Here is a 243793-nt window from a genome sequence, read left to right on the forward strand (position 1 = left end):
ATGGAATTAAATTAAACAACCTAAGATTTGCTGATGATATTCTTATTATTGCAAACAATATGAAAGATTTAAAAGAAATGATAGATCTAACAACTAAATCAATAGAAATTGGATTAGACATTAATTCTGAGAAAACCAAAAAGATACAAAAGACACAACATTATTAAGGTAAACAATAAAGAAATTTAAATAGTAGATGAGTATGTATACTCAGGAAAATTGTTAACAATGAAGAAACAAGGAGTCATGGAAGAAGTGAAAAGAAGAATAGGAATGGATGGTCAGCTTTTGGAAAATTGAAGAGATATTTCAACAGTAAAGTAAAACCTGAGAACAGAGCAAGACTGTTCAATCAATGAACAAATTTCTTTCGAAGTTTGTTTTCTCCAATATCTAAAAATTATTTCAGTTCTTATTTCTTCATTTTTGATTTTATCTTTGAGTCTTGTGTTTAGCAGACATCTTTCCATTCTTCTTTCTGTTTTTTTGCATTTTATCTATTATTTCCTTTTTGATTGGCCAGGTTTCTGTTCCATTTGTCATTATTGCCTGTTATGACAAATGGAACAGAAACCTGGCCAATTAAAAAGGAAATAATAGATAAAATGCAAAAAAACAGAAAGAAGAATGGAAAGATGTCTGCTAAACACAAGACTCAAAGATAAAATCAAAAATGAAGAAATAAGAACTGAAACAATTTTTAGATATTGGAGAAAACAAACTTTGAAAGAAATGAAAATGGGAGGGATACATTACAAGACTCAAGGACAATAGATGGATAAAAGTTATACTGGAGCAGCAACCATATGAAGGTAAAAGATCAGCAGAAATACCTGAAAGATGATGGTCAGATGATATAAGGAAAACAGTTGGAACTCTCTGGCACCAACAAGCTCAGGATAGAAACAGATGGAGAGAATTGGGAGACACCTGTAGTTAGAAGTGGCTATAAAAAGGGTTAAAAGAAGAACTCTGGCAGATTTAAATGTGGTTGGAAAGTAGTAAAATCACCATTTTCTGATGTATATCTTCATGGGATGATATCAGATATTATGATAGTTCAGCACAGTCTTTCATGACTAGTTTCCTATTAACAATTTTTTTCAGATTGGTCTGTTATTATTAGAGTCAGAGACACATCAAGGGAGGCCATATATTACCACACTAGCTGTTATACATTTTCTTGAATTCATAGACCACCTTCACTCACCACCTCCAAAGGTAAGCCATTACATTACAGCCACAACTTCCATAGATGTCCTCTTCCCCTCTCCATGCTTCATAAAATGAAAAATTTCATCTACTGGTATCCTATATGACCCTTTCAGAAGTTTGAAAGTCTGTCATATCACCTCTTTCTCCTGTTTACTAGTGTCTGCAGTTCATAAGTTCTCAATCTCATAATCTACATTCCATATTCCTGATATTATCTTTAACACTTGCCTTGCACCCTTACACTGTATCTGCATCACCTCACAATCCAGGAAACCAGATCTGCCCATATTAGGTCCAAGTAATCATATCAAAGCCTTGTAAAGAGGCAGAAGGACTACATTATCTTTATATGTCAATATTCGTTATAGCATTGCAATTATCCTCTGTGTTGTATCTGCAATCTTGGCTATATGGTTCCTGAACTTCAATGTCCTATCAACTAAAACTCCTATATTCTCATGATTTCTTGACTATCTCCTGTAAGGTAAAACATTGGCATTGATAATTCCTCCTATATATATCCTGAATCCATGCTGTTTTCCCACTAATTTTAAAATTTTTCTTAGTCTTTTTCATAACTATTCTTATATAATCATTCTGTAACTCTCATTAGAACTTCTCACATCTGTATTCTATTCATTTCAGTAATTAAAATATCCAGAATATCTATCTTTAATTTTTATGCCATCTTTATGATCTTTGATTCTTTTAGCAGTTCCCCCCCCCCCCCCTGAGCTTTGTTGTGGTCACCAAAACATTTGTCACCTTTCTTTTGATATTTACTTTCTACATGCTTTTAAAATTCTGTGCCTTTGGATTATATATTTTTGCATCACTTTATTCAGATGGTTTGTTTGTTGGAGTGGGAGAAGGGTGAAGCAGAAGTGAGATTTAGATTCATAGCTTAAAAGAATTCACAAGTTATATGGGAAGTTGAGTTTGTGTATCAACATTGCTAGTGTATATTCTTAACTGCATAAATATAAATGAATGCTAATAATTTTGATTTCAGTTGACTTTTTATTTTTTTTGTAACAAAGAATTATTCAACATCAGTTGTGGGTATCATATTCATGAGCTAATGAGAAGATTGTGCAGGAGGGATGGTGTGCAGTTTACAGATGTATGCAGCGAATTTAATGGACAAAAGGATCTTGTATAATGTATAGTATAGCTTCTTCAAAAATCTTCACCACCACTCTAGTGATCATGATAATTCATTAGTTACACATAAGTTTTTTGCAACACACCCTTGTACAACGGAACTACCATACAGCCTTATCATTCCTGAGATGCGACTGAAATTATACAACCATGGCAAGTGCCTAACCAGTTCAAATGAACATTCCTTTGACATATGTGCTGATATCATGTCTGACCTTACTGCTGAGATTTTATCCAGTATCTGTATCTTTTCATCCATACAGCGATAGAACTGGTGGCAAAACAGTCATCTTTAAACGAGACCCCTTTCTGATAATATAATGTATAAATATATGAATATCTAACACTCTTTGTCCTTGAGTTTCTTCTTTCATATGCTGCTTGAGAAAGTTGTCTTGCAAAAGCTTAAATTCCCCTTCTTTCTTGTGAGTTTTTTCTGCTACCCAATCAATGTTTGGAAATTTTATGTGTTGCATGCACTATGTTGATAGATCTTACAAAGTGAACACCCATTATTAAGCAATTGCATATTCTTCAGTCACAGGCATACCATCTGCATTTAATAATGTTATATTTCTACAGCCTTTTTTCTTTTAATTAATGCAGCATAATGATAAAATTTCTTAGGGTTGCCTTTATTTCTTTTCATACTCTGACTTTGCTTACTGTATGGTGCATATAACTTTTCTGGCCAGCACTTTATATATGCCAGAGATTCATAAGATGATGAATGGGAAGAATAGTTATATTCAACACTAACAGAGAATCTTCTTAAATGGCAGACAATATCAAGTAGAGTGATGAAGGACAGCATACAGTGGATGTGCAACCTTATTAAACAAGAGATCCATAAGATGATCTGGAAGAAATACTGTGAAAATAAGGACAAGAGGAGTTACAACATATCACAACTCTTCAAAGAAAACTAGAAGGGAAACTTGAACAAGCTGGATCCAGGGTCCATACTAAATAGCAGTGATGATCATATTTTTATTTAAGACAAACAGTTGAGAAATCATGGAAAATAATGAGGATTTTCCCCCTCAGTTTTGTAAATCTGGAAAAGGCATGGCAAGGTGCCAAGAAAAAAACTGTTCAAAATTCTACAATTATATGGTATAAACAGGACATGAAATAATTAAACGTATCTTCGAAAAAAGACAGATTCCCAAATGGAGAATGAATATTACAATACCAATATTTAAAAAAGGAACAAAATCTGAACCCAAAAATTATTGAATAAACTTATTGTGCACTCTGTTAAAAAATGTGAACAAGAATTATCAAAGAAGAATTGGAATCCAGACTAAATTATAATGATGAACAACAAGGATATAATGATAAACTGGCATTTGCTTTAACAACATTCGTTTCTTGAGTGTAGTTAGAGGCTACACGGCTATGGATGAGTTTGTAGGGAGATGAGGCTCACTTTCACCTGAATGGAGCTGTGATACCCATAATTGCTGGATATGGGCTATGCAAATTCCATTCTTTTTTGAGAACATTTGCCAATCAGTTCCTGTGACCTGCACAGTTACAGATGAGTGGTATCATGATATGATAAACAATTTTGTTGTGCTGCCACAGCTACAGCAGCATCTATGCATGGATTCAGCCATTTTTATGCAGGATGGGGTCCCCCTCTGCACATCGGTCAATCCATACAGGAGGTTCTTTGAGAACATTTCACAGAAGCCAGAATGATCAGTTGTGTTTCCCCATTGCATAGCAGCCTCGTTCATCTGATTTGATCCTCTGTGAAGACAGGGTTTATCAGGATCATCCTGATAACTTGCCAGCATAACACAAATGTGTTCAACATAAGTCCTGACCAGCTGCGTTCTGGCATTGCACACTGTGTAAAGGATGTAATTTGTGGCATACTGGGAAGGGCAGCACATTGAACAGTACAGCCTGTGAATGCATAATGGAAGTGAGTAAAAATGCGTTATTTATGCTTGTGTCACTTTTCTACTTCTACTACTATCACTTCTGCATGACGCACAGTGTAATCCTGCCAAGTTTCACAGCATTTGAATCACTGGGTGGCACTCCACAAGGCCTTAAACAGGGATAACTTTAATTTTAGCCAAGCCCGTGTCTATATAAACCTTGTATATAAACAGTAAACAGATATGTAATAAGATAGCAGAACACAAATATCCAGAAAACCTATAAAAGGATCAGATAAAGTGATTCTTACGTACATGTATATTTTAACATAATCATGGACAAAATAATAACAATTTAAGAAGCTGAAATTAAATGGAATAAAAATTAAAAAAGAAAATTAAAATTTGGTTGGATATGTAGATGATGTAGCATCACTTGCAGGAAATGAAGATGATTTCTAAAAGCAATTATTCAAATTTCAACAGATATGCAGTAGTTTTAGCATGCAAATATTAACAGAAAAACCAAAATTATGATAAGCTGCAAAAGAATCAATCAAATGTGAATTAGAACTAAATGGAAAAATACCAGAATATGGAATGAAATTTAAATACTAGGAATAAATGTGAACAGTGAAAATAATGCACAAGATGAAGTTAATTGAAAGTTTTTCCACTTGGTTATAATTATAAATTAAAGATGCCAAGAAATTATATTCTTGGTTTCATTCTTTATCTAAGTGTAAGCGAAGTTTGTGCATAAAGTAACTTCATGACAGGGCATCACATATATAGAGGCTAATGACTTCACATCGATTGCCGTAGTATCCCATAATGCAATGCACATATCCTTATAGACATTATTAATGCTATGCATTATTTTGCTTGCATTTGCTTACACTTGGAAGAAAGGACTCTGTATGAGCTTATGTTCTGAACCAGAGAAAAATAATATTGCTATCAACAATAACATAATCAATAATACTTTTCTTATTTCTTCTATCTTCTCTCCATGTGAATTTGTCCATCTTTATGTTGGAATGTGGCAGTAGCGATGCCTAGTTAATGTTCTGAACAAAAATCTAACGGGTATTTGACATTATTAGCTCTGCTTTTTTCTCTAAATTTTCAAAACGTATATCTGCTATTAATATCCTAAAAAATACTGGAACAAGGAATGAAATTTAAATACCCAGAAATAAATGTGAACAGTAAAAATATCCACAATATGAAGCTAACTGAAAGTTTTTCCATTCGGTTATATTATAAATTAAAGATGCCAAGAAATTGTTCTTGTTTTATTTTTTATCCAAGTGTAAGCAAACAAAGTTTGCACATGATGTAACTTTATGACAGGGCAATTCATGTATAGTGGCTAATGACTAAAACCACAATAAAACTTTATTCCCACTTTATGCCATTTTATCAGTTACGTAACTTAATTTTATTTATTTAACAAATGGTAGTAGAATCTAAATCATGTTAGTGCAGCATGTGTCTGTGTGTGTAAGAGAAAGAGGTTAAGAAGAGAAAGGAATCTACTGATGTGTTTTTTGGACATTTGTAGGTTGTAGTTAATCTTTGCAGAAGACAGAATGAGGGAAACTGTTGCAATGGACAGGGAAATGGAATGAAAGAAGAAGAGAATTTGGTTCAGAATGTTTTAAGTTGGAAGGTAAAAGGATGTTGACTAGCAGCTGTTCATGTTCTTAGTTTTGGAAGAAAGTGAAAGAATGATGGTGGCAGCCAGTTTCATCAGACTCATGGAAATAGCTATAGAAGACTGGTAGCATCCAGTTTCAGCAGATTTTTTTTTTTATGTAGTTTCCACTCATGAAAGGTTTTTCTGTAAACCTGTAGTGTGTTCATACTGTTGGATAGGCTAATTTTTTTTTTCTATTATTTTTATTTATCAATATATATATATATATATATATATATATATATTGTAACTAGTATTTACTCGGATTGTAGACATTTTAAATCATAATTTTACTGACTAGGTACACCCAGATAAGGTAAGATAAAAACTGTAATTAAATGTACACTTGAAGAAGTCGGAATGCTGACTTCTTCAAGTGTACAAATTATCACAAACTGGAAAAATAGCAAGATAAATCATGGACTTCTCGTATAAACAAGTTAGGAATAACAACAGTCAAATTTGAACTGGCGTCCTCGTGGCAGGTCTAATGTCAGGCATTAGTGAATGGGAACTATCTCGAGAGCACCAGAACTGAATTACTGCGCTGCATGAGTCAGGTAAGCTATAACTTAAATTAAATTGCTGTTCGTGTGTGAGGGGTCCAGCACTATTTCTTTTGATTCTAAGATGCGTCTTTCTAGTTCAACAGCGCATTTATGGATATTAGTAGTAAGATTCCAGTCTATCTGGTGTTGATGCTCTTCTAAATTAGAGTTGGCATTCTAAATTTGGCTGTTGTTATTCCTAACTTGTTTATATGAGAAGTCAAATAAAGAAGACAGATAAAGTTTTTATCTTACCATTAGTCAGTAAAATTGTGATTTAAAAAAAAAAAAATATATATATATATATTGGTATTTTTTTTTTATTTTTTACATAGTCTGGAAACACTGTTTTATTTAGAGACTTTTTCAAGCTGCTTCAGGCATCCAGCAAGTTGGGGGTGGTGGTCTTACGCTGGATGATGCAGTTCATCTTTCACCTAAAGACAATCACAAACATCCATGCCCACAGTTCGAACCCACAGCATGTTGGTTATGAAGTGGTTGCACTGTTGTTCTGATGGTTTATGCTCTTGTTTTATGATCCATTTTTATTCTGTTATTCCATTGGTATATAACTTGCAGCCTGGATAGCATGAGAAATCTTTACCATCAAATAACAGTCTAGTTTCTCTCACTTCAATTCTTTCTAAAGTAATGGAGAAAACACACTGCCCAGAAACCTCTTAAGTAATAAATGATCACTTATCTGGATTCGTTGATAAGTCCCCATTCTTTTCTGAATCTGATGAAAGACCCTTCACTGTTCTACCCCAAACTATTAGAACCATTCCCCCCCCCCATTCACTCCTTCATCTGTTGTCTTTTGAAACAAGTTTGTATGTTTTTGAACTCTTATGCATTTCCTAAAAGAATACAACCTACTGGTCTTGTAATCCAAGACCAGTAGTTAGTGTAAGTTTCTACTTTTTCCTTTCTACCCATTCAGAGTATTAACGTTCTGTTATGTAACTTGATAGGATTTCCATACAAAAAAGTCATGAAAAGTGCATTTCATAAACATATTCTTCTATATTTAAATATAATTGTATCTCTAAACATATTTGGCCGTTTATATAATTCAAATATAACTTATTTATTAATTATTTATTTATTTATATAATTATTTATTAACTGACCATTTACGAAAAACAAAACTACATTAGAGCCTACCAGTTTCGCCAGCAAACTGTCTAGCTTTTTCAAGGCATTTACAGAGACATGAAAACTAGTAAATGCAAATTGAAAGGAATAAAAAAACATTGTAAACCAACTAGTAGCTAAGGTTACACGTTTGCATGACAGAGAGGACTTATTGTTCTTATTCATTATCATGCATGCATGTTTGTTGTAAACATGTAATGTGATTACTGGCTAGCTGTAGTTCAGATTGATTTAGAGAGAGGATCAGGTTTTTACACGTTTAGGATTGCACTCTGTTTAGGATTGCACTCTGATTTCTGTTGAGGTTTCCACCAGTTATTAACATTATTATCACTATTGTGGCTTCCTTGAATAAACGATGTCTGTAGTCGTCATCCAGATATGGCATGGAGCTGTTTTTGCCACTCTATCGTGTGGTTAGATTACAGAAAAGATGTGCTAAGCTGGAAGAGATACTTCTGTTGTGGTTTACATCACCACAATGATTTGGTGATTTAACCCATTTGGCAACACTAACTTCAAAGTTTAATGCATCTTATATCATAGTATTGATTGGAGTGTTGAATTTTCAATTGTTGATATTATGGGCATTAGTGAGACATGCTGACAGAAGATGATGTAGTTAGTGGGGTAGAATGTTAGGGTAGGATAGAGAGAAAAGAATGGTGAGGAGGAGTGTTATTGATGTTATCCGATGAACTGCAACCAAAGAGTTTAGAAGTTCAACTGTAGGATAGTGAAAATAGAACATTTGAGGCTATCTGGTGCGAGATAGAGGCCAGCAGAACAAAATAAACAGTTCGAAGCTACTATAGACAGGGGGATGGAAAAGATCGAGATGTATGCATTGGCAAATAGACTCAATGAGTGGAGGACAGGTAATTATTATGGGGAGGGAGATTTCAACTATGGAAACACAGATTGGAAGGAGGAGAGGACACATGCGAGGAAGGAAATGAATTTATGCAGTTACTAAGGAATAATTTTCTGAGACACCATGTGATGAAATATACTAAGTGTTTGAGAGTGATAGATTTAGTAACTGCATCTGAGAATTTCTATATAACCAATATGATCACATTGCTGCCAATTGGTAAGAGTGGTCTTCACCTGGGAGGTCTCTAAATGCTCTCTAAATGGAATTTTCAGTTAAGAAGTGGTATGTGTGGAATTACAGGGCTGGTAAGTATGACAAGCTTAGGAGATTGCATGGATCAGTGCCATGGCATGTGAAATTGCAAGGGCTGAATGTTGTGATAGTGCATGGGAAGTGGCACATGAGCAGTACAAAGAACAGGTCAGAAGGGTAACCAGTGTGGTAAGAAAGGCAAAAGCTGAGTATGAAAGGAAATTAGCACTGCAGTCCAAAGATGATCTCTAACATTTCTTTTGATATGTTGTTAGTAAAAGGAAGAATGTTTATGGCAGAATGATTTTAATGAATGATGAGGGTAGGGAGGTAACTGAATCAGTCGAAATAGTAGAATTACTAATTTAACACTTTGCAAGAGTATGTCATCCAGGTGAAGATTGCAGTAATGAGAGAGCCAAGAGCTTATATGGGAACTGAGGCAAATGAAATTTAGGTGCATAGCATATTACAGAACCTTAATGCAAATACAGCTGTGGGATTGGATGGTATACCAGCTCGAGTTTTACATGAAGTGGTGAGAGAATTGTCAGTGTCCTTGACCATATTGTTTAATCTAAATCTCAGCTCTGGGTTAGTCTTGAGGAGATGGAAAGAGGAGAAAATAGTTCTATTTCATAAAGGAGGCTCCAAGACTGATGTAGCAAATTACCGACCAATCAGCACATCAGGAGTTGTTGTCAAAGTATTGGAGAAGTCGGTCAGGAGCAAAATACAGGAATAAGTAGATGGAAATGGGATACTATTGGGGGGGGGGGGGGGCAGATGGTTTTTGTCAAGTGTAAGTCATGTTTGCTCATATTTTATAATACAGTGACAGCTGAGTTGGATAAAAGTAATGGGGTTACAGTGATACTGCTGACTTTGCAAGGGCCTTTGGCAGAATACCACGTGGAATTCTAATCAGTAAACTGCAGTACATGAGGATGGATATAGGGTTGGTGAGATGGATAGGAGGGTGGTTGATTGATGGAGATATATCAGAGAGTAGTTTATTCAGGAGTAGAGCCCAGAAGAATGCCTGTGACTAGTGGCATGCTATAGAACTCTGTTCTTGGGCTTCTATTTGGACTCCATTTCATCAGCTGTCGCTGTACATTAATGATATAGGAAGGGATCTGAGAGGAACTGTTCAGTTTTTTACTGATGATGCAAAATTGGGTAGTGTCCTTTACTGCCATCATTAACAGAGAAATCTAAAGACAGGGAACCATCCACCAGGATATGCATTGAATGACGAGAGAGGAAAATGGAAACCTAGTTAGGGCAGAATGATGACCATAAGATGGTAGCTTACTAAGGAGACCTCTATGCTGATCTCAGATGCTCCAGAAAAAAATGTAAAGAGCAATCAAGCAACCTGTGGTTTCTTGATTGCTCATCCAAAGACTCAGAGGGGGAAGTTTTTGGACTCCCTCAACTACTCTACAACTCTCTGTTTCCAGATTCAAAGGTGTAAATCTACTATAGAGTAGTAGAATCCATATTAGTGATCATTAGTTATTCAGTGGATGTCCAGGTTGTGGACAGAATCTAAATAGACATCCATTTTTTTAGATTCTAGTCTAACTACTGATGATCTCCATTTGTTTTTTGAGATGGTCAAGGTTGCAGTGGGATGCTAGTTTGATGACTGACTTGTCTTTCTTTCTTTCTTAGGATGGAATGCATATAAGTTTACTTCGATGTTGTTGGATAAATGGGAGATATGCATGACAGCTTTGAGATGTTTATGCATTTTGTAAAATGCACCTAAAAATCATTTTAATGACTATAAATTCATGCATGATTTGTCTCCTTTTCCTGGTATTTATCATTATTTTCAAATTATATGCAGGCATGTATAGTACAAATACAGATTTTGCAATCACCCTTGTAGACAAGCCTTAGGTGTTGAACATTTATCTCTTTTTCACTGTATTACAACACTTTTGTCTGTCTGCAACCTTAACACATTATTAAATGAATGAATGAATGATTTGCTCATTTATTCATTTCATAATATGTTAAGGTTACTTTCTATGCAGTTTGTTTCTTTATATGCATCTTCTGAAATGAATCTTGCAAAAATTAAAACTATAAATTAATGATGGTCTAAAACACATAGCAGGATTTAATAGTAATTTAACATAAAGTTATTTAATGCATAAGATAATTAATTAATTAATAAATATCTTACATTTTTAGAATATTTTCTTTTCTTTTCAAGGGAGAGATGCTACTCAAGCATTTGAAGCTGCTGGTCATTCAGAGGAAGCAAGAGAAATGATGCAAGCATTTTATATAGGAACTTATAGTGATGTAAGTTTTCTCTTAGTATGCACATCCACCCACCCTTTTAGCTTTCTTTTAGTGGCTGCACACCCACCATTATCACAAGTATGGGAAATAAACTTTCCCTTACTTGTAATAATGTTACCATAAAATAATGATGGAATAATGTTATCATACAAGAGTCTTAAGTTTATAAGGTTATCCTTGCTCCACTGAAGATTAACAAGGCAATGAGAGTTGAACTTTGCTTCTGGTACTACTGGGATAAAACTTCATCTGATTCTTAACTCTGGATCTAGGTGAAGAGTGTATTTTCAGCAGAAGTGTGCAGACTTTTTTTTCTCCTCTAAAAGTCTGAACCTGTTGCTAAGAGCTCATGAAACAACATGATCAATTGATTGTTAAGTTTTAAAAGAGGTATACCGTGAGTAGGCATATCGATACAAAATTAATAACGGAAAAAACTCACGTACAAAGATTATTTAATAGTATAATTTTTGCCTGTGTGTCACGGGCATCTTCAGTACATTAAGCTCAAATTAAACAATAACTGACAATTCCAAAAAGCGCCACCTAAGTAGCTGGTGTAAGATAACTTAAAAGGTCAATAACTTTCCTTAAAAATAAATAAAAAAAATCAACAAAAAATAATAAAAAAATAAAAATAAATAAATAATAAAAAAAATAATACAATAAAAATTTATCATTATTTTCAAATTATATGCAGGCATGTATAGTACAAATACAGATTTTGCAATCACCCTTGTAGACAAGCCTTAGGTATTGAACATTCATCTCTTTTTCACTGTATTACAACACTTTTGTCTGTCTGCAACCTCAACCAATTTTTTTTATTATTTATTTATTTTTATTTTTTTTATTTGTTTATTTTTTTATTTATTTTATTTTTTTATTTTTAGGAAAGTTATTGACCTTTTTAGTTATCTTACACCAGCTACTTAGGCGGCGCTTTTTGGAATTGTCAGTTATTGTTTAATTTGAGCTTAATGTACTGAAGATGCCTGTGACACACAGGCAAAAATTATACTATTAAATAATCTTTGTACGTGAGTTTTATCCGTTATTAATTTTGTATCAATTGATTGTTGAAGTTGTCTTTCAGTTACCCTTATGTTACAAAAGTGACAGTAAATAGTGAAATCATTAGCATATAGACCATTGCCTGCAACGAGAGGAAGCTGTTCAGTGATTTAATTAGGTTTGACAGCAAAGAGTATCACACTAATGACAGAACCTTGGGGAATATCCTCTTCCTAATGATATAGATTAGATAGGGTACTTTTCATTTGGACTTGGAAGACTCAGCTAGACAAAGTTTTTAATCCTTCTGAAAGTAGGTTAATGGGGTATTTTAATATGCCATATCTTCAAGCTGTGTTATAAGCATTTACCATGTCAAAGAACTCTGCCAGGAATACATCTCTAATACATGTTTCTAAATAGAACAAATGGTCCATTGTTGAATATTGGCTTCAAAAGCACCATTGTGTATTGGAGAGAAGATAATTGCATTCTATATAACAGAGAAGTCTGGCATTAACCATTTGCTTCAGTATTTTACATAGCTGGTTAGAACAATAGGTTGGTAATTGTTGACTTTTGTTGGATCTTTCTCTGGTTTTAGGATGTTAATGACAGCTTATGCCAATAATCCAGAAACTGCAAGTATTCTTTCCTTACATTAAAAAGTCCACTTGAAGGATTCTGTCAAAAATTTAATTTTAAGGAATTCTGATATTCTACTCAGCTTTGACATCATTCCTCTCTTCACCAATATCTTCTTGAATTATGCCTTAACACTTCTAAAAAATGTGTTTCCCCAACATATTACGCAACTCTACACCTTCTCCTCTCATCTCCGTTGGCTTCTTACATGAAGTAGTTTGAAAAGTATGTGCTTGATTCAGCCTTATTTAAGCTGTCTGGCTGAGATATGTTAATGAGTTTAACGTCATGGCCTAGGCAGATTACCAAGGGAAAAAAACAGTAGTTTCTTCATCTTAATATACACTTTCCATATGATATCTTTTCTTTTACAGGACATGGAAAACCTACACACAGTAGATATATTCACAAATTTCCTTATCGTTCTCCTTCCCAGCAGTATATGATTAAGTTCAATTGTGAGGGATACCTCATTGGAACAGTGATTGATAGCCCATTAGTTGAGTTTTAATAATATACACTAGGATTTCTCAAACTTTTCCTGCAATGGAACACTTCACAAATCCTGAAATTTTAATGGAACACCTTGGTTAGAGTCAAGTATCATTGGTCTCGTATTCAATGTAAAGCTAAGTGCACTATTGCTGCAGCAAGCTATATCGCATCACAAAAATGCGACAGCGCACACCTACAGGTGTGCTGGGCTGCAGCTCTTTGCATTGACCTTGCTTGTGACCGCACATTTCCTAGAATAAACATCTGTACTTCACTTGCGCTGAGAGGTGTCGACAACTGCGGGCGGCTGAGTTAAGGCCAGCATGTGCTGGCCTTAATAGCATAACCTACAAGCAAAGTGAGGAGCGCGTGATTTTCAAACATATTTGAACTTGTCGCAGCATTTCAGCATTTAAAGCCATTTCAGGCTCATATTAATTTTGATAATTTTTCACGGAACACTTATTCACTTTCTTTCATTACTGATCTACACTACGATGTATTATCTTATTGTAGTAATTTCAACTAAATTAACAAAAGACTCCCCCTCCTTCCCCCCAATCCTAACTTTTTCTTCATGCAGATTATAGTAATATATCACTATTTCCAATCTATTCCCCAAATCAAAGATACTTCAGAAAAAATAACCTGGATTTATAAACAACAATAATAAAATGAGGTAGGTTCCAAAAGTTTCTGGCCTAACATACAAAGTTCATGCCAATTTTAAAATACCATGTGTGACAGATAGCATCACATATGGGAAGGTTAGTGTGCAAGTTTCAACTCTCTACCTGTGTTATTCAGTTGGAGGCACTTGTTTAAGTAACATGTGGCATGTTAAGCGGCTGTAATGTTAATAATTAAGTACCGCACTGTGATCAAGTTTTTCACCAAGGAAGGGCTTTCTCCAAGTGCTATCAAACAGTAATTGGATGGTGTTTATAGGGAAGCTTCTTCTCCTTCATATTCCACCATAAAGGAATGGGCTAAACAGTTTCTCCTAGGAAGAGAGCATCAAAGATGATCCTTGTGATTGTGGGCCTGTGGAAGCGATGACTGAGGAAAATGTCTCTTGTTGGGGAGGAATTGCTCAATGACAGACAGCTGAAGCTCAAAGAAATCTCAGCAAGGTTGGGGCTTTCTATAACAACCATCTTTCACATCATGGTTTCATCCCTGGTGGCATTCACGAGAAGTTTCACATGAAGATTCACAAGAAGCTTCACATGAATTGAAGACAGTCACCCAATTCACAAAGTGGGTGACTGTCTTTAATTCAGAAGGAGCATTGTGTGACCTGTTCCAGCAAGTTTTTAGAGCTTTGCGAAGGGAATCAGAGAGAAGTGCTGCAATCTTTTGTCACTGGGATGAAACCATGGCCATTTATTATGATCCTCTTTCCAAAAAGTTCATGGAGTGGGGCAAAGCACCACCAAGAAAAGCCAAGGTCACTAAGTCCACCAAGAAAATCATGGCAACAATCTTTTGGGATTGCTGGGGAATTCTCATAACTTCATAACTTGAAGCAAATTATGCTTCACTCCTGCACAAGCTGTGTGACACCATAAAGGAGAAGAGACAAGCAATGCTAAGTCATGGTGTTCAGCTGCTTCATGACAATGTTCCAGTCTATAATATAGCTATTGTTGCAAATGCTGCAGTGAAGGACTGTGGCTTCCAGGAGATTGAATGCCCATCTTACAGCCCAGATCCAGCACCTAGTGACTACTTCCACTTTTCTTCCTTTGAGGAAGAAAATTTGCAGATGGCAATGAGGTGAAGGATGCAGTTTTAGGCCATTTTGCAGACAAAAGTATCTTATATACATTAGTATTATCTTATTTACATTTTTTTATAACTTAAAGTGCATTAAATATTCTCTGCTTATTTTTTATTTATTTACTTGTTTAGAGAATGGTATGCATGCCCTAAAGACGTTTAATTTTTATTAAACACTGTCATTGTTTAATTATTATAGCCTGATCTAGAACCAGTCCTCACTGTTGACCCAATGACCCTGTCTTCTCCTCTTATTGATACACAGCGCATTTTAGCCTATCTACTTGGTTTACATGCTCATAATCAGGTTAAAGGACCTCCTTTACAGTCTTGTGAAGAAGAATCCAAGCAGTGGCTCATTGCCCCTTTTCTTTGTGGGGGACTTCAAGCTTTGCAGCCACTTAATCCTTTTGAAGAAGAGAAAGGCGAAGCCCGTAGTTCAAGTTCAAGTGTTACTCCTGGTAACTACTTAAATATGTTCTATACAATAATTGTTTCATATAGCTTACAAATTATATATAAATATTCTTTATATCTTTTTATTATCCAAGTCATGATATCATATGCATTATTACTAGTTAGTTGAGGTAATCACAGATAAATAGATTTAGATTACAAAGGAGATAAATGAAATTGGCTTGTGATACATTAAGAAATTCCTTTTCATCCTTCTTGAGCTAAATCATGGGGGAGAGGGGAAGAAAAACATGATGTGGAAACAAAACATGCCAATAGCAGTTAGTCATCATGAATACAGAATGCAATTTGTTGTATGTAACTGCAGATAACATTTTAACTATATTAACTATATGAAGTGCTACTGAAAAGTTGGGGAAGGAATTTGGCCCTCTAGTTTTTACCATCTCCTTTGAAGTAGTTCCCTTGGGTTTATATGTACAGTAATTCTAGTGGTCCTTCCATAATTTCATTATTATTATTTCATAGGCACCTGTATGGAGTCCTAAGACTTATCATGGGAGGCCCAAACTGTTAACATATCTATTGTATTTCTCCTTGAAATCATTAACAGACAAACCACTCGCAACTGACTCAGGCAACTTATTTCATCCATTCATCACTTTCCAAGCGATAAATCTAGTCCTTGTGCCTTGCTAACCACACTCTTCTTACCCCAAATTCCAGGAATGATCTCTTGTTCTGCTCCCTATAGCCATGTTCTGAAATGTTTCCCCCTGTATCAATTATATAAAAGCCTTTAAATGATTTAAATGCTTCTATCATATCCTCTTCCTTTTTTGCTTATCAACCAACTTTTACAATCCACAAATCCTCAATCTCTCCTCATAGGGAGCATTCCACAGACCATTCACCAGCTTGTTCACTTGCTTATAGCTAACAGTTTTGGCTAAAGACCAGAAGGCATGGCTGCCGTTTGATCAGAATGCAAGTATCCTTATAGCTTTCTCAAAGCTAGTTTTCAAGATGCTGATAGTTTTTTGTAGGAGGTTTTCGGCTCTGGTATCTAAGCTGGTTCTCCCACAGGTATGCCAAATTGGTACAAAAAAAACTCAAACATACCATAAATGGCTTGCATCCAATACTACATCTTCCTATACTGTCTTGGCACACTTGGTGGAGAACTAGGGGCTTAGATAGGAGACAGAAATTCTTGGGAGCAGAGAAATGTTTTCATGCCAATAAAGAATTATTTCATCAATTCGTTCTGGACACACAGGTTTGGCTCAAATATCTAGGCAATTTTGATATTTCTTATTTCTTTTCTAACTTTTGCATATCTAAAAATTCAATACTGTTTGTGCTACTCCTGTTCTTTTCCTTAATTCTTCTCTTTTTTCATTGGATCAAGTGTCTATATAGTAAATATCAAAAGTTTATATAGTAAGTTTTTTTCTCTAGATATTCTATCTGCTGTTGATGATTTTCTTAAATTCTTGGTAACTTCTGTTATTGTTGATGCTGTTTAATAACAGGTAACATTTCTAGTGAAGAATATTTGAAAATGTTTAAGTAATGGAAAGCGTGCATTCACTGTTGGTTCGTGGGTTGCTGTATACTGCTGGTAGATAAAAGTGTGTTGTAATGAGTTAAGGAAGACCAGATTTGATGTAAAATCATCCTTAGTTTTTTTTTTTACATTGTAGAGGATACTTCATTTCAGCTGATTCTTTAAATGCTCTTGAGTAAAAGTGGTAATCAATGTGGAGCATTTCAGTTTGTTGCCATTCTAGTACGTTTTCTATCTGCTGTATTTGCTACCAGCCCGGATTTATGTTTTCCTTCATTCTCAACATCCTTGATGTGTTCCAATTGGTGCATCTCCCTAGATCTGCCTCATTGTCCTATGTAGTGTAGCCCAACTGCAACTGATCTTGTAGACACCTGGTTTTTTAAGTGGCATTTGTGGTGGTTTATTAGGTTTCAGATGATCGGATATTTTGCTAAGTGAGTAGAAAGCAACTTTTAGATTTTATTGGCAAAGCAATCTTGCTATTTTATCTGTGATTGATTGTATATATGGAAGAATCACTGCTCCTTTATATTCTTGATTTATTTGTTCTTCTGTTTGTTTTGGAGGTTGAGATCGAATGGCTACAACAGAACTAATGTTCTATTGTAGCCATTTTTTTGAAAGCACAGAATTAAGATACTGTAGCTCTTGGTTTCTTTTATCTATATTTGTGGAAGTTCTGTAGGCCATATCATGCAAGGAACAGATGATGCCTATTTTTTATGCTTTGGGTGGTGATGAGAAGTTGTGTGTAGATAATGTCCTGTGTTAGTTTGTTTCCTGTAAACTGAGAAGTTGAGTGTGTTTTGCTCTGATATCTAAACTAATGTATCTAACAATGGCAAAGATCTATTTCTTTCTAATTCAACTGTGAATTTGATTTGAGGATGAATGTTGTTCAGGAAGGTAACAAAATCTTCTAACTGGATAGTAGAACCTGGCCAAATGATAAAAATATCATCAGCATATCTTTGCTTTGCTAAATTTTTGGTTGTGTTCCTTGATACTAGAGGGCTATTTTTTCAAACTCCTCCATGAATAGGTCAGCTCACATAGGAGAAAGCCCATAGCTAATCTGCCTTTCTGTTTAAAAAGGTCTGCTGTGTTCGGTGGGAAAATATCCTGAAGTATTTGTGTTGTTTTTTATTCTCGTAACATTTGTGAAAATCAATAGGAGCCAATGTGATGCCTTTGATATTTTCTATGAAGTGTATTGTGTTCTTAACATAAGAGGTTGTTGGCCTGATGTAAGGTTTGAGTAAGTTTGCTAGATGTTTAGATAATAAAGAAGTTGCAGAGGGGGTGCTTAAGGGTCAAAGCTGTATAACTGAGAGAAGACCTCCACATCGCATTTAAAGGAATGCAAAGAACCAACAAGGGCTTCTGACCTAATGTCCAATCCTCATGGTGCACCCTGTTGTGTATCTACCTGGATACTGAATGAACAAGGATGGGCTGGAAATTTGGGATTTACCTGACCAAATTGTAATTCTTATTGGCTTAAACCAAATTATAAAATGTTGGTACAACATGACAAAATTTCATGCCGGCTGGGGTGTTACCCGGTTAAACAAGGCCCCCGTTGTTTTCACCAAGGAATGTGAACAGCGAAAAGTCAGCTACTGGAACAAATCTGAAAAAACACCCTAACTCAACATCACCAGAGTTAAAGATCGGTACTATCATAAGAAGCCTGAATGCCAAAGAAATGGAACTAGCTGAAGAATTGGATAAGTACCAGATTGACATAATAGGGGTGACTGAAACAAAAAAGACAAAAACTGGTTATAACATTTTGTATTTATTGTTCAGAAAGATCTCACCAGTTTTTGTCTTTTTTGTTTCAGTCTCAAGGAAAAGGAGTAGCCATAGTATTCAACACTAAATACGAGGCTAATCTTCTTGAATGGCAGGCAGTCTCAAGTAGAGTGATGTGGGCATATATGAGAATGGGGAACTGGACAATGAGACTTATTTGTGTCTATGGTCCCACAGAAGGTGCTACTAAGGTAGAAGTGGAGGAATTTTTTGTGGCTTTAGAGAAAGCAGCTGACACAATGAAAAATGAAAAGTTGGTCCTTGTTGGGGATCTAAATAGCAGAGTAGGAAATGATTGTCAGACATACAAAAATATATTGTTGAAAATTTGGAGAAAAGAGCAAAGCTAATAATGATGGCAAATATTTGTTGGATTTCTGCTCAGGACATGGACTGGTTATTTCTAACACCATGTTCCAACATAAAAATGTGCACAAATTCACATGGAGAGAAGACGCAAGGAATAAGAAAAGTCTCAATGACTATGTTATTGCTGATAGTGATGTTTTCTTCCTGGTGCAGGACACCAGAGCGTACAGAGGATTTGAAATTGGAAGTGATCGCTATTTAGTCTTGAGTTGGATAAAATTGAATTTCATATTGAAAAGCATAACATGTAAGAAAGTTTTAAAGCGAATAAAAGTTGAGCAGCTCTCAGATGCGAACTGTAGACTAAAATACACAAAGATTATTGAAGAAAAAATGAAAGAGTTTGAGAACAGGAAGCAAAAAACTTTAGAGATTTAGTGGCAAGCCTTGAAGAAAACCTTGACTGATTGATTCAGCCAGAGAGACATGTGGTGAGGTTGTCTGCAAGGATAGAAAAATCAGAACTTCATGGTAGACACAGGCAGTTAAAGAGGCAGTGAAAGAAAAGAAGAAAGCATATCAAAAGTTCCTGGCAAAATAAGCACCTTGTGCTCTTAGAGAATACAGAGACAAATGTAAGAAAGCTAAACACTGTAAAACTAGCTAAACAAAAGTCATCGGAGGACTTTGGCAAGAACATAGAAAACAAATATCAAGGTGGCAGCAAAATATTTTGGAGGTTATTGAAGAAGCTTAGAAATGGAGGAAAGAGTACTGTAAAAGGTGACATGAAAATGGGAGAAAAAGATATCCTTGAAGTATGGAGTAATTACTTCGAAAAATTGCTAAATGAAACAAGCAGTGATAGCACGGTGATAAAAAACACTCCACAGGCATACAGTCAGGAATATATATTTATACTTGAAGTAGAAAAGCCATCAAAGGCTTAAAATATGGAAAGGCAGCAGGAGTAGATGATATTCGACCAGAAATGCAGAAGTAGATGGTATAAAAGTCTTGCAGTGGCTGCACTGCATAGTTCAGAAGGCCTGGAGAGAATGACGAATTCCCGATGATTGGAATAGATATCTCATAGTACCCATATATAAAAAGGGAAATAAAACAATGTGAGAATTACAGAGGTATTTCCCTACTGAGTGTTCCTGCTAAGATATATGCTAGTATACTTGAGAAACGGTTGAGAAGAATTGTAAAAGAAAAGCTTGGTGAAGAACAAGCTGGATTCTGGCCAAATGGAGGCTGTCAGGATCAGATCTTTCTTCACTTTACGACAGATAGTGGAGAAATCATGGGAATATAACAAAGATCTCTATTTAAGTTTTGTAGTTCTGAAAAAGGCATATGACAAGGTGCCAAAAGAGAAGCTATTCAGTACGCTACAGTTATATGGTGTCAATGGAGCATTATATCAAGCAATACTTAGTGTTTATTTGAGTTGTAAGTCAGCAGTTAGAATTGAAGGAAGTACAGGAAGATGGTTTAATATTAAATCTGGTTGGAGACAAGGATGTACATTATCCCCTCTGTTATTCATTATGTATATGGATCACATTATGAAGGAGAGTGGTATTAAAAATGATATCAAAATTGGAGATGTTAATGTTAGCTCTTTGTTTTATGCGAACGATGTTATACTTATCAATTAATCCACTACGAGACTGCAAGATTCCCTGACTAAATTGAATAACTGTTGTAATAGATATGGTATGAAGGTTGAAAATGTCAATTGCATTGTGAACGGAGAACCTGTGGAACAAGTAAAACATTTCACCTACTTAGGCACGATTTTTAGTGAAGATAGTAAATTAAATATGGAAATAGACGACAGAATCAATAAAGCTGGTATAGTAGGAATTCAATTGAATAAGTTCATATGGAATAAGAGAGAAATTAGTAGGAACACTAAATTAGCTGTATACAAGACAGTGTTCAAACCAGTTTTAACTTATGGATCTGAGATCTGGGTCAGAAGTAAAACACTTGGCCAAAGACTAGCGACTGCAAATATGAGAGTCCTGAGAAAGATTAGAGGTGTGAACAGATGGCATCAATGGCAATATCATATTAAAAATGAGGATATTTGGAAAGAACTTGACATTGTCAGCATCCGGGAATGCGTTAGCAGAGCTTATCTCAGGTGATATGGTCATTTAAATAGAATGGTCGAGGGGAGATTGGCAAAACAAGTGTTCTCTGCCAGGTTGGCAGGAAAACGACCCTGATAATATTGGAGTCTTGACAAGTAACAGACTGATCTGGAGGAAAATTGTAGATAGGAAGTTAGTAATGATGTAAATTTTTCATGTAGTTCTATCATATCCTGTACACCCCTTGAGGGTACATGTCAGGAATTTGATGATGATAAGTTGCAGAGAATTTGAGGGAATTCGGAGAGAATCTCAAGTTTCAAAAAGTTTTGAAGGTTGAGATTCCTTTTGCAAAACGTTTGCAAAGCAAGACTGTGTTTAAAAAAAAAAAATCTAAAAGTTGCCTTCTACTCAATCAACAAAAATTTCCAATCATCTGAAACCTCCTAAACCACCACAAATGCCACTTAAAAAATCAGGTGTCTACTAGATCATTTGCTGTTGTGGACTACACTACACAGGACACAAACTGTCAGATCTGGCGTGATATGCCGATCAGAACACATCAAGAATGTTATTATTATTCATTCATTATTATTATTATTATTCAGGCCTCCAAGGAGTCAAAAGACTCATCAAGGTGAAAGAAAGAACAAATGAGGATCATTAGCACATACAACTCATACAAAAAATACAAAATCTTGTAGAATAGCAGCATACTAAAATGCTCAACATTTAAGCAAAACATATCTTTTTTACTTCTTTATGAGTGGTTTAACACCATAAAATAGTGATTTTAATATTCACCATGAAATTCTTGATATGTCTTCAAGGGAGATGTACATGATATCATGATAGAATTACATGATAATTACAATTTATCTTCAGTATCTCATAATATCTAAAATGACTATATTTGTCTTTTCCATGGGTGTGTGTATTGACTGCATTATTGGATTGTCATTCTCCAGATTGGATTATCATGGAAAAAATTATGAGCAAAAAACAATGGTATGTTCATCTGGTTTAAACTCATCATCATCATCAAATTCCTGCCACGTACCCTCAAGGGGTGTACAGGATATGATAGTACTGCATGAAAAATTTACATCATTGCTAACTTCCTATCTACAATTTTCCTCCAAATCAGTCTGTTACTTGTCAAGACTCCAACATTATTAGATCTTATATTTCTATCATCTAAGGCACTTTGTACAGTATCAATCCATCTATATCTTGGGCTTCCTCTTGGTCGTTTTCCTGTCAACCTAGCAGAGAACACTTGATTTGCTAATCTTTCCTCGCCTATTCTGTTTAAGTGACCATACCACCTAAGATTAGCTCTGCTAATGCATTCCTGGATGCTGACAATGTTAAGTTCTTTCCTAATATCCTTATTTTTAATATGATATTGCCATTGATGCCATCTGTTCACACCTCTAATCATTCTCAGGACTCTCATATCTGCAGTCTCTAGTCTTTGTCAAGTGTTTTACTTATTCTGACCCAGCTCTCAGATCCATAAGTTAAAACTGGTTTGAACGTGTCTTGTATACAGCTAATTTAGTGTTCCAACTAATTTCTCTCTTATTCCATATGAATTTATTCAGTTGACTTCCTGCATACAGCTTTGTTGATTCTGTTGTCTATTTCCATATTTAATTTACCATCTTCAGTAAAAATCGTGCCTAAGTAGCTGAAATGTTTTTCTTGTTCCTCATGTTCTCCGTTCACAATGCAGTTGACATTTTCAATGATTTTGCCTATTTTCATTGTCTTTGTCTTTTTATTGCTGACCTTCATACCATATCTATTACAACAGCTATTCAATTTAGTCAGGGAATCTTGCAGATTTGTAGCAGATTTATTTAGAAGTATAATGTCGTCTGCATAAAGCAAAGAGCTGACATTAACATCTTCCATTTTGATATCATGTTTAATACTACTTTCCTTCATAATGTGATCCATATATATAATGAATAACAGAGGGGATAATGTATATCCTTGTCTGACACCAGATTGAACATTAAACCACCTTCCTCTACTTCCTTCAATTCTAACTGCTGACTTACAACTCAAATAAAAACTAAGTATTGCTTGATATAAAGTCCCATTGACACCATATAACTGTAGCGTATTGAATTGCTTCTCTCTTGACACCTTGTCATGTGCCTTTTCCAGATCGAAAAAACTTAAATATAGATCTTTGTTATATTCCCATGCTTTCTCAACTATTTGCCGTAAAGTGAAGATCTGATCCTGACAGCCTCTATTTGGCCTGAATCCAGCTTGTTCTTCACCAAGCTTTTCTTCCACAATTATTCTCAACCGTTCCTCAGTATACTTGTGTAAATCTTGCCGGGAACACTCAGTAGGGGAAATATCTCGGTGATTCTCACATTCAGTTTTATTTCCCTTTTTATATATTGTACCATGAGAGCTCTACTCCAATCATCGGGAATTCGTCCCTCTGTCCAGGCCTTCTGAACTATGCTGTGCAGCCACTGTAAGACTTTTATACCACCATACTGGTCGAATATCATTTACTCCTGCTGCCTTTCCAGATTCCAGGCTTTTGATGGCTTTTTCTACTTCAAGTATGGATATGTATTCCTGACTGCATGCCTGGTCAGTGTATTTTACCACTGGGCTGTCATCACTGCTTGTTTAATTTAGCAATTTTTCGAAGTAATTACTCCACTTTTTCTCCCATTTTCATGTCACCTTTAATATCTCTAACTCCTCTTACAGCACTCTTTCTTCCATTTCTAAGCTTCTTCAACAACCTCTAGAATATCTTACCACCTTCTTGATATTTGTTTTCTATGTTCTTGCCAAAGTCCTCCCATGACTTGTGTTTAGGTAGTTTTACACAGTGTTTAGCTTTCTTACATTTATCTCTGTATTCTCTAAGAGCACAAGCTGACTTATTTTCCAGGAACTTTTGATATGCTTTCTTCTTTTCTTTCACTGCCTCTTTAACTTCCTGTGTCCACCATGGAGTTCTGATTTTTCTATCCTTACAGATAACCTCACCACATTCGTCTCTGGCTGAATCAGTCAATGTTTTCCTCAAGACTTGCCACTGAATCTCCAGGGTTTGGTTGCTATTCTCAAACTCTTTCATTTTTTTTTCACTAATCTTTGTGTATTTTAATCTACAGTTCACATCTGAGAGCTGCTCAACTTTTATTCGCTTTAAAACTTTCTTACGTGTTATTTTTTCAATATGAAATTCAATTTTATCCTGCTGAAGGCTAAATAGTGATCACTTCCAATTTCAAATCCTCTGTACACTCTGGTGCCCTGCACTTGAGAGAAAAACATCACTATCAACAATAACATAGTCAGTGAGACTTTACTTATTCCTTGCCTCTTCTCTCCATGTGAATTTGTGCACATTTTTATGTTAGAACATGGTTTAGTAATAACCAGTCCATGTGCTGAGCAGAAATCCAACAGATATTTGTCATTATTATTAGCTTTACTCTTTTCTCCAAATATTCCCAAAATATTTTTGTTTGCCTGACAATCATTTCCTACTCTGCTATTTAGATCCCCAACGAGGACCAACTTTTCCTTTTTCATTGTGTCAGTTGCTTTCTCTAAAGCCACAAAAAATTCCTCCACTTCTAGTAGAACTTTCTGTGAGACCATGGGCACAAATAAGTCTCATTGTCCAGTTTCCCATTCCCATATTTGCCCACATCACTCTACTTGAGACTGCCTGCTATTCAAGAAGATTAGCCTCGTATTTTGTGTTGAATGCTTTGTCTACTCCTTCTTTTTCTTGATTGTCATTGCCTGAATATAACATTTTGTATTTATTGCTTAGAAAGATCTTGCCAGTTTTTGTCTTTTTTGTTTCAGTCACCCTTATTATGTTGATCTGGTACTTATCTAATTCCTCAGCTAGCTCTATTTCTTTGCCATTCAGGCTTTTTATGTTGATGGTACCGATCTTTAACTCTGGTGATTTTGAGTTGGGGTGTGTTTTCAGATTTTTTCCAGTAGCTGACTTTTTGCTGTTTGCTCTGGTTCCTTGGCAAAAACAATGGTCGCTTGTTTAACTGGTGATGTCCCAGCCGGCATGAAATTTCGTCATGTTGTACCATCATTTTGTATTTTGGTTTACGCCAATTAGAATACAATTTGGTCGGCTAAATCCCAAATTGCTAGCCCATCCTCGATTGTTCAATAACCAGGTAGATACCCAACAGGGGGCACCACGAGAAGGTGAGGATTGGACATTAGGTCAGAAGCCCTGATTGGTTCTCCGCATTCCTTTAAAGGCTATGTGGTGGTCTCCTCTCAGTTATATAGCTTTGACCCTTAAGCATCCCATGTTTTGGACTTATTATGCAAATACAAGGAATGTCAGCATAAGCAAAGAATTAGATAAGAATATAGATCTGACGTTGTCCAAATACATGATGCAGGCTACAGAAGTGAGTATACAAAAAAAGCACGCAGTGAACTTATTATATCTATTCATGAATGCTGGGTGTATCACACACAAAGGGGTAGTGTTCTGTTGCCTTTTTGAACACACTGGGGGCTCATATTTCAGGCATTGGTGAGACTTGACTATCATAGGCAGTTATACTAACTGGTATCAAGTGTAAAGGACACAGTATTTTTAAGAAGGATAGGCAAGATAGGAGATGAGGGGTGTGGTGCTGATGATATTGGATGACTTGAATTCAATTAGCCGTGAGGCCTTTGACTGCAATATTAGTAACAATTTTTAATGTGGCATGAACTCCATCTCACAGCATTTGGTGTGAAATGGAGTTCAAATACATAGTTGGATGTTATTACATATCTAGTGGATTGGTTGCTTGTGATGACGAAATGCATTACAAAATAAATGTGAGGGATGCAAAACAAGTGATCAAGTGTGACTTGAATTATCCAAACATTGATTGGATAGTGGTAAAATCTTTTGAGGAGAATGAAATCAAATTTATTCAGCTGTTGTGAGACAACTTCCTTAAGCAACAGGTGACAGAAGGAACTTGAGGTCAAGTTGCTAGATCTGATTTTACTATCATAAGGGATTTTATTTAAAAATGTGATTGTTTTGCCTCTGATTGGTGACAGTGATCATTTTGTGCTAATTTGGGTGATTGGCTGAGATTATGGATGTTCCATTTAGAAAAGGTTACTTGCTGAACTACAAAGCAGGTAATTATGATTTAACTGAGGATTATGCTAGGTCCCATAGGATCATTTGCTAGATGAGGAGGATATCGAAAGTGCATGAGAAGCATATAAAAAAATTCATCAGTGGTGCAGTAGTGGCATATGTCCCTAGAGTGTGAAGAATAAGTAGGGTAGGAGTGAAATGGATGTAATACAGTCATCCCTCAATTTATGTCGAGGTTCCGTTCCATCCGGCAGGACGTAAGTCGATACATTAAATCAACAGAGTTATAGGGGTTAGGGACTTAACCGTAATAAGTGTACTGTTATTTTAATTTTTAAACCTTATAAACTGTACTGTGCATTACTGCTACTATAAAAAAAAAATGGAGAATAATCATCCAAATCTTTCTCCATGATCACATCTTCATTGCCTTCCCAATGTGAAGGACCAGACTGCAGCTCTTCTGGTGTAACCTTTTTTTTTTTTTTTGATGAAAATGTCCAGTGTGTTTTTCTTATTCCTCTTCTTCTTTTCATCATAAATTTTTTATAGCAAACAAATGCATCATGTAATTTCCTTTCTACTAATAAGTAGCATTCAACATTAGGATCCATGTCTTCAGCTGTTTTGAGAACATCTTAACTTCAGAGAACATGTTTCTCTTTTCCCCCTCTTCCTTTTCTCATTCGTCTTCTGCAACACGTTGCTCCTCCAGTTCAACCAATTCTTCGTTCGTGAACTTTTCAGAGGTACTTTCTGTGAGTTGAATTATGTCATCATCATTCACTTCGAGATTCAGATTGTTTGTTTGGCCGACTATTTCTTCACTCAATTTACAACAAAAGTCATTTTTTTCAAGACTTCCAAAATGGCACACACACATTTTAATCTTTTTCCATATGCCACTCATGCATTGAGAGGTCACTTCGTCCCAAGCCACAGCAATATTTTTAATAGCATTATTCATATTGAATGCTTTCCAGAATTGCATGAGAGTCTGATCATTTCCTTCAATGGCAAAAATGACTTGTGAAAAAGTTCTCCATAGATAATAAGCCTTTAACACTGCAAGAACTCCCTGATCCATCAGTTGGATCAGTGAAGGAGTGTTTGTAGGGAGAAACATGATCTTGATCTTGGGGGTGACGATCACCGATATAAGGTGGATGACTTGGTGCATTATCTGCGATTAATAACATTTTAAATTTTACATTTTCTTTCACACAATAGATTTCCATTTCACTCGCATAACAGTTGATTAAGGCATCCTCAAACAATTTTTGAGTCATCCACGACTTCTTTATAGCTCCCATAATGAACTGGAAGAGTATACTTCCTAATGTTTTTGAAGGCTTGTGAATTCTCACTGTGCTATATCACAAATGGTTTCAGTTTATATCCAGCCACATTATTCCCAAATAGAATCATAATACTGTCTTTAAGAGCTTTGAAACCAGGCATAGATTTTAGCTTTGGGGTGGATGAATGTCCACTCCGGCATTTTTTTCCAAAACAAGGTGTCATCCATATTGAATATTTTCCTCCGTAATAATTTTATCTAATTTCTCCACAACCTCTTAGGCAGCCTTCTCATCGGCACTTGCAGATTCATCTTACATTTTCACATTATGCAGCACAAAACTCTGCTTGAATCTCATGAACCAACTAGAAGAAGCATTGAATTCATAGTCGTAATCGGCCCTGCTTTCTCCTTCAACATGTTGAAGAGACTTAGTGCCTTAGCAGTTCCTGAGAGAATCTGAAAGGAGGATATTGGCATTTGAGAGGAAGTGCTATAGAAAGATCTTGAGAATAAGCTGGATACAGAAAGTGAACAATGAGGAAATCTACAGACGAATATAACCAAAAGAAAACCTGATCCAGAAAATAATCAGAAGGAAACTACATCTATTTGGCCATATATATAGAATGAATGATGAGAGAAAACTAAAAACGTTGCTGTTTGGAATAATTGAAGGAAAGAACAAAAGAGGAAGACCAAACAGAGAATGGGGCGATGACATCGTCAAATGGTGTGGAAACTCTATACACAAACTGAGTCATCTTGCACAAAATAGAATGCAATGGAAGAATCATATCAAGATGGCAGCAGACACCTACGGGCATTGAACCCATGGTTGTTGATGATGGTGACTTCTTTTCAAGATCAATTACTCGCCTCTTTTTCTGTGATTCTTCACTAGGTTTTTTTGATTGGACATGTAGAGGACCATGTTGCACAAAATATCATGAAATGTTTAACAATAAACATGTAAATAATCTATTTCTCAAACACAAAATTAACAGAGGAACTGTTGAAGACACGTGCTGACTGAACTTGCCACTGAATGTGCTGTTGTCACTGTGCATGATTCATTGTTGCTAAATAGAAACCTTTTTTACTTTATGCTCACTTGCGTCTTGTTCGAAAGTATACCTGAAAATGTTATTTATTCCCTTATGGGATCATGGACGTATCATTGAAATGAAGTATTCGAACGGACGTAAGTCAAGAGATGACTGTATTATTAAACAACAGATTTATAAGAAAAAAGATTAGGAAGTAGGAAATTAGGAAAGTTAGGAAAGATTAGAAAATTTATTCATTATTTATTTTATATATTATTTATTCCATCATTTATGAAGAGCATGCCACAAGAATTACAACTGTTGTACAAAAAGCTAAGTCTGAATATGAAAAGAAACTAGCCCTGCATGCTAAAGACAACCCAAAAGAATTCTATCATCATGCTGTAAGTAAAAGAAAGAATGAGTATGAAAGAATAATGTTGAATGTGGATGGTATATATGTGACAAATGCAAGAGATTGTTAAACTAATGAGTATCCATTCTGCTAAAAGCTACTAACCTGGTGTAATCAACATTGAGCTCACTACTATCTCTTCACTTGATGAAGAAACTCACCATATGAGAAGTAGGTATTAGAGCTGTTGAACAAGCTGAATAAGAATTTGGTAGTAGGGGCTGATGGAATATCAGCATGAATGCTAAAATGGTGTTCATTAATTTGTAGGTATCCTGAGTTTTTCCCCACTTACAACTGAGTTTCCTCCTAGTGCTTAGAGCAGGGGTTGCCAAACTTCTTTGACTGTCGACCCCTTCAAGAGTTTCTTGACGTTTTATTGACTCCTTCTATTTTACTATTACGTAATTATAATAGGACAAGCAAAAAAGACGCTTATGTGAGTTGTGTTTATTTTATAGTTACAGTGTTTATTGTATGTATAATATAGTATATATTATATTGGCTTAACGTCAAAAGGGATACATTTTTGTTTTTGACGTCCTTCTTAACATTACATATTTGATAGAAGGGATAAATATATAAAAAATATAAAATTTAATTTAGATAATAAAATAACAATAATACAATTTTCCTTATATATATGAAAATAAGACTTTTATTAACTTAGTATACAATTTACTAACGTTGTCAATGTGAAGGGTGTGCTTCATGACTCTTGACAAGATTGGCAATGCTGGGTTCAAAATTAGTAAGTTTCAGCCTTAAATCGCCACAGGAATTCTATATCTAGCTTATTTCTTTATTTTGTTAAAATGGAATTAACATGGCTGAAACCAGCTTCAACCATGTACGTGCTTGGAAATACAAGCAAAAAGGGGAGTACCACTTCAGAAAGTTTTGGATATTTTTCAACAACATTTCTATTCGTCCAAAAGTAACTTCAAGTCCTATTTTTAAAAAGCATCTTAGCTTCAAGATCAACTGACAATTCGATAAGTTCATCTTATAAGTTACATTTGATATTTTCAATATCTGCAGAAAATGGTGTGATAACCCAATCTGGAATGTGCATGTTTTCAAAATCTGCAAAACGCAATTTAAAATCATCGCTCAAATTTTGAAGATGTTTTGTGTATATTTCTAAGTCTTCATCTTTTACTTCCAATTGCTGTAGATTCAAAAAGTACTGAAAATCTTTTCGTAACAATGATGATTTAAATAAGGCTAATTTAGCTTGGAAGCCTAAAAGAATCATCCGACTTGAATAATCGTGACATCTTTACATTGTAGACGGGTCTGTACATCATTAAATTTTTAAAATAAGTCCGCCAAGTAGAAAATATGATTCTTATTTCTCTTCAGTTCATCACTCAAAAACAAATTAACATCTGTAAGAAACTCTAACGTTGAGTCGAACAACTCAACAAATCTTTGTAGACTTGCACCTCTAGACAACCATCTTACTTCAGAATGCAAGAGTAATTGGTTTGATACTTCATCATTTTTTTCACAAAGTTTAGCAAACAATCGCAATTTAAGAGGATGAGCTCTAATTTGATTAATAGATTTAATACACACTCTTAGAGTATCATGCAGTTTCAGTGAGAGTTTTTGCCACCAAATGGTTTCGGTGCAACACACAGTGAATGGTATGTACACTTTGAACTTTTTCTTTCAGAAAGGCAGCGAAACCTTGATAATGGCCCACCATTGCAGGTGCGCCATCTGTGGCTACTGCTGTTATATTAGTAAATGGAATATCATACTTATTTAAATATTCCTTCAATCGCTGAAAAATTATCAACCTCGTTCCATCACTTTCAAGATATTTTGCAAATAAAAATTCGTCAATAATTTGATGTTTGATTTTACTATAATATCTTACATAAGCCATAAGAATAGAAGAACTATCGAATGTAGATTCATCAAGTTGGATGGAGAACTTACTATTTTTGAGTTCTGATACTACAGTTTTTTCTACATCTTCAGCCATTTCACCAATACGCCTTTTCATGGTATTCGCACTCAATGGTAAGCATTTTAAAACAGGGCCTGAATCTTTTTTCATTACGGTTTCAATTACTTCTTTGATTGTGGGTATAACAATGTCCTCTGCAATTGTATGTGGTTTCCTTTTTTTGCTATATTAAAAGAATTGTAGGAGGCTGTTAATCCTTGTTTATTGTCAGCTTCGGCAGGTGCCTTCATAAATGATTTTATAGTTGGTCGATGTGTGTGTATTTCTCTTTCAGTTCTTTAAAAAAGTCAAGATCTTTATCTTTCTTATCAGGATGGAGTCTTTGAAGATGATCTTTCATTTTTGCTGGTTTCATTGCATTGTTACTAAAAGTTTTTTCACAAAGAAGACATATAGGCCTTGTTTCATTTCTTAATGAAGCAATAAACCCAAGTTTCAAATATTCTAACAAAAATTGTCTGCATTTCTTTTTAGAATCTGAAGCTGCCATTGTGGTTACTAGGGTTGTAACAAAATAATTAAAATTGAAGTCAGTAAGCAAAAGTAATAAATCTAAATAATATACCCACTCACGTATTTCTATAGGATGTACAGAACTACCAGCCCTGCTCAACTCTTCAACATAGAGAAATTTAGTTCGTGAATGAATAACGATTGAATTATAATATGCATGTTGATGAATTTTAGAACATTAACTCTCATTTGTATGTCGATGCCCAAAAATGAGACTGGGATCGAATACTTGTAAGTATAAGTAAATAAGTAACTGCGCATGTGTTGCAATCTCACTCCAGTCGGGTGGGAACCACCGACATCCGTTTATTGGTAAATATGTCATTTTGGCCTACTTGATTGGCCTCTGTAACTATTTTCATGACCCTGCTCAATCTTACAGGTCCTATTCATGTCACTGTTCCCACGATTCACTCTTAATTGTGTTGTTATTCAGGATGGAGGTAATCCAAGTTAACTGAATTAAATATTACCCGTACAATGATGTCTTATATTTTTCTATCGACCCCTGAGCCCGAATCGATTCCCAACAATGTTATATTGACTACTGGCTTAGAGGGTGCCATTCCCAGCTAGGACTTTAATCTGAGTTTCCCTTTACTTTGTGCTGCATGTGATTTTGTATTGTATTCCCCTGAAGATGACTCTGTGACAAAGAGGAAATATTGAACTGTTTAATTCTAGAAAGTTTTTTCACTTGGTTATGAAGTAAATTATACTTCACATGAAATTATGAAGAATTATGAAATTATTACAAGAAATTATATTGTTTAATCCTTAACCCAAGATTAAGCAAACAAATGCATCTACATGACAGTCTAGGATACTTCTATATCGAGGCTTTTGATTTTATATCACTTGCCTTGGTATATAATGCATAGCAAAGGGAGGGTATTTTGCATTAAGGGATGCTGAGGCAATTGATGCAAAGTCAACAGCCTCTGTATGTAAATAGCCTAGTCATGAAAATCTCTCCATGAATATAGAAGGGAGGTCTTGAAAGTTCTGATAAACACCTAGAACAAAAATTAATGAACTTTGTCTTCTTATATATCCTAAAAGGAAAAGGACAAATTATTATAATTTGATTAAACATGGGGGTTAAAGGGTTTTAAGATATTTCCTTTCTTGTGGTTATATCAGTTGCTTTAATATCATTTTGTTCTAGGTACTTCACATGAACTTTGTCTTTCTTTTGTAATGTAATCATTTCTTTGTTTCACTTGGGTGAAGAATTAAACAAGAACATAATTTGTTAAGTAAAATTTGCTTTGTATTAAAAGAAATAAATTACTTCAAGTCTCTAATCCAGAGTATTTTAATAATATGATGATACACTTTTTACTATTTATGTATGGAAATTATGATTCTGCATTGGTTCAACCTCGGTATCTTCCTCTCGGTGATGATAACTCAATAATGATCTTCCTGTCAGTCTAACTCCTACTGATGGCACTTCGAAATTTCAGCAAGATGAGTTTTTTCTTTTGTTTCTAATTTGATATTTTAAATTTATGTTGCTGGTGCCAGTAGGATTATTCAGGCAAGCCTTGGGTGGCTGTGTGGTTAAGTGTGTTTGTTCTCCTCTTCAGTCAACTGGCTGCAGGTTTGAATCCTGTTGGGGACATGGATATCTATGATTGCCTTTAGTGAAGAAGAATTATACTGCCCAGTGTGAAACCACTGCCCTGCTTATTTGGAGACCTGAATGGCTTTAAAAGGTTCCATGTTTGGTCTCTAGAACAAGGTTTCCAGACAAAAAAAAAAAAAAAAAAATATATATATATATATATATATATATATATATAAACTAAATAAAAAAATAAATAAAAATCCTCAGTCCATACATGGTATAAATGTTCTATTGTTGTTGTATGCAAAACACACCCCAACTCAACATCACCAGAGTTCAAGAGCAGTACTATCAACATAAGAAGTCTGAATGGCAAAGAAATGGAGCTAGCTGAGGAATTTTGATATTTATAATTAATAGTTAAAATACTATTTATGGAAAGTTAAAAAACACGGCTTTGAAAATCAGCAGTATGATGTACAAATGCTTTATAATATTATATTATGGAAATTCTCTTGTTCAGTCCATCAATTTATATATTTAGAAAGAAGCATTTTAGGAGATATCAGATTTTTATGTGAGACATCCATATTATGGAATATTCATCAGGAGACATATAAAATTCTATTTTTATTTTGGCAGGTTTGTCACACTGATCCATCCTCTTAGTTCATGTTATGTTAACTACAGGAATTTCTGGAGCACAATCCTACGTAATGAAGTCTAACTCAAAGCATTTAACTCAGAAAAGGCTAACCACCTGGGTAAACATCTGATTTTAGATCCAGCTAAACAACCAGTCTTTTGGTTGTTTAGCTGCCTGAGACTGGTGACAAGCAAAAAAATAATAAAATAAAAAAATTGCCTTTGACTACACAGTGGTATAAAGAAGCTGAGGCTTTTCTTTCTCTCCCACTATCCATTTGTCTTTATTTCTCCTAATACCGTTGTGCCCTTTTGCATCCCTGCACTACTCTAGGCGTATCGTGAACATTTTTTTTCACTTCAGTAAAGATCTGGATAAAGTGGTCCTTCTCATAATGCAAAGCAATATATACATCCAAAGGAAGTGTGCTGTGAATTATGGAATACTAAGATAGGTGAGGTAAAGTCAACAGCCTCTGTATTCCAGTGGCCTAGTCATAAAAATAATTTACATGCAAACTTTGTTTGCTTGTACTTGGATAGAGGATTAAAGAATAATATACTTTTTCATCATGGTTTTGGTATAATGACCACATGATATAAAAAAAGTATAAACAATTATAATCCATCATGATCTTATTGAATTCTTTCATTTCTGTAACATCACTTAATTCTTGATGAATTGTACCTGTCTGCTCACAACATTGGTAGTTTCTAGTTGAATCAAGTATAAGGGATTCTTAAGAGTCAGAGGGTGCTTAAGGATCAAAGCTATATAACTGAGAGGAGACCTCCACATAGCCTTTAAAGGAATGCAGAGAACCGATCAGGGCTTGTGAACTAATGTCCAATCCTCACCTTCTTGTAGTGCACCCTGTTAATTTCATGCCACCTGGGTATTGTGTCCGGTTAAACAAGGCCTCTGATGTTTTTACCAGGACAAACAGCGAAAAGTCAGCTACTGGAACAAATCCTAAAACCCACCCCAACTCATTATCACCAGAGTTCAAGATCGGTACTATTAACATAAGAAGCCTGAATGGCAAAGAAATAGAGCTAGCTGAGGAATTGGATAAGTACCAGATCGACATAATGGAAGAAGAATTGTGGTGACTTAAACAAAAAAAAAAGGCAAAAACTGGTAAGATCTTTCTGAGCAATAAAAACAAAATGTTCTATTCAAGCAATGACAATCAAGGAAAAGAAGGAGGAGCCATAGTATTCAACACTAAATATGAGGCTAGTCTTCTTGAATGGCAGGCAGTCTCAAGTAGAGTGATGTGGGCATATATGAGAATGGGGAACTGGACAATGAGACTTATTTGTGCCTATGGTCCCACAGAAGGTTCTACTAAGCTAGAAGTGGAGGAATTTTTTGTGGCTTTAGAGAAAGCAGCTGACACAATGAAAAAAAGGAAAAGTTGGTCCTTGTTGGGGATCTAAATAGCAGAGTAGGAAATGATTGTCAGACAAACCAAAATATTTTGGGAAAATTTGGAGAAAAGAGTAAAGCTAATAATAATGGCAAATAGCTGTTGGATTTCTGCTCAGGATGTGGACTGGTTATTACTAACACAATGTTCCAACATGAAAATGTGTACAAATTCACATGGAGAGAAGAGGCAAGGAATAAGAAAAGTCTCATTGACTATGTTATTGTTGGTAGTGCTTTTTTCTCCCTGGTGCAGGACACCAGAGTGCACGGAGGATTTGAAATTGGAAGTGATCACTATTTAGTCTTGAGCAGGATAAAATTGAATTTCATCTTGAAAAGAAGAACATGTGAGAAAGTTTTTAAGTGAATAAATGTTGAACAGGTCTCAGATGTGAACTGTAGACTAAAATACACAAACATGATTGAAGAAAAAGTGAAAGAGTTTAAGAACAGCAACCAAACCTTGGAGATTCAGTGGCGAGCCTTGAAGAAAACCGTGACTGATTGATTTATCCAGAGAGGCATGTGGTGAGGCTGTCTGTAAGGACAGAAAAATCAGAACTAAAAGGCAGACACAGGAAGTTAAAGAGGCAGTGAAAGAAAAGAAGAAAGCGTATCAAAAGTTCCTGGCACATAAATCAGCTTGTGCTCTTAGAGAATACAGAGACAAATGTAAGAAAGCTAAACACTGTAAAATTAGCTAAACAAAAGTCATGGGAGGACTTTGGTAAGAACATAGAAAATAAATATCAAGAAGGTGGCAAGATATTCTGGGGCTTGTTGAAGAAGCTCAGAAATGGAGGATAGAGTACTGTCAAAGGAATTAGAGGTGATAAATATGACATGAAAACAGGAGAAAAAGGTATCCTTAAAGTATGGAGTAATTACTTCAAAAAATTGCTAAATGAAACAAGAAGTGATGACAGCCCAGTGGTAAAATACACTGACCAGGCATGCAGTCAGGAATACATATCCATACTTGAAGTAGAAAAAGCCATCAAAAGCCTGAAATGTGGAAAGGCAGCAGGAGTAGATGATATTAGACCAGTATGGTGGTATAAAAGTCTTACAGTGGCTGCACTCCGTAGTTCAGAAGGCCTGGAAAGAGGGACAAATTCCCGATGATTGGAGTAGAGCTCTCTCATGGTACCATATATAAAAAGGGAAATAAAACTGAATGTGAAAATTAGAGGTGTTTCTCTACTGAGTGTTCCTGGTAAGATATATGCAAGTATACTTGAGAAACGGTTGAGAAGGATTGTGGAAGTGAAGCTTTGTGAAGAACAAGCTGGATCCAGGCCAAATAGAGGTTATCAGAATTGGGTTTTCACTTTACGACAGATAGTTGAGAAATCATGGGAATATAACAAAGTTCTGTATTTAAGTTTTGCAGATCTGGAAAAGGCATATGACAAGGTGCCAAGAGAGAAGCTATTCAAAACTCTATAGTTATATGATGTGAATGGGAATTATATCACAAAATACTTAGTCTTTATTTGAGTTGTAAGTCAGCAGTTAGAATTGAAGGAAGTAGAGGAAGGTGGTTTAATGTTAAATCTGGTGTCAGACAATGATGTACATTATCCCCTCTGTTATTCATTATCTATATGGATCACATTATGAAGGAAAGTGGTATTAAACCTGATATCAAAATTGGAGATGTTAATGTCAGCGCTTTGCTTTATGCGGATAATGTTATACTTCTAAATAAATCCGCTACAAGTATGCAAGATTCCCTGTCTAAATTGAATAACTGTTGTAGTAGATATGGTATGAAGGTCAGCATTAAAAAGACAAAGACAATGAAAATAGGCAGAAGCATTGAAAATATCAACTGCATTGTGAATGGAGAACCTATAGAACAAGTAAAACATTTCAGCTACTTAGGCATGATTTTTAATGAAGATGGTAAATTAAATATGGAAATAGACAACAGAATCAACAAAGCTGGTATGGTGGGCAGTCAACTGAATTAATTTATATGGAATAAGAGAGAAATTAGTCGGAACACTAAATTAGCTGTATACAAGACATAATTCAAGCCAATTTTAACTTTTAGATCTGAGATCTGGGTCAGAAGTAAATCACTTTGACCAAAGACTAGAGATATGAGAGTCTTGATAAAGATTAGTGGCATGAACAGGTGGCATCAATGGCAATATCATATTAAAAACGAGGATATTAGGAAAGAACTTGCCACTGTCAGCATCAAGAAATGTGTTAGCAAAGCTAATCTCAGGTTGTATGGTCATCACTTAAACAGTATGGGAGAGGAAAGATTAGCAAATCAAGTGTTCTCTGTCAGGTTTGGAGGAAAAAGACTGCCAACTGTGTGACCATTTAGTGGTTAAATGTTGACATGAGTTCCAACCAATACATACATACATATACGGTGTGTCCATTAAGTAATGAGACAACAATTATTATACAAAAAAAGAATGCTATTTGGAATTGTCAATTACCCAGAGGAAGACCAAGATACAGTAAAAAGTGCCTTAGAATATAAGATCTGATAATATTGGGGTCTTGACAGGTAACAGACTGATTTGGAGGAAAATTGTAGGTAAGAAGTTAGTAATGATGTAAATTTTTCATGTAGTACTATCATATCCTGTGCACTCCTTGAGGGTATATATATCAGGAATTTGATGATGATTTTTTATGCATTTTCCATTGTGACCATTATACTGAAACCATGATGGATGTGTTTAAAATCACAGAAAAATGCTCAATTGTAAGGTTATAATTATAAAGTAAGTTTTTTCTGTGGTTTTAATACTTTCTTATTGGCCTTGATATGTTTCCATGGCAATAATTTCATCAATGCAAGGCATCCATCAAAATTGAAATAAAATTTGGATTCTGCTGAAATAACATGGATATAAGCATAATTAATAGATGCATTCTTCTGTGGGATTTAGTGGTTAAATATTGACATGTGTTCCAAACAATACATACATACACAGTGTGTCCATTAAGTAACGAGACAACAATTATTATACAAAAAAAGAACGATATTTGGAATTGTCAACATCTGTTGTAGAGGTGTTCGAAGGCATGACCTGAATGAGAACCTCATTCAGTGTGTGTATGTGTGTCACACCACATTGGATGTCCTCAGTGTCACACACCTGCAGGAGCTAAATCTGGTGAATAGTGGAAATGTTCAGTCACACAGATTGATTTCAAAGCAGAAATTGCTTCACATGCAGTGTGTGTGTGTGTGTGTGTGTGTGTGTGTGTGTGTGTGGGCACGTTGTCATGCAACAGAAACCAATTATTGTTGTTGTTGTGGAACATTTCTTTCCTGACACTTGCACGTGGGTGTACGGATGTTGCATCACTCCTAAATAATACTCACCGTTCACTGTGGTACCCTCAGGAACAAATTCATGGTAGATAATTCCAGCAGCATTAAAAAAAATAAATAAATAAATAAAAATAAAAAAAAATAAAAAATAAATAAAAAACAACAACATTATCCTGACACATGATTTTTGCAACCCAACTTTCTTCTGCAGGGGAGAAGACATTCCACGCCATTCCATGCTCTGTCGTTTCATTTTGGATCAAACTGAAAACATCAGCTTTCATCACAGGTGACAGTTTTTTGCAACACATCATGATCTTGATCAACTGCATGGTTGATCTCTTTGTTCTTCCCAGTGCTCTTTGTTTGTGTGTCAACATGTGCAGCACAAACCTCGAACAGATCTATCTTTTGTGCAAATCTTTTTCTAAGAGTAATTTAGCCATTTCCTTGCTAACACTAAGCTGTACAGCGAGTAGCCTAGTGGTTATTTGCCTATCATGGGCAACAATTTCTCTAGCTTTAAACTACATTTTCATTTGTTCATGAAGAAATTGGCCATCCACAGTGTGGTTCATCCTCCAGGGACTCCCTCCCTCTCTTTAAACATTGTAAACCAGCAGAACATCTCTGCACAGCTCAGACAGTTATCAGCATAATTTTTTTTTTTTGGTTTGGTACACTTCTATAGCAGTTTTTCCTTATTTATAGTAAAATTTTATCTCAGTTTTTTGCTCCATGATGCAACTTATGACATGCTCCACTTGCATGCTCTTACTTCAATGGTTGCCACACAAAAACTGCTGTGTCACCAGACTTGAAAGTTTCACTTACAATTACAATATGCTCTAGTGGTCATAACTATAAACACATTTATTACTTTTATTCAAAGGGCTGTCCTGTAAAAATTCAATCTCATTACCTAACAGGTGCACTCTGTAAGCCTGAATATATCAACTATATTTAGTGCTGTTGAAAGTTAGATAATAGAGAAATCCAGTTTTAGAGTCCAAGCCAGGCCCGGTTGGTGGTGTGTGCAATATACACAGGCACCGCAGAAGAAAAGGCGCCTAAAAGATGTCAAAAAATATGAGATGAGTTTAAACAAACAACAAATGGTACAGAATGGTACATATAATTATGAGTGTACATTGTCTTGCGTTCGGGCCCCTTCAGATCTTCCTGGAAACGAACAAATAAATTGAAATTGTATCCTGGACCCGATTATATCACTGTAATTTTTGATTAAAATTTACGAAAATATACCTAAAATAGTTCTTTATATTTTGATGTATCATAAATCAACTTATGATTAATTGTTGAGTTCTGTGTGAGGGCCGTATCCTAATTTTAATTGGATTGGATGCATGTGGTCTGGTCCTAAAAGTCGGCTTACTACAGATAACTCATTCTTCTTTACATTCGAGCCTGTTATATTAGCAGACTGTTAGGGTGGCATCAGTGACACAAAATAATCGGCGAACTCTCTAGTCCAATGCGAAACATTCTTGTGAAATTCTCTTATCTATTTTCGTTGAATCTTCCAAATTAATTTATTTATTAATGCAAAATTAATGTAAAGAATATTTGGATAAATCTCTTAACTTTATGTTACTGTTTTCTATTATTTTGAAAATTTACATAACTTGAAAAAATTTGTATAAGCAGGACTAATCCGCAGGTAACATTATACTGTAAAGCGGTTTTCATTTCTTATTTCATTTCCTGTTCATTTTATTCACACTTTATTCAAAAAAAACTTTTTTGGAAAGGTGCCGCACATTAATCGCGCACACAAGAAAAATACTATGCACCAGTCCTGGTCCAAGCACAAAACTTTTGCTTGGACCAGGAAGCCATTTACTGCAGAAGCTTTCACTTAACTATGAATGGCTTCTGCAGTAGAAAATTGTCTATCACCTAAGACTTTTATAAAACTCCATACCAGATCCTTTGAAGCTGAGATTCTATCCAGTTGGCCACATGAAAATAATTTGTTTAAACTTTTATTCTTTTCACATGAATGATCTTTTATTGTTCTCTTTTCATTTATAATATATTACACAGTGTAATGGAAAATGGAATTCATTGTATGTCTTTGTATTGATCTAGTGCAAAGTTTATATTTTAGGATATGTGCTCTCTTGACATTACAGGACACTTTCATGTTATAATTTCATTATGCAAGCTAATTTGTCGAAGGATTTCAAGTGCAAAGGTTTTGTTTTTATTACCAAAGGTAAAATATGGATGAAAACAAGTATTACTATCAAGCTCATTGGAAAACACTAATTTTGTATAATTTTAGTTTCTGGAAATTCTTTCAAAAAACTTGAATTTGTAATTTCATTTCATTTGACATATTTATTTCTGTTTTCAAGCATCAGGTACAAGTCCTACAGAGCCAAAAGCTTTACCTTGTGAGCCTTCCCATCACTGTGATGTAACATCAATGGCTGTAAAAGATAAATCAGAAATGTTTCTTCAAGCACTTGCAGAAAATAGACTGCATGACAGCTCTGTATTTTCCTTTCTTCAACTGGTTGATGTCTTCTGCAAGCATCATCGTTTGACTATACATATGGACTTTTCTAATGATCATCCTATTGAAGAAGCTGGGAGGTTAGTATATATAGTTTTGATACTTTGAGATAGAATATATATTTTCAGATATACTCCATTATTTTACTTAGGTTTTGAACTTCATTAGTAAATATTTTGCAGTAATCTGAAATTAATGAACTTTGCATTATTGTATTAGTTCTTTCATCATCATCAATTTCCTGATATGTACCCTCAAGGAATTTGGATGTTCAGGCTATTATGACAGCACTACATGATTAACTTTCCATTATTATTAATCTCCTATCAACAAATTTTCTCCAAATTAGTCTATAACTTGTCAGCATTCCAGTAGTATCGTGTCTAACATTTTGACCTTCTAAGTCACTTCTGACTGAATCAATCCATCTAGACTTTGTCTCCCTCTGGGTCTTTTTCCTGCCATCTTAGTGTCAAACACCTGTTTTGCTGATCTCTCCTCTCCCATTCTATTTAAGTAACCATGCTACCTTAAATTAGCCCTGCTCAAGCATTCTTGAATGCAAACAATGTCATGTTCCTTCCTAATATCTTCATTTTAATATGATTGTGCTATTGATGCCATCTGTTCAGGCTTCTAACTATTCTAAGAACTCTCATATCTGTGGTCTCTAATCTTTGATGAAGTACTTTATTTCTAACCCAACTCTTAGATTCATAACTTAAAACTAGTTTGAACACTGTTTTGTATACTGCTAATTAAGGGTTTGGGCTTATTTCTCTTTATTCCGTATAAATTTATTCAACTGGCTCCTTACTGTAGTGGTTTTACTTATTTTTTTGTCTCTTTTTAGGTTTATCTTGCCATCTTCACTAAGAACTATGCTTAAATAGCAGAAGTATTTTACTTGTTCTATAGGCTCTCTCCAATCAGAATTAGCTGAAGTTTTCTATGTTCCTGCTTATGTTCATAATTGTAGTCTTTTTATTGCTGATTTTCATGACAAATTTGTTACAGCTATTCAGTTTAGTTAGAGAATTCTGGAGACTTGCACTGAATGTGTTTAGGTGTACATCATCATCAGGCTACTAACTATTCTAAGAACTCTCTTATCTGTGGTCTCTAATCTTTGATGAAGTGCTTCATTTCTAACCCAACTCTTCTTTTCATGTTACCTTTATCATCTTTGATTCTTTTTACAGTACTCTTTCCTCCATTTCTAAGCTTTTTCAATAGTCTCTAGAACATTTTACTACTTTCCTGATATTTATCTTCTATATCCTTACCAGTCTTCCCATGACGTTTGTGTAGCTACTTTCACACATCATAGCATAGCTCCATTACATTTTTCAGTGTTCTTTTCGGACTTCTGCTGACTTATTTGCTCAGAAAACTTTTAGTATGCTATCTTCTTTTCTACGACTTCTTTCATTTCTTGTGTCTACTGTAGCATTCTTATTTTTTTTTCCTTGCAGACACTTCACTACATGCTCTCTAGTTGAATCGATGTTTTCTTCACAGTTTGCTGCTGAGACTACAAGGTTCGGTTCTTGTTTTTGAACTGTTTCATTATTTCTTCAACAATGTTTGTATAATTGAGCTTATAGTTTACATGTAAAATTTGCTCAACTTTAATTATTTTTAAAACTTTTTACATACTGTTCTTTTCAATGTGCAGTTTGATCCTACTTAAAACTCAGTGATGGTTACTTCCAGTTCCAGATCCTCCGTATGCTCTTGTATCCTTTCACCAGCATGAAGATATCAACAATAACAATAAGTCAATGAGGTTTTTCTTATTTCTTGTCTTCTCTCCATGTGAACTTGGACACGTCTGTATGTTGACATACAGCCCTTTTGCTCTTTTCTCTAATTTTCTCCCAAAACATTTCTCTGTGCCTAGTGGGATTCACTTCCTACTTTGCTGTTTAGATCTCCTACAAGACAACTTTTTTCATTTTCTTTGTCTGCCTGCTCTAGTGACTCAAATAATTCCTCTGCTTTTTCCTTAGGAGATTTTTCTGTGGGACCATAGGCACAAATAAGTTTTATTGTCCATTTTCCCATTTTGAAGTTTGCATGCTTAATTCTGTTTGAAACTGCCTTCCAATCAAGAAATTTTTCTTCATGTTTGTTGGTGAATGCTGTCATTACTCCTTCCTTTCTTTAGATCTTTTATTTTAGTATATATTAGTTTTTTTTATTATTATTATTTCAGACTTCACAAAGTTTATCTTACTACTCCTTAAACTCTTTCACTGTATGCATTCTGACCAGCCTCTCAGGCAGTGCATTCCTTGCTCCTATCAGTCTCCATGCAAAAAGAAGTTGCTTCTTACCCTCTTACTTGCTACTTTCTTTTGAACTTCCAAGGTGTCCCTTTGTCCTTGATCATTCATGTGCTACCATATTAAAAAAAAAAAATCTGATCCAATGAATACCTCTCAACAGCTTAAGGGTCTCCGCTACATCCCCCCTCCTTAAATTTATTATCCACCAAACTCCGTAGTTTGTATGTCCTTAGTATATTTTCATAACCATTATTTATTATATTAGTTTTATAGAGTCAACTACTGTTTTGAGATAACTTTAATCACGTTAAAATTATCATTTGTGTTTTGTCCTTTATGTTAAGGTCATCTTCAGGAATATATATGTAGTACATTCAAAAGCATTTCACACCATATTACTGAATATATAATACATGATATTAATTAACCTTAGCCTGACCTCTTTTACCTTTTTTATTGACATCCACTTGTAATTAGTCTTGTCCCTTCTATATAGATGTAAATGCTAATTTCAATTAGCCAAGAGCTTTGTGATCTTCATAATTTTTGTTTGTAGAGTTGGATGATCCTGAATTAGTGAGGTACTCTATGCAGTCTGAGGGTGAGTGTTGTTCTCAGGGATGTATCTGTGTTGACCAAATCTTCAAAATTTTGATTCATATCATGCTCTTGTTTGTCATAAATGAAAGTCTTGTGCCTTTCATTTCTGTTTATTTCTTGCAGAATATTTCCAGAGAATATTGGAAAGGTCCATTTTCCCATGGTACTTTAAACAGATAGTTTTTGTGTTCTTATCCTTGTTCTTAGTATGACAGTCAAATCCTCTGATGCTAGGAGAAGTCCAAAACTATAGATATTTGTGTTCCCTCCACCATATGCCTCCTAAGACATTTGTTCTTTAGAAAACTTCTAAAATTCAGTTCCCTTATTATTAGTTTATATAGTTAAAATCCCCCATAGTGATCACTTGCTTTGCACTTGCCCAGCTAATTGCCCAAACATTTTCTGTTTGGGCAATTTCCATATTGCCTGGTATATAGCAGTGTTCCCACAAAATATCCTGTCCTGTCCACTTTTACAACATATCATATGATGTCAAAGCTATTAATGTCATTTCCATCGCTGATTATCTATTGAGAGGGGACAATTCATCTCTTACCATAAGCAACACTCCACCACGTTTACCTTCCCTATTCTACCAAAATATGCTGTACACTGCAATTTCTGTCCCTGTCAGGACATCCTCCTCCTCCCCCAACTAAGCTTGCTGATACTCATGGTCTTCAAAGAGAGATTGAATCAATCAATGCAACAGACTTATTCTCTTTATTCCTAATCCCTTTTCATTTGCAGATAAAAACAAACAAACAGTGTATTATCAATATTCACATAGCTATTGTTACTCTCTGCAGACTCCACTCAGCTTTTGTATGTGTCCTTCTATGCTCAAATGTAATCCATCTTTTGTATACAGCTCCCTTCTGCCTTTAAATAAATTTCAAGCAGCCACATACTCTGGCCTCTCTTCCTACACCTTTTTCCTTTCTTTTTTATGGTATTAACTAATGTTGTTTTTACCTGTTCTAATTTCTGTTACTCATGGAGTTTCAGATGTATTTGAATTATTGGCAGAATTTCTTCATATAAGTTGCATATGGCCTAATTACATCTAATTTTCTTTTTATACTTGGAAAACAAAAGTTATAGTTCTTTGGATGCCTTCCCATACTACCTGAATATTCTCCCCCCATTACAGGTGTTTTTCTAAGAGTAGAACTCAGAAGGTATCTTTGAGAAGTGTTTATTTTTTTTATTTAAGTAAGATTACATAATTGCACTTTTTCAGATGTCTTTAATAGGTGCACCATTTCAATTGAGAGTACATAGGCTCCTCCTGAATGTAAATAAATGTAAATTGCTCACTTTCATTGTTTGGGCACTATAGACATAGCATGTAATTTGCATCAGGACATTAATATGATTTAGAGCAAGTAGATGTTACTTATTTCTTATTATGGACATGACTTATGTACTACATATTACATAACATGTAATATGTAAATCTGTACATTGTAAATGTGAAATTACTGGTTTCCTGTAGTTAAATAGGAAATTTGGTATAGGAAATACTAGTAATATATATTTTAATAATACTTTAATATAAAGCATTATTATATCACTGCTAAATTATGCATTGAATGAGAGCATGATTCATTTTTTCAAGTTAAAATTTTCCTGTTTCAGATGAACTTGACTTCACAAAAGACACATTATGCATCATATACACATCTTGGCATCATGCATCTTCTTTCTGTGCAGATTAGTTAAACATTCCACCCTTACCTCCATCTATCAGCAGCTCTTTCAAAGACAAGCAGAATACTCTGAGTGTTTTGTATCTGTTCATACAGATGGTTCAAAAAATAGAGTAAATAGAGTAGAGTAGAGTATAGTGGAGTTCTGTTACTGTCTTTCTAGATAGCATTGCATGATATCTAGTCAGATCCTGCCAAAATGCACCATCTGTATTTCTGAGCTGCGTGCAGTAGAGCTCGTAAAATTACATAAACTTGACATCATATTTATATGACATACATTCCTCTAAGACAGGATTTGCAAGCCTCCTGCTTTGTCCTATTTTTTACCCTACCTGCATTTCCTGCAAATTGTGTGTTTTTCTTACTTTTGTTTTTAATAATTGTTATTCCTTACATGCTTTTATGATACCAACAGCCTTTTACAAGAAAAATGCATAATTGTTTTCAGAGTTAACTTGAATGTTAATTCTTAAAATACATTTTCAATACATTTGTGCTGAAGAATGAACATGGATTTATAAAGAAATGTCAGCATATCAAATTAGTGTATATTCTGAACTTATATTTTATTAATCCTGTTGTGTGTATTTTCACAGGTTGACTTAAGAAATACTCAATTATATTTGAAAAATGAGTGCTACCAGAGGACGTTAATTTTTTGTTGCTTTTTTATTTGATGTACTGTACAATAAAAAATGCAAGATTTTTGCAATGTAAGATAATGTAAATAAACTTCATAACATTTATACATGTGTCTATATAATGATCCTTGTTGTTTCTCTTTGTTTTAAATGTTCGTTTTCTCATTAAAAAAACAAATTTAGTCTACGTTTACTAGAAAATCACTTCAATGGGCATTGTTGTGTAGGGTTCTAAGTAAAATGGTGTACTTTTTACCTAGCTGCTAATTATCAGAAAAAAAAAAGATAACTAATGGCTACACTTGAATACAATGTACAACAGTTATAATTAGAACATGCTGGCCTTTGGTTATTCTGCATATCAGTTATCATTCTAGTTATTATACAGGCATCTTCATGGAGTTCAGTCTCATTATGGATTATGGATATAGTGCCTATGAGGCCTCTCCAAAAAGTTATTCACTGACAAAGCATTCACTACTGCCTCTGGCATCCCATTTCAGTTAATTTACCACATCTCTCCAAGCAAAAAAAATGTGGCCCTTACTCCTTCCTAACTGCAGTCTTATACAACTTCCAGCAGTGCCCCATTGTTCTCTCCTAGTGTGTACTGAAAAGATTTACCCTGCCATTCAGTAACTTATGATTCCATCATATCCTCTCTTTTATGTGTATCGGCTAAAGTTTATAATCTGTACGGCTTCAGTTTTGTTCTTCCTCATAGGGAGCACTCCGCAATATAGTCACTATTTTGTTAATTGACCTGCCTCTGAATTCTATCTGCCACATTGACAAGAAACCCAAGTGACAAGATCCACACACAGTAGTTTAGATGTGGTCATATCAGAGTCTTATGAGAGAGAGAATAATTTTTATATGCTTCTCATTGTGTTTCCTAACATTGAAGTGATATCTTTTGTTATATTTTGTTAACTTTTACAGCATGCTATCTGAATATTACCTTTCTCTGTTCAACATTATCCCTTATCTCATTAATTTCTTGCTGTCCAGTTCCATCTATATAATATATATATATATATATATAGCATATAGTTTTTTAATATGTAGCATGCATTAAAGAACACAACAATTTCATTTTCCTTATTCTCTTATAATCCTTGCATTCGTAAATAAGCATAGCAACTCATTTCTTGGCCTATAACCAGTTCTAACTATGCCACCCCTCATTTGTGACTTCACACTTGTTTCCATTTGCTCACCTTTACACTTTGTTCCTCCAACTTATTTCCTATGCATCTCAGGCTGCCTCATTCCTATGCTGACCATCCTCCATATATGCATTCATTACTAGTTTCAGAATTCACTCTCTTTACACTGTATTCCTGTCCAACTTGCTTTCCTATTCTCAGCATTCACATTTCTCTTATCTTCATTCAAAATCACAATCAGAGAATGGAATGCTATTGTGTAAGTTGAAAGAATAGAGATTATAAACTATTTTGGATAAGAGGATGATTGACTGACATATATCAAAAAGTGATGTGTGTGTGTGTGTGTGTGTGTGTTGGGGGAAGGAGGAATAGTCTGCATGATTTAAGGTGACCAGTTCTGTATTCCAAGGTTCAAACCTTGGTCCATTGTTATTTAGTTTTTACATTAATGGCATTTGGAAGGATTTGATAGGAGACATACAATAGTTTGCTGATGACAAAGTTAGGTATGATAATCAGAAATATGACTGATATGCATCACTTGCAGAATGATTTGAATAGGCTGGAATTTTAGGCATGTGAAAATTGCTCTTAGTTCAGTGTTAATAATGTACAGTTATGCACTTTGGTATAATGATATATCCAATGGTGTATTATATTAGGGAAATTATGTTGGAAGAAACTGATATAGCTAGAGATCTGGTAGTTTTAGTAGCTGGGAAGTCAAAGTTTAGAGCCATGCAGCAAATATTGCAAATACAATTCACAGAATATTTGCAACAGTGCTGAAATGAACATTGACATATAAAGATAAAGAAATTATTTTGCTTCTTTACAAGGACTTGATATGACCTTACTTGTGCTGTTGTGTATAGATCTGGTCTCCTGTTTCTACTGTTGCAGATCGATCCTGCCTTCTACCTCAATGTTGTGAGAGAGTGAACAGGTGATGTGGGCGATTTATGCCGATAGTGTAAACTACTGGAAGGGCTATCCTAGGTATGGAGGCCACATGAACATGTCTGGCTAAAGCATGGATGCAACATATTAAGGATTGGAAGTTGGAACATTCATTCCTTAAATCAAAAACAGTGATTAATTGAGGAATTGGATAAGAGAAATCTAAAAATAACTTGCATGTCAGAAACAAAAACGAAAGGTAAAGGAATGTATAAAAACTATCACTTTTTTTTTATTTTATTTTATTTTATTTTTTTACTGAAGTAGGGAAACAAAATAGAGCTGTATATAGGTGTGGGAGTAATAATAATACATGAGAATTTTTAAAATGAAGTAAAAGAATGGGAATACATATCAGAAAGAATACTGAGAATAAAAATAAGATTAGAAAATAAAATTCTAAATATAATCAGTGCGTATAGCCCTGAAGAAGAAAAACCAAAACCAGTAATTGAAGAATTCTATGAAATGTTACAGAAAAATGTTAAAAATCATCAGCTGAATTAATAATACTGGTAGGAGGCTTAAATGCTTGGATTGGAAACAGTGTAATATCAGGCACTTGTCAGAGATTCAACAAAACAATTCAAAACTCATATGGAATAAGATTGCTTCAGTTTTCTACAGATAACAAATTTAGAATAAATAGTATATTCTTTAATCACAAGAGTCAACACAAAATAACACTGAGAAATACTAGAGAAGGACAGATGTCTACCATGGATTATATAATAACAAATAGAACAGTAAAACCAAATGAGATATTCAATAAGGGTTCTAACATCTGTTGAGATTGAAAGTGGTCATGGACTACTGATGGGAAAATTTTAATTTCAGCAAAATATAAAGTAAAAAAGCAAAATAAAAAATACAAGAAAATAAGTTTACGGTTGAATTATTACAAGAAGACAATATAAGAATGCTCTAACAAAATAGACTAAAAGAGTAGCTCCAAAAAAATTTGGAACTACTGTAATGAAGAAGATATAGATTCCCATTGGGAAAAATTCAAAACTAACATTAAACAGGCAGCATATGAAGCACTGAGACAAAAAAAAACAACAACCTGGAAATACAAAACAAGATGGACTCCCTGTACACTGAAGTAATAAAAGCACTATCAGAAACCAGGAAAACTGCATTTAATAAACATTTACAAGAAGAAACTAATATAGCGAAATATGAAGAATAAGAAATGAAATTAATAACAAAATAAGACTCAAAGAGTAAAAATATTGAGGAAGGCTATTCTAATGATTTTTACAAAGCACAGAAACAAGTATAGAGAATGATCTGAAATCAAAGAACAGAAATTTGTAATACATCAATGATACCAAACATAGAAAGAGAACAATGGGAAAACTATTTTACCAAATTATATGAAGGTGAAGAAGAAGAAATAAAAATATTTGAAATACCACAGTCAGAAAACAGATGAAATTGAAATAATTTAATAGAATCAGTCATGTCAAAATTGGGAAATAGGAAATCATCTGGAACTGATGGAATTTATGATGAAATGCTAAAATATGGCTGAAGAAATGACTGAAAAATGACAAATTTAATTCAACATGACTTTGAGAAAAGACAGTTTCCCAATGAATGGAGAATGAATATTACCATACCATATCAATGTTTAAAAAGAGAACATCTGAATCCAAAAACTATCAAGGAATAAAATGTGCACCACTCTAAAAATGTTAGAATTATTGAAGAATTAGTATCAAGAACAAAGATTCCATAAGGGAAGATCATGTAATGATGTTATATTTGTTATAAAGCAAATAAAAAAAATAATAATAGAATTTAACAAAGCAATATTTATATTTTTGTCTTGTTATTTATCTTTCATTAACTTAGAGAAAGTTTTTGACAGAATCAGATTACAGAATGTCCTGAAAGTACTAGCATTAAGAAAAATACTCTGCAAATCATTGAATTGATCAAAGTGTGTGTAATAAGATATTAGAACACAAATATGCAGAAAATCCCTATATAGGGATCAGATAAGGTGACTCCTTAAGTACATGTTTATTAAAGGATCATGGATGAAATAACAGAATTTAAGAAAAATCAGAAATTAAAAAAAAAAAAAAAAAAATCAGCTAACGCCTTTTTATTCCCATATACGGGAGTAGGCGAGGCCATTTAGCCCTATCTAACTTTTGGAGACTGAGTGGGCAGTTCAATCTCCACTGGTACCCAATCAGAGACAGATGGCCCAAGGCTATCACTAATTAAGCGGTACGCAGTGAAGAGAGACGGCTCAAATGTGCCGCCATCTCGTGGTCCCTAACCCTAACACAATATATTTAATGTCTGAAAAATGTGGGTTCTACGGTCGATTTTCTTGAGTTTACAGGACGAAAAACCCGAGTTTCTGGGAGGAAAAACCTGCTTGCCCGTGCCAGAGATCGACTAACTCGGGAACCGGTCGAAAAAAGGCTTAGAAAAATTTCCTCTAGTTGCCGACTAGACTCGAAACCAAGTCTTCCTTCGTGCGGCCAAGCGCTGCAAGTGATGTATCATCACTTGCAGCAATTATTCAAACTTCAACAGGTATGCAGTAATTTTAGCATGCAAATATCTAGGAAAAGCGGAAAATCTGCATGGAAAAGTGGGAAAATCCAAAACTATAGTTACTGCAAAAGAATCAATCATATGTAAATTAGAACTAAATAGAAAAATACTGGAACAAGTAATGAAATTTAAATATGACTAAATGTAAACTGTGAAAATATCACCCAAGATGAAGTATAAGAACAATCTCTGAAAGCTAAGAAAATATTAGGATGTTTAATTCAACTATGTGGAAAAATAAAGATTTAACAAAAGAAACAAAAGTAGTGAGAAATATTCAGGGTGTATGTGTGTGAGATAAAGTTTAGAAATTTATATACTTCCTTCAGTAGAACATGATAAATTTAGTTTAATCCTTTATCCAAGTGTGAGCAAACAAAGTTTGTGCCTGAAAGTATCTTCAGGACTAAGGGTAAGGTGATACAACACCAGGGCAACTCGTTGCAAAGGTGTAGCAAGCTACGAACACTCCTATCCCAGTATCTCCATTAATGCAAAACACATCTCCTTGTGGATATGTCTAATGTTATGCATTAAGGGAAGGGCCACTACCCAGACTAGTTTCGACCTTTATTGAGGTCTCTTCAGTGGGAGCCAGGCCCAAGCTGAGATACCAGGCAGAAGCATTCGCAGGTCATCTCTACCTATAGGAGTTGCCAAATGGTGTGCCACCCTTTTTTAATAAATTACTCTGGATTTAGAGACAGATGTTGAAAGTTTATTTTTCACTTGGTTAGAGTATGATAAATTTAGTTTAATCCTTTATCCAAATGTGAGCAAACAAAGTTTGCACCTGAAAGTATCTTCAGGATAAAGGATAAAGCACTTGGATAAAGGATTAAACTAAATTTATCATACTCTAACCAAGTGAAAAATAAACTTTCAACATCTGTCTCTAAATCCAGAGTAATCCATCTGGCCCCATGCACAAGACACTTTGGATGCTTTTGTCACCTACCTAAACAGCCAACACCCCAAAATTCACTTCACAGTAGAAAAAGAATCAAATAACTGTTTACCATTTCTTGACACATTAGTCACCCGCCTTTCAGATGGATCACTATCTTTTTCTATTTACAGGAAGCCTACACACACAGGAAGATACCTACATAAACAATCACATCATCATCCAGTCCAACAGTACGGCGTTTTAAAAACACTGACACACAGAGCCAGAGCCATTTGTTCTAACGATACAGCTCTGACCACTGAACTCCAGTACCTGCGCCATACGTTCTTAGCCAACGGCTACAATCCCTACAAAATAGAAAAAATACTACATAGGCCCATTACTTTGCCCCCCCCCCCCCCCCAATACACAAGAATACAACATGACCATTTGAAAAGGATAGAAAAGATAGCCAAAGTATTGGTGAAAAGATAGCCAAAGATAGCCAAAGTATTGGTGAAACATGGCCTTCGCACCACCTTCAAGCCTCATGTCAAGCTGGCAACTCTGATCCGCTCACAAAAGGATAAACTTCACCCTTTAGCACACCCAGGAGTGTATGAAGTTCCATGTGACTGTGACTTAGCCTATTATGGGCAAACAGGAAGATCAGTGAACATCTGCCTGGAAGAACATGAAAGATACATTCGCTACTATTACTATGGCAAGTCGGGACTGGCAGACCACGCTTTGGACACTCCTTCACACAGGATTAGATGGAGAAAAACGAATGTGCTATTTAGGAGTCGTTATAGATCTGAAAGACTATTTTTTGAGTCAGCAATGGCTTTGAAGAATTCTCCCAACCTTAACAAATATGGTTGCATTAATTTGCCAAAAATTTGGGAGACGGTTATCCTAAGAAAAACTCCTGGATAACTGCTTTTTTTTTTTTTTTCGTTAGAGGGCGCCAAAAATAGGACTTTAGATCTTTTGTCTTTCTGCAATTATATTGTTTCACTCACTGTCGCGTTTACATGTGTGTTGTGCTCTGATAATGCTGATTTGAAAATTAGCGAAATATTAGCGTTAATAAAACATCCTTGTTAATAAAAGTGTTTGTGGTGTTGTTAATACCGTGAAAAAATAAGTCATGAATAACCAGCAACGCCTAAGCTTATCAGTTAGATGGAGGTATAAAAATTTTACAGTGGATGTGTTGCATAATTCAGAAGACCTAGTCCAAGGGTTCAATTGTGGATGTGATTGTAGAGTTCTCATAGTATCTATCTGTAAAAATGGAAATAAAACAATTTGAGAATTACAAAGATATTTCACTACTGAGTGTTCCTGGTAAGATTGATGCAAGTATACTTGAGAAATGGCTAAGAACAATTGTGGGATTGTTCCTAGCCATTTCTGCAAGAGGAAAGCTCTTCATTATGCTTGTTATAATGAAATAACAAGCTGGATTCAGCCCAAATAGAGGTCAGGATTAGATTTTCATTTTAACACAAATAGTTGAGAAATCTTGGGAATATAACAAGGATCTGTACTTAAGTTTTGTTAATCTGGAAAAGGCATGTGGCAAGAGGAAAGCTCTTCAAAACTCTACAGTTATATGGTGTAAATGGGACATTATATTGAGCAATACATAGTCTCTATTTATGTTAAGTTTTAAAAGAGGTAAACCGTGAGTAGACATAACTATACATAATAAATAACGGAAAAACTCACGTAGAAATATTATTTAATAGTATAATTACAATTGAGCACAAAATTAAACACTAACTGACAATTCCAAAAAGCGCCACCTAAGTAGCTGGTGTAAGATAACTAAAAAGGTCAATAACTTTCCTAAAAAAAAAAAAAATTTAATACAATAAAAAGTTAGGAAAGATTACTGATTTGTAAAGTACTATCTCCCATAAAGGGGATAGACGTAAGCTGTCGGATCTGTTTAAGTTAGGAGAATGAAGACAGAGTTCATTGGAGAAAGACGAGTTCTTCACAAAAGTCAGTTTCTCATGGAACGCCTTTATAAAGAAGCATGTGAAACTCTACTTCATTCTCCTAACTTAAACAGATCCGACGGCTTACGTATATCCCCTTTATGGGAAATAGTACTTTACAAATCAGCTAATCTTTCCTAACTTTTTATTGTATTAAATTTTTTTTTTTTTTTTAGGAAAGTTATTGACCTTTTTAGTTATCTTACACCAGCTACTTAGGTGGCGCTTTTTGGAATTGTCAGTTAGTGTTTAATTTTGTGCTCAATTGTACTGAAGATGCCTGTGACACACAGGCGAAAATTATACTATTAAATAATATTTCTACGTGAGTTTTTCCGTTATTTATTGTCTATTTATGTTGTAAGTCAGCAGTTACAATTGAAGGAGGTACAGGAAGGTGGTTTGTTAAATGAGGTGTGCAACATGTTTGCACATTATTTCCACTGTTATTCATTGTCTATATAGATTGCATTATGAAGAAAAGTGGTATGAAATAGGTTATCAAAATTGGCAAAGAATGTTAGCTATTTATTTCATGCAGATGATGTTATACTTCTGAATAAATCCAGCACATCTGCAAGATTCCCTGACTAAATTGAATAACTGTTGTAATAAATTTGGCATGAAAATCTGCATTAAAAAGATAAAGACAATTAAAATAGGCTGAAACATTGAAAACCTCAACTGTATTTTGAATGGTTAGCTAACAGAACAAGTAAAACATTTCAGCTATTTTGGCACAATTTTTAGTGAAGATGGCAAATTAAATAAGTACAGTGGTATCTTGCTAATCTGAACCTCTTTAGTCTGACCCCCTCCAGTAATCCGAACTGTAGTTTGAAAGAAAAAAATTTTTATTTATTACGTATTATTATTTTGTGTATTATTATTTTTGTTTAATAATTATTTTAACTATTATTTATTTTATTATTATTACAGTATACAGTATATTTTCATACTGTCGATTGTACGGTTATACTGGAGGCCTATTTTGATTTATTGTGTGTTCACGTTTGCTTTTTTTATGCCTGTACAGTATATACTGTATTATCGGCATGAATCACAAATATACACAAAAAGAGGAAATTCAAAACGTGCATAATTTGGTTAAAAATACTGTATAAATCCAGATGTTGAAATTTCACAAACAGATGTTACGGAATGGATTACAGGTAGAACCGAAAGTGAATTTGAAAGAACTCGAAGAAAAAAAAGTAAAACATGAAGAGGCAGCTGACAGTTTTAATGTGTGTATAGAATGTGCTAAGCAAAATGATATGCCATTCTCCGAGAAGAAGCATTCGAAAAACATTTAGCATCCAAGAAGCAAAAGAAAATCAGTGACTTTTTTACAAAGAAATTAAAAACTTTTTTTTTTTCTGTTAATTTCTGGAACTTTGTTTTGTGTTGTGTACAAGAAAGAGATATTTTTTATGCAAATTAAGTTGCATACTTAATTTGCGTAATGCCTTACTGAAATGCAATTTTATTAAATCAGAGTCCACAACAATACAGGCACATACAAATAAAATTTTTTACTGAAATAAACTTGTGTACTATATTATTTTTTTGTTTTACATTACAGTACAGTATAGTAGCTTTTTTCTATTGGTTAATTTATTTGCAGAATTAAATTGATGTACCATTAGAATCTGATTATTTGTGTCTTAAATGCTAGTTATTGTTGTTTCTTGGGAAAATTCACTAATCCGAATGAGCACGGTTTTTATTAGTTTGGATTAGTGAGATTCTATTGTACATAGACAACAGCTGCATTGTGAATGGAAAACCTATAGAACAAGTGAAACATTTCAGCTACTTAGGCACAGTTTTTAATGAAGATGGTAAAATAAATATGGAATACACAACAGAATCAACAAAGTTGGTATGGTAGGAAGTCAACTGAATACATGTATATGGAATAAAAGAGAAATTAGTCAAAACATTAAATTAGCTGTATACAAGACAGTGTTCAAACCAATTTTAACTTATGGATCTGAGAGCTGGATTAGAAATAAAACACTTGACCAAAGACTAGAGACTGCAGATATGAGGATCCTGAGAAATATTAGTACCATGAACAATTGACATCAATAACAATATCATATTAAAAACAAGGATATTAGGAAAGAACGACATTATTAGCATCCAGGAATGTGTTAGCAGAGATTATCTCAGGTGGTATGGTTAGTTAAACAGAATGGGAGAGAGGAAAGAATAGTGAAACAAGGTTCTCTGCCAGATTGGCAGGAAAACCCAGAGGAAGACCAAGATATAGGTGGATTGATACAGTAAAAAGTGCCTTAGAAGACAGAAATATTAGATCTGATAATGTTGGAGGCTTGAGAGATAACATTAATTTGGAGGAAATTTGTTGATAAGAAGTTAGTGATGGTGTAACTGTGCTATGTGGTACTATCATAATTATCCTGTACAACTCTGAGGTTACATATCAGGAATTTGATGATGATCTATATAAATTTAGTAATGAACAGCCTATGCTGGGCTGTTGTGCATGCTATGAGCAGAAAATGAGTAACCAAATGAAGATTCAACCATTTTCTCGTAAAAAAAATTTTTAAATACTAGATACATTAAAGATAATATCGGCAACAGGCATTACTTTTAGTCTATCACTGTATATTTAATAGTTTTGTTAATATACGATGCAATTTTTGTTTTGAATCCTAATCAGTATTGACATCAATAATTCAGTTGAAGGTTACTGTATGATCACTTTTTTCTGTTCCTCTTTTTAATAAGTTTATTTTGCTAGTGGCTTATGTAACCATCCTGAGATGCAAGCTGTAGTATCTCGACTTTTTTTTTTTAAGCACTGTTTACACACGCACGCACACACACACGCTCACTTCAGTATATTTAAAATAATACCACAGTGACTTTTTATTAATGGGGAAAAAAAAATCCCTTATTTTTCCTGCTTTCCCACCAAAAAAACATACATTTTTTTTCTTTTTTAAAAATATAGAGTACTTTCCCTGAAGATATTTTTTCAGATGTGAGATAAAAATATTCATTAAGACTAATTGTGCTGTATTCTTTCTTCATTATCACAGCCACCTTATATCAGTGGCTGATAGCATTATAAAACCTGCACTGAGATACAGTCAGCTAACTGTCTGTATAAATATGTGAACATGGTAAAGTCCTCTTGATATGTTGTGCATTTCAGAATGTACACAAATTTCTTTTTCTGAATTGTTGAAGTTTCCCATATGAATATCTGGAGAACAGACTTGTGTTAGTTTTTCATGCTTCTTCAATGTAAATATCTCTTAGCCAGCTGTTAATCCTGATGTGGAAAGGATGTCTGGTGTACTTGTTTATATGGCTAACAACACATGTATTTCTATATTTGTTAAGCACATGTCCTGTGCTTAACAGCACATTATTACTTACATTATCACAGGCTTTTGTGTTTTGTATTTTCTATTTGATATCCACTTGAAGATGCAAAATATTAATTATGCAGTGGCTTCACAGCAGCAAATATATAAAAAAAAATAAATAAATAAATAACAATAACAACCAATATTGTCAACTGTAATTTTTGTTCTTTTAGGCTAAGGGTTTCCAAGAATGATCTGGAAGATGTGCATCGGCAAATTTGTACAATGAGTACAGGTTGAGTGATTATAATGGGGGGGGGACTTCAACTATGGAGATATAGACTTGAAGTAAGAAAGATCAGATCCATGGCAGGAAGGAAATGGAATTCATATACCTACTTAGGGATAATCATCATCATCAAATTCCTGATATATACCTGCTAGGGGTGTACAGGATATGATAGTACTACATGAAAAAATTACATCATTACTAACTTCCAATCTACAATTTTCCTCCATATCAGTCTGTTACCTGTCGACTCAAACATTATCAGATCTTATATTTCTGTCTTCTAAGGCGCTTTTTTACTGTATCACTCCACCTATATCTGGGTCTTACTCTGAGTCTTTTTCCTGCCAACCTGGCAGACAACTTGTTTTGCTAATCATTTCCTCTCTCTCATTCTGTTTATGTGACCATACCATCTGAGATTAGCCCTGCTAACACATTCCTGGATGCTGACAGTGACTTTCCTAATATCCTCATTTTTTAATATGATATTGCCATTGATGCCATCTGTTCATGCACTAATCTTTCTCAGGACTCTAATATCTGCAGTCTCTAGTCTTTGGCCAAGTGTTTTACTTCTGACCCAGCTCTCAGATCCATAAGTTAAAATTGGTTTGAACACTGTCTTGTATATAGCTAATTTAGTGTTCTAATTTCTCTCTTATTCCATATAAATTTATTCATTTGATTTCCTACTATACCAGCTTTTGTTGATTCTATTTCCATATTTAATTTACCATCTTCACTAAAAATTGCGGTAAGTAGCTGAAATTTTTTACTTGTTCTATAGGTTCTCCATTCACAATGCAGTTGATATTTTCAATGTTTCTGCCTATTTTCATTGTCTTTGTCTTTTTAATGCTGACCTTCATACCATATCTATTACAAAAGTTATTCACTTTAGACAGGGAATCTTGCACACTTAGCAGATTTATTTAGAAGTATAACATCATCTGCATAAAGCAAAGAGTTGACATTAACATCTCCAATTTTGATACCATGTTTAATACTACTTTCCTTCATAATGTGATCCATATAGATAATGAATAGCAGAGGGGGATAATGTACATCCTTGTCTGACACCAGATTTAACATTAAACCATCTTCCTATACCTCCTTCAATTCTAACTGCTGATTTACAACATAAACAGAGACTATGTATTGCTCAATATAACGTCCCATTTACCATATAACTATAGAGTTTTGAAGAGCTCTCTTGGCACCTTGTCATATGCTGCTTTCAGATCTACAAAGCTTAAATACAGATCTTTGTTATAATCACATGATTTCTCAACTATCTGTTGTAAAGTAAAAATCTGATCCTGACAGCCTCTATTTGGCCTGAATCCAGCGTGTTCTTCACAAAGCTTCCACAATCTTTCTTAACTGTTTCTCAAGTGTAATAAATTTAGTTTAATCCTTTATCCAAGTGTGAGCAAACAAAGTTTGTGCCTGAAGGTATCTTCAGGACTGGGGTAAGGTAGTACAACACCGGGAAACTTGTTGCAAAGGTAGACCAAGCTAACATCACTCTCATCTCAGTATCTCCCATAATTCAAAACACATCTCCTTGCAGATATGTATAATGTTATGCATTAAGTGAAGGGCTACTACACAGACTAGTTTAGACTTTTATTGAGGTCTCTTCAGTGGGAGCCAGGCCCAGATGAGGAGATATCAGCCAGAAGCAATAGCGAGGGCATCTTTACCTATAGGAGTTGCCAAAAGGTGTGCCACCTTTTTATTAAATTACTCTGGATTTAGAGGAAGATGTTGAAAGTTTATTTTTCACTTGGTTAGACTATAATAAATTTAGTTTAATCCTTTATCCAAGTGTGAGCAAACAAAGTTTGTTCTAATACCTTACCCCAGTCCTGAAGATACATTCAGGCATAAACTTTGTTTGCTCACACTTGGATAAAGGATTAAACTAAATTTATTATACTCTAATCAAGTGAAAAATAACCTTTCAACGTTTCTCAAGTATACTTGCATATATCTTACCAGGAACACTCAGTAGGGAAATACCTCTGTAATACTCACATTCAGTTTTATTTCCCTTTTTATATATGGGTACTATGAGAGATCTATTCCAATCGTCTGGATTTCGTTCCTTTGTCCAGGCCTTCTGAACTATGCAGTACAGCCACTGTAAGACTTTTATACCTCCATACTTGAGCCTTTCTGGTCAAATATCATTTACTCCTGCTGCCTTTCCAGATTTCAGGCTTTTGATGGCTTTTTCTACTTCATATGGATATGTATTCCTGACTGCATTCCTGGTCAGCGTTTTTTACCACTGTGTTGTCATCACTGCTTGGTTCATTTTGAAATTTTTCGAAGTAATTACTCCATACTTCAAGGATATCTTTTTCTCCTGTTTTCTTGTCACCTTTATCATCTCAAATTCCTTTTACAGTACTCTTTCCTCCATTTCTGAGCTTCTTCAACAACCTCCAGAATATCTTGCCACCTTTTTGATATTTATTTTCTATGTTCTTACCAAAGTCCTCCCATGACTTTTGTTTAGCAAGTTTTACACACTGTTTAGCTTTCTTACATTTGTCTCTGCATTTTCTAAGAGCACAAGCTGACTTACTTGCCAGGAACGTTTGATATGCTTTCTTCTTTTCTTTCACTGCCTTTTTAACTTCCTGTGTTCACCATGGAGTTCTGATTTTTCTATCCTTACAGACAACCTCATCACATGCATCTCTGGCTGAATCAATCAATCAAGGTTTTCTTTAAGGCTTGCCACTGAATCTCTAAAGTTTGGTTCCTGTTCTCAAACTCTTTCATTTTTTCTTCAATGATGTTTGTGTATTTTAGTCTACAGTTCACATCTGAGAGCTGCTCAACTTTTATTCGCTTTAAAATTTTATTACATGCTCTTTTCAATATGAAATTCAATTTTATCCTGCTCAAGACTAAATAGTGACCACTTCAAATTTCAAATCCTCTGTACACTCTGGTGTCCTGCACAAGGGAGAAAACATCACTATCAACAATAACATAGTCAATGAGACTTTTCTTATTTCTTGCCTCTTCTCTCCATGTGAATTTGTGCACATTTTTATGTTGGAACATTGTGGTAGTAATAACCAGTCCACGTCCTGAGCAGAAATCCAACAGATATTTGCCATTATTATTAGTTTTGCTGTTTTCTCCAAATTTTCCCCAAATATTTTTGTGTCTGACAGTTATTTCCTACTCTGCTATTTAGATCCCCAACAAGGACCAACTTTTCCTATTTCATTGTGTCAGTTGCTTTCTCTCTAAAGCCACAAAAAATTCCTCCACTTATACCTTAGTAGAACCTTCTGTGGGACCATAGACACAATTAGGTCTCATTGTCCAGTTCCCCATTCTCATATTTGCCCACATCACCCTACTTGAGACTGCCTGCCATTCAAGAAGATTAGCCTCATATTTAGTGTTGAATACAATGGCTACTCCTTCCTTTCCTTGATTGTCATTGCCTGAATATAACATTTTGTATTCATTGCTCAGAAAGATCTCACCAGTGTTTGCCTTTTTTATTTCAGTCATCCCTATTATGTCGATCCAGTTCCTCAGCTAGCTCTGTTTCTTTGCCATTCAGGCTTCTTATGTTGATAGTACCGATCTTCAGCTCTTGTGATATCGAATTGAGGTTGGTTTTAGGATTTGTTCCAGTAGCTGATTTTTCGCTGTTTGCCCTTGTTCCCTATCGAAAACAACTGGAGCCTAGTTTAACTGGTCAAAATCCATGAATTCTGTCATGTTGTACCATCATTTTTTTTTTTATTTTGGTTTAATAAGAATACAATTTGGTTGGCTAAATCCCAAATGGCTAGTCCATCCTCGTTTATTCAGTATCGAGATAGATACCTAACAGGGTGCACCACGAGAAGGTGAGGATTGGACATTAGGTCAGAAGCTCTGATCGGTTCTCCAGATTCCTTTAAAGGCTATGTGGATGTCTCCTCTCAGTTATATAGCTTTGACTCCTTAAGCACCCCTATTTAGAGATAATAAGGTTGCTAAAGTAGCTCATATGATTACTTGGCTATTGAAGAAGTCACTAACAAGTTGAAATAAGGAAGTTGTCATTCCACTTTATAAGGTCTTGATACGTCCACATCTGGATTACTGTGCTGATGTCTGGTCTTCTGGGTTTCTTGGAGATGAGGAAGTGGTAGAAAACATTCAGTGGTAAGTGACCAAAATGTTGAGTGGTCCGTGGAATGTTCCCTGTGAGTTTAGTTTGAAGGTGTGTGGATTGTAGAAGTTGGTTGATAGGAGAAAAAGAGGGGATATGATAGAAACATTTAAGTTCCTTAAAAGGTTCTGTAGGATTGTGGGGGAAATGTTTCAGCACTTGGACTAGAGGGGGCCAGACAAACCACACCTTTTTTCAAGTTGAAAGAAGGTGTAGTTAGTAGGGATGTGAGGACTAGATTTTTTTTGTGTGGAGACTTGTAAATGAGTGTAATAGGTTGCCAGAGTCAGTTGGGAGTGCTTTATCTGTTAATTGGTTCAAGGAGAGGTATGATAGATTTTGTGGATAGTTTGGGTCTTCTGCGATGTCTTCTGACTCCATGCAGGTGCCCATACAATAATAATAATTATAACAACGATCAAGTTTATCTATGGACCTTTGACATAGTGAACTTGCCATTTGGCTACTCCAGCTGCTTTCAGATAATTGTGCTCCTGTATGTGTATCATGGTGCACCTTATGATTTTCTGGAAAAATGGCTCTAATAGGCTTGATCTCTAATAAACTGATTCTGTCAGTTGCATTAGGAATGTTACAAGTTCAGAAAGTTTCAGCCAAATTTGGCACTATTCACTCAAGAACTTCCCTTGTCAGTTGTGTTTTACCCACTTTGAAGAAGTGAATTATTGTTATTTTTTCCTGATTTTAATGAAAAGAGTTTCATATTAACAAAAAGTGAATTAGAAAAATATCACACAAGAGATTACATACTTTTAGGGGTTCAGGCTATGCAATTCATTTTCAAACTATAGCATACACTGCTATACCAAACTCATGCACTATCACACTAGTCAAAAATCCTGACTAAAGTCTATAGATAGATACAATGCTATGCAAAAAAATGCACTAAAAACTGCTACTGTGGTTCCTAAGAGTTTGCTATAGTGAGATGCAACTGTTATATCTGTTGCCAAGAATGGCTGCTTACAAAAGCCGGCTCCAGAATTTCTCTAATGAATTAGCACTTTTTTTTCTCAGACTGAGTAATGTTATTCTGATTAAACAATAGTGAGAAGCAGTAAACGTATATATGATCATGAAATCTGAGAATTATGAATACTCATAGAATCCATAGACATTGTACAGAATAAACAGAACTGGATTTTTTAAATTTATTTTTTTATATTTTCCCCTGAAGAAGCATAAAAGCAGTATACGGTGTTTGGCGGCATTTTTCTGATGAAGATGCAAAAGCAATAATGAAAACAGCATGATTGGTCATGTGGATGTTCTTGCCTTTTTTTCTGGTGATAACTTATCCACTCCCTTCCTGAATGGTTGAACTTCATTAAGCAAGCTGAAAGATGAAAATCATCTAGTTTTTTTTTTTTTGGGGGGGGGGATAGTCCTAATAAATTTGGTCTCTTAGGAGTTTTTTTTTGCATCTTATGTAATATAGAGTCAATTCTACAGCAAACATGTAGTGACCACAGGATTAGTTTTTTTTATGTTGGAGATCTTGATATTATGAATTTTCTTTGGAAATATTATTGATAGTATTGAGTTTTGGTGAGGTCTTTTTTTTCTATTTTGTTACAGTATGCAGTTCATTATGACAGTATGTTTGCTATTGTGAAAGTTGACTATATACACTATTGTTGAATGTTTCATAGTAATCTAAAATATGTTAAAATTGATAGGAACACAGAATATATGGTAATGAGTTACTTCCTTTTTTGTATGTCATTATGGGATTCTCACCGAACACAGCTGACAGCATGGTGGTAGTGAGATTATTATCTGGAATTTACAGAATTATTGGAAAATGGCAAATTTTGTTGTGGTAAACCATCTAGTTTATATCTAGTTATCTAGTGGCTGGTTTGAAGAACAACTATTTTAAGCTATAGCATTGAAAATATAGAGTTCTATGAATGTTCCTTGCCAGGGCTTGGCCTTTCCTCTGAGGGTGGGAAGAGAGAGAGAGAGAGAGATGATAAATGTTCATAAATATTAGTTCTTTCCCAGGAGAAAACCGCTGTTGTTTTTATATGATATACCTGCTAACTGGCTAGGGATGATCTTACAAACATCAAGATCATCTAGTCTGAGAATTTAGCTTCTGTAGATGACTTGACTCTGTAGAATATACAGATCCCTTTTTAGGCCAAGCTCCAGCTTTATATGCTGATTATGATAATGTTGATCATCATGATAGTGAACTTTGTCAACATCATCTCTTTCTGCTATATATTACTATTATTATTATATAACATTTCCAGGGAGTCCAAAGACTCATTGAGGGAGGGAGGGCATCTACTCTACAACTCTCCCTATCAATCCACCAGCCACAGCTACTTTCATCTACACCAGTAGCATCTACTGCCAACCACCACTAGTATTTTCATAGACAATCACAAACATCCATGTCCCCAGCAGGATTCAAACCCACAGTTTTTTGACTGGAGAGTGGATACGCTAACCACTTGGCCAACCAAGCTGGCTATATACCCTCAAGGAATACCAGATATTTTTAACACCATGTTGGAGCAAGAAGAAAAAAAATGATTGGCAAATATAAAAGAGAGAAAGAACAGATCTGAATTAAAATACATTAATTGGAGATAGATGAATTACCAATAATTTACAGTTCTGGTATTATGTGTTTGTTCAATAAGCTGCTGATGCGAAGCAAATTACATGCTGTGCTATAACCTCTAGACATTTATTGCATTTACGATGGGTATAATTAAAAAAAAAAAACTTATGAAGTGGGGGGTGGGGGGGAAGGAAGTAAATAGTTATTAGTTCACTGGATAAATCTCTCCCTGTAATTATCAAATGATTCATCTAGGCATGGCAGGAATATATATAGTTTCGGAGTAGCAATAATTGTGTGATTTGTGTTTATGTATATTCATTTCTATTTTTTAATTATATTTCACTATTTTCCAAGAATTTTCTTTTATTCATTAATGATCAGCATACACTTTTTTTTTTAAATAGTAATACAGACATAAATGATTTCCTATCATTGGAATTGTCCATCTGTTTGAGAATTCTGCCTTCATCACAAGTTTTTTTTTTTTTTTTTGGTCTGCGACTATCTTATTAATCATAGATATTCCACATATGCTATTATTTTGTTGGAGATCCCAGATGCAGATCTCTTCTCATAAAACATAGAAAGATTCATTTTTATTCAAAAATAGATGGGTTTTTACTCATTATTTCTATTCTTTCTGAAGCCTGGAGTTAAAAAAAAAAAAAAAAAAAAAAAACATTTCCTCCTTACAAACACAATACTGCAGACAAAAAAATAAGTAGTTTTATTGCATCACTACAGTACAGAGATGTTTACAGTATGTACTGTATTTAGCAATACTAAGTGTAATTAAAGACATTTGAATGAAAATGATCCTGTATAATGAAAATCACCTCCTACAGACAATAAATACATTGCCTTAACTTGCTCTTTTAAATTTTCGCTTGCAGAAATTACATGATAACATCTGTAATTTTATAATGCAGTCATTAGGTGCAGAAACCAAACAATTTATATAAAACAAATTTTCAAAAACAAATAAAGTTGTGTGTGTGTGTGTAAAACTTGAAATCAGTTCCAATTGCAGTTGAGATTTTCTAATTTTACCAAATAAAACTTGACCAAACAAAATAATTGTAGCTAATATGCCATAGATGTGGACAATTTTGTGAAAATATGCCCACTCACCACAGAATAATATCCGGTAAAGCGAGTTCCTGCTTGAAGAAAAACACTGCCTGGCATTGAACATATTAAACAGTAAAACACAATATTTTATTACTGGTTTCCTATCAACAGTTTTCTTTCAAATTATTTCAAATCAAATAAATTAATTTTTTAATTTATTTGGTTTGGTTTTTATTTTATTAGGTTATTTGATTAGTTTTTTATTTTATTAGTTTATTTGATTAGTATTATTTTTCTAAAGCACTTCAAACTACAACCCTTAAATCTTGGTCTTCCTCTGCCTTTTTTTTACACTTTTGTGTCATATGCCTGTTTTGACAATTTTACATTCTGTTTAAATGACCAATACCATCTTAGATTAACTGTACTTAACATATTCTTCAATTTTAGTGCCACATTCTTTTCTGATATCTCTGTTTTTAATGTTTCTTTCATCAATATCATCTGTTTTCTCTCTTAATTCTTCAGGATTCCTATAGCTCTCAGATTCATATGTTGAAATTGGATTGATTTATCAGTTTGGTATTGAGTTAAATGCAGTGGTGTGTTGGTAAACTTTTAACAACCGGCTCGCTTTATGTGATGGTCACATAAAGAGAGCCGGTTCTGTTTCTTGAAATTTTGTTCTTTTAATGTTTAAGAAGTTTCATAAATTGCTTTGTGTCTTCGACATTTTGAATAGCAAGGGTTGGAAAAAAAAATTTCTTAACATTTTTCTAATGGAAAGGCATTATGTTGTTCTTACATTTATTAAAAAACAGAAGAATATTTATTGTTGTTTATTTCTATTTCATTTTTTTCAATTAACGGCAATTCGTTTTTTCGACCGCAAAACTCTAACCCTAATTAAAATTATCATCATCATCATTACATATCAAGGATTTAGGCCTAGTATGGCCTGTTCCGGCCTTAGAAGTCATCATTGAATCGTTTAAGAGGACGTCCTGGTTTTCTTTTTCCTAATGGCTTGTACTTTAAGGCTTGTTTTGGTAATCTTTCTGTTTTCATTCTTTGAACGTGTTCCATCCATCTATGTTTATATTTTTTAATTTTTTCAATTACTGTTTCTTGGTTTAATTCTTTCATAATATCTTCGTTTCTTTTGTGATCAAATAGGGTATACTTTGCAGTTTTTCTCATAAACTTCATTTCTGCTGTTGTTAATCTTTGTTTGTCTTTTTGTTTTATTGTCCAGATTTCGCTTCCATACATTAAGACCAATAGGGCTAATGTATTGTACACTTTTAGCCTGGTTTGTTTTTGAACTAGGTTTGGTTTAAATAGAGAGTTAATTACTCCTGTTATTTTTAAATATTTTGCAATTTTTATGTTTATATCTTTTTCATTTTCATAAGTGATCATACATCCTAGGTAGTTAAATGAATTCACCTGTTCTAAGATCTTGTTATCTAATACTATTTTAGTTCTTGCTGGATCTTGTCCTTTAAAGGCCATAGTTTTTGATTTTTCCGTTGATATTATCATACCATAATCTTTGGATATCTCATTTAGATTTAAAATAGCTTTCTGTAAGTTATCTTCAGAATTTGTAATTATTATTTGGTCGTCTGCAAAGAGGAGAGTGTTTAAGTTAACTGTAGGTGAAAGTTTAATTCCTTGATGTAAATTTTTACTCCATTTTATTATTATTTCATTTAAGTAGATATTAAAAAGAGTTGCTGAGAGGGGACATCCCTGTCGGACCCCTTGGTTTATCTCTCTTGTATATGATAGCTCATGATTTAATCTTATTTGTATTTGATTATTTTCATATATACTTGTGACAGCTTTTAGGATATTATTTGGTATTTGTCTTTCTTTTAATATGTTAAATAATATGTTTCTTTTAACTTTGTCAAATGCTTTTTCAAAGTCAATAAATGCAATATGTGTTTCTAAATTATATTCTCTTCTTTTCTCTATTATTAATTTTAGGCAGAAGGCTGGGTCTATACATGATCGTCCTTTTCTAAATCCATTTTGTACCTCTAGAATAAAGTTTTCGGAATATTTCATTAGTTTGTTATTTAAGATTCTGCTGTATATTTTGTAACATGAATTTATTATACTGATACCTCTATAGTTTTTAGGGTCATCTCTATTACCTTTCTTAAAGATAGGAATCACAATTGCTTTTTTCCATTCTATTGGGGGGATACCAGTTGAGTAAATTTTATTTAAAAATAATAAGAGTCTTCCTTTGAATCTTGTTCCTGCGTATTTATATAGTTCTGAACCTAGCTTATCTTCTCCAGGTGATTTTCCGTTTCTTGTTTCTTTCAGGCTGATTTCTAATTCTTCTTTAGTTATTTCCTTTTCATTTTCGTTAATTGTTTGCCAGTTGTCTTTTTTAAAATATTTGTCTGTCCACGGTTCTGTGTAGTAATTTAGAAATTCTTCTAATTTCAATTCAGTGTTTAATTTTATGTTTTCTTTGGTATCTGCATTTAGGTGTTTCAAAATCTTATATACATTGGGTCTTATTTTATATAAATCATGTTCTAAATTAGAAACAAATTTATTCCATGATTCTCTATGTCTTTTTCTGACTTCTCTTTTAGCTATGGTTCTTATTCTTTTATATTCTATTTCATCTTCTAATCTTTTACTGCTTAACCATTTGTGATAGGCTTCTTTTTTCTTTTTGATTATTTCTTTGATTGTATCATCCCAGATCTTCAGTTTTTTTTTTCTTTTATTGAATTTTTTGGTCTTTCCTAAGCTTTCATTTGCTGCTGCATTTAGTATTGTTTTTATATTAAGCCATTCTATTTCTATTTCTTCATTTTGTTTTATTTTATCTAGATACTGGTTAATTCTTTGTTCATATAGCCATTGTACATTTGTGTCATTCGAGAGTCTAGTTTTATATACAAATGTTTCAATTGTTCTTTCTGTTCTTGTTACTTGTAGCCATTTAGGTGGTAATCTTAATTTTATTTTAACAAGGAAGTGTTCACTGCTTATTTCATATCCTCTGTGAACTCTAACATCTAGTGAAAATTTTGATGTCTTTTCAATTTAATATGAAGTAATCTAATATTGATTTCCATCCTCTTGCTGCCCAAGTATTTTTATGTATGTCTTTATGTTTATAGAAGGAATTCATTATTTTTAGGTTATTATAAACTACAAAGTCAATCAATTTTTTACTATTTCTGTTTAGAGTGTGTTCTCCATGTATTCCTATATTATTATTAATTTTCGTGTTTCCAATTCTTGCATTTAAGTCACCTGCTACAATTACGTAATCATTTTTATTTATTTTATTTTATATGTTTTGTAGCTGATTATAAAAATCAATATTATCCTGTTCTCTTTCTTCTTTTTCTGGAGCATATAAACCAATTATTGTTAAATAGCCTCTATCTATTTTTATTCTAGCTTCTATTATTCTTTCATTCCATAATTTATAATGTTTTAACAGGGAGTTATGAATCCAAATCATGACTCCTGCTTGTGCTCTTTGGTCTCTGTCGACTCAACTGTATATCACATTAAAATTTTCAGTTCTCATAGTTCCTTTTAATTTCTTTTTTGTTTCAGTGATTACTGCTATTTTAAAATTTCTTTCATTTAATAACTGGTCTAATTCTATTTCTTTATATGCTATTCCTCTTACATTCCAGTTTGCTATGTGTATTATATTTTGTCGTTTCCATTTTCGTTTTCCCTTTTCCATTCCAGGATCATTTCCCATAGATTCAATCCGATTATCTTTTTCTGTCAGCTTACAAGTATGGTTATGTTCTCCATGTCAGGGGACTAGCCTGCCGATGGAATAGTTCAGTGGTAGAGCTGCTACCTTAAGGCTTCTGAACTCACCTTCTTCCGAATTTAAACCTATAGGAGGAATAGGGTATATTGAAGGGGAAAGGGTAGATTATAGAAGAAAGTAAGGTTTATAGAGAGGACATAGGTGTAAGGCCAGAAATGAAAAGACCCCGTGGCTCTCGAGTACTCTAATAGCACAAGGGTCATAAAGTAAGAAGAGTTGGCTGATAAAGCCTTATAGGAAAGATTAAAGTAAGTGGGTCTTCCTCAAATTAGAAGGAGAGGATAGATCCAGCTAGGGGTCCATGGGAGTGCCGCTTCCCTTACAATCAAGATGATTGCCCCTTATGGCCCTGTTGGTCCACGAGTCCTTATTCAGTATATTCGGACCACCTCACCATATATATATATATATATATATATATATATACACACACACACGCACGCACACACACATGGTGGGCTCCCCTATCTGCCACCCAGGGGACGCGCTCTCTAGGGGTTACAGGGTCCCCTGAGTGAGCTTACAGTGTTGTTGTTATTATCGTATATGCTCTGTTCATCAGGGATTCGAGTTACATACAAATCTGACCTAAAAGATGTTTTCAGGAACGTATCTCATCCGTAATCTAGGGACTGCCTGTATTTCACCTAGTATAAAGCACGACTTTTCAGACTCAACAATTTTCAAAGTTTAAGAATTTTATTACTACATAGCTTCATTAATACTAATGAATAACTTGTGGTTGGATTGATTGAGTTAGTAAATGGCATTTTCCAAATGTACTCACTTTGCTGACAGGAAGAACCTAATAGGTTCAGAATAATTGTCCAAAAACAGTGCAGAGGAAAATGGTGAAGGAATTTTTAATTATATTCTATATAACTCCCTTGAAGTTCTCTCTCATCATCCTCTTGCATACTAAGGAGCAGAAATACTTTAAATTTCATAAATTTAAAATTAAAATTTGTTGGTTGCAGATTGGTTATAAATAGGACTGTTTTTCATTTTATATTAAAGTGTATCACTTACTCCATTTTTCTCTTAGTTATTTTACAGAATCTGAAGTTAGCTTTGTTTTTATTTATTTATTTTTTTATTTTTAAGATTGTTGCTTGCTTTGCTGTTGAAGCATCTGGGCTTAGGACAGATTTGCTTATCATATTCTGAACAACTTGCCGAATCTGGATCTCATATGGAATGTGGGAATAAGTTACCAAAATCTTTAGACGCCATCATTAGAATTGTTCAGCAGGCAAAGTGGTGCCTCATTAAGGTACTTTTCTGTTATACTTTTTATTAATAGTGTTTCATGTTTTTTGAGTTTTCTTAAATGTGTTGTACAGTGAAGAGTTTAATTAAAAATGCTAAAATATTAAGTAGTCACTATTACATGTTCACTGACTGTTCACCAACACCTTCATAATAATAAATGCATAAATAGTTTCACCAGATTTTCGAATACATTGTGAAGTGACATTCTATACTGATGGTTCAAGATCTGAGACCTCTATTGGTTATGCTGCTGTGTTTCCTGACATTACTATATCCCACCGGATCTCACTAAATTGCAGTAATTATACGGTAGAGTTGCATACAATTTATATGCACTTGTGCATATAAAAGAACAAGTTACTAAAAGTATGTAACTTCTGCAGACTGTATTCTTTACAGGCCATCTGGTGTAACAAATTACGCAAGATTAACCCTGAAATTAAGCATTGGCAGTCTCTATTCAACATAGAAACAGAAGAGAGGAAGTTATTCTCGCTAGGGTCTGCATAGATCACAGTCATCTTACACATTCTTATTTATTTACTGAGGGTTCATGACCCACCCATGTGTGTAAAATGTAACACGTCTCATCATTTGTCATATTCTGATGGAGTGAGCATTTCACACAAGAGAGGAATGGAATTTTACTGTTCTAGCTGAGCCATATACACTCAGGCAGATGTTATCAGACTTGGACAAATTATATGACTTTTTTTTTTTTTTTTTTTTACAAAGAATTCATTTGTTTAAGCACATTTGATTATGAATTCTATTTTTGTGTAGATACTGAATTGCTTAACTTATGATTTTAAAATTTGGTAATTTTAATAACTTTTTTGTACAGTACATATTATTTACTAATTTATCGTTTTATTACTATTTATTATTACCTTCTGTACTGCTGTAATCTTTGTTTTTGGTGCAGTATAACCTTTGCTTTCCATGCACCAATAAACCATAAATCGTTTAATCAATCAAAACCTAGCTGAACTTATATACACATTCTCTGGGTTCCTTTCAAGATGGTCTAGTTTCCCTGATATCCTGCAATAGATCTCGTTCCAAGAAATACAATTATACATTTGGCAGGTGAATCAGATTGGGCAAATGTTGCACTTCTTTATCCAGAAGGGTTTGGCAGGATCTCCAAAATATGTGAAAAGATTCCATTTAATTAGATATTCTTATTGAAACATCATCCCTGAAACAATTGGAGCTGTTCCTTTCTACAACATCCATCAGGGGAATACAAATCTTAGACCCCCCCCCCCCCACACACACACATAACTCGGAACATTTTTGAGGAGAAATATCAGATTGGGATCTCTTCGTTTTTCCCGATGAGACCATAAGAACAATTCTTCTGTGTAGGGATGGTAGCCTAGTGCTGACCAAGAATATCATCCTTAAATTTAACATCTTCCACATACCTGAACAATCACTGCTGTTGACGCAATCTGGAATATTACAACAGGCCATTCAAGAAAGAACTAAACACTGATTTGCTTCATTGTCAAAAGTGTAGGATCAGTGGCATCCATTATGACATGGCTAAACATCTGTCACTATTCTTCATGTATCAAATTGCCTCTATTTATTTGACAGAAATTTACTGTGAGAATGAATTTCCAGAATCCTGTCAAAACACAAAACATTATTTTGTTTTTAAAATCAGGTAAGGATCCAAATACAGTAAATTACCATCCGGTTGTTCTGATCAGTTTATTGGAAGCCTGAAGTGGCTTGAAAAAGTTCCATGTTTGGTCTAGAACATTTTCACACTGTTTAAAAAAAAAAACCACAATTTAAAAAAATACAAAAAATATATAAAATTGATAAAAATAGAATTTTATAGAATTACACAATTGGTGGGGATGTCTTGGAAGAGGTTGAATTAAAAAAAATAAATAAATAAATAAAAAATATATGGGTGATTTTAGGATAAGGACCTAAAATTTAGTTGAAACACTGCTAAAAATTTAAAGACAGTACAACAGATTCTGGCAGTGATGTAGTGGATGCTGATGTATAAAAATAAGGTGATTTTGGTACCCATTGTATGTTTGGTTATTACCCTGTTTTATACATCAATCATATTTTCTGTTTCTTTAGTTATCATTATTTTCCTTGTGTTTTACTTTTATGTTGTTACTTTATTTTATTTATTTATTTTTCTTTGTAGTTCTTCTTTGCAGTGCTACATAGTATGAAATTAGAATTTTAGGTTGGATGAAAGCTACATCATGAGCTAGACTTTACTGAGGTATTTGACAGGATACCACAGGGAGCCCTTTTACATAAATTGTGGCATAATAGGGAATGAATATGAAGCTTTTGACAACAAATCATCATTTGTATCACAAATGGTGATTTGGCAGACATCAAAGAGCAGCAGAATGTAAAGTCAAAGAGAAGACAGGTGGTTAGTGGTTTTGCCCTGTGCACCACTGTCTCTTTGGCGAGAAAAAAACTTATGCACTGATTATGCTAGTCTCTGTATCATAACAAAGCTTTTTTTTTTTCATTTTTTAACTCACAGAACATTTATTTTTGTATGCAGCCAAGTAAAGTGTTAGTTTTGATTAGATAAAGGTTTTGACTGACTCTTTGTAAATAATTTAGTTGATTTAAGAAGAGCTAAAGTACATAGTTACCATTTTCAAAAAAGAAAAAAAAAAGTTGGAAAAAGCCCCTTTCAGTCATCTCCTTGGTTAATTTTGCTGAAAAAGTCTTAGATTCATTCAAAAAAATAAGAACACAATGTGAGTGCATTTATTTCACTAATTTTGTTGCTAGCTAAAAAAAAAAAATAATTTAAAGTAAAGCAGAAAACAAGAATTTCTTGGCAATTATAATTTAATTTGTAACCAAGTGAACAAAACATTCTATTACTATCTCTGATCTAGACTATTTTAATAATAAGGTAATAGACTTTTTGCCATATAAAACTAGTATGGAAAATATATAGCTTCTGCATTAATTCAACCTCAGTATCTTTCTGGGTCTGTCTCAATGACACCCCCAATAAAGGTTGGAACTGATCTGGGCAGTGGCCCTCCCCTAGTACTTAGCATTATACACATCCAAAAGCATGTGTGTTTTCCATTATTACATACTGAGGCGATTAATGTTGAAGTAATCAACCCCCCCCCCTCTCTCTCTCTCTCTCTCTATATATATATATATATATATATATATACACACACATATTCATATTTTTATAAACTGACTTGGATCGGAAAGCTAGAACAAACAATTAAATTTATTCACAATGCAACATGTTTCGTCGGAAGGCCGACTTCTTCAGGTGTTAAGAAACACAGAAAGTAAATAAAAAAGACTATAAAGAAACATTGTGTCACTGAAATTCGACTATTATAAACTACAGTTAACTTTGAACTGGAGCTACAGTCTGTGTTAAAGTTCTATTGTTAGGCATCTGTACGTGTGTGACTTCACGAGTGGGCCAGAATCTGATAGCAGAGTTGAATGAGTCCGTTAAATTGTAACTAAGGTTACTGTTTATATGCAGGTCCATAACAATTTCCTTAGACTCGACTATGCGGCGTTCTACTTTGTCATGGCATATATGAAGGTTTGAAGTTGTTGTCCTGTTTATCTCATGTTGGCAGCCTTCATTATTTGCATTTACTGAAAACAGGACATGGCTTGACAGGGCACTTGCTCTAGTTCTTTTGTAGGCAATGTCTCTCTGGTGTTCTTCGAGATATAGGAGGATGGATTTCTTAATCTGGCCATAGTATGGCTTACCACAGTGACATGTAAGTTTGTACACTCCTGGGAACTGTAGATGGTTGTGAGCTGGTTTGTGTTTGCTTATAATTGATCTTAATTTGGGAAGATTAGAGAAGCACGTTTTTATGTTAAACTTTCTTAAAATAATTCGTAGTTTCTTGGAGAGTGAGCTGATGTATGGTAAGGAGATATAACCATTGGGGTTGTCCTGTGTTTCTGAGTTGTTTTGATGGTGGCAAAATATAGATGCTTGTTGTCATTACTCGTGAAGATTCTTTTTAGATGTTGTAGTTCATTTTTTAGCTCTTCATCATCTGACAGTACAGATCTGGCACGATACGCTAGAGTTGAGATGACACCCACTTTCTGTGCTGGATAGTGATGTGTAGACGCATGCAGGTATCTATCCACGTGTAGATTTTCTAAAGATGGAGATTTTTATGGAGTCAGATGTCTTGGTAAGTTTTGCGTCCAGAAAAGGAAGAGATCTATTTTCTTCAACCTCCATGGTTAATTTGATGTCTTGGTGGAAGTTGTTTAAGTGATCTAAAAAAAGTGTGAAGGTTATCAGTACCATGTTCCCAGATAAGGAATATGTCATCTACATAACTCCGTAGAATGCCGCATAGTCGAGTCTAAGGAAATTGTTATGGACCCTTATCATATAAACAGTAACCTTAGTTACAATTTACCGGACTCAGTCAACTCTGCTATCATATTCTGGTGCACTCGTGAAGTCACGTGCACAGATGCCTAACAATAGAACTTTAACATGGACTGTAGCTCCAGTTTAAAGTTAACTGTAGTTTATAATAGTCAAATTTCAGTGACACAATATTTATTTATAGTGATTTTTATTTGCTTTCTGTGTTTCTTAACGCCTGAAGAAGTTGGCCTTCCGACGAAACATGTTGCGTTGTGAATAAATTTAATTGTTTGTTCTAACTCTCGGATCTAAGTCAGTTTATAAAAATATGAACATATCCCAATTCTGAGTTAATATACCAGATAGATATATATATATGCATATATACAGGGTGTACAAAATTTTCACGCAGATTTAAATTTAGTGCCATTTGTGCAGTAAAGTGTTGCCAACAAGAAAAAAAAGACAGCGTGACGGCTGACAGTTCAGGTTATTAAAAATGACCACACACACAGCGAAGAGAGTTCGTTGAATGGATTATGGAACAACAACAAGTGGATGCTTATTATTCGAACAAAATCATCTTTAGCGATAAGGCTCATTTTCATCTTGATGGCTTTGTTAATTGACAAAATTGTCGCATTTGAGGTTCAGAAAATCCACGAGTGATTGGTGAACAAATGCATCCACAACGTGTCACTGTTTGGTGTGGATTTTGTGCTGGAGTCATCATTCTTCTTTGAAAATGCGGCTGGTAAGGCAATAACAGTTAATGGTGCTCGCTATTGCGACATGATAATCCAGTTTTTTGTGCCTAAATTGCAAGATATGGATGTGAACGACACGTGGTTTCAACAAGACGGTGCCACATGCCATACAGCCTGAGAAACAATTCAATTACTGCATGAGTCATTTCCTGGTCGTGTAATTTCCCATTTTGGTGATCAGAATTGGCCAGCCAGATCATGTGACTTAATGGCGTTGGACTTTTTCCTTTGGGGTTTTTTGAAGTCTAAGGTTTATGCCAACAAGCCCACGACCGCCCACGCGTTGAAGGAGGAAATTGAGCACTGTATCAACGAAATTCAGCCACATTTATGCAAAACGGTCGTGGAAAATTTCGACAAAAGAGTGCGTACGTGCCAGCAAAGCCGTGGAGGCCATTTACCCGATATGCTACTCCATGCATAACCCTATACTATATACTTTATGAATCAATAAGAAATTATAATTTTTAATTAAAAACCTGTGTTTTCTATCAAAATTACTTCTTGCATGAATTTTGGGACACCCTGTATATATATAAGTAGTCGAGTTATGAAGATACTTTATGCAGACTTTATTTTGCTGACATTTGGGTAAAGGATTAAACAAGAATATAATTTCTTGGTAGGTATAATTGGTATTATATTAATCATGAACATGTATTAATATAATGCATAATACTCCTTTTTAAAAGTTAATTCTTTCCTCTTCCCCTTCTTATAAGGCTCGACAAGATCTCAGTGGATCCTATAAAGAAGTATGTGCACCTGTCTTTGAACGTTGTAGATTTTTGTTTTATGAACTGAGACCTCCTAATAGCAGTGAAGTTCGGGCACTTAACAAGCTTAAGTTTTTAAATACTGTTCCAAAATGGCGAACTATTGCTCATCGTTTAATTCAAAATAGAAGAATGTCTAAAGGTAAGATGTTTATGTAACTGCATATTGCATACTCTTTCTTTTAAGATTACACGGCGATCAGCATTCATATTTACGAATTTAGGGACACAAAACACAAGTGTTGAAATGATTATTTTACTAATTATTAATAAAATAACACTTGACGTGTCGACCCCTGTATTGAGGTCATCATCATCGGGATATGTATGTGTATAGGGAACCAAGCCACATGCTCTTGCACTCTATGAAGGTAAATTAAATCTATGCTGTTAATGAATCTGTTTCTTAGCCTGACCTCTAGTGATAATTAAATAAGATTAAATTTAAAAAAATAATAAATAAATAAAAAAAATAAATAAATAAAAATAAAATAAAAATATTTAATAATTAATAAATAAAAAAAATAAAAAACTACAATAAACTCTGCTAAAGTCTTCATGTACTAAGATTCTTCTGGATTTGTACAGTTCAGATTGTTATACTACGATTTTCTTCAGGACTTGTACAGTTCAAGTTGCTATTGAATGGTAAGGGGGAAAAAAAAAACACTTCACCAAGTCTTCTACTGTCATGCTACAACAAGACTTGAAGTGTTTTTTTTTTCGCTTAACATTCAATAGCAACTTGAACTGTACAAGTCCTGAAAAAAATCGTAGTATCAATCTGAACTATAACTGTACAAATCCGGAAGAATCTTAGTACAGGAGGACTTTAGCAGATTTTATTGTAACTTTTTATTTATTAATTATTTATATTTTTTTATTTTATTTTTATTTATTTATTTAATAAAAAAAAATTAAAATTTTTTATTTTTTTAAAAAATTAATTAATTTTTTTATTTAATCTTATTTAATTATCACTAGAGGTCAGGCTAAGAAACAGATTAATTAACAGCATAGATTTAATTTATCTTTATAGAGTGCAAGAGCATGTAGCTTGGTTCCCTATACACATTTATCATTCTGATGATGACCTCAATACAGGGTTGAAATGTCAAGTTATTTTATTAATAATTAGCAAAATAATCATTTTAACATGTGTGTTTTGTGTCCCTAAATTCGTAAATATGAATACACATTGCATATTTTATTATTATATTGCCGGAGTAATTCAGGTTCTGTTTTGAAAATCAAAAGTTAGTAATCTCTATGTAGTGTGTAGTTATTTGCTTACCAGTCTGTCAGTCATGTAGACTGGTAACCAAATTTGGAGAAATACATAAATGTATGTTTAGCAATAGTCAAATATTTATAAGTGCTATCAAATAAATTCTGGACATGAGACATTTTATCGAAAATAACTTATTGTTCATAGTATATTAAAAGCTGTTAATTTGAATATTGTATCAAAACTATTAATTATAAATATCAGTATTTAGTGGTATTTTTGAACTTGCCTTGTTTAAAAAATAGTGTTTAAATAATTTAGCATAGTTTTTTTTATTATAATAGTGCTTCATTTTTTTCGTATTAGATACAAGTCTTCTTTAGTAGTGTTTGTTATGCTAATTTTGTTCATTTGCATTTATTTTACTGTTGCTGTTAAACATTATGAAAATGCACATATCATGTAAGGAAGCACCTATCAGCAGCTTGGAAGCTTTGGCATGAAATCGAGATTTGTCCTGATTTTTCCGAGTGGATGCACTGTGAGAGTTTTATGTATGCATCAAAAAATGTGAGATTTGTGGAATGTTAGGGTGAATGAAAAGAAGGAAAGTATTAATGTATGTGTGAAGTGTAATGATAGATTAGACCATTTCAAAACGGATGCTACCATCACCAGGAATTATCAAAAATCAGATGCAAATACTATTAATGATAGCAAAGGGAATAGTGTAAAATTCGATGCAGCATCATAATTTTTCCAAAATTTTATTGCATCGACTTTTACAGAAGTCACATCCAAAATTCACAAAACTTAAACTTGTAAATTTTATATGTAAATAATACTAACAGCCCATATAAATTAGCCCAGAAAAATTAGCATGATACTGTGTAAATAGAAGATATATGAATATGTAGTTCAATGGAAAATGCCCTAGAAATCAGAATTATGTTAGAATTTATCTATGTAGGTAAATACCAAAGCCCATCTATAGAGACCCAGAGGAATTAAACATGCTAGAATAGAGTAAACAAATATCTTAAAATAGCAGTTCAAGGGCAATACTTTAGAATTCGGAAATGTATTAATGTATTAGAATTCGGAAATGTTATCACTTAGTATTGGGTGAAAAAGAAACCTATTTTAACCAAAGCAGTCCGATACCGCCTTCAAGGTCAATAGCAAAAGAGGGCGGTATACATCAGAAGCTGTTATGCTATGCTGTAAAAGGGATTAAACGTACACTACATTTTTGAGTACACTACTATTGAGCATCAGCAGATTTGATGCCAGGAGAAAAGGAGGGAGTCGATCCATGGGCTACGTCAGATTCCGGATGAAGTCGTGGAGGGTAACCGGAGGCAAAACCTTACAGAGCGAATAGCGGCCCAAGACCAGGATGACAAAGCCTTGACCGTCAGACCTTACGTCCGAGTGCCTACAATGCCGGAAGATCGTGCTCCAGCCCCACGAGAAATTCCAGAGGGGAACACGGTGTCCATGAAACGTCTAAAGTGATAGATCAAGCCCTAGCATAGAGGAAGATCCAGAATAAGTCCGTAAAGGACTAAGTGCATTGTACCTATGGAGGAGTCGTGAGTTGAATTTTGTAGCAAAACTTTTTTTTTATTTTATGATGTGAAGGACTGTTTAGAAAGACTGAATTCATAGAACTGCTGTATACATTAGATTGAATACTTGTTCGCATAGAGAAAATCTGTTTTAAAGTAATTGAAAGACATTAATGAAAATTTTAACTTATGTTGTATTGTAAAGAAATGGTTAAGAGGAACTGACAAGATTATAGAATTAAGAAATATAATGTTATGAGAAGTATTTTGCTTGAAGAATGTTATATTTTTATGTGAAGGTTGGAATTGGAGATTATAATTAATCAAAGCATGGAAATTCCTAAACTGTAAATGGACTGATAGTTAATAATTATGTAATTTAATTGTTTAATAATTTACGTCATTGGTATTTGTTTCCTGCCTGAGCATTTGTCCTATATGATGTTTTTTTTGTGCTTAGCTTAGAGAGGAAAGGAGAGTAGCATCCTTTTAGTGCATACCTTGTATTACTGTTTTAGTATAAAATAAACATGTTTGTTATATTTAAAAGGAGTGCTGTCTGATCTTTTTCGCAACTGCACTGTTCTCAAAAAAAAAAAAAAAAAAAAAAAAAAGACGATCCTGTGAGTGGGGTAGATTGGAAATTGGTACGAATTTTGAATTAAGAGTTAGCCACGACTGTATATAATTATAGAGGAGAAACTTTACTGGAAGTATAATTAATTTCTTATGCCATTTGGAGAACTTTAGTGCCACAGCTAGTAATAATTAAATAAATTTCTAGAGATCTCTGGCAAAGGGAAAGAATACTGAAAGTAGAGAAAGGAAAATAAGATTAACTGAGTACATGAAAGAAATAAGGTAAGGTTAAAGTTTAACGAATAAAATTATAGAAGCCAAGGATAAAGAAAGAAATATTATACAACAAATAGAGAGGTTAAATACAGAAAACTCATAATATTACAATGGCGCAACAGCAGATAAGATAGAAAAACACGTAATATTACAATAGAGTGGAAGAGCAGGTCAAAGTTTATGAAAATTAAAAGTGAAATAAAGTGTTTGGAAGATGAGGAGGAACTTAGTAATATGAAGAAAGTCCCAAAGAATAATTGTATAGTGATTCAATCGTTAGGGGTGTGGTGAATAACAAGGTATACAACACATTTTCCAGGGTGAAAATTGAAACAAATTACTGATGCTTAGCATAGAAGGAAAGAATGAGCAGAATTGGTGGTAGTTGTAGGCATAAATGACTTAGATGGTGATAAAAGGAATGAGGATAGGGATTTGAGAAAGTTTTTGTGGGAGATAAACGATACTGGTTTTGTTTGGAAAGTGGCTAGCATGTTGCCCGGATATGATAATGGTAAGTTGAGAAGGAGAGCAAAGATAATGAATGGTGAGGTGACTGAGTTGTGTGAGGTTAGGTTAATTCACAATCGAAACACCAAGGGTGTTTCGATTGTGAATCTATGGAGTGAATTTGACGAGAAGTTGAAACGGTTTATGATTGATAGATAGCTTTTGAAAGGGCTTAATGTTGGACTTAGAGAAATCTATTGTTGCCTAGAATGCACAGAATTCAAGATGAAATTAGTGATCAAAGGGAGATTTTTCAGGCAGGATAGCACAGTGAAGTAGATTGTAGGACAGGAATAAGATGGATACAGGATTGAAGATATAATTATTAGCAGGACAAAGTGATGGAATGCATAGAGATGGGATAAGACAGATGTGAATGGCTATCAAGGATCAGTGAAATGAGTGGGCAGACTAATGAGATGGAGTAGGGAGTGATGGCATTGGTGGGAATTGTCTCAAGGAGTGGAATTATTATGTTTGTATACTAATGTAAAAAGTATTAGAAATAAGTTGACTTTGTTTCATTGATTGCATCAGGATGCCCAAAAATAATTGATGTAAATGAAACTTGGTTGTCTAAGGATGATTTATTTGTAATGTTGGGAATAGAGATTGAAGGATATACAATTTTCTAGAAGGATAGGAAGGTGAAAACATGAGAGGGAGTACTGTTAATGATTGCAGAGGAATTTTGTCTGTAAAGAGTGAAGTTGAAAATGGTAGGACATATAAAGATTTTGAATCTATGTAGTGTGAAGCTGAAATTAACTATTGTATAATGGGATTTTGCTATAGGATAGGGAATATAGAGAATACCGATTGTGAAATTTTTAAATAAATTGATTAGGCATGTAAAAAGGTCTGCACTACCTTATACAGCATGTGATGGATGCAACTCAAGGTTTTAAGAGCGTTGCATTTGGTGATATCCTCACAGAATGTGAGGATATCACCAAATTAATAACATATCAACACTGTCATTAGTTGGTGAGAATGATAATGAAATACTTGTTTCGGAAGTGATAGAACAAGAAAAAGGTTTCTGCCAAAAAAAAAAGAATATATGTGAAATAGGTGGGTGATTATGAGAAGTTTCATAGGCAAGTAGCATGTTGAATACATTAGGTTCATCAGCTGTCAAGAAAACAGCTTGGAAATAGATAAGAATGATCTGATACAATCGATGGATAACTGCATACCAAGAGTTAAACAAATAGAGTAGGAGTGAAAAGGATGAACAGTGAAACCAAGCAGGCGATGTCAAAAAGAGAGGCTGTTATGGAGGAAGTACAATAGAGTTAGTGGTGATCAGATGCATGGGGAGGATAAAGTATATCAATGCCTGTTTAGCCTTAAAACTCATAATAAAATTTAATGAAATGGATACAGCACAAGGATCATCATCATGATGTCTATCAAGGATTTAGGCCTAGAGTGGCCGTTTTGGCCTTAGAAGTCATCGTTGAATCTCTTAAGAGGACATCCTCGTTTTCTTTTAACTAATGGTTTGTAATTTAAGGCTTGTTTTGTTTTCATTGTTTTCATCTTTCTGTTTTCATTGTTTCAATGTGTTTCATCCATTTGTGTTTATATTTTTTAATTTTTTCAGTTAATGATTCCTGGTGTAATTCTTTCATAATTTCTTCATTTCTTTCATGATCAATTAGAGTATTCTTTGCAGTTTTTCTCATAAACTTCATTTCAGCTATTATTAATCTTTGTCTTTTTATTTTCTTATCCAGATTTCACTTTCACACATTAGGACTGGTAGGGCTAATGTATTGTATAATTTTAGTCTGGTTTGTTTATTGTACTAGGTTTGGTTTAAATATAGAGTTAATTACACTTGTTATTTTTAAATATTTTGCAATTTTTAGATTTTATCTTTTTCATTTTCATATGTAATCATACATCCTAGGTAGTTACATGAATCCCTGTTCTAAAATCTTGTTATCTATTACTATTTTAGTTCTTACTGGATCTTGTCCTTTAAAGGCCGTCATTTTTGATTTTTCTGGTGATATTATCATTCCATAATCTTTGGCTATTTCATTTAAATTTAAAGTACCTTTCTGTAAGTTATCTTCAAAATTTATAATTATTATTTGGTCACTGGCAAAAAGGAGAGTGTTTAAGTTCACAGTAGGTGAAATTTTAATATCTTGTTGGAAATTTTTATTCCATTTTATTATTATTATTTCACCATCATCAACAAATTCCTGACATTTACTCTAAATGGGTGTACAGGATATGATAGTACTACATGAAAAATTTACATCATTGCTAACTTCCTATCTACAATTTTCCTCGAAATCAATCTGTTACCTGTCAAGACTCCAACATTGTCAGATCTTATATTTTTATCTTCTAAGGCACCTTTTACAGTATCAATCCACCGAAATCTTGGTCTTCCTGTGGGTCTTTTTCCTGGCAACCTGGCAGAGAACATTTGTTTTGCTAATCTTTCCTCTCCCATTCTGTTTAAGTGACCATACCACCTGAGATTAGCTCTGCTAACACATTCCTGGATGCTAACAATGTCAAGTTCTTTCCTAATATCTTCGTTTTTAATATGATATTCCCATTGATGCCATATGTTCATGCATCTAATCTTTCTCCAGACTATCATATCTGCAGTCTCTAGTCTTTGGTCAAGTGTTTTATTTCTGACCAAGCTCTCGGAAGTAAAAACTGGTTTGAACACTGTCTTGTATACAGCTCCTTTAGTGTTTTGACTAATTTCTCTCTTATTCCATATAAATTTATTCAGCGGACTACCTGCCATACCAGCTTTGTGGATTCTGTTGTCTATTTCCATATTTAATTTACCATCTTCACTAAAAATCATGCCTAAGTAGCTGAAATGTTTTGCTTGCTCTATAGGATTCTCCATTGACAATGCAGTTGATATTTTCAATGTTTCTGCCTATTTTCATTGTCTTTTTCTTTCTAATGCTGACTTTCATACCATATCTATTATGACAGTTATTCAATTTAGTCAGGGAATCTTGCAGACTTGTAGTGGATTTATTTATAAGTACAACATCATCCGTATAAAGCAAAGAGCTGACATTAACATCTCCAATTCTGATATCAGGTTTAATACCACTTTCCTTCATATTGTGATCCATATAGATAATGAATAACAGAGGGGATAATGTACATCCTTGTCTGACACCAGATTTAACATTAAACCATCTTTCTGTACTTCCTTCAATTCTAACTGCTAACTCAACTCAAATAAACACTAAGTACCATAAAACCGTAGTGTTTTGAATAGCTTCTCTATTGGCACTTTGTCATATGCTTTTTCCAAATCTACAAAACTTAAATACAGATCTTTGTTATATTCCCATGACTTTTTAACTATTTGTCGTCAAGTGAAGATCTGAACCTGACAGCCTCTATTTGGCCTGAATCCAGCTTTTTCTTCACCAAGCTTCTCTTCCACAATCCTTCTCTACTGTTTCTCAAGTATTCTGGCATAAATCTTACCAGGAACACTCAGTAGAGAAATACCTCTGTAATTCTTACATTCAGTTTTATTTCCCTTTTTATATAATGGGTAATATGAGAGCTCTACTCCAAACATCGGGAATTCGTCCCTCTGTCCAGTCCCCCTGAACTGTGCAGTGCAGCCACTGTAAGACTTTTATTCCTCCATACTTCAGCATTTCTGGTCGAATATCATCTACTTCAGCTGCCTTTCCACATTTCAGACTTTTGATGGTTTTTCTACTTCAAGTATGGATATGTATTCCTGATTGCATGCCTGTCAGTGTTTTTACCACTGTGCTGTCATCACTGCTAATTTCATTTAGCAATTTTTCAAAATAATTACTCCATTCTTCAAGGATATCTTTTTTTCCCTACAGTTTTCATATTACCTTTATCATCTCTAATTCCTTTTACAGCACTCTTTCCTCCATTTCTAGGCTTATTCAAGAACCTCCAGAATATTTTGCCTCTGCCTTGATATTTATTTTCTATGTTCTTACCAAAGTCTTCCCATCAATTTTGTTTAGCTAGTTTTACACAGTGTTTAGCTTTCTTACATTTGTCTGTGTATTCCCTAAGAGAGCACAAGCTGATTTATTTGCCAGAAACTTTTGATATGCTTTCTTCTTTTCCTTCACTGCCTCTTTAACCACCTGATTTTTCTATCCTTACAGACAACCTCACCACATGCCCCTCTGAATCAATCGATGATTTCTTCAGAGCTTCCACCGAATCTCCGAAGTTTGATTCCTGTTCTCAAACTCTAATTTTTTTCTTGGATAATATTTGTATATTTTATTCTACAGTTCACATCTGAGAGTTTCAACTTTTATTTGCTTTAAAACTTCTTACATGTTCTTCTTTTCAATATGAAATTCAATTTTATCCTGCTCAAGATTAAATGGCGATCACTTCCAATTTCAAATCCTCTGTACACTCCAGTGCCCTGTACTAGAGAGAAAAACATCACTATCAACAATAACATAGTCAGTGAGACTTTTCTTATTCCTTGCCTCTTCTCTCCATGTGAATTTGTGCACATTTTTATGTTGGAACATTGTGTTAGTAATAACCGGTCCATGTCCTGAGCAGAAATCCAACAAGTATTTACCATTATTATTAGCTTTGCTCTTTTCTCCAAATTTTCCAATATATTTTTGTATGTCTGACAATCATTTCCTACTCTGCTATTGAGATTCCCAACAAGGACCAACTTTTCATTTTTCGTCGTGTCAGTTGCTTTCTCTCTAATGCCTCAAAAAATTCCTCCACTTCTACCTTAGTAGAATCGTCTGTGGGAGACCATAGCACAGACGAGTCTTATTGTCAAGTTCCCCATTCTGATATTTTCCCACATCACTTTACTTGAAATTGCCTGCCAATCAAGAAGATTAACCTTCTATTTAGTGATGAATACTATGGCTACTCCTTCTTTTCCTTGATTGATATTGCCCTGAATATAACATTTTGCATTTATTGCTCAGAAAGATCTCACCAGTTTTTGTCTTCTTTGTTTCAGTTACCCTATTATGTCGATCTGGTACTTATCCAATTCCTCAGTTAGCTCCATTTCTTTGCCATTCAGGCTTCTTATGTTGATAGTACCGATCTTCAGCTCTTGTGATATCAAGTTGAGGTTGGTTTTAGGATTTGTTCCAGTAGCTGACTTTTTGCTGTTTGCCTTGGTTCCCCTGCAAAAAACAATGATGGCCTTGTTTAATTGGGTGATGCTGCAGCTGGCATGAAATTCTGTCATGTTGTACCATCATTTTCCATATCGGTTTAAGCCAATAAGATACAATTTGGTCGGCTAAATCCGAAATTGCCCGCCCATCCTCATTCATTCAGTATCCACGTAGATACCTAACTGGGTGCACCATGAGAAGGTGAGGATTGGACATTAGGTCAGAAGCCCTGGTAGGCTCTCTACATTCCTTTAAAGGCTATATGGAGTTCTCCTCTGAGTTATACAGTTTGACCCTTAAGCACCCCTTATTTTTATTTCATTTAGATAAATATTAAAAAGAGTTGCTGAAAGTGGACATCCCTGACGGACTCCTTGGTTTATCTCTCTTGCATATGATAGATCATGATTTAATCTGATTTGTATTTGATCATTTTCGTATATACTTAAGTTACCTTTTAGAATATTATTTGGCTTTCTTTTAATATGTTAAATAAATTACTTTTTTTTGAACTTTATCAAATGCTTTTTCAAAGTCAATAAATGTAATATGTGTTTTTAAATTGTATTCTCTTCCGTTCACTATTATTAATTTTAGGCTAAGGGCCTGGTCTATACATGATAGTCCTTTTCTAAATCCATTCTGTACTTCTATAATAAAGTTTTCAAAATATTTTATTAGTTTGTTATTTAAAATTCTGCTATATATTTTGTAACAGGAATTTAGTATACTTATACCTCTATAGTTTTTAGGGTAATCTCTACTATCTTTGTTTAAAGATAGGGATTACAATTGCTTTTTACCATTCTATTGGGGCTGTTACTAGTTGAATAGATTTTATTTAAAAATAATAGGAGTCTTTCTTTGAACCTTGTTCCTGCATATTTATATATTTCTGAACCTACCTTTTCTTCTCCTGGTGATTTTCCATTTCTTGTTTCTTTCAGGCTGATATCTAATTCTTCTTTAGTTATTTCCTTTTCATTTTCAATAAAGGTTTGCCATAACTAAAGAAAAGATAAAATTACACACCGAAATGAAATAGAATTTCTAAATTTCAATAAAGGTTTGCCAGTTATCTTTTTTAAAATATTTATCTGTTCACAATTCTGTATAGAAATTTAGAAATTCTATTTCATTTTGGTGTGTAATTTTATCTTTTCTTTAGTATCTGTACTTAAGTGTTTCAAAATCTTATATATATTGGGTCTTATTTTATATAAATCATGTTTTAAATGAGAAACAAATTTTTTCCACGATTTTCTATGTATTTCTGATTCTCTTTTAGCTGTGGCTCTTGTTCTTTTATATTCTATTTCATCTTCTAATCTTTTACTTCTTAACCATTTATGATAGGCTTTTTTTTTTTCATTTTGATTATTTCATTGATTGTATCATCCCATATCTTCAGTTTTTTTCTTTTATTGAATTTTTTGGTGAAATGGATACAGCACAAGGAGAAATAATTAAACAGTAGGTTAATATTACAATTTTAACAAAGGTTAAAATTGTAATCCCTCTCACACACACACACACACACACACACACACACACACACACACACACACACACACACACAAAATAATAATAAAACAATAAGTGGAAGAAAATAGACTATCTAAAGTTTTATGAGGCGTGCCCTCTGTGGGTGATGTTGAAATCAGAAGATTTTTTTTCAATCTGCTACTAATTATGAAAAGCCTTTTGAGTTTGTATTTGCTGTGATGAAGCATAATAGTCTTATTCCATCCAATCCTGTGCAGGTTATCCAAGGCATGGTCAGCTACACTTGACTAACCTAAGTAGTGGCAGGAGATGTATTCTTTGTGTTCATCCAGGAATATGTTAGTAGATCTCCCAGTTTGACCATGATATAAGTTGAAAGAACAAGGAACCTTGTAAACACTTGTAAAAGAGAGTGGACAAAGTGGATCATTAGGAGAGTGAAGAAGGGAAGCTAGCTTAAGATGAGGCTTGAAAGTAGTAGTAGTAGTGCAGAGATTACATTTCTTTAAAGTTCTGGCTGTTTTTTTTTAAGTGCCATGGATAAAGGAAATAGTAATGGCATTACTGTAGTCTATATGTTGAGACATAGACATGAAGGTTTGGAGAATAAAGGCAAGTTCAGATGTAAGGGAAGTCTGGGGTAGAACAGCGAATAGAGGTTTTTGACATCCTATTGTTGAGAAGAGGACTGAAAGGAAAGTTTTTGTATGTGTCTACCTCTACCTGTATGGGTAAGTTTTTTGTATGATGCTGTAGGCAGAGAATTCATTTTTATGAATGACAATGTCACACCACATCGTACATGAGCAATGAAGATACTTTTGGAGACCATTGAGTGGCCAGCATGCTCCCTAGATCGCAACCCCATAGAAGACGTTTGAGACACAATAAGGAAATGCATTGCTGCCCGAAATTCCCCTCCAGGAAACAAACACAGTGTTATCCTTACTCTGAAGGAAGAGTTGGCCAGTTTCCCTCAAAACTCCTGAATCACTTGGTGCTAAGCATGTTACAGTGCTGTGAAATTGGCATTACAGTTTGGGGGGGGGGGGGGGGGGGGACATATTCCATACTGAAATGTCCCTCTGCATAGTCTTCTATAAGCACTGTACATAAATCCCTTAACTACGTCCTTAGGAAATGTGTAACTTTTGCCAAAAACAAATTGCAATTTAATTTGTACAAAATTTATAACATGTTTTTTGTGTAAAGTATGCTGGCAATAAATTTATATCCACATTTATCTAAACTATATAACAGTTATATACTTAAGGTAAATATTATATAACTCAGTGTAATTTTTGTTCATCTTGAGGATGCATACTAGTAGGATATTTTGCGTTAGCTCAGCTGCTAAACAATACACCTAAACCTCTTTTTATGCAAATTTTTTTAATGCGAATTCAGAGTTACACGAATTGGGATATCAAAAATAATTTTTTTTTTACGCGATTTTATTCGCTTTTACATGACCAACCTAAAGTCTAAGTTAGGAAAAAATTCGTAATTCAAGAAAATTCTGAGAATTTTGTAGAATTGCATTCTCATTTCAATTAAGAAAATTCTGAGAATTTTGTAGAACTGCATTCTCGTTTCAATTAAGAAATTTCTAAATTCTTACGAATTTCATTTATTGGGAATTCCCCGAATTACATAACTGACTGCGCATAAAAAAAAAGCAGTTCTTAGCGGTTTGAATTTGGTGTTTGAGTAGACGACACAGTTACTGAATTTTTTGCATTTGCATTTTTTAAGTGAAATGAAAATAAAAATCGCTTTATAAAATTAATGATTTTGCCAAAAAATAATAAATGGTAAGCTATATGTAATTTTCAAACATTCATTTCATTAGCCGACGATTTTAATCCAGCCCTCACATGATGTTGCTGATAACCAAAAAAAAAAAAAAAAAAAAAAAAGAAAGCCATTTCCTTGGATAAAAAAATTCAAATTTAAGAAAAATGAAGAGGCTATTAGAAAAGCAGTATGTTCGGTACAAAATTGAGTGCGAAATTATCATCATACACAAGAGATGTTGTTCTAGAAAAGGACAACATCTCTTGTATATGATGACACACAAGAGATGTATTCTATCCACATCACTAAAGCCAAAAAAGCTTTAGTGATGTGGATAGAATATAATGTACAAAAAAAAAGAATGCCAGCTGATGGAAATTCCATCAAGCAATCAGCATTGAGATTTTATGAACAGATTAAAAAACTGTAGCCAGATACTTCATCTCAATCGAGGAAAAAATATGAATTTCATGCAAGCAATGTTTGGCTGGCTAAGTTTATTAAAAGACATGCTCTTCATAATATAAAATTTAAAGGTGAAACAGCTTCTGCTGATGAAACAGCTGCTAAAGCATTTCCACAAAAACTTGCTAAAATAATTGAAGATGGAGGTTACACTCGTGAACAAGTTTGGAATATGGATGAAACCGGCCTTTTCTGGAAAAAAATGCCAAACAGAACTTACGTATCAAAAATGCAAAAAACTGTTGGTGGGTTCAAAGCAGCAAAGGATCGCATAACACTCCTATTTTGTTCGAATGTTTTAGGAGATCAGATGTTAAAACCACAGCTCATAAATCGATCATTATGACCACGCCAATGAAAGGCATAGATTTTCAAAAATTGCCAGTTCATTGGATGGCCAACAAAAAAACTTGGGTGACCATTAATATTTTCACTGAGTCGTTCCACAAACATTTTGTGCCAGAAATTATATGCTATTTGAATGACAAGGGTCTCAAATTTAAAGTGTTTTTGATTCTTGATAATGCACCCATAGAACACCCAAATATGCAGTTTTTTTTTATGCCGCCCAATACCACATCATTGCTACAACCTCTAGATCAGGGTATAATTGCAACTTTTAAAACATATTATGTCAGACGAACATTTCAGTACGTTTTGAACAAGCTAAATGATGATGAAACACTGTCAGTTATGGATGTGTATAAAAAAATTTTCAATTATGGATTGTATTGATCAGGTTCGATTATCGTTATCTGCATTGAGACCAGAAACTATGAATGCATGCTGGAAAGCTATTTGGCCCACATGTGCTAAAGAGAATGCTCCTGTTCCCTTCAATCATACTGCAGAATTCCTCAATATAATAAATTTGGCATGTGAAATTTGCAGAGAAGGATTCGATGATCTTACTTCGGCAGATATCTAAGAATTGTTAATTGATAAACCTCCTGGCGAAGGTGAAATAGTGGAGATTGTTTCTGAGACTCCTGAAAGCGAAGAAGTTATTAATAATAATGATCAAGATAATCCTACTTTTACTACTGATATAATTAAAGGAGGTCTTAAACTGGCCAGTAATTTAGGCAATTATTTTGCCCGACATGATCCAAATGAAGAACATGCTGGGAAGTTTTCACATGAGCTTAAGTTGTTAATGTCTTCATACAGAGAATTATATCGGACTTATCTAAAGCACCAACACAGCGATTAATAACTGAGTTCATGCCTAAAACTACTGAAACAACCAGTGGTACTTTTGTTCAAGACATGACAAGAAGAATTCCACAAGTTACGGCAGAAGTCGATGACGATAATACCATTATTACAGTCTCACAAAAATGAAAGCTTTTGCATTTATTGTCAGAAACTGATAGCGAATAACATAATTTTTTTATAGAATCCTTAGCAAACAATGGAAATGAATATGTTTTTTTTTTAAGTTATTAAAATTCATTATATCTATGTGTATTCTCCATGAAATGTAAATAAAAATCATATGATCTTAATGAATTTTAATCTTTGTTTTTTTTCATTATTTTGTTTATATTTCAGGTTTGGAACCAATCTTCACCTTTTCTATGGAGTCAGTAGTTCTTTTTATGCGAATTCTATTTATGCGTAATTTTCAGAAATGTATCTATCGTGTAAAAAGAGGTTTAGGTGTACATATCTTTAGTTTAATCTTTTATCCAAGTGTAAGCAAACAAAGTTTGCGCCTGAAGTATCTTCAATATTGAGGCAACTCGTGGTAAAGGTGGATCATGCTCTCATCACTAGTTGTCTTAGTATTTCCCATAATGCAAAGCACATCTCCTTGCGAACATGTATAATGCTATGCATTAAGGGAAGGGCCACTACCCAGACCAGTTTCGACCTTTATTGAGGTCTTGTCAATGGGAGCCAGACCCAGAGATGGTGGAAATAATGGAGAAGTCATATTTACCTATATGAGTTGCCAAAAGGTGTCTCACCTATTATTAAATTACTCTGGATTTAGAGAAAGATGTTGGAAGTTTTTTTTGGTCTACCTTTACCACGAGTTGCCTTAGTCCTTGAAGATACTTCAGGTGCAAACTTTGTTTGCTTACACTTGGATAAGGGATTAAACTAAATTTATTATAGTCTAACCAAGTTGTTGGAAAAAAACTTCCAACATCTTTCTCTAAATCCAGAGTAATTGTATGCCTTATTGTTTTATGTTAATATGCCTTATTGTTTTATGATATCAGTCTTTTCTTAAGATAATTCATGTGTCCAGTAGAAGAGAGAAACATTGTTCTTCATGTAGGAATTTAATAGAACACAGAGCTAACAGAACATTTTAATACGAATTCTATTCTTTCTTGTGCGTTGATGTTTATCAACATTTAAAACTTTTTTTTTTCTCTCTCTCTTGATATATATTTAATCTCTCTTTCATTATTATTTAAATTAATTAATATCAAACATAGTTTCTAGATGTAGATCTGAGACTCTTCAGGAGCAGATTAATGAAATACATGAAGAAGAGGAAGTGAGCAAGAAAAATGAAATATCTTTACAGTGCACTTCAGAAGAAGAATTACTAGAAAAACAGGTAAACTTTTTTTTAAACATAGTGGTCTTATAGATGAGAAAATAAAATGTTTATTTTGTTATTGAGTTGAATAAGTTGTTTCTTGCAACTTTTAGTAAACTCATAGAAATTGTCAAGCAATTAACTGTATAAAAATTTAATTGTAAACAATAGGACCACAAAGTTCTATGTGATTTAAGTTTTTTTTTTCCGATAAACATATGCAGAAAAGAAATTAATTACACATACAGGTGTAGCTCTCTTAACAGTCAGTTAATACAATATCACTCGGCACTACTTACTTTGGTTCCAGAAAGCTGCTAATTTCCCCAACAGGAAAAGGAAAACAATTGTCTTAACATGTTTAAGCACTAGTTAGCATCTCATTAGAAATTGGACGGGTAGAATCACCCTACTCACTCCTACTCTGCTTATATTATTAATCTCTTGGTAATAGTGAATTCTCTACAGCTTCCCCCCCCCCCCCCCCCACCACCACCAATAACTTCTCCCTGTTCACTTCTCGACAAGATATCAACAAGCACTGCTCTTTTTTGGGTGATGATATGCTTGTTTGTCATCTTTGGCACTGTTGTGAAGTTTGGACGTAGGGAAGTAATCTTTTGTTGGTTGTGATTGCTTTTCAGTATATAAATCATTACAAAATAATAAAGATCTTAAAGAAATATAAGTGCTACTATTAACCTAAATATCACAAATTTTGTATTAATTTGAATATTTTTAAGCCGTATATTTATAAAGGTAATGATAAACTGTGACAAATATAAAGGTGCTAATAGGTTTGGTTAAAATATCCTGAGAGGGAAGTTGGGAGTTATATATTTATCATTGCACTAGTCTGTTGCACAACTTTATCTTCGCTTTAGAGGAAATGCAGTTATGGTATCTACAGTTAATAATGTCAGTTTCTAAATGTTAATAATCATGGGTTCAAACGATGTGATTAATAGATTTATTCTATAATCTTAAAACTGTTATAGTATAAATAAGAATCAGTAAAAATGCAATATAGCTTTCCTACCTTTTTATGTTTTGGTGGTTAGTGCAGAGAACAGAACTCTGTCATTTCATAAGAGACATCATTTCTTAAAAGTATTATATCTTATGTAATAAAAAAAATTACTAATTAAAAAAAAGTAACTACATTCAAAAATCTCATACACAAATATCTTCTTGGTACTATAGAGGTCGCTGTAAAGATCAGGAAATTTGCAGAGGTTACATCATTTACTTAGTTTTTTGTAACAAGCACAATTTCTTATGTAGAACATTTCACTCTCAATCTTGGAATCTTAGAGAAATATTTAAATTCAAGAATTTTGAACCAGTGCTTTATAGGATAAAAGCTTTTGGTGTAGATGGGAATGGATATTGAAAAGCGGTTATCATCTCTAGTTTTTTTTATGCTTTCCTAACATTCCAGTTATAAGAAGAATGCACACCTTGCCTGTTCACTGTTGTTGCAATTGTTGAAGCAATTATAGCTTCTGGTCAAATAGCATCACTGTTATGTCAGTTGCTTGTAGACCTTTGAGCATGTGCCCATGTACTGTTATGTACATATTTATTGTTCAATTTTTAAAACTGGATTAATCTCGAAGAAAGACATTTCTCTTAAAAATTGTAGACATAGCCTTATATATAGAAATCAGTGACATTGACTTGGAAACATAGTCAACTCTCACTGTATCCAACTATCTAAAAAAGACCCAGCCTAAGAAGCCTCAATATCAATTCTATTTTAAAAGAATAAAAGAAAACACATAAATCATAGTAAAAACTACATAATTCTGTATTGATAACATAAACATCATATTTTGGAAAGATTAGTTCAATCTATCCTCAGTGATACAAAGGTATCTTGCAAGTCTTTGTATCGTTGATAATGGATTGAACTAATATTTTCAAAATTCTATATTTAAGTTATAAATAAATAACTATATAGTTTTTTTTTCTTTTACTCTGCTTGTATGTTTTTTTTTACACTGTTTGAAGAACAGCTATAGTTAAGAACTTAGGAAATTCAAGATAGCAACTCTTTTGCTAAAACAAATTATTCCTTTGGATCTTACATGTTTGCTGTGCTCATAGTAGACTATATGACATATGAAGGCAAATGTGGCAAAATTATTTGTTTTGGATGATTAGCTAAAATGTGAATAGTTTATCAGTATTTTGTTTGTGATCAAGAAATTGTGAAAGCAATTTAAAATTGTATCAGATAAAAGGCTTTCTCCAGAAGGGTTCAGAAGAGTTGTAGGATCCTAAAGGCAGTAAAAAAACTCCATACAGGAGATATTTTTAAATTTTAAAATAAAATTATAGCAGTATTCTTCCTCACTTTTACAAAAGTATTCTTATATAATCTCTAACAAAATTAAGATTTCATAATTAGTTTCTTGTCAGCATCTTCCTTCCAAATTGGTCTATTTATCATGTTTCTCATTTGATCAATTCTAGCATTTCATTCCCTTAAAGCATTCCTGCATTCAGGAAAATTAATAATGTCAACAATGACTTTGAAATTAGCACTTGATCAACTGCATAAAGTATTGTGTTTAGCTGTATATTATTTGTTAGTTTTAATGATTTTTATTCTATCTAGTAATTTCCTCTTATCTATATTCTTCTATTATCTGCGCACAAGATATCACCAAAAATTTTACTAATACTTAAGTTATTTCTCTCCTTAGTACCCCTAATATTTGTATTTATACTACGCCTTTTGGGATATTTAGTTTGAGATATTATATACAAAAACAAGGAGAAAGAACTCAAATATGTCTGAAAGTGAAACAATGTTGCAGTCGTGACACTTATCTCGTTTCTTTACACATTAATTTCCTGCGTGATTAGATTCGTAATTTTTCAAGTGGTGCATTGGACAGCAATTTCAGACAACTGTTTTGTCATTAGACAAAAGGTTTATTAAATTCTTTAACATGGTACAATTCAATTTTTGTTATTTCTCAATTCAATGCTAAACTAAATACTTACAAACTAACACTAACTTATTACAAGTAATTAGGCTATGATCCTATAATGAGTATAATGAGTATTATGATCATGCCACCATAACAATTCAACACATAAATTCACTTGACATGGACAAATAAGATTAATTCACACTATTTAACTATTCAAACTTAAGTAGATTAACTAAACCATTTACTGCACTAACACATAACTAGTATTACGATCATGCCGCCATACACATTCAACACGGAAATTCATTTGACATGGACAAATAAGATTAATTCACACTATTTAACTATTCAAACTTAAGTAGATTAACTAAACCTTTTTCTGCACTAACACACAACTATTACATTTTAACTTTCCTATACATTACAATAGACATGCAAAATTCTCAGGACACTTAATTATTCACATAACATTAACACTAGCCAGCTTACTTTTAATATATTCTGTCAGATACTAAAGTCCTAGTATAAATTTTCCTTGGTCACTTCAACAGTTCCGTATTAGAATAATGATACTTATTACAGACAAATTTTAATTAACATTAGATATATTTTACAGTACCTTTCTTTCTTGATTTTTTCATATGGGCCTTTACCTTCTTCTGATTGAACTAGCTTGGTATAACCTCTCCAGTAATCTGCTACTCCTACATTCCTTTTGGAGTTGAACTATGCTTACACGGTCTTAAACTTTTGTAATTCAGGACACACTTTGAATCATTTATATGACGGCTGTGCGACTCGCGACGTGGATATCGATATCTTTATAGCTTTCCCTTTCTCGTGGTTGTCACTGAAGTTGAAACATAAAGAATATGTTTCCTTTTCTTTGACTCTCTGGCATTCTTCGCTTCTTACATAGGAAATCCGGAATCGAAATCCCGCTCACTTTTGTTTCCATGTTGTGACGATGGAGATATAACCCCAATCTCCACTCAGGAAAACCGCGTGAAACCTATGCCACCAAGCTCGTAGAGAACTCCTCGGGAACAGAACCAAAACAAAAACCAAAAAGCCTCTGGGGGGGGGTTCCAACCCTTTTATACTTGCTCTCCTAACGGCACCCTCTTTAACTTCTTTTCTCCGCCCACTACTTGTTTTTACTTCACCGACCAATTAGGGTGGTGTTTTTCTGCCAAACGTCCTTTGGTCGGTGAGCCAAACGATGTCTCAATCCGGGAATCGGCCCTGTCTGCGATAGTCTGTTGTTTTTCTTCCGCTAGCCTCTAACTTAATCCCCTTTCCAAACTTTTTCTATGAATTCACTTAATATTTTAATCTCTAGCCTCTCACATACCATCTCTTATGACTAATCCTCTTGTCTTATTTAGTTAAAATTTCTCTTTTAAATCATATCACAATATTAATATATTCTTTCTTTTGTTAGTTAGTTTAACAAACACCTTTATTTTTTATATATTTTATTGGACGCATGAATCTTTCTTTTTCTTTTAATTAATTCAACTATTATCTTTTATGCAGGGTTTTTAATTTATTTTATTTTTTCTTCATGTTACACCATGATAGCTGAGAATTCTATATTCTTAAGATATCAGGGTGTAACACCATCTTTGACAGTTGTTTTTCATTCTTTTAGGATTCTGTTTATATAAATGCTGAATGGAATTGGGAATTGGTTTTAATCCTTTTCAATTCAAAATAGCAAAGCCATTTTGAATGATTTTTAAAGTTGATCCTGCTTACTTGAAAATTCAAAATTTTCTAACAAATACCTTTACTTTGCAATTTATTTAGAGATATTATTATTACAGAGATATAGTTATCTGAATTTTCCATCTCTTAACTAATGAATTTCAAGGAGTATGAGTTTTATTTCAAGAATAAAAATTGTCTTCAGGTGTTCATTTTTTTCTTTTCAGTTAAAAATAGTTCCCCCCCCCCCCCCCAACACACACAAAAGGCATAGCTGCAAACCATTAAACTTAAACAGTGCAATAAGAGATTATGTATACTATCCACAACATTACTTTTGAAAATCCTTAAGATATTCATTTTTTCAGTAGGCTGGTTATAACCAGAATTATTGATCCAATAAGCAATATCTTACAGTGTGTTAATGAAATGCAACTAAGATTTGTTCATATGAACCTGACTAAGGCTTCAAAGTTTTCTTTAAATCCACAATTTGTTATTTTGAATAGCTAGTTAAGTTTCTTTCTTTTCCTTTTTTTTTTTTTTTAGGTGGCTTTTCTTTTATTATGTTTATCACAACTAATGCACTTAACACATTTGTAAAAGCACATCCTTTTTGCTTATTCATTTACCTTTATCAATAATAAATAATAAAAGAAATTAACACTCGCTCTCTCTTAAATAACAATGTACGCATTTCTCCACAGTATGTTTCATTCCTAGAATTTCAGTGTGGTCAGTTTCATTTTGAAAACATATATCCTAAGAGAGAGCTGAAAATTCTTACATTTAACTTTCTTTTCAGGTTCTTTAAACTTTTTAAACATTTTTATCTTCTGCACACCATTATCTTTGTTTTCATTGCTAGAATACAAAAATAAATAAATAAAATAAAATAAAGTTACAATTAAATTCTGAAAAAAGAAAACATCAAGTTCCTAATATGTATCCTTGGGAGGGGTGGGGGGGATATTATAATGGTACAACCTGAAAAGTTAGATCATTATTGATATCCTATCAACGATTTTCCTCCAGATTAATCTGTTACCTATCAAGACTCCAATATTATCAGATCTTATATTTCTGTCTTACAGTAAGACATGCCTTAGAAGACAGAAAAAGACCTTGGCACTTCTGGGTCTTTTTCTTGCCATGCTGGCAAACAAACACTTGTTTTACTAACCTTTCCTCTCCCATTCTGTTTAAGTGACCATACAATCTGAGATTAGCTCTTCTAGCACATTCCTGAATACTAAAATACTAATGATGTCAAGTTCCTGCTAATATCCATGTTTTTAATATGATACTGCCATTGATGCTATCTTTTCACTCTCATAATCTTTCTCCAAACCTATATATGTTGTTTCCAGTCTTTGATTAAGTGTTTTATTTCTAACTCATAATTATTATCTTGTATAAATTATTTGACTAATTTCTCTCTTATTCCATATAAATTTATTCAGTTAACTTCCTCTTATACCAGCTTTGCAAATTCTTTTGTCTATTTTGATATTTTATTTGCTATTTTCACTAAAAATGGGATAAATAAATGAAATGTTTCACTTATCGTATAGGTTATCCATTCAGAATGCAGCTGAATGTTTCTGCCTGTTTTCATTATCTTTTTATTTCTAATTTTCATACCAAATTAATTATATCAGTTATTCAGTTTGGTCAGGGAATGCTGCAACCTTGTACTAGATTTATTTAGGAGTATAATATCACTTAACGCCTTGATGTGATCCATGTAGATGATGAATAACAGTAGAGATAATGTGCACCCTTATCTCACACCTGATTTTACATCAATTCTTACCTTCAATTCTGACTACTGACTTACAACTCAAATATACGTTATGTATTTCACAATATCTCATTTACTCCATATAACATTATGTAGCATTTTGAACCACTTTAATTTGGCACCTTGTCTATTTTTTCTTCATATATTTTCATATGTCATCTTTTTTCTTGGCACCTTTTATCTTGGCATCTTGTCATACTTCATAACGCATAGTATTTCTACAACCAATGACTGATTGCCATATTAATGGTGATGATGCTGTTAGACAACCAATGCAAAATCTTTCTGATCACACCTTGCTGTGTTATTTTAAGGTTGTATTAATTTTTGTTCCTAAATTTATTACCTTCAATATCATTTATATCTTCTTGAGTAATTAATATTCTTATGTGTTGCATTTGAAAGTTTCTTTATAGATTATTTTGAAAATTTGCATTAGGATATCAAAAAGGTTTCACATTACAAGTGATTTATTTTATTTTTAGCATAACAATTTGCATATTAAGGTTTCAGAAGAATCTGTGCAAGAATCTGGGTTAGCATCCACAGATTTGGAGACACTGGCACATCAGGTTGTAGAATTTGTTCTCCAGGATGATGGCGTTGATGTTGAAGTTCTCCGCAGGGCTCTTTATTGCCAGGTAAATTACTTAAAACTTGTATAAACCTTTAAGTATGATAAAACTATTAAAAACTTTGAATTCCTAAAATATTATTGTATCAGCATCTTTTTTGGAGTTCAAAAATTCATCATAGGAGGCCCACACAACTAATCATTATACACCTAGTTCCTAACATATCTCTTTAGCAGTCATTCACTGACAAAAACGCTCAACTCTCATGGACAACTCTTCTACTCATTCATCGTTCTCCAAGCCAAAAAAGTTTAGTTCTCATGCTCTTGCAAACACAACTCTTACACAACTTCCCGTTCCATCCTTTCTCATATTAAAACATTTGTTTTGCATCCACTCTTTAATACACTTGTATGTTTGTATCATATCTCCTTATACCATCTGTGTATGTGAAATTTTATAGAACAGGTGATTATGATAGGCAGAGGAATCAGCTTGGAGCATTGTCATGGCATAAGAATCTGAAGGGGAAGATGTTACCAGTGCAGGGTAGATGGTCAAAAAGGTGTTTGAAGAAAACATTATCAAACTTGTATACCCAGAGTCAGGAGGATAAATCAGGTGGAAGTTAGATATATGAGTGGCATCAAAAAGTAAGATTCAGAAAAAAAGAACATTATGGAGGATCTATACTACTTGGAAAGAATCAATGGACACCCCAAAAGGTAAGGTGCATTGTGCCATGTAACAAGTCACATGTTTGTAGCCAGTATAAATTGGAGGAATATGATGCTCCTAAGTCATTGCAACTGTGTCCAGGTGAAATGGCTGTGAGAAGGGAACTGATGGAGTTTGAAAGAGGTGTGTGTTGTGATAGGATACCATGTTGCAGGTCTATCTGTTCAGCAAACTGTTGACAAATTGGGCCATCCTAGGTCAGTAATTAGTGATACTGTACTGAAATGGAAGTGCAAAGATTCAACTGCTGCCTGCAGTTGACAACCCACCAACCGAACATGACCGTAGGGCGATGTTCGGTTGGTAGGTTGTAAAGAAACCACCATTCATCGGCTGACACATTGAATGCAGAGTTCCGGACATTGACTGGAACATGATTCTGCACAAAAACATTCAGAACGAAGGCTCACGGTGGGACACGGAAGCTTGGAAAGCTGTGTTATGGAGCAACAAATTATGCTACACCCTCTACCGAGCAGATGGATGGGTGTGGGTATGACATATGCCTCGGTGAATGTCTCTTACCAGAGTGTCTAACTCCAACTATCAGATTCAGAGGTGGCAATGTGATAGTATGTTCCTGTTTTTTCTGGTTGGCCTCAGACCTCTATTTGTGGTGCCATGAACATTGAACTCCAAGAGGTATCTTAACATTCTGGAGAATGCAATGCTTCCTGCTTTGGGACATTTCTCTGACCATTGTCTCTTTCAGAAAGACAATGCACTGTTTTATAAGGCTGTTGCTGTAACTGCATGGATTGTGGACATGAATCTCACCATCACTACACTCGACTGGCCTCCACAGAACCCTAATATAAATCCTATTGAACATCTGTGGAATGAACTGGAACATCAGGTGAGGTCAAGGGAGGCTTCCACCCCTATCCATTTTGGAGAATGCAATGTTTCCTACTTTGTGGCATTTTTATGGAACTCAACATTGTTGGATTCTGATTATGTAGAGATTAGAGTAATTATTATTTGCTTCAGAATCCAACATGATCTTCCATCACAAAGGCTAGACTTGTACATATTATTTAATGTAAACAACTTATTTTACATTTTAATATTCATATAACTACTTTAATTTTGTCTAATATCTAATTATTTAATCAACGATATATGTATTAATAATGAAAAGACTGTATTAAATATTATTAAGCTATTTTAGTTATTACTATGTTAATATTATAAGAACTTCTATTTGATAATTTAACTGGGCACTAATTGAAATATAAATATTCTTTATTTATTCCTGTTTGTGAAAGTTTAACGTTATGTAATAGCTCAATTTTATTTATGTTTTGTTTTGTTGTCATGGAGACGCATGTAAGTAAGCGAGCGTGAGAATTGGAACAGAGTGTGAAGAGGAGGTTTATTGAAAATGCTGAAAGTTTACTGGAAAGTTAAAGAGATCTCCAGAAGAATTTAGGTGGAAAAAATGGATATAAAAAGGAGGAACGCTGGAAAAAAAAGCATTAGGAGATTAGAGCATTAGAGATTTATTAGAGAGAGGAGGATTGGCATTAGGTTGGAATCAGGCATTCGGCAATTACAGTGCGATAATAGCGAGTCGGCAAGTCACTCAAGCAACTAAATAAAGTCTACAAGTTAAGAAGCAGTTAGCTGATAAGTTTCTGAATAACAAATAAAGCAACGGAAGATAGCTGAGTGACTACTGAATGACTAGCGATATTTTAGTTGAGATTTATTTTCAGGGCCGACCTTTCAAGGACACACTGAAACGTGAAGCATAGTAAGAAGTAACTAGAGAATAAACAGAGGCAACAGGGTTGTGTTTAATGATAGCGGTGTTTAGAATTATAGTGCCTAAAGAATTATTTGAATGCCCGAGGAATGAACATCTGTACATATAAAACCCCAAGTTAAAGAATTATTGTGTATTGCCCTAATTCAAGAGTAATTAGTAGTGCTTCATACAAGAACATCTGATTATATGTATTATGCCCGTAAATTAATTCAGTTAATGCTAGAAGATTTATTTTAATGAGTGCTGTTTATTGTTAAAAGTGTTTACAGTTATAAAAAGTGTTTGTGTGTATGTTGATGAAGGAAGAAGATTAACGGTAAGATTATTCCAACTTTAATATTTCTGTTCAGAGAAGTGTGTGAGTTTCATCTTAGAATTTCCTGATGTTAACAGTAACTATCGCAGAGAATTAAAAGAAGCGTAAAATTAAAAGTGTCTGTTTATGAAGAGGTATTACTGCAATTTTTATTGTATTGGAACTTAAGGAACTATGAAAAGACTGTGATATAGAGATAACAGATTTATCTTGTCAGCGTTTGATTGTACTTATCGGAGAAGCTGAAGTGATTGTGATATCTTAATTACTGATTTGAAGTTAAGTGTAAAATTTATGATTTTAAAATTAAATGTTTGTTTTTGTTAATGAAAAGTTGTATTTTGCCTGAATCTCTTTTACTGCACCATTCATAAAATATTCGAACCAAAGTGGGAAAATTAAGTAAGTTAAATATACTTGGCCAGTATATATAATAACACCATATAAAAGAGAGATAGTTGAGGGTTGATTTATCTTCAATTCTTGAACTAATCCAGATATAGAGTGGCGCAGTCTATAAATATAAATTTTCTCTATATTTGTATTAGAAATCAACTTACAACTTATCAAATGGTTAAGAACGTCGTAATAGTAATCATGTCAGATCCAAAGTAAGGATTGACAAGAAGTAGGATCCAACAACATCATCTCTTTCAACAAGACAGTTCAGTGTGTTATAAGGCTGTTGCTGACTGTGTGGTTTGTGGACGCGAATGTCACCATACTTGATTGGCCTGCACAGAGCCCTGATCTCAATCCTATTGAACATCAGGTGAGGTCAAATGATGTCCACTCCACAATAGTCCAGGACCTCATTACATGCCTACAGGAAGAATGGTCCAAAATTCCCAGGATTGCTAATGTAGGCTTATGCAAAGTATGTCCCATAGAATTGCTGCAATCATCGCAGTGAAAGTTCTGTATCTCATTAAAGTATTTGTTTATAAATAGCTGTTTGTTCCTGACACTATGGTGTTCAGTAACTTCTTTCCAAGTAGTGTATAAAGAGAAAGTCATCAGCAAGCTCATGAGAAGTACAAATCATATGCAAATTGCTGTGTGGTGAATAAAAGAAGAATGATTATTGAAGCATAACTTTAACAGCCGTTCATGTGTTAACAGAAGCAGGTAAAACAGTTAAGTTACAATGGCTGATATTATTATTATTAACATTTGACCTCCATGGAGTCAGACTCATCATGGGAGGTACATACTATTGCATACAGTACTCATCCAACCGCATACTGATTCAATGTTTCTACATCCACAACACACTCAGGCAATGCATTGCACTCACCAGCCATCCTCCATGTAAAGAACCTGCTCCTCACTTCTCTGTTCACACCCTACTTATATGGTTTCCAGCAATGGCCTCTTGTTCTACTCCCCTCTCCCATTCTATGAAAAATCTCTTCTGTGTCAATCTGATAACAACCCCTGACCAGCTTATATGTCTCAATCATATCCTCCCACTTCTTCCTATTCATGAGGCTCTGCAACTTTTACATTCTCTCAATCTGTCCGTATACTCCACATTCCAAAGACCTCTGACTACCTTTTGTGAATCTTCTCTGGACCCTTTCCAACATATCCTCGTCACCATGAAAACCCTGTGACCCAATCTGTGCACAATAATCCATATTCCTTATACAATGGAATCATAACCTCTCTATTTCTGCATGTCAGGGTCTTCTGCATCCATGCCATTATCCAATGTAATATCTTCACAACTTATGTATGCAGTGTGGCTCCTGAATTTTAGGTTCTTGTCCGCTATCACTCCTAGATCTCTCATCTCCTCTACTTCTGTTAGAGTTTCCCCTACCAAGTGTATACTTTGCATCCCATAGTTGCTTACCAAATCTCAAAACCTTACGCTTGGCAACATTGAATTGACAATTTCACATACCTGCCCATTCATGCAATCTATTCAAGTCCTCTTGTAAGGCATTAACATCTGCTTGACAGTGCATTGCTCTCCTCAGTTTTGCATCATCTGCAAACAGGTGGATAATACTAGTTAAACCCAACCCAATATCATTAACATACAAATTGAGCAACAATGGGCCCAAAACTGACCACTGCCACACACTGTTGGTGACTTTTCTCTTTTGGCATACTGCACCTCCATATACAACTTTCTGATGATACCCATCCGACAGCCAGTCACTGATCCAACACAGAAGTCTTATCCAGTCCCATCTGTTTCAATTTATTTAAGAGCTTGTCATGTGGCAGTCTATCGAAAACTTTTGAAAAATCTAAGTATACCACTGTATATGCATCTCCCTTGTCCAAGGTATTTGTCACCTTGCACATGATCTTCCCTTAACAAACCCATGCTGATAACCACATGGGTTTATTAAGGGGAGATCATGTTTCACTACTGCTGTTATCAACCCATTTCTGTATCCTACTTCTCACCAATCTCTCCAGGACCTTCACCACAACTCCAGATACACAGACCGGCCTATTTGGTAGATGAACTTGGAGAGCTTAGGACATTTCAGAATCTTAATGCATATACACCATGGAATTAGATGCTATTAACCCAGATATTATTAAAATATGCAAAGGAATAGGCAGCTCTCTGACTAAGCTCTTACCCTCTTAATTAGCCTAAGTAGATGAAATATGTAAACCACATTAGGATATTTTAATGATCAAAACATGAGTTTTTTTTTTTTTTTTTTAAATCATGTAATTACCCTCTTCCACCATTAATTCCATAATGGTGATTTTAGAGCCATTAACGGATTAACTCTAATGGAGTGACGTTTGTGTCCATGTGACTTAAGGTATGTTTTTACTTCAGATTTCCTTTATTGTTTTTCAATATTTTAGCTTTTATTTATTGTGTTTGTTCCCATAGATAAAAACAAATTTCACATTTTTGAAAATCATCAGTCTTTATAATAAATTTATGTACTGGATTTGTCATCTTTTATTTTTCAAATCAGTGCAGTGGAACAAGATAATTTATGTTCTTTTATTTTACTGACAATATGGTACTGCTCATTTTTGCACTATTTTCAAATGCACTTAATTAATTTCACTTTATACAGAGAATATTAAAGTGAAATTATCTTGTGTTCAGTGGGTAAGCTATGTTGTGCTAGTTGTTTCATCTTACAAATTTGAGATCATATCACATGATCTGAAATTTGTAATTGAGAGCAATGCTTTGAAGGAAACTTAGCAGGTCATAATTATTTTTTCTACATTAACTGTTCACTTGTTTCCCTTACTATTCATGAATTCATGAACTCAAAGAGGTAATGCATGTGGTAAGCAGAGACTGCCAATAATTAAAACAAACACACATGTTCCAACAACTTAAGCTGTTCCACAACCTTGCACTTATGTCTAACTGCTGAAGATTCAGGATATATCATAATGAAGTATGATTTTCTTGCTTAAAATTACAGTAATAAAACAATTACAATTATAGTTTACTTGACAAGAAATATGTCTTTGATATATTTTACCTTATGTAAAGCTCTTATCCAGTTGGCCAAAAAAAAGTGAGATACTTCCCTGTTACTTTATCAAGAGAATAACTCTCCTTAAAATATGCATTATAACAGAAGTAGATGATAATCATAGCATCGTTTATTCTGTACCAGTATGTTGAACTATGCAGGTTTGCTTCAAGTTATAGTACGTCTCCTGAAAATTTGTAATTTTTTCCAGAAGCTAGCAGTTAGGGTAATCGTTGACTGCTTTTCTGTTGAGATTCTGGTGCCATTTCAGAGATTTATTTAGTTTTTTGGTGCATGAATTTTTTTTTAGATATTTCTTCACCTATGCTTATCGCAATAAGTATTAAGTCAGAATAAGTCCTGATAAATGTAGTATTTATTCCCATTCATTCAGAGTTCATCCTAAATGCAAGAGCAAATAATCCTTTTTCTTCAAATCATTTAATCTCTAGGAGGGATGCATCGTGGATCTCCCCACCTTCCAAAGAAATAGATTCGTGCCTGATGTGGATATTCTTCTTTCTTAAATAAAAGAACTATAGTACTGAAAGAATGATTAATGAGAAAAGATTAACTAAATATTATAGCAAGGAGTGTATGCACACACACACACACACACACACACACACACACACACACACACACACACACACACACACACACACACACACACACACACACACACACACAGGGTGGTTCAGATTTTCACGTACAAACTTTGAGGAGAGGTAGAGAACATCAAAATCAACCATATTCACATAGGAAAGCATGACCGGAAACACCATCCGAAAGTGATAGGTGGTGCTGTTTGGCAGCGCTCCAGGTGAGCAATTCGGGCTTCCTCATTCACGCTTTCGATGTGGTACGAATAATATGCATCATTTTACGAATGCTGAGATGGCAGTCATGCACCTCATTTACGGGTTAGCTGATGGTAATGGACGAGCTGCTGTACGAATGTATCGCAAAAGGTACCCAAACAGACGTGTGCCGTATCACCAAATGTTTGGGCATTTGCATCAGAATTTGTGTGATTATGGATCATTCAGGGATCGCAGGCATGATAATGGGCGACCACAGTCGATGCGAAATCCCACCATGGAAGAGGAGGTGTTGCATGTGATGGACAATAACCCAGAGTCAAGCACACGTGCCGTTGCATCTGTTATAGGAGTATCTCAATCCAATGTATTGCATGTTTTGCACTCTGAGTCCTTACATCCATTTCATCTGCAATGGGTCCAGTTACCGATGGTTGAAGATTATCCTCGACGTGTGGAATTTGTGCAGTGATTTCTGCAGAAAAGTGCCATAGACCCAGATTTTCCAACTTGTGTTTTGTTCACGGATGAAACTTCATTTACCTGCGAAGAGGTCTTCAATTACCACAGTGCTCGTGTGGGCCCATGAGAACCCACACGCTGTGCGATCACATGCTGCACAACAATGCTTCGCCATTAATGTATGGGCAGGTATCGTCACTGATGTTAAGTCGGCTCGTACCTGTTATCACCCCAACTGGACTCCCAGAAGTATAGGACCTTTCTGGAACAAGTTCTGCTGGATTTACTGAACAATATTCCAATGACTGTGCATCGGCAGATGTGGTTCCAACACGATGGGACTCCAGCCCATTTTAGCATTTCTGTGTGTCAGTATTTGGCAGGTCCTTTGGGTCTCAATGGATTGGGCATGGTGGACCCATCACACCTCATGCTCACCTGATTTATCGAGCATTGATTTATTTCTGTGGGGAACCTTAAAGCCATGGTGTACGAAACTCCTGTTGCCTCTGACATAGACCTCATGGCAAGAATCAGCATTGCCGCTGCTAATATCAAGGTGAAACTTCAGGTATTTTTGAAAATGTATGGCAATCATTATGTCGTCGGTGTCAGATATGCATCACTGCTAATGGTCGTAACTTTGAGCACCTGATGTGAAACTATATTATGTATCCAACTACTATTGAACTGTTCAGTTACGTCTAATAAAGTTTTTTACACTAATTACTGCCGTGTGTTATTTCTGTATCTTTGTGTCCCTGTTAGTACCTTCCGGTGGCATTTCCGGTCATGCTTTCCTATGTGAATATGGTTGATTTTGATGTTCTCTACCTCCCCCTCAAAGTTTGTACTTGGAAGTTTGAACCACCCTGTATATATATATAAAAAGGACTTCCACTTCATGTGGTTGGACTTTCTTCCACCATTATGTTTTCTAATTTAATTACTTTTGCAGGAAAAATTATTACATTAAGTTTAATATTTTTGGAACGGTGTTTTTATGAATTCTTTTCTTTTCTTTTTTGTTTTCATTTTCTGATATGAATTTTGCCTTTTTTTATGACTGAGTTAAGTTTAAGATTTTTAAATGTGATTAATGCATAATGTTAATGGAAATTAATATTATGTTTATTCTATATAGAATGCTCCTAAATTAACTGAAGAAAATGTTAAATGCACATATCATCCAACATTATATTCTTTTCTCTCTCTTCTAAATCAGTAACTTGTTTCTTGCTGGAGATCTATGCATTTGAATTTTACTTGAGGTTTCTGTTGCACTTCATTTGTAATAAAACATAAAAGATGTTGATATGTAGTACATGCTAGTTTATTCTCAGTAAATTATTAAATATGATAGCACCGCTGCATGTAATATGAAAATCCAAATTTTATTTTCAATGAGAGTTGTAAGCAGTTCTTCATTATATCAGAGTGTAAGCATGTATGCATAATAGTTGTAACATATACACATTTTGCTTTTTTCTTTAGGTTGAAAGATCAAAAATTAGGCTTAAAGGCATTGAAACAATTTTAAACCTCCTGAAGAAAGATTATCTGATACCATCTGTAAAATATTCACTTTTTAATGGGTGGCAAGCACTAATTCATATTGAAGGTATAAAATGGTAAGTAACCGCACTATTAAATTCTTTAGATTATCTCACATTACTTTTTTTAAATTAATTATTGATCATATTTATTACAATCATCAATTCTTAATATATATATATATATATATATATATATATATGTGTGTCAAGGGTGTGTATATATATATATGTTAAGGGTATGTATGTACACACACACACACACACACACACACACACACACATACATACCCTTAACAGGTATGAAGAATGCTATGATGCTGCTACATAATAAAGTTTATACTATTACAGCTTCTTATCAATAATTTTCTTTAATGAATGTATTATTTGTTGAGAATACGATACTATTAGATCCTATATTTCACCCTTGTACAGCATTACTACAGTGGTGAACAAATTAATCCAAAAAAGCCAAATTTTCATTAAGTTTTAGTTTGGTTTTTGTTTCAATTAACAATACTTCTGGTTTTGGTTTATTATTTTTGGTTAAGTTCACTATTTTGGTTATGTTTTAACTATCTCTATGATGTTTATTAATAGTGCTGTATGTTTTTAATAGTGTAAACAATTTGACATTCATAGTGTTTCATTCATTTTGTGTAGCTATAAAATGGATACATCTCCAAGAAAGTGTTCAAAAATATTTGAACTCTTTCTCAGTACAAATCCATGACTCAAAGACAAATTGCCAATGAGTGTGGTGTTAGTTTGGATACTGTTAATGCAATTTTAAAAGAAGTTTAGGAATATAGGTACCTTTTCTCCCTAAACTTTATGAATTAGATTAGGTAATTAGATAAGTACCAGATCGACATAATAGGTAAAAACTGGTCAGATCTTTCTGAACAATAAATACAAAATATTATATTCAGGAAATGACAATCAAGGAAAAGAAGGAATAGCCATAATATTCAACACAAAATACGAGGCTTTGAATGGCAGGCAGTCTCAAGTAGAGTGATATGTGCAAATATGAGAATGGGGAACTGGACAATGAGACTTATTTGTGCCTATGGTCCCACAGAAGGTTCTACTAAGGTAGAAGTGGTGGAATTTTTTGAGGCTTCAGAAAAAGCACCTGACACAATCCAGAAGGAAAAGTTGGTCCTTGTTGGGGATCTAAATAGCAGAGTAGGAAATGATTGTCTGACCTACAAAAATATTTTGGGAAAATTTGGAGAAAAGAGCAAAGCTAATAATTATGGCAAATATCTGTTGGATTTCTGCTCAGGACATGAACTAGTTATTACCAACACCATGTTCTAACATAAAAATGTGCACAAATTCACATGGAGAGAAGAGGGAAAGAAAAGTCTCATTGACTATGTTATTGTTGATAGTGATGTTTTCTCCCTTGTGCAGGACACCACAGCGTACAGAGGATTTGAAATTGGAAGTGATCACTATTTAGTCTTGAGCAGATAAAATTGAATTTCATATTGAAAAGAATAACATGTAAGAAAGTTTTAAAGCAAATAAAAGTTGAGCAGCTCTCAGATGTGAACTGTAGACTAAAATACTCAAAGATTATTGAAAAAAAAATGAAAGAGTTTGAGAACAGCAACCAAACCTTGGAGATTCAGTGCAAGCCTTGAAGAAAACACTGATTGTTTCAGCCAGAGACGAATGTGGTGAGGTTGTCTGTAAGAATAAAAAAATCATAACTCCATGGTGGACACAGGAAGTTAGAGGCAGTGAAGGAAAAAAAGAAAAAGAAGAAAGCATATCAAAAGTTTCTGGCAAATAAGTCAGCTTTTGCTCTTAGCGAATACAGAGACAAATGTAAAAAAGTGAAACACTATGTAAAACTAGTTAAACAAAAGTCATGGTAGGACTTTGTCAAGAACATAGAAAATACATATCAAGAAACTGGTAATTAGTTTGCGGAATTAACAACGCATATAAAGTATATTAATTAAAGGTAACTCTAATGAATAACTTCTATATTTCGGCAACGTCACGTTGCCATCTTCAGGAACATAAAGATATGGTATGTGTACGCAGGCACTAACAAAAGCAAATGAGTAAGAAAGCAAGAAACTAATATTGTTCCTAAAGTCCTAATGGTGCCCTCTGGCAGGCTAGTTTGGTTGTCTTGGCAGTTGGGCTGAAGTTCTCATAATGTAAGTCTCCCAAATTTGGGGTAGTTTCATGCACCCAAATTTATTGAGGTTAGGAACGTTTTTTAGAGCTGCTGATGATTCCTTGAATAATCTTTCGTATTTAAACTTGCTGTGGTGTATTATTTTTGTTTTCTTCCAACGAATTCTATGGTGGGCATCTAAGGCATGGTCTGCCAGCCCAGAGCGGCTGTACTGGTGAGACCGGATGTAGTAGTCTTTGTGTTCTGAAATCCTGATATTTGCTGTTTTGCCTGTTTGGCCAAAGTAGGACAATTTGCAGCTGCAAGGGACCTGGTATACACCAGGTAGGTCTAGGGGAAGTGGTTGGTCGTTGGTAGAGTGGATAAGGGATGCCAACTTTTTATAATGTCTGTAACAAGAAGTAAGGTCATATTTTTTTAGGATATTGGTTATTTTCTCAGAGGTGCCCTGGATGTAGGGGATGGTGATAGATTTGGTGTAATCTTTATTGTGGAGGGGGGTTGTGGTTTACTGGTTTTAGTATTTTTTGGATTTTTTTGGGGTTATAGCCATTGGCTAAGAAAGTGTTGTGGATGTGGTTTAGTTCGGTAGTTAGAGCCTTGTCATCTGAGCAGATTAATTTTGCCCTGTTATATAGTGTTTTTATAATCCCATATTGTTGTGTGTGTGGGGGGGGATTGCTGGTGAATGTATCTGCCAGTATGGGTGGGTTTTCTGTAAACAGAGAAAACCAAAGATCCATCAAGCTGGTGGGTGATTAAAGTGTCTAGGAAGGGGAGAGTGTTGTTTTCCTCTTTTTCTAAGGTGAACTGGACTCTGGGGTGTTGGTTGTTTAAGTGTGTTAGGAAGGAGTGGAGTGAGTCTGAGCCATGTGGCCAAATAGCGAACACATCATCCACGTAATGAAGCCAAATAGTGGGTTTTTGTGGGGCAGAGTTTAAAGCTTTCTCTTCAAAGGTCTCCATAAAGAAATTGGCCAAGGGTGGGGAAAGTGGTGAACCCATGGCTGTCCCCTCTATCTGTTTGTAGAACTTTCCTTGCCAAACGAAATAGCCTGAGTTCATTGTGAACTGAAATAGGGCTGAGATATTGGGAGGAAACTTGGCTTGGATGAGCTCTAGGGTTTCTTTGAGTGGGACATTAGTGAATAGGAAGGAGGCATCAAGACTGACCATTATATCAGTGTGTTGGAGTGAGAGGTTTTCTGTACTGGCTTTAAAGTGGGCTGAGTTTTTTATGTGTGATGGTGTGTTGCCAGTATAGTGTATGAGCATTTTGGCTAAATGTTTGGCTAATTTAAATGTGGGGGAATCAATGCCATCCACTATGGGACGTAATGGCACATTTTGTTTATGTATTTTTGGGAGTCCACATAATCGGTGGGGCGGTTTGAGTTATAAAGTTTTAGTTTGTTAATGACTTCCACAGGCCAAGAAGTGACTTTCTTAAGGAGTCTGTGGAGAGTTCTAATCTGAGAGCTGGTAGGATTATATTCAATAGGGAGTTAAGTAGTACGGTCTAGTACTAAAGCATTAGTCCTTTTGATTGAGCACCACAGTGGCATTTCTTATCTGCTTTGGTGATTACTATTTTTTTTGTTATTCTTCATTTCTTGTTGGGCTGCATATTCATCTTTGGATAAGTTGGTTTTTGGAGGTTTGGCTTTAGTGAGAACACCGACTACATCCAGTCTGACGTTGTTGGCGATATGGTTAGGAAGGTTGCGAATCCCACGTTCTATTTGGATCATGATTTCCTCGGCAGGTATTCTTTTAGGAGCTAGGGTGAAATTATGACCACGTGCAAGTGTGGTGAGTGCTTCAGGCTTTAAAACTACCTACGAGAGGTTGACTACAGTGTTGAGTGGTGGCTGTGGTAAGGAAGTAGAATTCTTTATTAGGTTTTCGTATTTTTCCAAGTGCCGACTTCGGATTTTTTTTGAATTCTTTTCTTGCCAATGCGCATGAGACGTCATAAAGTATCGTCCAAAGATCATGGTCGAGGTATTCGAAAGATCTTTCTCTAGTGCCCGTAAGGTTTTGTATCAAGAAGGTGGTAAGATATTCTGGCGGTTGTTGAAGAAGCTTAGAAATGGAGGAAAGAGTGCTGTAAAAGGAGTTAGAGATGATAAAGGCAACATGAAAAACAGTAGAAAAGGATATCCTTGAAGTATGGAGTAATTACTTCGAAAAATTGCTAAATGAAACAAGCAGTGATAGCACAGTGGTAAAAAAACACTCAACAGGCATACAGTCTAGAATACATATCCATACTTGAAGTAGAAAAAGCCATCCAATGCTTGAAATGTGAAAAGGCAACAGGAATAGATGATATTAGACCAGAAATGCTGAAGTATGGTGGTATAAAAGTCTCACAGTGGCTGCATTGAGTTCAGAAAGCTTGGACAGAGGGACAAATTCCCGATGATTGGAGTAGAGCTCTAATAGTACCCATATGTAAAAAGGGAAATAAAACTGAATGTGAGAATTACAGAGGTATTTCCCTATTGAGTGTTCCTGGCAAGATTTATGCAAGTATACTTGAGAAACAGTTGAGAAGAATTGTGGAAGAAAAGTTTGGTGAAGAACAAGCTGGATTCAGGGCAAATAGGGGCTGTCAGGATCAGTTCTTCACTTTATGACAAATAGTTGAGAAAGCATGGGAATATAACAAAGATCTGTATTTAAGTTTTGTCGATCTGGAAAAGGCACATGACACGGTGAGAAGAGAGAAGCTATTCGATATGCTACAGTTATATGGTGTCAATGGGGCATTATATCGAGCAATACTTAGTCTGCATTTGAGTTGTAAGTAGGCAGTTAGAATTGAAGGAAGTACAGGAAGATGGTTTAATGTTAAATCTGGTGTCAGACAAGGATGTACATTATCCCCTATGTTATTCATTATCTATATGGATCACATTATGAAGGAAAGTGGTATTAAACATGATATCAGAATTGGAGATTTTAATGTCAGCTCTTTGCTTTATGCGGAATGATGTTATACTTCTAAATAAATCCGCTACAAGTTTACAAGATTCCCTGACTAAATTGAATAACTATTGTGATAGATATGGTATGAAGGTCAGCATTAAAAAGACAAAGACAATGAAAATAAGCAGAATCATTGAAATTGTCAGTTGTGTTGTGAATGGAAACCTGTGGAACAAGTAAAACATTTCAGCTAATTAGGAACAATTTTTACTGAAGATGGTAAATTAAATATGGAAATAGACAACAGAATCCACAAATCTGGTATGATAGGAAGTCAATTGAATAAATTTATATGGAATAAGAAAGAAATTAGTCAAAACACTAATTTAGCTGTATACAAGACAGCGTTCAAACCAGTTTTAACTTATGGATCTGAGAGCTGGGTCAGAATAAGTAAAACACTTGACCAAAGACTAGAGACCGCAGATATGAGAGTCCTGAGAAAGATTAGAGGCATGAACAGATGGCATCAGTGGCAATATCATATTAAAAAACGTGGATTTTAGGAAAGAACTTGACATTGTCGGCATACAGGAATGCGTTAGCAGAGCTAATCTCAGGTAGTTTGGTCACTTAAACAGAATGGGCGAGGAAAGATTAGCAAAACAAGTGTTCTCTGCCAGGTTAGCAGGAAAATGACCCAGGGGAAGACCAAGATATAGGTGGGTTGATGCGGTACAATGTGCCTTAGAAGATAGAAATATAAGATCTGATAATGATAATATTGGAGTTTTGACAAGTAACAGACTGATTTGGACGAAAATTGTAGATAGGAAGTTAGTAATGATGTAAATTTTTCATGTGGTACTATCATATCCTCTACACCCCTTGAGGGTACATGTCAGGAATTTAATGATGATGATAATCATCACTTGGACCAAACTGTGGAATAATTTTATATGAAGGAATGGTATCTTTTTTCCAGTCAGAAATGTCATCCTTATGTTGAATATCAGCAAAACTCCACCTTTCAGTCATCAGAGACCATCTCCTACCATATTCTGTGAATCTCGCAGAATAACTCAGCACTTTACCCTATGCTTTACGAACCACTAATAAACCTTTATATTTGAAGCACATATGGAGTTCAACACAAATTATTCAAAATGCTACTACTCAAAAATGTACTCTCTCTCTCTCTCAAGACACTTTTTTTTTATTTTTTTTAATGATATCGCTCAGTAAATCGATAGGAATTTCATGAAGTGATTATTGGTCTTAACCATATATCCAGAATTTTTTTATTTTAATAACATAAAGAATATAACTTGCCACTTTCCCCTATGCTTTACGAACCATTAATAAACCTTTATTAATAAACCTCCCACCAGTTGGTGAGAGTGATCATAGGGTCTTGACTTGGTAGGTGGCTAAAGGTGTGGAATTTACAATTAAGACAGGGTACATGTGGAATTATCGTGTTGGTAAGTATGACAAGCTTAGGAGTTTGATTGGTTCAGTGCCATGGCATGTAAAACTGCAAGGGCTGGATGTTGATAGTGCATGGGAGACAATTAAGAAGTGTTTGCATGAGGCAATGATTGACTGTATACCTAGAGTCCGAATATTAAATCAAGTAGCGGTTAAATGGATGAATAACACCATTAAGCTTGAGCTGCAAAAAAAGAAACAACTATGGAGGGAATTTAAGGAGAAATGTGACCGGCAGGCACATGAACAGTATAAAGCGAAGGCCAGAAGGGTAATGAGTGTGGTGAGAAAAGCAAAAGCGGATTATGAAAGAACATTAGCCATGCAGGCTAAAGAGAATTCCAAACAGTTTTTTCAATATGTGGTAAGTAAAAGAAAAAATGTATATGGCAGAATGATTTTAAAGAATGCCAATGGTAGGGAGGTAACTGAATCAGCTGATATAGTTGAATTACTGAGCAAGCACTTTGCAAGAGTATATCATCCAGGTGGTGACGTTGCAGGAATGAATGAACCAATAGCTTATACAAGAATTGTGGTGAATGAAGTGGAGATGAATGGTCTATTACAAAACCTCAATGTCAATACATCTGTGGAATTGGATGGTATACCTGCTCGTGTCGTACGTGAAGCAGAATTGTCAGTGCCCTTGACCATTTTGTTTTATTTGAGTCTCGGGTCTGGGTTAGTCCTGAGGGGGTGGAAAGAGGGGAAAATAGTTCCACTGCATAAAGGAGCTTCCAATACTGCTGTTGTTAATTACCGACTGATCAGCATATCAGGATTTGTTGTCAAGGTCTTGGAGAAATTAGTCGAGAAAAATACAGGATTGGATAGATGAAAATGGGATACTGTATGGAGACAGCATGGTTTTGTGAAGGGTGGATCATGCCTGAGTAACTTGTCCATTACCCTTATCCAGTTCAGTCATCATGTTTTATAACACAGTGATGACTGAACTGGATAAGGGTAATGGGTTTACAGTGATTCTAGCGGACCTTGCTAAGGCCTTTGACATCGAATTCCATGTGGTATCCTTTCCAGGATACCACATGGAATTCTAATCAGCAAACTGCAGCATATGGGGATGGATATAGGGTTGGTGAGATGGATAGGAGGGTGGTTGATGGAGAGATATCAGAGAGTGGTTTATTCAGGAGTAGAGTCCAAGAGACGGCCTGTGACTAGTGGTGTGCCACAGGATTCTGTTCTTGGACCGCTACTTTTCAGTTTGTTCATTAACGATATAGGTAATGATCTGAGAGGAAGTGGTCATTTGTTTGCTGATGATGCAAAATTGGGTAGAGGAATAGTGAGTGCACAGGATGTCAAAATTTTGCAAGATGATTTGGAAAGTTTGGAGGACTGGGCTAAGAAGAATGGATGTCAATTTAATGTGGCAAAGTGTAAGGTTATGCATTTTGGGGTGAAAAGATTAGCAGCAGTATATCACATTGGTGGAACAGGAGATTGACGAGGCCAGGGATTTGGGAGTGTTGGTGGATAGGGAGTTGAAGTTTAGAGGGCACATTGCAAGAGTGGCTAAATCAAATCACTTGGTTGCTGAAAAATACTTCAACATGCAGACACAAACAGGTTATTGTTCCTATGTATCGAGCCTTGATAAGACCCCATGTAGACTACTGTGCCTAGATATGGGTGCCAGGGTTTCTTCTTGATGGGGAGGAGGTGGAGAGGATCCAGAGATGTGTGACCAAGATGATAGCAGGTCTATGGAATGAACCTTATGAGAACAGGTTGAAGATTTGTGGGTTGCAGAAATTGGTTGATAGGCAGAAAAGGGGTGATATGATTGAGACATTCAAATTACTGAAGGGTTTCTATAAGATTAATTCAGAAGATATTTTTGAGAATAAGACTGGTTGTGGGAAGACTAGGAGCCATACATGGAAGCTGGGCAAGAATGTGGTCAGCAAGGTTGTTAGAGCTAGGTTTTTTACTTGGAGAGTGGTAAATGAGTGGAATAAGCTGCCAGAGTCTGTTGTGGGTGCCATGACTGTGAATGAGTATAAGGCGAGGTATGATAGATACTGTGTGAATGTCTAGTAGTTGTTCTTGACATGATGTTAGGGCCTCTCTTGATGAGTCTGTTGACTCCTTGGAGTTGCCCATAATAATAATAATAAAATTATATTTGAAGCACATATGGGGTTCAACACAAATTATTCAAAATGCTACTTACTACTCAAAAATGTACTCTCTCTCTCTCTCTCTCTCACTCTCAAGACACTTTTTTTTTTATCACTCAGTAAATCAATAGGAATTTCATAAAGTGATTATTGGCCTTAACCATGATTCCAGAATTCTTTTATTTTAATAACATAAAGAATATATTTTATCCAGTCTGCAGCTACTCACTAGTGATCAAAATCTACTCTTCACAAGTGACTGGGTGAGTGTATTTATCTTGAAGGGTTATTGTTACATATTGTCTTGAAGGCTGACATATAATTATCTGGTTGGCACATGATAATTTTCAAAGATGTGTTTGCAACAACTTTTGGCCATATGGCAAAGTTATTAAATTTTTTGGCCAGAAGTGTTTTCAGTAGGCCATGTCTTTTTCTTTCACTTATTAAAAAGAGAGAAAGAGACATGGTATACTTGATTTCTGGCTCTTCAAGTCATTTCTGCTTTAGGGGATTGATTAGAACTATGCTCCTTATTGGTATTAGTATCGGTCACTTGTTATGCATCGGGCTGCATTCTCGAGATCGCCACATATATTGAAAATGCGTAAAATGGGAAGTTTATAACATGGGATAATAAAGGTTGCATTCCCAAATGAGCAAGATTTTGGTTTTTCAAGATTAATTCAATCGAAAATGCACCTAGTATAAAGTAGTTCTTTATTTTCGAGATTAATACATTGTAACCACATCTCAATCACTTATTCTTGAGCTGGTTTGGGGAAGTTGAAGGCTTATAGATTTTCTAAATATCCTCAATGGAAACCTGACTTGCAGTTTTTAACTTCTGATTGTTGACTTCTTTGTAGCATTTAAGGATGTTTTCACTTTCCCTTTTCACTTTAGAACTCCTCATGTGGTCAGGGTCATTTTCTTATTAGAGAGTGCATACATGCAAAAGCACAGATAACAAAAGTGCATATAATGAGAGTTACCTGTATTTACAGTCACCTTGTCATTGGCATGTGTTTTAAATGCAGATGTTCTTGGATAAGCTTTCTTGTTATGCAGACAAGAGTTTAAGCTTTCAGGGATGGAGAGGCACTTCATGCTGTGCTGGCTAACTTAATCCTGCTTGAAAATGCTTGAATAAAGTTGTTCCTATAGAATCTGGATGACTTAAGTCTCTTTCCCATTCAAATAGCATTGGGTGGAATCTCCTTGTGAAACATCTTTCTAATTTAGAAGTTCAGTCAGGTTTGTCTATCATATCATTATGTGTATTTATTGCCTTGTTTGTAGTAGTAGTAGTACTGACTACAAAATGTAGACCAAAAATTTAAGGTTTCTGGTTAATTTCCAGGTGGCTTATGATTTATCATGTTCTGAATTACAGAATAACAGTTGAATAAGGTTTCATGGTAGAGTTTCAAATAACTATTTCATTTATTAATGCATTTGTATTTTTAGTCTAGAGAATGATAATCAGTCTTTAATATGTTTTTTACAGTGTTACTCTACCTCACTGTCTGGAAAATGTGAATCTTATTCCTCCCTATGACCGTGTTATGCTCGAGTTAGCTTTTGCTTCTCTACTTTCATGGTTGATAACAGAACTGAGATCACTTGTTTTGCAAGCAGAAGCTCAGTGCTGCATTCCTGCTCAAGAAATTATTGCAGGCACAAAACAGAAATATTATAAAGGATGTCAGAAAGAAAATGATGGTTCCAGCAACACAGTAGGAGGAATTAACATTGGTTTACTTCCTGTAGCTCGCATGTTATTAGGAACGCTTGGTAATTTGACGGGGGAGCATCATGCTCATGAAGTTAGTCTAATTATTAACTCTGGTGTTTTAGCTCTTACACAGACTTTGTTGAGATTATTAGGTAAGTAACCTTGTAAATGTTTTTGCTATAAATGCTATTTAGTCTATATATAATGTTGATGTGATATTAATTTGCAAATAAATAAATATATACTGAACTAATGTATGGGATGGAGATGCTACCTTTAAAAATAGTAGTTTCTGTAGCGCACTGCCTAGGAGGATCCAGAAGAAATTTCTTAATCATTTTTTCAGAATATCCATTTTGTTTAAAAATAAGAGAAAGGTGATTAATTTCTTTTTGGAGTTCATCTGTTTCATTTAAAAGAGAGCATGCTCTGTGTCCTAAGGTAGAAATAGTTCTGAGCTTTTGTGGTGGAAAATGATGAGGTTGATAGTGCAGATATCTATTAGTATGAGTGGGTTTTCTGTATATAGAGATTTTAAATCTATCAGAGCATCGTGTAAGAATTACATCCAGGAACGGAAGGCAGTTATTTCGTTCTAGTACAGCAGTGAATTTTATATTAGTATGTTGGTTGTTAAGATGAAGAAAATCCATGAGAGATGTGTGCCCGTGACTCTATATGATAAAAATGTCGTCAGCATAACGTAACCACAGTTTCGGTTTAAATGAGAAAGACAATATGGCTTTAGTTTCAAAATCTTCTAGGACAATGTTTGCTAGAACCAGGGATAAAGGGTTGCCCATTGCTAGGCCTTGGTTTTGTTTGTAAATGGAGTCGCAATATCTGAAGTAGCCAGATTGAATACAGTGTACAAACAAAATCATATATATACATATATATATATATATGTATATATATGATTATTTCAGAAAGCCAAACCATAATACTTTATACTGCTGCTACTATTACAAGCTAGTATGAAAGATAATAATTTTATATACAGCATTTTATTTTAGTTGTCCACATTTTTAATGGCCTTTTGAATTTTTTGAATGTATGTTTAATTTTATGTGCATTCTTAGACATTGAACATCGAGACAAGACACTGAATGTATGTCTACCTAGTTCGGTAGAGAAATGAAACTATTGGACTAGACATGCTACTCTGAAACAAAATAATAAAAGCAAGTGCAAGTAAACAAATTTCATGATTGCTACATACAATGTAAGAACATTAGCAGACAATGAAAAGGTAGAGGAATTGGAATATGAAATAAACAAAATGAAATGGGATATAATAGGACTGAGTGAAATTAAAAGAAAATCAGAAGATTGCATAACACTAAAATAGGAAACCTGCTTTACTGGAAAGGATCAGATGATATAAAACAGAGAGGAGTAGGTTTCCTTATAAAACAAAACTATAGCAAACAAGGTTACTATACTATGGTGGGGGGAATAGTACTTTTTTTTTTTTTTGCACTGTATCGTAAATATGCAGGAATATCTGATCAGATAGCCATATCATAGTTCAAACATCAGAATAGAAAACCATTAAAATAGTACAAATATATGCACCAACCCACAGCTATACAGATGAAGATGTTGAAGAATTCTATGATGCAGAGTTCTACAGCTTACGCAATAGTGTTGGGAGATTTTAATGCACAACTATGAAAAAATAAAAATGAACTTGAAAAGTGTATAGAGTAAAAAAAGGGAACAGGAGAGCAAAATGAAAGAGGAAATATGATGTTAAACTTCATAGTGAGAACCCAATTGAATGCTATGAACACATTTTTACAAGAAAAGACCAAACTGAAAATGGACATGGATTAGTCCAAATGTACAAACAAAATGTGAAATAGATCATATTTTATCATCTCATATAAGAATATTTAAAGATGTTTCAGTCATCAATCAAATAGGCATAGGAAGTGATCACAGAATAATTTGAGGGAAAATAACAATAGAAGAAAAAATTTAGAAGAGGAAACAGAATAAAACAAAATATGTAATAAATAATTACACATTAGGAGCCAACAAAAAATTATATCAAGAAGAAATTGCAAAAAAATTATACAATCAAAGAAATAACATTGTAAAAAATGAAAATCCACAAATAGATAACATACAGGAAAATCTTAATCTAATCATTATAGAAAGTGCACATAAGATTGCAAAGGTTAAAAAAGATTAAAAATAAAAACTTCTCAGAGAAGTTTTTATTTTTCTCAGAGAAAACAAAATTGTTGGAGGAAAAAAATACACTAATTGGAGAAGGAAAAGAAATACGGTAGAACTTATACAAATAAATAAAACAATCAGAAAAAATATTAAAGAAGATAAAAAGAAAAGAGAAGATAAAATGATAAAAAAAAATAGACAACAAAAATATGAAAGTACTATGAAACAATTTTACAATAGAAAAAAAAAAATAATACTAGAAGAAAATGGAAGCAATATCAAAGATAAAAAAAAAAAAGGCACGGTAGAAAAGACAGTATTTTTTTCAGAATTGTATAACACCACAATACATGTGTGCACGCATACACACACACATGGAAGCCAGAAGAACAGGAAGAAGAAATTATTCCAAAAATACAGCATTTTGAAATAGAACAAGCATTGAAAGATGTGAAAAAAAAAATAAAATGCCAGGAGAAGATGGAATTGCATTAGAAATGATGAAAGCAACAGGAGAAATATTAACAGAACTAAAAAATATTCCATCAACTTATCTGTAATCCAGAGAATTTTAATAATGTGTGACACCTTTTGGCAACTGGTATAGGTAAATATGACTTCTCCACTACTTCCACTTTAGTATCTGGGTCTGGGTAGTGGCCTTTCCCTTAATGCATAGCATTATACATGTCCACAAGGAGATGTGGTTTGCATTACGGGAGATACCAAGGCAAGTGATAAGAACTGATACTACCTTTACCACGAGTTGCCCCAGTCCTGAAAATACTTCAGGTGCAAACTTTGTTTGCTTACACTTGGATAAAGGATTAAACCAAATATATAACTAAAAAATCTGTTTAATGAATGCATTATCATCATAATTCTAATTATGGATATAGACCATATTGGGCTGTTCCAGTCTCATTATCCTTTAGTAATTGTTTAATTTTTCTTCTATCAATTTTGTTTTTAGTTCTTTTAAAATATCTTCATTCCTTTTTTTTTTTTTCCTAATAATGTGGATTTTGCAGTTCTTCTCATGAATCTCATTTCACTTGTTTTTATTCTTTGTTTATTTTGTTTGTTTATTGCCCAAATTTTGCTGCCATATAATAAAGTAGGCACTGCTAAAGTGTTGTGTCTGTTTTCAAGTGTGTTTCTTTTTGTACAATATTTGGATTGGGCATTCTATTTATCAGGCCTATAATCTGTAAAAATTTGAAGGGTTTTAATTGTGTCTTTTTCTCTTAATTTCTTCTTATTCCTTCCCTCTTTTACCTTGTGGTGTCGAGGATTTTTTTACATTTAACTGCTACCGTATCTCGAGGATAAGGTCGTTAACCTTATGCCTCCAGGTGTGTCCCATGTCTATAGGTGCATGTGTTCATGGGCTGGTATTCCTGTTCTGGGGATGAAAAACTTGAGTTTCCTGGTGAAAAAACCCTCTACTTCCATATGAGACCGGCTAACTCACCTATAGCTGGTCTCATAAAGACTGAATAAAGACTTTATTTAGTCTTTAATGGGACTAAATAAAGGTTCCTCACGTCATCTTTTTCTTCTTGATATATTTCCCATCCAATATAATTGAAAGTATTTATCTGTTCTATTATTTTATGATTAATAACTCTTTTACTTTTAACTGGAGTTTATTCACAAAATTATTATTACATGATAATAATAATTTTGTCCAAGGAGTCCAAAGACTCATCAAGGGAGGGCACCTACTCTACAACTCTCCATCTCTACCACTCAATCCACCAACTACAGTGAATCGCATCATCTACACTAACACTATCTACTGCCCACATCCACCACTAGTATTTTTACAGACAGTCATAAACATCCATTCCCCTGGTGGAATTCAAACCGCAACATTTTGGATGGAGAGTGAATATGCTAACCAGGCTGGCTTTTTTTTTTTTTTTCCTCATAACAAAGCATTTTATTTGACATGGTGTTTACAAAACTATCATTACACATGAGATTTTAAAAAATTAAAATAGTTTGGTTTGGACTAATTATTTTAATCCAAAAAAAAAAAAAAGTGAGAAAGAATTTACTTTTAATTACCTAAATTCTTCTATACAAAGATTTTATCACCTCTTTGTTTATCAAAATGAGAACTCAAGTTCCATAAGTTATAATAAAAAATTGGCAAATATGGTGAATATAAACTAGTTTCAAGTATTTTATTATCTTACAATATGTGAACTGTTTGTATTAAACTGTCACTAAGATTTAGGCTACACAATGCTGATAAGCATATACAAACGACAATGTGGTTATAATATACTTTACAGTAAATAATAGAAGTTAACAAAAGTCTTTACAGTCACAAAGTACCACCACTTCAGTTGTGTAACATATGTGGGTGTTTTTTATATATCATTTAAATCATATTTAATAGCAGTAATACTGCATGCATTTTAATATCAGTAACAAACAGTAACTCCATACTTCGTTGAAGTATGGAGTAATTATTTCAAAAAATTGCTAAATGAAACAATCAGTGATGACAGCACAGTGGTAAAATACACTGACCAGGCATGTAGTCAGGAATACATATCCATACTCAAAGTAGAAAAAGCCATCAAAAGCCTGAAATGTGGAAAGGCAGCAGGAGTAGATGATATTCGACCAGATATGCTCAGGTATGGGTATATAAAAGTCTTACAGTGGCTGCACTGCATAGTTCAGAAGGCCTGGACAGAGGGACGAATTCCAGATGATTGGAGTAGAGCTTTCATAGTACCCATATATAAAAAGGGAAATAAAATGAATGTGAGAATTATAGAGGCATTTCTCTACTGAGTGTTCCTGGTAAGATATATGCAAGTATACATGAGGAACAGTTGAGAAGCTTTGTGAAGAACATGCTGGAATAAGGCCAGATAGAGGTTGTCAGGGTTGGGTTTTCACTTTACGACAGATAGTTGAAAAATCATGGGAATATAACAAAGATCTGTATTTAAGTTTTGTAGATCTGGAAAAGGCATATGACAAGGTGCTAAGAGAAAAGCTATTCGAAATGATACAGTTATATGGTATCAATGGGGCATTGTATCAAGCAATGCTTAGTCTTTATTTGAGTTATAAGTCAGCATTTAGAATTGAAGGAAGTACAGAAAGGTGGTTTAATGTTAAATCTGGTATGAGACAAGGATGTACATTATCCCCTCTGTTCTTCATTATCTATATGGATAATATTATGAAGGAAAGTGGTATTAAACCCTGATATCAAAATTGGATATGTTAATCTTTGCTTTATGCAGATGATATTATACTTCTAAATAAATCCACTACAAGTCTGCAAGATTCCCTGACTAAATTGAATAAGTGTTGTAGTAGATATGGTATGAAGTCCACATTAAAAAGACAAAGACAATGAAAATAGGCAGAATCATTGAAAATATCAAATGCATCGTGAATGGAGAACCTATAGAACAAGTAAAACGTTTCAGCTACTTAGGCACAATTTTTAGTGAAGATGGTAAATTAAATATGGAAATAGACAATAGAATCAAAAAATCTGGTATGATAGGCAGTCAACTGAATAAATTTATATGGAAGAAAAGAGAAATTAGCTAAAACACTAAATTTGCTGTATACAGGACAGTGGTCAAGCCAATTTTAACTTATTGTTCTGAGAGCTGAGTGAGAAGTAAAACACTTGACCAAAGACTAGAGATCACAGATATGAGAGTCCTGAGAAAGATTAGGGGCATGAACAGGTGGCATCAATGGCAATATCATATTAGAAACGAGGATATTAGTAAAGAACTTGACATTGTTAGCATTCAGGAATGTGTTAGCTGAGCTAATCTCAGGTGGTATGGTCACTTAAACAGAATGGGCGAGGAAAGATTAGCGAAACAAGTGTTCTCTGCCAGGTTGCAGGAAAAAGACCCAGAGGAAGACCAATATATAGGTGGATTGATACTGTAAAAGGTGCCTTAGAAGATAGAAATATAAGATCTGATAATGTTGGAGTCTTGACAGGTAACAGACTGATTTGGAGGAAAATTGTAGATAGGGAGTTAGTAATGATGTAAATTTTTCATGTAGTACTATCATATCCCGTACACCCCTTGAGGGTATATATCAGGAATTTGATGTTGATGAACAAATAGTAACTTCATAACTGAATTCATATATTGACAATAAATTCCACTGACATAAAATTAAGTAAAAATAATTGTAACTTTATATAGTTTTGTACATTTTTTTTCTGTTTATGATTTCCTAGGTAAGAAATCATTCCAGTCTGCTGTAAATTATGCACTCATTCTTTTAAATGCATAGCACTAAAAATATTTTCCAAATTTAAAGCAATAGTTTTATCAGCACTAGACTATAGTTAAAAAAAGTATAAAAAAGCAACTATTATAGCCTAGCAATATTTAGAAACTTTTATTTCTGTTTGTAATTCCATTAAAAATAATACAAAAACAAAATACATGTTATAAACAAAATACAAAAAACATAATGCCATTATTTTAGTTTTATATATGGATATATTCATTCCAAATTGTTCTACTCTAAATATTTAAATTATATATTGCTATTTGTAAATTGTCTTCCTCATCTGCAAATAATAACATATTTATTTTGTGATTCTGGGAGATTTCTCTACCTAGGTTATTTAAGGTGTTTCACTGTATTAATATCTCATTGATATAAATATTAAAAAGTGTTGTAGAAGGACATCCCTATCTTATTCCTTGATTTATAGATTGATTTTCAGACAATTTTTCATTTATTTTTATTTCATTATCTTTTGTATATATTTAATATTTATTATTTATTTATTATTATTACGGGTATCTCCATGGAGTCAGTAGACTCATCGCGGGAGACCCAAGCTAGCAAAACAATATCTGTCATATCTCTTCTTGAATTCATTTACAGATGAAGAGCTCACAACAAAGTCAGGCAATGAATTCCACTCATTCACCACCCTCCAGGCAAAAAACCTTGTTCTGACACCTTTGTTAACCACACTCTTCTTTAATTTCCAGAGATGACCTCTTGTTCTTCCATCACTATCACACAGCTGAAACATTTCCCCTGCATCAATCCTTTTCCCCTGCAATCAATCCTTTTCCCCTGCATCAATATTGCATATAGTAAAATATTAGGTGTATTTATTCTTTGTAATATTATCAAACAGTATATATCATTTTACTTTGTCAAATGCTTTTTCACAATCTATAAACAAAAGATGAGTTTCTAAATTAAATTCTCTTCTTTTCGGTATAAGTAGTTTTAAACAAAAAAAAAAGATGCATTCATTGTAGAGCATCCTTTTCTAAATTCATTTTGACATTCTAATAATATTTTTTCACTGTATATTTCAATTTTTCATTAAGTATTCTGCTATATATTTTGTATTTTAATATATATTTTCTAGTATATATTTAATAAATGCCTAAAATATAAAGATATATTTTTATATATCTTTAACATTTTCCCAGCCAAACAGCTGGAAAAATGCTATCATGATACTCTTGTTCCAAAAGGGCAGCAAAAAAAATATACAGCTAATTCTCTTTTTACACCCCCCCTTTTTTTTACACGATTTTGAAATAACACGGTTTAGAAAACAAAAGCAATTCTATTTTTACACTGTATATTTTGATTTAACTTAGTACAAAATGCACTTATTTTTAAAATTTCTGTTTGAATTTAGTTCTGTTAAAAAGTTCTGATAAATAATTATCATTTCCTAGTATGGTACATATGTACTTAAACTTGAATTTTGGGGAATTCCACCTTGATGTTTTAAATATCAGAGATTACTCTATGCTACAGAATGTAGACAAATGTCAAGTATTAATCGTGTGACTAAGGATCATGTGACTATTATTTTGCAGCAATGCTTCAGGAGATTGTATATTAAAACCATTACTTATTAATCGATCCTTAAGACTGTGGGCAATGAAAGGTGTGGATTTTAAGATGTTACCAGTGCACTGGAAGGCAAATAAAAAAGGTTGGGTTACAAAAGAAATTTTTAATTAATCGTTCCATCAATGTTTTGTTCCAGAAGTTAAACACTAGTTGATGGAAAAGTTTCATTGATTATAGACAATGTGCTTGTCCATCCTGTTTTAGAACACCAGAATGTGGAATTTTGTTTCCTGCCACCTAATACAACATCCTTAATACAACCATTAGACCAGGATGTGATCGCTACATTCAAAACTTACTACATAAGAAGAACATTCCAATACATTTTGGATAAACTAGATAAGGATAATTTACTGACAGTGATTGATGCGAGGAAGAAATTTTCTGTTTTGGATTGCATCAAACTTGCTAAGTTTGCATTATCAGAATTGAAATTGTTAACTTTAAATGCATGCTGGAAAGCTGCTTGGCCAGAATGTGTGAAAAAGCAAAACCCTGTACCTTTGCATACAACTGAATATCCCAGTATCATGAGATTAGCATATGCAGTTGACAAAGGATTTGATGATTTTTCATGTGCAGATATTGAAGAATTGATGGTTTACAAGGCTGTTAGTGATGATGAAGTAATAGAATCTGTCGTTGAGAATCTCGATGAAAAAGAAAAAAGTGATAGATGATGAAAAGATTCTACTCACTGCAGGATTAATTAAAGAAGGGCTTCAAATGGCTAGTAAAAATGCAAACTTATTCTTACACATAATCCAAATACTGAACGAGCTGCAGTTTAAATGTTAACTGAAGTCATGTATAGTACGATATGAAGAATTATACAAAGATCTAGTCAAAACAGGATTTCAACGATTAATTACAGAGTTCGTGGTAAAAAAAAATCAACGTTTAGAGTTCTTGGAAATTATTGCTAATTTAGTTCTTTTTTTCAAAGTGTTTCAAGTGATGGAAGATTTAATTCCAGTCTCACACAAAAGATGGGACTGTTTCAGAAAGTGACAGTGAATAAAATTTAACTAATAACCATATGCACAGGTATATTTGGACCTTTTGGAATTTGTTTTATTAGTCATGATGAATGAATTAAATACAGTATCAAATAAAGTAGAATTATACATAAACTATGAAAAAACTAAAATAATGACAAATATTGAAGGAAACAAGATAACATAGCAAATAATAATAGACAATAACAAAATAGAGCAAGCATAAGAATTCATATTATTGTTGTTATTATTATAATTATTACATGACCCCTCCAGGGAGTCTAAAGACTCATCGAGTGAGGGAATCTACTCTACAACTCTGTTTCCACCCTTCACTCAATCCACAAACTACAAAGAACTGCAACTACAGCAAAACCATCTCCCCCACCACCACCACCACTAGCATATTCACAGACAATCACAAACATCCATGTTCACAGCGGGATTCGAACCCACACTCTGGAGAGTGGATCCTTGACCAATGGCCGGCAAGGAAAAAGAAGCATTCATGAAGAAATAAAGAGAAGAATTCGGCTAGGATGGGTGATTTTTGACAAACTGAAAAGATTCCTGTGTATTAAAATAAAAGCAGAAAATAGAGCTAAACTTTGCAACCAGTATATCATCCCCTTTATGTCCTATAGATCATGGGACATAAAGGGGATGGCCAGTAACCAAACAAATACTGGACAGGATGAAGAAAAGTGAGCATATCCATGCTCACCCATGAGAGAGGGGCATGCTAACCATTAGACTGCAAGACAAATAAGGAATGACTGTATAAGAAAAGAAACTAGTGTTGGACATGGGGAAAGAGATTTGAAAACTGATATAGAGGTGAGCGGGATATATTGCATGGATGAAAAGTGACGGATAGAGACAATCAACCAGTGGCATCCATATGAAGGAAGACAAACGCCAGGACAACTAGAGAGTAGATGGAAGTACAACCTAGGGAGATGGCTGGAGAGCTGTCATATGGAAGCCTTCAACAGAGGAAGATGGAAACAAATGGAGGAGAAGGCCTTTAACCATAAATAGTTTTGAAAAATGACTTAGAAGAAGATGTTTAAGCACTTGACAAGAAACATCATAATCAAATATGTAATAATTAGCGTTGTTACCCCCCCCCCAACAATGATAAGTAAAATTTCAAGAACATAAAAGTTTAATATTATGATTAGTATGTTAGTATTGTCGACTGAGTAATAATAATATTTTTAAGGTCCTGATCCAAGTGGTGTTCCAGAAGACAAAAACAGCACTCTTTGTGCTGTGTTAGAGGAAACTGTTAAAAAACCAAAGCCGCCACCTCCACCACTGAGTGGTCCTGAACTTGCTGCAATGATGAAAATTGGTACTAGGGTTGTAAGAGGAGTTGATTGGAAATGGGGAGATCAAGTATGTATTATACATACTAGTAGTATATACTTGTAAATATATTCATATATGTATGTAGTTCTTTATCTGATTTCAAATTGTAAATTTACATGATCTGTTTATTAAATTTTCTGCTATCATGTAACACTATTTTAAGTATACCATTCATGAAAAGCTGTAAATGCCATTGTTTCAGATATTAAGAAAAAGTCGAAGAAATTTCTTGAGGTAAGAAACAGTAAAAAATGCAGTTACTTAGTGTTTTTAATGCCAAGTAACTATTTATTTATAATGTGTTATTTATAACACATTCAAGTATCAAAATGAAAAATTTTTTATTACTAATTAAATGATGGAGCAAATATTTCAGAATAATTAATTTTTTCCATCAACAAAACTGATAGGTTTAAATTATACGAGGGACTTGTACAACATGCACAAATTCACATGGAGAGAAGAGGCAAGGAATAAGAAAAGTCTCATTGACTGTGTTATTGTTGATAGTGCTGTTTTCTCTCTGGTGCAGGACACTAGAGTGTACAGAGGATTTGAAATTGGAAGTAATCATCATTTAGTCTTGAGCATGATAAAACTGAATTTCATATTGAAAAGAAGAACATGTAAGAAAGTTTTAAAGCGAATAAAAGTTGAGCAGCTCTCAGATGTGAACTGTAGACTAAAATACACAAATATTATTCAAGAAAAAATGAAAGAGTTTGAGAATAGGAACCAAACCTTGGAGATTCAGTGGCAAGCCCTGAAGAAAACATTGATTGATTCAGCCAGAGAGGCATGTGATGAGGTTGTCTGCAAGGATAGAAAAATCAGAACTCCATGATGGACATAGGAAGTTAAAGAGGCAGTGAAGGAAAAGAAGAAAGCATAGCAAAAGTTCCTGGTAAATGAGTCAGCTTGTGCTCTTAGAGAATACAGAGACAAATGAAAGAAAGCTAAACACTGTGTAAAACTAGCTAAACAAAAGTCATGGGAGGACTTTGGTAAGAACATAGAAAATAAATATTAAGAAGGTGGCAAGATATTCTGTTGAAGAAGCTCAACGAATGCTGTAAAAGGAATTAGAGGTGACATGAAACCTAAAGAAAGAGAAATGGAGGACTGGAGAAGTGCATGGGAAGCATTTAAACAATACTTGAATGATTTGATATCAGAATGTGCCTCGAGATTCAAAGAATAAATAGAGTCAAGAAACTGGCTCTGCATGCTAAAGACAACAAGATCAATTACATAGTGGGGTGTTGTTACAGACCTGGTGGATTGGTCATTAGTGATGAAGAAATTCATCACCACATAGAAAAAATGAGCACGAAAAGAGTAATAATGGGAGACTTTAATTAATCAAATATTGATTGGGTAGCAGTAGAATCTCATGAGAAGAATGAAAATGCATTTATTAAGCTTTTTTGGGACAACTTCAAGCAGCATGTGACAGAAGGAACCCAATGTCAAAGAGTGTTAGATTTGATGATAGTGTCAGAGGGTGTTTCAGTTAAAGACGTAACTATTCTGCCTCCTGTTGGTGACAGTGATCATGCGGTACTCACTTGGGAAGTGATTAAGTTTATGAATGTTCCATTCAGAAAAGATTACATGATGAACTAAAAAGCAGGAAATTATGATCAACTGAGGGGTATACTGAGTTCAGTGGAATGGGATCGGTTGCTGGATGGAAAGAATATCGACAGTGCATGGGAAGCATTTAAACAATACTTAAATGATGCACTATCAGAAGTGTCCCGAGAGTTCGAAGAATAAATAGAATAGGAGTCAAATGGATGTGTAATCTTATTAAGCAAGAGATTAATAAGAAAAGGACAATGTAGAAGGGATACAATTTGCATAAGGATGGCATCCATTATGAACGTTATAAGCAGCAGGCTAGAATAGTCACAACTGTTGTATGGAAAGCAAAGTCTGAGTATGAAAAGAAACTGGATCTGCATGCTAAAGACAACCCACAAGAATTCCATCAATATGCTTCAAGTAAAAGAAAGAATGAATATGAAAGAATAACTCTTATAAATCCTGATGGCTTGAGGGTTACAGATGCCGAAGAGCTTGTTCAGCTAATGAGTGCCCATTTTGTTAAAAGCTATCAATCTGGTGATCGTACCTCTTCACTAGATGAAGAAACGCAGGTGTGTGAGGCCGAGGTATTAGAGCTGTTGCACAAATTGAATAAGAATTCAGCAATAGGGACTGATGGAATATCAGCATGTGTGCTAAAAGAGTGTTCAGCTGAACTGGCCATTCCTTTGAACCATCAAAAGATTCCACAGGAATGGAAGGAATGTATGGTAATTCCATTGCACAAGGGTGATGCAAAGACCAATGTATCCAGCTATTGACCAATTAATATCTTAGGAGTAGTGGTGAAGGTTTTAGAAAAAGTGGTTTGGGCTTGCATTCAGAAAGGGGTTGACAGTGAATCTCTACTTTGCAATGAACAATATGGGTTTACTAAGGGAAGGTCACGTTTTAGCAATTTGCTCACATTCTATAACCATGTTACCATTGAACTAGACAAGGGGAATGGATAACCCATAATACTTTTGGATTTTGCTAAGGCTTTTGACACAATACCACATGGTAGACTGTTGCATAAATTGATGAAAATGGGTTTGGGTTATACAATATTAGCAAATTGTACTTTTGATATCTGACTGACAGATATCAGAAAGTGGTATGGGAGGGATCTGAGTCTGCAAGGTTTAAAGTAACAAGTGGTGTACCACAAGGATCAGTGCTTGGGCCACTGTTATTCAATCTGTACATTAATGATATTGGGAAGGATTTTACAAGCGACATACAGCTATTTGCTGATGATGCAAAGATAGGTAGGGTAATCAGGAATGCTGCTGATCTGCAGAACTTGCAGAATGATTTGAATAGGCTGGATTTGTGGGCATGGGAAAATGGGTGTCAGTTCAATGTGAGTAAATGTGAAGTCATTCACTTTGGCATGATTAGATATCCAATGTCGTATTATATTGGTGGGATTAGACTAGAAGAAACTGATGAGGCTAAGGATCTTGGAGTGTTAATAGAAAGTTGAAGTTCAGGGGTGCCATGTGGCAAAGATTGCAAATACAACTCAGAGATGATTGCAATGCTGAAACGAACGTTCACATGTAAAGATAAGGATGGTATTTTGCCTCTTTACAAGGTCTCGATAAGACCTCACTTGGGCTGTTCTTACGTTGTAATTCTGATATATTGGAGAGAGTACAAAGGAGAGTTTTAAAAATGATATCAGGATTGTGGAATACTGATTATGAAGACAGATTGAGAATTTGTAGACTGCAGACATTAGCAAACAGGAGAAAGAGGGGTGATATGATCGAGACTTACAAACTTCTGAAAGGGTCATACAGGATTTCAATTGATGGAATTTTTCAATATACGGATGGTGGGGAAAGGATGAAAGAGCATCCTTGGAAGCTGAAAGTGAAGGCTGCCAAGAAGGGGATGAGGGTTAGATTTTTCTCTCAGAGGGTGGTACGTGATTGGAATGGAATGCCTTTGGATGTTGTGAGTGCAAGCATTGTGAATGAATTCAAGAATAAGTATGAAAGCTGGTGTGTGTGTGTGTGTAGTATGTGGCCTCCCTCGATGAGTCTCTGACTCCTTGGAGGTATCTTAATAGCAATAATTCTGATAGTATTTTACTATTGATACTAGTTGAGAATTTATCCACACTTAAAATTTTCTAGGAAATTTTCAGATCTGGCTACATTGCTAAATTTTATCAGGAAAATATAGTAACCATTTCTTTTGAGAATTGCAACAAGGATGATGGAGGAGGGGCTTACATTGCATTTGACTCCTGGAACAAAGCCATTATCAGTGGTAACCTAAATTATTACCAGTTGGTTTATTACAAGCTGCACATGCTTTAGTCCTTGAAGTCTCATTAAATTGGAATAGAAATTGCCTAGATATGCATTTCTAGTTATGTAACAAAAAAGCTAGGATATTAATCACAAACAGTAATAAACCTATCTGATCCTGCAGGTGGAGAGAGAGAAGTTTTCATTGATAGAAATGTAAATCAAAATCTTATCAGATTGATTGTGGCTAAATCAGTAACTGTAAATAGCACTAAAGCTCAAAAAATATACAAATGAAATATTTTTAAAAAGAAGTGCATAGTAATTTCAGAAGAAACATAAAAGTTGCAAATGTTGTTAAATGAAGGGATGCATGGATAAATTGATGCAAATCTTTACAAATTAGAAATTAAGAATAAAATACAAACCACATAGCAGTTGTCAAGAGGTGAGGAAGAGCTCACCTTGCACTGGTTTTCACTTTTGACAAGAAAAAAAAGCACAAAAACAATATTGATATGGGACAAATTATTTCTTTTTTGGAAATTTTCTGGGATTAATGTAATTTTCAGGGATTGACTCCTGGAGCAAAGCCATCATCCATGGTAACCTTAAATAGCTTTCTAAATAACTGTTCTCATCCCCCCCCCTCCTGCAAAACAGGCAAAAACTGACCAGAAAAGACTTATGCCATATGTTTATGTTAATGAATGAGCTTTTGCAATGATTCCTCTGAAAAATATTTGTTTTTCCCTTCAATTAAAATTGTTTTATTTATTGTGTTTTATGATTAAGGAGAATTATATATGGTTCACTATTATCATCAGCATAATAGAAATTTATCTATTATACTGATGAATTTTAAAATATTACATAAATAAATAAATAAAAATAAATTTATTTCTTATCATGGACATTATAGCTCATAAAACTGTCACTTGAATGACCTACATAGTGCCATAATATGTTTTCATAATACTTGGAAAATATTGTTTTACTTTGTAATTTAATTCATTCAGAATTAAATCTTGTTTAAGAATGCAATTCAAAGAATTGACCCATATCCCATGTTATCACTGGAGTTATATGAAGAAAACACTTGATCACTGTATCAGAAAATGGTTTAAACACCCAGCACCTCATTTTTGTTTGAAAAGCTTCATAGATGTTAAATGAAGTTAGAATGTTATATTAAGAGGTAAAATTAAAATGAGAACAAGAAGAATTATTTTTGTCATTCTTTTTCATTCATATTCAGATATATAACTCTTAAGTGTTCATTTCAGTGTGAAATTTACATTTCTTGTGCAACTCTTTCAAGCATGGCATAAATTTTGGCTACATTATGATATAGACTTCAACTGGTTATAATAAAAATATCACAATGATTGAATCATATTAAAGTTGCTACCATACTTAAAAGAAGTTTGATTTCCCCTCCCCCCATTATCTCTTTATCTATATGGAGCACGTTATGAAGGAAAGTGGTATCAAACCTAATATCAAAATTGGATATCAGGCCTAATATCAGCTCTTTACTTTATGCAGACGATGTTATACTTCTAAATAAATCCACAAGCTTCCCTGACTAAATTGAATATCTGTTGTAATAGATATGGTATGAAGGTCAGCAATGACAATGAAAATAGGCAGAGACATTGAAAATGTCAAGTGCATTGTGAATGGAGAACCTATAGAACAAGTGAAACATTTCAGCTATTTAGGCATGATTTTTAGTGAAGATGGTAAATTAAATATGGAAATAGACAAAAGAATCCACAAAGCTGATATGGCAGGAAGTCAACTGAATAAATTTATATGGAATAAGAGAGAAGTTAGTCAAAACACTAAATTAGCTGTATACAAGACAGTGTTCAAGCCAATTTTAACTTATGGATCTGAGAGCTGGGTCAGAAATAAAACGCTTGACCAAAGACTAGAGACCACAGATATGAGAGTCCCGAGAAAGATGGCATCAATGGCAATATCATATTAAAAACGAGGATATTAGGAAAGAACTTGACATTGTCAGCATCCAGGAATGCATTAGCAGAGCTAATCTCAGGTGGTATGGTCACTTAAACAGAATGGGTGAGGAAAGATTAGCAAAAGCAAGTGTTCTCTGTCAGGTTGGCATGAAAAAGACCCTAGGAAGACCAAGATATAGGTGGATTGATATGGTAAAAAGTGCCTTAGAAGATAGAAATATAAGATCTGATAATCTTGACAGGTAACAAACTGATTTGGAAGAAAATTGTAGATAAGAAGTTAGTAATGATGTAAATTTTTTTCATGTAGTACTATCATATCTTGTACACCCCCTTGAGGGTACATGGCAGGAATTTGATGATTTTTCCTATACCTTGTTTTTGATGAGACAAGTTTTTGCAACAGCTTGAAAAATTAAAATGCACACCCAAACACTTTCCATTCTTACTAATGCATAACAAGAGTATAATTTTTTTGTCCTGCCCCTCTCAGATCTAAGATATTAGGTGACTGTATTCTTTAAGCTGGGATAAAATTAATATTGTTATTATGCTGGTAGGAATGCTGGTCACTTTACAATAGCATTCTACATAATCAGAAATTTTCTGATCATGGAATTAGAAGTTGTCAAGGATATTTTTGGTGTCCATATTCTGATTCCTCTTTGAGACATTATATGACAAAGGCATTGTATTCTTGTTTTTCTCCATACTATACCTTTAATTGTTTTTTATCAGTACCTAATAAATAGCTATATCATTTTTTTAAAAGATAGTAACGAAAAAAAAATTTAACTTTTCCTAAAGTAAATTGTGCTCCATTGATATATATTAAGAAGTTTAGCTTCTTAATATTAAATTTTTGAAGATGTAACCAATAATTATTTTTTTTCTTTCTCATAAAGCAGAATGCAATTAAATTTTGAATATGAATTATTTCTTCTAGGATGGACCTCCACCTGGTGAAGGGCGTGTAATAGGTGAACTTGGTGAAGATGGGTGGATTAGGGTTCAGTGGGATAATGGTTCAACAAATTCTTATAGAATGGGTAAAGAAGGTAAATATGACTTAAAATTAGCAGAGCCTCCTCCACAACCAGAATCAGATAATAGTTCAGACTCTGATGATGATGAGCGTAAGTAGGAACTTTGTTGCCTTCTGAAATTTTTGTTTGATACAAACCACACTTTTTAATGAATGCATTAGTAATGTCTCTTAGCGATTGCTTAGTTATAAATTAAGAAATTATGAATGTTTCTTTTAAAATTTTCTTGGTTTGTCATTTTGATGAAAAATTCAAATTCATGCTAATACATATATTTCATAGTATAATAATCTACCATTTATCCCAACTCATTGTGAAAGCAATTTTTTTGTCGGGAGATTTGAATGATCGTTAACTTGTAGGTATGCTCTGTGCACTGTAGGGAAGCACTTCTCTTTCGACCAATGCATGTTTTTCATGTTATTGTTAAATATAATTACTGAAGTTTTTTGGTTTCATTAATTTAAAAAAAAATAACATTTTAGGCATAATGGCATTTTTGCAAGCAAATGAAAAAAAAAAAGGTAACTATTATTAGATTCCTGAAGTAGGGAGAAAATTATAATGAACAGTAAACAAAAATGATAGTTTCATTTGCTATATTTACTCTGTTTCTATTGGAAAACCATTGTTTACCTGAACCATTTATAACTTATTTCCTTTCAATCAAATGGAGAATTCTAACTCCCCTCCCATCCAAAAATAAAAAATAATAATAATAAAATAAAATTTAAAAAAAATTACAATTAGCAGATAATGGCATTCAGTCTGTTTATGAAAATTTTGCTAAACTCATCTTTGTGCTCTCTAAAGCTTCCAAAGATTTAGAGAGTAATCAAAACTTACCTAAGTTTAAAGATAACTAAAATGATAAATCACAGTCAATGAATCTTAGGAGTATCTGCAGGTTGTTAGGTTATAACTCACTGAACTATTTAATAGCTACAATGTCTGAGTGTATCTTGTTTTGCTTCCATAATGCCTTCTTCCAGATTTCATGCTTAATCTCTTCATTCATTCATTAGCCTTTTATTCCAAATTTTAATATTCTGAGTGTATTCCAAATATTACAATTTGGAATAAAAGGCTGATGAATGAATGAAGAGATTAAGCATGAAATCTGGAAGAAGGCATTATGGAGGCAAAACAAGATAGATGAAGATTGGTAATGATTAGCTGCATGAAGAGTACAAATAGCAGGCCTGGAAGGTGACTAGGTTGGTAAAAGCAGAAAAAATGCAGTATGAGAAAAAATTAGCCAATCAAACTAAGAAAAATTCTAGTGAGTTCTTTCAATATATAGCAAGACTATATGGGAGGATGATGTTAGTTGATGATGTTGGCAGATTGGTAACTGATGCAGAAAATATAGTTGAAGTATTCAATGATCAGTTTATCAATACATTTCATTCTCGCGAAGGCGACATCACGAGACGCTGTAATGTATAGGTATGGTGGAGGAGCAGGAAGTATAAGAGGAATTAAGTAAACTTGATGTTAATAAGGCCGTATCGCCACATCTTTAGGAAATTAACAAGACTCGTTAAACAGGCATGCCTGTTTAACATGAGTCTTGCAACAAGGTGAGTCCCAAAGGAATGGAAGGTGGAAAAAATTGTTCCACTTCACAAAGTGTGTGTGTGGGGGGGAGTAATAAGACTGAGGCTATAAATTATAGGCCAAACTGTATGTCTGAGATGTTAGAGAATTATTAAGATGTTAGAGAATTTGGTGATGACTAGGATTCAAAAATGGGTTGATAATAACATTATTCTTTATTAATGGTCAGCATGAGTTTGTTAGGAGGAGGTCATATTTTAGCAATTTGCTTACATTTTAAACAACAAGGGACAATATGCATATACAGTGATGTACTTGGATTTTTCAAAGGCCTTTGATAGACTGCCACATGATAAGCTAGTAGCTAAATTGAAACAGATAGGATATCAGACTAATGAGTTGAATGGCTGATTGGCTGATAGATAGGTCTCAGCAGGTTATGTATGGATAAGTGGTATCTGAAAAGAATAAGTAAAAAAAAGTAAAATCTGTGCACAGCAGTCCATATGTGGACTGATCAAAGCCTTATACGAGGGAACCATAACCTCTGCTTCTGCATGTCTATGTCCTCATTATTGCAATAATCTGGTCACTAGTGGGCTCAGGGATCTGTTTTGCAACCATTATTGTTTAACTTGTATGTTAATGACATTGGAACTGGTTTATCTGGAAATGTGCAGCTGTTGGCTGATAATGAAGATGTTGTGGCCTTGCAGGAGGATCCGAATAGACTGTGAGTGGGCAAATGTTTGGAGCTGTCATTTTAATGTCGTAAAGTGGCTTTGTACCTTGGTAGGCATTGTTGGGATGCAAAGTATGTAATTAATGGAGAATGGGTGAAAGAGATGAGAGATTTGGGAGTAATGGTGGACAGAGACTTGAAGTTTAGGGTCACATTGCTAAATTGTAAGAATATAACAGATTATTGCAATAATGAGGAGGACATAGACATGCAGAAGCAAAGAGGTTATGGTTCCCTTGTATAAGGCTTTGATCTGTCCATATGGACTGCTGTGTACAGATTTTAGTTTGCTTGGTTTTAAGGGGGATGAAAATGTATTGGAGAGGCATGGGAAGGTTTACTAAGTCAGAGAGAGTGAAGGAATGTAAATTGCAGTCTTGTGAATAGGAGGAGGAACAGGGATATGATTGAGACATATCATATCCCTGTTGGTGAGGATTTGCTACCAGATTAATTGGAGAAGATTTTTTTGCAGAGTAGAGGAAGACAAGGGTCAAACAAGAGGTCATCCCTAGAAGCTGTATATGAAGGATGTGAGTAGGGGAGTGAGAAGCAGGTTCATTGCATGGAGAGTGATTGATGAGTGTAATGCATTGCCTGTTGTGAGTGCTGAAACTGTGAATGGGTTTAAGGCACAATGTGATGATCTTTTTACATGAGGTAGTATGGACCTCCCATGATGAGTGCTTTAACTCCATGGAGGTTGGATGTTAATAATAATAATGGTTTATATAAAACTTATATAAAATTATAAAATAAACTGTGATTAGGTTCTGTTTTAAAATAGAGTGAAGTTAGTATTTGAATATGCCATCAGATAAAGTCTTTAAATCATGCAATTGAAATAGTTTAAATATAATCTTTACCCGTGGTATGACTAAATAATAAATTACATGATGACCACAGTAATTAACATTAATGAAATGAAAGTACAGATATTTCGTACTGAAAATAACTGTACATCGTCTTTGCTATTTGGCCTCATTCTGAAAATGAACTTACCACTTTCCTAAACAGATCAATAGCCATCACCCATGCATTCAGTTCACTATGGAAAAAGAAAAGGCTGGTAGTGTAAACGGAGGTGTATTATCTACTTTATTCTAATTAGCAGTGTGCTTTGCTTTCGTAACCTTTCTTACTTATTCTTTTTATCCTGTCGACGCTTGCCAGTGTAATACGGAGGCTATTAATTGCCGCTATTGTAATAATGAGGCTGGCTGCACCTTTGTAATATCTTTATTATATTATAATAAGTTTTCCTTTTATATTCCTTTCTTATTTTATCTTACTATTGCATACTATGTTTATCCACCTTTCGCATTTACTAGTCGTATGCCTATGAATGCTGGAAAATTTATTTGTTAAGACTGCACCACCAGTATTTCTATATCGGCATAAGACTCAGTAATACGTCTGGTAGATTTCTCTCTGTTACTAGCATAAATTCCTTCATTAAAGTTTACATAAACAGTCAGGGTTCTCAAGTACTTAAACTACACTTTTAATGCCTTAGTTGTTTCCCGCTCACAGGTCCGAGTTTATTTAGGAACAGTGCATTGTAAATTAAAAGATCGGGTGGCACTCTATTGACTATAAATAAAGCACATTTATTTACATTAATACCAAAGTACATTAATTAAACGATAGGTAGGTTACTCTCTCTCTCTACCTATCCATTAGACTTTTAGCATAAAGAAACAAAATTTCCCTTTTCAGTACTAAATAACTGTAGAATATAATTACTCAATTACTTTGCTGCTTATTAAATCAAATTATTGAAACTCTAATGTACTCACAAAGAGGTTAGCTAGCTATGCCAAGTTATCTCACAAATTATATTCCAATTAATAACAAATCAGAGGACTCTCTTATAGACACTGCTTATTTTTAGTACCTTATCTCTTAACAGTCCATCTAAACTATTTTTCCTATATTACATAAAAGAAACATGGAAAAAAATCAAGGATTTTTCACTAGAGTCCTAGGCCCTTCTTCCATCTCAGGTCTTAGATTTTCTTTCTGCAGTGTCTTGCTTCACCTGTGCTTCAAGGATTTTTGGCGGGGCTTCGGAATGCTGATCTACGATACTGTTGGGCTTCAGTTGAAGGGTCCGGCTTGTGGAACTTATGCAGTCTCGCTCAGAAAGCAATGCATTCTCCTCTGGGTGTTGAAGTCTGCTCCTTGATTATTAGCTTCCGGTAATCTTTCACAACCATATCCAGGATCAAAATAGCCTCAGGTGGATTGGCTTCCCTTTCTCCCTGACATCTGGCCGTATGGTCGTGTCCTGTTTCCCACTGCCTATATTTCTGCCAACGACTTTCTGTCGATCTTCAATGCCTTTTTATTTCACTGTCTCCGGAGCCTTGCATGAAGTGTGAGACTCCCAAAGAATACAGCATGATTCTTTGATCTTCTGTTTCGACCAACCTGTTCTTTCTTCTCCTGGTATACTACACAAATCTAATTAGATGGACACCAGAACTACTTGTGAATTGCGCCGTCCCTTTTAAGAATGACCTTGACGGTGGACATACACAGAGCTTGTAAACAATGGTTTCAAAAGCACTTAGTTAAACAATGACATATAGGTTGGAGTGATATAGCATTTTCTTTTGTTTCTTGCAAAGTTTACTCATTCTTTGTTTATTATATCTTGGCCAGGTTAAATTTATCATAGAATTAAATATATTCTTTTTATAAAGGGTTCTTTTTATATTACAACCTTTTGAGATGTGACCTCTGTAAAAGTCGATGTAAGGCACTTGTAAAATTCCATGTTGCATCGAGTTTTACATTAGTTTACCATTCTTGGACATCCTTCTTACATGCACAGCCTCTGGTAATTTATCAACCAGTGTTAGTCGAAAACCTACCTTCACTGGCAGATACATTCATCAAAAGTCTGCTCATCACACCTCCCAAAAAATTGGTGTTGTCAAGTCTTTAATTAAAGAGCACATAAGGTGTGCTCCTCTCCCTCAAGCTTACAACAAGAACTTCTCACTATCAAAATGTTAATGGAATTTATTAGTTACAACCCTAATCAAATCCAGCAGATAACTGACTCCTATGTTCCAACACCTCAGGATTCTTCAACAGACCGCAGGGTTCCAATCCTTATATTTCTGGCATCTCGGAATCGATTGGTAGAATTTTGAAGAAGTATCATCTCATTCCCACATTTTCCGATCAACAAAATTTCTCATCTGTTGCCATCTACAAAAGACAAACTGGAACCTCTATCATTAGCTGACATTTACCAGATTCCATGTGAATGTAATCTAACATACTCTGGACAAACAGGCCATTCTGTGGAGAAAAGAATTAATGAATATCAATATTATATCAAATACATGAAACCTCAAAGGTCTGGTCTGGCACAACAAAGTATTTACACTATACACAATGTCCAGTGGGATAAAGCTCGTCTTCTCCACAGAAACAGGTTTAAATATGAATGCCTTTTCAAAGAAAGTTGCGAAGCCGTTTTACATTGGCCAAATCTGAATTGGAACGATTGTCTCTCTCTCCCAAAAATTCGGGAAATTCTTATCTTATGTAACCATCAAAAATAGTTTTTAATGCTATTTTTAATAATATTATTTATTAATATTAATTTCTAGCACGCTGCAACAGTTTTTAATTGGTAAACCACCAACTGCTGTATGTACTTTGTATGTATTCCTGTTCCTTTGATTTGCTTGTTTCTACACACTGATGATGTACTGTTATTTTCAGTACAAAATATCTGTACTTGCATTTCATGAAAGTTAATTATTGTGGTTATCATGTAAGTTATTATTTATTTGAAATAGTTTAAAGAAATGTGGTATTTGTAATTTTCTTATGTTTGCTTATTCTCTTTTTATATAGTTGTTCCTGACCAACCATCTGCTGATCAGCCTGCAATGTTGTTACGTCAGTCTTGCCTCTTATTGCTTAAATCTGTTTCAATATGTATTGGTGTACATGCAGATGGAGCTCAAAGAGAAGCCATTAGCACATTATCTGGTTTACTTAGAGCATTACTCATGGCAGGTTATCAGACTGGATCTTGTAAGTATGTAGCAGAACGTGACATTATTTTATATATTTCTTGATTTAAGGTGAAGTACTTTATGGGGAAGTCATATCGTATTACCAGAGCAATGGTCACCTTTCTGTTTGTAGGAAAATGAATGCAATATACAAATTGCATCCATTTTCATGAAATCCATTTTTCAAATCACTATGCAGTATGAAAATTTTGTGAGCAATAAATTAGATTGTTAATTCACTTGGAAGGCATTTTGTTCTTCTGTGCTGACTGATGAGTACCTGGGAAGAGATAGCTGTATATCATTTGAAGAAAGTGCTCTATAAGTTTATGTACAAACATTTCCATGTGTTTTAATTATGCAGCAGTTAAAAATTCCTCTGTGGTTTGGCAACATGCTAAAGAAATGGAAGTGCACAGGTGAAGCTAAACTCAGGATGTGACCATGTAGGAAATACTGACTTACATGAGTCAATACATTTAGAGAAGGCTGGTTATCCCCTCTTGCATCAGACCTTAGAGAATACTGGTTACCTCTGTTCATAAGATCTAGAAAGTTGAATGTGAATTCATGAAGGTCATGACGAAATTTCAATAACAAACTTTGTTTGCTTACACATAAATAAAAGATTAAACAGGAATATAATTTCTTGGCATTTTTAATTTAATTTATAACCAAGTAGAAAAAAAAAAATATTCTACACAGTTGCCTTCATGCCTCTAACGAAAGTCTTCATTATGCTTAGGTTAACCAAACAACCTTATTTGCTTCTTTAAGAGGCCAAGTGTTAAAAAATGTTATATACATTGTACCTGTTATACCAAATGGATGTTTTGGAGAAACACACATGAAAAATATATCAAAGATGTAGATAAAAAAGAGAGTTCATAAATCAGGCTGGCTTTTCATATTACTAATAGAAAACATCAGGAGGTGTTTTGATAACTCACAAAAATGCTGTATATTGAATTTAACAGTTATGTTCAAAAAGTTAAAGAAGCCTCTGAAATCACACATTGTCCAATATAGTGTAAAAAATCAAGGCCTACATAAGGGACTTAAGATACTGAGGTTAGGTTATGGTAGCAATTATATAGCACAGATGCACCAGGTGTTTGGCACATCAATGTGATATGCACTATTAGCTTAGCAACAGTTTTATCAATGTCATTTTATATATTAAACTCACTATGGTACTATATGTTTCCAAATTAAAAATATCGTTATTCCTGATGAAGTGTGCCATAGTGTATAAAAAAAAAAATTGGTAAAATTATTGAAAACAATTTTTAGTTTGTAGTTTTCATTGTGGTTATACCAGAATTATTGCTATGAACAATACAAACCACAGAAGATTGATGTCAGTAACACTGGCATTCCTTTTTAGTAATTTTGTATTATTCCCACACACCAAAGATATCATTAACTTATATATAGCATCATTAAGGAAATTTACATAATCACCAAAAGTAATACAGACAGCTGAATGGAGTCAGTATTGCTTTGCTAAGATCCTTCTGTCCTGCATCTAGTACCTAACATCCTATTACCAGGATATCATCATCATCATCATCAAATTCCTGATGGGTATCCTCAAGGGGTGTACAGGATATGATAGTACTACATAAAAAAATTACATCATTACTAACTTCCTATCTACAATTTTCCACCAAATCAGTCTGTTACTTGTCAAAATTCCAATATTATCATTATCAGATCTTATAGCTCTATCGTCTAAGGCACTTTGTACCATATCAATCCACCTATATCTTGGTCTTCCTCTGGGTCGTTTTCCTGCCAACCTGGCAGAGAACACTTGTTTTGCTAATCTTTCTTCACCTATTCTGTTTAAGTGACCATAGTACCTGAGCTCTGCTAATGCATTCCTGAATGCTGACAATGTCAAGTTCTTTCCTAATATCCTCGTTTTTTTATATGATATTGCCATTGATGCCATCTATTCACACCTCTAATCTTTCTCAGGACTCTCATATCTGCAGTCTCTAGTCTTTGAACAAGTGTTTTACTTATTCTGACCCAGCTCTCAGATCCATAAGTTAAAACTGGTTTAAACACTGTCTTGTATACAGCTAATTTAGTGTTTTGACTAATTTCTCTCTTATTCTATATAAATTTATTCAGCTGACTTCCTGCCATACTAGCTTTGTGGATTCTGTTGTCTATTTCCATATTTAATTTACCATCTTCACTAAAAATCATGCTTAAGTAGCTGAAATGTTTTGCTTGCTCTATAGGATTCTCCATTGACAATGCAGTTGATATTTTCAATGTTTCTGCCTATTTTTATTGTCTTTTTCTTTCTAATACTGACTTTCATACCATATCTATTACAAAAGTTATTCACTTTAGACAGGGAATCTTGCAGACTTAGCGAATTTATTTAGAAGTATAACATCATCCACATAAAGCAAAGAGCTGACATTAACATCTCCAATTCTGATATCATTTTTAATACCACTGACCTTCATATTGTAATCCATATAGATAATGAATAACAGAGGGGATAATTTACATCCTTGTCTCACACCAGATTTAACATTAAACCATCTTCCTGTACTTCCTTCAATTCTAACTGCTGACTTACAACTCAAATAAAGACCAAGTATTGCTTGATATAATGCCCCATTGACACCATATAACTGTAGAGTATTGAATAGTTCTCTCTTGGCACCCTTGTCATGTGCCTTTTCCAGATCGACAAAACTTAAATACAGATCTTTGTTATATTCCCATGCTTTCTCAACTATTTGTCGTAAAGTGAAGGTCTGATCCTGACAACCTCTATTTGGCCTGAATGCAGCTTGTTCTTCACCAAGCTTTTCTTACACAATTCTTCTCAACCATTTCCCAAGTATACTTGCATAAAGCTTGCCAGGAACACTCAGTAGGGAAATACCTCTGTAATTCTCACATTCAGTTTTATTTCCCTTTTTATATATGGATACTATGAGAGCTCTACTCCAATCATCGAGAATTTGCCCATCTGTCCAGGCCTTTTGAACTATGCAGTGCAGTCACTGTAAGTCTTTATACCACCATACTTCAGCATTTCTGGTCGAATATCATCTACTCCTGCTGCCTTTCCACATTTCAAGCATTTGATGGCTTTTTCTACTTCAAGTATGGATATGTATTCCTGACTGTGTGCCTGTTGAGTGTTTTTTACCACTTTGCTATCACTGCCTGTTTCAATTAGCAAGTTTTGAAGTAGTTACTCCATACTTCAAGGATATCTTTTTCTCCAGTTTTCATGTCACCTTTATCATCTCTAACTCCTTTTACAGCACTTTTTCCTCCATTTCTAAACTTTTTCAACAACCTCCAGAATATTTTGCCACCTTTTTGATATTTATTTTCTATGTTCTTGCCAAAGTCCTCCCATGACTTTTGTTTAGCTAGTTTTACAAAGAGTTTAGTTTTCTTACATTTGTCTCTGTATTCTCTAAGAGCACAAGCTGACTTATTTGCCAGGAACTTTTGATATGCTTTCTTCTTTTCCTTCACTGCCTCTTTCACTTCCTGTGTCCACCATGGAGTTAGATTTTTCTATCCTTGCAGACAACCTCCCCACATGCCTCTCTGGCTGAATCAATCAGGGTTTTCTTCAAGGCTTGCCACTGAATCTCCAAGATTTGGTTCCTGTTCTCAAACTCTTTCATTTTTTCTTCAATGTATTTTAGTCTGCAATTCAGATCTGAGATTTACTCAACTTTTATTCGCTTTAAAACTTTCTTACATGTTATTCTTTTCAATATGAAATTCAATTTTATTCTGCTCAAGACTAAATAGTGATCACTTCCAATTTCAAATCCTCTGTACACTCTGTTATCCTGCACCAGGGAGAAAACATTACTATCAACAATAACATAGTCAATGAGACTTTTCTTATTCCTTGCCTCTTCTCTCCATGTGAATTTGTGCACATTTTTATGTTTGAACATGGTGTTAGTAATAACCCGTCCATGTCCTGAGCAGAAATCCAACAGGTATTTGCCATTATTATTAGCTTTGCTCTTTTCTCCAAATTTTTCCAAAATATTTTTGTATGTCTGACAATCATTTCCTACTCTGCTATTTAGATCCCCAACAAGGACCAACTTTTCCTTTTTCATTGTGTCAGTTGCTTTTTCTAAAGCATCAAAAAATTCCTCCACTTCTACCTTAGTAGAACCTTCTGTGGGACCATAGGCACAAATAAGTCTCATTGTCCAATTACCAATTCTGATATTTGCCCACATCACTCTACTTGAGACTGCCTGCCATTCAAGAGACTAGCTTTGTATTTAGTGTTGAATACTATGGCTACTTCTTTTTTTCTTTGATTGTCATTGCCTGAATATAACATTTTGTATTTATTGCTCAGAAAGTTCTCACCATTTTTTGTCTTTTTTGTTTCAGTCACCCCTATTATGTCGACCTGGTACTTATCTAATTCCTCAACTAGCTCCATTTCTTTGCCATTCAGGCTTCTTATGTTAATAGTACCAATCTTTAACTCTGGTGATGTTGAGTTTGAATGTGCTTTCAGATTTGTTCCAGTAGCTGACTTTTCACTGTTCTACCTGGTTCCCTGGTGAAAACAACGGGGGCCTTGTTTAACCCGGCGACACCTCAGCTGGCATGAAATTTTGTCATGTTATACCGTCATTTTGTATATTGGTTTAAGCCAATAAGAATACAATTTTGTCGGCTAAATCCCAAATTGCCAGTCCATCCTCGTTCGTTCAGTATCTAGGTAGATACCCAACACGAGAAGGTGATGATTGACATTAGATCAGAAGCCCTGGTCGGTTCTCCACATTCCTTTAAAGGCTATGTGGAAATCTCCTCTCAGTTATACAGCTTTGACCCTTCTGCATCCCTTACCAGGATATATAATGTTTAAAACTCTATATACTCCATTTCTTCTATAGATCTGAAGAAAAAAAAAAAACTGAAGAAAAACCTGTCTGTCAAATAGGTTATCCATATTGTGAAACATAATATTCTCTTGTCAGATGGTTATATTATATCAAGAAAATATAAACTATTGATGTTTATCGTTTTTGAAAAAAGCACTTAAACCACACAGACAGAGAGAGAGAGAGAGAGAGAGTGTGCTGTCTCCTCCCTCTTATGGATGAAAGTATATAGTTTTCAACTAGTTAATTTATTTCCTGAATGCATTTCATGTCATTAATTTATTTTTCTTTTTTTACCTAGTTCTAACCTCTCTAACATATATTACTGTTTGTACTAGCTGCAGCTTTGCCATTTTCTGACTCTTACTGGTTAGCTCAGGAGCAACACTGTGAATGGGCAACACTAAGCTTCATCCGTGGCATAGCTATCAGCTCGGTTATGTGTAAGGCTCTAAGCACATCATCTTGGATTGCGCTGTTATTAAAAATAATATCAGCTTCACACAGCTCCTCAGGAATCACTTTGTATACCCAGGTATGTTGATTATGGTATGTTATAATGTTTATGAATAATCACTGTTAGATATTTTTTATCTTTATTTATTTGTAATATATATAAAAAGTATTGTATTTGACAGTTCACAATGGCCGAGGGAAAAAATTTGAATGCTCATTATAGACAATTTTCCATTTTTTAATAGTTGTAGGGAAATGGACAATTAATCTGCTGTGAAGAATAACTACTGAACATTGCCGATGAGCAAGTGCAAAGAGCAAAAATGCAGTGAACTACAAATTCTTTAATTATCAATCACCAAACTGTTTTGCATTTAACAGCCATTGTAGAAGTGTGTTAAGGCCTAGGTGTTGGGAGAAACTCATGCTAGAAGCTGGAATGAGAGCAGCACTGAGAAAGGATTAAAATATTATTTAATACTTCAAATATTAAATTCAACAGTAAATTTAGAAGAGAGACTATTTTTGCAATGTGCAGCTAGTCTTGGAAATCAGCAATAATTTAAATAAATATGGTGGCATAAAATTTGCCAAAATATGGGAAACACTAATAATTCGAGATCCCAGTTTACATTCTAGGCTGCCAACAGGTGCCCACAGAGGATGCCCTACCTAGTTACGACTATAGTCCATATGTTTCACTTAGTTTTGTGTTGCCTTTGTATGTGTGCTAAAAGTCTCATATTATACTCCCTGATGATGTCTCTGTGACTGTTATGAAATATTGAAAGAATTAAATAATATTTTATTCCTTTTTCAGTGCTGTTTCAGTCCATTAAGCTTGTAACACGAGTCTTTGAAAAAGTATGTAAACAGTCAAATCTTTATAGTGAAATAGCTGATTTTCCCTTTGCATATCCATGTTTGATCATCATACAAGTATATAAATGTTTGGATTTACTTCTCATGTGCATATTGTCCATTCCCATCAACATTTGAATGAAACATTGCTTATGGTTGCAGTGCTTGACAACTGATCATAGTAATATGTTGCATCTGTAATATGATCGATTCAGAATCATAGTAGCAATAACTTCCCAGACATAATTGGGGGAGGGGAACGGGAACCTCATTGAAAAACTAAAATATTCAGTTAACAAAAACTAGTTAAAAATATTCATATTGAATAGTACAAAACATTTTTATTTTGGACAGGTTTGGGTTTGCAATTATCTTAAGTTTTTATTATTATTATTATTATTAACATCTGACTCCATGGAGTCAGAGGCTCATCATTGGAAGTACACACTATTGCTTTAAAATGATTCAATGTGTCTACATTCACAACATGTAGACACAGGCAATGCATTCCACTCACCAACCCTCTCCATGCAGAGAACCTGCTCCTCATTCCTCTGCTCACATTCTCTTTATACAGTTTCCAGCAATAGCCTTTTGTTCTATCCCCTCTCCCATTTTATGAAAAATCTCTTCCATGTCAATGATAACAACCCCTGACTCGCTTATATGTCTCAATTATATTCACCCCCCCCTTTCTCCTATTCACGAGACTTTGCAATTTATGTTCTCTCAATCTGTTCTCATTCTCCACATTCCAAAGACCACTAACAACCTTTGTGAATCATCTCTGGACCCTTTCCAGCAGATCCTCATCACCTTGAAAACCCAGCGACCAGATCTGTGCACAATAATCCATATAGGGCCTGATCATACTGTGATAATACTTTTCAGTATTAAAAAATAGTAATTTTTATCACCACAAGTTGCTTGTGCTCTGAATATGCTAAAACAACTAGTGAAATAGAGGTTCAAATTATAATGCTATTGTGCAGAGCAGTACTTATGCACAGGCACACGAGGCTCTAGCTGGTGTCCCAAAAAAATTAGGATCAATTTAAGGGCCACAAACAATGAAGGAGGTGGCTCAGAGCACTTTAGTGATTGGGTTCCTTCTGCTTTGGGAAAAGTGTGAGTACAACTCTGTTATTGTGAACTTAACGGTGTGTGTGTGTGGGGAGGGGTATTATTTCACATATGAGAGTGTGCTGAAAAGTTGTGATAATCACCATGAAGGAATTGAGGTAGAATCATGTAACTTACATATTGTTCTGCATATTTTGCCCAAAGTGTTATACACTTGTTACAGTGCTGCCGCATCATTTGCAATCCTCTTGAGAAAAGTCTTTCTTTTGTTGCACAAACCAGTCATCAGCTGCAGATTTGACTTCATCACCTGTGGAAAATTTTGTTCCCTTTCAAGTGTTTCTTTAAATTTTGGAATAGGAGCCAGGTCTGGCAAATAGGATGAGTGAGGCAGACTTTGAAAGTCCAAGTTGTATATTGTCTGTTGATTTTCGTGAGCAGAGACTTCGGCTGGTGCATTGTCCTGCAAAAGCAACATGTCTCTGCTCAGTTTCCCCGTAGTATTTTTCCTCCAGTATCTTCATCAGTTCCTTCAGAGTTGTTGAATAAACTACTGCTGTAACAGTTTAAACTTATTTGAGGTACTTGGTAAGGATTACATCATCCGTATTCCAAAAGACAATGGCAAGAACTTTTGGGATTGGAACTTCTTTGTCTGTGGAGAACCACTTTGTCTCCACTCCATTGACTGTTGTTTGGTCTCTGGGTCACAGTGATGAACCCATGTTTTCTCATCAGTCACAACATGAGCCAAAAAATTTGCACCTGATTTCTCACAATAACCCAAAATTTCTTGAGATGACAGCACACATTCCCTCTGTGAAGGCATTCAAACACTTGGGGAACCCAAATGTTTGAATGCCTTCACTGAGAGCTTCTGCATTTTCAGATGTTGATGGATAATGACTCCAACTCATTTCCTGATATTCCCAGAGTCTTTGCAATGTTTTTGGTTGATATTCCTCTATCATCAAGGATCATGAATTGAACCCCATCGATCTTTTCAGGTGTGCCACTGTGGAAGGTCTTCCAGACCTGGGGGCACCTGTCGTCTCAGGATGCCCAGTTTTAAACTTGGCTACCCATCTGGCAACTGTTGGATATGCTAGGGTCACAGTCCCCTAAAGTCTCATACAAAGTTTGGTGAATCTCAGTTGCAGCCAAAAAACTTGATGTTTTTCATGCTGCAACTGAGAAAAAGAACAAATTATTACTGCAACTGACAAAATAAAAAGAACAAATTATTACAATTTGGTGAAACATGGGGGTTAAAGGGTTTAAAGATATGTTCTTTCTTGTGGTCATATTGGTTGCTTTAATATCATTTTTGTTCTAGGTGTTTATCAGAACTTTTCAGCCCACCCCTCCATAATTAACAAGTATGGTTTCCCAAACTTTGCACAGTTCAGATTGAGGCAATCTTTCTTGGAAGACTTCGTTTTTTCATTTCAACAGAGTTCACCCACCCACTAGAATACCAAATAAGCCTCACCCTCTTGCTAACAAGCTCTTTCCGAATACACTGTAGATGTCAGTTGTCCTCTTGGTAATTTAAATTTTCCTAATTCCTACTTTCTTTTACTCTGGAACATCCTTCACCCAGCCATTCTCAGTCTTGTATCCTGACATTACAAGTGTACCAAAAATGGAGAAGTAATGAGACAAAATAGTCTGATTGTTTTCCAGATCCAAATCCCTACTCAGATTGAACAGTAAAACACAAATAATGGTTTATTGAAATGAAGCCCTTCGTCCCACATTCCATCAAAAATTCTCATCCACTATATGCATCTTGGTTTTTCAACAGGTGTGCCATGCCTGTCCAAAAAAAATATTCATTATATATATATATATATATATATATATTCAAGCACTTGCGATATGCTGAATTTTTTTGTTGTTCTTTCTTTGTACAGAAACTAACCTCAGGGATAGTGATTAGGAGTTTTGATTAGAGTGAAGTAAGACAGCCTACATTTCACTAACACTTATTTATGTTGTTTGGTCTGAGCAGAAATGGGATCTGAGAAACAGTAAACAGACCATGGAAAGGTAGAGGCGACCTCACAGAGGTCATCTCATTTAGCAGAAGACTGAGAATGGCTTTGGGAAGAATGTTTGAAGGAAAGCTGTAATAGCAGGTAGGTATGGATTGTTCTAATAGATGATCTGTATATGCTAGGTCATTGCAAATGGCAAATCCTTTATCATCCCTTCCAGTTTGATCAGTGAAGATGAGATGTTTGAGATGTGGGTTGATTTTTTTAAGAATTTGATCTCTCTCTCTCTCTTTTGAGTATATGGGCTACAGGAAATCAAGCTTTAGAGATAGACAGTCACAGATGTTATTACAGTAGTGGTCACATCTTCTTGAAGAGTAAAATTTATCATTCTTTGACGTGGGATATTGTTGATAATGTCATAAGTGTTTATGAAATGGATATCAAAGTGTTTTTTTGGTAAGTATTATGTAGTGATTTTGTTACAGTTTTGTTATGTAATGTTTATGGGATTTTCTTTATTTAATATGTTTTTGCAGTGTGCAGATAAACTGTATTTGATTATTTTATCCATTGTTACTGTTGCGGAGAATAAGTTGAACTAGTATAGTGAGAAAGGGAGACAAAAAAGCTGGAGCTGTAGCTCTACTGATCAAACTTCTTACCAGGCCACTTGATATCTCCAGTAAGCAAGGTGATGTTACTTCACCTAGTGATGAAAGTTCATCAACCATCTAGCATTTTAACTGGCATTTCTCTAGGGAAGGCATGCCTTGTTGTGTTATGCCAGATATGCTGGCACTTTGTTTTTGGAAAGAGGTTATATGTTGTGCATCACCAATGATAAAAATAACCCTACTCCTTAAGGGTTGATGATATTGCTGAACATGCTATTCATATTCAGCCCACTTGCTTTTCTTGCTAATGAAATAAACTTTATAGTCTGTCATTTATACTCTGATTATGTCTTTCTACTTTAAACTGCTTTCATAATGCCTTCTCTTTTTTTTTTCTTTTTTCCCCCATTTTTTTTCTAGATTGCCTTCATTTCTCATATTGGTCATCTATTTTACACCTATCCTGTTTAACATCCTAATTTTTGGAATAGATTTAAGTATTGTGGATTTCTTGGCTAGTGTTTAAGCAGCATTGAGCTCTTTTCTACTGAACTCCTTATTCCATGCTCTTGCCCCAGGCTGTGAGTTCCCCCCATAATCACTTGCCTTATTGTTCCAGATATACACAATGTTAATCAAAGTATTTGGACACCTAGTTGTGGCAAAAAAAAATGTGTGTTAATTATATATCTAGTACTGAGTGGGACCACCTTTGGCCTGAATGACAGCATCTAATCTTCAGGTAATGCTTTCAACTAATTTTTGATAAGTTCGTTGCAACAGGAATATTCTTCTATTCCTTGTGCAAAGCTACTCCCATTGCTGATGTTGATGATGGCCACTGTGGTCTGTAGAAAATTTGGCATTCTAATTCATCCCAAAGATGTTCAGTGTTGAGGTCTGGACTCTGAGCTGGTCAGTCCAACACTTCTATGCTGTTTTGTCGAAACCAATCTCAGACACACACACACACAGCGTAGTGCAGTGTGGCATGGAGCATTGTCATGCTGAAACATGCAGTGGTCACTGTCGAAGTACTTCTACAGCTGTGGAAGCAAGAATTATACAGGATATCCAAGTAGCCATCAGAGATCATGGTTTTGGGCATATCCACCAATGGACCAAAGCTCCATACCGCCAAACTTGACAGTTGAAATGATGCAGTCTGCAGGACCCATTCCCCGGGTAATCTCCAAGCATGAATTTGTTGCTCTACAACCCCCCCCCCCCAAACAACATCATTTGTTGTTGTTTGGGGGGGGGGGGCTTGTTCACAGCAGCTCTGTTGTGGTAACTTAAGGCACGAGCTCTCTGTGGACGGTTACATTTTCCAGATTGACTGTGAGATACGCTGCTGATGACGTGCAGGATGCTAGAAAATTCCAAGACAGAGCTTGTCAATCTTGGTCAGTGAATGTTGGTGGCATCCCAGATTGTTTTCTCGCTGTAGTGGCATCATCAGCTTTTCATCTACAAATGACATACACAACAATGAATTTTTATATACTAAGGTGGGTAGCATTGTCACAGTCAGAAAGATTATAGAAGCGACATCATTGACGTTGGAAATCTGTCAATTCAGCTGAACGTGGCATCTTGATTTTGGATCCTACATGTGGTAGGATCTGAAATTTGCACGACACATAAGGTTTCTAATACTTTTGTCAACATAGTGTACATTCCTTCTTCACAAACGCCCTCATATATAGCCACCTGACACCCAACTAATTAACTTGTGGTTTGCTCCATCCAAAAAATAAATAAAATAAAAGCAGATGAGTAGAACGGCTTATGTGTTGGCAGTACATGTTAGTTTATTTTAATGGTATTGATTACAACACAGAATGATAAGAAAATAATTATTATTTATTAACTTATTAGCTGATATTTCACTGGTATTATATCCAGCATCTTCAGAGCACAAGAAACAATGACAATTTGGTATAAGAGTGGGACTAGTTTAAAAAATTTGTAACAGGCAATAGAAGGAACTAAAGTTTTAATTGCTGCTATCTATGTTGGAAAAAGAGAAAACAAGTATTAATTAGATCATAAAATGACTCTCCCAGATTTTTGCTAAATTTATACAGCCATACTTGTTGAGGTTTGGAGTATGTTTTAACCACGCTACCGGCCAAGACGTCTATAGGCGTCAAGTTTATCATGGATGCGAAGTGCATATTAAAATTGTAATACCATTGATATTACATTGAAATATATGATGGATACGAAGAGTATGAGGATGCATATTTGATTCGTAATGGCCGGTGAGAAGGTGCTGTTGATTCCAAAACCAATCTTTCTGACTTTATAATGACTTCTGTGTAGCAGTTTTGTTTTCTTGCATTTGATCTTGTGTGAAGGGGTATCCAAGGCATGGTCTGCTAGACCTGACTTGCCATAATGATAGCACTGAATGTATTCTTTATATTCACCAAGGCAGGTGTAAACAGTTCTTCCTGTCTGTCCAGGAAGCCAGGTCCAAGAACATCACCCTTCATAAACTCTTGGATGTGATAAAGACAAGAGTTTGTCCATATGACCAATTTCTCATATGGTTTAAATATGATACATAGGTGATATATATTAAGCACTCTAGATTTCTTTTCAAATGTTCCTTGAATGTATGGGATGGTAATAACAGTTTTGCTGTAGTGATAAGCAATGGAAGGGATTTCTGGGGAGTATTTAATCTTTTTTCTGTCCTATGTGTATTATAGCCATTGGCTAAGAAAGTGTGATGCAAATGAGTGACTTCAGTGGTAAGAGCATTGTGATTGGAACAGATAGCTCTAGCTCTGTGAATTAGTGCTTTTAGGATATCATACTGTTGAGCTGGATGACGGTGTGAATATTTGTGTAAATATCTCCTTGTCTGAGTTTTCTATAAACAGAAAAAAATAATGAATCATCAGGAAGTCATGTGACTAGTGGTATCTAGGAAGGGAAGATAGTAAAATAAAAATAAAATAAAACCAGATACAACACTATGTTCAACATCCTCTGATGAGAGGAGGGGGGATTCCAAAACTCCTAGATCCTCATATGTCCTGTGTTATCAAGATACTTCTTTTCCCAGCCATTTTAGGGTCAGCTTTTTGAGCCCTTTCCTTTCATTCTCTTCTTTAGTTATTTCTTACTTTCTTCCACAGTCTTCCCTTTTTCCTCTCATCATCACTGATCATGGCATCATTGGTTCTTTCCCCTCCCTTCCCCCTCTTAGCCACTCTTACTCTTTCTCTGTTCATGGTTTTCTAATCCTGTCTTTACTTCTGATCCCACACATTAATTTCTATCAGCATTAAACTTTTGTAAGTTTTTGTTGAGTTTTTTTGTGCTCTTGCTTTTTGTTATGATTGCAGACAAGATGGCCATAAGTCACTGCATTGGATACATCATATGTCTAATATACTGGGCCATACATTTTTCCTGAGGCTATTGGGGACCAAGGTGCTAGAGTGTTCCAGTGGGGGGTCTCTCTCTTTATTGTTTGGGGGCCCTTAAATTGATGCTAATTTTTTGGCATCCCCCAGCTAGAATCTCATGCATGTGCACATAAATATGGCCCTGCTAATATACTGAGTGGTTTGGATCTCTCTAAAAATAGTTCACTTTTATAGGTATAATCTGTATAACTGAGAGAATATTGAGAATAAATGAGAGAAATGAGAAAGTATGGGATTGTAGGAAATGTGATACCAATGGATTACTGACTTTCATTGAATGAGAGTATGAATTGAGGAGTGTTGTGTCGGAAAAAGTGCCAACTCACTTTTAATGAGTCATCCTATTTCCAACCCAACATAAGGTAACATTAAATGCCATGGATATGGACATGCTTATGCCTCCAGAAGAAAATGTGCATCTTGGTAACTCAGAACTGTGTCTAAACATTTTTTGTAGATATTAAGTGAATTTTGACTAACCCATAATTTAAATAGATAATGTTTGTAGATTAATTAACAGAGGAAAATTATGTATAATTACTGAAAGATGTATATAAGATAATACATGTGTTGAGCCATGTCAAAAACAGTTCGGAGCTGCGGTGACCAATCGGCCGCCGCTATGTGCATGACGTAGCCACCAAGAGAGGGCGCTCGCATGAGGTATATAGGTTTCGGCGTTGAATTCAAGCTTTCTCTTATTTTCTGTTCCTGGTTCCTGATCGAAGTGCTGGATGGCTGTGAAGCTTGCAGCCATGCCCGGCAAGATTTTCCCATTGCTATACGGTGCCGTGTCGACAATAGCCACAACTGAGGAATGCGGCCAGAGAGTTCCAGAAAAGGGCCGTTGGTTAGCCATGCCAATGTATAAAACAGCGAAGAGGTGAATCTCTTTTGAAAAGAATAGAAGTATGTTGCAGCCATAAAATATATACGGTGAGGAAACCCAGAAATCTAGTTAAGGAAGTTCCAATAACAACCAGAAAAGCAAGAATGGTAAGATGCAAGTTTTCGTATTATATTGAATAATAACCAAAGAGGGTATGAGAAACAGAACGTTAGGGAGCTCCATATAGTCTACTTTATATCTAAAGAACTGTAATCTTTTGGACATTCTGTCTACATCTAAAGAGCAAGTAACACCCTAAGCTTAAGCTGAGCTGGGAACCAAGGCTTCAGACTGTTTATGTTAGAAGAAACATTGTTATTATTGTATTAAATTTGAACTTAAATATTAACTGAATTTTGGGGGAGGATAAAGCCAGAATATAAGAGAAAATATTGTCTCATGTGAATTTGGCAAGACGGAGTACGTCTATTCTTGTTGAGAGGCTTATACGCTGGTTAAACATGATAACTAATATTTAAGGAATTGACAGCGTATACTAGAAATATAAATTAAATAAACTTTAATATATACTTTCCGATATTTCGGTGAACGTCACCTTGCCATCTTCTTGGGAACTTACTACAAAGACACGTGCACACAAGTACTAATAACAGCAAATGAGACTGAAGCTAGGAAGCTAGCGTTTCCTAAAGTCCTGATGGTGCCCCCTGCCATGGCTATATTGGTAGTTCTTGGCCTTTGGGCTGAAGTTCTTCTGATAAAAGTTTCCCAAATTTGGGGCAGTTTTATGCATCCAAATTTGTTGAGGTTTGGCATGTTCCTAAGGGCCGAGGCTGATTCCATGAATAGTCTTTCATACTTGAACTTGCTGCGGTGTATTACTGTGGCTTTCTTCCATCTTATTCTGTGGCGAGTATCCAGAGCGTGGTCTGCAAGCCCAGAGTGGCTGTACTGGTGAAATCGGATGTAATCCTTGTGTTCTGAGATTCTGATATTTTCTGTCCTGCCTGTTTGGCCAAAGTAGGACAGTTTACAGCTGCAAGGGACCTGGTATACACCAGGTAGGTCTAGGGGAAGTGGTTGGTCTTTGGTGGAGCGGATAAGGGATGCCAGTTTTCTATGTGGTCTGTAACAAGTGGATGGTGGGTTGTGGATAACTGGGTTAAGTATTTTTTGGATTTTTTGGAGGGGGTAGCCGTTGGCTGAGAAAGTGTCACGGATGTGATTTAGTTCAGTGGTTAGGGCTTGATCATTAGAACAGATTATTTTTGCCCTGTTGAATAATGTTTTAATAACTCCATATTGTTGTGAGGGGGGGGGGATTGTTGGTGAATGTATCTGCCTGTATGGGTGGGTTTTCTATAAACTGAGAAAACCAAGGTTCCATCAGGTTGGCAGGTGACTAGTGTGTCTAGGAAGGGGAGGTTATTGTTTTCCTCTTTTTCCAGGGTGAATTTGATTCTAGGGTGTTGGTTGTTCAAGTGTGTTAGGAAGGAGAAGAGTGAATCCGGGCCATGTGGCCAAATAGCGAAAACATCATCAACGTAGCGAAGCCATATGGTAGGTTTTTGTGGGGCTGAGTTTAAGGCTTTCTCTTCAAACATCTCCATGAAGAAGTTGGCCAAGGGTGGGGAAAGTGGTGAACCCATGGCTGTCCCCTCTATCTGTTTGTAGAATTTTTCCTGCCAAACGAAATAGCCTGAGTTCATTGTAAACTGAAATAGGGCTGAGATATCGGGAGGAAATTTAGCTTGGATTAGCTCTAAGGTTTCTTTGAGGGGGACATTCGTGAATAGGGAGGAGACATCAAAACTGACCATTATGTCATTATGTTGGAGTGTAAGGTTTTCTATACTGGCTTTGAAGTGGGCTGAGTTTTTTATGTGTGATGGTGTATTGCCAGTATAGTGTGAGAGCGCTTTGGCTAAATGCTAAACAGGCAGGACAGCAAATATCAGAATCTCAGAACACAAGGATTACATCCGATTTCACCAGTACAGCCACTCTGGGCTTGCAGACCACGCTCTGGATACTCGCCACAGAATAAGATGGAAGAAAGCCACAGTAATACACCGCAGCAAGTTCAAGTATGAAAGACTATTCATGGAATCAGCCTCGGCCCTTAGGAACATGCCAAACCTCAACAAATTTGGATGCATAAAACTGCCCCAAATTTGGGAAACTTTTATCAGAAGAACTTCAGCCCAAAGGCCAAGAACTACCAATATAGCCCGCCAGGGGGCACCATCAGGACTTTAGGAAACGCTAGCTTCCTAGCTTCAGTCTCATTTGCTGTTATTAGTACTTGTGTGCACGTGTCTTTGTAGTAAGTTCCCAAGAAGATGGCAACGTGACGTTCGCCGAAATATCGGAAAGTATATATTAAAGTTTATTTAATTTATATTTCTAGTATACGCTGTCAATTCCTTAAATATTAGTTATCAGGAGTACGTCTAATATGCTTCACACTAATTGTAGACTGTATCTATGTATATTTGTTATTCCCATGAATGAGAACTGAGCAACTCAGTAGAAATTAACCAAGCCTGAATATAGTTATACAAAGAAGAGTGTGAAATTGATACCATAAGATTTCAGAGTAAATTTTTTTGGATACGTAAATTTAAGTGTGTGTGGGGGGGGGGGGGGGGGGGGGGATTCAGGCTCCTCAGAATTGAAATTTCTGACTAAAGTGTATATATGTGTTTTGTCTAAATAAATGTATTTCTTTAATTCAAACCTCATGAGTCTGTCATTGTTCTGAGAATTGAGTTACCACTTGTTAAAATTCGGACCATGCATAATTAGTAAGGGGAATCCATTAGCAACTAAGAAAAGGGGACCATGACTGCAAACCTCTTGATCCCTATATTGTTTTCAGTAGCTTAAAATTGCATCTCAGACTTCAGTTGCCGACTGGCGCAGTCGACTTAAAGAATATAAATTTGTTGGCAATGGAAGAGCTGAAAATAAATAAGATAAGTGAATATTATAAATAATAATAACAGGGCAGAACCAAGACATAACAGGAGTAAATGATGTTAGGCAAATGGCAGTGATGAGTGTAAGATTTTGGAGAACAATAAGCTGGGTTCAAGCAAAACAGTGGTTGTGATCAGATTTTCACTTTACAACAAATAGTTGAGAAATAGATCTGTACTTCTGTTTTTGAAAGTCTAGAAAAGACTTATGACAAGACTCAAAGAAAAGATTTTCAAAAATCTACAGTTATAGCATAAATGGAACATTATACAGATCAGTACATAGTCTATATTTCATTTGTGCTGTTAATCAGTAGTTAGAATTGAAGAAAATACTGGAAGATGATTTCATGTAAAATCAGATGTAAGATGGGTGTGCATACTATCTATTCTTTTATTTATTATCTATATGGATTACATTATGAAGTGGCACTAAACTTGTGTTATTAAATGCCATAAATAAGTGAATGTTCTTCACACTCTATCATCCATTTCTTATGGTTCTAATAGATGTTCTGCTTAACTCCTTATTCCATGTTGCTGCTCCAGTCTGTGAGGTTCCATTGTTCATGCATTGATTGCATCAAAACTTAATTATGGGTCCCAAGTCTGGTTCTGCAAGAGAGAGAGTACTCTCTGATGGCTAAACCCTGTTCACCATCAAACCATGAGAATTGCAACTGGTACATTTCAAATTTCAATTTTTGAAAATCTTTTCTTTGAGTCTTGTCATAAGTCTTTTCTAGACTTTCAAAAACAGAAGTACAGATCTATTTCTCAACTATTTGTTGTAAAGTGAAAATCTGATCACAACCACTTCATAATGGATTACATTATGAAGTGGCACTAAACACGTGTTATTAAATGCCGTAAATAAGTGAATGTTCTTCACACTCTATCATCCATTTCTTATGGTTCTAATAGATGTTCTGCTTGACTCCTTATTCCATGCTGCTGCTCCAGTCTGTGAGGTTCCATTGTTCGTGCATTGATTGCATCAAAACTTAATTATGGGTCCTAAGTCTGGTTCTGCAAGAGAGAGAGTACTCTCTGATGGCTAAACCCTGTTCACCATCAAACCATGAAAATTGCAACTGGTACATTTCAAATTTCACCTATCTCTAGTCTCTACATCAAGGTAAATGAATCACCCTTGTCGCTTTGACAACAACAGCTGTCTCTAATGTATGCTACAAAAATAAAATCCTTGATAGACCTTCCCACATGGCCAACTATTTTTAGTTCATGGTGAGATGATCTGTATAACACCTATTAAACTGCTCTATGACCCTTTTGTTTGCAAATAAAAGTTCCCTTACAAGTCCTAGATGTTATGATAGACAACATAGAACAGATGCCATCAAATACACTTCCAACATAGCATTTATGCATACCACCATGTTTCTTTTCTTTTTGTAGGCTGCTAAAATTCTCCATCCCTACTGTTGTTTACCAGCAGTTTTTTCAAACTTATAGAATTGAATACTCTGATTTTTGTGCAATCTACACAGATGGTTCAAAATCAGAGTGACACGAGGGTAGCAGAAAATGGGATTTTCTGCTGCCTTTGCAGACAGCATAATATCTTCTCAGATTCCACTGGAATGTAGCAACTTGACAGCTGAGCTCTATGGCATAAAGCAGGGGTCTTGAATGCATGGCCCACGGGCAACAGGTGCCCTGTGGAGCTCTTTGCCGTGGCCTGCTGGCCATTTTGAAAAAAATTGATGTTAAAAAAATTAAATAAAAAATAATTTTAATGAAGCCCGTGGGTGCTAAGCTATACTGCGGTATTTAGAATTGTAAGATGCTTTCCAGATTCACAAGGAATGCTGTGCATTTGATACTTTACATAAAATCCTATAAAAATAAATATTAAATAGACATGCTTCTTCAGCCATCTACCAGCACCAAGCGGTACTTAAGTACTAGTACTAATGTCGCAGGTAGATGGCTGAAGCAGTAGTTCGTTCGAGTGTGCTGTCTAGTGCCTTCCAGATACATCTCGAAGGTTCTTGATACTTTGTTATTTTCATATAAATACAAGAGGATCTCATCCATGGTCAGTCGTGAACAGTGTGATATTCGTGTATAAGCGCACGCAGGTTTGTCATGTCAGCCATAGCCTATTGTGGTTTTATATTGCTGGCCATTTTGGATCAGTTTTTTTTTTTTTTTTTTTTTTTGGGGGGGGGGGGGGGTTCACCTTCCATCACTATGGCATCTACGAGTAAAAAGCATAAATCAAGTGATTCTTGTCAGGTTTTTAATGAAAAAGTGGACCACTTGTACTTTTTTGTGCTGATCGACAATAAGCCAGTGTGTTTAATTTGTCGTGAGTCAGTGTCAAAAGAATACAATATAAAATGACACTATGAGACAAAGCATGCGTCCATTGTCCACCTTCAAAGGTGGCTTCGTGTGGACAAAGTGAACCATCTCTCGAAATTGATTTAAAATGCTAGCAGGGTATGTTTAAAAAGCAGAGGGAAGAGAGCAAAGTGTGCATCAAAATAAGTCATGTGATAGCTGAAAAAATTGCTAAAAAATCAAAAGCCTTCTTGGACGGCGAGTTTGTGAAATAGTGTCTCATCACTGCTGGGGATATTCTGTGCCCAAATAATAAGGAAGCGTTTAAAAAACTGAGTTTGTCTGGGGTAACTGTAGCATGACATGTCGAAGAACTTGCCAATGACATTGAAGGAACTTTAAAATAAACGGGCGTCCGAATTTACTTCATATTCACTTGCTTTAGATGAGATCACAGATGTGAAGGATACAGCGCAACTTGGCTATCTTTGTCCATGGCATTGATCAACATTTCAATGTGACAGAAAAACTGCTAGTGCTCATATCTATGAAGGGAATGATGAAAGATATTCTGGAAGATATTCATTGATATTCTGGAAGTCGCCAAGAAAATGCTCCAGCGTTGCGACCTCAGCTTAACCAACCTCGAGGGTGTGGTAAATGATGGTGTCCCTGCTATAGTTGGAAAGAACGAAGGGTTTTTTGCGCTGTTTCGGAAAGAACCGGAACTAGAAGCAAAAGATTTCATCCATTACCACTGTTTAATCCACCAGGAGAATTAGTGCGGAAAAACTATTGGATTTGAGAATGTCATGAAAGTTATTGTGACTGTTGTCAACATTATTAATGCAAGAGGATTGAATTATCGTCAATTCCAAGAGTTTTTGACCCAAGCGTACGAAGTGGATCACGGTGATGTGGTTTATTATAGTGATGTGCGTTGGTTGAGCATAGGGAAGGTTCTTAAAAGAGTCTTTGACTTAAGGAGCGAAATATAGCAGTTCATGCAAACCAAGGGGTATCCGATTGCAGAATTTAACAATCCAAAGTGGATGACAGACTTTGCCTTTGTGACCAACATCTTGTTGTATATGTTGAAAGTTTATTTTTCACTTGGTTAGACTATAATAAATTTAGTTTAATCCTTTATCGAAGTGTGAACAAACAAAGTTTGCACCCGAAAATATCTTCAGGACTGGGGTAAGGTGGTACAACACCGGGAAACTCGTTACAAAGGTGGAGCAAGCTAACATCACTCCTATCTCAGTATCTCCCATAATGCAAAACACATCTCCTTGCAGACATGTATAATGTTATGCATTAAGGGAAGGGCCACTACCCAGACTAGTTTCGACCTTTATTGAGGTCTCTTCAGTGGGAGCCAGGCCCAAGTGGAGATACAAGGCAGAAGCATTAGGAAGGTCATCTCTACCTATGGGAGTTGCCAAATGGTGTGCCACCTTTTTAGTAGTCTAACCAAGTGAAAAATAAACTTTCAACATCTTTCTCTAAATCCAGAGTAATTTAATAAAAAGGTGGCACACCATTTGGCAACTCCTATAGGTAGAGATGACACTCTTTGATCACATCAAAGTTTTTGTGGCCAAGCTCAAACTTTGGGAGGCACAACTCGCAAAAAAAGACTTAACTCATTTTCAGCTTCTTGCTGAGTCCAACTCTTCGTCTCTTGATGAACACGCTACAAAATTAGCCGTGCTGCGAAGCGAGTTCGAAGAGAGAGATGTGATTTTCGTAACCAATCGTCTTTTTAGATTTATTTTCAATGCCTTTCAGTGTGAATGCTGCTGAAATGCCAGGCTCAGTAAAAATAGAGTGCTTGAACTCCAAAACAACTCTTCTTTGAGGGAAAAGTTATTCAATGTGCCCTTGCTTACATTTTACGAAGACTAAATTTCTGAGGACTCATTCTCTAATCTTCACTATCATGTTTTGGAGATGTGTGCTCTGTTAGGAAGCACACACTTATGTGAGCAGTTCTTCTCCAGAATGAAGTATGTGAAGTTGAAGACAAGAACTCGGATTACGGACCAACATCTTGAGAATACCCTGTGCATAGCGACTTCCAACAGTGATGCCAACATCGACAAGCTGGTCAAGCAAAATCTTTGCCAAATTGCCCATTGACATTGTAAGAAATAAATGTTTTATTCATTAAATTATCTTTTTTCAAGTATTGATTGTATTTACTTATCATGAGCCCAACCTACGCTCTTAAAGTTGAATTTGTTTATTTTTATAGGATTTTATGTAAAGTATCAAATGCACAGCGTTCCTTGTGAATCTGGAAAGCATCTCACAATTCTAAATACTGTAGTATAGCTTAGTGGCCTGCGAGCCTCATTGAAATTTTTAATACGGCCCGCACTGTCTGAAAGGTTGAAGACCCCTGGTATAGAGCTTGCACTAAAATACATAAGATTGCATTGCTACCAGTCACCAAAGGTTCATAACATATCAGATTCACAAAGATCTGTACAGGTAATAAGATGTCAAGAGCTACAGAAACATCAGGGGGATCTTCCAAATCCAACATCTCTTCTCTCTCTCTCTCAGTTAAGGAAGCTACACTACAATGTATATTTATGTTGGATTCCAAGCCACATTGGGATCAAGGTAAACGAGACTGTAGATACTGCAGTTAGGTCAGCTTCTTTCTCCAGTGTCCATTATCTGCATTTTCCATACACTGACTACTGGGAGACTATCAGACACATATTTTTACCCAAATGACAGATATCATGGAATAGACACAAATAATAAGCTCTATTGAATTAAGCCTGATATTAAATTTTGGCAGTCTAGTGTGTGTGTGTGCTGGTTCTGTAAAGAGGAAATTGTTCTAGCTTGACTCTGCACAGGTCCTACTTACCTCACACATCTCATATTGAGAGGCAATCACATGCCTGTGTGCGAGTTCTGTAATACCTGACTAACCATCAGTCATATTTTAATCGACTGCCCTCATTTCATCTGAGCCTTATGCACTCAGGCAGAGTTTAACATATTCTTCAAGTGTCACCCCAGTTTTTATATTTTTATAGATCATAAATACACTGGTTTCCATAAATTAAGGAACAGAGAACAAAATCATGATAACTCAACAACTGTATGATCAATGTTTATTCAATTTGGTGAAAGCAGTATTATATGAGATGTAAAATACCCACAACAATTGTAAATAAATAGTTTAATTCAGTAACAAATGGGTACATTAAGACAATGGTCAAAAACAAGAAGTCCAAATGAGATTGTCAAAATGCCTCAATAAATAGTGTGGATGCCTCACACTGTAACAGTGCTCATATTGATGGTTCATACTGTTTATAATGTTATCCAGGAGCTCATTGGTAATTACAGCCATTCTTCCTGCAAAGCACTCTTAAAGTCCCCCCCCTCAAAGTTTTTTTGGGAGGTGGGGGGTTGAGTGCAGCAACACATCTACCTAGAGCATCCCAGATGTGCTCAGTGAGCCATACACTAAATAAAAAAATAAATCAGTAGGATTAAGTTCAGAAGACCTTGCTGGGTAGTCCATACATATGATTGTCTCTTATTGAAGGTATTGGTTCACAAGTTTCACTTGATGAGGACAAGTGTTATCATCCTGTAGGATAAATGTCTCCCATATCACATATAGACAAACATAGAGATCCAGGAGCTAGTCTCTATAAGTTGTGGCATTCATGGTTCAGCTAGGAAGCACATACAGGTATTTGTATCCACCCAACAAGATGCCTTTCCAAACCCTCACACTGTTTCTACCATAAATATTTCCTTTCATGGATATTAGAGGGATGATAACATATCTCTAGTTCTCTTAGATCAGATGTCTGATATCACTTTGTAGAGCATATTGGTTCATCTGTAAAAAAAATAGCGACCTCCATTGGTCTTGGGTCCAGATGATGTGGAGCCTGGTATTTTCTCCTGTAGTTGCGAGGATAGGGACACACAGACTGCTGGTTTCTAGCAACTAGTAATGGTCTGCATTGTATACAGACCATGTTCTTAAAGCTTTCTGTGTGCTGTGGAAGCAGATAGCAATATGTCTTCACAAGTGATGTGAAGTCATACACCTTTACCACGAGTTGTCCCAGTCCTGTAAATAGTTCGGGTGCAAACTTGTTTGCTTACACTTGGATGAAGGATTAAACCAAGTATATAATTTCTTGGTATCTTTAATTTATACTTCAATATAGTTGAAATATTTAATGAATAATTCATCATGGGTGTCATTCTTGTAAGTGAATGTTTATGTAGGATTCCATTTTTCATCTTTGTAAGTGTCAAATCATGCATGGAGATCATGTAAAGGAGAGAAGGATCCATTGGTGAGTGTGCCAGATACATGATCAATTAAGTAAGCTCATTGATTATTTTTATTTAAAAAAAAAAAACAAGTTTATTGATTTAAAATTAAAAAAAAAGTTCATTGATTATTTTTATTAAAAAAAACAAGTTTATTGATTTAAAATTAAAAAAAAAAACTACACTGACTAATTTCACCACAGGAATCTTTTGGCTTCTTCAGGATAAAATATACCAAAGATGACTAGAAAAAACTACAAATTAATGCTAAAAGTTGAAACAAACTTTTATAATAGAAACAATTAAAATATGAAGAGACAGTGTGGCATGTATTATCTGTTTTCTGGCATTGTTTGGAGATGATTATCTGAACAAATTCAAGTCAGGTATGGGCGGTAATCTAATCAGTGATTTCCAAATATCACTTTGGATTAGTCCATGGTTTTTGTTGAGTGAGCAATGTGAAAAAACAATGTTGCTAGATTCTTTAATCTGATGAGAAAAAAAAGATATCCTCTAGAAATATCATTGAGGCTTTTTCCCCTGTTTGATATCATGATGTATATTGGAAGAGTGATGAGCTAGACGACCTGATCTTTCTATTCTGTTATAAGCCACATTGCTGAGATGTTTCTGCTTTCTTATTTCAAAAATTTTGCAAGTCTGACCTATGTGGATAAGTCCACAGAAGGAATTCTGTAGACTTCCCCCCCTCCCACCCTTGATGTTTGTACAAGGGGGTTATTGTCTTTAGGAGAATGAAGGAGGGCTGCATATCATGAGAATGGGCTTGAAGGCACTCAAGATATCCCAAGTTGTGGTTATGGGTTAGGAAAATTGCTTATGGCTAAGATCCTGAATTCTATGTTTAAAATAAAAAAACTATTTCTCAGTGATTCATTATTAAAAATTATGGAAGTAACATGGTAGTTGTAGTTAAACTGAAGTTTTACTATAACATAGTTCTTTCCATAATTTTTAATAATGACTACTGATCACCATATGAGTTACACATCAGTGATGTCAGTACTTAATTTTATATCTGCATTTTTTTTCATTATTATTATTATTATTACTATTATACTTATCTCTTTGAGTCAAAAGACTCATCATGGGAGACCAATGCCAACCATCACATAATACCTATCAGACCTCTCCTTAAACTCAGTCACCATTGAAGCACTCATGACTCTCTCTAGCAATTCATTCCACTCATTCATCACCTTGTAAGCTAACTCTAGTCTGCACACCCTTATTAACCACACTTTTACACATCTTCCAGAAGGAGGAGAGGGGTGACACTTTTGTCAATTTCTGTCAGTCTTATAGAACCTCTTTTGAAACTGTTCCCTTTCCTCTACCTGTTAACTAAAGTCCACCCCCCCCCACACACACCTTAAGATTAACTTACTTGATATGGAGCATTCCACTTACCTGTGTAAGTGGAATACTCCATATAATGGCTAACATGTAGCCACTGTTTGCCATATGTGTGACCCATGAACATTGAGAAAGAGAGAATTCCAGATGGTGAACATGCACTGCTTTGGCAAAAGAGTGCATGCTTACCATTGCAAGTCTCCTTTCATATTCATTGATAAGGCTCAAAGCTTGAAGTGTTGATATGGCATCTGGGAGTAGTTCTATTCATTTATTGCTTTCTGAATAACACAATCATGTGTGGCCCCATGGTGCGAACTGGTGCCTCATCTAAACTCTGAGTATGAATTCCCCGACATCCTCAATTTTTTCAGGTCCTCACAAGGTTCTCACCAACCATTCACCAGCCTGGGTAGTTTAATTGATTCAATCTCCAAAAAATAGACATTGGGTTCAAAGCCCAGTTTAGCCATGGTTGCCTTTAAGTGGTAGATGCGTGTCAGTGCTCAGTGTGTGTGTCTGCTCTTCTGATTAGTGGATGCCTGATGTGGCTTGAAAAAGTTCCTTGTTTGGACTCTGAAGCAGGATTTCCAGATTATCTATCTCTCACCTCACTTGGGTTGGTGAGGTGAGAGATAGATTTGATGATAGAAGTAAATTTGAATAAATTTACTTCGCTGAAGTGAAACCTATTGGCTCTTTATCTCTGTAATTTATTAGTGCACCTTTTGGCGACTTGTACAGTAAAGAAATAAGCTTTGTATTACTGCAACCTCAGTATTTACATCTAGGTCTACCTACTCACTGACGAGACCTCAAAAAAAGTCGAAACCAGTCCGGGTAGTGACCGTCTGCCATAATGTATAACAGCATAACATCTCTTAGGAGTTGTGTTTTACATTATGGGAAAATACCAAGGACAGTGATCAGAGCTTACTCCACCTTTACTACGAGTTGCCCCAGTAGGTACCACCTGTTGACTTACGCTTGGATTTTTCGAACTTTTATAGTTTTCTATATTCGGCATGAATCTCTTAGATAGATTTTCTATCTTTGAGTTTCTTATTCGGCTAAGAAATAATGTTGGATTCAATATCCACTTAATTTGAATAAATTTACTTCGTGGAAGTGAAGCCTATTGGCTCTTTATCTCTGTAATAAATATATATATTTTATATTTGCCTTTTATATTTGCCAATCATTTTTTCTTCTTGCCCCAACATGGTGTTAAAAATATCTGATATTCCTTGAGGGTATATAGCCGGCCTGGTTGGCTGAGTGGTTAGCATATCCGCTCTCCAGCCAAAAGGTTGCAGGTTCGAATCCTGCTGTGGGCATGGATGTTTGTGATTGTTTGTGAAAGCACTAGTGGTGGTAGATGGTGAAGGTTGGTGGAGTAGTGAGATGAAGAGTTGGTGCCCTCCCTCTATGAGTCCATCTCCACCATCCACCTCCACCATCTTGAAAAAAATTAGTTCTTTTGAAAATGCAATTAAGAAATCAAAAAATTCACACCTTCAGCACTAAAATAGCAGCCATAAAAAAAAAAAAATTCATTAATGGGACAATCTGGTGATTACGTTTTTTTATAATTCTTCAAATTTGGACTCCCTGGAGGTGTGATATGTGATATAATAATAATAATAGTTAATAGTAATATCAAATTGCAGAAAAGTGAAAAAAATGCCGACAATCTCTCATAAAAATTTCAAAATTTCATTTATTTTCCCCCCACATAACTTTTTTGGGTGTCATAGTTAACTAGTTTTAATATTTCGCAAATTCTGAGTTAATTTTTTTAATAGAGGAAACACTTCAATCCAGGGTCATTTAGGATATACATATTCTAGTACTTGTATAAGTGAAACAAAACAATCTGACATGTATTCAACCTAGAAAGTTAGCCACCATCTTGAAAAAAATTAGTTCTTTTGAAAATGCAATTAAGCAATCAAAAAAATTCACACCTTCAGCACTAAAATAGCAGCCATTAAGAAAAAAAAAATTCGGGAATGGGACAATCTGGTGATTACTTTTATAATCCTTCAAATTGTACAAATTCTGAGAAATCTTCCAAATAAAAATGGCTGCTATAATTAATAGAATGCCAGACAAAATTACAACTTTTTTTTTTTCACCTAAAGGATAGGCAAACATAAATCACTTTCATCAAAATGCAAAATTCTTCTTCAGTGTAATTTTGAATTTGATTTCATTTGGAATGACTTATATACATAATATCATATGTGCATCCCTTTGGTGATGCATTTCAAGAAATAAATATGATGTCATTAATATGTTTTTTTTTTTTTTATTAGATTCAAGCTTTGCGACTTCTAAGAACTCTCTTGCCAATGTGGATATCAGACAGTTTTTCTTCCCAGAAATATGATATTGTTGAACAAATATTTTGCCTTCTTTCATATATTTTAATTTCTTGTGCTTCTGATCCGACACTTCAATCTATAGGTAATACAGTAATTTATAAACTTTAGCATATTTTAAAATGCTGATATGTTTATAAAATGTAGCATTGATTCTCTAAGAATAGACTAACACAATACACTGATTAGCCACTCTTGGGATGAATAGTTAATTATATGTTGCCATTTGCTATTTTCAATTTAGATAGGATAGCTTTTATACAGTGCAGTATCATGTGTTAAAAGTTGTCTCTATAAATGATAAAGGTTTGCATGAAAGTTGTTGTACTACTTCAAAATCACTTTGGTCTCACAGTATGGTATTCACTTATATAACAGATAAAAGATTCCTTTGCTTCAGAAGATGAGGGTAGCAGATTTATTTATATTTGCATAGTGTCATTGCTAAATCTGGATTTTTGTTTGTGCCTAATTAATGCCAAAGTAAAGAACTATTGCTTTTAATTTAATTAACAAAGTTGCTTTGGCCTTCTACCAGTATATCTTGTTAAATTCTCTGTAAATATACTGAGATAATACAATTCAGAGAAATTCTTCTGAAAATTGAATTGTATCATCATCATCTATTTGTAATAATCTTGTTTTGTCTTAATTTTTTCTTTGTCATAAAATGTTGGCTGCTGCCATTTTACTATATTCTACTATATCTTATTTTTGCTCACACTCTATAGTCTAACAAATTTATTTGTTTTTTCGACTGTGCCAGTTAGACCATGTATTGAGTGTGAGGCCATAAGATTCTAAACTGAAGACAAAACCGATATTGTTATTATTCCTGCTAAAGTTAATCTTTACTTTAATGCAGTCATGGCTTAATCTTAATTACTTAATCTAAGATTGATACTCAAATTTTCATTACTTAATCTCATGCAGGTTTGAATATTTTAGGGATAGTGCACCGACAAATTCAGTCCAATGTGTTTATTACAAATTATTTAATTAAATCAAGATTTCTTAATATACTGTTTGCTTCACATTAGCACATGGATCCAATCAAATCACAAGTCATAGTTACTTACAACTGTCTCTAATTTAGATTTAGTTCTCATGCATTTCTATTCTTAAAACCTTATTGCAATTTAGTACATTCTACTAGTTATTCTTATGCAATTTGAATGTAAAACACACCTTGAGTGAGCTTAATTTAATATTAACTTACGCTACCGCATACAGTACCCTTCTTACTCTTATAATATTAACTTAAATCTTATTATAATTATTTATATCATCACAATCGACTACGAACAGATACGTGATGTGAATTGTTCAGAATTATTACATATCTTAAATACTTACAATTAGTTACAATCCTTACAATATTCTCATTCAGTACTATCCATTACATGAATCTTTTGTCCACATGAAAGTGCTCCCTTCTTTCTTCCTTTCTGCTGGCTCGCTCTTGATCTCCTGCTGAACCTTTTTGTCTGAGCAGTCGATAATTCTGCACACTCTTGAACCCTTAATTTGGCAACGTGGTGGCAATGGGATTAATCAGACTTCTCGTGGTGGTGGACCCAGGGAATGAACTGGACTTGAAGACCCTCAGGACATAAGACACTTCTTCTTTCAGTGATGGACAGTGGGCCTCACTTGGTAGCAGACCCAGGTAAGAGAAGACTGAGAAACCTAAGACATAAGACCCTTCTCTTTTGATTACCAACAGTGGACTTCACATGGTAGCAGACCCAGGTAAGGGAAGGTGAAAAGAGAGATGAAGCCCCTCTTGATGCTAGATCTTATAAGGTCCCCGACTTCATGATGTACGCATGCATGTCTCTCTCGAAACTTCCATATGTGGTCATGGATCAGCATCTGGACATGATGACATCAACTTCGTGTGTCTTTCAGAATTGCCATATATGGACATGCATTTACGTTGCTACATAGTAATGTCATATTTCATACATCACATTAGTTTAACGATTTCACGATTTTAAGTTATTACATACAAAAGGATTTATAATAATACTCCAAACAGTGACATTGCTTTATGTGTAATTTCCTAAAGAAAAAACATAAATTATTTATCATGTGAGATTTTACAACGGCTTAATCTTTTGACTTCTCTCTCTCTCTCTTTTTCAACACCTTCAGGAGCATGACCTCCACTGTCATGCAGAGGTCATGCTCAATTTCTACATGTATTTATACATGTAGAAATTCTTAGAATTAGACTCACCATCCTCCTTAGAATTAACCTTAATCTCATGAGTTACTGGATCATTAGAACTAAGGTGATTTCGTTTCCTAATCCCATTAACAAATATTCTAGTCTTACAGATTTTTTGCTTAGTCTGAGTCATATTCATAATGGACTTCCCCAGTCTTGTTGCATGGGTGTCTTATTCACTTCATCTATTTCAATATTTCAAATCTGTTCAACTTTTCTTTCTTCTACTAAATATAACACTTTTGTTTCATTATCCAGTTGGTCTTCTTTCATATTTGCTAAGTTTTTCTCATCCTTATTATTTGCCTCAGTTTCTGACACTTCTCTTTGTTCACCCTCAGATTATTCATTAATCTCCTGTAATGTATGATTAGCAGACATATTTGGGTTATACACAATACCACAAAGTGAAATTGCACCCTCCAAAAAAGTTACAGGTAAACTGGCAATTCCTTAAGAAATCCAAGCCAAGGATTACCTGAACATTTAGGAGGACAATCAACTCCTGAGAAACTGTCAAAGGAGAGCATGGAATTCCAAGTAATACATTTATTTTCTTTTATATGGAAATCTCAGTCTCAGATACCATCAGTGTGATTGGATCATCTATATTATTAATGTTGTCAGGAATTAAGTTCCCAATGTTGTCATAGAATGACATTACTGATCCAACAGAATCTCACATAAATCTTACAATGGTTCTTAGTTATTAATATGCTAGCATACTTAGTAACATCTGTACCTATTATATCATGTAGTATTTCTCTCCTTGCAGAGAGTCAAAGAAACTAGATCATCTCGAGAAGAATGCTTCTCAAGGTTAATGAAAATGAATAAACCTCCAAAACTGCAAAATTAAAGCACATCATGAGAGACGACGCGGGAATTACAAAAAAGTTGAGAGGCGTTAAAAAAGGAGGAAAACAAATTTAGAATGATAAGCATTGACATAAGTTTGAGTACCAGAGGATTTGATTTTTTTGAATTTATTTTTTATATTTTTTTTACCAGTTTTGCAAATGCAGGCATTATTTTAGTTTGGTGGCATTTGGTTTAGAAAGAAAATCTTTGCCCATAGCTTACCTTATTAAACAGAAAACTTGCCAAGTAAATGAGTTTTTAGAGGATCTTGTGGCATAGAATGCAATATATGAACATGTAGAACCCAAAGTTTATTACTCAAGTATATAATCAGATATTTGGATCTGAAATTTACAAATCATCTTCAGTGTTACTGACATATTAGAAAAGTGGAATAACAACATTGGGTTTAGAAAAAGATACAAGCCACACACACACTAAAGTGGGGCAGCACAGTAGATTATAAGATAAATGAACTCAGGATGTCCTTTGTTTTCAGTGATACAATTGTTCTTAGTTATTAATATGCTAGCATACTTAGTAACATCTGTACCTACTATATCATGTAGTATTTCTCTCCTTGCAGAGAGTCAAAGAAACTAGATCATCTTGAGAAGAATACTTCTCAAGGTTAATGAAAATGAATAACCCTCCAAAACAGCAAAATTAAAGCACATCTTGAGAGACGGCGCAGGAATTAAAAAAAAGTTGAGAGGCGTTAAATAAACATAGGGAGGAAAACAAATTTAGAGCAAATTAAGAAACAACAAAGCATGGAAACCGGTAAGTCAGGAAGTAACAGAAATCAGGTAAGTGGCGTTGTTTGTAAAAAGAAGGATGTTATTTGGTATGGTGACTATAATAGAACATGCTATTGATGAGCAAGTTATAACTTTGAGTTTTCCCGGAACAAAAATTAAGAATATAAAGGAAGCAATTCAAAAACAGAAAAGTAAATGAGATTGTAATTGTAGTAGGTACTAATGACTTAACTTGCGATAAGTTTAGTATGAGAGAGGACATGAAAGATTTGTTGGAAGAGTGTGAAAGTGAAAATCGTCAGTATTTTACCTCGATATGATAAAAATTAATTAATAAGAAGGGCTATGATGACAAATGATTCATTATGTAGGCTGTGTAGAAGGAAGGGATGTGAGTGTTTGGATGTGCAGAGTGAGTTTGAGGGAAGATTGGATTTGTATAAGAGGGATGGCCTACACCTGAATGCGTTTGGCATCAGGAGTCGAGAAAAACTAATAACTGGTATGAGACCTAACACAAAGAGTCAGGGAAACTAAATTATAAAGGTAGGAATGGTGAGAATGTGAGTGTAAGAGCAACAATGTTATATAACTGTGTTAATGACAGGAATGGACTTTATCATGGAAATGTTGACGAGGAAGGAACGATTTCGACTTTGTGTTCATCCAGTTTGGACCCATCAAACTTGTGCAAAGGTGTCTATGTATAAGGCACGAGAGAAGAATAGATATCTTGCAAGTTGTCCAACTGTGCAATGCAGATTGCAGTCAAGAGTATACAAAAGAACATGCAGGTAGATTATTATGTCTCTACACGAATGCTAGGAGTATTAGAAACACAGGGGTTGAGTTTGTTGCCTTAGTAAATATGTTGGGACCTCAGATTGTAGGCATTAGTGAGACCTGGCTATCAGAATCAGATATACTAACTGGTATTGAGTGTATAGGGCAGAGTATTTTAAGAAGGATAGAGAGAGGAGGAGACATGCTGCTAATGATATCGGATGACTTGAATCCAGTTAGAACTGAGACCTTTGATTGTACTACTACTATTACATGTGGCAGTGAGTTTGAAGCCATCTGGTGTGAGGTGGAATCTAACAAGATCAATTACATAGTGGGGTGTTGTTACAGATCTGGTGGATTGGTTGATAGTAATGAAGAAATGCATCACCAAATAGAGAAGATGAACCCAAAAAGAGTAATCATAATGGGAGAATTTAATTATCCAAATATTGATTGGGTAGCAGTAAAATCTCATGACAGGAATGAAAATGAATTTGTTGCGCTGTTGCGGGACAACTTCTTCAAGCTACATGTGACAGAAGGAACTCGAGGTCAAAGAGTGTTGGCATGGTGTATGCATGAAACCTTTTCTGAATGGAATATTCATAAACTTAGTCACTTCCCAAGTGAGTGCTGTATGATCACTGTCACCAACTGGAGACAGAACAGTTACATCGTTAACTGAAATACCCTCTGACACTGAAGAAACTGATGAGGCTAGGAATCTTGGAGTGTTAGTAGATAGGAAGTTGAAGTTCAGTAGACCATGTAGCAAAGATCAAATATGATCTTTGCTACATGGTCCACTGAATGTTGAATTTCATGGTGAATATTCATTTCAGCATTACAATTATCTCAAAAGATAATTGTAATGCTGAAATGAATATTCACATGTAAAGATAAGGATGTCATTTTGCCTCTTTACAAGGCCTTGATTAGACCTCACTTAGACTATTTTGTGCAGGTCTAGTCTCCTGGTTTACATTGTGATTCTGATATAGTGGAGAGGGAGAGAGCGCAAAGGGGAGAGAGTTAAAAATAATATCAAGATTGTGGAATACTGATTATGAAGACAGATTGAGAATTTGTAGGAGAAAGAGGGGGGGGGGGTGATGTGATTGAGACTTCTGAAAAGTCATGCAGAATTTCATTTGATGGAATTTTTCAATTTATGGAGTGGGGAAAGGACAAGAAGACATCCTTGGAAGCTGAGAATGAATGCTGCTGAGAAGGGGTGAGGACTAGATTTTTCTCTCATAGGGTGGTGCGTGATTGGAATGGTTTGCCATTGAATGTTGTGAGTGTAAGCAGTGTGAATAATTCAAGAATAAGTATGATAGCTGGTGCATGTTGTATGTGGCCTCCCTCAATGAGTCCCTGACTCCTTGGAGGTCTCTCTTAATAATAATGATAATATTTTATGTCCTAAAATTTAGCATTAGTGAAACTTAGTTTTCAGAGTTGGATGTAATAACTGGAATTGAGTATAAAGAGAATAGTATTTTTAGGAATGACAGAAGAGATAGGAATGGAGGCGGGGAGAGTGCTACTATTGATATCAGATGTTAATTTGAGTCCAGTTGCACAGAAACTCATAAAAGCAGTAGTGGTAATAATGTCCCTTGTATCAGTGAGTTTGAGGCTATCTGGTGGCTAACTGGATGGTTGTTTATTTGCTGGGGATGAAGAAATCCATTGCAAAGTTACCCCAGTTTGTACTAAATGAGTAATTATTATGGGTGACTTAAATTATTTGAATATTGATTAGAATTCAGAGCAGACTCATAAGAATGAAGGAGAATTTATTTAGCTGTTTGCAAGGGGTGATGTGATTGAGACTTATAAACTTCTGAAAGGTCATGCAGAATTTCAGTTGATGGAATTTTTCAATTTATGGAGTGGAGAAAGCACAAGAAGGCATCCTTGGAAGCTGAGAATGAATGTCCTTTTTTGCTAAGAAGGAGTGCAGGCTAGATTTTTCTCTCATAGGGTGGGGCGTGATTGGAATGGATTGCCATTGAATGTTATGAGTGCGAGCAGTGTGAATGAATTCAATAATAAGTATGATAGCTCCTGTATGTGGCCTCCCTCAATGAGTCCCTGACTCCCTGGAGGTCTCTCTTAATAATAATAATGATAATATTTTATGGCCTAAAATTTAGCATTAGTGAAGCTTAGTTTTCAGAGTTGGATGTAATAACTGGAATTGAGTATAAAGAGAATAGTATTTTTAGGAATGACAAAAGAGATAGGAATGGAGGGGGGAGTGCTACTATTGATATCAGATGATGATTTGAGTCCAGTTGCATAGAAACTCATAAAAGCAGTAGTGGTAATAATGTCCCTTGTATCAGTGAGTTTGAGGCTATCTGGTGGCTAACAGGACGGTGGTTTATTTGCTGGGGATGAAGAAATCCATCGCCAAGTTACTCCAGTTTGTACTAAATGAGTAATTATTATGGGTGACGTAAATTATCTGAATATTGATTAGAATTCAGAGCAGACTCATGATAAGAATGAAGGAGAATTGAGCTGTTTGCAAGGCATTTTTTTTAAAGTGGCATATGAAGGATAGAACACAAGGACATAGAGTGTCCGATTTAATTTTAATGTCAGAAGGTGTCTCAGTCAAGGATGTAGCTGTTTTACCACCAGTTGGTGACAATGATCATGCCATACCAACCTGGGAAGTAGCTAACTATATGAATGTCCCAATCAGGACAGGTTACATGCTGAACTACAGATCTGGAAATTATGACAAACTCAGGAGAATGCTATCTTTGGTTCCATAGTATCAGTTACTGAATGGAAAAGATATTAGCAGTGTATGGGAAACTTTGAAAAGTTACTTAAATTTGGTATCTGAATATATATGTCCCTAGAGGATGAATAATGAACAGGATTGGAGTAAAATGGATATGCAAACTGATTAAGCAAGAGATTCATAAGATGATGATGTGGAAAGAATATAGTGAGATTTAGTTATGAAATATATAAAATGCAGGCCAGAAAAGGTGTATGGAAAGCTGAGTCGGAGAGTATGAAAAGAAATTGGCTGCACAGGCTAATGGCAACCCAAAAGAATTTTACCATTATGCTGCAAGTAAAAGAAAGAATGACTATGGAAGAATAACTTTACTGAATGCAGACAGTACTCTTATATCAGAAGTAGATGCAATAATTTAAATAATGATTGCTCACTTAAACAAGATCTGTCAACTTGGTGTATGCAACATGGTGCACTGCACTACCACTGCTACACTGGATTAAGAGAGAGGGGCATATGAGGAGGAGGTTCTAGAGCTGTTGCATAACCTGGATAAGAATTTGGCTTCCCAGCTGACAAAAATGGCCTTCGCTTTTTTTTTGGTGCTCTTTCACTGGGCATTGTCCACTGTTTTGATTGCTGCTTGGACTCAGGTATGTAGTGGTGGATCCAAGTTTCGTCTACAGTCACAAATTGATGCAAAAAATCCAGTCAACAATTGCTGCACCCATTGTGCACACAGCTTTTTCATGTGCAATTTTTTCTGCAGGATGTTATACGCCTGTTCAGTTGAGATGTCTACAATCTCAGCAATCTCACTTGGCATCTTCCATGATGACACCATGGATTTTGTCAGTCATTTCCTTCATAGTGACCTCAGTCGGGTATCCAGAGCGTGCTTCATCTTCAATGGACTTATGACCATGTTTAAACTCATTTATCCAAAAATAAATAGTCTTTAATGCTGGTGCAGAGTCCCCATCTGCACGGCCATCCATTTCTTCAAATAAAAGTGTTTTATCGCTGCACGAAATTTGCTTTTCTCCATTTTTATGAAAAATTCGAACACGGTCATTTTAAATGCTTGCCAAATGAGATGTACGCGTTGCATGTAGCAAAAATTTTGCCAGGGGTCATGAAAAAGATGATACATGCCAACACTGGTGTGAATGAATGAATTGTGTCACCATCTATTGGATATTTACCAAACTTTTCAAACAACTCTTGTAGACTATTGTCTTGGATAAGTAGGTGGCTGAGGTATATGTATCAGAAAGTGGTATATAGGAATTGGGATTATGTCAGATTTAAGATGATCAATGGTGTACCTCCACGGATCAGTGCATGGACCATTGTTGTTTAGTCTATATAATAATGATATTGGAGGAACCTGTTTGTTAATGATACTGCAGAGATAGGCAAGGCAATCAGGGATGCTACTAATATTCAGCACTTACAGAATGATTTGAATATGCTGGAAATGTGGTCAAATAATAATGGTTGTCAATTTGATGTTAGTAAATATAAAGTTATGCACTTTGGTGTGTTCCAGTGGCATATTATATTGGTGGAATTATGCTTGAAAAAACAAACAAACATTGATATGTAAGGGAAAGTCATTTTGTCTTTTTAGGAGGCTTAGATATGACTGCACCTGAGACTGCTGTGTGTGCAGGTTTGTTCTCCTGGGGTCAGAGGAATAAAGAAGCAAGTGAAAGGGTACAAAGAAGAGTCACAAAGATGATATCAGTATTACAGAATATAGATTATAAGGATTATGTGAGCTGCAGTGACTGGTAGAGGAGAAAGAGGAGCAATATGATAGCAGTCTATAAACTTTTGAGAAGGTGTTATAGAATGTCAGTTGAAAAAATTTTTCATTATATGGAAGGAAAGAACAAGGAGACGTATGTGGAAGTTAAGTTTGTGTGTGGTTAAGAAAGGGGTAAGAGCTAGATTTTTCTGACATGAACTGTATGTGAGTGGAGCAGTTTGCCTGTTGAAGTAGTGAGTGCATCCAGTGTGAATAAGTTTAAGATAAGACATGACAGTTGGTGTGGTTGATGTATAGCTGGCCTTCACGAATCCTTGACTCATTATCATCAAATTCCTGACATGTACTCTCAAGGGGTGTACAGGATATGATAGTACTACATGAAAAATTTACATCATTACTAATTTCCTATCTACAATTTTCCTCCAAATCAGTCTGTTACTTGTCAAGACTCCAACATTATCATATCTTATATTTCTATCGTCTAAGGCACTTTGTACCGTATCAATCCACCTATATCTTGGTCTTCCTCTGGGTCGTTTTCCTGCCAACCTGGCAGAGAACACTTGTTTTGCTAATCTTTCCTCTCCCATTCTGTTTAAGTGACCATAGTGCCTGAGATTAGCTCTGCTAATGCATTCCTGGATGCTGACAATGTCAAGTTCTTTCCTAATATCCTCATTTTTAATATGATATTGCCATTGATTCCATCTGTTCATGCCCCTGATCTTTCTCAGGACTGTCATATCTGCGGTCTCTAGTCTTTGGCCAAGTGTTTTACTTCTGACCCAGCTCTTAGATCCATAAGTTAAAACTGGTTTGAACACTGTCTTGTATATAGCTAATCTAGTGTTCCGACTAATTTCTCTCTTATTTCATATGAATTTATTCAATTGACTGCCTACCATACCAGCTTTGTTGATTCTGTTGTCTCTTTCCATATTTAATTTACCATCTTCACTAAAAATCATGCCTAAGTAGCTGAAATGTTTTACTTGTTGCACAGGTTCCCCGTTCACAACGCACTTGACATTTTCAACAATTCTACTTATGTTCATTGTCTTTGTCTTTTAAATGCTGCCCTTCATACCATATCTATTACAACAGTTATATTAGACACAAATAAGTCTCATTGTCCAGTTCCCCATTCTGATATTTGCCCACATCACTCTACTCGAGACTGCTTGCCATTCAAGAAGATTAGCCCTGCATTTAGTGTTAAATACTATGGCTACTCCTTCTTTTCCTTGATTCTCATTACCTGAATATAACATTTTGTGTTTATTGCTCAGAAAGATCTCATGAGGTTTTTGTCTTTTTTGTTTCAGTCACCCCTATTATTGACTCTGGAAGTTTAATAATAATAATATATGTACATACATACATACAAAAAAAAAATGTATATATAGGTGTGTGTGTGTGTGTGTGTACAGTGTGCCTGTTAAGCAATGCGATTGATTTTTACAGACAGCCCTTTGAATAAAGTTACAAATGTGTTTGTAGTTTTGACCACTAGAGTGTGTTGTAATCACTGGTGCAACTTTTGAGTGGGATGACTCAGTAGTTTTTTGTGTGGCACCTGTTGAAGTAAGAGTGTGTGTGAGTGGAGTGTGTGAAGTTGCATCATGGAGCAAAGAGCCATGATTAAATTTTAATATAAATTAGGGAAAACTGCTATAGAAGTGTGCCAAGACCTAAAAAAAAGTTTGCAAGATGACTGTCTGAACCATGCACAGGTGTTCTTCTGGTTTTCGACATTTAAAGAGGGGAGGAAGTCTTTAGAGGATAAACCATGCTATGGATGGCCAGTTTCTTCACAGACAAATGCAAATGTGGTGAAAGCTAGGGAGAGTAGCCCATAACAGGTAAATAACCACTAGGCCTAAGGAAATGGCCAGATTAATCTTAGAAAGAGATTTGTACAAGAGAAAGATTTGTTTGAAGTTTGTGCTGCACATATTGACATGAACAGAGCAAGCACTTGGTTGCATGTTATCAAAATTTCATTAAAGCAGTTGATCAAGATCGTGATGTGTCACAAACAATTGTCACTGGCGATGAAAGTTGGTGTTTTCATTTTGATCCAGAAATGAAACACCAGAGCATGGAATGGTGTGGATTGTCTTCTCCCTAGCAGAAGAAAGTCTGGTTGCAAAAATCACGTGGCAAGATAGTGGTCAATGTTTTTTCGACGCAGCTGAAATTATCCAACACCAATTTGTTCCTGAGGTAACCACAGTGAATGGTCATTATTATTTAGGAATAATGTAACATCTATATGCCCACGTGTGACGTGTCAGGAAAGAAATGTTCCACAACAACAACAATTGGTTTCTGTTGCATGACAATGTGCCCATGCACTGTACACTGCCTGTGAAGGAGTTTCTGGCTTTGAAGTTGATCTGTGTGATTGAACATTCCTTATTTGCCAGGTTTGGCTCCTGCTGACTTTTTCCTCTTCCCAAAGGTGAAGTGTGCCTTGAAAGAGGTAATGCTTCAGTGATATTGAGTAGTACATCCAACACAGTGTGACCCAGACACTGAAGGAGATTCCCGTTCTGGACTTCCACCATGCTTTCGAATACCTGTACAGCAGATGTTAATATTGTGTGGAATTGGAGGGAGATTATTATGAATCATGTAATTGACATTTCTAAATATAGTTCTTTGTTTTGATATAATAATTGTCATCTCATTACTTAATATATATATATTCATATTTATATATACTGACTATAACCGAGACTAGAATAACAATTAAATTTATTCAAAACGCAACTGTTTCATCGGATTGTCCGACTTCTTCAGGCGTGGGCACATAGAAAGCAAATAAACACTATAAGAAACATCGTATCACTATACAAACAACTATTATAAAATTCAATTAGTTTTTGAATTTTATTTTGAAAACTAATTGGATTTTATAATAGTCGTTTGTATAGTGATACAATGTTTCTTATAGTGTTTATTTGCTTTCTATCCCACGCCTGAAGAAGTCGGACAATCCGATGAAACATGTTGCGTTTTGAATAAATTTAATTGTTATTCTAGTCTCAGTTATAGTCAGTATATATAAATATGAACATATCCCAATACCGAGTTAATACTACAAATTGCTATATATATATATATATATATATATATATATATAATTAATGTAGTGAGAGCTCTATTCCCATTATCTCTGTATTTTTACATTTAAGTTTTCGGATGTATTCTGACTACCTACAGTATTGAAATGTACCTTGTTTACTAATTTTTAACAAAGCAATTACCAATTACTCCAGATATCTTTCCTTCTCTTGAGGTTTTATATCTCCATTTGGGGTAGATGTTGAATTAAAATGGTGCAACTGTGGTGCACTCAAGAAACAAAGTCTAAGAATATAAAAAAATAAAAGATACTTTTTGGTTAATAAATCAGCATATGCCATAGGAAGGCTAAGCAAATCATGGAAATGGTTTGCTGAACATAAATATAATGAAAATGGTAAATCTTTCTGGAGAATTATAATAAAGCTTAGAAATCTCCAGAAAGTTTTACCATTTTCATTATATTTATGTTCAGCAAACCATTTCCATGATTTGCTTAGCCTTCCTATGGCATATGCTGATTTATTAACCAAAAAGTATCTTTTATTTTTTTATATTCTTAGACTTTGTTTCTTGAGTGCACCACAGTTGCACCATTTTAATTCAACCATCTACCCCAAATTTTAGAAACCTACAGTGTGATCTCCTTTCTAAAATTTGGTTTTCATTTTCAAGCTGTTGCTCCCTCCTCCCTCCATAATATTTGTATATCTTCAAGCTGCCCATCTTTGATTCTTTTTAAAACATTTTTACAAATTTATCTTTCAATGTGATTTTAATTTTTAACCTTCTCCAAACTATGAGATGGTGATATATCCCTTTCTATTTTAGATCTCTTGTCAGCTATTATATCCTTGACTTGCCTGAAGATAAGGTATTTCATTTATGTTCTCTACATTAGCACTGGAATGTATTATTGATGATGAATCTGTGTAGAATAGAAATCCAGCATATAATTTTGGTGTTTACAAATTACTTTTAGGTCTGTCTTTTTCCTCAGATATTTCCTGAAGGTTTCTGTATATCTTTATTTTATTTCCTGTTCTGCTATTTGTCTTCAACACAGTTGTTCCCTCTAATGACCCAAAGAATATCCCCCTTCTTCAGTACTCAAGATCTTTTACAAAAGGATCTGAATTTCTTCTTAGTAATATTTTCCCTATTTATCTTTTTTCCCCCCTGTTGGGGAGGGAGAGAGAGAAGAGGAGGAATACTGAGACATTTTCTTTAACTTGATGCTCTTGCCAGCATGATATCTCACGATTTTTGCATTTTATTTCCACCAATATAGAATTCAGTTTGATTGGCTTGGTTACATATTGCCAGCTATCTTCATTCATCCGATATCCAACTGGATGTCTATTAATGGGTGCCCTTTGAGAAAGTGAGGAGTTGGTTTATTGCTCTCATCATGCATAATCACAGATACTGCTAATAGAAGATATAAACTTCAAGAAGCTTGCTTATTACCCATTTCTTACCTAGCATGTCCAGAACTCTAATTGGTATCATTCTATACTGGAACTGGTTCTCAATGTGTGTGTGTGTGTGATCTATTATATGATTAAAGTAACTCTTACAGTGATATAATATTTTGATATAAAGTATAATTAAGTGCGAACAGAATATCACATTAGGATTCCAAAAGTTATTGCCAAAATTTGATAGGCAGGTTTGATCCACAATAGCAGTAATATTAAAAATATCATTATTCTCCATTCAGCTGATTTGCATAGCTGAAAATGACAATTATTATATTTAATTATGATCATCTTTAAAAGATTTTTTTTCTCTGAATTTTTAGATAATACATATAGCTAATTTAATCTCTGTACTTAATTTAAATGAATGCATTTTTTTTTACAGAAATTCCATATAAGGGTAAAAGCATTATGAGAGCTCGTGTATCATTAACAGCTTCTCATTGCAGTACAGTAGCTGAAGAATGCATATCCTTGCTTCGTCACTTGCATACCCTCCCCATTTGGAGTTCGTACATAAGCAGTTACATCTGCAAGCATTTAGTTCAAATGGTTGATTATAAACTTGACACGACATCATTGGTAAATATGCTTCATGTGGATTGTTTTCTTAATGTTATTTAGATTCTTGTTCTTTATATTTCAGGCCATCTTTTTTTCGATTTCTCCAGAACCTGACGTGAAATTTACACGACATGATTGGATTATTCAAGAATTGAGTTGAAAGTAATAAAACCAAGATTTTAATTTATTTATTTTTATTTCCATACAGTTTCAGCTTCCATTTGTTGAGTATATTAGAATCTTTTCTGTAGGATGGTATTTCTGAATATCCTGCAAGGAACTAAATCTTCATATTCAATAGATTTAAATATGAAAACCTAAGCAGATGACATAATGATGAAATTATTATAGTAATGGAATAACATGTACATTAGGAAAATATTTATTATTTGTAGAATTTTTGGCTAGGTTTCTTAGCCATTTTCAATACTGTTGAAAACAGATAAACACATTAAGAACAGCACTACTACTTTGAAAGCATGTGACAAAATATGTATCAGCTGCAGGAGAATAACTTTGTGTGTAAACCTATAGTATATTAGTACTATAAGTGGGCTAAGAATTTTTTTTTGTTAATTTTTTTTTTTTTATATATTTTTTTAAAATTTTTATTTTATTTTATTTTATTTTATTTTTTACAGTCTGGAAATCCTGCTTTAGAGACCAAACAGGAACTTTATCAATAATCCAATTAATAATACAATCAATAATCCAATAATCAGGGTAGCGATCTCACAGTGAATGAACAAATTCATCTCCCATTTACAGACTTCATAGTGAAGAATTTATGGAGACACAAACACACGTGTTGGAGTAACTATATTGAGGTCATTATCAGTGAAACGTGTACAGAACACAAAATACATTACACTACACAAAAGTAAGATAAATCTAAATGCTTCTTTAATCATTTGCGTTAGCCTGACCTCTGGTGAAAAATATTTTATAATGAAAAAATATAAATAATAGATAAAATATATACAAAAATATAAATTAACAAAATAAAATATATTTTTTATACATATCAGTATACTAGTATATAGATAATAAGAAATGAAACCCTTCCCCCCCCCTTTTTTTTTTTAGTGGAACTACATTATACACATCTGTAAAGTCCTCTTCTTATATTACTGTTTTCTTGTGTTAGGGTTCTTCCATCTGTTCTGGTTGCTGAATAGATTGCAGATGGGTCCTCCAGATTCTTGGAATTATTAATCCATCATTTTTGTTATTTGGATGATGCTTCACCATCTCATGGGCTTCTTTGAACTTTCTTTCAAACCAGGTTTTGGTGCAGTATAGGGACTTAGTGCCTTTCTAGTTGATTTTGTGACATGTTTGAAGTGTGTGCTCAGACAGGCCTGTTTTACCGTGGTGAAGGAATTAATGTAACATTTATGCTCATCTTTTTTTATTAGGAAGGGGTGCCCTATTTTCCCTATCTAGGGTAGGTTTCAAGTGCGAATTTTGTAAACCCCTGGGTGGACAAGGTAGGGAAGGGGAACTTTAGATGAGCTGAGTATACTTTTTAATGGTGCAGGAGGTTTGATGATTGCCTTAATGTTGTATTTATGTAGTGTTCTATCTAGTTTTTCTAATATTCCCCTAATGTATTGTATGGTATGGCTATTATCACATTCTTGTAATCCTTTTCGCTTTTAATGGTATGATTGCAGAGGATCTTGTGAACTGTTTAGTTGTTGTAGCTATTTTTTTTATAAACATTTGGATAATTTCGTATTCTTTGTTCAGTGGCTGCTCACTGGAGCAAATTATTAGGGCTCTATGTTTGAGGGTGCTGATGACCCCTAGTTTTTGTGTTGTGTGGTGGTATGAATTTTTATGTATGTATTGACCTGTGTGTGCATGTAGGTTTGTGGTAGATCATGAATGAAAGGCATGATAAGTGTGTCTAGAAAAGGAAGAGAGTTATTGTTTTCAATCTCAGTGGTAAATTGGATACATTTGTGCTGTTTGTTCAGGTGACTTAGGAATGTATTTAATGTTTCATGGCCATTCGACTAAATGGCAAAAATATCATCAACATTTTCTTAATTATAAGTAAAGTAATTACTCCAACACGTGAGTTTGTGTATCCATAAATTCTTCACTATGAATGCTGCCCATCATGTAACCTTAAAAGAAAGAATTCCCATTTAAAGACAATCATAAACATAAATGACCATAGGTTGAATTCAAACCCACCGCTTCTTCTTTGGAGAGTGAGTGAACATGTTAATCACTCAGCCAACCAGGTTGGCAAATTGTATTCTCAATTTCTAAACTTTTTCTACAGAATCCAGAATATCATTGAATCATCACAATGTATTTCTTATACTAGGTCTAAATATCGAAATGTAATTGGATGACATAATGTTAAAATTATTATACAGTAATGGAATAACACAAGTTTGGAAAATATTTATTATTTATAGAATTTTCAGCTAAGTTTCATAGCCATTGTAAGCACAGTTGAAAAGAGATAAACACAATAAGAACAACACATAAAATTGCAAGTAGTACATGACTATATGCTATCAGATGCAGGAGGATAACTTCATTTACAAACTGTTAGAATTCAGAGAAATAAATTTAAATAAATATAAAATTTAGAAAACAGGAATGAGGAGTGTTATTTAAGATGACTTCCCAAAATTGGGAAAGTTTAAATGCAATAATTTTTGTTGAAGTTCAGACTGTGAATGTGAGCTTTAAAACTTTCTTTATATGATCTTTCAAAAAGGAAATCACTTTTATGTAGAACAGTTTTGTTTTAATGAATCCTATGCCTATTGGATAAGGCATAGCTAGCTAAAGTACACTTATCAGACTCTTGGAGCCAAATATACCCTTGATGTTCTAGATCAGTAGTTCCCAACTTTTTCCCACTTGTGTACCCCCTTTTAAACCCATTTCTATAAATATTACCCCTTGTTTTTAAAATAGCTGTTTTTAAATACTGACACTTTTGTTCAGTGCCTATCTCAATGTAAAATAGTGGAAATGAGGTAATGAGTTGGGAAAGGAAAATTACTACACTAAAAGTACAAACCACAGATTTAATTTTACAATATTCATAACACAGAAATAAGTTTAGCTTCATGCTAAATATTGATAATCATGACCAAGTATTTAACAAACTTTTGATTTATTATTATTAATAATATTTATTTGTTATCTGAAAAGTGTGTAATAGGGAGAAGAAGGTGCCGGAGAAATATGTCAGGTTGTTGCGGGAAATGTACAGAAATGTGAAGACAAGTGTTCGGACCTGTTTGGGACAGACAGAAAGTTTTCAAGTAACAGTTGGCTTGCATCAAGGGTCAGTATTAAGTCCATTTCTGTTTAATATTGTGATGGAGGTGGTAACAGAGGAGGTGAGAGAAGATGCACCTTGGACAATGTTGTATGCAGATGACATCTTGTTGTGTGTAGATGCACCTTGGACAATGTTGTATGCAGATGACATCTTGTTGTGTGTAGATTCAAGAGAAGAAGCAGGAACTAAACTGGAAAGATGGAGAAAAGTACTGGAAGAGAGAGGTATGAGACTGAGCAGAAGTAAGACAGAGTATATGTGTTGCGCAGTCGGCGGCGGCCAGGAGACAGATCTGGAGCTGGAAGGAAATGTCATCAGGAAGGTGAGAGACTTTAGATACTTAGGTTCAACAGTGGAAGAAGATGGAGGAGCTGAGAAGGAAGTGGGATGCAGGATACAAGCGGGTTGGAGGTACTGGAGGGAGATGGCTGGAGTGTTATGCGATAAGAGGGTGCCGATCAATCTGAAAGGCAAATTTATAGGACAGTAGTGAGGCCAGCTATGACATATGCTATAGAAACTGTAGCCCTGAGGAAAAATAACATCAGCAGGATGGAAGTAGCAGAGATGAGAATGCTTAGGTGGATGTGCGGTGTGACCAGAAAGGATCGTCTGAGAAATGACTATGTCAGGGGAACAGTGAAAGTTACGAACTTAGGAGCAAAAATACAGGAGGCAAGGTTGAGATGGTTTGGTCATGTGATGAGGAGGGAGGACGAATATGTGGGAAGAAGGGTCATGCAGATGGATGTGCAAGGAAGGCAGAAACGTGGGCAGCCAAAGAAGAGATGGAGGGAGCTGGTAGAAGAGGACTTGAAGATGAAGAACTTGGATGTGGTGACAGCCCAAGACAGGAAGGTGTGGAGGAGACTCATTACAAACAGTGACCCCACTTAAGTGGGAGAAGCTGCAGAAGAAGAAGAAGAAGATCCGAAAAGTGTGTAATAATTGGTATAGAGATCACTAGCCGATTTAAACGTTGTTGGTGAGATCGTTAAGCTTGCTTTGATGCACTTAGTTTCTTAAAATCAAGCTTTAAAGATGCAAGATACAGTCTTAAATCTGGACTTGCATTAAGCTTGTTGCGGTATTTGGCTGATATCTACCCAGAAGGTAATAAGATGCTTTCTTTTAAAATCAGAATTTAAAGAAGAATCAGTTGAAAGTTTGATTAGCTGCTCTTTTTCATTGATTGATAGTTTAGCTTCTTTGAAGAATTCTTCATTGAAAGGATCTGCAATCCAATTGTTTTCTTTTCCACGTTGAGGGAAGTACTTATAAAATACTAGGGGTCAGCGAGTGCTTGACCTAGTAATTACATCTGAGGATTTGGCTGTAACAAATATGACCACATTGCCACCAATCGGTGAGAGTGATCATAGGGTCTTAACTTGGGAGGTGGCTAAAGGTGCAGAATTTTCAATTAAGACAGGGTACATGTGGAATTATCAGTTCGGAAAGTATGACAAGCTTAGGAGTTTGATTGGTTCAGTGCCATGGCATGTACAACTGCAAGGACTAGAAGTTGATAGTGCATGGGAGGTAGTTAAGAAGTGTTTGCATGAAGCAATGGCTGACTGTATACCTAGAGTCCGAATAATAAATCAAGTAGGGGTTAAATGGATGAATAACACCATTAAGCTTGAGTTGCAAAAAAAGAAACAACTATGGAGGGAATTTAAGGAGAAGGGTGACCGGCAGGCACATGAACGGTATAAAGTGCAGGCCAGAAGGGTGACGAGTGTGGTAAGAAAAGCAAAAAAGGATTACGAAAGAACATTGGCCATGCAGGCTAAAGAGAATCCTAAACAGTTTTTTAGATATGTAGCAAGTAAAAGGAAAAATGTACATGGCAGATTGATTTTAAAGAATGCCGATGGTAGGGAGGTAACTGAATCAGTTGAGATAGTTGAGTTACTGAGTGAGCACTTTGCAAAAGTATATCATCAGGGTGGTGTCATTGCAGAAACGAATAAACCAGTAGATTATGTGGGAATTGTGGTTAATGAAGTGGAGGTGAGTAGTCTATTGCATAACCTCAATGTCAATACATCTGTGGGATTGGATGGTATACCAGCTCGTGTTGTACGAGAAGCAGCTAAAGAATTGTCAGTACCCTTGACCATTTTGTTTAATTTGAGTCTCGGGTCTGGGTTAGTCCCGAGCGGGTGGAAAGAAGGGAAAATAGTTCCACTGCATAAAGGTGGTTCCAAGACTGCTGTTGTAAATTACCGACCGATTAGCATATCAGGAATCATTGTCAAGGTCTTAGAGAAAATAGTCAAGAGGAAAATACAAGATTGGATAGAAGAAAATGGGATACTGTATCGGGGACAGAATGGTTGTGTGAAAGGTAGGTCATGCCTCAGTAACTTGCTCACGTATTATAACACAGTGACGGCTGAACTGGATAAGGGTAATGGGTTTACGGTGATTCTACTGGACCTTGCCAAGGCCTTTGACAGGATTCCACATGGAATTCTTATCAGTAAATTGCAGCATATGGGAATGGACATAGGGTTGGTGAGATGGATAGGAGGGTGGTTGACGGAGAGATATCAGAGAGTGGTTTACTCGAGAGTAGAGTCCACAAGACGGCCTGTGACTAGTGGTGTGCCACAAGGATCTGTTCTTGGACCACTGCTGTTTAATTTGTTCATAAATGATATAGGAAATGATCTGAGAGGAACAGTTCATTTGTTTGCGGATGATGCGAAGTTGGGTAGGGCAATAGTGAATGCAGATGACGTCAAAATTTTGCAGGATGATTTGGATAGATTGGAGGTCTGGGCTAAGGAGAATGGATGTCAGTTTAATGTGGCAAAATGTAAGGTTATGCATTTTGGGGTGAAAAGATTGGCGGCAGTTTACTGCATTGGTGGAACCGTGCTCCAGGAAATTGATGAGGCACGAGATTTAGGAGTGTTGGTAGATAAGGAATTGAAATTTAGGGGACACATTGCAAAAGTGACCAAAACAGCTCATCAAATCACTTGGTTGCTGAAGAATACGTTGACAAGCAGAGACAAGCAGGTTATTGTTCCTCTGTATCGAGCCTTGATAAGACCCCATCTAGACTACTGTGCTCAGATTTGGTCACCTAGGTTTCTTCTTGATGGGGAGGAGGTGGAGAGGATCCAGAGGCGAGTGACCAAGATGATAGCAGGTCTGTGGAATGAACCGTATGAGAACAGGTTGAGGATTTGTGGGTTGCAAAAATTGGTTGATAGGCAGAGAAGGGGAGATATGATTGAGACATTCAAATTACTGAAGGGTTTCTATAAAATTAATTCAGAAGATATTTTTGAGAACAGGGCTGGTTGTGGGAGGACTAGGGGACATCCATGGAAACTGGGCAAAAGTGTGGTTAGTAAAGGTGTTAGAGCTGGGTTCTTTACTTTTAGAGTAGTGAATGAGTGGAATGCGCTCCCTGAGTCTGTGGTGGATGCTGTGACAGTGAATGAGTTTAAGGCGAGGTATGATAGATACTGTATGAATGTCAAATAGTTGTGATGAATATGATTTGGGGCCTCCCTCGATGAGTCTAATGACTCCCTGGAGTTGCCCGCAGTAATAGTAATAGTAATAAAAGGACACTTTGAGACCTTACAAGTGACTTAAAATATTCTCTTTCATATTTTGGGATATGTGCGAGTCATTCTCAGATAAGAAATTGTGCAGAGTTTCAAAAACCTCAGGCTGAACTCTTTCAACACATGCTTTCCAAAAGTTCAGTTTTTTAATCATTGACTCAATTTTGTCAGTTACTTTGAATATAGTGATTGAGCTGTTTTGAAGTTCCAAGTTGAGTTTGTTTATTTCTAGAAAAATATCTGATAAATATGCAAGACTTTGAGGCCAATCACTTTCATGAAACTTTGGAGCAAGATGGAAACAATGGTCTTCAAAAAAAAAAATCTGGACTTCATGTCTAAGTTCAAACAACCATGTAAGTAATTTACCACGAGATAGCCACCTTAACTCCGTATGCAAAAGTAATGTGCTGTGAAGGCTGTTCATTTCTTCACACAGTGCTTTAAACAATCTGGAGTTTCGTGATTGTGACTTTATAAAATTTACAACTTTTACAGCCTCATCAAGAACATCTTTCAGTTCACTAGGAAAAGGCTTGGATGCAAGAGTTTGTTAATGAATGCAGCAGTGATCCGTGGTACATGGGGAGCTACTTCTTTAACTCGGCCGCTTAGGCCTATAAAACAACATGACATAGAATTGACTCCTTCAGTGCATACACCACAACAATTTGACCAACTAATGTCCTTTTCAATGAAATAACCATCGATCACATTAAAAATATCTTTGTCTGTGGTATGCTCTGTCAATGGGTAACAAAGCAACAGGTTTTCCTCAATTTCATTTTCTGTCAAGTACCTTGCAATAATGAGCAAAATAGATAAATCAGCAACATCTGCACTTTCATCAACCTGGATGGAAAAGAATTTTCTTTTTTAATTCTATCTACTACTGCAGCTTCAACATCGTCAGACATATCCTGAATTCTTCTAGACATTGTATTGTTTGAAAAAGATATAGTATCGATTTTGCAGACATGTTCTTTCCCAAACATACAAAAAACGGCATCCATAATACAAGGAGAAATTAAATCTTCAGCTATGGTGTGGTTTTTAACCACATTTAGCTATGTGATAAGCAATATGATAGGAAGCTCAACTGCATTCTCATTGTCTTTCTTTACTGATGTCATGTATGAAGTTACATCTGGACGCTTTCTAAGTGCTGAAAATAATGTATTTCTTTGTTTTTATACATAGGATGCTTAGTTTCTAAATGTTGCACGAGTAGAGAGGGTTTCATGTAACTGTTGGATAATACTTCCCTACGCACAACACACAAAGAGTTAAGACAGTCATCATCCCCTACAAATGAAAACTTATATTTAATATACTCTTCCTAGTATTTCCTTTTCTTCTCTGTAATACTGGAGGCACGTGCCTTTTTACTATCTCCTGGTGTGGGTGTACTCATAGCCGCGGACATGCGTTGAGAAGTACTTGCCAACGGGTTATAATCTACATCAAGTTTTGGTTTTGTAACCATTCCTGTTTTCAACCACTGATCCATAACTGACACACTTACAAATCACTGACAATAATAACTGAAACTACGTTAAACATTAAATAAAAAAACTACTTGAAAAGAATCACAATTAAAGACAATGCACTTGCTTATACTCAGTCAATAACTGAACTGATCAAACAGTCTGGCTACGGATGTATTTATATTTTTGGAGAAGTTTTAGAAAAGTCACAAATGGAAGTCAGTGGAAGGTTTGTTATTGCAAAGGTAATTTCTTAGTAACACATGATTGTTCTGGAAAGGAGGATGGTTGACAAAAGTGACGCATGAACTGTGCATAATGATTGGTAGAAGAGTGGTTTGGGGGAGGGGGTTCATAGCCACGCACTCACCAATCATCATTCACTAATGTGAGCTAGTTTTGAAGTGTCTCCATTAGTGGTGATTCAAACTTTACATTTATTGTTCCATAACTAACATTTTGCATTTTGTTTACTTGTTTTTCCACCATTACCGATTATTTTTTGTATACCCCTGAATGGCTCATCACGTACTCCCGGTGGTATGTGTACCACCGGTTGGGAACTGATGTTCTAGATGAATCTGAGCAGAATGACCTATCTGCTCATAATAACAAAGCTGCATGGACAAGGGATCCTGTAAAAATGAGCAAAGGAGCCTTCAAACCAAATGAAAACCAGTTTCTCCTTTCCCAACTTGCTACTCATACATGGCACTAATGTACCAAAGGCCGGTCAGCCAACCTTTCATGTATGGGCTAAAAATATATGTATATAAATTATTATTTTTTAAATAATAAAGAAATAAAGAAATAATAGTTTTTGAGGTGACATAAGATTACATGAGTTTCGGTTGGATTAACATGCAAGAAATTTTTTTTTGCAATAAATTTTCAAGTTTTTTCGAACTAATGACAGTTTATCTTCAATTGTGTTAAAGTCAGATGTTTTTGTTACTACAATAAAATCATCTTCATATAGAAAGCCTCTTGTGGCAAAGATGAATTGAAGAGTGGATTGACATAAGAGATCTTCAACCAATAACAACAGGTTTTCTCTGATTGTTTCTTGCATTTTCCATTGACCTTTTTGTTAAAGTTAAGAACAACATGTCTTCCAACTTCAGTAAGAAAGCATGTGAGTCTCTCCTTGGTAATGCTATAACCCTTGCTAAGGCAGAATTGGTTGATATTGATAGTAATATGCAGCAGTAAGGTCATCAGGATAATCAAAACTTGTATTAATCATCATCATCATCAAATTTCTGCCATGTACCCTCAAGGGGGTGTACAGGATATGATAGTACTACATGAAAAATTTACATCATTACTAACTTCCTATCTACAATTTTCTTCTAAATCAGACCTGTATTAATTTTCCTTTCAAACGTATCTTTGATAAACTGAAATTCATTATGAAGATTTGCTCATGTATTTTTTGTGAGGAAAGAGTAACAATTTTACTTCCTGTTTATTATTAAACCCTTTCGTAAGATTACGAAAGGGTTTCTTACATTTAAAAAAATATTTTGGTTACATCTATACATTGTTTTTTTTAGGACAGTGCACATTCGTATGGTGTAGCGGCAGCTTTATTAACAGTGACACGTGACATCCAAATACAGTGTCATTTTATTCAACTTAAATTTTTCCTGAAAATTTTGCTTTCAACGTTTTGGTGACCGGTGTTTGTTCACTATGATCATCTTGCCTTAGAAGCTGTGCATGTTTATGGGTTTTTGTCCATTTCTGATAACTTCAAATTTACAAGTTAAAAGTATATAACATATCCTATCCTATCCTTCTCACCTGTCCAAAGACTGGTTGAGTCCCCTCCTAATGAGGGGTTACTGGCATGTTAATGTAGCCGGTTTGCCACCCCTCTGCTGCATCTCCTAAGGGCGATATTCATGACTGTATCCGTGTGTGTGTGTTCGTGGGACTGGTTTGCCTGCTTGCAGGATGATGAACCCCAGATAAACTGGGGGGGGGGACCCTGCTGTCCACGCCCAAGACTAGATAACTTAGCTATGGCTGAGGAAGATCTTAAGTTCTTCACATCATCGTCGATGGGAATCGAACCTAGGATGCTCCTTCCCCAGGCATGTGGTTGCAAAGTGCATAGCCACTAGGCTAACCACACTGCACAACCATATGCCTGGAGAAGGAGTGTCCCCATTTGTGTCTCTTTATTTGAATTAAATTAGCAAATATGTACAGTATTTAAAAATGACTATTTACAATACAGAACATAACTGAAATGATGTATCGTCTCAGCATAGGGTCTCCTGGTTGCTAGTGTACATTTTCCATCAGTCTACAGATATGATGAATGATGGAAAATTGATTATTCTTTCAATGACGATTGCCACTCCATTGATAGCCATCTTTCTGTTGTTGAGAACCAGTGCACTGGATCCTCACCCTGTTCTCATTATTCAGTTGTGAAGGTAGAGGATGCTCTGATCATTTTTTGACAGACACACTACTTTTTTGGCCACTTTTGAGCATATCGTCTCATGCATTTTATGAGTTGTTTTAAGTTTTTGATAAATTACTTCTTCTGTATCTTCAGCTCACAAAAATCAAATAATTTATTCTTTGATAATACCACCTGAGTTGCTATGTTTCACATAATTCATTCACCAAAAGAATTTATTAATCATGGTAAAATACCACACTCTAATAAGTTTGTTTATAGTTGCATGTGCATTCAGCAGCAGGATCAACTTAAAAAAATATAATGAAGCCTTGTAGATACTTTTTGACTTATTATTGTTTATTAACAATATGATAATATGTATAAGTATGTATTATATAATAAAGAGAATTCTTGAATTTATTTTTGCAGTCTGAAGATTCATCATTTCCTAAATCACATGGGATAATGTTGGCTGTATTAGGAGTGTTAGGAGGTGTTGACAAAAGAATTCGACTTGGTGGCCAAGTTATGATTGAAGAAAGAGGAATAGGAACAGTGTCAAAAATATCACCAGTAGGAAAAATTGGAGTCCACATTCATGATCAAAGAGCACTTCAGAAATATTCACTTGTCCAGTTGACTTCCGTATGTAGAAATTAGTTTTTGATTTCTTTTAATTTAATTTTGCTTAATTTATTTTATTATTGAAAGAGAATAAAATTGCAAATAAGGAAATCAGCCTGTGGCTACATGATTGTCACTTGCTGATTAGCATAGCTTAGCTTAGGTTTTAGTTGGGGGGGGGGGGAAGCTTTTCTCTTAGTCTTCTATTCCAACATGTTTCATGACTCATTCTTTAAGGAGTAGGAAATTAGAATCTCCATCATTCTGAAATCCATGGCAAATGCTAACAAGTTGTGCTATTTTTTATAAGTTTTGAAGTGTCTCCATTAGCAGTGATTCAAACTTAACATTTATTGTTCCATAACTAACGTTTTGCATTTTGTACGGTTTCTTTTTCTTATCCTTTCTTGGTATTTCTTATTAGTAAAAGGTATAAAAGTACAGTAGATGTCTACTATAGCAAACCTGTAGTGATCATAGAAATTGTTTAATTCTAGTTCAGTATAGCAGATTTAGAAGGAAAAACAACTGTTCCCCTCCCACTAATTTCAAGAAATAAATATTCAAGAAAGTGTTGACTGGCATTGAGTTTGGATGCCTATAGCTCCTTGAATTTCTCTCACACCAAGCTTTAGCAGATCTGTTAGGATCATCACCACCACTTCTCCTCCCCCCACCCCTCACTTTCCTCCCAAAAAGTTCATCGATCCTTCATTTACTTACCTGCATGCATTGCACAGTTTCAAGTATTGGTAGCTGGCAAGTATGAAATATTTTAAACTTTCAATTGCTAAAGAATAAACTGGATTTTTTTGTAACCATATAATTTTATATGGTTACAAAACATCATATGGTTAGTACTGTCTTATTTCAATAAAAAAAAAATTCAGATTTTAACTTATGGATATCACTTATCTTTGTATTAGACCTTTTGTAGTGACAGGAGTGTAAATCAAACTTATATTGATGGTAGAAGAAAACATCCAGATTCTGTAGAATATAGCACAAAAAAAGGATAAAGAAAATAAATAAAAATAGAAAAGAGACAATCAAGATCAGAATTTTGATGACCACAATTTTATAGTGCATATTGCTACTTAAGAAAAAACACTAATAAATGCCCAGTGTTTTATAGCCAATACCACCTATCTTCTACTGAAGGATGATACATTTTGAGAGAAGCTGTATATGAAGTCATTTAAACAAAAGCAAATGGCAGGAAATCATATGATACAGAAGAATACAAAGCATTTATAGGAAACACAAAATGACAACATGAAAGAGTACAAATTCAAACAGTAATCGAAGAAGTCAAGAAAGAAGAGAACTAGAAAAGTATGACATTATAACACTTGAAAATCAGAATTAACAATTAATTTCATCATTTTAAATATGTTACAATACCTTAAATTACTGTTATTAACATTACCCCACAGGTTTAAAATGCTCATTATAGGAGGTCATTGCTGTCATCACACAAAGAGAGAGATAATCAAACTGATTCATTGTTTCTACATTGAGGGTACTATCAGGAATGCATTCTACTTACTAATCGCTCTCCATGCAGAGAATTTCTTCCTCATATCATAGAGCTTCCAAAGATTGGTTTTTGTTCTACCATGTCTCCTTCCATTTTATGGAAAATCTCCTCCACATTAATCTGGTAACAATCTCTCCCTAATGTATATTTTTTACTCATCTCTCTCTCTCCATCCCTCCTCCTATTCACAAGGTTCAGAAAATAGCTTTCTATCAGTCTATCTTCATATCTCATATTCCAGAGATCTCATCCCACTTTAGTCAGTCTTCTGTGGGTCTTTTCCAAGATATTTTCATCCTCTTGAAAAACTAAGTGACAGATCTACACACGATAGTCCTTTAGTGGTTTGATCAATAACTTCTACAATGCAGCCATTACTTCTTTGCTTCTATATGTCAAAGTCTAAATATTTTTTTTTTTTTTTACTTTACTGCAAATTAAATTAAACTCCCCAAGAATTATATTCTTAGTTTAATCCTTTATCCAAGTGTAAGCAAACAAAGTTTGCACATGAAGTAACTTCACAACTGGGCAACTTGTATATAGACGCTGATGACTTCACATTGATTATTAGTATCCCATAATGGGCAAAGGATAAAACAAGAATATAATTTCTTGGCAGGTTTAATTTGCAACTAAGTGATAAACTTTCTACATCTATCTCTAATCCATCCAGAGCATTTTAATAATAATATGATACACATTTTTACTATTTGTAAATGGGAAATATGCAGAAGTATGCAACTTCTGCATTAATTCAACTTTGGTATCTTTCTGTTTCTGGCTCCTGCTGATGAGACGACACCTCAGAATTTCGGTAAAATAAGTACTTTGGATGAATACGTAAGTTTCTGTGGTCTGGAAGTTCTCTAGAAAGCTTCCAGTATCGAGACCATGTTTTGACATAAATAACAAGTTTAATAAAGTAAACAAATAAGTTTCATAAATCATCAAACCTACTTCGTTGGGAGTATTACAAAAGTTAAAAAAAAAATTCTAGAAACAATTACACATATTAGATGTTATTGGAACTTCACAATTGGTATGAGAGCAGACTTGAAGCACTCTGAGAGAAACCAACATTACACCCAACTTTACAAATCATGTATTCATATCTGACACCCAGTGCTAAGTAATCTATACAGTGCACAGTGACTTTAACAATAGTACTCTTCTCACCATCTTCATAATGCCTCTAAAAGCAATCACTATAATGATATTTACTAAAATAAAATTTTATACTTGATTTATGATGACTTAATTTTTATAATTTTTGCATTGCCAAACTAAAGCCTTTTGGCTCCTTATTATAGTAAATACCTTTACGCACCAGCCAAGAGTTTGTTTACGAAAAATACACCTCTCCGACGTTTCAAGTTCCTTAGTGTTGAGAGTTTTTAGTCTTTTAAGGATTCTGCCTGGTCTCTGACGAGAGCCAACCAGTTTGAAACAGCTGTCAGGCCAGTGAAACCTATAGAAAAATGGACCAAATTAGAAAGCGAATATATGGACACCTGGGCATCGTGCATGTTTTCTGTGCTAAGGTGACTCGTAAATGCCGGTGGGTGTATTCCTGTAAGCTCTGGTCAACTTATTTTTACAAAACTTTCATAGTTTCTACATTCGGCTTTGAAATAATGCTGGATCTAATATCCACTTGATTTTTATAACTATAATGATATATTGATTAAACACACATATAGGTTTCAAACCCATCTTCTCATTATATCTTAATTTTTTTATATTCCATTGTGTTGCATATCTGTATGCTTTGCCTCCCCCGTGATATGTGTGTGTGGATTGGTGTTATATCCTGTTCTTCTGTGTTGTATATCAAAAGTTTTGTTTTTGTAACTTGAATATTTTACTTTTTATGGCATGCTATTTTTTTAGTTCTGTTTATACTTATAACCAACTTTATCATTCAGTAAGTTTTGTCCAAATCAAGTATTCCCCATTACACAGCACTTCAGCACTGTACCCTACTTACTATATCCAGAATGCTTCTATAATGACATGAAATCCAAGATTTCCCCTATATATGTGTGTGAGTAAGTAGATACCACAGTGGAGATGGCAAACAGATTTAATGATAAGAGGTGGGTTACATCCAACAGAATTGTATCCTGTCCAACACTATCTTCAAAGAATCTTAAGTTTCTTTATCTTTAAGACAATATTGATGTAGTTTATCCAAGTTTTTCACTCCTAGTTATGCTCATATAAGCAGAACTAGGAGTCAACGAGGAGACTTGGTTGCTATATGGATATTATAGTCATCAGATGATTTTTTTGGATCATGTTTCCATTGATACCAGATTTCTTTATCTCCAGATATGACTGCACTGGGGGGAGGAGTTGACATTTTCATAGTTATTCCACTGACATCAAAAAAAGCACTAAATTATGTGAAACAGTTGGCAAAGCTCAGATGTCAACTTCTTCAAAGTTGCAAAGCAGTTGACACCAACTTTTATAAATATACATGTGTGTGGGTGTACACATATCTATATTTTTTACACTAAAGCCAATTCTTTTATCAACTTCCTTGAGAAGTTATAACATTCTAAGTATGCAATTTTAAGTGCTCTATTTGCTTTAATCATCCATAATTTATCTTCTGATAACTGTAAAAATTTAAATAACTGCACATTTAAGCATTTCAGGTTTAATATCAACTACTATTTCAAGATATAATGTTAGAAGTTTCAAATGAAAAAAACATATTTTAGGTAAATCCACCTGAATTTAAACTGGAAGGGCTTCTTCATACTGAAGAAATAATAAGAGTCTGGGCATCTCTAATAAGCACTGCTGCATCCATCACCCCAAGAACGGAAATCCATCCAAGAGGTTACATGTCACAGTCCACTCCTCTTACATCTTATAAAGGTAAGTTTTTCTGTAATTTTCAAATTTAGTATGCAATATTAACACTATTTATACTGAATTATGTTAAAATTCAATATAAATAGTATTAATATCCTTAAATTATAGCTTAAAATGTTCAGAAAAAAAATGCAGTATCATTGGCTGAAAGCATATTTTAAATGTCCAATTTTTGTTTGTGCCAACAGTAGTTAGCTGCAAAATAATTAAATAAAAAATAATTAAAAAAAAATGCAGTATCATTGGCTGAAAGCATATTTTAAACGTCCAATTTTTGTTTGTGCCAACAGTAGTTAGCTGCAAAATAATTAAATAAAAAATAATAAAATAAATGAATAGATTCCATCAGATGACCAAAAATATTTTGATCTTCTCTGATGGTATCTGGCCAGTTGCTCTAAACTTGTTTACTCTACAGATAACCTTATTTTATGTTGCTTCTTTCTCCAGCATTCAGTTTGCAGGTCAGCCTGTATCCATCCTTTTCCTAACTAGGGGGATAAACCTTATCATTCAAAACTTTTATCATCTCTGACTAAAATAATGAAAAAAATTCATTGATACTCACTAATTCAAAGCCTACCAGCTTATTAGATGTCACTAATATTATATTTTCTCATTCTCTCTCTCTCTACTGAATCTTTTTTGTCTTATCACTTACCTCTGGATATATGTGATTGGATTGAAGTAGTTTGAGCTAGTGACCTTGATATTTCCAGCTATATGCATGATTAAAGTTTAATGATTCCATTGAATTTGTTATTCAGAACATTAAACTGTTATTCAGTAACACTAGAATCTGAGGAAAAATTAATCTGGTTTGAAACACATTATTTTGTAATGACACTGGTCATCTATGTAACACTATCTACATAAAATGTTACACAAGATTTCTCAGTATATCTGGTTCATATGTATGCTTGGCTTTAGCCAGGCTTCTGGTTTCACTTATCTGAGTATCTGCTAGGTGAGGGAAAATTTCCCCAAATTTTGGGCACTTTCTATCATTCATGGAAAAGACTGCATGGTAACTGACAAAGAACAGACATAGACATTTGAATCTGTTTTATGGAAAATTGTTAGAGAATCTATATTGGATTTTGTGTATAGCAGGGGTGTTCAACCCGTCGATCGTGGAGTGATTTTTGGTCGATCTCTTGTGTATTTCTCCTTACTTACAAATTTAATTAAAACTGAAAACATAATATTTTATTTATCATTATTTTGTATTATTTTTAATTCACTTTAAGTGTATTGCTATTGTTTATTTATTTTTCATTAAAATTGTCAAATCAGTAATTTTCTTATAAGTCCGGGTAAATGAATTAATTTGGATCAGTGGAAGTCAAACAGCGAGCTGAGTGAATACGATTATAAGCAAAGTGTAAAAACTCGATTGTAGCTTAAATATTAAATATTCCAAAGCACATTACATCGATTTTTTACTTAGGTTAAGTCCCATGTGAATATTTTAAAAAAATAAACTTTGTCTCGGTATAGTTTGTATTAGATGTTTTTGTAAATAACTCTTTTGAAGCTAACTGTATATACTGCTTTAATAAGAATATGTTAGAGCGTTAAAAACAAAGGTAATGTTTTTGTCGCCGAAGCTGTACATGGTGGCATCAAAAAGATTGTTATTGAAACTTGTATGTATGAGAAAGGCTTGCAGGCTTTAAGTGTAAACATCTCCGAAGTCAGTCAAACAACTTTCCAATGGCCGGCAACTTACAATCAAAAGAAAGTGGAGGAGAACAAAAGGCATGCCGAATTTGAAACTTAAGATGAAAGACTCATCCTGATTCTTTGGGGTTGCCAAACTTCATGTGAGGTCTCAGAGGAGGCCTAATAAAAAGGGACTGAAGCAAGCAGAAGGGGTCCCGGTCCAGAGTCGCCATCAGAGAGACTGCCCGGATCTACATTGCTTGAGAGAGGAGCTTCTCGGTTCAAGATGTCGCTAGAGAGAGACTACTTCTAGGCTGCAGACAAGGTTTCAAATTGCTGAAAGGAAGAGTTCCAATTGCCGGAGAAAAGTTTCCAGGCCAGGTTAATGTCAGACATTCACCAGTGTGTTGTGTTTTCGTTACAATTTGATGAATCAAACGACTTCACTGATATTGCTCAGTTAATGGTATTAATTGCATGGTATTTCAAGATTATTCAAGTAAAGAAGAACTTTTGAAAATTATACCATTATTGGGAAGGACTAGGGGAGAAGACATTTTTTCTGCATTTGATGAATTTGTGAAACAACACAAACTTCCGCTTTTTAAACTTGTGTCTATTACTACTGATGGTGCTCCTGCCATGATAGGTAATAAATCAGGCTTCATTTCATTATGTAAAAACGATGACAAATATCCAGATTTTTTAACGTACCACCGTATTATTCACCAACAAGTACTGTGTAGTAAAAGATTAAACACAAAAGATTTTTGGATATTACATTTTAAATTGTAAATTCTGTTCGAGGAAAAGCCCTGCAATGGCGGTTATTTAAATTACAGGCAGATGATGATAGGGAACTTCTGTTGTACAATAATGTTTGCTGGCTCAGCAGAAATCAATTTTTAGAAAGATTTCTTGTATTAATTAACGATATAAAAAATTTTCTTGATGAAAAAGGAGATAATTATCCACAATTGAGTGATAAAAGATGGTTATTACACTTATCATTTTTAGTTGATTTCTGTACGAAATTAAGCAATTTAAATTTAGAGTTACAAGGCCGAGATAAAAATTTAATTGACATGTTAAGTTCAATAAAAACTTTCCAACAACACTTACTTTTATTAAAGAAAAATATAAATGACTGCAAATTTAGACATCTCCCATATTTATTAAAATTTTTTGAACAAAATCAAGAAATGCTTTGCTATGATTTAAAAGAATTTATTCGTGAAATAGAATTAGTTGAGGAAGAAGTAAATTCAAGATTTAAAGATTTTAATAAAACTGAAATGATTGTATCTTTTATCAATAATCCATTTCAAGAAAACTTGAACATCACAGAAATTTCAAATAAAATTAGTGGGCTGTTTGATATAAACCAAGCTGAAGTAGAACTTGAGATAATAAACATTCAGAACAGTTTACATTTAAAATCAATAAACAATGAAGTCATTTGGAAGTATGCACATGAAAAATTCCCAATATTAACTAATATTGCGTGAAAAATTCTGTCGTGTTTCGGATCGACATACTTGTCAGAATCCGCTTTTTCAAATATGACTGTCATAAAAAATCGATTAAGAAACCAAATTACAAATGATCATTTGGATGATTGTCTGCGATTGGCCACTTCTTCATATCAACTTGACTGAAAATATTGCGAGGTCCAAACAATGCCAAATTTCACATTAACTTTTTTTTTTTTTTAATCAACCAACATTTCCTGTAACTTGTGAGTTTGTAATCGATCTGGTGCTTTTTCTAACTTTGGTTTTCCAAAATAGAGAAATAAATATTTTATTCCAATATATTTGTGTTTTGTTTTTTGTTGTATTAAAATAATTAAAAGTGATAAATAAATTTTTAAATGCACAAATAAAGTTTTTAGTTCTGTATTTTTTTTTAGTTGTTTATTTGTGCATAATCAAATATCAGGTTGGGGAAACGTGATCTATATAAGAGAGTAGATTGCCGAATAACTTATATGTAAGAGAGTAGATCGCTGAATAACTTTTTATAGAAAAGTAGCTCGCATATTAAAAAAGGTTGAACACCACTGGTGTATAGTTAGGGGGAGAAAAATTATTTAGTACAGGTCATTCCCAACTTTACAAGTTAATTCACTGTTGTAGTTAAAGTGTTGTAAAGGCTGGTGAGAATCAGGATTCTCACTAGCCTTTACAACAATTCAGAATTGGGTTGACAACAATGTTTCATGGACAGCATGGATTTGCTAAAGGGAAGTCATGTTTTAGTAATCTGTTTACTTTTTACAATAAGGTTACAATAGCATTACAGTCATGTTTTATTTTTCCATGGTGCTGTAGGCAAAAGAATTCATATTTTTATGAATGACAATGCCACACCACATCATACATGAGCAGTGGAGCTACTCCTTGGAGACTGAGAATATTAATTGAATCAAGTGGCCAGCATGCCCCCCCCCCAGATCTCAACCCCATAGAACACATTTGAGACACAATAGGGAGGCCCATTGCTGCTCAAAATTCTGCTCCAGAAAACAAGGCCTTATTCTTGCCCTGAAGAGTGGTCAGTTTGCCTCAAGAACTCCTGAATCACTTGACACTAAGAATGGTTCAACATTGTGAGATCTGCATTGCACTTCGGGGTGGGCTTTCCATACTGAAATGTCTCTCCACATAGTTTACTGTAAGCACTGCACATTAATTCATTAACTATGTCCTTAGGAAATTTATATCTTTTGCCAAAAACGTACTGAAATTTAATTTATACAAAATTTATAACACATTTTTTGTGTAATATAATTTATGATTATGCTGGCAATAAATTTATATTCACATTTGGCTGTAGACATGAAAATATTTTCATATATACAGATAAAATGTAGTTTGTCCTTTGCTTTAAAAAGGATGCAAACTGGATGTAATCTCACAGTATTAGTGTTTTCTACATTTTGGGAAGTTTTGTGAACTATATTTATTTAAATTAGGCTAATTTTTAAGAGCAGTAGCAGATTCTAAAACCAGTATAATAATTAATTCTTCCAGTATTTCATCTCAGTTACAGAGACATTGCCAAGGAGTAGAATATGAGAGTAGTAACACACTCATAAAGCAGCACAAAACTAAATGAAACATGTGGATGAAAGACCAGAGTCCTAACTATGTGTGCATCCTCTATAGATACCCTCTGTTGACCTAGGATATAAACTGCAAGTAATCTCAAAGTATTAGTGTTTCTCATATTTTATTTATTCTTATAATTTTCTTTTTGGCTCTAGACCTCTTGCTTTTTTCTGTTCTCAGTTTGACTGAGCTCTTGCTGTTTCTGCAGCCTTTTAATCTTTCACTCTGTCTTATGAAGGACTACATTCAAGCACCTTATTTCTTTATTCAGGTCTTCTACCTTCTGAACTTTAGTATTTTCGCCAATATTTACATTTTTTTTCTGGTTTAATATCAACACTCTCTACTCGACTATCACGTAATTTGTTCTCTGCATTCACTTTGAAAACATTTGTTACACACTTGCTCATCAGTTTTGCTCTTCTAACACAAATCATTCAACATTTGTGATGAGTACACCTTACAAATTTTACACTTGACAAAATCATACAAATTTACCTCCCCTTACAGAGACGTCTTGGCTGCCATTGTTCTGCTACACATAGCTGCTATACCTATAATATATAGCTTAAGGAAATATACACATTTTCATACAACTAAATAACTCAGTCTATCTCACACACTTAGAAAACAAATAAATATAATAATTTAACTCAGTATTATTACCAAAAAAAAAAAAAGTATCTTTTCGCAGCATTACTAAGAAAACATTTTGTTGTGGGAAATAAAGCAGAACTGTGTTTGCTAGGATTAAAATTAATGAAGTTATCTGAACCCCCATTGGAGGATGGTTTGGATATCAGAATTGAGGGCTGTGGAGCCTGATGATATATAAGTTGAGATGGTTTGTGTAGTGCCAGGTTTCTTAAATGAAAGGCAGCAATGCAATTTGCTATAATTTGAGATCATTATGTACAGAATGAAAAGGGTTGGTGAGAGAACATACCTTGGTGGAACCCCAGTATTAGTTGGATAGCGAGAGGATAAGGAATGTCTACCAACACATGTAGTCTGTATTCAGTCAAAAAGCTTGCAACTGATGCAGAAGTCATGCTTATGGGATAATCCAAATGACAGGAGCTTACTTAATTGACCTTTGCACCTGACTTGGTCAAAAGCTTTGGAAATATCAGTTGTAGTCACTTGAGATTCACGAAATGTTTCCATGGTATTTGTCCAGAGGTAGGCGACTTGTGAGCCATGGAGTATATTGACTTTGCTAGCAAAGAGTAAAAGTGCATTGCGATGCTGATCGTCAAGCAGTTTGTACCTGGCTTTTAGTGTTGAAATTTTGCAGAAGCGTGTTACTTCAGTAGTGTAAGGTGCTGGTTTAGGCAGCTTGATGTGTTTTCCTAAGTTCAGGAACTTCTTTACTGAAGTGAGGAAATGTGAATGAACAGATAAAAAACTGGATGAGGTTGATGAGCAGTTTGTATGCTAAATTTTCTATCTTTGTACAGCAAGTTTGTAACCAGTGGCATCAGAATTCACACATAACTCCTTTTTTGAGTTGGTGATATCTATTTTGCAACTTCATAGCAACATTGGTTTTGTTGGTATTTGATTGTGCTTTTTTTAAATGGAAATACTTTACAGAGAAAGTTGTAAACTCTTCTTTACAAACCAAATTTGCATAAGAGATGAGATTGCCTTAGGCTTTCTCAGTTTCTGAAAGTCATTCTGTTAAAAACTTACCTTCACTGTCAGTCATATTTTGTACTAACTACTATTTGAGTAATAGCAGTTTCAACTGATTTCACCATGTTATATTGTGTGATTCACATGTGTCCTGCTGCAAAATTAAATTTTAACATTCTTTTTCAGTTTTCTCATTTATATATTTATGATACTAAGACTTCCTGTGTATGGCCCTTCACCAAAATATTGGCACCGCCATATATATATATATATATATATATATATATATGGCGGTGCCAATATTTTGGTGAAGGGCCATACACAGGAAGTCTTAGTATCATTCCTCCACGTGGACCTGCAGGAAAACGTGCCATGTGTCATAATGAGCCATGGCAAAGTTGATACTGAGCAAAGAGCTGGCAGAAAGCCATAAAATGCATCTCCCAAGATGTTATGTAGCCAACATGGGAGATTAGGCCACAAACCCTCCACTACAATGCCAAGAAGAAAAAGAAAGAAAGGCCATAAAGCCCATGGCCAGAATGGGCAAACACTGGATGTGACTAAATTCCCCCAACTATGTGATTACTCTGATTGAAACCATTTATGGAGACCAGAGCATGATGCTGTGGGGAAGCTTTCCCAAATAATAAGCAATACTGGAATAGCCCAAAGAATTCATAAATATAACAGTAATCAATACAATCCTCTTTTCCTCTATATGGAACATTTAATTGTTGAACACTTAAAGAAGAAGACCTTACCATCTTACAGCAAGAACTAAAACATATTAAATGGGACATCATAGGTTTAAGTGAAATTTGCAGGCAGGATGAACATTTAATAAAACTAAAAAAATGGAGACTACTTCTACTATTATGGGAAAACTAAAGGACAATACAGAGTTGGATTTCTAATTAAGAAAACAATTACACACATTATAGAAGAATTTAATTATACAGATGAAAGAATAATAGAAATTACACTTAAAATAAACTCCAAACTTAAAATCAGGATCATCCAGATATATGCTCCCACCTCATCCCACACCGATGAAGAGATAGAAGCATTTTATGACTCACTGTAGCACACTCTAGACAAAAAAAGAAATAGTAATCAAAACTTTACTATAGTAAGGGCAATTTTAACTCCAAAGTAGGTCATCTCATTCAGCAAATAGACACAATAGGACCATACATATATGCTACAAGCAGCAACTCAGGAATGGCTCTTACAGAATTCTCTATCAGTAACAAGCTTTATATTATGAATACATTTCTTAAGAAAGCTCTCAAAAGAAACTGGACATGGAGAAGTCCAAATGGAGAAATAAAAAATGAAATAGATTATATACTGTGTAATAATGAAGAAATATTTCAAGATACCTTAGTACTAAATCAAGTAAAAACGAGAATGACCACCAACTGATGAGTGCCAAAATTAAAATAAGCCCCAAATTGGAAAGAATGAAATGGCAAAACAACAAAAAATCAAGAAGTTTTGATTTAAAACTTATTGAAAACAAGAAGAAGGATTACGAAGAACCTTTACTGATGGCCTGAATTGGTGGGCGCCGTCATCTCGTATACAGCTCATCTGATACCAGTCAGTCAGCAATGGGGAAAGGCCTGCCGTCGGTCATTGTAGAGCTTCCTTCCACTGGGTAGCATCGTAGCTCCGAACGAGAACAGGAACAGAAAAAACGGGGGGGCTGAAACCAGCGCGAACCTGCAATTATTCTCCTTCGTCGCACCCTCTTTTGGTTACAGAAATTTCTCATGGTGCCTTCCTATTCGCCTTCGCGTTATCACATCACAATTCTTCTCCTTGAATAGTGCTCTTTTCGTAGAATGCAAGTTCGATTCGCTTTCCACGAATGCTTTCGCCTCGGGCGTTACACTATCATAGGTAACTTGCACATGACCTTTGTTAGCATTTTGACATACATTTTGCATAGAGTATATTTTAATCACTAATGCTTTTAAACAACAAAATTTCTATTTAGACAGACAAAATTATCCTCCTTATTACTTCCTTTAAGGTAGTTCAAATATGTTATCTTTTTTACAATTTGTTTTCTTCACTAATAGTCCTTTGTGTTGTTAAATCTTGAATGAATGATCCTTTTGATGAAAAGGTCCTCATTGAAGATCTAACAAAGGGTCCCCCCCCCCTTTTACAAAAAATTTTTCCTAAAAATTTTTCTCTAAGTTTTCCCTCCTTCTCTGGGAATGACTCTTCCATTTTGTCTAGGCCTTAACACGTATCTTAATAAGGGTGGGCACAAAGTTTCTTCGCAAACTGATCCTCCTCCTCCCCTCTGATGCTTCTGAGTTTGCTCATCTTTGTGGTTTATGTCCGAGGAATCCCTGTGCCTGATATATCTAGGAAGATATTCACTTGAGGAGGGTTGTCCCTTCTCCCTTTTGATGCTTCCTCTCCTGAATGCGTGTGCCTGGAGTAGGTTCTGATTTTGTTTTCCTGGTAACTTCCCCTTTCTCTTGCCCCCCCCCCCTCTTTTTCCCCAGATATTCTCCAGTGAATCTTCCAAGCAAACCAGCCTATCCGATCTGCACTTGTATAGTTTCAGTCGGTCGGAATGCACGATTATAGTTTTTCCTTGTCGTGCCCTTTCTTTAATCCTGAAATTTACCGGAGATAGCTGCTCCAGAATTTCAAAGGGTCCCGCAGCACCCCTTCCAAACTTCCCCCCTTTTTTTTCCTTCCAGAGTTCTGCTCTAATAGGACCAAGTTTCTCAGCTTCATATCCTTGTATTTTCTTATCTTGTTAGTGTATGACCTGACATGTTGGGAACACATGTTGCTAGATTCAGCTACCAGTTCGTGTGCTAATCTGTTTTCCCTGATGAGGTTATTCAGATACTTGTCTATATCTGGGAACTCAGTGCTAGCCTTGGAACTTCTGAAATCATTGGGGAATAAAGGCTGGAAACCGTAAAGCACCACCGCAGGGGCCTCCTTGGTGGCAGCATGGAGGGCAGACCTGCATGCAAAGAGGGTGTATGTGTGTGCAAGGTGAATGTTCCAGTCCGATACCCACCCCTCTGCCAGCTTGGAGAGAGTGAGTTTCAAGGTCCGGTTCATTCTTTCACATAAGCCATTCCCTTGAGGATGGTATGGGGTAGTAAATAGCTTCTTTATCCCCAGTAACTTGCAGAGTTGAATCATCACCTCAGCAGTGAAATTAGTGCCCTGGTCTGATAAGAGGGTTTGGGGTGTTCCATATCTTGAAAATATCAGCTTGAACAATTTTTTCTCTACGGTTTTAGCCATCTGATCCTTCATGGCTGTGGCTTCAGAAAACCTCGAGAACATGTCGATTATGAAAAGTATATACCTATTCCCCTTCGAGGAAGTGGCCCCACAATGTCCACAGCCTGAAAGGGATGTGGGGGGGGGGGAGGCTGGAGAGGAGCCTTGCCAGAGATGGTAGATTTCTGTTGGCATGTGGCACAAAGACACATAAGCCTCAATATCATCTCTCATTCCCTTCCACAAATACCTATCCATCACCCTCTTCCATGTTCTATGAATACCCTGATGTCTGGCTAGGTCAGAGTCAAGAAGCATGTATAGCACCCAAGGAATCATGACCTTCAGATCTAGAATTTTTTTTTCTTTCCATCTTTCCGTAAGTTTGGACAACAAAAGACCATCATTATCCATGTGTATGGTATCATAGAATACCTGATTGCACAAAAGGCTTTCCCCATTTGATATCCTTATGTGCACCCCCCACATTGGATCTAATTTCTGGGCCTCAATTATCTCTTGTCTTCCCCAGGTCTGAAGCTGGAGGCGTAGGGGCTCCTTTTCCTTATTCCCTTCTATCACTAGTATGGGGTTGATGACCTCCATAATCGCTCAGGAGTCTCTTCCGGATTCGGATCTAGAGACCTGGACAGGTAGTTGGCCACTACATTCGACTTCCCTGGAATATAGTTTATCTCGATATTGGACTCCTGCGGACCAGCGCACAACCCTTTGATTCTTGTCCTTCATACATGAGATGAAGGATAAAGGGTTGTGGTCAGATCTTAGGATGATGTGTTGCCCCAGTAGTATGTACCGAAATTTTCTAAGGCTGTACACAATTGCCAGAGTCTCTTTTTCAGTTACAGAATAGTTCCTTTCGGAGGGAGATAGCCTTCTGCTTATGAAAGCAATCGGTTTGAAAGCTTCTCCCCCTGCTTGCTCTAGTATAGCAGCAATAGTGTCCTTGGAGACATCAGCGGCAAGGAAGAATGTTTGCTCGAGCTTAGGATATGTGAGCACTGTGACATGGTCAAAGCCAGGTTCAGAGCTTGGTAAGCACTCTGCCCCCCCCCCCCCCCCCCCCAATGAAAATTTCATCCTCTTTCTTGTCAGCCTTACTATGGGTTCCATTAGCTTGGAACATTCGGGAATAAATTTCCCATTCCCAGATCCCAGATATCTCCTAACCTGTCTTACTGTGGAAAGGGACTTTGCTCTGTATGGCAGTCACATTCTCCTTGGAGGGGATTATCCCTGCTTCGTTTACCACATGTCCCAGGTATTCAACCTCCTTCAAAAAGAATTTACATTTCGAACACTTTAGATTGGCCCTGCTTAGTCTGTCCAGAACCTTCACTAAAACTTCCTTGTGTTCCCTTAAGGTGGATGAGTAAATCATCAGGTCGTCCTGGAAGAACAAAACTCCCTAACCCAACATATCAACTAGAACAGAGTTCATGAGGCTCTGAAAACTCATGGCTGAGTTCCTCGCTCCTTGAGGAAGTCAGCACAGTTGGTATTTTTGCCATTTGGTGGTAAAGGTGAAATACTTCCTGTCCTCCTTCCTGAGGGGGGATTTGGAAATAGCCAGAGTTCAGATCTAACTTCGAAAAAAATTTTGCTCCTTCCAGGCAGACCAGTAACTCCTCAATCTTGCACACAGGGAAGTCGATTGGCTTAGTAACTTTGTTGACTTGTATGTATGAACTCTGTATGAACGGGCTGTTCCAATGGGAGTTTGACCTCTCAATGATTCCCGCCTTCTTGTACTCTATCAATAACCTCTCCAAGCTATCCAGGTGTTTCAAGGGGGGGGGGGGGGTCTGATATTGTTTTACATATATTGGGGTCTCTGAAGTAACTTGCACTGCATGCTCTACCACATTTGTGCAGGGGGGGGGGAAACCAATCCCTTCTGTGAATACTTTGGGATATTGCCTGTATATATTTTGGAAAAATTCTCTGAGCTCCCTCTTTACCAGATCGGAGTCATGCAATTTCATGGCATTTTGCATAAGCCTTTCCTTCCATTCAACATGATCTTCCTCCACTTTACTCACATCAAACTGCATAGTTTCTCGCATTTTGCTCTCATCACTGAGACTGTGTTTAGGCTTGAAAGTTCTTCCACATAGAGATAGTGATTGATTTCCAAAATCACACATGAATCGATGTCTCTCTAAAAAAATCCAGGCCCAGTATAATCTGGTTGCTCAGGTCTGACAATTCAGAGAGGACTATCACTTCGTGCGTGAGGCTCACAAGGAAACAAGGCATGGATATCCTCACAATGGCCTTGGTGGTGGAAGAGAGCTCAACTCTGGCAATGCCCATGATTTTATGGGGGTGTTGTCGCTCGACTAGATTATTGGCACTCAGAGTGTCGAGCCTGCTAAACAATGAGTGAGGAATAACTGATACATGGGCTCCTGTATCTAATAGGAAGTTGCACGGAGTTTCTTCTACAAATCCCTCCATAGAGTCAGGGTTCCCCAACCTTGTATTCCTACTGGGCTCACGCTCTGCATTCTACAGAGCTTGCCTTCACCTAGCTCCTTGTTGCTCATTGGTTCATCTCGAGTCACAGTGAGGTTTTTCCTTTTTCTCCTTTTCTCCCCCCCCCCCTTTTTCCTTTTTTTTTTTCTTTGGATGGAACTCTATGTCAGACCCCTTACTTGGAGCCAACTAGTTCTCGCCTTGTTTGAGAGTCCTCTCTTGCGACTTCTCTAGCACCATTTCTCTTAAGTCAGTAGCCTGAGCCATGTCCTCTAACAGTCTCTCCCTTTCCCTGGCTGCCTTGTAGCACTCATCGAGGCTCTTACTTTTTCCATGTAGACACTCTTGTAATTCACAAGAGAGGCCCGACCGGAACTGTTGGAATGCCATCCACTCAAGATGGGTTCCTTCCTCTGGCGAGACACTCAATTCTCGGGTGAGTGTCAATATTCTTTTAGATAATTACCCACTCCTTCCCCTTTTTCTTGTATGCACTTCTACAGTTCTCCAAATGTTCGAACAATCTCTCCTCTCCTGGAGAACTCAGAAATATCTCTTTAGATTTTTTATAATTAAGGGTCCTTCTTAACATAGGCTGCGAGTTGAAAAATTCCCTTGCCCTCCCTCTTAGTTTGCCTCATATCAGCACAAAGAGCTGTGGGTCGCTCCATTGGCCAACCCTTCTAAGCTCTTCTATGTATTCGAAAAACATTCTCACATCATCCGCGTCCTCTCTGGAAAACTGAGGAAAAATCTGTTGGAGGTTTATAGTCTTAAAGAATTCCGAGTCGTTTAACTCAGAGCTCAACGGAAGAGACGTACTTTAGCTCACACTGACGTACAAAGATTAATTTTCAACGTTCTTATCCTAAAATTTCCTAATTGCTGTGCATGAGACTAAGACCAACTCACTGTGATTGATCCAATTCTTTCAAATAATGGAACAAACACATCCTGTCGGCTGCACCATTGTTACATCATTGATTTTCCTATAAACTATACTTCTATTATTCCCTTTTATGCCAACTAAGAATGAGATCTCTAATCTATCTCTCTGGGATCGTTTCCTTTTCGAACTCTGACAAAATTTGTTTGTTTAAGCTGTGCCAGTCAGAGTTCTAGGACAGAAGAATTCTTGCCTCAGAGAAACCTCCCAGAGTTCTAGAGCTACCCAATCTTGTTAAAAGTTTAAAGCGTCTATAGAAATCTTAGCTTGCAGTCATGGCCTTATTACTCTAAAATTCCCTTATCTTCCCCTTATGCATAGGTTCAAACTTTTATGAGTGGTAAAATTAGTCTCATGCTCAGGCTTATATAGCAAAACATGTTTATTAAGAATCTAATGAGTTTACAAATAAGTTTAAACATATTAAAAGCATATCACATTATCATTACTAAATCAATTGACAAACAATGAAAGACCACTCTAATTAATAAACATACAACTCATATCCTTAGGTTAAATAAATAAATACACACCATAAAATACATGTTCATAATTCCTAACTTCAATTGCCAACATAGGCCCCTCCACATTAACTAGGTCTCACAAAATCTTAAATCTTCAGACTACCAGTCCAATGGAGCTAACAAATCACTAAGCACATTGATCACTCAAATGTTCCCTAAGTAGGTTATACACATATTACTTAGGTTATATGTGTATAACCTAAGGTTATACACATAAGGTTATATGTGTATAACCTTAGGTTATACACATATAACCTAAGTAATTGTCCATCTTCCTATCCAACTAAATTCTCATTCACTCCTTTCTTCTAATGCTAATTGTTAATTGAATAAGAAATTTCTGTACGTTACCACCGCCATTTGAGGTTACCATGTCCCTTTCATCCATCCTTAGATACCTTTCTGCTTCAGTAGGTCACGTGGAGGTCACGTTGCTCATCACATATAGCCATTTTCTGCGCTCTGATGGGCAAACCTCACCTTGCTGGTCACTGTCGTTAGCCTGACCGCTTTCCAGAGGGATCCTTCTGCTGTCTCATCCTGGTAAAAACCTTTACTGATGGCCCAAATTGGTGTGACACCATCATCTCGCATACAGCTTGTCCGATACTAGTCAGTCAGCAACAGGGAAATGCCTGCCGTTGGTCATCTTAGAGCTTCCTTCCATTTGGGCAGCATCGTAGCTCCAAACGAGAATGGGGACTGAAACCCGCACAAACCCACATTTATTCTCTTTCGTTGCACCCTCTTTTGGTTACAGAAATTTCTCATGGTGCATTCCTATTCGCCTTCATGTTATCACGTCACAGTTCTTCTCCTTGACGAGTGCTCTTTTCATAGAATGCGAGTTCGATTCCCTTTTCCACGAATGCTTTCGCCTCGGGTGTTACGCTATCTTAGGTAACTTGCACATGACCTTTGTTAGCATTTTGGCATACATTTTGCATAGAATATATTTTAATCATTTTTCCAGTTCAGGGATACAGACAACACTCTTGCTTCAGACAGCTGTATAAAACAAACTACTTGATAGAATGACTTACAATTTCACATGGATGCTTATGACAGGTGTACCAACTCAGAAAAATAAAAATCTTGCCGATAGTGTTGCTATCTATGGTCAAGGCTGAGAACTTTTCAGACCACCCTCATGTATATAAATATATCTATCTATCTTTTCTCTCTCTCTGTATATATATATATATATATATATAGAAAAGATACTAACTGCAAAATGTTTGTATTTCTTCATAACAGCATGAAAGAAATTCATTTAATCTACTGTGGTTGTGTGTTAACATTATAGCTGATTCTTGGTGTTATAACATTGAAAGCATTGTTATAACAAACTGAAATTCTAAATGAAATTTACCATAGCAATCCATTCAGCATAACAGATTATTTCTGTGGTCTCTATAACTTTGTTATAATGAAAGTTGATTGACTATAATAGAAATATCAGATATTAATTGAATTTTATATTCTAATGTTATATCTTTCATTAAAGAAAATATATTTTCTTTTTAATCAGTAGGGGGAATCAAGTTGAAACTTTTACAACAGCATCAGTATTTGCTGGGATTAATCAAAGCAACCCGTGTTTTGTTTAGTCATCAAGACACTTTAAGACAAGTGCTGCTTCATCCCATCGTTCTTGAACACCAGCAATCACAAGGTGCAGGAGACGGTACTGGAAATTCTGCAGTATCAATAAGTGATGAAAGTACATTTGAAACATGTCGACCATTGTTTCTTATTCAGCAACTCATGTCAATAGCAACCCAGCCATCTCCAATAAAAACTATCTTCACCATAGAGGAAATGGAAGTAAGCATATATACTTTTTACATGACACTTATGTTTTATTATATATATATATATGATAGTTACATCCACAAAAAACTGTAAGTTGTAAGTAAACCTATAAATAACACTTTAGTATCACAGGTGAGTTTAAGTTAATTTAATCCAGAACAAGGCTCAGGAGATGAACATTGTATTTGTTCAGTCAAGTATAGTTGTATACCATTTTGTTAATGCATATGAGAAATATAATTTCTGCTCTCAAGATACCATTTAATAACTCAAAGATCTAGTTTCCACTGATAAGGCTCAATGAAGGTTGTCAGGTAACATTGAATGGGAAGTGATTCCCACTGTTATACATGTCCTGAAGGTGGTTGTGCTTCACAGGATATAAAGATCAACGTGATATAGTCAGATGCTCTCTCTCTCTCTCTCTCTGCCTTTACACAAGCAGAGAGAAAGAGAGAGAGCTGCTCTCTCTCTCTCTCCCTCTCTCTCTCTCTCTCTCTCTCTGCGTGTGTAAAATTTAGTCATGAAGATACTTCATGTGCTAACTTTTGTTTGCTTACAATAACATGAATACAGATGAAAATATGGATATAATTTCTTGTCAAATACATTGAGTCATGTTCCAATGTTCTTTTGATTGCATGAAAGAAAATTATGTGCCAAAATGTAGGTTATATTATGAGCTGTTTTTGAGTCCTCTCTTACAGCAGAACTTATTCATGTATACCACACCTTTTTATCTAATTCCCAGTTCCTATGGCATCAAAAAAAAAAAAAAAAAATTAATCAATCCTTTCCCCAGTCCTTGACATTCTCTTCAGAAAAGAGTTTAATAATGCCATCTTTATTATTCCCTATGCCTGAGGCACTTCAGAAAAATTACTCGGAATATTAAAGAAATACATATATCTAGTTGTTTAATTGAGACATGCATGTTCTTCTTCTCTTTCATCCTTAAGATGGGTATGAGTCCAATGTGGATAAGAGCCTTCTACCATTTTCTATCCAAAGCAAGCTCTTTCATATGCTAACAGCTTTGAAAGTTAAATGTGGTTCTAAGGTCTTCTTTATGGCATGTTAATCTTATTCTTACCTTGGTCTTGTACCCCTCCACAGTGCTCTCAAATAAGACAGGCCAGAAGTCTGTCTGGTTCCATATGCACAATGTAACCAAACCTCTGGAATTGATTCTTTTTAACTATGTTTAGAATTGTTGAGTTAGGGATATTCAAATGTTGCAGCGCTTGTGAATTTGTCTTATGTTCTGTCCAATGAAATCTGTTAATTTTCTGGAAATATTTCATTTTGAAAGCCAACAGTTTCATCTCTACTTTTTTTTAAGGTCCAGGTTTCTGCCCTCTACAGAGGTGATAGGTAGTATTTTACTTTCGTATTTTATTTTTAGAGTTGTAGGAATTTTGTTGTTTTCCAAATTTTATTCCAGTTATTCATCATTGATCATATGTATTAGACATACTATACTTTTTTTAATAATGGCTTCACACACACATAAGAGAATAAAAAAGGTATAATTTATTACTCCAATATATTCAATATATCATGAGCTTCTTTCAGGGAGGAGATAGCAAAACTTCCAACAACATTTAAATTCTAATACAAGAATGAGTCATACAGTATGTGTATTATATCATATGTCCAGTAGAAGGAAACACTATTAGAGTTCACAGATGTGGGAATAGATGTATAATTAATTAATTATAAATATAATAAAGAAATAAAAGTATATACAATTATAAACAATTAACAGCAATCGCTTTCCAAAACTTAGAAATAGGCATATAGTCTGTCCGATTCGTGGTAAAGGTGGTATGACTTGTCATCACTTGCCTTAGTATCCATAGCACGCTTAGTGTCCATAATGCAAAACACATCTCCTTGCAGACATGTATAATGCTATGCATTATGGGAAGGGTCACTACCCGGATTGGTTTCGACACCTTTATTGAGGTCTCACCGTTCTGAAATACTTCAAGCACAAACTTTGTTTGCTTACACTTGGATAAAGAATTAAACCAAGTATATAATTTCCTTGTATCTTTAATTTATAGGTATGACACCTTTTGGCAACTCGTATATGAAAATATGACTTCTGAATTACTTCAACCTTGGTATCACTGCTGGGTCTGGCTCCCACTGATGAGACCTCAATAAAAGTCAAAACCGGTCTGGGTAGTGATCCTTTCCATAATGAATAGCATTATACGTGTCTGAAAGGAGATGTATTATGGGATACTAAGGCAAATTATGAGAAGTCATACCACCTTTACCACAAGTTGCCCTCAGTCCTGAAAATACTTCAGGTGCAAACTTTGTTTGCTTACACTTGGATAGAGGATTAAACCGAGTATAATTTCGTGGTATCTTTAATTTATAGTATAACCAAGTGGAAAAACTTTCAACAACAATCTGTCGGATTATGATTAGGATGGTGGCATAGGACTTTACATGATTCAAGAACTAGATGATTAAATTTGAACCTACTGTAGTGTGTAGTATCTTGGTATGGTTTCAGTGAACTCTGCGTCTAGTGTTGATGACATGAGAAGCAAGACCTGAACCTTCAGAATCCAAAAATCTTATATAATTGTTAATATTAGAGATTTTTATTTAAAGGATATTATCATAATATTAATCCTACCAGCTGCACCATTGTTTATATATAGGATTTTTATTTATTTTATTTAATCTCTGTATTTCTAATAATTTTTTTTTAATTCTGAGTGTACCTATATATTTATTTATTGCACAAGGGCTTACTCTGATTGGTGCAATGACTTCTTTTTTACTATTTCTTTCAGAATCCAAATAAATCACTGACTCAAGACCAAAATACAGCATAAACACATTTAATAAAACAAAAAAATATATATATACACTTCAAACAATATTATATAACTAACCACAAATTTAATTGGATCCAAGGCCTTTTTAAAATTAAACTTACACTTAAGACTAAACACTTTGTTTTCACAATGACAAAATGTTCATAGCCAGTTCTTTCTCTTTCAAGGGGATAAACATCCTTTGTTGTTTTATAGCCAGTAAGCGAAACTAAAGATCGATAACTACGATCTATAAGTTTCATGCCGAAAAACTATCGGCAAAGGCAATTCGAAGTAAAGGTGGAGCAAGCTCCCTCACTATTCTTGATATTTTCTCATAATGTAAAACACAGCTCCTAGGAGATGTAATACTGTCATTACATTATGAGGAGGTCACTACCCAGACCGGTTTCAACCTTTTTTGAGGTCTCATCAGTGAGTAGGTAGACCAGGAAGATATCAAAGCTTAGTGAAAAGAACTTACATACCTTCCCTATACGAATGCCATAAAGGTGTAATTATATTTTAGTTAAGATAAAAAGCCAAATGGCTAGTTTTCTGGCCAGAAAACTAGCCATTTGGCTTTTTATCTTAACTTTATTCTTGACTTTATTCTTCATTTTCACAGGATCTTTTCTCATCACTCATGTAGCACACATTAATTCTTCCTAACTCAATTTTGTCTCTTTTTAGTAGAAATAATAGTTAGATCCGGCGTCCTTAATACAGATGAAACTTCCTAATCAGAGTTTTCTCGAACGTTCCTTTTGAACGTAAATAGCAAATTCTTCTTTTATTCACTAAATGCTTATTGACAGTCTTAACTCTTCCAATAAAAAAAAAACTTGCAGTTCTACGATTCCCTTTTCAGAACCTACTATAAATCTTTCAATTAGTGTTTCCTCCAATATTCCTTTTAAAACCCCTATAGCAATATTTCCCTTTTATTTATCAATACTTATTGCACTTTAAACTTAATAGTTCCATGATTCCTTTTTCGGAATATACTATTAATTTTCCTCCAACTGTCACATAAAAAACTCAAATTCCTCCGAATCTGAATATCTGCTGGTCTGTGTTCTAATTTTCTCTCGAACGCTCTATTTGTTTACTCTCCTGTTGCTTCAATACCGAACTTTTAGTCAGCTGTCAATCACACATCAAACTTCTTGGCGAGCATGTGCACTCCATGAAAGTGGCAAGCGAGAAACTAAATACAATGGCTGACACGTAGATTACGTTAGCGACAAAAGAATGTCTTCATAAAACACAGCTTAATATTTTAAACTATGATAAAATTTCTGTAAGTAATACAAATATCCAAATCTGATAAGTACATAAATTTCTTAAATGCTTTACATATCACTTTGACAAAACAATTTCAATAACGGTCACATTGCAAAGTGCCGACAGTGCGTGTTATGAAACTAAAACTAATAAACATTCTAACATAAACAATTCATAAAAATATTCCTTATTTTAAATTATGATTATTTTTACATAATCTTGATGTTTTTTGATTCTAATAGTAGCAACTAGGCCAGTCTGTCAAAAGTAGCAAAGATGAAAGGAACAGGGTATTTGATAAATACCAGGCAAGGATAAAGGTGACAATGTATCTTTGATACATGGTAAGAAAGAAGACAACTATTGGGTTGGTTTGAAGGTGGTGTTCAAATTATATCTCTGAGAGGTCCTTGCTATTTGTTCAAATGTTCCTTTAAGATAGGGTAGGGTATGTTGATCCTTTTAACATCAGATTGCAATCTGGAAGAGAGATGATAATTGTCAAATATTTTCTGTATCAAGGTCTTGTTGTATCCATTAAGTAATAGACTAAGTTTTATTTCATTTAATTTTTCTAATAGAAGAGACTCAGAAGAACAAATTGCACATGCTCTTTGTTTAAGCTTTTGATAATACCTTTTTTTTTTTTCATTTTTTATGTAAAGGATGATGATGTGAAGATGCATTGATATATCAGCCTGTAAAGAATGGGTTTCTGTAAACAGAAAATTCAGTATTACTAGCAGAGTTACGATGTATTAAAGTACCAAAAAAGGGAAGATTTTTGTTAGATTCTTGTTAACTAGTGAACCTGATGCGAGTATATAAGGAGTTAATTTTATCCAGAAACTGAAGTAGTTCTGTTTCAGAGTGAGATCAGATTGCAATCCACAAAATGTAGCAAAATGAAATGTCAAGAGAAATGGTGTTAGAAATGCTCTACAAAATAATCAGCCAAAGCAGGATATAGAACTACCCATCGTAGTACTTCAGTCTGCTGAAATAACATATTATGCTAGTTCATAATAATATAAGTAAAATAGCTGGCATTGATAGTAAACTTGAACAAATTAACAATGTCAATAGGGAAATCTACTTGCTAAAAACTGTAGAGTTTCGTGAAGTGCTATGTTTGTAAATTGTGAAACTACATGAAAGGAAACCATCATTTCAAACTCTTGAAGATGGAGATCTTTAATATTTTCTTTGAAGTGAAAACTGTTTTTTATGTAAGAGGTGGTTTTCCCTGTAAAACTTCGTAGAAGTCTTGAAAGATATTTTGCCAAATAATAAATAGGAGATCCTATGCAATCAACTATTGGACATATTGGATAACCAGATTTCTGTACCTTAGGAAGGCCATAAATATGTTAAGAATGATGAATCCTCAACTTTTCAATAGTATTAGTAATAGTATTGGTATATAAGGATCTGTGTCAATTGTAAGTGGATCTATCACGCAGCAAAACATTAAGTTTGCAATTGTATTCAGTGGTATCCATGAGTACAGTGGCATTTCCTTTGTCTGACTTTGTTATCACAATGCTATGTTGTCATAAAGAACATAGAGCTTAATTCAGGCAAAGAAATATTCAGAGGAGGTTTAACTTTATACCTTTTATTCTCTTTTTGATTCATTTAATATATTGTAACTCTGCTGGTAATATTGAATTTTCTGTTTACAGGAAGCCATCCTTTACAGGCAGATATGTCCACACATCTTCACGTCATCATTCTTAACAAAAAAAAAAAAAAAATAGGTATTATTAAAAGCCTTGTGCACAGAGCATGCACAATTTGTTTTTCTGAGTCTCTTCTATTAGAAGAATTAAAAAAAAATAAAACTTAGTCTATTACTTAATGGATACAGCAAGACCTTGAAAGATGATAATTATCACCCCTCTTCCCAGTTGCAATCTGATTTTAAAAGGATCAACATACCCTATCTTAAAGGAACATCTGAACAAAAAGCAAGGACCTTGAAACCAGCCCGGAAATTGTCATCTTTCTTACCATCTATCAAGATACATTATCACCTTTATCCTAGATGCTTTCTAGGTTTATGCTTTCCAACATTTCTCATTTTGAAAACCAGCTTGAACAACTTACAATAAGAAATAGCAATAGCCTTTAGAACCAAACTAAAATCATGTATATGCAGAAATACAGATAATGAAAGCATGTATAAAAAGAGTTACTTGTATAAGACTTTGTTGAGACCACATATGGACTGAACGAAGCCTTATATAAGTAAATCTTTTTATACATGCTTTCATTATTTACTTTTTTGCATATATATGATGATTTCAATTTGGTTCTAAAGGGTTTTTTTTTTATGTTGGGCCCATACACAGGAGGTTGATTGGTCAACCTATAGTACATTAGTACTATTATGGATGGTGGGTTGGGAAAGGAGGAATTTGTTTACATTTGATTTGAATGACTTTAAATTGTATTTGTTGGGAAACACAGCAGGTGGGAGACTTCCACAGTGCAGCAGTTGCATGGATGAAGGAAGAGGAAAAGAAATTTTTTCTGTTTGTTTCTAGTTGTACTGTGAGGAGATATTGTACAGCAGCTGCATGTGTTCCAATGAGCTTAGTACTGAGCGGGGGAATTATTGATGTTATTTCGGATGAGCATTTCCCATGGAAATATTTGTAGCATATACTTACTGCAGAGACCAAACATCTGTGTGAAAGTTGGGGGAGAGAGTTAGTAAGGGATGGATCATTGATAAGTCTAATTGCCCTCCTCTGTATTGAGTTGAGCATTTTGAGAGAGCTTTTAGGGGCCCCACCCCATATATGGGACCAGTATTCAATAGTTGGGCGGATTTGTGACTTGTATAATTGTTGAGTTATAGCTGTTCAGGGGTGAAGTAACGTCTTGAGCGGAAGAGAAATCCTAGTTTTTTTGAGGCTGAGGATGCAATGTTTGAGATATGTTTGTGCCAGGAGAGGTTTGATGTGAGGGTGATTCCGAGGAGCGAGATCTCGGGCTGTCTGGAAATTTGGGTATCGTCGAAAAGGATACTGGGAAAAAGTTATTCTTTTTTATGGGAAATAGTACAGAACTGGGTTTTGTTGGCATTGAAATTTATGAGGTTATCCGAACCCCATTGTAGGATGGCTTGGAAATCGGAGTTGAGGGTGTTGGTGGTTAATGTTCTGTAGGATGAGGTGAGTTGTGTAGGGTAAGGCTTATCAAATGCAAGCGAGGAGTGTAGTGTGCTGTCATCTGCAAAACTGTTTATTGGGTTGGAGGTCAATTGCAGTAGGTCGTTGGTCAAAGGCTTTGGAGATATCTAGGGCAGCCACTTGAGATTTGACAAACCTCTCCATAGCATTTGTCCAGAGATGGGTGATGTATGGGAGTAGATCTCCTGTTGATCAGCAGTGGCAGAATCCATACTGCCTGTCGTTTATTTGGTGAGTGTCTTCAAGATAGTGTTGGAGGTGGGAATTGATGATTTTTTCCATTACCTTTGACAGGACTGAGGTAAGCGAGATAGGGCGGTAATTGGATGGCAATGACTTGTCACCCTTCTTGGGAATGGGCTGAATATAGGCCAATTTCCAGTTTGTGGGATAGATTCCAGTGGAGTAGGAGAGTATATATAGGTGACATAGGATGGGGTCAGTTCGGGAGCACAATTTTTCAGAACAATTGGGGGAATGCCATCGGGGCCAGGAGACTTTTTTGTGTCTAATTGGGACAGTATTTTTCTGATTTCATCCTGGCAAAAGGATATAGGGGGCATTGTATGTTGGGTGTCTGGAATGGTTGGGGGACATTTTACATCGTCAGTTATGCATGAATTTGAAGCAAGGTATGATGCCAGAAGATTGGCTTTTTCTGTGGGTGATGAGGCAGTAGAACCATCAGGGTGTGATAGGGGGTGGGAATAGTGTTGGACAGAAGTTACGACCAATTGCTTTGGCAAAAGACCAAAAGGCTCAGCTGCCGTTTCGACAGGCTGCTAGTTTTCTGCTTTTTGCTCTTTCGAATTCTGTTTTGGAAGCATTGATTGTTTTTTTGCATCTATTACGGGCTTCGGTGTAAGCTGTGAAGGAGGATGAGGTTCTTGATTTCAGCCAGTTGTGGTATGTCTGGTGTTTCATCTCTACAGCCTTGGCACATCTTTTGTAGAACCAGGGTTTCGTTAGGGAATGACAGTTCAGAGTGTTGTGTGGAATGTACATATTCATGCCAGTGAGGATTACTTTGATAATAAGCTCGGTGCATATGTTTGGGTTGGAAGGCCAGAAGCAATAGTCCAACCATAGGAATGTGGCATAGAAGTTGCGAAGGCTGTCCCACTTGGCACTGTTATAGTGCCAAACTACTCTTGTATTGGAGTATCTGTGTGAACGTTGCATGGGGGAGGAGATGAGCACTAGGTTGTGGTCAGAATTGCCCAGGGGGGCTCACTACTTTCACTGTGTATTTGGAGGGGTCATTGGTGAGGAAGAGATCTAGGGTGTTTGAGGAGTGGTTTGGGTTGTCTGGTATTCTGGTTGGCATCTGGACAAGTTGTGTAAGGTCGTTGGTGATGGAAAGTGTTTCTGCATCTCTGCCTGCAAGATCTGTACAACTGGAGGAGGAAAGCCAGCTAGTGTTGTGGACGTTAAAATCTCCTAGAAGGATGATTTCGCTGTTGGGAAAGTGGGATTGGATAAAGTCGACTTTTAGGGAGAGGAAATTAAAGAGCTCAGGATAGTTGGTTGCATTGGGGGAGCGATAGAGGTAGCAGATGAATTGAACTGAGTGGGGAAGGGATATTTTCATCCAAAGAAGGTCAAAGTCGGGTGATTCTAGGTTAGGTTCTCTCTGGCAAGGTGTTTGAGCGGATGTATGCGCAGACACCACCCTTGGGGTGAAAGTTGTTGAAGAGTGAGTAGTTTGGGAGGTTGAGATAAGTGGTGCTTGGGGGGAGGTGAGGTTTGGGTTTCTGCCAGGAAGAGTAGGTGGGGTTTGGTAGACTGTAGGTGGTAGTGGACACTATTCAGGTTGGAGTTTAGGCCACAGATGTTGAAGTGGATGAGTAAGGTTTTGTGGGACGTTTGTTGGACCGCATGGGTCTTGCACTTGTCCACTGCTGTGCCTGCCTGCTGGTCTTCGTTCTCTTTGTGCAAATGATAAGTCGTTGTGTACGTATGCGCGATTGGGGGCTATAGCTGTTTCTTATTGAAAGTTGTGCAAGCTTTCATACATGTGCCTTGTATTTTATCTCTGTCTGCTGTTCTTAGTTCATTTTGTGTCCCCACTGCATGGTATTGTTTTTATCAATAAATATGAAGATCTGACAAAAGACCAACACCTTTTGCTGCAAGTTGTTGGTTTGACCACTATAAGTCATTCTGAGTTTCACAATCTCACCATGACTGGTGAAGCTGGAATTACAAATTACGTTGCTACTGAAGAATTTCATGAGATCTCTAAAGTAAAGAGACAGTAGAAGGAGGTTACAGACCAAAGGAGTCATTTAACGTAGATGAAACTAGCCTGATTTTGAAAGCATATTCCCAGACGTACCTATATGTTCACTTAAGAGATGTAGGTATGACTGGGTTTGAAATTGCCAAATACTACCACTGCACATAGCTTTTGGGGACTACAAAATAAGACTTCTCATGGTGTATCACTCATAAAGCTGTGGTTTCTGAAAGGATATGTAAAGGCAAGATTGCTGTTGTGTGGAGAGCAAGTAAGAAGGACTGGATAACATCACAAATTTTCAGGAGAGTCACACTATGTATTAATCTTGAAAATAAAGGACTACTTTAATGTTTATTTGCTTTTTATGCACTGAATATTTTCTTTCTACTATTATGGCTTAATGCATATGAAAAATAGTTGCATTTACAATTGAATTGATATGCTGATATTTCAATTGAAATATCAGCATATCACTTGTTTGGAAATGCAACCTCTGTTATCCCATGGTATAAGCTTCCTGTTTTATGTGTTTTTGATATGCGTGCCAGTTCTTGACTGGCACGTATATCAAAAACCCCCCATGTATAATGAGAGTTACCTGATTAGTGGTTCATAACATCCTTAATTCTATACATCGGCATCCTCTACGTTATCATAATCCTCTGTGCTGTCCTTTCAGTTTTAGCAGTGTGTGTTCCATAAATTTTGGGGACTTATGTACCATCCATCACTCCCACAGCCCTCATCTTTTCTTCCAACTTCTCTAAGATATTCCCTCCTCCTTTCAGTTATATATTCCGCATCCCATCTTTACTTTCTGAATTTTAAAATCTTACACTTTGCAACAACTCACTGCCCATTCACCCAGTCTGTTCAAGTTCTCTTGCAAAGCTGCAACATTTTCTCTACTTCTCCTTTCCAAGTTTGCATCATCTGTAGACAACTGCACATCACCTTTCATTCTCAATATCATTAACTTCTATGTTAATGATATTGAGAAAGTATTAAACAGCAACAGTTTCAAAACAGATCATCAGGGCACACCACTAATGACTTTCTTCTTCTGGGATGTTACTCTGCACACACAACTTGCTGATATCTATCCCTATTGGACAGGCAGTCTCCAACCCAGCATGCTAATCTACTATCTACCTCCATCCATTGCAATTTAATTATCAGCTTGTCATGTGGCAGTCTATCAAAGGCCTTTGCAAAATCAAAATATACCTCTTTATATGCATATGGTTTTAATGTCCACAACACCAACTGGCTTTCCTCCTTCAGCTGTACAGATCTTGCGTGCAGAGATGCTTAAACATTCGCCATCACTAATGACCTTACTCAGCTAGTTCAGATGCCAACCAGAATACCTGATATCCCGAACTACTCTCCAAATACCTAGATCTTTTCCTGACCAATGACCCTTCCAAATACACTGTGGATGTAAAGGGCTGGCTAGGCAATCCTGACCTCAACCTAGTGCTCATCTCCTCCCCATGCAACAACGCTTACACAGCCATTCCAATACAAGAGTAGTTTGGCATTATAACAATGCTAAGTGGGACAGCCTTCACACCTTCTATGCCTCATTCACATAGACTATTGCTTTTGACTTTCCAACCCAAACATATGCACAAAACTCATAACTAAAGTAATCCTCACTGGCATGGGATCATACATTTCCCACAGTACTCTGGCTCACCTTTTCCTAACTAAACTTTGGTTTTCCAAAAGATGCACCAAGGCTGTACAAATGAAAAACCAAACATACCATTACTGGCTGAAATTGAGGATTCCGTCCTCCTTTAGAGCTTATACCCAAGCCCAAAATAAATGCAAAAAAAAACAAAACAATAAATGCTTCCAAAAACAGATTTTGAAAGAGCAAAAAGCAGGAAATTAGCAGCCTGTCCAAATGGCAGCCGAGCCTTTTGGTCTGTCGCCACAGCAATTGGTCGTAACTTCTGCCCAACACTATTCTCACCTCTATCATACCCAGATGGCTCCATTGCATCATCACCTACAGAAAAGGCCAATCTCCTGCCCCGCACTTTGCTTCCAATGCAAGCATATTTTACAATGGCAAATGTCCTCCAACTATACCAGATGTCCAGTATACAATGCCCACTATATTCTTTTGCCAGAAAGAAATCAGTAAAATGCTGTCCAAATTAGACACAAAAAAGTCTCCTGGCCCTAATGGCATTCCTCTAATCATCCTGAAGGTTTGTGCACCAAAACTTACTCCTGTCCTATGTCGCCTATATATATATATATATATATATATATACATACTGTCTTACTTCACTGGTATCTATCCCACAACCTGGAAATTGGCCTATATTCAACCCATTCCCAAAAAGGGCAACTACTGCCTCACCTCGCTCACCTCAGTCCTGTCTAAAGTAATGGAAAAAATCATCAATTCCAAACTCCTACACTACCTTGAAGCTACCCATCTAATAAACCACCGCCAGTATAGATTCTGTTGCTGCCGATCAACAGGAGATCTGCTCACATATGTCACTCATCCATGAACAAATGCCGTGGAGAAGTTTGGCAAAAATCAAGCAGTTGCACTTGATATCTCCAAGGCATTTGACAGGGTCTGGCACAAGGGCTTACTAAGCAAGCTGCCATCATTTGGTCTATCTCAATTTCTCTGTAGTTGGATTGCCAGCTTTCTGCCTGGACACACATTATGTGTGGTGGTGGATGGCTCCTTATCTCTCACTATTCAACTAATGCCAGGGTTCCACAAGGTTCTGTCCTCTCACCAACTCTCTTCCTACTATATATCAATGACCTACTTCAACTTACCTCCAATCCAATACACAGTTTTACAGATGACAGCACATTGCACTCTTCCCTTTCTTTTGATAAACCGTGCTCCATACAACTCACCTCAACCTACAGAACAGCAACCGCCACTGCCTTCAATTCAGACCTCCAAGCCATCCTCCAATGGGGTTTAGATAACTTAGTCAATTTCAGTGCTAATTAACCCAATACTATCTCATTTCCCGTTTAAAAAAAAAAAAAAAAAAAAAAAAAAAAAAAAAAAAAAAACATTTTCTCCCAGTATTATTTTTGACAACACCCAAATTTACAGGCAATCTGAGATTTCCCTTCTTGGAATTATCCTGACATCAAGCCTCTCCTGGCATAAACACATAACAACCATTGCATCCTCAGCTTCTAAAAAAGCTAGGATTTCTCTTTTGTTCAAGACGTTACTTCACCCCTGAACAGCTGCTAACCTTATACAAATCACAAATCTAGCCAACCATCGAATACTGCTCTCACATATGGGGGTGGGGCCCCAAAAGCTCTCTGAAAATGCTTGACTCAATATAGAGGAGAGCAATCAGACTTATTAATGACCCATCTCTTACCAACTCACTACCCCCACTTTCGCACAGATGGTCGGTCTCCGCACTATGTGTTTTCTAAAAATATTTCCATGGAAAATGTTCATCTGAAATAACATCAAGAATTCTCCCACTTAGTACTAAGCTTGTTGGAACAAGTGCAGCTGCTGCTCAACACCTCTACATCATAGTGCACCTTGAACCCCCCCACCCCACAGAACAAGTTTCTTCTCCTTCATCCTTGCAACTGCTTTACTATGGAACAGTCTTCCCCTTGTTGTGTTCCCTGAGGAATACAATATACAGGTCATTCAAATCAAATGTGAACAAGTACATGGAACTAATGTACTATAGGTTGATCTACCAATCTCTTGTGTATGGGCTCAACATTTAAGAAGAAAAAAAAAATCTCTTATTCAATGCATTTATCACCCTGCTATAATAAGTGAGTAGATTGCTAAACATGATAATCCTTTAGCAAAACACATGCTGTCTTCCAAAGAGAATTTGCTGTTGTCAATCCAGTTTTAAAATCTTTGTCCTCACTTGCCTCTCTAACTGTAACACTTGAACCAACTCCACACAAACAAATTGGCCTATAATATGAAGACCAGTCTTAATCCTGTCACCTCTCTTATGAAGTGGAACAATTTTCTCCGCTTCCCACGCCACCTTTGGAACTCGGTATAATCAGAGACACTCATGTTAAAAACATATGTCAATAATAATAACTATAAAAACTGAGGAAAGCTGATGTAAAAAGAAGCTTATTTATTGTAAAGTTTTCCCCTAAAATTTATTGTAAAATTTTTGCCTAAAAAGACAAGATGCCTCATAGGATCTTGTCTGCACGGTTAGCCTAGTGGCTTTGCTCTTCGCGACTATATGCCTGGGGAAGGAGTGTCCTAGGTTTGATTCCCGTCAACGACGACATGAGGAGCTTAAGGATCTTCCTCAGCCATAGCCAAGTTAGCCGGTCTTGGGTGTGGACAGCATGGTTTTTTCTGCCAGTTTATCTGGTGTTTTTCATCCTGCAAGCAGGCAAAACCGGTCCAAGGACACACACGGATTATAGTCAGGAATATTGACCCAGCCATAGGTCTGATTCATCAGCCTATGCTGGTTCTGGAGCCTGGATAAAATTTGGGGGAAATAGATGGTACTGTAAACTCCTGTATAAAAGGGGAACGCTGTATCATCACACGGAATTTATTTATTTTATAGGCATCTTCACACAGGATTATAGAACATCAATTTAACAATAACAGACAATTCTAAAAAAAAGTGCCACCTTAGTAGCTAATGTAAGATAACTCAAATGGACAATAATTTCCTAAGTAAAATATTAAGACCCACAAAGGGATAGACCAGGGGTCGGCAACCTGCAGCTCTTTGAATGAATAATTGCGGCTCTTTTCGTTATTAAATGATCTATCTAAACATAGAAGTAAAAAGAAATATTTTGTAGGTCAAATGACCCCTAACCATATGTTGATACTCAAAAAATGTCACTTTACATTGGGCGCGATCAGTCTGCCTGACTGATCGCGCCCAACATATGGTTAGGGGTCAAATGACCCCTAACCATATATTGATACTCAAAAAATGTCACTTTACATTGGGCGCGATCAGTCAGGCAGACCGCTACTTTGTAGGGAAAATTAATCGCTACAAATTAAATTAATTTGTAGCGAATGGCAATCGCTACGGTAGCGCTGTGATCAAGCAGTTGACACATTTATGACATCACACTAGGCTAGTACATGTAGCGCTACGGTAACGCTCGCCTGTCTGAACGTGCATATTGTCTTCGCATATAGTGCATGTGTGGTCTGTAAACGGCTCGCTTTGTTAAAATAAGTAAAAGTTTTGTAGTGGACATTGCCATGCTTTTATTTACTGGTGATTATGTTAGGTAACGTGAATATTGTAACATTAAATTAAATATTAATAGAATAAAAATATTTTTATAGTATTTAAAATGTCAGCAAAGAAGAGAAAGAATAAGAAAATCGAGAGTTTAAAAGTGAATGGACTGAAACCTACGCATTTGTAGAAAATACAGCAGGATTTCCAATGTGTTTAATATGCCATGAAAAGCTTTCAAACATCCCGCAATGCAGGCGAACTGGCCTTGAGAACTCAACACTGCAGGCCATAGGATACACTGGGGCATAAGGCTGACGTCCTTATCCTGTAAACGGAGTGAGATCCGATGATCAATGGACCCTCGACACCGCAAGGTAAAAGATGGTATAAGGAAGATGATGATGATGAAGCTTTCAAACAATAAAAAATCAAATATACAAAGACATTTTTTAAATAAACGCGATACATTTGACAAAGCATATCCATGGGAAGATGAAAGAAAAAAGGCAGTAGAAGAGCTGCAAGGCAAAGTAAATCTAACTAAATGTTCATTTTCCAAATGGATAAAAGCATCAAAAAGTTGTTAAATGAGGAAAAACCTTTTACGGACAGCTAATATGTGAAAGAATGTTTTATTAAAATGTCCAAATATCTTTTCTGCGATTTTAAAAACAAAGCAGAAGTAATTACAAAAATAAAAGACATGCCATTATCTGCTAAGATGGTAAGGGACAGAACTATACGAATGGCAGAAGATATAACAAATTGTCAGGTTACAGATCTAAATTCAACACCAGGATTCTCCATTGCCTGTGACGAATCATGTGATGTGGATGACATTGCACATATTGTACTTCTTTGTAGATACATAAACTCTCAAGGACCTCAGGAAGAATTATTCGATATACTGCCACTTAACTTACAGGACAAACTCGTGGAGAAGACATTGAATCTGCTATTACCACTTGCTTGAAAAGTAAGGGTATTAATATTAACAAAATAATATCTATTGCGACCGAAGGGGTGCCTAGCATGAAAAGTACAAAAAAAGGTTTTGTTTCTTTATTTAAAAAACAAATTTTGCATGACATGTTTTCCTTTCACTGCATAATCCATCAAGAGATACTTTGTGCACAAACTTTTCCAAAAGAGATAACTGTAGTAATGGATTTGGTTGTAGAAATTGTTAACAAAATAATGGCAATACTGCTACATCATCGGAAATTTTGTGAACTTCTTAAAGAAATCAATTGCGAATATTTCGATCTTCTTTTGCATAACAGAATAAGTTGGCTTTCCAGATGTGCGGTGTTGATGCAATTTGCCACCTGCCTTGGAGAGTTTAAGTTGTTTCTAAGAGAAAAAGGACCTTGAATATGCACAGTTAGAAGATACTCATTGGTTACAAAAATTCTACTTTATATTGGATATGACTTTCCATTTAAACGCACTAAATAAGAAACTACAGGTAAAGGGAAATACAGCAGTTTTGCTTTTAGAAGACGTGATTTCATTTGAACAAAAATTATATTTGTTTGCGACAGACTTAGAGAAAGGCACATTATTACATTTTTTAATGTAGGAACATTGAAGAAATATCAACAAAAACAAGCTGATAATTCCATAAATTTAACCTTTTTCAAAGAAATTGTGGTAAATATGCGATCTAAATTTAATGGGCGATTTGAGGGGTTTAGAAAGAACATGGCAACTATATCATTTTTATTGCAACAACTTGAAATTAATCCTACTGAATTAACACGTTTGCTGCCATGCTACTTCGGCATAGTCTGTTCCCATACACCAAGCAATTTCACTTCTTCAAGGTCAGTACGGTAATCTTGTTGCCAGCGGTAAGCATCATACTAGTATACTCGTAGTTGGCTTGTGCAGAGCATATACCATCTGTGGGAATAAACAGTTTTGATGCTAGCTCCACAAGCCAAGCATTTTCACTTCTTCAAGGTCAGTACAGTAATCTTGCTGCCGGCGGTAAGCGTCATGCGAGTATACTCATAGCTGGCTTGTGTAGCTGGTTTACCAACTACAAGTATACTCGTAGTTGGCAGTGAACTGTTAAATTTTTCACCTTTTGCTGAAATTGATGAGACTGCATTTCAACTTGAGTTAGAGGACCTGAAAACCAAGGATTTGTGGAATTCGAAATTTAGAAATCTTAAAGCTGATCTGGAGGAGTTGGAAAGACAAAAATCTACCCTTGCAATACAATACAAATAGTCTGAAATAGAAGATCTTAAAAAGCAAGATCAGATTGTATTTGACACATGGAATTGTTTACCGGACACATACATTCAGTTAAAAACATACGCATTTGGACTTCTATCCGTTTTTGGATCGACATATTTGTGTGAGCAAATATTTTCTAATATGAATTTTATTAAAAGTAAGTTGAGAAACCAACTAAACAATGTGAGTCTTTCATCATGTTTGAAAATTAAAATTATGGCGTATTCGCCGCATATTGAGAAACTATCCGAAGAAGTTAGACATCAAAAGTCGCACTAAGAAGATATTTTAAATTAAAAAAAAAGGTATGTTATTGGATTTTATACATATGCTTTTGTAAGGTGAAGGAAATCTTTGTTTTATTTAATATTTTAAAATATATAATTTCATGTGACATGTCACCCCTGTGTTGTGTTTTACAAGTATGATAACGTGTTACTATAAAAAAAAAAAAAAAATGTGGGGCTCCCTAATTTTTTTTTAACAGATATAATTTTAAAAATGGCTCTTCACTCCAAAAAGGTTGCCGATCCCTGGGTTAGACCATATCAGATCGTTTCGATTAGGATGGTGAAGTAAAGTTTTACCTATTTCTTTATAAATACATTCTTTTAGGAAATGACTGTTATGAATGATTCTTGTCTTGTTCCAATAAACTTTGTGTTTACTGCAAGTAGCATGCTCAGCAAGTCCAGATTATTCAGTCTTATGATATTTAATATAAGGCTTGTGCTCTTTTAGACAAACCAGATCAAGTAGATCTGGTTTGTCCAAAATAAGATAAGCTGTGTGAGAGAAAGGAATCTGATAAATGCCTGGAAAATCTAGAGGTGAAAGCTTGTCCTTAGGAGAAGCAAGAAAGGTGGAGGTTTTTCTCTTGGGGTGAAAGGCAACGAAAATATTCAGTGGTTTTAAAACTTTCACTATGTGTTCAGAAATGCCTTGCGCATAAGGGATAGGAATGCGAGTTATTTCTTCTTTATTAGAAGAGGCAGAGATACTGTAACTGTGAAAAGCTTTTTTTGATTGAAGAATCCTGATAATCATTTGATAGAAAGGTGGATTTAATATGTTGTAATTCTTTCTGTAAACATTTGTCTGAAGAATATAAAGAATGAGCATGATGTAATAAGGTTTTGATAGTTTTAACCTTTTGACTAGGATGATGGTGAAATTCAGTGTGCATATAATGGCCTGTATTTTTTTACTACAGGTCTGCAGAGATAGAGACCACATGGAATGTCAAAGCATAACAACAAAGGAATTAGTAAAACAACTAAAAACTAAAAATATTAATATAGCCATGATAACAGAACCAAAAAAGAAATTAAAGGGAACCAAAGATATAGATGGTTTTACCATGCTGTATAGTAGGGTGGACCAACATATCAGAGCTTCTAATAGTGTGGCCATTTTAATTGATAATAAATGAAAAAATAGAATATGAAAGTACGATTTTGTAAATGATCAAATTATAATAGTTAAATTAAAAACAAATAGAAGCTACATAAATATCATAAGAGTATATGTCCCCCTTAAGAAGACAGGAAAGAGGATTCTGAAAAATTTTATGATGATCTTCGAAAGCATTTAAATAAATGTAATAAAAATGACTATATATTAATAGCAGGAGATCTTAATGCCAGAGTTGGAAATAATTCAATCCCAAATGTCTTAGGAAAATATGGGGAAATTTGCATGAATAACAATGGTGAAGAACAATTAGGCTCCCATACTTTCATTAATTTTAAAATAACCAATACTTTTTTTCAAAAAAAAGAATTTGGAATAGCAAAGGAACAAGCTTTATAATTGATTACCATATTTGCCGGCACATAAGATGCACTTTTTTTCTTTGAAAATAGGTCTGAAAAAGAGGGTGCGTCTTATACGCTGATACTCAGTTTTTTATTACTTTCAATTCTGGAAATTTTCTCTGTTCTGTCTTATGCGATTTCTTCCTTGCAGTGTGTGTGAGAGCATTCCAGTTACGTAGAGTTTATTTAGTGGATGCCCATGTGCTGTCATCGACGATCACAGCTGTGTTCCTGTTTGTTTAAACTTTCCAATTGTTGTCGCGGTTGTTGTGAACAGTGATAAATTTCTGCCGTTAAATTTTCTCTAAATTTCTTGGTAAATGCCTCTCTGCAGCCCTGTTTCCATGCTAAAGAACATGGAAACAGGGCTGCAGAGCGGCATTTCAGGCTACCCCAAACTGAGAAAATGATAAGAACTTGGCGGAATCAGGAAGAGGATCTAAAAAAAGAGCAACTAACAGTAAACATAACCTATGAAGTGGAACTGCAAAATGGCCAGAACTTGAGGCAGAACTGAATACTTGGATTTTAGACCACAGAAAAGAGCAGGACTTTCAGTGTCTACAAAAATGATTATTCATCAAGCAAAAGCGATAGCCACTACAAGAGGGATTGCCAACTTTACTGGATCAACATCATGGTGTTCAAGATTCATGAAGAAAAACCAGCTATGTATGCAGACTAAAACAAAAATATCACAAACAATGCCAGCTGAATATGAAGAAAAAATTATTGAATTTCATCGATTTGTCATTAACGCAAGGAAATGAGAAAATTTTGAACTTGCACAAATAGGAAACATGGACGAGGTTCTGCTGATTTTTGATGTGCCCTCAAACAAAACTGTAGAATCCAAGGGCACAAAAAGTGTTACTGTTAAAACCTCGGGGCACGAAAAAACTCGCTACACGGTTGGGTGGTTCTATCCTGCTGTGCTGATGGTACAAAATTGCCACTGCTATTGATTTTTAAAAGGAAGAAGCTACCCAAAGAAAAACTGCTTAAAGGAGTGTTTGTACATGTTCATGCAAAAGGCTGGATGGGTGCAGGAGGAATGAAATTATGGACAGATAAAATTTGGTCTAGGTGCCCTGGCAGACTGTTGAAGAAGCCTACCCTGCTAGTATGGGATCAGTTTTGTTCTCACAGAACAGAAGATGTTAAAAATAAACTCAAGGAATTGAAAACTGAGTTAGCTGTAATTCCAAGAGGTCTAAACTAGTCAGCTTCAACCTTTAGATGTCAGTATTAATAAACCATTTAAGGGATTTATGAAGGAGAAATGGAACAGCTGGATGCACTCTTCAGATTTGAAAGTTATGCCATCAGGAAGAAGGAAGAGGCCTAGCATTTCACAAGTTTGTGAGTGGATCAAAGCTTCATAGGATGCTGTGAAAACTAAGACAGTGGTTAAATCTTTTAAGATGTGTGGCATTAGTAATGCACTGGATGGTACAGAGGACAATTTGTTGTATAAGGACTCAGATTCTGATTTAGAAGAGGTTTCAAGTATCTCTTCATTTATCTCTGCAGATGAATTTCTGGGTTTTGACGAAGAAGATTAAAAGGTGGGTACTCTTTTCTAGTTAGATTGGGTATTTGTTGAAAGTAGATCTACTTATTACTTTATATTTGAAATACTGTAAATTCATTATAATATTCAGTGATAAAGTTTTTTTCCTAAAAAATGTGTACAAAAAAGGGGGTGCGTCTTATACGCCGCCAAATACGGTATATCATTACTAATCAGAAACTAGCACCACATGTGAGAGATGTAAATGTTTATAGCAGAGGTGAAAGGTTTTCAGATCATTAATAGTCTAAAATAGAAATACTAGCAAAATGGAGAAAGGAAGTAAATAAGGAAAAACAAGAAATAGAATAAATATATAAAGTATAGATAGCTATTACAAGAAGAAAATATTAAAATGCTGCATCGATCATGATTAACAGATTACTTAAAGGAATCCCAAATCAGTGAAGATATAGAAGATAAAGAAGAAGAATATAAAACTTTAATAAAGATAATCCATAAAACATCCTCTGAAGTCCTTGGAAAGAAAAATAAAATATTAAAAATCTGGAGTACAGATATAGAAAATGCAATAAAAGAAAAACAAATGCCATACAAATCACTCCTTCGAAAACATACATAGGAAACAGAATGGTAATCTGTTCTTATTATTCATTCTTCTTTCGCTACACGTTATTCCTGCTTCCTATGCAGGGGACACGTGTTACTTAGATGCAACTACTTGTTAGTACCACTCCCATCTGACCTGTCACCTAGTCTTGTTTGTTATCAATAAATCATTCTGACTGGAGGTATTCATTAATGGCTTCAACTTTCCCTTTTATTAGATTCATTTGACTAAAATGTGCATCTAATGACTGGCTGGTATACAACCTTTAAGCAAGTTTGCGAGAAATGGTAATCTGTTCTTATTATTTATTCTTCTTTCACTACACATTATTCCCACTTCCTATGCAGGGGACACGTGTTACTTAGATGCAACTAATTGTTAGTACCACTCCCAACTGACCTGTCGCCTAGTCTGCCGCTGGGGAGAGGGGATATATTGTTTGGCTGTAGAAACGTATGTTCACGGGGCCGATTTGCCTGCTTGCTGGATGAAAAATGCCAGATAAATTGATGGAAAAAACCCTATTGCCAGTGCCCAAGACCAGCTAACTTGGCAATGCCTAAGGAAGTTCCTCACGTCTTCGACGGGAATCGAACCTGGGACACTCCTTCCCCATGCATATGGTCGCAAAGCCACTAGGCTAACTGCGCAGACATTTTTATTATTCATTGTTCTTCTGTAAAGATCTCATATGTTTAAATGTTTTCCCACAAATTTGAACTCATTACCGCTTGTTCACGAAATTTACTGAAACAGTTTCTTCATTATCATCAGAATTTTTGCTTAAATGTTTACCCAAAATTTTACTTGCTTTTTTTTTCACAAAATTTTCCAGATCTTTAGTCCAGATAAATTCCAGACAGCTTTTAAATACATTATTCCTTTATCTATTACATTTTTTTTTCAACATTGGAATAGCTCTGTGTATGCATGCATGCATTATCTGAATATTATTGTATGTCTTCATTTTCTTTAATTAGTCTTTTGATATAGCAGCATTCCCTTTTCCATTGCCTATTTCATCCAAATGCATTGTTGCCATTGCATACTAGTTAAGAAGTGCAGTCATTGCTCCACTCTATTAGACACCTATTTTACTGAATGCAGATGCATACTTGAACTATGGGATTTTTGTTTGTAGCATTATTATTATTATTATTACATGACACTTCAAGGGAGTCCAAAGACTCATCGAGGGAAGGCACACACTCTACAATTCTCTCTCTCTCCCCACCACAACTACCATCATCATCTACACCAACACCATCTACTGCCCACTGCCACCACTAGATTTTTCACAGACAATCACAAACATCCATGCCCACAGCAGGATTTGAACCTGCAGCCTTTTAGCTGGAGAGCGGATACATTAACCACTCGTCCAACCAGGCCAGCATTTGAATGCAACATGAATGCAACTTTTTCAAATTCTATTAAACATGTTCTTTTTGTTGCTGAAATTGAAACAGTAGCACAAATTTGCATACCGTTTACCACCAGTTATCAAAAAGAATATAATTTTCAAATTCAGCAACAAAGGGAACATCTTTAATAGAATTTTAAACAACCAGCTTCATAAAGAGGAAGAGGAATTTATTTCTGTAATTCCATTGCAAGCTGCATGGACTCCCTGAGTTGCCCATAATAATAATAATGTCCAAGGTCTGATTGAGGTATATTTTTTATTAAAGCTGACTGAACTTGGTGGAGAATTAATCCTTGATTTTTATTGCATTGTGTTGGTATTTTAAGCATGTTTGCAGCTTCTTTAAATTTCCTTATGTAACAATTTTTTTCTATGTACGACATGTTTGTTTTCTGCCAGAGTACATTTTGGCCAGTGGAAGTGGTATGGAAAGCTAGACCTGATTTGTGTTCTCTTCTGTTTTGCACATCCGTTTGGTGTTCGTTCTTGCGAATTTCCGCAGAGCTTTCTGTCTGTCCTATGTAGCAGATGCTGCAAGAACAATAAATTTTGTATAAATGCCTGTTTTTTTTAAAGGATGATGAGGTTTCGGTGGATGTAGACATCTCGAAAATTTTTTCCAGCTTCAGAAAGGCTACTTTGATGTTATATTTGTTAAGTTAGCCATCTTGTCTGTAACATTTTTGATATATGGAAGCATGATAGCGTTTTTGAAATCTTGTTTCTGAGAGATGCTTGCAGGAGGTGTGTGGAGGATTTTTTTGATAGTCTTGGTTTCATAACCATTCTTTTAAAAGATTTGTGTTAGATATTCTAATTCTTCATTTCTCTGTTTTTCTGTGCTGGAAATGTTATACGCTCTGTCCCTTAGGGTTTTTATTAGACCTATTTTTTGCGAAGGGTGGTAGTGTGAGGCCACATTAAGAAATCTTCCTGTGTTGGTGGGTTTTCTATATATTGAGAAAGAAAGTTTATTGTCCTTTTCATTGACTTCTAATAGAATGTCTAGAAAAGGCAGTTTCCTAAGTTTTTCTTGTTCTAAAGTAAATTTTATATTATTATGCAAATTATTTAGGTAATCTTTGAAAGCAACGAGTTCATCTGTTGTTCCTGGCCATATGATGAATATATCGTCTACATAGCGTAGCCATGTTTTTGACTTTTTTATGATAATTGTTTAAAGCATTATTTTAAAAGTTTTACATAAATAGGTTAACTAAAGCCAGGGAGAGGGAAGAGCCCATAGTCAATCCTTCTTTTTGTTCCCAAAATTTGTCTTGATACATGAAAAAAAAAAGTATTATTTATACAATGTTTATAAAGATCTACGATGTCCAGAGGAAAAAGGTCTTCCAGGAGATTCACAGTTTCATTTCTTGGAACATTTGTAAATAGGCTGATAACATCCAAACTTGCTAAGATGTCTGAAGGTCCAATATAAATATCTTTTACTTTTTCAATAAAACGTGTACTGTTCTTGATGAAAGATGTTTTTCCTGTATGAGGTAAAATCATGTTGGTGAGATGTTTTGTTAAATTAGAGGTCGGAGAGTCTCTATCATCTACTATTGGTCTTAAGTGAATACCTATCTTATGAATTTTTGGTACACCATAAATTCTTGAAACTAATTGGTGTTTTGAATGTAGAGTTCTTTTGAATTCTTCAGTCCAATTAGGTATCTTTTTGATTAGATCATTGGTTTTATTGTGAGCCTGCCAAGTGGGATCTCTGTCTAAATGTTTATAGATATTAGAATCTTCAAGAGGAGTTTTCATTTTATTATTATAATCTTCAGAGTTCAAAACTACTGTTGCATTCCCTTTTCTGTTTTGATTATGCTATTTTTATATAAAAAAAAAGAAACGAAACTGTGAATCTCCTGGAAGACCTTTTTCCTCCGGACATCGTAGATCTTTATAAACATTGTATAAATAATACTTTTTTCATGTATCAAGACAAATTTTGCATTTTTGGAAATTATGGACACAACTACCGTGTTTGAATAAAAACTTTAGTTTACTATTACTAAAATTTTACAATTCGACGTTTCGACCTTTATGTCAAGGTCATCTTCTGGAGCGTACAAATATACACAGGAAACAAGCTATACTACAATCATACTGGTTCGTTAAAGACACTGACTAACCGCTACCACAATTATTGGCCTGACCTCTGGTGGAAAAAAAAAAAATACATCAACGCTAAAGTCCTATTATTTGTGTTGTCTACTATATACTAACATCATTCCAGCCAGTTGGAATGAGATGGTTTCTAATAATAGCAGATTGGCTAGAGTCCTGACTTATGTTGAATCTTTCAAATTAGGTTGGCTGAATGTGTGCCATCCAGATCCTTGGAATTTTCATGCCATCTTTATTGTTGATATTTGGGTGGTTTATCAGGATTTCGCAGGATTCTTTAAATTTTCTTTCGTACCATGTTTTTGTGCGGTGTAAGGAGCAGGTGCTTTTCCAGTTGATTTGGTGTAAGGTGTTGAGTGCATGGTCTGAGAGGCCTGCTTCACCATAATGGTTATATTTAATGTGTCTAATGTGTTCTTTCTTGCGTATAGGGATTGTCCGTCCTGTTTCACCAATGTATGGTAAGTTACAGGTGCAGCGGATGCAATAGACTCCTGGATGTGCTAATGGGAGGAGAGGGTCTTTAGAGGAGCTGAATATGGTTTTAAGTTTAGTGGGTGGTTTAAAGGTGGCATTAAGGTTATAATGTTGTAGGATTCTGTTGATTTTTTCTGATAACCCTTTAATGTATGGGATGGCTATGGTTTTACTGTAATCTAGATTCGTTTTTGTTGTGGTTTTATAGAGTATTTTATTGACAGTATTTTTGTTATAGCCATTGTTTATGAATGTGTCACTAATGATTTTTAGTTCTTGTTTTAGGGCCTGCTGGTTAGAGCAAATAGTTGTGGCTCTGTTTTTAAGGGTGTTTATGACTCCATATTTTTGTGCTGGGTGGTGATATGAATTCGCATGTATGTATTGGCCCGTGTGTGTCGGTTTTCGGTAGACCGTGAAGGATAGATTGCCTGAAGGAAGACGTGTAACTAGTGTGTCTAGGAACGGGAGCGAATTTTGGTTTTCGATTTCGATGGTAAATTGTATGCGTTCGTGTTGTTTGTTTAGGTGGCTGAGGAATGTGTTTAGCGTTTGTCGACCGTGCGGCCAGATCGCGAACACGTCGTCAACGTATCTGAGCCAGATTGTCGGTCGACGCATGGCGGAATCAAGAGCCCTTTGCTCAAAGGTTTCCATGTAGAAGTTCGCGATTGGGGGGGGATAATGGTAAGCCCATGGCCGTACCTTCCTTTTGTAGGTAGAATTTGTTTTGCCACACGAAGTAACCGGACTTTAGTACGTGGGCAAAGAGGGCTGTAATGTCGGGCGGAAATTTGTTCTGTAGTAGGAGAATTGTGTCATTGATGGGGACATTAGTGAAAAGGACAGAAACGTCAAAACTGACTAATAGGTCGTCTTTGTCGAGTGTTATGTTTTTGATTATGTTTGATTATACATGAAAAAGCATGTACAGTGAATGTGGAAGCTTGGAAAGCTGTGTTATGTAGCAATGAATCATGCTACACCATCTACCGTACAGATGATGGTGTTGTGGATGCTTGGTGAACATCTCTTACAGAGTACATAACCTCAACTAGAAAATTCAGAGGTGGCGGTGTGTTGGTATGGTCCTGTTTTTCCTGGTTTGGTCTCAGACCTCTGTTTTTGGTGCCACAAACATTAAACTCTGAGAGGTATCTGAACATTCTGGACAATGCGATGCTTCCTATTTTGTGGCATTTCTTTGGAGCTGATGATTGTCTTCTGCAAGACAACACCATGTCATAAGGCCACAGCGTGGCTTGTGGACATGAACATCACCACACTTGACTGACCTGCACAGAGCTCTGATCTCAGCCCTATTGAATATCTGTGAGATGAATTGTAGCATTGGGTGAGGTCAATGGATATCTGCCCCACAACCGTCCAGGACCTACAGGAAGAATGGTCCAAAATTTCCATTGATTGCTATTATACACTTGTGGAAAGTATGCCCCATAGGATTGCTGCAATCATCATGGCAAAAGGAAGTCTTACATCTTATTAAGGTAGGTGTCATGACTATTTGTTCTTTATATTATGGTATCTGTTGACTTCTTTCCAAGCAATATAGGAGGATTAAAACAATAATTTAATTTAATGAGTGAACAGATGTCTTTTTAATCAAGTTTTATGTGACATCAGTTATACTACAGAAAAATGAACACAGTTTTGTATTAATAAGTCTTTATTAGCATTCATTTCATTAGTTTCTAATAATTTGATAATATCTTTTTTCCCACCTTGATCACAGAATTAATCCCAAAGTTTGGCTATTTTATTCTTTGTTCATAGCAACACATCAATAATTGATATCACAATCATTTGTTAATTTACTTATGTACATGTGACGGTTGTAATCAGAAGTTAATTCTCTTTTGTGTCAATTTATTGCTTATCAAGCACTCTTTCTAATTTGGCCATTAAAATAGTATTATTTTATTTATTTTATTTTAATTTTTTTTGCGAATCCTTCCCACTAAAAGTAATATACTCATCATATGCTTAGTACCATAGATGGACTTAAATGACTAATTTTGGTTACATAATAAGTACTGTGAATAGGCATTTTATTAAAAGATATTGATAATAAAAGAAACTGTGTACAGTACTCATGGGAAAATGGGATACTAAAAAAAAAATTAATTTTTTTTTCTTTAATTGCTTCCAAAATGTTGACTGTTAAAATAATCTAAATTCACGATATTTTATTTTTTATTTTTAGACTGCCTCATTGGAAGTGAGTCAGTATTTAGAAGCAGAAGCCACTCGACCACAGCTACAATTAAAAGATCCAGCTAGTCATAGTCCCACAAGTGAAGCAGGAAGCAGTAGCATAACTACAGACCAATCTCCTGATCAGTCAGTGTCACATATGCCTTGGTCTCGTAGAATACCCAAATTGCACACCCCAATTCCACCACCCTCACCAGCAACAGTACCACCTGCAATACAACAACTCATGGAAATGGGCTTTGCACGCAAAAATGTTGAAACAGCTGTAAAAGCCTTAGGTTAATATTAAATGCACTTAATAAGAAAGCATATTTTATAGTATTATGTATAAAGATAATGATTTAATTTTGTTGTTTCAACAAAAGATTTAAACAATAATTCTCTGTAGATTATTAACCATGTTATCACCACAATATGTTTTAACGTCATTCAAACAATATTTTATCCACCATGGCTGATTGGATGGTTAATGGTTCTCTGTTTAAAATGCTAAAAGTCCATATCTTACTTTTAAGTAACAATTCTGCTTACAATGG

At 35.1% G+C, this 243793-nt stretch overlaps 1 protein-coding gene across 1 annotated transcript; it reads left to right on the forward strand.

The window, feature by feature from the left end:
- The first annotated feature begins 107423 nt into the window (after positions 1-107423).
- Positions 107424-243540, forward strand: LOC150100278 (putative HERC2-like protein 3). The gene is made up of 13 exons (XM_090402624.1): positions 107424-107510; positions 108434-108570; positions 118742-119121; positions 129293-129468; positions 136230-136419; positions 142511-142693; positions 147935-148131; positions 170228-170378; positions 184435-184631; positions 195861-196076; positions 200328-200487; positions 215674-215969; positions 243247-243540. Exons 1-13 carry the CDS (start codon positions 107424-107426, stop codon positions 243538-243540), a joined length of 2664 nt encoding a protein of 887 aa, XP_090258750.1.
- The last annotated feature ends 253 nt before the right edge of the window (positions 243541-243793 follow it).

Source organism: Typopeltis vanoorti, chromosome 13 (genome assembly GCF_054136105.1).
Source record: "Typopeltis vanoorti isolate ZY-2024b chromosome 13, IOZ_Tvanoo_1.0, whole genome shotgun sequence".
NCBI lineage: Eukaryota > Metazoa > Arthropoda > Arachnida > Uropygi > Thelyphonidae > Typopeltis > Typopeltis vanoorti.

Coding starts and splice junctions, on each gene's coding strand:
- LOC150100278 (XM_090402624.1), top strand. CDS start 107,424: ATGGTGTACGAAACTCCTGTTGCCTCTGACATAGACCTCATGGCAAGA. Junction 107,511..108,433: donor ATATCAAGGTGAAACTTCAG/GTATTTTTGAAA, acceptor TTTTTTCTTTAG/GTTGAAAGATCAAAAATTAG. Junction 148,132..170,227: donor GAATCACTTTGTATACCCAG/GTATGTTGATTA, acceptor TTTTTTTATTAG/ATTCAAGCTTTGCGACTTCT.